This window comes from Siphateles boraxobius, unplaced genomic scaffold (assembly GCF_051911475.1).
Source record: "Siphateles boraxobius isolate OS27281-9 unplaced genomic scaffold, OSU_SipBor_1 26, whole genome shotgun sequence".
In the NCBI taxonomy this organism is placed as follows: Eukaryota; Metazoa; Chordata; class Actinopteri; order Cypriniformes; family Leuciscidae; genus Siphateles; species Siphateles boraxobius.
The window spans coordinates 25,221,829-25,510,186 of NW_027508876.1; the positions used below are offsets into that span (position 1 = coordinate 25,221,829).

The 288,358-nt window shown below is 38.8% G+C and overlaps 9 protein-coding genes and 2 long non-coding RNA genes across 28 annotated transcripts in view; 5 read left to right on the forward strand and 6 right to left on the reverse strand.

The window, feature by feature from the left end:
* Positions 1-55,477: 55,477 nt before the first annotated feature.
* On the reverse strand, positions 55,478-64,030 carry steap2 (STEAP family member 2, metalloreductase). 2 transcript variants are annotated; one of them, XR_013207327.1, is made up of 6 exons: positions 63,844-64,030; positions 62,422-62,960; positions 60,154-60,681; positions 58,903-59,067; positions 57,928-58,815; positions 55,478-57,231 (listed from the first exon to the last, which is right to left on the reverse strand). XR_013207327.1 is itself a non-coding variant. In XM_077245131.1 (5 exons), the coding sequence occupies exons 2-5, from the start codon at positions 62,920-62,922 to the stop codon at positions 58,531-58,533; spliced, it is 1,479 nt and encodes a 492-aa protein (XP_077101246.1). In that variant the 5' UTR covers positions 62,923-62,960; positions 63,844-64,030; the 3' UTR covers positions 55,478-58,530. The 2 variants fall into 2 exon arrangements, 1 of the variants encoding a protein (XP_077101246.1); XM_077245131.1 differs by having other exon boundaries at positions 55,478-58,815.
* A 4,907-nt stretch (positions 64,031-68,937) lies between these two features.
* Positions 68,938-71,628, forward strand: LOC143751521 (uncharacterized). The gene is made up of 5 exons (XM_077244076.1): positions 68,938-69,084; positions 70,170-70,278; positions 70,371-70,490; positions 71,044-71,122; positions 71,219-71,628. The coding sequence occupies exons 1-5, from the start codon at positions 68,987-68,989 to the stop codon at positions 71,308-71,310; spliced, it is 498 nt and encodes a 165-aa protein (XP_077100191.1). The 5' UTR covers positions 68,938-68,986; the 3' UTR covers positions 71,311-71,628.
* An 8,693-nt stretch (positions 71,629-80,321) lies between these two features.
* On the forward strand, positions 80,322-113,999 carry LOC143752116 (uncharacterized). 3 transcript variants are annotated; one of them, XR_013207330.1, is made up of 7 exons: positions 80,322-80,491; positions 80,670-80,743; positions 87,998-88,148; positions 89,618-89,687; positions 97,112-97,208; positions 111,550-111,636; positions 113,918-113,999. It is a non-coding gene; the product is annotated as an uncharacterized LOC143752116 (long non-coding RNA). The 3 variants fall into 3 exon arrangements; XR_013207328.1 differs by lacking the exon at positions 113,918-113,999 and adding an exon at positions 112,740-113,157; XR_013207329.1 differs by lacking the exon at positions 113,918-113,999 and adding an exon at positions 112,543-112,730.
* Positions 85,817-90,036, reverse strand: dtx3la (deltex E3 ubiquitin ligase 3L a). Of its 3 annotated transcripts, none has more exons than XM_077245132.1 (5): positions 89,884-90,036; positions 89,651-89,794; positions 88,590-88,750; positions 87,991-88,202; positions 85,817-87,363 (listed from the first exon to the last, which is right to left on the reverse strand). In XM_077245132.1, the coding sequence occupies exons 2-5, from the start codon at positions 89,730-89,732 to the stop codon at positions 87,294-87,296; spliced, it is 525 nt and encodes a 174-aa protein (XP_077101247.1). In that variant the 5' UTR covers positions 89,733-89,794; positions 89,884-90,036; the 3' UTR covers positions 85,817-87,293. The 3 variants fall into 3 exon arrangements, with proteins under 3 accessions (XP_077101247.1, XP_077101248.1, XP_077101249.1); XM_077245133.1 differs by having other exon boundaries at positions 89,651-89,770; positions 89,884-89,987; XM_077245134.1 differs by having other exon boundaries at positions 89,907-89,965.
* A 1,210-nt stretch (positions 114,000-115,209) lies between the features above and the next one.
* Positions 115,210-119,222, reverse strand: c1ql3a (complement component 1, q subcomponent-like 3a). The gene is made up of 2 exons (XM_077244077.1): positions 118,147-119,222; positions 115,210-116,627 (listed from the first exon to the last, which is right to left on the reverse strand). Exons 1-2 carry the CDS (start codon positions 118,738-118,740, stop codon positions 116,448-116,450), a joined length of 774 nt encoding a protein of 257 aa, XP_077100192.1. The 5' UTR covers positions 118,741-119,222; the 3' UTR covers positions 115,210-116,447.
* A 4,375-nt stretch (positions 119,223-123,597) lies between these two features.
* rsu1 (Ras suppressor protein 1) lies at positions 123,598-154,851 on the reverse strand. 3 transcript variants are annotated; one of them, XM_077245136.1, is made up of 9 exons: positions 154,641-154,851; positions 153,463-153,574; positions 153,158-153,208; positions 149,187-149,307; positions 145,440-145,558; positions 143,549-143,631; positions 142,939-143,053; positions 139,193-139,325; positions 123,598-124,643 (listed from the first exon to the last, which is right to left on the reverse strand). In XM_077245136.1, exons 1-9 carry the CDS (start codon positions 154,656-154,658, stop codon positions 124,541-124,543), a joined length of 855 nt encoding a protein of 284 aa, XP_077101251.1. In that variant the 5' UTR covers positions 154,659-154,851; the 3' UTR covers positions 123,598-124,540. The 3 variants fall into 3 exon arrangements, with proteins under 3 accessions (XP_077101251.1, XP_077101252.1, XP_077101253.1); XM_077245137.1 differs by lacking the exon at positions 154,641-154,851 and adding an exon at positions 153,709-153,857; XM_077245138.1 differs by lacking the exon at positions 154,641-154,851 and adding an exon at positions 153,714-153,852.
* LOC143752120 (uncharacterized) lies at positions 154,637-156,674 on the forward strand. Its single transcript, XR_013207331.1, has 3 exons — positions 154,637-154,734; positions 154,970-155,086; positions 156,587-156,674. It is a non-coding gene; the product is annotated as an uncharacterized LOC143752120 (long non-coding RNA).
* Positions 156,381-197,289, reverse strand: cubn (cubilin (intrinsic factor-cobalamin receptor)). Its single transcript, XM_077245135.1, has 66 exons — positions 197,118-197,289; positions 196,826-196,955; positions 195,773-195,901; positions 195,559-195,660; positions 195,375-195,478; positions 195,161-195,287; positions 193,910-194,078; positions 193,587-193,718; positions 189,634-189,729; positions 188,455-188,579; positions 188,187-188,373; positions 187,985-188,103; positions 187,666-187,900; positions 186,519-186,700; positions 186,258-186,420; positions 185,313-185,503; positions 185,069-185,225; positions 183,572-183,750; positions 183,316-183,481; positions 182,194-182,419; positions 181,973-182,103; positions 181,217-181,403; positions 180,979-181,139; positions 180,132-180,313; positions 179,876-180,032; positions 178,953-179,140; positions 177,379-177,538; positions 175,485-175,666; positions 174,047-174,221; positions 173,752-173,933; positions 173,484-173,640; positions 173,277-173,393; positions 173,019-173,132; positions 172,668-172,796; positions 172,444-172,576; positions 172,155-172,360; positions 171,731-171,912; positions 171,457-171,649; positions 171,156-171,353; positions 170,917-171,063; positions 170,629-170,819; positions 170,337-170,505; positions 170,067-170,241; positions 169,803-169,981; positions 169,505-169,714; positions 169,272-169,412; positions 168,806-168,987; positions 168,466-168,637; positions 168,186-168,383; positions 167,899-168,048; positions 167,688-167,809; positions 167,332-167,557; positions 167,062-167,249; positions 166,796-166,952; positions 166,552-166,701; positions 166,242-166,430; positions 165,474-165,603; positions 164,549-164,766; positions 161,110-161,315; positions 160,866-161,028; positions 160,563-160,771; positions 160,077-160,221; positions 159,815-159,996; positions 158,218-158,383; positions 157,880-158,115; positions 156,381-156,690 (listed from the first exon to the last, which is right to left on the reverse strand). The coding sequence occupies exons 1-66, from the start codon at positions 197,234-197,236 to the stop codon at positions 156,583-156,585; spliced, it is 10,881 nt and encodes a 3,626-aa protein (XP_077101250.1). The 5' UTR covers positions 197,237-197,289; the 3' UTR covers positions 156,381-156,582.
* A 368-nt stretch (positions 197,290-197,657) lies between these two features.
* Positions 197,658-205,817, reverse strand: trdmt1 (tRNA aspartic acid methyltransferase 1). Its single transcript, XM_077245139.1, has 10 exons — positions 205,652-205,817; positions 205,280-205,389; positions 204,469-204,545; positions 202,359-202,430; positions 200,550-200,615; positions 200,220-200,289; positions 200,026-200,109; positions 199,638-199,942; positions 198,323-198,510; positions 197,658-197,849 (listed from the first exon to the last, which is right to left on the reverse strand). The coding sequence occupies exons 1-10, from the start codon at positions 205,722-205,724 to the stop codon at positions 197,749-197,751; spliced, it is 1,146 nt and encodes a 381-aa protein (XP_077101254.1). The 5' UTR covers positions 205,725-205,817; the 3' UTR covers positions 197,658-197,748.
* An 881-nt stretch (positions 205,818-206,698) lies between these two features.
* vim (vimentin) lies at positions 206,699-215,652 on the forward strand. The gene is made up of 9 exons (XM_077245140.1): positions 206,699-207,408; positions 208,609-208,669; positions 209,935-210,030; positions 211,157-211,318; positions 212,268-212,393; positions 213,454-213,674; positions 214,516-214,559; positions 215,025-215,107; positions 215,192-215,652. Exons 1-9 carry the CDS (start codon positions 206,873-206,875, stop codon positions 215,228-215,230), a joined length of 1,368 nt encoding a protein of 455 aa, XP_077101255.1. The 5' UTR covers positions 206,699-206,872; the 3' UTR covers positions 215,231-215,652.
* A 19,262-nt stretch (positions 215,653-234,914) lies between these two features.
* pde1ca (phosphodiesterase 1C, calmodulin-dependent a) overlaps positions 234,915-288,358 on the forward strand; it is a 79,914-nt gene continuing 26,470 nt past the window's right edge. For 7 of the 11 annotated variants that reach the window (XR_013207332.1, XM_077245141.1, XM_077245142.1 and 4 more), the window contains exons 1-3: positions 234,937-235,036; positions 247,287-247,337; positions 248,174-248,339. Coding sequence is in view for 10 of the 11 variants with exons in the window: in XM_077245141.1 (XP_077101256.1) it covers positions 234,952-235,036; positions 247,287-247,337; positions 248,174-248,339 (302 nt within the window). In the remaining variant the exon portion in view is untranslated. Of the gene's footprint in view, positions 235,037-247,286; positions 247,338-248,173; positions 248,340-259,849; positions 260,163-263,110; positions 263,138-288,358 lie in introns of those variants that run through there. The other 4 variants (XM_077245150.1, XM_077245149.1, XM_077245148.1 and 1 more) reach the window with 4 other exon arrangements.

The window sequence follows — 288,358 nt, forward strand, 5'->3', positions numbered from 1 at the left end:
TGTGGTTGCTATCAGATGTCTAAGTATTACTCAGAAATTAATCAGAAATGGCACACATGTACTCCCACCGCAGTCTGTACTCGGTCCACTGCTGCTGTCCTAACACATCTCACGCTAAAAGCTCCACCCACACCGAGCCTTTGCTGTCCAGATGGAGTTTTAGTTCAGCACAAACCACTGAACCACACAAGGAAAACTTAGTAGGAGAGAGGTGTCCCTGAAAAAACACAATGTTTTCATTAAATCATAATAAAAATTTTAGCCTACTTTCAGGGTTAGAGGTCAGCCTGACTTCTAGTGAACCGAGCAAATTTTGTGAACATGTAGGAGTACATGAATGTATAAGATATGAGACAATGGGGAGGCAGTGGTACTTTTTGATTATGTTTTACTGGCTGATATGACCAAGGGTTCAATGTTTGGCTAGTCTCAGCCTCAGACAGCACACCCTCGGACCGCCCACAGTCCGTTCGCTGACCATCTGATGCATGATGCACGCACAAATGGCAAGCTCTGTCTGAAATCGCCAGTTCAAATCTGATTGGCTGTTTTATGGTGTCTGTCAACAGATTTAATTATGAACATGATTAATCTCATGACTTTTGACCAGATTGTGAAAAGTAAAATGAAACCATAATTATGTCATTTTTTTGTATATTCCCTTGTGGCAAAATCCAGTTTGAAAAACCCTTGTATTAGAGTTTTGCGTTGTCGGCTAAGCAAAATAATAATGCTATAACTGAAAAAAATACCCAGTTGTGCACTTTGTATGATAAACATTACTAAGTAACACCAGTGTTGGGGAAAGTTACTTCTAAAAGTAATGCGTTATTGCGTTACTTCCTAAAAACGTAACTAATTGCGTTAGTTACTTTTTATGGAAAGTAATGCGTTGTGTTACGATTGCCTTACTTTTGGACTGGGCTTGCTTTTTTGTTATTTAAATAATAATAATAATAATAAACAAAAAAAATATTTAAACTTAAACCAAAAGTGAAATGAATAAGCTGAATTGTAAAAGAATAGGACGGAGGAGAAGAAAGTTCAACATTCTTATTTCAACAATTAAAAACGTGATGTTTAAGTAATTTTTTACGCACATTGAGATGATGTGCTCACATTTAGTCGAGAACTACAATAACCATCATTTTTACAGCGCCACCGATTACTCCCAATTTCTCTCAACATGGGGACAGGAGAGGTGTTAGTAAATAAATGGGAAAACAAAGTAACTTGTGTTATTTATTTGAAAAACTAACTCCGCTATTTTGTTGTACTTTAGTAGTTACTTGAAAAAAAAAGTAATCTGATTACGTTACTCGCATTACTTGTAATGCATTACCTCCAACACTGAGTAGAACTACTGTATGTAAACATTAAAAATTACTTGTGAGAATCTATTTCAGTAAGCATGCTGTTAGGATGTTATGTAGGCAGTAGGCAGTTTAGGTTTTGGAACAGAGCCATCATGTTCTATCCTCTGTGGGTGAGCAGGGCAGAACAGGCCGACTCTACTGCATCTGTATGGGTCTGGTGCTGGTTTGGTGCCTAGTGGAACTGGCAGGATCTAGGAGCATCTCTGCCAGAGCGTTTCACCGCAGGTTGGCTTACCTGCACAACAGAAGAGTTTAGCTAACACACAAAACACATACCCACCTGAGATACACCACACACATGCTGTATACGCACACCCAAAGACAAACCTCACACACCCTTTGGATAAACCTAAACAAACATGGTCCAAAAATTAGCACTGGCAGCTCGACTGAGCCCGAAAAGACTGAGAAAAGGGATATTTGGATAAATACAGCTGGGCCCTTTTAGCTCAATGTTCCGTTCTGTCATTCAGCGAAATATGACCGCTGGAGGATCAAAGTCTCAGCAGTAATGAAGGAAAAAGAAACAAGGTGACTAGTATCTTTTGTTTTACGAAACTAAAATGGTACAAAATCAGAACAGAATCATGACCTGGTGGACCACACGGCTTTTGCCAAAGATGATGTTACAAATCCTTTCTGTTGCTGAAAAATGGACACTTCAAAGGGCTGCTGAAATGTCATTGTCTGAAAGAAATGCATTATTTGCAGGACTCATGTTCCCTTGGTAAAAGAAAGCAATGCATTTGTCTTAAAAGTAATAAACACACAATAAAAACTCTGAGTTTAGAGAAATGGTTTATGAAACTGAGAGATAATCACACAGATGCCCTGGAGTGCTCTTGCATGGTTGTAAAAGACACTTCAATGAGAATTATTCCCCACAAATTCAAAACCAAGGCAGATGAAGCATGTTTCAGTTGCTCACTATTTTGTTTGGTTTCTAGGGTCTTAAAATGTAGCAGACGTATAGGTTTCAATAGCTGAATGTACTTAATTATATATAAAACGATAGATGAGGGGAGCTGAAATGAAAACTACTTTTGTAGGAAGTGTTGTGCTAGATGATAAATGTGAACAGTGCTTCAAAAAGTTTACTTCCTCCTATAGTGTCTTTTTATATATATTTTTCTCTTGCATTTGATTTATGAAGTTTCTTATTTCTGCATCACAAACCTGAACCCTCTTCTCATATCCGGTAAGGACTCTAGACAGTGATCTGGTGACCATAAAGCTTAGATGCGTCCATGAAAATACAACCATTTAATCGAGCAGTTACCGTCCTGCGCCCCTGGCAATTTCTGCAGAGACAGTAAGAAGTGCTTCACAATCTTTCATCATTAATAAAAATACTAAGACTATCCTGCTGATGTTTTGCACTGGGAGGATGTGAAGGTTTATGGATGCTGACTCAATTTGTAATAAAAAAGAAATCTCAAACCTTTACTGCAGTGCTGGTCTGATAGAGGGAAATTAATGCAGATTCTGAAAGTTAACTCAAGGCGGAGATTTTTCAGATTTGTACTTTACAAACAGTGAAGTACAGGTGGCTTAAATGTGCTTGTAAGTGCAGTAAGATGGTGTCAGGTGTTGTCGTCCAAGGTAAAGCGGTGAGAATCCCTTGAAATTCCTAGAGCAGGTGGGCAGGATGAGAGAAAAATATTAGTGGTTTCCTCTCAAGGCTACTGATCTGGGTAGCTAGTGGTGTTTTCCATTCTCTACTGTTTATGGACATCATAAAAAGCCAGTCAGCTTCCAGTATCACTTTAGTGAGTCATCAAACCTTCTTGTGGTGAATGCAACAGGTGAAACTTTAAGATTTAGGCAAAACAGATGAAATTAGAAGGATTTAATAACACAAGAGAGACCGAACTTCATGGAAATGTAATATACATTGGGCATAATGAGGGAGTGGATGATGAAGTCAGTTCCTCTACGCAGAGGTTAGTAGACTTTAGATGGGAACGGGCGCTCCATTCATATAAATATTCATGTAGGCTATTGTTGATGATAGGCGCTGCGTGATTTGTTTAGTCAATTTCGTTAAGATATTTTTATGTTGTGTTAATAATTTAGAGATTATATGCGTCAATAATTATCAAAACTAGTATGACATAGGCAGGGGGATATCTTATGTGTGCACCATAATTTTCAGCTTAGCCTATTAATTCAGATGATTCATTCAGCAGAGGTGGACAAAGTACACAACTTCCTTACTTGAGTGAAAGTATGGTCAAATATTACTCAGAATATTTACAATATCAAATTTATTTCAAGAACACAGTTCCAGTAGTGGGATTGAATGTGAGATTGAATAAATGCACTCAATAACGTCCACGATGGTTTCGGACACCCACATGTCTGTTCCCTCAAATAGTGCCCTATTTAAAGTTTTTTTTAAGACCAAACCAAACATTGAAAATGAAAATCAGGTTGAAGTCGGAATCCAACATCAGATTGACGTTAATCTCCAGCGTCGGACAGATGTTGTATTGTGGTTTAAAATGAAAATCAGGCTGACGTCAGTCCGACTGACTTTTATTTCCAACCAAAATGCAACCTCTGCAACCGAAATCGTCAACCCGACTTTCATTTCATCGTCATCATCCCCTGACTGACGTTACTACTTTCTACTCAAGGACCTTGACAGAAGTGTAGTGGAGTAAAAAGTACGATATTTGTCTTTAAAATGTAGTTAAGTTAAAGTAAAAAGTTTCCAGAAAAAATAATACTCAAATAAAGTACAGATACTCAAAAAGTGTACTTGAGTACAGTACGCAAGTAAATGTACTTTTACTCTCCACCTCTGTGATTCAGTAACTGTTCTGGCTGACTCAGTGCGTACATTCGTCAGACTGATTCAATCCATTATTTCCCGAGTTTGTGTATCTTTTGTACGATTCATTAAAAGAGCCAACTCATTGGAGTGATTGTTTGTGAATCAGCCTACACTGTTCATGCTGGGGTTGTTTTTTTATTTTATTATCTGTAAATGTGGATAATAATGCAAAAAAAAAAAAGAGTTGTGTTTAGTTCAGAGGGCACAAAAGTTGCACGAATGTTGCAGTCCTCAATCATTTGCTGCATGAAGCAAGACAGCTGTTTATCTGTTTGGATGAAAGGTTGCTCTGTGATTTATTACATGTTTAGAGATGACCCGCATGTGCTGCTTTCTCATTAGCACATATTATACCAGCTAACGAAGCAAGACCTTACAAGATGTTGTAGTGGTTCTTCCTGTCTAAACCCCGCCCATGTGCACTCGACCTATTTACGGTCAACAGATGAATTATTAGTGCTGTTTTATGCTGACTTAGCAAATAAGGTGAATTTAACTGCAAACTCAGGTGTTTGTGTAGTTTAGTAATGGCTAATTTGTCATTTAGTTGATGCTAATATCCAAAGCAACTGAAGGGGCATTGAAATTATACATTTTGTGTGTGTGTTCCCTGGAATTGAACTTGAGACTTGCTGTTGCTTGCACTCTAGCAGTATGCATACTTCCCTGCTACACACAATATACAAAAACATGTCAATCACTCATTTGATGTTTAAAAACGTCTCGGTTACGTATGTAACCCTAGTTCCCTGATAGGGAACGAGACGCTGCGTCAAACGCTGCGGGAACGCCCCTGCGTTGTGCGTCATGAAGCACGTATGGAATCAGCCCAATGGAGAGATGAAACGTCATAGGCGGGTGACGTCATCGACCAGGAAACTATAAAGCACCCCAAAAACACAAGCGCATTAGCTTCTGATAGGCTTGAAGGAAGCGCTAACGGGAGTGCCGGGAGTATGGCGGAGCGACGCAGCGTCTCGTTCCCTATCAGGGAACTAGGGTTACATACGTAACCGAGACGTTCCCTTTCAAGGGAACTTCGAGCTGCGTCAAACGCTGCGGGAACGCGAATACCCACGTCGCCATAGGACCAAATGACCGTCATGTGAGACTAGCGCACAGAGGACGAGAGCACCTGTGCCCCAGGGGTAGAGCTTAAGTCTAGGTCATAGAACTTAATAAAAGTATGCGGTGAAGACCATCCAGCCGCATCACAAACATCACTCAGGGAAACCCCCGACAAAAGAGCTTTAGAAGCAGCCATACTCCTGGTAGAGTGAGCTCGGACAACCAAAGGTGAAGGCTGGCCAGCCGACTCATAAGCAAGTGAGATAGCCTCAACCACCCACTTGCTCATTCTCTGTTTAGACGCCGGACACCCTTTCCTGGGTGGCCCGAAACATACAAAAAGTTGTTCTGATTTCCTCCACAGGGCAGCTCTGTGGACATAAGCGTCTAATGCCCTAACAGGGCAGAGTGAATTAAGTTTCTCCTGGTCCGATGACATAAATGGAGGAGGACAGAAAGCCTGCAGAACCGTAGGTCTAACAATATTAGTAGGAACCTTAGGAACGTAACCTGGTCTAGGATGCAGAAAAGCTTTAACCATGCCAGGTGCAAATTCCAGGCACGAGGGTGAAACCGACAGAGCCTGCAAATCTCCGATTCTTTTTAGTGAAGAGATAGCAAGCAAAAAGATAGTCTTAAAAGTGAGAAACTTCTCAGGAACTTCTTCGATAGGTTCAAAAGGAGCTAGGGAAAGACCTTCTAATACAATGGCCAGATCCCAAGTCGGCATACTCGTACGAACTGCTGGCCTCAGCCTCAAAGTGCCACGGAGGAAACGAGTTATAAGCGGGTGTCTCCCAAGAGAAACTCCACTGAAAGGGACGTGGTAAGCAGCTAGTGCCGCCACATACACCTTTAGTGTGAAGGGGGATAACCCTGTGGAGAAGCGCTCCTGCAGGAATTCCAGCACTGCACCCACTGGGCAGTTAACTGGGTCCTGCAGGTGTTCTCCACACCAAGAAGTGAAAAGTTTCCACTTCAAGGCATAAAGCTTCCTCGTGGATGGAGCTCTGGAGTTAAGAATGGTCTCAACAACCTCGGTTGAGAGACCGGAGTCTATGAGCTGGGCCCCCTCAGAGGCCAAGCCCACAGTTTCCACAATTCTGGGCGGGGGTGAAGTATCGTGCCCCCCGCCTGGGAGAGTAGATCCCTCCTGACCGGGAGCTCCAAAGGAGAACCGTCCAGGAGAGAAATCAGGTCCGCAAACCATACTCGGGCCGGCCAGAACGGGGCTACTAGTAGTAGACTGACCCCGTCCCGGCGGACCCTCTCCAGAACTCCTGGTAACAGAGCAATCGGGGGAAAGGCGTACAGACGTGACCTCGGCCACGGCTGCACCATAGCATCCAACCCCAGGGGGGCTGGAAGAGTGATGGAGAACCACCGATGACAATGAGTGGTCTCCTTGGAAGCGAATAGGTCCACCTCGGCGCGACCGAAACTCAACCAAAGGAGCTCCACCACCTCGGGGTGGAGTCTCCATTCCCCTGGCCTCGGCCCCTGCCTCGACAGGGAGTCTGCTACCACATTCAAATACCCAGGGAGATACATTGCTCTCAGAGATAGTAGCTTCCCTTGGGACCACAGGAGGATCTGACGGGCCAACTTGTAAAGCCGGCGAGACCGCAGGCCCCCCTGATGATTTATATAAGAGACCACCGACGTGTTGTCTGATTGAACTAACACATGATGGCCTCTCAGGTCTGTTAGGAAGTGTTTCAGAGCCTGAAACACAGCCAACATCTCTAGACAATTTATGTGCCACGAAAGATGATGATCCTGCCACAGACCTTGGGCTGGGCGACCACTCATGACCGCCCCCCACCCTGTGAGGGAAGCATCCGTCGTTAGCGTTATGCGACGACAAAGAGCCCCCAGCACAGGACCTTTGGATAGGAACCAAGTTCCTCTCCACATGACCAGAGCACGAAGGCAGCGCCGCGTGACTTTGAACGTGCGGAGCGGATTTCCCCTCGGGGAGAATCCCTTGGTCCTGAGCCACCACTGTAGCGGTCTCATGTACAACAGGCCGCAAGGTATAACGTTGGACGCTGCTGCCATCAGACCCAACAGTCTCTGAAACTGCTTGACAGTGAGTAGCTGGCCTAGCTTCACTTGTTTCACAGCTGAGAGAATCGAAGCGATGCGGGTCGGAGAGAGTCGCGCCCGCATCGATACCGAATCCCAAACGACACCCAGAAAAGTGGTCTTCTGGGAAGGAGATAATACACTTTTCTTTGCGTTCAGCCTCAACCCCAACTTTCTGATATGAGCGAGGACGACATCTCGATGCCGAACCGCCATCTGCTCGGTCTGAGCTAAAATCAACCAATCGTCGATGTAATTGAGAATACGAATGCCCTGAAGCCTCAGAGGCACTAGTGCTGCATCCATGCATTTCGTGAAAGTGCGGGGAGATAAAGCTAGGCCAAACGGAAGAACCCTGTACTGGTACGCCTCGCCCCCGAAGGCGAACCTCAGGAACTTCCTGTGTTGTGGAAGGATGGACACATGGAAGTATGCGTCCTTCAGATCTATCGTGACAAACCAGTCCTCGGACCTGATTTGAGACACGATCTGCTTGATAGTGAGCATCTTGAATTTTAGCTTCCCTACCGAGCGATTCAATATGCGCAGGTCTAAAATTGGACGCAACCCCCCATCCTTCTTTGGAACGATGAAATATCGGCTGTAATAACCTGACTCCAAACTGGGAGGAGGAACCCGTTCTATAGCCTCCTTTTGAAGGAGCGTTTTCACCTCTTGTTCCAATACCAGAGCCTGCTCGGGGCCCACCACTGTGTGCAGAACCCCTCTGAATTTTGGTGGACGACACCTGAACTGGATAGCATAACCCTTTTCTACTGTCTGCAGGACCCAATGAGATATTTTTGGAAGGCTTTTCCACTCTGCCAGAAATTCTACTAAGGGTACCAGCCTCTCGAGACTGGCCTCTGGTGTAACTTGAGCAGCAGACGCAGCGCCCTGTAACTGCGCACCGGCAGGGAACAACTGGTCTGACCGCTCTGAGACCCTCCTCAGAGGGAGCGAGCGTCCCTCGGGAAAGCGCTCGCTGGGATCGTCTGTGCCCCGGCATAAAGGCGGGGTTGGCAGAACGAGCCCCTGAGGGCACCGAGGAGGAATGGGCACCGTAAAAAGAGGTGAACACCTTTCCGCCTCGGTGGGGACCACCCTCAGCATCCTGAACGGCTTGGCGTCAGGACTTCTTCTTAGCCGAAGCCTTCTTAGCCAATATAACTGTCCTCAGATCAGTTCTACTGGGAGAAGGCTTCGGCTGAGAGTGTCGCGGCTGAGCCCACTGTCCAGCAGGGGGAGCACGAGACGCGACACTCTGCCTCTGCTGCGCTCTATGTGATGAGCTCGAAGACGGCCGGGGCTGCTCCCGCCCAGCAGCCCCAGGGACATGAACTTTAAGGGGAAGAAACTTTTTAAAAGCTGCAGTTTGTTTCTTTTCTTCTTGGAATTTATCGATAACTGAATTCACAGCATCACCAAACAACCCCATGGGAGAAAGAGGAGCATCTAAAAGAAAAGCTTTTTCTCTCTCTTTAATATTAGTCTGATTTAACCACAAATGTCTTTCTGCGGCCACCAGAGCTGCCATAGAACGACCCATTAATTTGGCCGATTCTCTGGTGGCACGCAGGGATAAATCAGCAGCCTGACGCAGTTCGCGAACTACGTCAGTACTGACCTCCTCACTCTCACTCATGTCCCTTAGCAGATCAGCCTGGTATGCCTGCAAGATTGACATAGTATGCAGACATGACGCAGCCTGACCTGTTGCCGAATATGCTTTACCCACCAAAGCCGAAGTGTTTCTTAAAGGCTTGGTGGGTAATGCCGGTGCCTTAAAAGATGATGCTGCTTCGGGGGAGAGATGGCTCGCAAGCGTCTCTTCCACACGAGGCAAAGCACCATAACCATGAGCCTTGGCTCCCATAATATTAGCGTATGTTGAAGTCTGGGGACTAAACACTCTATATGACACCGGTTTTCTCCATGATTTCGACACCTCGGTGTGGAGATCATGGAAAAACGGCAGGCACCGGCGTGGAGGCTGCACACGTGACGGCAAAAATCTCTCATCCAACTTTGATTTAGAAACAGACTCCTGTCTAGTCACTGGCCATTCAATATTAAGTTTTTCAACAGCTCTTGTTAACACCTCCATAAGCTCATCACTCTCAGGAGTGTGGGGTGGCGAATCCTCCACATCTCCCTCAACACTAACAACATCAAGTTCCTCAGAACTGGATAGCTGCAGCATTGGTGCCTCAGCCCGAGCGGAAGAAACCGCAGCGCGTGCTTCCGAACCCGGGACTGAGGCACTGGATCTCACAGGTGAAGGGAGAGATAAGGCAGAGCCCGTCTCAAACCCCGCTGTGAGATCCATCTGCGATCCCCACGATAAGCGCCGCCGCTCTGCCTCGGCAGAAGCGGGACCCGAACCGCGGGGAGCGCGCACCGAACCGCTCTCCTCAAAGAGCGATCGGCGGGAGCGGAGCGTCCTTAACGGCAAACGCTCGCAATGCTCACAGTCTGCTCCCTCGAGAGCAAACTGGGCATGCTGAACTCCCAAACAAACAACACAAAGATCATGTGTATCCCCGCTCGTTAAATAACGCGAGCAGGGAGGAACACACTTTCTAAACTGCTGTTCGTCCGCCATAATCTCTCAATATATATATATATAGGGATAAATTGTTTGTGTGGTGCAGGGTATGTAAGACAGACAATATCACACAGGGACAGATTCACATTCAGCGCGACTGAAAGCACAGAAGCTAATGCGCTTGTGTTTTTGGGGTGCTTTATAGTTTCCTGGTCGATGACGTCACCCGCCTATGACGTTTCATCTCTCCATTGGGCTGATTCCATACGTGCTTCATGACGCACAACGCAGGGGCGTTCCCGCAGCGTTTGACGCAGCTCGAAGTTCCCTTGAAAGGGAACTCTAGTTGCGCCCCAAACGAGACACTATACACTTTGCATCTATATAGAGTATGGATTTTATAAGGTTATTTTGTCATCCACTACATAATTAAAGTTGCGACAGTTTAGTGCATAAGGTGTCTAACATTTCACACGGTTTTTCACGTTAATTTAGTGCATCATCTGGGTATTTAAAGTGCACTTTTTCTTTTTGGAATTTTCAGTGTGAACACACTACTCGCACTATTCATACTTAAAAAAGTCATAGAACAGTGCATAAGTACGCAAATTGGGACGCACCTTCTGCATAGTGGGAAACTCATGGACTGTGGATGCTAAACAGGAAGTCTTGGCTGCTTCCCAATAGATTCATTTATCAGAATGACCAATAGCACTGCAATAAAACCCTCCAGACAAGAGCAGACAGAGTTTGCATTTTCAAGCGATGCTAAATGCTGCATTGGGAACTCGATTACTAGATACGCTTAGTGCAGATTAAAAGAGCCCATTCAGTCCCGTCTGCACTAGATTATTGACTGCTAGATCAGTCATCAGCTTTCAATGAAGCCCATAGGGTTTGAGGTGCTAGACAGCTGGGCAGTTTGGATAGAGTCCATCAGGAGTGTTAAACATGTAATATCCATTTCTAAACACTACATTCCTGGAATGGAACAGATTAGCCTTGTTCTTCCCTTGTTCTTCCTTTCGGAGCAGCAGGAAAGTCTGTGTTCAAGACTTTGGAAGCCTTCTATGTGAAGAGAGAGATTGCACATATTACTGTTTATTTTTGACTGCTAATTTATGACTTGGTATGCTATAGTTGTTGTTAATAATCAGATTTAACTGTAAGTTACAAGCACATCACTGCAGCTAATCGACTTTAGTGAAAGACGAAAGTCCATCAGGAATCATTTGTTAAAGTCTACTGTAGACGTTTTTAAGTGCTGGCATCTGCCCAATCCCGAGACTTCAGTCCAGATCGATCCATCTCGTTCTGCGGATCTTTCACCAACACTTGAACTCTGCCTCTCTCCTCCCACTCTCTGATCTTCTCCACATCTTTCCATCACTCTCCAACCATCTGTAGCTCCTGGCATGACTCTGCATGATAATAAATAGAATTAAGACCATTCCTACATTACTGTGACTTAAAGAAATAGTTCACCTACAAAAAGAAAATGTTGTCATTATTTACTTGCCCTCTGATCCAAACCCATATGATTTTCTTTCTTCTTTTGAAGACAAAATTATAAATTATGAATTAAGTGTTGATTGTTTTTTCATGATAATATATCATAATATGACTCACATTCTGTGAATGTTTTCCTTTTAAAACAAATGAATACATATTTATAACGTCTTCATTTTTAAACGTTAAAGCATCATGATTTTTTTTGGCGGAAAACCGCAGAGAGCATTTAAAGCTTCTCGTTTGTTGATATCAGCTGATTTATAAGCACTTCTCATTACAAGTTCAGAAAGATGGTTAGCACATTTAAGCCACTAAGGCATATCGTGATTTTGGTTTTATTTTTATTAATCAAACATCCATAGAAGTTATCATACAGCTTTATAAGACCAGGAATAAATCATGAGGCTGAGTTGTTATTAACAGAATTGTTTCATTTCAGAAGATTGTGATTTTACTGCGTTTTTTTTTAGGAATTTCTGAGTGTATGTTTATAGAGTGTATGGGGTATTTTGTCATGTGTGTTTCATTATAGTCCATGTATGTATGCGTATGTATCTGTTTGTGTTCTGTAAGAAGACTAGGGCGGACAGGAGGGTAAAGCATACATTCCAGGACACCTGACATTGACATGCAGAAGGAAACATTTCATAGGCGATGGACGCTACGTGAGTGCTTTTTCAGTTTTCACTGGCATGCTACACTAAGCACGGACAGGGTGGAAATCGACCCCCACCATCTTCCATGAAAAGGTTATGAAGGATTTGGTTGGCTTAAGATCGTAAGCGCAACAGCGTTTGAGGAGGAACCAGGTTGTGTCTTCTGGAATCTTATATCCCTGAGCCAGGACACACCCCATCAGCAGAGCAAAATATATTCTGGCTTCCTTCCAATATAGCTATTTTCCTTTATTAGGAAAACAAGATCATTTCTGTTAAACAATATAAAAAAGCACTATAATATTAGTCTGTATGATGTGCTTTATTCCAAGACTCTCGAATCTCATTTGCATGCCATAAGTTCAAATGCCTTGATGTGCTTTGAATTTAGTTTTAGTTTCCATTAGCTTTCACTCGAGGACTGTTAGTTTTAGTTTTTATAATTTTATTTTTATATTTTCAGTTTAAGTTTTTATTTTAGTTTTAGTATTTTTGAACCACAGATGGGCCATAACTAAAACTAAACAGTAAAAATAAATTGTCAATTGAAATCAACTTAACATTAAAGGTACACTTTTAACTTTTTTTTGTTCAAAATTAATAAAATTTAAATTAGTCAATAGCCTCCATCATTAATTATTTTTCCAAAACGTGTTTTTGTCTTACACTGATTCATGGTAATCCTGTTAGACTTGATGGGATGGTTCGTCAATTGCATGTCTTGTCACGTTTGTAAAAATTTGTTCCGGTTACTTTGACGCGTCTATATTGGGCACGACGCCGTAGGAGTGATGGCGTAGCTACGAGGCCTAATGAGGCCTTTACCCAATAGCTACGCCGTAGGCTGTGTGTTGCGCGCGTACCCTTCGGCGTACCCTGACATGCACCTCTCCAAAAATGCAACAACACGTCAATTCTACATGGACGCAAGCGCTGTGATTGGTCTGCTAGAACCCCTCCCTCGGGTTTCACATGCTCCCTCTGCATGTGTAATTGCGCGTCAACGCAGACAACGATGCAGAAGTATAAATGAAAACCAACGCGTAGTGTATAGCATAGAGGCTCCGGCATAGGTCCGACGCAGAAGTATAAATCAGCCTTTATAGTGCTTTTTTTATACATTAATTCATGCAGTGCAGCACAGCAAAAATAGACTCGGTGCGGAAACGATCTCTGCACTGCTGTATACGCACCGCACCTGGAACGGATCGCCGGACCGCACCCGCGTGCAGTGTGAAAGCTCTAACCTGTTAGCATGGGTACGTAAAAAAATACGCACCGCATACGCACTGCAAACGGAGTATGTGTGAAACGGGGGTAACAGAATTCCTTGTAAAGTATTATCTATTGTAAAGGGTCTTATTCATCCGCACAGTCACACAAAGCCGAAGCACAACCAAAACAATCTTCTTCCACAAAATGCATGCGGTTTTGTTTTTTAACCGCTTGGGTCAAAACTTACCCAGTGTTACTTTATCTACATGCTCTCATTTTAATGTAGTTTACCTTGATGTACTAAAGTAACAAACTAAAACTGAAATGAAAAATAATAAAAACTATAGGCTATAGACATATTTAAAAATATATTTATAAAAAATGTCAAACACACATCAAAATTACTTAACTCCAACCAATATCAAAATGAAAACGGAAAATATACAAATAAAAACTGATTCAAAATATGAATACAAACTGTAATAGTATCTCAATACCAAAACAACACTGCTTCACACAAAATGCATTTTTTATTTTTGCATTGTACTCCTTTTCAGTTGTTTGTTTTTTTTATGTAAAAGTGTGTTAGAGGGACAGGTGGTTTGACCATCGCACGTCTTTTGCACTGTCTTGCACGACACATCTAAAAATGCGGCACTCAAGTTGAAAGGAAATTTAAAAATCTCTAAACCATACTATAATCATCTATTAGGAAAACTGGACCATTTATGTGAAACAATAACCCAGGTCTGCAGTTATTTTTCAAACATGCTTATTTTTCAGTGCTGGCCAAAAGGCTTACCCTAATTACTTTGTAGGAAAAAACTGCTAGTGAAAGCAGACACTGGGTCCGAAGGGGCCTCCGGCAGGTGTTTCAGTTTAAAACTTCAGACAGAACAATAGTATAGGATGTTTTACCCAGACAAAAGGATCTTGCTTGAGGAATGGTATTTCCTTTGCTTTTCAAGGCTGGAATCAATTTAACAACTAGTACATGCAGGACGCACCCCTCACCCCCAACCCCCAACACTGTTCCCACTGTTGGCTCTGAGGAAATCCCAGCCGGCACGTTTCCTCCACCTTTGCCCTGTATTCTAGGAATCCCCTAGAAGTCCAGTCTCAGCTGGTGTCTCCCTTGAGATGAGGTTTTCATTTCCTCTTGAGGACAGATGTTTGTGGTCACAGAACATCAGGCAGAATAAGGGAGCATTTTTTGCTGTATTGGGTTCGCAAGGTCAGCTGTCTCTGGACCAATACTGTACTGTTCCAATGAGACTCTGTCTTGCTGATTAAAGGAATAGATCTTCTGTCATCAGGTTTGTCTTATTGTGTTCCAAACCCATACGATTTTATTTCTGTTCTTTTCCATACAATGAAAATGGATAGGGTGCTTTTGACATTCACTATGTTTCACATCTTTTGCAGCATCTCACCGTTCTAAAACATGGTGCTTGATTTAAAGTTGAACTTTTCAAGAAATGCATTCTGTGTGAATGGCCCCTTAGTTGTTTATTGAATGAAGGTCCTCAAATTTGAAACCATTATAATATATCGTTATGAATTTGTTATGAATATAAATATGAATTTGTTTATCTTAAAGGGATAGTTCAACCAAAAATGAAAATTCTGTCATCATTTACTCACCCTCAAGTTGTTCCAAACCTGTATGATTTTCTTTCTTTTGTTGAAGACAAAAGAATATATTTTTGATGGCACCTGTTGACTTCCATAATAGAAAAAAAAATACTATTGCACTCAATGGGGTCCATCAACTTTCTGATTACCAAACTTCTTTAAAATATCTTCTTTTGTGTTCAACAAAAGAAGAAATTCGTACAGGTTAGGAACAACTTGAGGATGAATTTTTATATTGGTTTTATATTTTTATTTCAGTTAATGGAACTAACTTTTCTTTTTAGTTTCCATAACCCGTAGTAGTGGCCGTAATAAAAATGAAAAGTGTTCAAAACATGCTGTTTTGAAGTTTGGGGTCAGTAAGATTTTTGTTTTATAGAAATGTATTCCTTTTTCAGCAAGGATGCGTTCAATTGATCAAAAGTGACAGTTTAGACGTTTATGCTGTTCTTTTGAACCTGGAATTAATCAAAGAATCCTAAATTTAACAAGGTTTCCAAAAGCACAACTGTTTTCAACATTAACAATAATAAAAAAAATGTTTCCATAAGCATCCAATCAGCATATTAGAATGATTTCTGAAGGAAATGACACTTCAGTGACACTGAAAACTGGAAAATTCAGTTTTGCCATCATAAATTATCTTTTAAAATATATTCAAATACAAAACAGTTACAATACTATTTCTGCTGTATTTTGATCTAATAAATTAAGCCTATGTGAGAATAAGAAAAATCTTACCAAACCCAAACCTGTTTTGTTGTGCAATAAATAGATACATTGACTACAGTTTTGTGCCAATGAGATTTCATCCTCGTGACCCAGCACAATGCAACAGAAAGCAGTGGATGCGCTTGTTGTTGGTTTATCATGTCACATCTGGTTAGGACAGTGTAAAGCTGCACAGGAAAAGGAGCAAATAGAATGCAGGAGGACTGGCTAGTGGAACAATCACGATGACATCAAGAGTTTAATGAGCAACAGAAGGACCATGTGTTTTTTTGTTTTTTTTTAAAGATGAACGTGATATTTGAAACCCAGCCCTGGCCATTTGTCAGAGCAGAACTGGTGCATGTTGGAGCTCCATGTGTTTCTGACTCTTGATGAAACAAGGACATTTAGGTCCATGTCCATATCTTGTGAACTTACTCTTAATATGCATGTAATCTTGTTTATGCATGTGTGAAAGTTCGTGTGTGTTTAGAGCTCCTTGTTCACTCATAAATGATTCTTTTTAATTAAAGATTCACTAATTTTTTTTTATTAAAATGAACTAATGTGACACTGATGATTTTTTGCTGCAGCTTAATTTTATTGTGTGCAGTCAATTTAAATGACTAAAAAGTAGCTTAACTAATCTTAAGTTTGCATTACCTATTTTTTTTTGAATTTTTTTTTTGAGATGGGTGTTTCCAACATGTTTCCAACATGTATCACATCAGTGTTTCTTAGCTCCAGATATTATTCACTTCACGCCAGTGTATTTATAGCATTATTTACACTAGTGTTTGGGGTCAGTTTTTTTAGAGAAATAAATTATTGAGCAAGAATGCATTAAACTGATCAAAACTGACAGTGAAGACATTTACGTTGTTACAAAATATTCCAAATGCTGTTCTTTTGAACTTTTTATGAATTAATTTGATTCAATCAAGGATAAAAAAAGAATGGTTTTCACAACATTTTAAGCTGCATTACTGTTTAACATTAATAATAATGAGAAGAAATGTGTGAGTAATGATGCTGAAAATTCAACTTTGCATCACAGGAATAAATACCACTTTAAAATATAATAAAATAGAAAGCAGTTATTTTAAATTGTAATAATATTTCACAATATTACTGATTTTATAGCCTTGTAAGCATAAGAGACTCCTTTCAAAAACATTTAAAAAATTTTGAACGATAGTGTGTATATTATTATAGTATGTATTCATATTTTATATTAATATTATATTAATATGATTACAATCTGCCCACAATTTACTTAAAACGAGGGAATGAATAAGTAAAACATGTTGACGTATTAGTATGCCATTGGAACAAATTATTAATTTGTGGCCATGATATACTCTTATTTTTCCCCCCGCATGCTCATATTTCAATTATCACATTTAAAAAAAAAATTGTTTTGTTAACAATAACAATATCACATCAGGTGCCTGTTTTGTTTTTTTTTGTTTTGTTTTTTTGCATGATGAAATAATATTGCATTTGGCATAATGTGTGATATTAGTTGCTTTTCTACTTGTGATTCAGTTCAGTTAACTTGACATGCATAATTTTATTGGGTTTATTTAATTCTGTTATGTGTCCTTCACACAAGGTATTTGAGTTTACACTTTATTTTAATGTTAAAAAATAATTTCCAATGTGTGAAACCACACACTGAATTAATTTGAAGCCTTAGAATAGTTTTTGAGCATTGCTGTTCTTGTTTTTTTTAAAGTTGCCTCTCACTTTCACATGTGCAGGTTTAGGTTTTCTATGCACACTGGCCAAATGCCTAATGTAGCCCATTTACCACAAGAGCCTCCATGGATTGTGTCTGGCTCTGTCCTTGTGTGTGTGTGTGTGTGTGTGTGTGTGTGTGTGTGTGTGTGTGTGTGTGTGTGTGTGTGTGTGTGTGTGTGTGTGTGTGTGTGTGTGTGTGTGTGTGTGTGTGTGTGTGTGTGTGTGTGTGTGTGTGTGTGTGTGTATGGATTAAAATGTGTAAACATGTATGTGTGAGGACTTCCTTGCCCTCACGTCCAATTTCTCCTCTTTCTTTTGTTCTTCAATTCTCTCTCCCCTTCTTGTACTCCTCATTCCTTTTATGCTCTTTTTTTCTGAGTTCTCTTTTTTTCTCTCTCCCACTCATCTTCTCTTCTGATATCTTGTTCTTTTTTTGTACTGACCATCTCTTCATCTCAGCCTCTGTCCTCTCTCTTTTCATCTGTCTCAATTTCTATCAGCCAAAGATCTCTCTCTAAATTGGTAATTGTTCTCTATCTCTCTCAGGAGATAGCTGGAATCTCTTCTCTATGTGATCAATGACTGGTGATGTTCTAGCTGTTTCTGTCAAAATTATCCCTCTGATGCACCAGCTTTTTTAATTGTCTTGGCCTGCATTACACCTTCATCTTTTACTCTCAATTTTACCTATTTATTTCAATTTCAAAGTACTGTATTGGCATGATTGTGTGTGAATGTATGTGTGTGTATATATATATATATATATATATACATTCTTTAGGGCTGTCAATAGCTGTTTTTACTATATTTATTTGTTTTTACTATACTATATTTATTATAGTATATCACATTTATTTGGTTTATTTAAATTCAGTCTGTTCATCATATAAGGTGATCGAGTCTCTTCAGAAATGTTGGACTAAACCGCTTGATTCATATAGATTAGTTTTGCGATTTCTTTATGAACTTTTTGAGACGTCAAAGTGTCAGTTGCGTAGCTGTCAATGGAGGGACCGAAAACTCTCAGATTTCATCAAAAAGATCTTCATTGTGTTCTGAAGATATACGAAAGTCTGATGAGGGTGAGTAATTAATAACAGATTTTATTTTTATTTTTTTTGGATGAACTAACGCTTTAATGGTTTGGCTAGAACAGATGTTTGCCCTCTAGTAGCACTTTTCTCTTTGTCTCTCTTGTTTATCACACTGTTTTTTCACATAGTCTAGATTTAAGTGCAGTTACCCCATGGGCACGGTTGCTCCACAAACATCATGACTGATATCCTTGTGTGCCATCACAACAGACACACTCTCCTCTGTTCCATGTCGTCAAAGCCTGTACTATCCAAGCACGAGGTCCAAACAAACATTGCAACATCATGTTCAGCCACACAGCTCTCATTCAAAGCCTTTTCAATCAATCACACTGTTGAAGCTTGCATGAGGGTTTTGTGTTCTCGGGGGTTACAGCACACAGGCTCCATTTAGACCTGCTGAAACGCATGTCAGTAAACTTCTCTAACCTGGAGACAGAGGTTCTGTCTGGTTCTGCGGGGACCAGGAGACCTGACAGGGGGAATCGAAGTTTATTTCGCATGTAGAGTTGGGCTGGGTGGGACCAGACCGGGCAGGAAGTCAATCAGCCCTGCCTGATATTTGGTTTATTTACACAATGGGCACACGGAGGGATGGAGTTAAAGAAATGTGAGCGGTGGAAGAAAGGAAAAGGAAGAGCACATGCTGTTGGTTTGGGGTAGATTTGATCTGAAGTACAGTAAGAAAAACTGAAGGGATATTTCAACCATAAAATGCAAATTCTGTTATCATTCTTTTGACCTTTTTATTGTATAAAAAGAAGCATTGAACATTAATTCAATAGTCATACACACTGTAAAAATGTATTTTCGAAGTTGTAAATAAGACAGATTGTTTTACAAGAAAATTCTGCTTTAAAATTTCATGTTTCATGTATTGTGGTTGAAAATGAAAATCGGGTTGACGTCAGAAACCAGGTTCTGACGTCGGGTTTTGACGTCAACCCAACTTTCATTTCATCGCCATCATCCCCTGACTTACGTTACTACTTTCTACTCAAGGACCTTGACAGAAATGTAGTGGAGTAAAAAGTACGATATTTGTCTTTCAAAAGAGTTACGTTAAAGTAAAATGTTTCCAGAAAAAAATAATACTCAAGTAAAGTACAGATACTCCAAAAGTGTACTTAAGTACAGTACTCAAGTAAATGTACTTTGTTACTGTCCACCTCTGACTTTAAGGTACTACTATGAACCTTTTTGTGGTAAAAATGTACAAAGATGTCCTTTCAAGGGTACTGCCTCATGCAGTGACAAGCTGTTGTACCTCTAAAGGTACAATTTGTACACCTTTTTTTCTGTGTGTACTTGCAGTTTCTTTGTAATTAATTTAGAAATTTACTAGAAATTTCTAGGTGTAAATTAATTCAACACCATTTTTTTTCAGTGCAGGTTTTGAATGATATGAGGGTAATGAAAGAATAAAAATTTTTTTGGTGAACTATCCTTTAAGACAAAGGTAAACCTGCACTTAAACTGCAGCATGCACTCAGTCATATCAAAATGAACCACTATCAGAAGAGTATTTACACACGGCTCCAAATAAACCAGAGGGCATTCTGTCTGATACCTCGCTGAGCTGGTCTGGCCACGGAGGAATTCAATTATTCCGTACTTTGCCATATACCCCGTTCTGAGTCAACTACAGGAGTGGAAATGGTGCATCATTTACTTCGATATGAGTATGCTGACTGCATTTCTTATTTACTGGCTGTAATTGATTAGTAGAGGAGAAGCACATTCAGAGAAAATGATCTAACTTCAGACTTCAGCTGTCTGCTACCTAATTTTGATATATGTCACATGCAAACCAGGGCACAATTTCTTTATCAAGAGTGTAGAAAATCCTGCTGTGATCTGATTGGCTGATTGAGTACTGATAAGATCACCTGTTGTCACTAGCTAATCATGCTTCAGTCTCAGCTTGTTTGTATGTAAGAGACCGTCTCCCCATTGATGCATGCTCTGTGTGGAATTGTTGCGTGGTTGACCATGTAAGTTCCTCTCTTTTGGTTTGTTTAGTTAAATGGATTGTGTTGATATGTTATATTGAATTCTGGTTATGTATGTTTTCTCTTTGGTGTTATACATTTTGATTTGTTACAAGCTGATTTTAGATGTATGGTTTGATATGCAAATGTGTGTAACTTATTAATAGTTTCTATGTTGTTTATTGGTTTAGGAACCAACAATTACCACCTAAGAAATGTCTACTCCTACATGTGAAGCACAATAAAATCGGAAAAGCTAATTGATGACTGAATGAGTTTTAATGGACCCACCATCCCAGTAGCAACAGCTAAATCAGCCCAAAAATCCTGCTAGTTTTTTTATATGGTCCTTCGAGCCAGAGAGGCAGCTGGAATGGAGACTGAAGATGACTGTGTGAGACCTAAACGTTCATCTAGGATCGTAAAACCTCCAAGATGGCACCAAGATTATATGATGGGTCAGTCAAATCCTTCGATTCATCAAATTGGACAATTGTCAAACCAGCCAGACGATTTGAGTCATTTCGTTGCATCACAAGGAGCTACCATTACCACAACTCAAAATGAGGTGAAGTCTTTGTCTGAGGAGATTAAACAAATGAAAGGAATGTTGTTGGATGTAGGACACATGATGAAAGATCTTCAAAGGAAAAGAAATTCTTCATTTTCTACTAGTTCTGAATGCAGTTCTATTCCAGCATCCCCAGTTCATATCCCAACGCAAGCAAAGCAGCAGGAGGTGAATGCCAGAGATTCTATTGTGGATGAGTTGAGTGAATGTATGCGACAACATCATACCAAGCAGGACAATGTGCTTTCTACACCACCAAAGGTTCAGGGACAAAATACTTTGCCCCCAGCTCAGTATGTTCAGCCTACTTCCTCAACAGCAACCACTAGAGTGCCATCAGAGAGACAACACCAGCTGCTTTCTGATCTATATGTACCTATTAGGCCATCGGTTCCTTTCCCAGAAAACCTCAGGTCACAACCTTTAATGGATCCCATTGTAAGGGGTGACAGCTTAAACCAGCCACAACGTAATGGTCCTCCATGGCTATCTTCAGTCAATCATCAAATGAATCCCAGTTATTATCCAAGTGATCAAGTAGGAAGGGATCAAAGCCTGTTGCCATCTGATGAAATGCATTTTGTATGCCCGGTCTTCCATGGATGCCCCCAAGTTGGCCGACCTTCTTTCCAAGTGGAGGCTTGTTAAGGCCTCCATACCTACCGGATTACCCTTTTCCAGTGTTATATCCATCTCATAGCCAAAACGCTCCACCTAATTGGGTTCCTTCAAGAGTTGCCACGTTGCCTCCTAGAGATTTATCAGCTGGATTTCCTTATGCTTCTCTTGGTCATTCACATCAAACTTCCTTAGAACAGCAGCCAACTAGAACAGCTGCGCAGCAGCAAGAAAATCCTTCCCTTATGTTCCCACAGAATCCTTTGACACCCAGAGTTATTACTACGGCATCAGCACCTCAGGGGCAGCAAAGAAATGTGAATCCTATAACTGCATTTTCCCCAAATGGAATGCAAATGTTGGTAGCTGACCAGCATATCCCTATTCATTCAGCAGTGAATGTGCCCCACACAGTTATGCCAGCTCTACATCATCCCAGGTCAGCCCGTATTGAAAGACTATCATTCCCCAATTTGAAGAGTGATGACCCCCAAGAGTTTGCCATGCTGAATATGGCTTTGAAGAATTTGTTACCCTTAGAGGAAACTGAGCAATACAAGTACCATATTCTTCTGGATCATTTGAAGTTGGATGCAGCTCGACTTCAGGCCTTGGCTTATGCCCATCATTCCCTGCCTTATACTATGGCCTTAAAAGCTCTACAGAAGAGATATGGTCAACAACCCCAGTTGGTGCTCCGAGAGATTGCTACAATTAAGAACTTACCAGCTGTACGTTCCGGAGATTCTGCTGGATTTGGTGAATTTGCTGTACGAGTTCAAGCTCTTGTGGGAATGCTTCAATCCTGGGATCATAAAGGAGCAAAGGAGTTATCTTGTGCATCCCATGTCCATCAGTTACTCCGTAAACTTCCAGCCCATCAGGTTGCCAGTTTTGCAAGATATGCCAAACTACCCGACCAGACCAATCCTACAACTTGGTGAATTTCTCTGTTTGGTTAGAAGAAGAATCAGATTGTCAGAATCTGGCTACCCAAGTGTTTGAACAATCTAAAGGTATGAAGAAGTTCCAGGTAAAAGATGGAAGGCCTTCCAAATGCCAATACCACACAGCTACTTTCCTTCATGGTGTGAGTCAAGAAGTTTATCCCACTCAAAGGAACACTGAAGCTGGAAACCAAGAAATTATCCAATGGCAGAGCAGGAAGGAGGGCCTTAAACCATTATGTGCATACTGTGGCAGTAATAATCATCATCTCAGTCATTGTCCTGAATTTCAGAGCTGTGATATGGTAGCCAAAAGGAAATGGATTGTTGACAATAATCGTTGTTGGAGATGTGGTTGGGCCCATAGATCATCCAAGTGTGACTTAAAAGGAAAATGTCCATTGTGTCAAGATCGTCACTTAGGAGTACTGCACGAAGTAAATGCTCGAAAACCAGATTCTAGGATATTTTATTTGAGCCGAGCAAGTGGCCTTAACTCTGTTCTTCTGAAAATTGTGAAGGTAGTTCTGAGCCACAAAGGAAATACTCTGGAGACATATGCCATCCTAGATGATGGTTCAGAAAGTTCCATGCTCATGTCTTCCGCGGCAGAGAGTTTAGGTCTTCATGGGGCAGCAGAATCATTGGTTCTTCGAACCATTCGGCAAGATACAGAGAAAATTGAAGGTGCAACGGTTTCCTTCTCCATATCTCCAGCTTCTCATAAGCAAAGTAAATACCAGATACAAAATGCCTTTACTGCTCAAATGATTGATTTACTTGAACAGACTTATCCTGTGCAAATCCTACAGCGACGCTACCAACATCTAAGAGGCCTCCCTCTGGAGGAGTTTCAGAAAGTTGAACCTTTGTTACTAGTGGGAGCTGATCATCCTCACCTTCTTAGCTCTAAAGAGCGAGTACGTTTTGGTCCACCTGGAAGTCCAGCAGCATTGCATACTCGACTGGGGTGGACATTACAGGGGCCTACTTCTTTGGGAGAGAAGACGAATCCCACGACTCAGTGTTTCTTCCAAGCTTCTCTCTCAATGGATCAGTTGCATAATGATGTGGAGAAGTTATGGCAAGTTGATGTACTTCCTTTTTCTCAGAATCCAAAGCAAGCTCTGCGTTCTAAACAAGATAAGGATGCTATCGAGTGTCTAGACCAGAAAACAAAGCGTGAAGAAATGGAATCAAAAGATATGCGACTCCTTTACTTCGTATCAAGAATGCTCCCGTCCTATGAGCAAGAGATTCAGAAACTTATTGAAGCTGGATGTGTTAAGAAACTGAAGTTAAATGAGATTGACCTCGGTGATGAATCTTGGTACATTCCTCACCATCTGGTGGAACATAATGGCAAGCATCGTGTGGTATTTAATTGTTCCCATCAGTATCGAGGTGAGAGCTTGAATGCCTATTTGTTACCTTGACCGGTACTGGGCCCTTCCTTGATTGGAGTTTTACTTCGATTTAGAGAACATCAAGTTGCTATAAGTGGAGACATTAGATCAATGTTTCATCAAGTCTGCCTCTTGTCTTCTGATTCTCCTTTGCTACGTTTCTTGTGGCGAAATATGAGAAGAAACGATTCAGCCGATGTCAATGAGTGGAAGGTTTTGCCTTTTGGTGCAACATGTAGTCCTTGTTGTGCAACCTATGCACTCCAGAAATGTGTTCAGAGCCTTTCTGTTGAGTTTTAAGGATGTGCAATCTTCTGTCATGCAATCATTTTATGTGGATAACTGCCTACAAAGTTTTCCAACTACTAAAGAGGCCAAGGAGATGCTGATGAAATTACGTTCTTCTTTGGCTGAAGGAGGTTTTGAGATTCGGCGGTGGGCCAGTAACCATATATCTGTGATTGACGGAAGCTCGTTCAGTAAACACTGACTTGTGGTTAAGTCATAACGGCACAGATCCGTGCGAGGGTACTCTTGGACTCATTTGGCATTGCTTGCAGGATACTTTGAGCTACAAGCACCGTCTAGTGGAGTATCCTGTACTAACATTGCGGGTTTTGTGTCGGATACTTGCTCGTCAGTACGACCCTCTGGGTTTCATTATTCCATTCACGACTCGTGCTAAAGTTCTTCTGCAACAATTATGGATGAAACCTAATAGAGGATGGGATAATCCAGATATCCCAGAGGGGATTAAGACCGCCTGGATGGCATGGGAAGGAGAGTTGCCAGATTTGGTCAAGGTCCAAGTACCTCGATGGTATGGTCAAAAAACCGACTGGGAAGATCCAGGTAGCAGAGAGCTTCACATATTCTGTGACGCATCCGAAAAGGCATATGGTTCAGTTGCCTACTTGCATTTGAGAAATGGAATTGGTGAGATTTCTATATCTCTTGTCATGGCTCGTTCAAGGGTAGCACCGAAGAAGACCATTTCTATTCCTCGTTTGGAATTGTGTGCTGCTCTGACTGGGGCTCAGCTAGCGAATCTGTTGCAAAAGGAACTTGCCTTGGTTGTTCATAAAGTTACACTTTGGTCTGATTCTACAACAGTGTTGACCTGGATCCAGTCCGAATCCTGCCGGTAAAAGATCTTCGTGGCAAACCGCATTACAGAGATTCTTGAGTATACGAGACCGGATCAGTGGAGATATGTTGACACTGCCAGTAATCCAGCAGATGACATCACTCGAGGCAAGAGACTTGCTGAATTGTCTGCAACTAGTTCTTGGTTTCAAGGACCTACCTTTCTATATTTGCCCCATGAGCAATGGCCAAAATCTCCAGCCTTAAGGACAGAGGAGGTTGGGACAGAGCTAAGAAAACCTTTGTTTTGTGGGCTTAATCAAGCACCAGTTAACTCTCCAAAGTCTGGTGAGTCTCAGTTGAATACTTGGTCAGAGTTGATTGCAGCAACGGTTGAAAATTTTTCGTTGGACTTGGGAGCTGAGATCAAACCTTCTCAAACGGAAGCAGAAGTATACATCCTGTCTCAAGCCCAGATGGAAGACTTCCCAGAGGAATATAAACTACTTAAAGATGGTCATGGAGTTCCTTCAGACAGCCGTTTAGTTGGTTTGGCACGAGTATGATCCCGTTACAAAGTTGATAAGAGTGGGTGGATGACTACGTCAAAGCGAGGATTTGGATCTTGAAGCTATGTATCCAATTGTCTTGGATCCTAAGAATCATGTTACCAAACTCTTGGTTGCTGACTATGATACAACTCTGTATCATCCTGGACCACAAAGAGTGTTCGCCCAGCTTCGCCGGAAATACTGGGTTCTGAGAGGGCGACCGTTAATCAAGAAGATCCAGAGATCATGTCTTGAGTGTAGGAAGTGGAAAGGTGTGCCCTCAGTTCCCAGAATGGCTGATCTACCAGTTTCCAGACTTCGCTTGTATAAGCCTCCCTTTTGGTCGACGGGTATGGATTGTTTTGGGCCTTTAACCATCAAAGTAGGTCGCCGACACGAGAAGAGGTGGGGCATTATATTTAAATGCCAGACGACCCGATGTCTTCATTTGGAACTACTTTCTGGTATGGATACTGACAGTTTCCTCATGGCCCTTCGAAGATTTGTAGCCCGTAGAGGTAGGCCCTATGAAATGTTATCTGATCAAGGGACTAATTTCAAGGGCGGAGAAAGAGCTCCGGGAGGCATTTTCGCAGCTTAGTCCCTCTTTTCAGGAGATGCTTGCCCAACAGCGAATTAAATTCTCATTTAATCCACCATATTCCCCCCATTTTGGAGGTACTTGGGAGAGAGAGAGATACGGTCTGTTAAGACGGCATTACGAGCAGTTTTGGGAATGCAAGTAGTCTCTGAGGAAGTTCTGTATACAGTGCTCGTTGAAATTGAGGAATTGTTAAACTCCAAACCTCTCGGCTATGTGTCTTCAAATCTTTCAGACCCTGATCCAATCACACCAAATATCCTACTGATGGGGCGGCGAGATGCATCTCTTCCTCAAGTGATGTATGCAGATTCAGAACTGCTTACCCCTAGAAAGTGGAGACACAGTCAAGTTCTTGCGGATCAGTTCTGGGTCAGTTTTGTTAGAGATTATCTTCCAAGTCTTCAGACTCGTCAAAAGTGGGAACTTGATGGTAATCCTATTGCTCTTTCTGCCATTGTCATGATTGTGGAACCTCAGCTTCCTCGTGGACACTGGCCTATCGGGACTGTCAGTAAGATTTTTCCAAGTCCTGATGGAAGAGTGAGAGTTGCTGAAATTTTCAGCAAAGGGAAATATTTAACTCGTCCTGTCAGTCGTCTTATTGTTCTTTCTGAACTGAATGATACTGATAATTCAATTGAATGAATTTTCTGTAAATGCAAATATGTTAACATATTTGGGGGCGGCCGTAGAAAATCCTGCTGTGATCTGATTGGCTGATTGAGTACTGATAAGATCACCTGTTGTCACTAGCTAATCAGCCTTCAGTCTCAGCTTGTTTGTATGTAAGAGACCGTCTCCCCATTCATGCATGCTCTGTGTGGAATTGTTGCGTGGTTGACCATGTAAGTTCCTCTCTTTTGGTTTTAGTTAAATGGATTGTTTATATGTTATATTGAAGTCTGGTTATGTATGTTTTCTCTTTGGTGTTATACATTTTGATTTGTTACAAGCTGATTTCAGATGTATGGTTTGATGTGCAAATGTGTGTAATTTATTAATAGTTTCTATGTTTATTGGTTTAGGAACCAACAATTACCACCTAAGAAATGTCTACTCCTACATGTGAAGCACAATAAAATGGGAAAAGCTAATTGATGACTGAATGAGTTTTAATGGACCCACCATCCCAGTAGCAACAGCTAAATCAGCCTAAAAATCCTGCTAGTTTTTTTATAAAGAGCTTTCAATGCCCTGTAAACTGCTAACCCCAACTTGTTTTGAACATTGCAGGCCTCTAACGCTTTCTTAACCATCATAAACCAACAAAATTGCAGAAGATCAGAAAATGTTTTATTTTTAAAGCTGTTAACCAACTTGGGCTCCAAAAATATTAATTTGGCTGCTACCACTGCAGCTGCCCTATGGAAGCTTGTTTCCGCCACTAAATAAATAATAATAATAATTCTGACTTTTTTCTCACAATTGCGAGGTTACATCTCGCATTTCTCACTTTATTTCTCAGAATTGCGAGATAAAGTCAGAATTCCATGAAATAAAGTCGCAATTGCGTGTTATAAAGTCAGAATTGCGTGATATAAAGTCACAATTGCGTGTTATAAAGTCAGAATTGCATGATATAAAGTCGCAATTGCGTGTTATAAAGTCAGAACTGCGTGATATAAAGTCATAATTGTGAGATATAAACTCGCAATTGCGAGTTATAAAGTCCAATTCTATGGGGGAAAAAGGCAGACTTTTTTCCTCTCAGAATAGTTTATATCTCACAATTCCAACTTTATAACACGCAATTGCGACTTTATATCTCACAATTCTGACTTTATAACACGCAATTGCGACTTTATATCATGCAATTCTGACTTTATAACACGCAATTGTGACTTTATATCACGCAATTCTGACTTTATAACACGCAATTGTGACTTTATATCACGCAATTCTGACTTTATAACACGCAATTGTGACTTTATATCACGCAATTCTGACTTTATAACACGCAATTCTGACTTTATCTCACAATTCTGACTTTATAACACGCAATTGTGACTTTATATCACGCAATTCTGACTTTATAACACGCAATTGCGACTTTATATCACGCAATTCTGACTTTATATCTCGCAATTCTGACTTTATAACACGCAATTGTGACTTTATATCACGCAATTCTGACTTTATATCTCGCAATTCTGACTTTATATCTCGCAATTCTGACGTTATAACATGCAATTGCGACTTCACGCAATTCTGACTTTATATCTCGCAATTCTGAGAAATAAAGTCAGAATTGTGAGATAAAAAGTCGCAATTACCTTTTTTTATTTTTCATTCTGTGGTGGAAACAAGCTTCCATACTGCCCTCCTCATTAGCAGTCCATACAAATTTGTATTTTAAATATTATTTTATTGTATTTAAAAATAAATAATATTATAATAAATATATATAGCATATATTTTATTACATTTTAGTAGCTTATGTGTTATATAGTATAGTATAGACCAATTTCGAGCCGACGTCACAGTTACGTCAAGGCGCTAGCTGGAGGCAAAACAGGAAAATTGCAGGCGGCCAATACAAACCAGCAAAGATTCGGCTACATAATAAGGAGCTTAAATGGTTATTTTTATCATTAAATGTCATCTTGTTGTGTTGTTGGGTGCAAGAATCGATGAAAAATGAATATGCTGTATCTGGAATTTTTATTTCTTGAAAATATTCATTAAAATTGCACCGTAATGTCACTTTACATTGTCGTCTTCTTGGCGCTGGCTTGGCAGAACTGTGGATCGTACCACACAAGTCTTGTACGTGACCATTTATCACATAGTTCTGGGCATCTAAAGATTTATATGCCCTCAGTTTCTCTATCGGATAGGTGTAGAAGTCAGGTCACTCAACCGGAGGTAGCCTAGCGTTAACGTTAATCCTGTCAGATCGTCCATCATTGAGTGAGCGTGTAACGGCTATGGGTCGGCCAATCTGGTTCCGTCCATTAAAATTAACCCTTTGCAAATAACAATCGCGGTCCTGGACAGTGAGTGACCTTGCACATTAAGATAAAATCGGATTTTATCCAGTCATTGTTAAAAAACAACCTAACAAAACTTGCATACTACGTTCGGGAAGCGGCCAGAGGGATTATTCTGCCACCACCTAAGCTCCGCCCACAAAAACGTCACCATGTTTACCAACTGAAAAGGGGTCTATTGTGTTATTTTTAAAGTATATTTAGTTTTTTTTTATTCATTTTTTATGTTTCAATTTATAAATAATTTATTTTATTTTATACTTATGACATTTGTCATTAACTAGTGATTAAATAATAGTTTTACGTATAAGTTTTCTTTTTAGATATTCACAAATTTCATATGATCCGTAAACAATTGAAAAGCATCATAATTTGATATGTTTTATATGGCAATAGCTGAAAAGCTTTTCTTTCTAACCATTGAAAGACACTTTGTTTTGTATTAATGAGACCTTTACTGATTCAGGTAAATTGTAGCAGGGTTACACTTGGTTTGTTTTAATGCCTTTTAGCTAAAGAGTTTCAGACATTGGCTTCTCTACACTCAGACTCTCTCTCTCCTCTGTCTTTGAACATCATCCAGAGATGCTGCATTAAGGGTTTGTTCCTGTAAGACGCTCTAGGTCTCTAAATCAGACCTCTCACTCGCCGTCTCTGCACTAACGGACGGCCAAGCCAAGACTCTCTTTGGCAGCGTCCTAGCTTTTTTTTTTCTCTCCATTACTTTAATTGCCTTTAACCTATAATCAATGTTCATACAGTGAGGGAAAGAACGAAGCATTTCTGTGTCAGTCACTCTGATTAAATTTAGTCCCAGCCGCTTCGACATGCACAGTAGCTTTCTCTGGTTGTCTTTCAAAACTTTCTTTACACGTTGAATGACCAAGTTATTGGAGATGCAGTGTCATTGTTCAGCTATTGTTATTTTGTTCTTGTCTGCCTTTTGGATGTTATTTATAGTGTTGGGGAAGCAACTTTGTAGCCTGCCAGGATACAAGTAATAATGTAAAGTAGCTTAACTACTGTACAGTCATAACATTTCAAAAGTTTGGGGTCAATATATATATATATATTTTTAAGAAATTAATACTTTTATTCAGCAAAGATGCATTAAATTGATCAAAAGTGACAGTAAAGATTTTATATTGATATCCTGTTTCAAATAAATGTTGTTCTTTTCAAATTTCTATTTATCAGAGAATCCCACAAAGATAATGTGATAAATCAGCATATTCGAAAAATGTCATGATCTCATATTAGAATGATTTCTGAAGGATCATGTGACACTGAAGACTGGAGTAATGATGCTGAAAATTTAACATTTTATATTTAAAATGTATTCAAAAAGAACAGTTATTTTAAGTTGTAAAATATATCACAGTATTACTGTATTTCTTTTTATCAAATAAATGTCTTTGGTGAGCATAAGAGACGTCTTACCAACCCCAAACTTTTGAATGGTAGTGTATATTCCAAGTTTTCATAATCGTATTGTTCTGGCCCAAAAACAATGAGCGTTTTAAATGAACTGAAAATCTCAATTAGACTGAGAGCATAAAACTCGAACACACGCTAACTGAGCTGAAAACATAATGAACATTAGGGGAATCTGTGAATTATATTTTTAACAGTCCAAACAAACTGATATACTAGAATGAATCAAACTAATGCTATATATGAGCACGACGGCCATTTAGAATGAAAGACGACAGTGTTTGTACACGTTACACCGCTACTTCTTGGAAAAGTAGATTGTTAATGGAAAAAGGTTGTTAGCAAAGAAGTATTTTCAAGATAATATGAGAGAGAGAGAGAGAGAGAGAGAGAGAGAGAGAGAGAGAGAGAGAGAGAGAGAGAGAGAACAAGAACGAGAACGAGAACGAGAGAGAGAGAGAGAGAGAGAGAGAGAGAGAGAGAGAGAGAGAGAGAGAGAGAGAGAGAGAGAGAGAGAGAGAGAGAGAGAGAGAGAGAGAGAGAGAGAGAGAGAGAGAGAGAGAGAGAGAGAGAGAGAGAGAGAGAGAGAGAGAGAGATCTCAGAGTTAAAGACGAAATGCTCACGCAGTGCCTTCCATCTGGTCTGCTTGGTCAGGACCGGTTTGATGCCCAATGGAGGTGAGAAAACATAGTCTGTGTCTTTCCAAAGAGTCAGCAAACATGCATTCACACACAAACACGCGTGCATCTGAGGCAAGACTCTCCAGGTAATACTTCTAACAAGATGTCTAAAACTCAAACCTAATACTGATTCCAGTGACCTTTTGCCATGTAGCATCTGACTAAATCCGGTTCATCATCCTGAGGCCGCTGGGATGTGTACGTGCCTCTGTCTTGTACGTTACTTGAACCACACAAAAAAAATCTAAACTTAGCAATTCTATCAATTACAAAAAGTGAATTTCAAGCAAATGCCAGTATAGCATAACAAAATGCTACGCCATTGTCTTATATGTCACATTGCATTGTGTAAACAACTTTATAGCAAAACAAATGAAATAAGCAAATGTGCTCTCCTTAAATGGCCTTGCTTCTCATATGTTACATTGGGGCAAGTTTATTTTAGTGAATTGGTTTGTCCTATGCAGGCTTTTTCTGTTTCAGAAAATGATTCACTGATGCATTTGAGTGCATTTTAGGTCTTTTTTTTTTTAATCAGTGAAATATTTTGTCTATTTTTTTCGTTGTATTTAGACTACTGTAAACACTGTTCAAAGGTTTGGGGTCGGCAAGTCTCTCATCAGGCTGCATTTATTTGATCAAAAATACAGTAAAACAGTAATATTGTGAAATATTATTACTATTTAAAATAATAGTGTTTTTATTCTTTTGTTTTGTTTTCAATGTTTTTCTATTTGAATATGTAATTTTTTATTGTGATGCAAAGCTGTATTTTCAGCATCATTACTACAGTCTCCAGTCCTTCAGAAATCATTCTAATATGCTGATTTGATGCTCAAGAAACATTTCTTACTACAATCAATGTTGAAAACAGTTGTGCTGCTTAATATATTTTTTTGGAACAGCAATGTATTTTTTTAATATTGACAACATAACTAAATTACAAATTATACATAATAGTACGATTGTATGTCTTTTTTTAATCCACAATTATAATGAATACTTATTTAAGACTTAAAACAGCACTTGAACAAGCTACAGGCATGACCGGAGGCACAGATATGGAGATGAACCGGTTCAGGTTTTAAAAAATGTGTGTGTGAGAGCGGTTTGTATTTAAGACTCTACTGACCCATTTTATATCAAATTTAGCATCAAGCTATTTATGGAGTCTTACATAAGTGTATAATCTTAGAGGTGAAAAGGGTCTAACGGTGCTGTGGGACTGAGATCAGCTTTAGAGAGATTCCAGCAACCTTCTATTGTATTTATATAGAGTGTGATAATACACAGGCACCGAGACAAAATCTTTCACGGGCAGAAAATTAACAGCAAATGTATGCAAATCAAACTTTAATTCATTCTCAGCAGCTAAAAGGCCAGAGCTGAACACATAAATCAAAACTGAAACCAACAAAACGGCCTTAAACACATGCATGGACACAAAAGCATTAAAATACCCAGAATGCTCAGCAGGAATGATGTAGTGCCCAGTGTGTCACTCGATCACTCATCTAGAATAATGTCAGACTTGCCTTCTAACCCAGCGCTCGCTCTCTGTATCTGTCTCTGTCTTTCCCCGTGCTCTTGTTTTGGCTGCACTGAAATCATGTACATTACAGAAATAATACAGGAATGAATCTAGGGATCAATTCACAAAACAATTGTGCAACTTTTGCACTCATTAGGAGTGTAATTTGTCATGTGTGTCTGTGTTTCGTAAGACTGATAATAAAGGGATAAACGATCGGAACATTTCTCATTTATCAGAATAATGTAGTCATACTCAAGCAAGCACAGTATTCCTCCAACATCTCTCAATGTTTTTTTTTTTTGTGTGCTGTTATTCTGTTTCAGAAAATTGTTATAACATTTTTCTAAAAACCAGATAAAACAAACATGTATTTATGTATTTTTTGAATTGCTAAAAATAAAGTGATTTTACTACAAAATATAATGAAGTCAGATTAATAAAACCAATTTAAACATTTTTACAAATATTTTAGCACATATTTATGCTAGCTGCACTCCAAAAACGCGTTTTGCAATAGAAGAACCAATTTTGGTTCCTCAAAGAACCTTTCAGTGAACAGTTCTTAAAGGAAAAATTCTTATCATCTAAATAAACTTTTTCCACTATAAAAGCTTATATGCAATGGAAATATTTCAGAAATGTTAAAGGTTCTTCATGGAACCATCAATAGCTTCATATTAACATAAAGATGAAACCCCCTCTCTAGTCTTTTAGAAAGGACTGCCACAGTATCTGGAAGGGACAGCTGTAAGAATAGCCTAAATGTCAAATATAAATGTTTTTGACAGGAATGCAATGACAGTAAGACCACTTCCTTTTTCAGTTTTAGTCAGCGAGCAGAGGTCAGAGAAGTAAGATGAAAAAAGATGCTGCTTGACTCATACAGATGAAAAATCACGTCGTCACGTCTGCCTTTGCTAATACATGAGAAAACATTTCTTGCACTGAGGCCAGTCTCACTCGTGGACTGTCCGCAGGCAAAGTGCGATTCTGTTGAAGTGTGTGTGCATGTCTGAGAGGGAGAAAGAAAAAAGTTTGAGGGTCTGCATGTGTGTATCTTTATCACCTGCACTTTGCAAATGAAGTTGGCTCGGCTGCATGGCTTCAGGCTTGAATCTAATTTATGAGCTCTGCAGCAACACTTGCATTAAGAATATCAGACTCACCATTTGCTGACACTCATCACACTGGCCACTGGGCAACAGAGCCAATGTCTCCAACAGCAGTGTGTCTCGGATGCTTTTGACTTAGTCAATGAAAGTGTGTGTGTGTGTGTGTGTGTGTGTGTGTTTGTGTGGCTGTGTCCAAAATTGTATGTACTTCTTGCATACTGCTTAATAGTGTATAATGCCTACATTAAAAAAAAGTGAAATAGTATGTGATATGCAGTATGCAACAAAAAGCTTTCAAAGAGATTTAATTCGCAATTTCATTGTTGAATGATTTACTTCAGCAAGTGGCATTGAGTTTTTATTTGAATTATTTGAATTCAATTTTAATCCAATGTTGTGTAGAAGTAGCACTTGTAGTTTTATTGAATAATCAGTAAATAAAATGTTCTGCTTCATTTGTCACAATGGAAATAAAAGGTTGTAGTTGAATCGAGGTTACAGTCATATTAAATACTGCACATTTGGGTAAGTAAACTGTATACAGAAAAGTTTTTGTTTACGCTTTATTTCCATAGTCCACTTTAGACATTCTACTAACTACAAATAACTTTTGTAACTACATGTCAACTAACTCTCATTAGAGTATTAGCAGACTGTTCAGGGTTATTAGTTTACATGCACTTGCAAAGTTACTTATAGTCAGTAGAATGTCTGTTGGGGATAATCAAAATAAAGTGTTAGCAGATATTAAGCAGACAGTCTACTAATAGTCTCAGTTGACATGTAGTTGCTAAGTTACTTATAGTTAGCAGAATGTCTAAAGTGGACCATCAAAATGAAGTGTTGCCAAGTTTTTTTCATATCTATTATACATATACACATGCTTCATACTACTGTGTGTGTGTGTGTGTGTGTGTGTGTGTGTGTGTGTGTGTGTGTGTGTGTGTGTGTGTGTGTGTGTGTGTGTGTGTGTGTGTGTGTGTGTGTGTGTGTGTGTGTGTGTGTGTGTGTGTGTGTGTGTGTGTGTGTGTGTGTGTGTGTGTGTGTGTGTGTGTGTGTGTGTGTGTCCATATCACAAACGATAGCATTAACTTTGAGATGTCTCCATTTATGATATGGCAAATGCATTTTGTGAGATTTTAGTATCTGTTTTAGACACAGTGTGCTTTGATAAACCTCTCTGAGGGGTGCCGCTCGCCTGATTTCCCAGATTAGGTGCCGGTTGTGTGACTTGGAAAAATATCACTCTCTGAGCTGTCAAAACAATGCAAATGAGCATTTAGAGAGGAACAGAGAGGAATGTGAGAGGAATTATTCCCTTGAAAAAAAATATCGCTCCAGATTCTGGGAATAAGCATCTCCAGACAGACTGCACATTCTAGGCCACGACACTGCATCTAACTTTTGCTTAACCTTCATTTAGTCCACACAGGGCACAGCACGATTTCCTCTGAGAAATTGAATGTAAACAGCTGATAGGTGGCGGGAAACAAGATCAAGGAGGAGCCAAATAGGTGAGAGCTGGAAAAGAGATAGATGACAGATATAGAGTGAAAGAGAGAGGTGGCCACTGGGATGGATGGTAAAGTAATGGCTCTCAGAATGTGATGTTCCATTAGCGAAAGCAGCAGTGACACTCTTAATACAGCTATCAATCAAAACCAAAGCCACATCACGAGGTCAGAATCTCCTCTCATTGTAGCATTACAGGATGAACTGAGCAGCGCATCATCGCTTGAGTCATGAGTGCTTTTATGGCACGTCTAAAAAAAAAAAAGCACACACACTAAAAAGTAGCAAGTAGTGAAGACCAAAGACAAAAATTATATTTTTTTCAGGATTCTTGAACAGAAAGTTCAAGATAACCGCTGATTTGAAAAAGAAACCTTTTGCAACAATATATTTTTTATTCACTTTTTATCATAATTTGAATAATAATAAAATCCTTTCTCAGCCCAAACTATTTTTAACTTACCCCAGCTTTTGAATAATATCTGAAAAAATAAGTTTGGTTCTGTTAACAGTTCACTTTCGAGGGAACTCACGCTGCGTCGAGAATCGACACATTGGGGAATGCCCTCAGCGTGGCGCCTCTGAAGCCTTTATAGAAATAGTCCAATCTCGATTGGAGTTGCATCATTACGTCACTTGTGACGGCGCATGTGACGGTGATGCGGAAGCTATAAAAGGACGCCGGATCACAACGACCCTTTTTCAGCATTCAGCAGCCAGCTCCATTGGTCCCAGGCACGGGTCAGAAGCCTGCTCTGCGGCTTCTTATGCCCGTGATGAGGACCCGATGCTCGAATTATCTGGCTCCGAGGAGCTGGATATTTTGAGCATCGAGGGAGGAGAATGTGAGGATTCGCCACCCCATTCTCCTGCCTTCGAGGAGCTGCTGGAGGTTGTGACAAGGGCAGTGGCCAAATTTAACATCAATTGGCCAGCAGAGAAGCAGGAAGTGTCAAGAAAAAGCAAGTTAGATGAATGCTTCCTGCAAGCCCCGTCACAGCCTTCGCATCGGAGCCTCCCTTTCTTCACCGATCTCCACACCAAGGTGTCGAGATCGTGGAGTAAGCCGTTCTCGTCCTGATCATCGAGCCCCAATGTCCACATATATTCCACCTTTGTGGGCTCGAGAGAGAGAACGGCTATGGGGTGATGCCGCGAGGAAGAGACACTCGCTTCCTATCCCTCACCCGACGCTGCATCATCCCTGAGAGCTCCGGCGCTCCCCTCCAAGCCCTGCCGTACTACATCGGCCTTGGTGGGAAAAGCATATATGACGGCGGGTGTCTATCTGTTGCTCCCTCTTGCCTCGAGTTTGCTCCTGGCAGAGTGAGAGCCATTCTCAACCCTAGACCCGGCTATGTGCCTAAGGTGCCTGGAAATGTGGCACGGTCTGTAATCTTGCAGGCATTCCATCCTCCACCGCATGTGTCGCATGATCAAGCTAAGCTACATCTATTATGCCCGGTCCGAGCTCTGGAGGCCTACGTACACAGGTCCTCGGGCTGGAGGAAGTCGGACCAGCTGCTTTTGTGTTTTGGGTCACCTAAGAAGGGTCTCCCTGTTTCTAAACAAACTATCAGCAGATGGATAGTAGAGGCTATTTCGTCAGCTTACGAGGCGCGCAACTTGCCTTCACGTCTCCTGATAAGAGCCCACTCAACTAGAGAAGTAACATCCTCTAAAGCCCTGCTAGCAGTGGTTTCCCTTCAAGAGGTCTGTGATGCCGCTGGCTGGTCCTTCCCACAGACCTTCATAAAACATTACAGTCTGGATCTGACCTCTACACCAGGTTCACAAGTTCTCTCGTCTTGAGTAGTGTGCCAGATTGCTTCACACCAGGGCGTGTACTACTAAGTTTGGCGCAGTGGGCCTTTCGTTCCCCAATGTGTCGATTCTCGAAGCAGCATCTTGTTCCCTCGAAAGGGAACGTCGCGGGTTACGTCTGTAACCCTCAGGGAATGAGACGCTGCTTTCCTTGGCATACCTGTGCTCCTGAGAACAACTTGCTTCGACCAATCAGAAGCTGACGCTGTTGTGATCCGGCATCCTTTTATAGCTTCCGCATCACCGTCACATGCAAAGTCACGAGTGACATAATGACACAACTCCAATCGAAATTTGGACTATTTATATAAAGGCTTCAGACACGTCACGCTGAGGCCGTTCCCCACAGTGTCGTAACACAGTCGTAACCTGAGACGTTTTCATTGCTGAAACTAGGCAGAGGATGCTTTATTAATTAAAATGATTTCAATTCATTATATACTCCTGTGGTTTAAAAACACAATTGCATTACAAACTCAATTTGGTAGACTTGTGTTAAAGGTAGGGTAGGCAAAGTTTTTGTTATACTGGTTGAAACTCTTCACATCCTGAAAGCAATCAATAATAGCAGTGATCTAAATATATATATATATATATATATATATATATATATATATATATATATAGAAAGTACATATAGAAAGTACATATATAAAGTACATATATCTTCAGTGGAAGTTTTAGGACCAAAATATGTTCATCCAATAGGATCTCCTACCTGCCAGTCAACCTATGTTTCCATACCTTCGTGCAACCTGTTCACACGTCATCAGTGTGTTCCATGAGGCTATGCATGCAGAGTTGTAGACAGACAGTCACAGAGCACTGCAAATAAACAGAAGCTGCCAAATGAACCAAAATGAGCTTACGCTGCTTTCACGCCATGGTAATTAACGTAATTACGAGATGATGACCTGTGACATTCTACTCTGAGCTGTTCACGTCCTCAGACTCGGAATTATCCGTTTCTTTCAACGGAGAACTGAATCTGAAGCAGTCAGGTGGTACAAGTCAGAGCTCTAAGTTGTTTCATTATTATTATAATGCTACATGCTTTGAGGCATGAGGTAATTTAACGCAGACTCTCGTGATGCTTTGCAGACTCTGCTCTGGCTGTGCGCTTTCATGTGCTTTGAAGGAGTACTCTGAAGGGAGGATGAGATCTTATGCTTTGCACTGCAAAGTTACCTACCATATCTTTAATGAAGAGTACTTTTTCCTAGGCTTGGGTGGGTTTTTCGGATTGAGTCTGGAATCTGTCACCAATTTGTTGCCACAATCTAAATTTCTCGTTTTGTTCATTTTCCATGGAATCTCCTTTGATGCATTCCTCCTTGTTTTTGTTTTTTTTGTTTGTTTTTTTAGTCAAAGAAGCCCCAGTGGTCTCAGACTTTAATAAAAGCTAAGGAAACATCTGTGCTTATTAGCTGACCTGACATCATTTCTGATAATTCAATGTTCCTAGACATTGTGTATCAGTATCTGGATTAGGTCATTTCTGGGACCTGCTGTCAGACATAATCATACCTGTGATTCTTTGTCCTGAAATAAGCATGAACTAACCCTTAAGGCATAACAAAGAGTGATCTGTGCCTGCTATTTCGTCAGCCAACTCTGACCTTTACTGCATCAATATTACTTAATATCAGCATGGCTATTGTTGCTACGGAGATGGCACAAGACTGACCCGCCTCCATCTGCCTTAATGAGGCACCGGATATTTCACAGCTAGAATAGATCAGCCTGTCTCAATGACAAGCATACTAACTAACAAACAGACACAGATGAATCTCATGAGACCTGTCAAGAACATTTCCATGTCCCATTTCAACTAAAAATCAAAATAAAGAATACCTTGTTTTATATTTCCATGTCAATGACTGTTATTTATTTATTTTTCATTGCTACATTATTTTCATATTTTGATAATGTTGCTTCATTTCCATCCATCCATCCATCCATCCATCCATCCATCCATCCATCCATCCATCCATCCATCCATCCATCCATCCATCCATCCATCCATCCATCCATCCATCCATCCATCCATCCATCCATCCATCCATCCATCCATCCATCCATCCATCCATCCATCCATCCATCCATCCATCCATCCATCCATCCATCCATCCATCAGGATGCACAGTATTCTGTCTGATGCGAGTAACTGATTAATGGCCAATATTAAAATTTGAAACTATTTTCTATAAATAAAATAATTTATCCTTTTTTATTGTTTAAGTGCTACAAGTAAATGTAGCCATCTCAACATTATAATGCACAGTATAAAAACGTATATGTATTTTTTATAAGATTTTTTTTTACATTAATCAGTGTTAAATGACAGCAAAGCTAACCTAAATAAATACAAAATCCCTATGATCCCTAATCATTGTATTACAGTAATTTTCTCGTCTTTTCAGCAGGATATCGTACCTATCAAGATCATTCATCTTTGGCCTTTTCAATAAACAGACATACCAGTTTACCAACAAATGTTCTCATAGCTGAAATTTTCCTGCAATTGACCTTAAATGCCAAGGATAAATCCCCCCAGCATGCATTCAATTTACATCTACATGGCTCCTTTATCATATCTCCTGTCAGAGATGGAAACGGTTTAATTTATTTCTCAATGTCACTCACTCCATCAATCTCAATTGTCAATCAAACTGTAAAAAGCTACTGTGACAAATGTTTATGTTTTTAGGGAGTAACGGAAATAGAGATGAGGTCAAATTGCTCAGCCAGAGATTGACAGCTTCCTCCCTCATCTCAGCTCCTCTAACAGCGCCGCCTCCCATGTGTTAGAGCGATTTCATCTGATTCATCTCACTGACACTGCATCTCAGCTGATGTGATCAGTGTTGCAGGGAACTGTGGGTATGACTCATGGGGCTAAAGGTCTGTTATCCTGAATCCCCTGCTGATTGCCTGGAACCAAAGCCTTCGCTAAATGACGCAAATTATCAAACATAAACACTGAGAAGGCAATAAGACTCAAATATCAGCATGCTTCATTCATTCTGCTCATCAGAAATAACAGCACTCAAATCAAATCCACCAGACGTCCATGAGAGAGTAAGTCACCTCATGCAAAGAAACAGGAGTGGTACATTGCTATTAAAAATTCACAATTATTTTGGTTGAGTTCGTGATCATTAATTGACTTTTGAAGCAGAAATGGTGACTATGATATATAACATTAAATTAGGCAAGCTGATCAGATGAATAAATAAATATTGAAAGAAGTTAATGATGATAGATTTTTGACAGCTGTGTAGGATATTATAGTTTCATTTTCTTTCTGGCTCTTGCGCAAACTAACTCTGGCTTATTATAGTGTCCTCTGGGATACTTGATTCAGATTGGTCAATCATCTCCAACCATCTCCCCGAACTTGTAACGAGAAGTGCTTATAAACTGACTGTTGTTGAATAAAGAGAATCTTTAAGGGCTCTCTGTTGTTTTGTTTTCTGCCAAAACTCGGTACTAAATTGAGTTCCCTTTCACTGCTTATTGCATTTGAACAGTAAAATACACACAAAATAATGTAAAAATTCCGATCTTGGCGAGTATACAGGTAAACACAGTCAGTTATGTTTTAAGTGAACATAAACAGTTGAAAATGAAAACGTACGTGTAACAGTATAATGAATATGTGCATCAGGTCTTAAAGTCATAGCAGCCTAACAAACCAGCTGAGATAATATTAAAAATATCTATATGGTAGTTTTTCCTCATGGTATCGATGTCAAAATTGTGGCCAGTGAAAATGTTGAGTGGCTAGTAACTTTGGAAAACCACTAGCTACAGTGGCTGGGGAGCAGTTAATGTTATTGTCAAGCCCTGATTGTGTATCACAATATGCTCGCACAGCGGTTGGGTGTTTTGAGGTGTTTTCAGTCTGTATTTTTTGATAGCACGATGATTAATGGCTTGGGCTGCTCCGAAACAATCCAACAATGAAGCGAACTCCACTATTTACACCGCCATCTCTGATAAAATCGGCCGGGTTTTCTCTACATTTGGACTGACTGTTTGAATGCATCGCTTATTGGATCCTTGGACTAAAACTTTACAGGAGTTTATACAGTTTAAAATGATCTGATCAGAAATCGAAAATGATCTGATCGATAAGTAGCGAAAACATAACAACCTCTTTTGTCCAAAAACCTGCTTATTTTTGCTTTTTAAAGTATTCTTTCCTCTATAATGTATTGATTGAAATTATTGCCAGAGCATGTCAGGGGAGGTGCGCCCCACACTTTGAAAACATCTGAGCTAGAAGATCTCAGTAGCCTCATAGCAACACCCTAGCAACCAGCTAGAACACATTAACAACTGCATAGCAATACCCTGAAAACAGCACAGAACACCTTAGTAACCACATAGCAACACCCTAACCATCACAAGCAACATCTTAGCATTGTGTTAGTGGGTTTTGCACAGACAAGCCCTGCTTACTTTTTCTTGTAAAAATGTAATAGCTGTTACCTTTTGTGCTTGTGACAATGTATAGTAGAATCTGTTGCCCTTGTTCATAATCTCTATTTTCCAGGTGAGCAACTGTTGAGATGTGAAACTAAGAGACTGAGGTAGGGAGTAGCTGGGTGTCAGGATTATGTAACACACAGCCTTGTAAAGATGGCTTGCACATTGACCTTTTGCTTTTTTCACACGATTATGAGTGAATGTAGGTAGGACCATGGAGAGCGAGGCTTTTCTAAATGTGACTGTGCTCAATGATGTGGGGATGCCTCCCACATGGTCATTGGGGAATACAGAAGGTTCCATCTCCACGCAAGTGGGTGGGTGTACTGTAGTTGGTAGGACAGAGGACCAGAGGATGCAAGTATCCAGGGACTGTACTAAACCAATAGCCTGTAAAACTCACACAGCAAATGCCAGCTTACACAGTCAACCATAAACACATGCACCACGCACATCTCAAATTAGCAAAGTAGCTGAGCAGAAAAACAAAAAGAAAGAAAGGAACTTCTGGCCCTTTCCTGTCTTTTTGCCAAATCTGATCTGTTGAAGACTTTTGGGACGGTGCATTGTACGTGCTTAGAACTGTGATTTATTCCTAAAGTAAACACTTCGAAGTTTAGAGAGACTCACCGCTTACATATAGGCACCTTCTATGGCAGCATTTGGAACATCACCTGACTTCAGGCAGCTGCATAACTCTGCTGGGAAAGTCAATTCACAAATATTGTCAACAGTTCTTCCCGTTACCATTTTGCCACTATGATGCACTAATTAACATACGCACCAATATTGGGTGAAATAATCCATTTCTAACTACACTACTATGTTTGTTATTTGGATATTTTCCAGTATTGGATGCAATACATATACAAATATACATATACAATTAAATTTATATATAATTATTTTCTTTTTATGTACATTTTAATATAAATAAATGTATACACACACACATATATATACATATATATATATATATATATATATATATATATATATATATATATATATATATATATATATATATATATATATATATATATATAATTAGATGGCTTTACATGTCTGACTGAACCAGACTTTCTGCCAATATTAAAAGCCAGACTAGAGACATTCAGGTTGCATCACTGTCTGGATTCTGCTCTCTGCACTTTCAAACCAGACTGAACTCACACCATTAGATTATCAATAATAGAATACAACGGAAAAGGATTCTTGTCGTGATGTATTCCGATATAAAGAGACTAAAGAGCATTGTGGGAGAGAGTGATTTATCCTGAAGTAAAGAGAGGGAGGGAGTGAGATATCCTGAAATAAAAAAGACTGAGGGAGTGAAATATCTTAAAATAAAGAAAGACAAGGAAGCAATATATCTCAAACTAAACAACCAAGTCATTTGCACTATAAAAATGTTGCTCATTAAGCCTTGCCAGGTAATTCGATGAGGATGGTTTTCTAAACTCAGCTTTTCTCTCAGACAGACGGAACGTGAGGGAGGAGAAGAACGACTGTGAACGATGGAGGGGAAGTTGTCTGTGTGTCTGATGTGAGTGTGTAAAGGGAATTCTGTTGAGCTGCAATATGATGATGTGTGTGTCTTTGAGTCCATGTCATCGCTAATGGAGAGTGTACTGAACTGGCCTGAGGGTTGACCGTTTTGCTTTCTAGTGTTTGCAGAGATAAAAAAAACATGCTTATATATATACATAGCTTGCAGGCTAGATTTTCTGGGTAAATCTTGGTGTGTGTGTGTCTGGGGTTTAAGGGAAGGGTTAATGTAAGGATAGAATATACAGTTTGTACTGTATAAAAATCATTATGTCAATGGAAAGTCCCTATAAAACATGAAAACACAAAGTGTGTGTGTGTGTGTGTGTGTGTGTGTGTGTGTGTGTGTGTGTGTGTGTGTGTGTGTGTGTGTGTGTGTGTGTGTGTGTGTGTGTGTGTGTGTGTGTGTGTGTGTGTGTGTGTGTCGTGCCCTAAAATGTAACTCATAAAGTCAAAATGTGGCATCACTACATTATTCCTTCATGCATTGTTTATGTCAAATTCCTTCTGTCTTTTTTGTGAATTGAAAACGGAATACGAAATTACGGCCAAAATAATTTTGCATTAATTTTTTTGCATCATTTTCATATTTTCCCAGGAAGATTTGACAGGCAATATTTTGAAGTACAACGGTAAAGCTGTTGTTATTGCTAAGCATCAATATGACTTTTGAACCTTCCTTTGCAAGTCCATGCAGTCTCAATTCATCATCATTTCTGGCAGCTTGTGGACGCACTGATATCTGAACATTTGGCATTTCTTGTGCTGTTCAGAAGTATGTCATACAGAACTGTGAATGATTCACATTGAAAACACAGATGGTGCTTGCTGGGTCTTTTTTTCCCCCTGCTTCCCAACAACACACAGTCCAAGTTTCCTTTTATGACTGTGATATTTTTCGTCAGTGCCAGCTAAAGAACCAAACAACACATTTCTAGTGCCAGTTTTGACCGGTTTTGGGATGGTGCGCCCAGTGAACGGGCCAGAAAGGAACTGCTATTTCAGAGCTGCACCGAATATAAGAGGAAGCTGCAAGATAAATCAAGACAGAACTGCATCCTCTTTCCCAGTGAAAATCCCCTTTCTAATGCCAGAGATACACGGGTAAGGCCCCACCACTAAAAAAAAGGGGAACAAATAATTGTATTTACATATATGTGTGTGTGTGTGTGTGTGTGTGTGTGTGTGTGTGTGTGTGTGTGTGTGTGTGTGTGTGTGTGTGTGTGTGTGTGTGTGTGTACTGTGTATTGTCTGTGTAAATTATGTTCTCTCTCAGTCACTTCTTTTGCAATTCACTGCACTGCATTTTCTCCAAATGTTGACATGAATTTCCAATGGTTACATTTGGAGAGTATATATTGTTTTGTATTTCACTGAGCTGTGTTTAGATCTGCTGCTGGTCCTGCTGGGTCTTGTTTCAGTGTTCAATGTTGCTGTATGTTTTGTGAATTAATTTGCCCTGATTCTTTGCTCTACTGAACTGTGTTGTGCTGCCATATGCTACGAACATGTACAGTACACGCATGAAAACACACACACACACACACACACACACACACACACACACACACACACACACACACACACACACACACACACACGCACACACACGATATAAACGATATCTAACTTTTGGAAGAGCCTAAAGTAAGTAATATAAATTACACATCGAAAGAACTTTTAATGGCATCTTTTTTCAATGGCAGTTCATTTCACTGAAGTTTTTTAAATGTTCTTTGAAATGCCCATTTAAGGTACATTTAGTCTCAAATTCTTTTAGTCCAACCCCTAACTTTTAACAAAATCCATCAGGGTTATTGGCTGAGGCTGTTCTTTTAAAAGCTTTGCTGCGCATAAAATCTTCTGCGAGTAACACAGCACTTTGCTTAACATTTGTCTGGGCTGGAAAAGGCAGCTGAACGTCTCCGTTTTGCAGAGAAAATTCAAACGTAACTGCTCCTGTAGTAAACCTGCACATCTCTCTCTCCTGTCAGATACAATCCCCACTAAAATATAACCCATCATGCATTGCATTCTCAGCCCTGATTGGAGGGTCGATCGCAGAGTTAAGCAGAGGTGAACAAAAGCAGCAGGAAACATGAATCAGTTGAGCCGTGCGGCCCTACATCTCCTGCTGTCCGGCAGTGTGTGTGTGTGATGCTCGAATCTCTAATCAGACACACCGCTACTCTTCTGCTCGATAGAGTAACTGCTGAGACACCAGGCTGGTGCTGGAGATCGATGCTAGCTGGACTACTACTCACACAAGAGTTTACTTGATCGAGGATGTGATTGAATTGGATAAGGTGGTACGTTTTATCAAAATCCACAAAGGGAGGGTGATTATTTTCCTCTGTCACTGAGAGATAAACCTTAGTTTGAGGAGATAAACCTTAGTTTGAGGAGATAAACCTTAGTTTGAGGAGATAAACCTTAGTTTGAGGTCACTGCAGAGAGACTCTCATAATCACATAAAACATTTAGCGATAACCAGCCTGTCAGTATATATAGTGCTTGCTATTTTTTTTTTAAATTGCAATGTGCTCTAGTTGTATACTGCATATATTTATATTATTATGGCACAACTCCTATACAAAATTGTACAATAAACATACTCCGCATTGCACAATTAGAACAAATATACTTGTACCATAATATAACCATTCTTATTGTTCCTGCAGTATATACTGCGCTACTGTATGTGTACCAGAGCATATGATATGATGGATAAGATGGTAACCAATGTTATTTTAGTATTATTTGTATTCTATTGTAATATGTTCTAACTTTATGAATTAGCATTTATTTTTATATTTTAAGTTATATTTTAATTTTAGTTTAAGTTTTAGTAATTGTGTTATGTGCTTTTGTAATTTTATTAGGTTTATTTTAACATTTCTATTTAGTTTATATATTTTATTTTTAGTAATTTTAGTACTTCAACTTCTCATTAATACGAGAACCTCATTGGTCTTTGTTGAAGCTCAAACATGCTGTGTAACAGGAGAATGAACCTCATTGGTTCTTGTTGAAGCTCAAACATGCTGTGTAACAGGAGAATGAACCTCATTGGTTCTCGCACGTCAAGTGAACACGCTTGAAAATGGTAGTTGCGTAGCTGTCAATGGAGGGACAGAAAGTTCTCAGAATTCATCAAAAAGATCTTCATTTGTGTTCCGAAGGTGAACGAAAGTTTTACAGGTTTGGAACGACATGGAGGTGAGTAATTAATGACAGAATTTTCTTTTTTGGGTGAACTATCCCTTCAAGCTGTATTTTAGTAAACAAGAATTATTGGTAACACTTTAGTTTAGGGTCCAATTCTCACTATTCAATATTGCTTATTATCATGCATATTACTATGATTTTGGCTGTTTATTAGCACTTTATTAATGCCTTATTCTGCATTACCATATTCTACATCCCTTATTAACTAAACTTAACAACTACCTTATTAACTATTAATAAGCAGTAATTAGGAGTGTATTGAGGCAAAAGTCATAGTTAATAGTTAGTTAATAGTGAGAATTAGACCCTAATCTGCAGTATGTAGTAAGTGCTAAGCAAGGGCCACCATCAACACTGAGAGGGACACTCAAATGAACTAAACTCAGTAAAAAGTTTTGCTCTTTGTGTGGGCCGGCAGTGACAAGATTTCAGCTGTTTGACTGTAAAATGACCTGGGGAAACCGTACATGCACAAACTAGACCTTAAAATAACGGAAGCTGGACAGGACACATCTCACTGCATGGGAAAAGAAATCCCACTGTTCTCCAGGAGGAATGATGAGTTAAACTGTTTGAAGTTAGGCAGAGATGCAGCCGATTGGCTCTGTAAAAGGATTCTCTCCATCTGGTTCAGTGATGAAGCCAAAAGCAGCTCAGTCAGATGAAGAGATGAAAGCTTATTATTTTTGATAGATGGTTCCAGTTTAAAGCCTCCAGGATAACATGACCAGTCTGAAAGGGTCGTCAATGGGTCTTGTAAAGTACTAGTGGCCATTATAGATCATCTATGAGACTGAAAGAGCTCATGAGTGCACTTTGTCGAGTGTGAGAGCAGCATCAAATAGTTTTTTTTTTTGCCTGGGCTGATCACATCTGCTACGGTTTCCGCCCTGCTTTTTCCGACTCATGAACTGGGCCAAGATTTGATGGAGCATTTCACCCCGAAACTACTAACAAGGGCCATTCAGAATTTAAGACCCGGCTCCCTTTCAATGCATAAATGTGAATTTGACTGCCCAAAAAGATGATGAATTTGAATTGAGGATTAAAATTCAATGAAATACATCAGTCATTCAACATACATATTTTTCTTATTTTTTCTTGGAGGTCACCTCGTCACTGTACTGTTGATCACTAATCAGTATTTGGTGGACTTGCTGTAGCTTTTGAAAACCAATCAAATGAGAGTCAAGCTAGTCTTTCACCCAATGAGAAACCCAACATGCCATTCTTATCTCCGTGGCAACATGTCAACCAGATTCCAGGGTTGTGTTTTTTTTCAGTTTAGATCTCTGCCATTCTTATTAGGTTCAATATCCTGATTATGAAATATCTCATTACTCCTCAAGCAGAACACATTGGAAGATATTTTAAGAAATAGTGAAAATTATATTTTGTTGCTTTTGAGACATTTTAGAGATACATTTGTTGTTCTTTGGCTGTCCTGAATGTGCCTCTTTGGTTCAACAGAATCTTTGGGCCGGGTCGTCAGGCAGAACAACCTGTTCATCTCAGAGAGCTGCAGTCTGATTGGATGACGGAGTGGCAGGGCGTAACCACCCTTGCAGGTGATTGATTGGCCAGATGAAACACACACTGCAGCAGTGTGATTTATGCAGGGATTATCTCTATCTGTCACAGCCTTTTGTGGAAAACTAATCGCACATGTGGATATCGATCCCATATCACCTTTCCGCTGGGACACATGGAGGAAGGACAGGCGGTCTGTTGCCCTCATGTTGCGGTGAATTCATGAGGCTGTTTATGTGTCCTTACAAAAAAATCGACCATGACTCCTACAATTCCTGGCAAAATACCATAATTGCTATTAGTGGTTATTTTAATAATTGATTAATCTGATGATTTTTTTTTTATATTTAAAAATGTTAAAAACCCAAATGCTATTTCCTTTCTATGTTTTATTGCAGAAAAAAACGCATTTTGCCCAAAGTTTACCAAACAATGCGCGCACACACACACACACACACACACACACACACACACACACACACACACACACACACACACACACACACACACACACACACACACACACACACACACACACATATATATAGTGCTGTCAAATCGATTCATCACAATAATCACATCTAACATGAAAGTTTGTGTTTATATAATATGTGTGTGACGTGAGTGTGTACATATATATACTGTAAATATATTTGTGTGTGTGTGTGTGTGTGTGTGTGTGTGTGTGCATATATATATATATACACACAGACATGCACACAAAGATTCATATATATATATATATATACATCTTTGTGTGCATGTCTGTGTGTATATAACCTGAACCCTAACAGGCTACTAATACTCCGAGAGTTAGTTGACATGTAGTTGCAAAGTTATTTATAGTGCACACATATTATATAAACACAAACTTTCATGATGTGATTATTGTGATGAATCGATTTGACAGCACTATATATATATATATATATATATATATATATACATATATGTGTGTGATAATAATCATAATAATATTCATATTCTAGTTAATATTCTTTGTGTGGAAATATGAAGGAGGAAAGTGTTTGCCCAAGACTGAATTTAATATTGATCAAGAACATAATTCCATGGTCTTCGATAAATGCATGTAAATGTCATTGTGTCACTCGCTATATGCAATGTAATAATATTCTAACCTTTCTTAACACACGTCCTCACAGATGAACGTAAAAGGGAAAACAGAAACACACACACACACACACACACACACACACACACACACACACACACACACACACACACACACACACACACACATATATATAGTGCTGTCAAATCGATTCATCACAATAATCACATCTAACATGAAAGTTTGTGTTTATATAATACGTGTGTGACGTGAGTGTGTACATATATATACTGTAAATATATTTGTGTGTGTGTGTGTGTGTGTGTGTGCATATATATACACACAGACATGCACACAAAGATTTATATATATATATATATATATATATATATACATCTTTGTGTGCATGTCTGTGTGTATATAACCTGAACCCTAACAGTCTACTAATACTCCGAGAGTTAGTTGACATGTAGTTGCAAAGTTATTTATAGTGCACACATATTATATAAACACAAACTTTCATGTTAGATGTGATTATTGTGATGAATCGATTTGACAGCACTATATATATATATATATATATATATATATATATGTGTGTGTGTGTGATAATAATCATAATAATATTAATATTCTAGTTAATATTCTTTGTGTGGAAATATGAAGGAGGGAAGTGTTTGCCCAAGACTGAATTTAATATTGATCAAGAACATAATTCCATGGTCTTCGATAAATGCATGTAAATGTCATTGTGTCACTCGCTATATGCAATGTAATCACATTCTAACCTTTCTTAACACACGTCCTCACAGATGAACGTAAAAGGGAAAACAGAAACAGCCTGGACAGGATGACAGAGTGGAGGAAGAGCAAATGAAGAACATTCTGTTTGCTTTCCGTGAAAGGGCACAATAATCTTAATCAAATCTTAATGAGGGAAGCTGGCAGTCCAGTCAGGCCCACTCATTCCCCGACAGACTGAACATCACAGCTGTCCCTCCCACACTACCGTGTCACTGGACGAGACCCAGATCTGGACGCCAACAAGCCCCATTTCAAAACATTCTGTCAGCTTTACAGTTCACATTTGATACCACATAGCAGCTTTATTAATGACTAATCAATGCATTTCATTTGCCTGCTGTATTCTGTTGTGCTTTACTATGTAATTTTCAACTCTCTTCTATTTGATTCTATTCTATGTTATTCGTTACACTAGGTTTGAAACTACATGTCAACTAACTCCCATTAGAGAATTAGGGTCATATCATACACCAGGCATAATGCGTTGCCAGGCACGGCACAAGTGTTTTTTGCCAGTTTTTGCCCAACACAATTATCATGCGCCACATTGTTTAAATAGCAAATGCATTTGCGCCCATCTGTACGCCCCTGGGCATGCTGGTCTGAAAACGAGGTGTGTTCAGGCGCATTGTTGTCGCGTTGCTATTTTGAGGCAACTGAAATAGACTGCGCCATTGACCAACAAAACCCTGGTCTAAAGTCAATGGCACAACATTTGTTTTGTAACTTAAAGGGCGCATTAGTAATATGCGCCTATAGGCGGGTCCACAACGCACCTACACTCTGCTTATTACATGCACAGGGACGCGCAGCAGCACACAAACTAACCAAATATTAAAAATAAAAGGATTACAATGTAAAAGATCATTATTGTGTACATAAAGATATGGTGGAATCTGGCTTGTCCCGTAGCTGGTCTGCTCGCGCGCTTTAACCTCGCGTACGAGCAGATCCGATTCCTCTCTGGAGAATCGTTCAGTTTTTCCGCTTGCAAATTCCGCCATGTAAATAGCGATTCCGCCATGGTACGAGCACAACTGGCTTTTAAAGGGAATGGGAGATGAGACTCTGATTGGTTTATTACTGGTTATGCCCAAAACACACCCATTATTCATTAAGAGAATGGGGACAACCCTTTTAGGTCATGCAACGGGTGCGCCGACCATTTTTCCCGTCGTTAAACTAGCAAAAGTGGCTTCAGACACGCCCTAAAAATAGGACCCTTTATTTTGATGCTCCCCCAACTGACATTCTAATGACTGTAGGTAACTTTGCAAGTACATGTCTACTTATTCTAACCTGAACCCTAACAGTCTACTAATACTCTGAGAGTTAGTTGTCATGTAGTTGCAAAGTTATTTATAGTTAAGTAGACCATCAAAATAAAGTGTAACCTTATATATTCTGCCATTCTATTCTATTCTCTCACCTTTTCTATTTTACTCCCATCTGTTCTAAACTATCCAGATGTTCCATTATGATTTTAATTTGTTTCATTTTATCCTCTCTGAGATGAATCCCAACCGTTTTCTAAGTGTCGCCTTGCAATGTTCTTCTCTGATGAATCTCACAGGCTCTTTTCTCTCTCTCTTTCTCTGTGTGTGTGTGTGTGTGTGTGTGTGTGTGTGTGTGTGTGTGTGTGTGTGTGTGTGTGTGTGTGTGTGTGTGTGTGTGTGTGTGTGTGTGTGTGTGTGTGTGTGTGTGTGTGCTGGTTTGCAGCCTCAGGCCCTGGCTACGCTCTGATTGGTTTTATTGGCAGTGGTTCAAGACTGTCGGCTTCCTGGTGGCTTTCATAATGAAGATGGTTCTGCACATAAATGATAGTGGAGCAATTTCCTTTTCATTTAATCGGGAAGAAAGCAAAGTGCCTTCATAAGTGTATCATTCCGTGTCCGAATGACCAGCACTTCTACATTCATCACAACATCCCCTTTTGAGGTTAAAACAGAACAAGGCCTGTTTAATCTACAGCAGAGCGGCTTAAGGACACTCTCATGAGAGCAGTATATAACTCCAGAAAGAAAGATCAAATAAACAGGATGACAAAACCACATACAGATGTTAGTAGATTTCTGCACAGTAGAACAGTTAAAATGATAGTGCACCCAAAAATGAAAGTTCTGTCATCATTTACTCATCTTCTTGTCATTCCAAACTTGTATGACATTCTTTCTTCTGCTTCTTTGTCATTTTTAAAACTTGTCGACATTCACTTTCATTGTAAGGGAAAGAAAAGACATTCTGCTCGACGTCTCCATTTGTGTTCCACTGAAAAAGGAAAATCATAGGGTTTGGAACGACATGACGGCGAGTAAATCATGACAGCCTTTTCATTTTTAGGTTTATATTATTTTAAAGCAAGCTGCACCTTAATAAGACTTTTCCTTGTCATACCATCAGCAGAAGAGTAATAACTAGCACAGGCAGCATGGCAGATCTTCACACATGCACAGTGGAAGCCATTTTCACATGTTAATAGTGAAGATTATGCAATGAGTGAGAGGAGGAAGAGTCGTTCAGGTCTTCTGGTGAGAGGAGTAGAAAAGGCAATCGATAGGAGAGAGAAGAATTGAAGGCCAAGTGAGAGAATACTTATTCAACACCCACAATTGAGAATCACAGAAAACAGTGCCCATCCCAAATCAAGAAAACCCCTTATCACATTGGATAGAGAACTGAGAACTGAGAATGAAATGTGTTACTACATTGGTTATATTTGCAAAAGCTGCTTATAGTTCACCCACAAATTAACATTTTGTCATCACTTATTCACCCACTTGTTTGACTTTCTTTATTCTTTGAGGTGTTTTGAAGAATGTTCACACTGCTCTTTTTCATATGAAGAACCATAAAAAGTGCCATAAAAGTAGTTTATATGACTAGTGCACAGTTTCCCAAGGCATCTGAAGCAAAACAATAGGCCCCCGTTTGAGCCTCTTCAGTCAGCAGACCTCAGGCCGCTCTCGCTGAAAACAGCCCTCCTGCTAGCGCTGGCATCAGTCAAAAGAGTAGGCGATTTACAAGCGCTCTCCTCTACAGTAATGCATCATGCCTGGAGTTTGGGCCCATCGACTCCAAAGTCGTGCTCAGGCCAAGACATGGTTATGTGCATAAGGTGCTCTCAACCCCCAGTGTTCAGAGCCCAGGTTATTTCCCTATCTGCTCTTCCCTCGTCGGGAGAGGATGAAGACTCGAGTCTGCTCTGACCAGTCAGGGCTCTCGGAGTCCATGTGGAGCGCTCCTCAGCATTTAGACAGGCGGAGCAGCTCTTTTTATGTTTTGGTGGCCACACCAAGGGTCTGCCAGTCACAAAACAGAGGCTATCAAGATGGATAGTTGACGCTATCTCCTTAGCTTACGCCTCTTGGGGCCTTCAGTGCCCCATAGGCGTGAGAGCCCACTCAACCAGAGGCATGGCCTCCTCGTGTGCATGGTCTAGTGGTGTATCAATGGAAGACATTTGTGCAGCAGCAGGTTGGTCCTCACCGTCGACTTTTGTTAAATTCTTTGACCTTCAGGTCCCTGCTTTGCAAGCACAGATTCTCTCTGTTTAGGGTTTTCGGGCTAAGGGCCCTAAAAGCTCTGGAAGCATTTCCCTATGTCCGGTTCCGGTCTCCCCGTAACCTGCAGGGTTGAGCTTAAGATAAGTATACTCCATTATAAGGGTCCGGGGGTTCCCTGGCCCAGGGGAGTTCTTAGCTTCTATCCTATGCTATTGGCCTTGCGCGTATGCTCAGAGCAATAATATAGGGTGAAGTAATGGTGATAGCATGGCGTTTTACAGTGGGTTCCCATAGCGTTTAGCTAGACGCAACACAAAGTGATCGTACTCGAAAGGGAACATATTGGTTACTGACGTAACCTTGTTTCCCTGAGAATAGGGAACAAGTGTTGTGTACCCTGCCGTGCTATCACATATGTCTGGTGTTTCGCTTCAGTCGATTTAACCTGACTCCATGGCGAGCTGGCCAGGCTTATATAGTCATAAGCCACGCCCCTTCAGGCGGGCTCTGACGCGCCTGATTGGTTTGCACAGTTGCTGCAGCACAGCCAATGGCAAGCTAGACGCTCTGTTCTATGCTCGCTGTGCAGCTGCACTGCGTTTTAAACTTAAGACTTCAATATTCTCGAGAAAAGGAGTTTTCCTATAGTGTCTAACTAGACGCAACACTCGTTCCTTATTCTCAGGGAACCGAGGTTACATTAGTAACCGATACGTTTTTTTTACTCACCCCTGCAATTAACGCAGCTGTGTTGATGAACGACATAAGCATAAATTAGATGTAGGCTATGACGGTTTGATAACCTGTACCGGAGTATAACAGGCAAACAATTTCTCCTTGTTTGTTGATCATTAGTGGTAATTAAGACTAATCTCTCTCTGTCTTTCAAACTTAGCAGGAAGCACATCTGTAACCATGGTGACTGTTACAATCTCAGCATGGTATGAAAAAATGTCTCTGTCTTGCATTTGTAGTGATTTGTGGGAAGTTTCCTAGTAAACACTCGGCACTGACACTTGCCCAAGCAAAACTGCCTGGTGACATTTCATCAAAACATTGGAAAACCTTCCACTCAGGCCAACACTTCAGTGATAATGGTTTAATAAAAGATTTAACAGTGTTCACTAAGGCCTCATAACGTCACGTGACCATAGTGACAAACTCTGCTGTTCTCATCACCCTAATTGATAGTGTTATGTGTCCAGATCTTCAGTTCCTTAAGGGTTCAAATACGCCTGCTGAGATCTAAACTAAACATTGTGGGAGATTACATTTGATCTCTTACTGTATATTAATGACAAAGTGCTGTGTGATCTTGCACAACACCCACACCATGGTGAGTTTACCCATAATGCTCTGTTTGAGAGGGAGACGTGTGCCATCTGCTGGCGAATCTGTTTATTTATGGAGCTAAATGTTTAGGAGTGGAGACAGTAAAGACTTTTACAACAAAAAATTATTTCAAATACATGCTGTTCATCAAAGAATCATTTTTAAAAAAATTATCACAGGTTCCACTAAAAATATTAAGCAGCAACTGTTTTCAGAACTGATCATTATACATTTTTTTGAGTGTCAAATCAGCATATTAGAATGCTTTCTGAAGGATCATGTGACACTGAAGACTGGAGTAATAATGCTGAAAATTCAGCTTTTACATCACATGAATAAATAACATTTTAAAATATATTAAAATAGAAAACAGTTATTTTAAACTGTTTAAGTATTTTACAATTTTCCTGTTTTTACTGTATTTTTGCAGTATGCAGCCTTGGTAAGCAGAAGAGACTTTTTTCAAAAACGTATCATACAGATCTCAAACTTTTGAACGTACTACAATATAATGATCTCATACCATAGGCTACTATTGTACTTGAGTGTAAGGTAAGGTAAAAATTAGACAAAATCAACTCAAATTTGTATGCATATTAAAAAAAAGAATTAAGATGGTCTTGGAGAGATGTACATTTGTATTTATTAGTACTCACTCCAAGTGAGGCACAGAAGTTTTGTTCACATTCTACCAAATAACACAGTGTAGGCAGAGATACGGTAGTGTTGTGCAACAAGACAAATGCCACAAAACAGTTTCCAGTACAGGTCACAAGAAACAGTGTAGAAAAAAGAGCTGTCTTTTACCATCAGATGTTTATCAGTGAGACTGTGCAGGTCATTTCCAGTGGTTTAGCATTTCATTGTATTGCTTTGCCTGTACAGATGTTAAAACAGATTCGGTCTAACACTAACATTAAGACATGTTTGTCTGTCATATGAACCTGCAAATGTCATGAATCTAATGCGTTGTGTTATGAATGTAATTAATCCAATGTTAAAAAAAGCTCAAATTTAACCTCAGTAATGTGACATATTTCTCAGTGAGAATTTTGTGAACTCCCATTTGGAATTGATTGGATAGAGAAAAGAGGGTGTTTCCATACCAGAAATGAGGCTGGGAACATCTTGACATCACATATACCCCTTTTCCACCAAAGCATTTTGAGAGCCGGTTCAGAGCCGGTGCCCACTCGCGAACCGGTTCTTTGTGTTTCGACAGCCAAAGAACCGGTTCTCGGCCAGGAAAACTGGTTCCAAAGCGGCACCGACTCTTTGCTGGACTAGAACCAGAGAACCGTTCTTTTACCACGTTATGCTTACGTCGGGGGCTTGGGGCGGGTTTAGATGTGTTTTAAACTTCTTTTCTGACAGCAAAGCCAGGAGAAACATTTGCAGAAACACGATGTAGTCCGCCATTGTAATTGTTACGCTTGAAGTTGGCGCAAGCGTTTCTAGCTTTTTTTAAATAATTTTTTTATTTTTTATTGAAAACATTATGTAAGCAAAGAAGAAAACAGTCACAATATAGAACAAATAAACGGAAAGAAAAAAAGACACAAGACAGGGGTACATAACTAATCAGAAAAGATTACATATCAAAGGAAAAGATTAAAATACTTACATATTTCAATTGTTTTTAAAGTCCCCATGAATTCAAAATTGACCATACTTACTTTGTTTGCCTAAATTGATCGTTTTGTGGTGAACAATTCATCCATGCAAGTCAATCCACACAAAAAAATTTTTTGGCTTCGTAATCTTTAATCAAAATCTGAAATTTCCCCTCCCCTCTGCATTGGAGGACCTTCCCTGATGACGTAGGTTTGACGGTTTGGGTGTCTGCTTAACATCCGTAACGACGCCCCTCCAACTGACAGTACACAGGCTGCCTGTGTTTGAATGAAACACCTACTTTTCTAGATCCAATCAGGTGCTAGTTGGAAAAAAAGCCACGCACACTATTTTGCCTCATTTAGTATTCCGTTTCTCTCGGAAATACGTCACAACACTGGAGAAAAGTCGTTTGCAACTTCCGGTTCACGGGGACTTTAAAGCCTTCTTGGTACACGAGTTAGAGATAATCCCAAAGTAATGTACTTGCAAGAGTTTCTAGCTAAGACGTATAGCGACGTACACAGTACACAGTAACAACTTTGTTCGCTGGGCGCTCTAGTCAGTGGAAAAACAAACCGGTTCTGAGAAGGTTCGCAAGTTGAACCAGTTCTTTTTTGGTGGAAAAGGGGTAATAAGGTAAAAAAAAAAATTCCAAGCTATTGTTATGTGGTATTTTTGCCGAAACCTTTACATATTTGCTGTAAAACCATACATTAATGTTGTTTGGCAATTAAATTAAAGGTAAAGTAAGTGATTTCTGAGAAACACTGTTGAAAGTGGATCAGACCGATCACCACAACAAACTTGTAGCCAATCAGCATTAGGGGGCGTGTCCACTCATGATGGAGGAGCAGAAAGAGTGAGCAAGAGGGAGATTTGAAGAAAGACTGTTGAAAGAGAGATGACTAAGAGACATTATGTAGGAGAAAATGTCAGAAATATCACTGGAAAAAGAAGGGAAATGATCAGACAAGAGCTTTAGGACCGGTGTTGATATAAGTAAAGCTTTCCAGCACTGGAGAGACCTGAGTGGGAAAGCTGTTTCACAGAACAAATATGCTGTTGTTGTAATTTTTGTTATATAACTAACAGGACAGTTTTGAGTGTCATTGTTTGTCTGTAGCTAATGTGCTGCCGGCGACTAACATCCAACTCTTTCTTGAATATACTCTTGTGTATATTTTTGTTCTTCCTTGTCGTTCATTCATCATCTTCCCTTTATTTTTGCGCAAAGGATTATTTTGCTTTGCTTTAGCTGTGATAAAGAGTCCAGAGACATCCACTCTTGCATTGCGTGTTTGTGCGTTTTGGGGGTGGAGCAATGAAGAGAGGGGTGTGTTTGTTTGGGTGGATTTCAAATATCAACAGTGTTTCTCAGAAATCGCTTACTGCAGCTTTAAAGTGTTAACCTTTTAAAGTGTTAAAGTTTGTTAACACTGGTGGCTTAGGTGACATCTGCCGAAAAAGGACGTTCTATTTATGAAAGAAAAAATAACACATTTCAACAAAAATATTCAGCAGCACAATAATAATAATAATACACATTTTTTCATCATGTGACACTGAAGACTGGAGTAATGATGCTGAAAATGTTGCCATCACAGGAATAAATAACATTTTTAAATATATTAAAATTTGAATAATATTTCACAATATTACTATTTTATTGTACTTTAATCAAATAAGTGCAGCCTTGGTAAGTATAGGAGACATTTTACCAACCCTAATATTTTTAACGGTAGTGTGTGCGTAAATTACAAGTTTGGGGTACAATAAAGCTCTCGATCAGGTCATCCAGTCACATGACATCCTCCTTCAAGGGATAATTGAGGTCACATGACCAGTGCAGTTCCAATTGAACAACTATTCATAATCTGGAACCGAAAACTAACTACAAACAAACCTTTTAGTCCTGGACCCTTATCCAAAAAAACAGCTGACATGTCAACTTACAGATGGGCTGTACACTGGCTGGGTATTATGAGCATGATTAGTACAACTAGAAACAAAAGACTGAGAGTTTACATTACTGTGATATTAAATAACTGAGGTGGAGTTACATGATGGTGACCCTCTCAGGTGAAACGTGGGCTGCTGGTCTCTCGTGGTTGGTACGGTTCTGACTGGGGTCTAATCCACGCCTGATCTGTTTCAGCTTCCGGCTCACACAGGGAAGCAGCAACACCACTTTTCCGATTATCACCATGACGGGCAGAACCAGAGCCAGGACAAAATTGGGTGGCATGTAGAACCGATAAGACTCCTCCAGAAACGCCCGCTGCCAGCCGAAGAGCAGAGCGTGGAACGTGGAAATGAGCAGAGCGATGTAACCTAGGGTAGACTGACAGGATATAGATGCTTATTGACATCATATTTATCTGAAAATGCAAGATGGGGAGGTGGCGTGAGCTGCCTATTGATGTCTTACCTGGATAAAGCTAAACTCTCGCCAGTTGAGTGCGTTATGGATGGATGGGATGGAAGTGACAGCTAATAGAGAGAGAAGCCCCAGAGCCATGATGCCAAAGGAAACGTACATCTCCACTCTCCAAACTTCCTCTTCGTTCCATGAGTTCTCTATATTGGCATGCACCTACAGAGAAAGAAAATATTATATTTATTTAAATTATTTTATTAAATGTATTTTAATATTTTTTATATACATACTATATATTGCATTATTCCTGTTTATATTTTTAAAATGTATAATAAAGATATACAATGCATATTGAAGATTTATTTTACATGCAGACTAATTTTAAATATACATTTATTTATGACATTTTAATTATAGAGTTTGGTGCTTAACAAATATAATATAAAAAAAACAGGAAAGCATTATTATCATGATTATTATTATTATCAGTGCTCAACTAACATGACTGATGTTGAAAACGAGAGAGCAGGCTTATATAATGCTCATATAAACAAAATACATACAAATTTCATCCATTAAAAATGCTGGATTTAATCAATTAAAATAGTTAAAACAAACACAATATTTACTCAAAATTTGTTTAAAAAAAATAACAGAAATGATTAATTATCCATTGAAACGGCTTCTGTTATTGTCTGGGTGGGCAAGGTTATTGACTGATGCAGATAATTTCAAAATAGACAATTATCAGCTAATGTTATTAATAATAATATTGGTGGTATTGTTGTTACTACATCTGTATGTATGAGAGTAGTTATGCATATTATTTATTTATTTACTCATTTGTGATGATTATTATCATTAATAATAATAATGAGCATCATCATCATAAATAATAAATACATACAGATAAAATAATAATCATAATATTTTTATGATTTTTATATATACTGTATATATTTAATGTATTTATTTTGTATTTACTTTACTATTATTATCATCTTACTAAATAAATACATATAGATACAATAATAATAATAATAATAATAATATAGTTTTTATTACTATTATTGTGTCTGTATTTATTTATGTATTCATTTTGGCTTCAAACTGTCCAGGATGCTCAGGATGGTTTCAGTGGAATTGCTGGATCTACACACACACACACACACACACACACACACACACACACGCACGCACGCACGCACGCACGCACACACACACACACACACACACAAACACGCACGCACGCACGCACGCACGCACGCACGCACGCACACACACACACACACACACACACACCTGCTGATAGGCCATGTTGAGCATCAGGTATCTCTCTGAGCGTCTCATGGGCAGGCAGAGGCTGTACAGCACGTGTATGCAGCCAAAGAAGAAGCTCAACAAACCCAGCTGTTTACGGCTCTCCAGCCAGCCCTCCAACCAGGACGGAAAACGCCGGTACTTTGTCCCGTAGATGAGCTGGTACACGGCAGCGAGCTGTCCTGCTAAATACACCAGTGCTAGCAGAACTATGGCCACTACAGGCAGTGTCCTGTTCACTATTTCCAGAGGAATCTTGTAGAAAAAACTCTGTCTGGTCTTCATATAAGGATAGATGATGTCCCGCACAAAAGAGTAAGCGAAAAAGAAGATGGACAATGCGACGGTGGTCAAAACAGGTCCTTTCCAGGCTGTGAAGAGATGCAGTGGCATATTCTCGATCTCCTTGGCAGAGGAGAGGGCGCCCATGTCCACAGGGATGAAACTGAGCTGACGGGACATTTCAATGAGCTGCTGTCGAGCGTCCGCCGAATTACTGCAAATATAGACCTATATAAAGAGATTACAGGCAATCAATAATCATTCCTTTTAAAATCTTCATTCATTCACAACAGCAATTAGGCAGATATATTGGTGACCAAAATTAGACAGTGAATGCCAGATTTTCAATGAGGTGTCAGACTCATACATTTATGAGTAGTTAGAAATGCAGAATTTCATATCATATAGTTTTTTTTTTTCACATCGGTTATTGGTTTTTTATGTATTTTAAATTGACAAGATAATTTTCTTTATTATGGCATTTTGATTTGCTTTTGCCATCATCTAACGCTCACTTAAAGTTCATCTTTAAAAGAATCTTGAGCACATCTCAGATTGAATATATATTTTTCTTACTGTACATTATAATCTTGTTTCACTTGTATCATTTAAAACAATTGATTTTAGTTTTTAGTATTTTACTTTTATTTCATTAAGAAGAAAATATTATAGAATAACATAAAATAAAGATCAATAAATTATTATCGGTACATCGTAACATCAGTGCATTCTGAGGAGCTAGAAAGATATTGCATGGAGAACAACAGATAAAAACTATTTTTGATGAACTAGAATGATTTTATACAGTAAGAACAATTCCCTAGAACCCATAACTAAAGTGGAATTAATCCATAGAGTTTATAAGCGTTCAAAATTAGACTGAGATAAGAGCAGGTTTATGGCATGGCTTTAATGGATCTTTCATAGTGTTAATAAAATCTATTCCTCTTTCAGCTCACAGAGATTCCACAGCTCATCTGTTCATCATTCTAATCAGCTCTTCACAGAAACTCAGACATTCACATTCACTGCTGGCTGGAAGTGATCTCTGCTAATACCAGAACACATAATCCTCATCGTCGTCTTCCTCCTCATCATCATCATTCCTTGGATACTAAGTCCTTCAGGAGTGTCATTAGCATACCGAGGGCTATGTGTTGAGCCTGTCATCATTTACTCAACCTCAAGTTGTTCCACAAGTTGTTAACACAAAAGATGTTTTAAAGAATGTCGGTAAACAAACAGTTGATAGGCCCATTGACTTCCATAGTATTTTTTTCCCATAAAAATGTGTTTGGTTACCCATATTCTTCTAAATATCGTCCCTTGTATTCATGATGTGTTTTGTGTACTATGAGAGTATATAAATAACACTGGTACTGTATAGATTGAACGTGATGTCACCAAGTACAACATGTTCCTGGAACAACATTCCAATCAACCAATCATATTTGACGGACACGTTTACAGTTTATGTCAGGTTTAGGTTTACAACCAAGGTTAGATGCTTCTACATCAGTGTCATTCACATCATTTCCCTCTGATTTTAGGGATAAAATGGGGTTAGGTTTAGTAGTAGGGATAGGGAATAAGCTAAAAAAAATAAGGAATGGTTCTGGGTCAAGTCCAGGTGGAGACACTAGTGGCCAGGTACACGTGGTAAAGTTTCAGGAGTGACATTTAAATGCAAAAACTCAAAAACAGGACTGATAACCGTATTCCGTTGCTGTGTGAACGTGTGTACAGAACAGGATTAAGCACTAAAACGTCAATTGACAACCGAATTTAATTGCAGTGTGTATGTGGCCTCTCTCTGTTCTAAAGCTGTGCCAAAAGATATGAACATTTTGAGCTGTGTGATTAAATTTTCCAAGATCTTTGGCTCTGCGTGTTTAAAAACTTTAGACTTTCCATAGTGTTGTGGTACACTGAATTACACTGAAGTACAATGAATTTTGGACAACATACCTGTCGACTGGAGTCTCTGGGGCCTGACTGCATGGCCCAGGACGAGATCACATTGAAGCCTTTGACCACAATGGATTCTGGGAATAGGGAGGCTAGGTATTCTGCATTTGATTCTGGATACTGGTTCACCCGTCTGTTGTTGCTGACATCCACCAGTATTTTTCCTGCCAGCAGGTGCTTGATGTCCCAGAGAGAGTAATAGTGCTCTCGGCGAATGGCCAGGAACACGATGTTGGTCTTCCCCACTGCATCGTCGTGATGGGTCACGTCTACCACATGCGGGAACGACTCGGCCGCTCTCTTGGGCTGTCGGCTACCCACCACCACATGAAACCCACTGCGGAGCAGTCGGAGGGTCAGGCTTTTGGAGAAGTCCCCAGATCCGATGATGCCGACTGTGGGCTTGCCAGATCCCTCGTTGGAACCGTTCTTCAGCCCGTTGGGTAGGAAGCAAACTTTGGTGCTGGCCGGGCTGCTGCCCAACAGGGAAATAGAGTCCATTTTCAGGCCCAAAGCACCTCTTACTGGATCTTAGGACACTAATGGAATATTAATACTTTGTTAAAAGAGATCTCAGATGCCTATTTTGTTTTGTGCCATTTAGTTAAAAGAGAATCTCTTTAGATTTGTACCCCAAAATGTATGCGTGTGTGTATACAGGGCCCCATGCTTGGGACAGCCCTGTATAAAGCTACATACAGGTATATATATATATATATATATATGCAAAAAAAAGTATCTATTGTATTGTTAGGGTTTTCATTATTGTATTAAAGTAATAGGAATCTAATGGCAATCGTCATTGAGAATAATGAAAATTATAAATAAGTAAAATATGAGTTTAAAAGTAAAACATCTGGACCTATTATGGTAGAGATATTTGGATGGAAAATGTGCCTAATACCCATGAAAATAACAATGCAAATTATTCTAATAAGTCAATAATAACTATAAATAATTACTTAATAATAAAGCTATGTTAAATACAATTTTTAAGTAAATGTTGAAAAATAATATTAAGATCCACAGGTTGGATGCATGGTGTAGGGTTAAATGTATTAAATGTTAAAATGTATTCCAAAAAAAGAATACAGAATATAAAAGGAAAGAATAGCATAGAATAGAATAGAATAGAATAGAATAGAATAGAATAGAATACTATGGAATCAAATTCTGTATGACTTTGAAATCTCAGACAGGCTGTGTGACCTGTTAGAGCGCCAAAGGTCTGTTCATATGCAACTAGCAGAATATAAATCATTGTTTATTCATAAAAAGAAGAATATAAACAATATCTATATAATTGGATTGGTAGGTAACGGTTGCTCTGAAAATCACGCATTATGAGCGTAGGATAACGTTAGAGGATGACGCACCGGATTATATATAATTACGAAAAACATCTCAAGGTTATAACGTTACCTGTAATGCACTCTGCCGTGACACCATCGAGCAAACGGATGAGATGGATATGTCTCTCACCGGTGACTGTTTATCCGCTCTCTGTCCGTTTGATTTGTAATGACCCACCGCTATTTTCGCATACGGAGACTCGGCGTCTCTTTCATTGCGCTGCAGATGTTACTAGCAAATAACTGATGTTTCCTCTAGGGGGTGCGTGGAGGCTCAAAAAGCCGAATTCCACATTGACGCATATTCAAATTTCAAAACGCTTTTAATTTCACTGGAAATATCTGCGCGCGTGATAGTATAATCATTTTAATCTATCAATTGTATTATATATTTTAACCTGTAACATATATAGAATATTCCTCCCAGGAATCTTAATTAAATAATTGTGCGATACCCTCATCAATTAATCACGAAAGAGCGTGACTAGTCCATCCTGATCGGCGCTGAGAAAAAAAAAACAGTTAAAACGTGACAAAATCGTCATGGCCCTCCTTCAGCAAGAATCTGATTCCTAAAAAAATTAACTTAGAAAATTGTAACAGCCATTATTTTAAACATAGGCTACACAGTTAAGAAATAAAAGATGATTGTTATTTACACCGACCGTTCGTTTTTGACCAGTAACAAATAACTTCCGGGCCGCTTTACACATACTCAACGTAAAGCACGTTTCGTTATCATTTGCCATTCTTCTTTATTCAATTTCTCTGCTGTTACATGTTGGAGTGTTGCAGCATGTCTCAGATCTGCTGTGTGAACAGAAGACAGTCTCTGCAGTAGATGACACCTCTAGGCTGCTCACTCAATAAGTAGGTTCAAACCCCACAACACTGTAATGAAACACCATTGTGGCTTTTAGCCAGACACTGTTTATGATTTTTAGATATTTTTAATAGAAAAAAAGGTGCTGTAAACAAAAGATTTAGATCAGGTAATAAGGCATCAAAATTAAACTCTGCCATATTAGAATACACATAAAATACCCTTCAGCGGTTTAAACCTTTTAAATATGCAAATATGCAATATCATATTAATGCACACGTGATAGATCCCCCACAGAAACAGAGAACTATTTTGTTGTAATGTGATCAAAAATGAATTCATCCATTCATCATTTTCTCATCACTAGATTGTTTTTCAGTCAGGACCACTTCACAAGTATATAGATTTATTAGCATACAGTTAGTGTTGGCGGTATGGTTCTGTTCTGGGTAAAACTCCCATACCTGTCCATGCAGCGGACAGAGGAGGGAGAGCAGCAAGTCAAACCCCCCTGGGGTACAGAACAGAAACAGTATGCACATAATTACAATTCTCAATTAGCCTACATGAGTTGTGAAAATACAAATAGGCCTGCATGATAGAAAAGCTTGCAAATGTAGTGAACTGTATGGAAAAAAATAAAATAAATAACAGTCAGATTTATTAAAGGTTTGGTTGGTGGAGTTGGGGTCGGAGGAGGGAGTTTGAATGCGAGCAGCGATGCTATTGAGGAAATGCTGAAGGAATGGGAGTTTATATTTGCCGCTGTGATAGATGTCGACACTGGACTGGTACACGTCAGAAACAGCTGGCTATCAGCTGATGCGAGCTTGGCTGACTTGGCCTGCTTGAACTAACGCGATGCTTGTAACGTGCACAAACGTGTCCGAGTGTCCATGTCCATGCCGGAGTGTCCGTGCCAGAGTGTCCATGTCTGTGCTGGAGTGTCGTGTCCGTGCCGGAGTGTCCGTGCCAGAGTGTCCGTGCCAGAGTGTCCATGTCTGTGCCGGAGTGTCCTTGTCTGTGTTGGAGTGTCCGTGCCAGAGTGTCCGTGCCAGAGTGTCCGTGCCAGAGTGTTCATGTCTGTGCTGGAGTGTCGTGTCCGTGCCGGAGTGTCCTTGTCTGTGCCGGAGTGTCCTTGTCTGTGCTGGAGTGTCTGTGTCCGTGCCAGAGTGTCCATGTCTGTGCTGGAGTGTCGTGTCCGTGCCGGAGTGTCCTTGTCTGTGCTGGAGTATCTGTGTCCGTGCCAGAGTGTCCGTGCCAGAGTGTCCTTGTCTGTGCTGGAGTGTCTGTGTCCGTGCCGGTGTGTCTGTGCCAGAGTGTCCTTGTCTGTGCTGGAGTGTATCTGTGTCCGTGCGGGTGTGTCTGTGCCAGAGTGTCCTTGTCTATGCTGGAGTTTCTGTGTCCGTGCCGGTGTGTCTGTGCCAGAGTGTCCGTGTCTGTGCCGGAGTGTCCGTGCCGGAGTGTCCGTGCCAGAATGTCCTTGTCTGTGCTGGAGTGTCTGTGTCTGTGCCGGTGTGTCTGTCCCAGAGTCACCATGGCCGTGCCGGAGTGTCCGCGCCGATGTGTCCGTGCCGGAGTGTCCGTGTTCGTGCCGGAGTGTCCGTGCCGGAGTGTTCGTGCCGTGGTGTCCTTGTCTGTGCTGGGGCGTCTGTGTCCGTGCCGGTGTTTCTGTGCCAGAGTGTCCGTGTCCGTGCCGGAGTGTCCGTGCCGGTGTGTCTGTGCCGGTGTGTCTGTGCTGGAGAGTCCGTGTCCGTGCCGGTGTGTCTGTGCCGGTGTGTCTGTGCTGGAGAGTCCGTGTCCGTGCCGGAGTGTCCTTGTCCGTGCTGGAGTGTCCGTGCCGGTGTGTCTGTGCCGGTGTGTCTGTGCTGGAGAGTCCGTGTCCGTGCCGGAGTGTCCTTGTCCGTGCTGGAGTGTCCGTGCCGGTGTGTCTGTGCCGGTGTGTCCGTGCTGGAGTGTCCGTGCCGGTGTGTCTGTGCCGGTGTGTCTGTGCTGGAGAGTCCGTGTCCGTGCCGGAGTGTCCTTGTCCGTGCTGGAGTGTCCGTGCCGGTGTGTCTGTGCCGGTGTGTCTGTGCTGGAGAGTCCGTGTCCGTGCCGGAGTGTCCTTGTCTGTGCTGGAGTGTCTGTGTCCGTGCCGGAGTGTCCATGTCGGAGTGTCCCTAACCGTGCCGGTGTGTCTGTGTCGAAGTGTCCATGACCGTTCCGGAGTGTCCCTGTCCGTGCCGGTGTGTTCCTAACCGTACCAGTGTGTCTGTGCCAGAGTGTCCGTGCCAGAGTGTCCTTGTCTGTGCCAGAGTGTCCGTTGCCGTGCCGGAGTGTCCGATACTGTGCGTATCCTATACATCTCTTAAGAATAAGATTTTTTTTTTTACTTGGAACACAAACTTTAACAGACCTCATTAAAAACGTTCTTTTCCTGTGCAATAATATTCTGTTTACTTCACCACTTCTGTTTCTAACACAATGCAAAGCTTGTAATCTGGCCACAATGAATTGCACATCACAGGTGAATAATGTAAGAGCAAGGCACTGTGACAAAACCCTTTCAGCCAAACGTCAAGAACCTGATGACATTTTCACGTAAACGGGATTGAAACCATTGATTAAAATTAAAATCCCTGCTATGGGCTGCACAACAGATTACTGGGAAAACTGCAAATAATGACACATCCCAGTGTTTCTCACTTAACCGCCTGCACAGATAGATAGTAGATAGATAGATAGATAGATAGATAGATAGATAGATAGATAGATAGATAGATAGATAGATAGATAGATAGATAGATAGATAGAAAGATAGATAGATAGATAGATAGATAGATAGATAGATAGATAGATAGATAGATAGATAGATAGATAGATAGATAGATAGACACACATTATGTATATAAATAGACTATATAAATTGGTGACACTGCAAGTAGACTGTGACTTTTACTGCTTGACTTTGTGTCAAAATCTGTGATACCTTCAGGTCCTTTGGCAAGAGTGGAGGGACCGAGAGAGCCTGCAGCAAGAGCATGCTGACGACAACATGTCAATTTCTCTTAAAATAGAATCTTCGCTCTTTCCTCCAGCCCTCCGATGAGTTCACACACTGCTGTTTACCCCTCTTCTTCTTCAACTTCTGAGCGACATCAGGACAGCAGCTTCAGGCCTGCAAAAACAGCAAGCATGTTGTCCCTGACCAGAATAGTAAGAGTTTACCATTTTGTGAGACATGTGATGCTGCAGAACATCCTGGAGGAGTGTGTGCGTGGAGGTCTGAAGGAATATGATATGACTTGCCGAGTACCAGTTTGTGCACTGTGTTGGCAGAATACAAAAGCTTGGTTTGAGGCCTTTTTTGTCTCGTTTTAGATAAAGCAACTTTGTAAAAATGCACTAAAATGTGCATGCTCAAATTTTCTTCCAAAAAATGAAAAATAAATTGTATATGCAGTTGTAAAGGAAAAAATTTAAAACAAAAGAAGATGTTTGACATTTTGACCCCATTGGCTTTAATAAAAAAGTAGGCTCCGATAAAAATACCATCTTTGTGTGTGTGTGTACTAACCCTACATTATGGGGACAAGATGTCCCCAACAAAGATGGCAATATCCGAAATCCTTGTCCTTGTGGGGACATTTGTTGGTCCCTATAAGGAAAACGGCTTATAAATCATACTAAGTGATGTTTTTTGAAAATATAAATTAATATAAAATATGTATAGGGGTAGGGTTAGTGGTTTGTACAGTATAAATATCATTAAGTCTATGGAAAGTCCCAATAAATAATGATAACTGTGTGTGTGTGTGTGTGTGTGTGTGTGTGTGTGTGTGTGTGTGTGTGTGTGTGTGTGTGTGTGTGTGTGTGTGTGTGTGTGTGTGTGTGTGTGTGTGTGTGTGTGTGTGTGTGTGTGTGTGTGTGTGTTCCAAGGAAGAAAGAAAATAATGTTCGGAACAACTTGAGGGTAAAGAAATGATGACAGAGTTTCTGAATTTCGAGTTTCTTCCTGATCTTGTCCAAACTGTCCTACAGTTTTTTCCCCCTGAATTCCTAATGTTTGTTCCAGTTTCTGATCCTCCATTTAAATTGGTTTAAAGTCTATTAAGAATATGAATATTTTTTTGTCCTCGAGGGAAACGGACATCAGGGATTGAGCGACTTTAATTCTATGTCTGCAAACTCTTTAAGAATGTAATCGACTTATTTTTGATCTCAACGTTCACACACCCTGTAGGCCTGTTTCTTTTTTGAGAGCTCAGTTGATGTTCTAATTACATTAGTCAATTTCCCTCCGCAGACTCACTCATGACCATCCTGTGATTCTGTTTCTGTCCTGTAAAGACCTCTTGAAAAACGTTCAGCATTGACTGAACTAGTTGCAGCTGGAGACTGCAGAATAACCATGCGTTTCTCTAACTTGCTCTTTATTTGTATTGTGATATTAGGATCATCTGAATTCTGCTCCGCGGGACCTCTACACGCACAGTGCAAAGTCGAGTGGTAAAGTATCATACTCATTGCTGCGACTTTTTTATTTAAAAAAAAAACTGGATTAAAGAATACAAAATCTTTAGCATCTTATTTGCTTACAGAAGAATTTAAACAGTTACAGTTAAAAAGAAACTGAAATAAGGCAGGTAAATGTATCTGTTTATATTATAATTATATAATGTGTATAGTTGCATAAGTAAACAATTATAAGGTTTTGATTAGATAAAACATTTTAAATTATGAAATGTTTTTTAAAAATCTTGAATGTTTGACAGTTTTGTTTGTTTTCAACTGCTTATACAGTAGATCAAGTTTTACTTTATATTAACATGTTTTAAAGAAGTAAAATGTAATCAGTCTATTTTTTTATCTGTTCTACATTTTTATATTTGGTTATGTTTATACATTTTTTAATGTATTTAATGTCTAATTATTCTTATTAGGAATGATATTTAAAGTATACAATTATAGAGTTTCACAGAAAACAGCTTTTCAAATTAGATGTAGAGTTGGGAAGAAAAGCAATTTTTGTGTTCAATGTTCATGCAGGCTACTATATTTAAAGTCCCCCTGTGGTGAAAATCAAGTTTTTAATGATGTTGATATGTCTATGTGGTGTTTTGAATGTGCTTTAAGACAAACCATCTGCAGATTCATAAGTAAACCACTGCTGAGTATTTTCTCCTTAAAACTGCAGTGAACCAAAAAAAGACAGTCTCACTGGTGTTTCTGACGTCACAAACTACCTTAACCAATCATGTCAACGTGTGATCGCAAAACGAGTGGATCTCTGAGCTGGTGCGAGTGAGTGGAGGCGGGGCTAATTTGCATATGCAAAGAACCACGTATACTAAATGAGGCAAGGATGTAGAGTTACATTCAAGCTATTTTAAAGCATGCCAACAACTTTCAAGGAAAAACAATTAAATATGTCATTTTGGTGTACAAAGGTGAGTTTTAAGTGATAAAATGAATACAAGGGGACTTTAATTTTAGTGGGTAGTGCAATAGCTTCATTTTCCACTAGGTGGCAGCATTTGTATGGAGTTAAGAGCGATGCAATTGATTCAGAACTTGTGTTCGGCTTTTCCCAGGTATTTCAGTCTCCCTTGCAGGAGTGTGTATGAAGCTCTGGTCACACAGATTAAAAAGTGGAGTACAGTCTCCACCTGTGCCATGGGAGGAGAGAAGTGTCTCTACAAGGTGTGTGTTTTGAAGCAAGAAGATGTGTGTAGGCTATATATTTCTTCTCTGTATAACTTGCATGAATATTTTGTTCCTTCTCTCTTTTGAAGTTGCAGTCTGCATCTGTGCACTTCATATCAGCCAAACACACAACGCCAGTAAAAAAATATGTTGATGACATCAACTTCAGGCTCGTCTCCTATGGATTTTTTACACATTGCCACGTGTCTGTAAGTGTTAAAGGGTTAGTTCGCCCATTTAAGACATGAAGTTGTATGGAATCCTTACCAGCACTATAGTGCATACACACTGACCCACTCTGTAGTCACCTCCCTGGTCAGAGTTCTGGCCGCTGGAAGTTTTTCAAGAAAGTACTCCCGGTTAGTAACGTGCGCACTGTTGACGTTGACAGCAGCGCGTATTGATAGAAATGGAAAGAAAATAGTGGCCATTAAAACTGAGGTAGGAATTTTGACCGGCGTGTTTTTTGTGTGTTAAATTAATCAAGCTTTGAAACGCAAATAATTTCTTCACGTAAAAACGCACAGTTTTGAGGCCCCGGAAACTAACCGGGAGTACTTTCTTGAAAAACTTCCAGCGACCAGAACTCTGACCAGGGAGGTGACTGGGTCAGTGTGTATGCACTATAGTGCTGGTAAGGATTCCATACAACTTCATGTCTTAAATTGGCGAACTAACCCTTTAAGGAAATACATTTGACTTATTTTAAGTAGAAGTATCATGTTTGGCCAATCAAATAACCAGTTTTGACTTGTTCTCCAGGCCATGTCAGTGTCAGAGACCTGGTATGCTGTCACAGATCACGGCACCAACTATTGTAACCTCTACAACTTAATGGAAGGTATTTCAAAATACAATATATAAGGCTGCATTTGATTAATAAACAACATTCATGTAAAGATAAATCCAGCTTCTGAGGTTTATTGTCTGTGTGCAGGCAGCGGTCTTACTGAAGCTCCAGGATATAAAGAGATCACCAGTGACTTCCTGTGCACTCAACGGTCATCTGCTAACTGTACCGTCTACTAGCACTGAAACATGTTCATACTTTTTATATCCAAATTGGAATTTAGTGGCTTTTACACTCTAAGAAAAAAGGTTCAATGGTTTCTTAAAGAACCCTCTGTGCCAAAAAGGTTCCATGAAAGGAGAAATTAAAACGTAATTAAACCTAAATCCATAAAATGATCCCATTATGGGAACCCTAAAGGTTCTATGAAGCGCTGACAGAACCCTTTAAGTTTCTTTATAGAACGTTTCTTCTAAGAGTGTATTCATGTTTATTAGATTTGAGGCCATCTGTAATCTCTCTTTTTTTTGTAAATAAACTTTTAACCTTTTAACCAACATATGTCTCATGGGAATATGGACAAAGACTATTGATGGCTTGTTGGCAGGGGTGTCCCATTTTATATGGTGAATTAAGAAATTAATACTTTATTGTATTAAAATATTAACATAAAAGTGTTATATTAAAATAGAACACTGTTATTTTAAATAGTAATAATATTTCACCGTTTTCACTGTATTTTGATCAAATAAATACAACTTTGGTGAGCAGAAGAGACTTCTTTCAAAAACATTTAAAAAACAACCCCAGACTGCAAGTGTATAAAAACATTGTCCAATCAAATGCTCTGTAGAAGGAGAATGGATCTTCTAGCAATAGCAAAAGCTTTAATATATCACATTCCAACTTCTTGTTTCATTAGGAAATACAGAAAAGGAAACTACACTCATCAGGCATTTCTTAGGGTCTTTTAGTTGTCTTGCTTTCATTATGTATTTACAGCAAAGAACTTAATAGCTCATAAATCAGAGTTATATTTCTAATGTTGTTGCTATTGTATGACTCTCCTACAGACGATTTTGCTTGAGTTTTGTGCTCCTCTTCTGTATGTTTCTCATTCAGTGCGGATAAAGGGTGACATTTCATATGCTGTCCTTAGCACAATGTTCGGAGACAAATATAGCAGTTCTCAATGGTGTTAGGCTCAGTGTTCTGCACAGACATTGTTCTCTCTAAGGGCAGCAATATGCTACGGTGGGTGCAGCCATCCATCATGAATGTCACTCATCACCAGAGTCCTTCTGAATGATGGCGTCACTCTCACTCTGCGCCAATAGCGTTCTGTCACCAGTAGAGGGAACTGTTTGCTGGAGTTCAGGTTTGGCAACGTTTTGATTAGATGAAGCATATTTAAAATAAATAAATAAATAAATGTTTCCATTTAATATTTTCCCTTTTTAGAAACAGATTATTTTTATTTTCTATCATTTTTGGTTATTGCTTTTTATTATAAATAAAAATGTTGTGACATCCCACATAGGCCTACACACTGGAGGTCAAAGATGTAACTCAGAAATTCAGTATTGGGGGTGACCAATGGTAAATTACGAGGTTAAACCCTACCAGTGAGGCAGTGATGAGAGTTCATAGACGAGATTGGACACTCTCTTGAGTGAAGAACTGAAATGGTCCGTCTCAGGTGTGAGAAGTTTAAGTAGCAGAGAGAAGAAAGGTACTCCATTACAGCCCAGAATATTGCAGAGATTTTTCACATTTACTGAGCCATTACTGTAGACTGAGAGACACAGTATTAAATAATGTCATACTGGACCCACTCAAGCCTTTTATAAAACTACAGAATCTGTTGATCTGTGCCAAAGCTATGTCTGTTAAATAAGTGATATAAAATTATGGAAAATAGCAAATTTTGCTCAAATTAAAAGCGAGCACAAGTTTATTTAGCTAATTAATGTTTTCTCTTCTTTGCTTGCTGTCTGGAACTCATAGCTACTGTTATTTCCACACGGGAGCGTTTTAAATCTCTCTCAAAAGAGTTGAATTTAACCAGTCCAGCCCTCAACATTACGAAGTGTAGGCTATCATTGATAAAAGGGAGCACAATCCTTTCAAAACCAATTAAAGAGGCCTTAGCCCGCAGGGGTGGTGAGCGAAGGACTGGCAGGAGACCAGAGAGGAACTCAGAGAGGTAATCAGTGACTTGCTTTTGAACAATATTGAAAAGCACAACAATATCGCACAATAAATCACGTTGAGTTGTACAGGTTCTCAAGGACAAACAGGTCATCTCCTTAAATACACCTTGCGACATACTCACCTTTCTGTCTGCTGTCAGGTTGTTTACTTATTTACAGAGTGTGTCAATAGTGTCGCTAGATTTTAAATTGTGTGTTTCGCTAAGTTATTTTACTGATTAGCCTAAATACCACGGTAAGGCTACAACGTTAGATTTTCCCTGACAATAATTAGGTAATCAAATCGAGCGTAGCTATGAATATTTTCCGAGCCAACTAACAAAATATGTTAATAACGAGTCGCTTTCCGCACAAGTTATGAAAACGTTATTTCTAAACGATCTCTCGTCGCAAGCACTGTACCAAAAGACCATCGCAACTGTGACTATAGTTTATTAGAACATATATTTTTTAGATGTGTGTTGTTATTATTATTATTAACGTTGTTACAGTAAATTTATTGACAGCTATTTTTATTTATTAATTTTTTTAAATATGAAGTTGCTTAATCAGAGCTATACATTTGTTTGCCTAATAAATACTGCATATTTATTAAAAAAACATGTATTCATATTAAGTTTATAACATTAATTTTCCATTTAAATGTACTTCTATGTTCCCAGTCAATGCGTCTTGTGGCAGGGGTCCAAGCATTGAACCTTGTTGCACCCCAGTGGTGAGAGTACAGGCTGAAATGAGTGAATCTTTACAGCTGACTAGTTATGACCTGTTACCCATGTAGGACATTGAAGTTGCAGCTGAGGCACACCAATAAGTTTAGTTATCGGTGCTGGACAGGTTCTTTCATGTGACTTATATCACCCCACCGATTTGGCCTTCCGCTACTCACACTTTATAAGATCATCATCTAAACATCTCTCCTGCACAAATTGACCTGCAAATGTCATTATACTTTCAGCACAGATTAAATTCTACTAGCCTCATGAAGCGGCGTGCATATCCAGAAGGGAGAGAGCACTACCTGACAGCATTAGGCCTGTCACCAGTGCCTCTCTGACATCTCTTCCCCCTCACTAGGCCTGTCATCACCGATCTTGTCCCCTTCTCACAGGAGAAAATCAGAGGGAGAAACCCAATGTGTTTTCTGATAGGGATGTGTGAACTCTGACGAGAGACCATTAATTTGTCCATCGTAATGTTAACATTTTATCTCATAATTTTGAAATGGGCCCAGAAATTGGCTTCCATAGTATCAGGTTTTAAGTTGGAAAGCAGTTTGAAGAATATCATCGAGTACCACAGCTAAATGTGTAGGAGCGTTTGTCCTTTGCCACTAATTAATGCTCCAGTAAATGCGTGTGAAGCATCAAGAAAATGTCTGCTTTTCCTTCACATCTCTTTATGAGGTTTTGCACAGATCAGCCTCCATTAGAATGCTCAACAGATTGTCAATTTAAAGCATCCAGTCACTCATTTGCAGGGGAGGTTTGCTGTGATATTATTTTCCTTTTAGATTCTCGGTGCATTAATGAAATCCTCACTCACATGATTTAATTTGGCCCGTGCATTGATGGCAGAGGAAGTAATAATTACATTCAAATATTAATTCGGGCCCGGAGACAGAACCATGAATCATTAGCGCTCACAATGTCGAACACAAGCTCCTGTCCTTTTTCTTTTCCCAGTGTCTGACCAGATGAATTAAAATGACAAATAATTGCAATTCCCTTGCGGAGGGCGTTTAAAAAAACCACTATTTGGTAGAATTGGTTGAGCGAAGAGGGCGAATGATGAGACTCATTTGTTATGCTGTGTTCTGAACACGCTCAAGCTTAATGATGACGAGGAGAGACAGAGATCAAGGACGATATCGGGATTGTAGTAATGGTCGTGATAATCGCCATGGAGATGGAACTATAGCACTCAAATGTTTCTTCTGTTTGAGAGGTCCGATGATGTTAAGAGGCTGGATGAGTTAAAGTGAGCTGTTGATTGTTGCGATGAGCGCAGTGGAATTATAAACAGGAATGTTTCATTGCTCAAAGTTTGTTCATTCAAAGCTCAGGAGGCTTAATGGAGTTCAGTTGTTTTCCTTTAAGCATCCAGTTTGTCTCAGATGTTTCTGCTAAAATTACTTTGAGGCTTTTTATTGCAGACTTATTAAATATGAGCACAGTTTGAGACATTTTGTAAATATTTTCTATAGAGGAGACAATATATTTTGGTCACACTTTAGTTTAGGGTCCAATTCTCACTATTAACTAAGTATTAACTATGAATTTTGCCTCAGTAAACTCCTCTAATTACTGCTTATTAATAGTTAGTAAGGTAGTTTAGGTATTGGGTAGAATAAAGGGATGTAGAATATGGTCATGCAGAATAAGGCATTAAAATTAAATAAGTTAAAAAATTAAGTACTAATAAACAGCCAATATCCTAGTAATATGCATGCTAAAAAACTACTATAGTGAAAAGTGAGGATTGGACATTTATTGTCATTTATTGCTGCAAAAGGTTAAATTCTCTGGGAATGCTTGAGATATACAGTATATCTGTAACAAACAGTTCACTGAAGGCAAGTTAGACAAACTCATGTGCAGTTTGTTGAAGAAAATACAAAGGGGGTAAAAAACTTACTTGACTTAACTTGACTTAATTCACCAAACAGCAGGTTACACCAACAATACACCACAAGATAACTAGGCAAACAAAAAGGCTGAAATAGTCAAGGGCTGAATTCAAAATCGCCCCCTATACCCTCAAATAGGGCATTTTTGAGGGGACAGCAATTTGTAGTGGTTTCCGAACCATAGTGGACGTTATTTAGTGCACTCATTCAATCCCACATCGCACAGCAATAACCAGTGTACAGCCGATGTACGTTCAACGATTGTCCAAATTCGCTCACTCGTTTTCATTCACTCCTTCAACTGAACAGTATTAGTGGACTAACTTAGGGGTTAGTGATTGAGGGTTTAGGGGGCAATTTTGTATCCAGCCAAGGTGACTAAACAAGACTGAAACCAATCAAGATAATGAACCAAGAAACACATGACTCAAACAACCAATCATAAAATAAAACAAATGTAGCACATGACATGATCACATGCAAGGGATACACATGACAAAGCTAGGGACATTGACATTAGGCTTGTTCGACTTGAACCGGCGCTGCACAGACCGATCGGTTGATGACATCAAAGTACCGCGAGAGCGATTCAAAAGCATAAGGAGCCGTCTGCTCTCTAATCGCTCTCGCGGTACTTTGATGTCATCAACCGATCGGTCTGTGCAGCGCCAGTTCAAGTCGAACAAGCCTAATGACATAAAACATCTGCCAAATGCATTAATGTAAATGTAGATATTCACAAATTTACAAACATAAATTAGGTGGTGTGGCATAAGTTTTGCTTTTTATTTCATGCAGGGTAAATACACATCATTAACAATCATTGTTGTGCCTTTGAGCAAGGCACTTAAAACTAGATTTCACCAGGGCATTCGTACTATCAGCTGTATTACTACCGTACTACTTACAAACACACGTGACACTGCTTAAAGAGAATGCAAAGCCACTAAACCACATTCCAACAGTTGAGTCAGCTTTAAACAGATACTTGGGCTGAATCTGTTCAACACAACTCAGGTCCTTTAAAGAGTTCTCACCCTCATTACCTTACTGTTTGCAGTGCTATGGGATAAATCTATAACCTGGCCTCCCCCAACAAAGACCAGCAGCCAATTACTGATAAATTTGTTTTCAGTATAACACAGTAAACAAGTCTGAAGTGAGCATCTAATTGTGCGGGTGGACAGGACCTTCGCTGTGCCATTTCATTTATTGACAAATAACCATTGCGAGTTACGACCCTATGATGTAAACTAAATGTTCAGGGCATTTAACATTGCCCTACGGTTCATTTTTCCGTTGGTTGATAACACTGCAGGTTGTTTTCAGATTTGCTTTTTATGAAACTTGGTGCTCGCTTATTGTGTTTGAATTTTCCTGATTATTTATTAAAGATAATTGTGAGTACATGATTTTACTGACTGCTTCTCTGTTTTATCTCTTTCTCTGCAGGTCACAACAAAGTGCCTATAAATATGATTTTTTTCTGTGATGTTATTAAGAAACAAAAACAGTGACATATACTGTATACTGTATGACACACACACACACACACACACACACACGCGCGCGTGTGTGTGTGTGTGTGTGTGTGTCATATATTTATAGGCACTTTATTTGTTGTGAAACATGCAAAGAGACATGCATTTTTTTTGAGTGAATAATACTCAAAGAGGTTATATTTTTAAGCTATGAACATGAGTTCTGCTGTCATGTAAAGCAACTTTACAATTAAACATAGTTGGAGTGATGTGCACATGTGGGTACAAACCACAGACTTACCATATGAGCCACACGTACAGGTTCTGCACCCTTTATAGTACTCACTTTCAAGTGCTCTGCCCTGGGATTGATGCTCACTTTGGCATTGGCCCCTGGTCTGTAATGAAGAGAAACAGAACAGACCGTAATCCTTTGCAGTGCTTTGTAAAAAACCCTCGACCACAAACAGACCCCCTGCTCCTGATTGTAGTGATGTATTCTGTAATAAGAAATTGATGCCAAAGATCACATTGAGAATGACAAAGCCACTGCGCTGCCCTTCAAATAACCCCATAACCTATTCAATTTCTTTACTTCTCCCTCTCTCTCTCCCGCGGTCGTTCTCTGTTAATCTAAGGTGAGTTATGAAGTCACTCTCTTCACACCCCGGGCCCTATAGGCAAACGGTGGTGTGGACGTTGTGTCAGTGCTTTAAATACAGGTCGGGAGGATAGACAGGAGGAGATGAAATAAAGAATAAAAATGAGCGCCGAGGAACTGTCATTTTTCAGGCACCGACTCAGACCTGGGAGAAAAGGGCCAGTTAGATTTATGGGACCCCCGTTAAGACCGAGCAAGGCGATGGGAGAGATGGAGAGAGAGATCAACGCTTGACATTTATTGGTGCAAGGGGAGATGGGCCAAGCTGTCAGGCACTGGGCGGCTCCCCGGCCCAGTTTGAAGGTTATGTGAAGTCCCACTCATTAAGAGACAGACCCACTGACAGGAAGCTGATCCTCTGCGGGCAGCTCCCTTTCTCAGAAGGAGAAAAAGCATCGTCTCTCATTGGTGGCAGGAGAAAGAGAGAGAGAGAGAGAGGTTTATTAAGACATAAAAGATAGTTCTCAGGCCTGCCATTAGTGCTTCACACTGTCAGCTGTGTGGCTCTAACCACTGATCAGAATAGACACTCGGTTCAGGAAATCTCTAAAATTGGACTCTTCTCTTAAGACAATTCAGCTTCAGGCCAACCAGTTAGATCAATTAGCGGTGGTTACCAAGTCAAGCAAACACTACTGTTTAAAAGTTTGTGGTCAGTAAGATGTTTTTTTTTTTTAAAGAAATACATTTTAGTCTGCAAGAATGCATTAAAGAAATAGTTTGTAAAACATTTTTTCAGACCTGAAATTTTTAAACAATAGTCTAACTATAACTATGTATAATGTAAAACAAACACTTAACTTTAAGTACTTTTTTCTTTTTTTTTGCACTGTTGTACACCTAAATGCCCCATATAATTTACGGTTCAAACCTTTGCCAGATGTTCCATTAGATTTTTTAAATACTTTTATTTCCTCTTAGTTTTAATCAGATATTAATCTAATCAGATATTATTAGGGTGCTGTATGTTACATTTTTGTGGAAGTTACTCACATAGAAAGCATAGAACGGCGGATGGTGGATGGCCACTGTAACTTATCACCCCGCATTACTTTCTCCACTTGCTTTTTTCACTATGAAAACAGACAGATGGGCATCTTCAAACAATCAAATTGTACTTTAGAATTCTCCAATATTACAGAGAGAAAAATATGCAGCATCAACATACAGCATTGTACAAATAAAAAGGCAGATTTAGTGGCCTGAGAGAAGAATTGTATGTGACATGGACACATGATAAAAAAAAACAACAACAACATAGAATAGCTCTCAGTGCATCCAACTGGACATAGTTCAGGGAGACCATGACCTTCAGGAGCAGGAAAACAAAGTTAATCATCAGAGTTTATTGTAAGGTCAGTCGTGATGATTTATGTGATGTAACTATGGCACATTTTTATTAGTCTAAATCTTGAGACAATCTGATGGACAGACCTTAAGGGATAGTCAAAATGTTTAATTCTTTTATCATTTAATCACTCTCATGTCGTTACAATCCTGTAGCTATGACTTTTTCCTCTGGGGAACACAAAAGAAGAAATTTTGAAGAATGGAGGTAACTGAGCAGTTTTGGTTCCCATTGACCTCCATTATATTTTTTGATCACACAATGGAAATCAATGGGACACGAAACTGATTGGTTATCAACATTCTTCACAATATCTTCATTTGTGTCCTGCAGAAGAAACAAATTCATACAGGTTTACAACGACATAAGATTACGTAAATGGTGACAAAAACATTATTTTTTAGAGTGGACTATCCCTTTAATACGGAAGCTCTGAACCGCAACGTAAAAAAAAAAATTCCGTAAAAAAAAAAAAATTCCGTAAAAAAAAAATCCGAAAAATCCCCCAATTCAAGCGTTTCAAGATTAAAGTCGAAATATTTCGAGGTTAAAGTCGAAACATTACGAGAATGAGAATAAAGCTGTAATATTTGGAGAATAAAGTCAAAATTACGAGAAGTCTTCCACAGAAGTTGTTGTGTGTGCGTGCTTGTAAAAAGCTACTATTACATTTAGAGCCATGTCAGAAGCAGTTCGACTTCACGAGCACATTTCTTTTCAAAACAAATAATAAATAATTCTACGGAAGACTGTATTCTCGTAATTTTGACTTTATTCTCAAAATATTACACCTTTATTCTCAAAATATTTCGACTTTAATCTCGAAATATTTCGACTTTAATCTCAAAATGCAAGAATTTAATTTTTTTTTTTTTACGGATTTATTTTTTTTACGTTGCTCTTCAGGGCTTCCGTACTTTAATGACCTAATATGGTTTATTTATTTATGTATTTATTTTGTTTTCACTTCTCTGCATGCTGGTTTGTTGTTGTGGTGCCATCGATTTTAGATGCACCTGCCCTTAAATGTTACATACAGAAAGCAAACTCTGGTTGGTAGCTTTACAGATGCCCCTACTGGTTAATTGGTAATTCCAAACTTTCATATTGTCATACTGAAGACTTGACAGATAATCAAGAATAGTTGAATGAATCATGGTGAAAAATAAACAGGCCTCATTTTTAATTCAGGGTCAAAGTTATTTTGTCTCAGCAGAAGTTCACCATTTTCTGAGCTCTCTAAAAGCGCTGTTGTTCAACCGGCAGATCTGGGTGGCTTTGTCCCTGTTCGACAGCCGCAGAGAGTCCATGGAGGAGGAACAATGGGCCATTGATTTAAGGTAGGCCGACTCTACGCGCTGCTATTCCGATGCGCTGTAACCGAGGCGATTTGTCACCAAAAAGGTCATAAATCACGAAGTGCCAGGAGAGATTGGGCAGTTCGGCTCATCCTCCTAGAGGAGCTGTTCACCCACCAGGACAAGCTTGGATCAATTCTGTGGACAAAAAGTCAGTAATAAAGCATCATAAAATCCTTACAAAGTGTCTCAAAGTACAGATCACTTAGGCTGATTATTCAAGTAGGACATGTTCATAGATCAACATCTTTTGTTGTCCCTTCTGTTAAACGGAAATATCAAATAATAACAGTGCAGATTTCAGAATTTATTTTATCTTACTTTACATCTATCTATCTATAAACCTTCAAAGTTCTGAAACGTTCCTAATTAAAAATGGGTTATGAATCTCTTTCAATTTCAGTTCTGCACGCTGTTTCTTAACTCAATTCCAATGTCATTTTAGTATTACGTACGTATATAATGTTATTTACTTATATACTTTTATAATATTTAACCATGTTTTGAATTAGCTTTTATTTGTATATTTTCAGACTTAATTTTTCAGGTTTAGTAAGTTTGTTAAGTGCTTTTATCAATTTTACTAGTTTTTGTTTTTTTAATATATTTCTATTTAGCTTTCATTTATTTTTGTTTCAGTTGGTCATTTTAGTACTTCGACATAAACTTATTTTATTTCAGTTTGTTGCAAAGACAACATTTCTCGTTTTCATTTAAGTTTTTAATCTTAAGATTTATTTAAATTATGTTTTTCAATTGATGAAAAGGATTTTAATAGTTTTAGTTAACAATAACAACACTTCTAAATTCAAATACAGGAATTAATTTAAAACTTTTCTACATTCAGAACCTGGCAATCAAGTTTTATATGGACAAACATCACTTATATTTTCTTCAGAGATGTCTGGTTTGATCTCAATGCTTGTTTCTTTTGGATCCATAGTAAATAATGAGGGCTTTGGTAATACAAACATGTGGTTTACACGCTTTTGAAATTCAATCAATAGCATAATTCATTATTCTGCCGTCTTTAGCTGACTGAAATCACTGTGGCCTCAGAGAAAAAAATCACGGCCCACATCCACCACAGCATTCCATTATGTGCAAGTTTCTAATACCAGACTGCTAAAAGCGCTCAACCCCAATGGTCTCTGCTCTTTGTATGGTCAAAGAGAAATGGAAACCAGTGTCATCTATCTCTCTATCTCTCTCAGCTAAAGGCCACCGACACACTATCCCCCACTATCACAGGGATGTATCAGTGACTCTTTAGAAACCCCGGGTCCATTGAGCTCCGAGTGAGATATCTGCTCGCGGTGACTGCGTGTGGCAGCCGGATACATAGCGGGACTAACCTTAGAGCACAAAGAGGCTGGAGGTTATCGCACGGGCAGATCTCTGACCGCTTTGATTTGGCTGTGTGTAGAAGAGTGGAGCGTTTGCGAAGGGCCCGAGCTGGTGAGTCTGAGATGAAAAGAGCCAAACTGGGACCTTCTACGCTGATGAATGAAGCTGGAAGGCTAAAGAGTGAATGCGTTTGTGTTGGTGGCTTTATGAAAGCAAGACAACAGGTACCTGAGAGGATATCGAACGACAGCATCGTAAATCAAACCGAGACACGCTCCCCTCCCCGACCGCGACTTGTCTACACATCTACTGTTCTATCTCCTCGCCCTTTCAGTTGAGCTTTTGAGCCATTAGCATTGACTAGACTCGGCATCCATCATCAAAAATTCATATTGTTACTTCTGTAAAAGATATTTCTCTAAATAGGTTCACAAAGAATTATGGGTAATTCCACTTTCCCTTCCTACCAACGTTCCCTCTCTTAAATGTGTCATCTTTTACCTAAGACTTCACTTTATCTCAGCGTTAACCTGAAGGGACAGGTCCGTCCTATCAGCATGCAGGGACAAGGGCTAGAAACACTCCATCCATCTCCACATCGAGATTTAGTACTTCATAAACCATTTCCTCTGGAAGATTCACTCTCTGCGTGCCACGACAGGTGCCTTTTTCGCACAGATGCTTCGGAGCGAAGAGACGTTGTATTGTTTCTCACTTCCCTTGTCGCCAAGGTTTATAGGGACTGTAAAATGGACACAAATGGGATGTGCTGTGTCCGTCAAAACATGCTTGCTTGGTTTTGATGGCCTTACGGAATCTCGTGACAGTTTGTAAAAAACATCCTGTGTCACGGTGGAAAAGATATGTGCTGCTTTGAAACCTGTGTTTTCTTTTTGTGCACTTCAGAGTTGCTGTTTTTATAGGCAAGTGTAATGTTATTTTCAAATTGATTTAGTTAAATGTCCCACAGGATCAGCGCAATTTACACAGAGCTGGGCTGAGCCCGACCCGGGGGTCATCATTAATATATAACATGTTAAACACCGCTTTGGGTATGGAGGATACAGTGGACATGAAAAGTAGCTGAGATGAGACGAGACCAGGTGAGATAAGAAATTAGAATATCTGGTGAGACATGATGAGTCGAGAGCAGGTGAGTCGAGACAAGATGAGATGAGAGCAGGTGAGAATAGAAATTAGATGAGAGCTAGTGAATTGAGACGAGTCGAGAGCAGGTGAGACTAGATGAGAGCAGGTGAGACGAGATGAAAAGAGATGAGACGAGAGCAGGTAAGACTATATGAGAGCAGGTGAGATAAGAGATGAGACAAGAACAGGTGAGACGAAATGAGATGAGTTGAGCAGGTGAGGTAAGAGATGAAATGAGATGAGACGAAATGAGATGAGTTGAGCAGGTGAGGTAAGAGATGAAATGAGACGAGACGAAATGTGATGAGTTGAGCAGGTGAGGTAAGAAATTAGATGAGACGAGAGCAGGTAAGATAATAAATGAGATGAGACTGGACGAAACGAGAGCTGGTGAGGTAAGAAATGAGACGAGACAAAATGAGACAAGAAATTAAATGAGATGAGAGCAGGTGAGATAAGAAATGAGAGAAGATGAGACAAGAGGAGTTGAGATAAGAAATGAGATGAGACTAGAACAGGTGAGATGAGACAAGAAGACAGAAGAAGATTAGAGATGTGAAAAGAGAATAAAGAGGAGATGAGATTAAACAAAAGGAGAGAAGAGGAGGTGAGATAAAATTAGATGAGAAGAGACAGGATTGAATCAGAGCAAAGAAACTGAAAAGGGAGGATGAAAAAAGGAGAGAAGAGGTGAAGAGAGACAATTAGAGAGAACAGAGGAGAAGAGTTGAGGCTAAATGAGAACAGAACACAAAAAGGAGGAGACAGAATGAGATGTGGAGAAAGGAGACAAGATTCAATGGAATGAGATGAGAGGATAGGAAATGAAATGAAAGAGGATAAAAAGAGCTGAGAAATTAGATGAAAAGAAAGGATAGGATAGGAAATGAAATGAAATAAGGCATGAAGAGACAAAAGCAGAACAGTGGAGAGGATTTGAGATAAGACAACAGCAGATGAGACAAAATGAGACAAGAAAAAAGGAGATGAGAAAAGAAGAGAACAGATAAAAGGAGATGAGACTGAACAAGACAAGAACATATGTAGTGGAGATAAGATAATGAGATGAAATGAGACAAGACGATAATAAGATAAAGAAAACAGAACAGAGGAGACAAGATAAGATGAGAGTATTGAGCAAAGGAGACAAAACGAGGAACTAGATTGTAAGCACTAATTATTTTTGGACGAGAAGAGAAAATGAGGTTAGGCAAAATGAGGAGAGCAGATCTCAAAAAGAGCTCAAAACAAAACGAAATGAGACGAGATGAGACAAAACGAAATGAGATGCGGGGAGATAAGATAACAAGAGCAGAGAAAGGCAAATGAGAGGAGAGCAGTAGAGATGAGATTAGATGAAAAGAGAGTAAATTAAAATCAGAACAGAGGAAACAAAATGAGGAATTAGGTAGTGATTACTAGTTTTTCTTGAGAAGAGGAGAGCAACTAGTTAGACAAGGAAGAATTGACTTTGGAGTGCACTGTTGTTATTGGAGAGGATTCCCTGCGTTCACATCCATCTTCACTGTCCGTGACTCTGCCTTTTAATTAACAACTTTAGAATCTGCTTTGTCTTCTAAAAGAGGATGAAGTCTAATTGTGCTCCAAATTAAACAGCCTAATGAAAACACACCCTCAGCTCATTCATCACAATGCCGGTGCACAGACCAACACTCAGCCCCCCAGTGGGGAATACATAGCAAAACACCACAAACACTCATCTCATGGGAAGGACGACAATGATTTCTAATGGCAATTTGAACTTTGTTTTGCATAACGAGGAGGAGAGGAAGGAGTCATTACTAACAAATGATTTCAATTCGGGCTTTTTACACTGCTCTTAACCCCGGGTTATCATCGTTCTAATCCCCACTTTTAGGAATGTTTCACACTTGTAATTTAGATAAACCCTGGTCTGCTTTTGCGCTATTAACCCCAAACTTAACCCTGGGTTATCATCGTTCTAAACCCCACTTTTATGCCAGGTAAAGGAATGTTTCACACTTGTAATTTAGATTCAGGATCAGCACCACTTTTTACCCGCGGTTATTACCCTGCTCACGCTTAACCCCGGGTTATCATTGTTCTAAACACAACTTTTAACCCCGGGTTAAGGAACGTTTCACACTTGTAATTTAAGAAGCTGGGTTAGCACTGCTTTTTACCTGGGGTTATAAAACCTCCTCTGTTTTTGCACTGTTAACCCCACGCTTAACCCCGGGTTATCATCATTCTAAACCCCACTTTTAACCCTGGTAAAGGAACATTTCAATTCCTTCACAACTTGTAATTTAGAAGTGGGGTTAACATCTCTTTTTACTCAGGGTTATAACCCTGCTCCGCTTTTGCGCTGTTAACCCCGCATAACGGTTCCAATCGTTTACAGTGTCAAACTTTGCAGCGTAAGAATGTTATGACTAGATTGCTTAGCAGGCAACAGCCAATCACATCCCTTATATTCACACTTTGTATAGTCACAGAAAAAACGTGCTTTGTATAAACTGTAGGCTATGTTTCAGCATTTAAGGGTAAAAATGTCGGTCACAGAAAATGCGACAATTGGAGTAAAGAGACTGTTTAATTTCTTCCTTAATTGTTTGTAAAGTCCATTTAGTATAAACTTAATAGTACAGTTGACAATATATAAAACGAGGAAGCACAATGCAAGAGCCTTTATGTGAACAGGTTGCATGCTGTGTTAATCCAACCATTGACACTGACACCAGAAATATTCAAACGTTAACCCAGGGTTTAAGAATGTAGGCGACTGTGCGAAACGGCAGCTTATGAATATGATTAATTGGTAACCCCTGGTAAATTGTGAGTACTGTGAAACTTGAAGCAAGATAAGCCAGGATTCCATTTACCTAGGGTTTAGCATGGCTCAGGGTTAACTATTTCAAGTGGGAAAAGATATAGAAAGATTTTGGTCATAATTTAAGGGCAGGTTTAGTCTTAAGCAGGTTTGTGACACATTCAGACAGAGCCTGGCTTCTTCAGGTCGTGAACAGAGAGAGAGGGGGATGTGACGGAGGAGGGGAGAGCAGCGCAGATTGAAGGAGGATGGGGCAGGAACAGATTTGATAGCTGTCAGAGTCGTGGTGGAAGCTGACAGTCGGGACGGATGACTCCTGGCGGAGCGTCCACGAGAAAGTGGTTTAAGAACGCCCCTGGAGATGACGGAGCCCTCTCTAATGGGGCCTGCCAATCCGATTACTCTTTATTGTGAGTATAAAGCCTGGTGTGTAATTCAGTTTGAGGAGAACAGAGGGCCACCGTCAGCCTGGGAAAGTTCACACTCGGCAATGTGAAGACACATTTGAGGCACGGAGGAAATATTGCAGAGGATGTGTCTTCACCTCACTACCTTTCAAATTTTAATGTTGAACTTTTTTAATTTATACTAAATTATAATCAATATTTGAGTCCAAATAATTTAAAGATACATGTGAATATGAGTCTGTTGTGATTGTTAACTGAAACTAGAACTTGAAGTACTAAAATTACATAACAAGAAATAAATTATAAATTAAAGCTAAATAGAAATAAAAATGACAAAAGCAAATAAAATGACAAAAAGTTAACTAAAATAAAAGTAAACGCTAATTCAAAATATTAATAATAGTATATAAATAAAATAAAATGGATATGAACAAGAAAAATGTGACAACATTTACTGATTATTTAAAGAAATCCATAAAGGGGTTTTCATTATTTAAAAACACTTTAGGTGAATAAGCAATAGCTAGCAGTGTATACAATACTGTCTTCATGTTAGAACTCTGTTTTATAGAAAATACACAAGTCGCCAGCGTGCCTGTATGCAATTCTGTTTCTGGCTTCGCATATAAAGGTCCTCATGAACTATGTCAAATTGAACAGCCATGATAATGTTCTGTTGATTTGGCTGTTAACTCCATGTAATCATGCCATGTCCATATCCATATCCATATCCATATCCATATATCCTCGTCATGAAGATCAGGGTCATGATGAGGTTGGAAATGTTGTTGTAGTCATAGTAATCCATTTCCTCTCATTTGATCCCTTTTACCTTGAGACTTTTCCTCACTGATTTCAAATAATTTGGATCTGGATAGCCCAAGCTGAGACAAAAGGAGAGAGAATGTTACCAAATCAACATTAAAGATGAATAACACAGAAAACATAAAAGAAATAAAATCTTACAAAATATATGTTATCCTAAGATGTTAATTAAATGTTTAACATAAGGATTTCCTTATGGTTTTAAAGACAATATATGATAATTTTTTTTTTATAAAGATAAATAAGTAAAATAAAGATACAATTTTGAATAAAAACAATAGAATTTTTTTATACTACAATACAATATTATATTTTTAATAAATAAATAAATGTCTTTTCTATATATAATGCATTTATTATTTATATTATTATGGTTTTCATTTTTCTAATAGCTTCTAAAGACAAAATTAACTTAAGAAAAACTAACTATAACAAAAACACTTAACAGAAAATAAATAAAAAAACTGAAAATAAAAAAATTTGAATTGAATTGAAAATATTTCTTTTCAGGCTTAAAAATAGTGGATAGGGGAAAAGGACAGTGCAAATGAATAGAAAGTAAATTTAAATAAATAAATAAAATGTTGGTTTGTTTAGTGAAGTAAGAATATGTATATTTGAACTCTGCAATTATGAAGAACTGTGGTGAACACTGATCTATTATTTGACTGATCATTATTATATACCTTCCAGGTCCCCCGCTGTCCAGAGTCTTGAGGGGTATATCTGCAGGCGTCACGCAGTATTCACCACTGGGATTGGCCGCCACAGTGAACAGCAGCTGGTGTTCGAAGGCCTGCATTAGTAGCGATAGGATCTTGGTCCCTGTGGTGTTCTGAGGCAGGTAGGCCACAGTTACATTCCCCCTGTACTTTTGTCCCGGGTCCGGATGCGTATCCTGCAAGGCGAGTTGCTAAAGTTGATCACTTGCATACAAAAACAACTGACATCATCTGATTAAAAAAAACAACAACAACAACTGCTGGACACTATATGAAAGTTCAAGCATAGCGTTTTATAAACACTTCAGGCATTAGTGTCTATATATCATAACAGGGGATTTCAGTTCTGTAGTTATGAGCACACATCCGTCAGTGTCTGCATGTGCTCTGTGTAAATGTATGAGAAACAGGCTGGACAGGATTCCACAGAGCAGAGAGACAGATAGCTGAGATGTTTTAGAGTTCTCAGTGTCACACTGAAAGGTGTGTCAATTGGCCTTGTTATTTAAACACTGTCAGAGAGATACTGTAAAAAAAAAAAAAAGAACTCATCATGAGCTCACCAACTGGATTCCATCATCAAAACTAAAGGTGATTTGAATGGTGTCACAGTCAGGATGTCCCGGCAAACTCCGTCTTTTGATGTTACAATTCATCTTCCCTCCATCTGGCTGGTTTCCTTGTTTTATCAGATTATTCTTTTTTTGATTGTTCGATCCTTGAGCTTCCGTTTGAAATGTCAAAATATAAAAGACGCATTAATGGTGTTGCATTAGAATACAAATGGCATCTGCAAACAAATACTGCATGAGCTTTTCTCAGAACTAAATTGACTTTCCTGAGCTACTTTTAGCTATATGTCAGGTGTCATAGCTATATATCCAGGTATTACTAGTTTATTACGATAACTACTGAATAAGCAGGTTGCGCTAATGTTTCACGAAATTTTTTTTGAACAATATATCGATCTTTTTTTATCATTTGAAACCTATAAAAAATTAATATTTCGTGCAATAATTTGAAAAGTGAGCTAATGTATAAGGTCCCATTAACATTAGTTAATGCATTAACTAACATTAAGAAATAAGCAATTCATTTGTTACAGTATTTATTAATCTTTGTTAATGTTAGTTAATACAAATAGAACAGTTCATTGTTACTTCATTTTAGTTTAGGTCCATTAAATAATATGGTAATTTTAGTAATATATTATCTGTTAATTGTTAGTTTATATATTAACTAATGTAGTTTTCTAATGTTAACAAATGAAGGTAGCACTTTGTTTTACAGTCCTGTTTCGAATGAACATACTATGTACTTATTGTAGTAATGACACTAACTAGGTACTAACCCTGAACCTACCCCTAAACCTTAACTTGACCCATGTAGTTACCTTACACTACTCTACTTTTGTGGTAAGAACACTGTAAGTACATTGAAAGTGCACGTACTGTAAAATGAAATGTTACCCAAATGAAACCTTATTGTAAAGTGTTACTGATATTTAATTATCTAATGCAATAGCATTCATACATTCTTAAAAGTGGAAAAACGTCTAGATATTTATTTTTGGGTAATATATGTCTTTCAGTGTCATGAACTGTACGTCGGGTCTGAAACTCACCTGTCTCACCCAGCGGTGGAGGACCTTTGCCATTCAGGTATCTGGTGCAATGCATCTTATCCTTGCTCTGTGAAGCGCCCATGATCAGCTCGGAGTTAAATAAACAATAATTGTATAGGTCTGCGGGTCATTGAAAAGAATAAGCTATAAGAATAAGATCACAGAGGTTTTGAATCAGTACAGTTTATATCAAATCATTATCACATTCATATTTAATCTTTTAATGCACTTACCTGATATCTTTTAGGCTGCTCACCTGCTTCTCTCTTTCTTTCGGGTGAACTGCTCAGCTACACTCAGAGTTGAATCTTTGTCATAGCTCACAGATTGCACACAAATAAATAAGGAAGAGAAGGTAGGTGCAGTTAAACCTGTTCTGGATGAGACTGCTGGTTGAGAACGGGGGGGGGGGGGGGGGGGGGGGGGGTTAAGGATTTCGGCAGACGAGAAAGACAAGTTGTTTTGATGTATTTGTTTGCTTGAGGATTCTAAATGTTTCAACAAACTTTTAATGCGATTTGTGTGTGCGTGTGTGTGAAAATAATGATGGATTGTTTAATCTGGTTTGTCGAAATAACTTCCCTTGCAGTGACATGTTTAGCTGTCACTCACATTACAACCATCCAATCAATTCCCGATGGACAAAATCAATTCCTGCCCTACATTTTTTCTTGTTCGAGAAGCCATTTCATAGAGATATAAAGCTTGTTTCCACCACAGAATAAAAAATAAAAAAGTTAATTGCGACTTTTTATCTCACAATTCTGAGGAACAAAGTCTTTTTTACTTAGAATTGGACTTTATAACTTGCATTTGCGAGGTTGATATCTCACAATTCTGAGAAAAGATGTCAGAATTGTGAGTTATAAACTCGCAATTGCGTGTTATGAAGTCAGAATTGTGAGATATAAACTCGCAATTGCGTGTTATAAAGTCAGAATTGCGAGATATAAACTCTCAATTGCTAGAAATAAAGTCAGAATCTTCTCGCAATAGCACATTTATGTCTCGCAATTGTGAGTTTATAGCACGCAATTGTGAGTTTATACAGTATCTCGCAATTCTGACTTTTTATCTTTTTATAATTTATATCTTATATAATTCTGAGGATTAAAGTCAAAATTGCAAGATGTAAACTCTCAATTGTGAGATAAAAAAGTCGCATTTATCTTTTAAAAGGTTTTATTCTGTGGCGGAAACAAGCTTCCATTGGTATACGTCACAATAGGGAAGAAAAGAATATCACTACTTCCATTTCATGCCAACTTTAATCTTTCTCACCAATCTAGGGAGTTGATTCTTGCGTTCATAGCTCAAACTATCTAATAAATCTAATTATTTTTGCAATACTCCAGAGGATTCTGTAACGTCCCAAACACAATGTTTGTCTCATGAGGATTCAGAGGCCACATATTTGACTCAGTCTCACAAGTTTCTAGAGATTTATTCCTTATCATTCACTGAGGGGGGTTTCCAACTCTATAAAGTATTATGTAATAAAGGAAGGATAAAACAACATGTAGTCTACCTCTCCAGAAGCGTGGAGAGAAATATCACTCAGACAGCATATGAATCCGCGGATCCACTGTGGAAGCTAGGAGTGAGATGAGACCAAAGACTCCAGGCTGAGAAGAGATTGAGAATCCCTGCTTTCAGCAGACAATAAATCCAGAGATGTGTGCAGAGAGAATGACTTACTGATCTGCAGACTGGACGGAAGTTTGGTGTCATTGTGTGTTTTTTTTTTTGTGTTTTTTTTGTGAGGCGAAACTAGCGGAGTTTTTATGACATTTTTTTCTGTTCGTCTGTTAATTCTGTCTTTTCTGCCTCTTTGTCACAAGCCTGCGTGAGTGTGCGCACACAAAATTCCCTACTTTTTCATTCTCCTCTCATATACATATTGATTACAAATGCTCAATTCAGCCATGATTATTATTTATTTTTTGAGGAGCATTATAGGGTCTTGATGGCTTGATTAGAAGTGCAAGGAGCTAATCAACCAGATCATTCAAATACACACACAGAGGAGAGAGAAGCTGCTGATTAATGATATTGATAATCACATGCTTTTTTTAAAGTAGAGACTCTTATATGTAATGCCATCTTATAGGCCACCAAATCTCCACCAGTTTGCAATTTGAAAGACTTTAACAGAATAGCAAATAGATAATAGAAGTTTTGAAGTTACAGTAGCAAAAATATATGTAAACATATCCTTTTTTTTCAAATAAATATAATCAAATAAATATCTGATCATCCTCCAAAACACGGTCGCTATTTACATCCCATGTTGTCTGTAAACTCTTGCGTACCAAGGCAATGACTTGCGCATTTTTAATACATTTATATACCATATCCATACCGGCCAGGCTGGATTGGCATGGAATGAAACATTTAAGTAAAGAGAACGGTTTGGCCCGACAGAGAAAACGTGGCCTTTGCATTTACAATTAAACGTGCCATTTTTGCAACTTTTAAGATTACAATTTAAACGTATAAGGGTATCTGTTAAAGGGTATCTTTTTTATTTTATTTAATATTACTCAAGGTATTTAAAGTATTTGTTGCTAAACTTAACGGTAACACTTTAGAATACTACACAGGAACAAATGAGTAACGCACTATAAGCATTCTAGTAACTACTAACTAACAAGAAACTCTGATTAACAAATTAGTAAGTAATAGCGCTCAGTTGAATGTGGTAGTTCACTATTAGCTAATCAATAACTACTATTTTTCATACTTCCCAGAGGACTAAGAACCACTGTATACAGGTTCATAATTAATGTGAATAATGCACTCAATTCGGTTGCACTCAATTTTACTGTGCATGCACTTTTGTGTACCTACGGTGTACTTACTTAAAAGGGTTAGTACTTGGTTTTTACCCAGTTATTGAAATTACTATAATAAGTACACTGTATGTATGGGGAACAGAACTGTAAAATAAAGTGATACCATTATTAAAGTGAACATAATAGCAGTGCTGGGTAGAAACTGATTACATGTAATCTGGATTACATAATCAGATTCCAAATATGAAGTACTTGTAAAAGATTATATTACATTTTAAAATACTCGTAATCAAACTATAGCTACTTTTTTATTGATTGTTGCATGTTACTCTCACAATTGCAGTGAATTATTCAATTCATTAATTATACCTACAATCTTTTTTATTTATTTTTTCCTTTCTAAAAAAAAAGACTTTTATACGTTCAGAAGGTCTTTAGGGTTTGTGGAATTGCACACACTAGTCATGAGCCGATCACTGAAAACTGAGAGCCACACATCATTTGAACACTTTTAAGAAGAGTTTTCTCAACATTTCAACGCTGCATTTCTAATCAACTCCTGACAAACACATTAATTATCATTTGAATTATTATCACTCAGTAAGTCTTTTAAAGCAAGGCTTTTGTCTTCCAAACACATTCAAATGTACAAATTCATGTCATTTCATATTTAAATGCAATGTAGGAATTCCCCAACTGTTTTGTCAGCTCTACCTTTGTCACGATTAGCCACGCACTTCCTGGGTTTACTTGGACTACATTTCCCATCATACACCTCCCTGGACTGATTACACCAAACACCATACATCTGCACTGCACTGATTGCACACACACCTGCACTTCATATACACACACATAAAAGCCACTTCCACACACCACTTCTCTGCGAAGTCTTGATCTGCCCCGGCAATCATTTCTGAGCGTTATCTTCCCGAGTTTGATTTCTGTGTTTGACCTGTGGATTGTTTATCGTTGCTGACCCTTCTCTGCTTGCCCTGACCCTGGACCTGCCTCGACCCTTTGCCTGTCTACCTGGTTTGTCTCAGCCTTGCCTTCTCTGTTCTGTTTGCCACTGTTTGACCCTGCCTGTTTTGACCATTCTAATAAATGCTGCAAATGGATCCCCTTGCGTCTGCGCCATCATTACAACCTCTTTGACTTAATATATTTATTTGAAGTACCACCTGCGATTTATAGTTAATCCAATTCAATAATACAATTAAGTCCAATAATAGAATCAAGTTTATGGTTCTCCGATGTCTGTAAATAGTCACTCGACAGGATTATCCTGTTCAAATCAATGTGATAAGCGAGTTAGGTCAAAAGTAATCAAATAGTAACGTAATCCATTACATTACACATTTAAGGTAATATAATTAGACTAACTAAATTTTTTGTCATGGAATTTGGAACCAGTAACCGACTGCAATTTGTAAGTAGCTCAGCTCTGCCTAATGATTCAAGTATTGCCAAATCCTTCGGAAGGAATTACTAATTATTTGGATCAGTAGTTTAAAGTGAAAAGCATGATAACTTCATAATATTGACTTAAGTCATTGTAAGCTTTTGAGGTTTTTGTAAGATTTTTGAAAGTAATGACTCCTTTTAAAGGTATTGTCACCATTAGGCTTCTGTTTGACTTTCAGTTTGTTTTGTTTTGCCACGTGTATTCCCCAGTCTGAATTTCCCGCCACCAATCTGTATCCATGGACACTGATCACTGATCACCTCCATCACAGCTGCCTGTCATTTTGTAATCATCTTCACTGTGTATTTAAGTTCCTGCCTGTTTTCACTTCGTGGTCCGGTATTGTTTGTGTTTACACGGTGTTACACCCCTCTGCCTGTTTCCTGTCTGTGGATTAAAGTACGTTTTTGGATTCTATCTTCTGCCTACGTCTTCCCTGAACCACCCTTGTGACAGAATACCGGACCTAAACATGGATAATATTGACTTTATTCAACTCGCTCAAAAGAGCAAAAACGTTTTGTCTTTCACCCGGGATTTTTTTCCCCTTGCAGTCACCAGCCCCCTCGACAACGAAACCCTGAAAACCCTGTTCTGGATCGGGGCCAACTTCCATCAACACATCGACCTCCCAGACACCTCTAACCTGAACTGGATGGAGGCTGTCGTCAGGTGTCTGGAGAGCGTCGAGCCCAGATCCAGCACACAGCCAGACCCAGAGCCCGGATTACCACCCTCGACCTCGGAGAACTCGTGCGTGCCCCCCGCAGACGGAGAGCTACCACCCGCCGTGACGCGTCAGCCAGAGCCCGAACCGAAGAAGACAGAGCTGACCCTCGCCCCGGAGGAGGAGCTCCAACAGGAGTCTGACCAGGGGTGTGAGCCCACGACATCTGCGGACGAGGGGACCCAATCCACGGATCATGAGAACTGGCTGAAAGATTCTTCTGAGGAACTACCGTTTCCCACCCTGTCCCACCCGTCATCTACATCATCGTTGTCTTCAGACCTCTCCAGTGACTGCATCCGCCCTGTCATCAACCTGTCAAGTCCCACCATCTCACCTCAAGGCTCAGCCAGTCCTCCAGCCCCGCCGCTGCTTGATGTTCGCTGCCCTACATCGTCTCTGGGGAGGCTCCCGGATGTCGAGACGCAGGTCAGCTCACCATCCTCAGCACTCGGGCGTGAGGATCTCGTGGCTCTGCCTCCAGCCTCAGTCCTCTGCACTCCATCTCGGCCTGTCGACCTGCCGGCTCCGTCTTGGCTCCTCCCACCTACGCCTCCACCAGAGACCCTCGAACCATCGGCTGCAGCGGGTTCCCTCGTCCTGCCGGCTCCCCCTTGGTCAGTCTTCACTCCGCCTTCGCCACGGACTTACGGTCAGTCCGCTACGCTCCATCCCTCCACCCTTTCGGCTACAGCGGGCTCCTCCTTCCCCTCGGCGTCACCTCTGTCCTCCCTCCCTCCACCTTCGCCTCTGCTCTCGGGTACTCTGGCTCCATCTCCAGCACTCGTCGCCGCGATGTCGCCTGGGTCTCCAAGTCCAGCGACGTCGTTGGAGTCCACCGGCTCTCCGTCTGCGCCGATGGATCCTGCCGCAGAGTCTCCGCCGATCATCCCCCAGCTACCGTCAGCCTCAGTTCCACCTGGTCTCTTCCCTCCGTCTACTCTGCCGTGGGCTGTCGGTACTGGATGGCTCTGGGTCTGCGCCACCAGGCCATCTACATCTATGCCATCAGGGAATCGTCGTCTTCCCCTCACCATCCTGCCACTCCAGCCTCTCTTATGCACTTCGTCTTCATCTCGTCCACCACCTGAACCTCCTCTGATCCCCCCTCCGTCATCTGGGAGGGGGGCGTTATGTCACCATTAGGCTTCTGTTTGACTTTCAGTTTGTTTTGTTTTGCCACGTGTGTTCCCCAGTCTGAGTTTCCCGCCACCAATCTGTATCCATGGACACTGATCACCTCCCTCACAGCTGCCTGTCATTTTGTAATCATCTTCACTGTGTATTTAAGTTCCTGCCTGTCTTCACTTCGTGGTCCGGTATTGTTTGTGTTTACACGCTGTTACACCCGTCTGCCTGTTTCCTGTCTGTGGATTAAATTACGTTTTTGGATTCTATCTTCTGCCTACGTCTTCCCTGAACCACCCTCGTGACAGATATTACTATTTGGATCAGTATTCTAAAGTGAAGATCATGGTAACCCACTAGTAATGGCTCAAGTGTCACCGTATCCATCGGAATGAATTACTATCCAAAACCTTACAAAAACCTCACAAGCTTCAGTCAATATTAGAGAGATATCACTGTTAGTTAATAGTAGTTACTAGAGTGTTAAAAATGTGTTACTTATTTTTTCCTGTGTAGTTATACATCAATGATGGAACAGTATTCTAAAGTGTTACCAACTAAACATTTTTCCATAGTAGGCGTTGAGTTTGATGAGACCACTTATTTAAGCTAGTATAAAATGGTACACACTTCCTCTGGGCGGCATGGCAGCGTTACAGTCAGAGTGTTTTTCGATGTTGCATATAGTGAGGAGAGAGAGGCATATCTGTACCGCGCTCCTCTGGAGCGTGCCGGAACATTCCTCACAGATTTGGGCGTCAGCTTCTTTCTCTTAAATCCCTGGGAGTGCTGCGTTTCCATGGTGATCGAAAGTTATATGAGCCATCTTTATTCATCACTGTGGCCCAGAGGGCTGGAGGAGAAGCACTGACGATAGAGAGAGATAAAGAAGAGGAAAAAGAGGAAGACAAAGATAATCTCCTGTTGGTTTGCGTCTGTCTGGTGATGAGCTGACGCACCTTTCTATATAAAAAATCTCAACTGTGAAAGCAAAGATCAGCTTCAAGACTCTAACATCGTGTCTACACTGCAAGTGATGCAACAAAAACATTTGTGGATTATAAAGGGTGTGTATGTGTGCCGCCCAAAGTATTAATTACTCCCATTGATCCCTGCAGCATACGACACATTAAAAATACACAAGGTTCTCAATGGAGACAGTCATTCACGCAAACAAACAATGAACACTCAGTGCTGTACTAGTTTCATTACCCATCATGCCCACTGGCTCTGAGCCCCTAATCTGTCTGTGTCCTGTCTGAAGTCGTCTGCTCTATTAATAGTCAAATGCAACAGAACGGCAGAAACTACATTTTGAGTCTGTCTTGTCTTTCTCTCTCTAGTCGCATGGCCTGAGAGCAGATGTCCCAGGATCTGAAGAGGGCAACGCTTCTGACATCATCTGATTGATATCTCAAATCATGCAACATTTGAGGAGAGGTGTGCTATTACTTGTCTAACTGACGGAAGTTATGATTTCCATTTAGCTGACTATAAAACTGGTGAAAATTTAGTGTAACCTGCCCTGAGTCTGTGTTTGTCGATGTTGTCATATGGACTTATTTTATATGAAGTTATTTTCTGTGCCGTTTCTTCCTGTGTTTCATGTTTGCCTTGTTGGTCTCCAAAGTAACCCTCATTAGTTTTCCTATTAACTTATCATCTACACATGTTTCTCATTAGCCCTTGTGTTCCCTGTGTATTTATACCCCTGTGTTTCAGTTGTCTTTTGTCGGTCGTTGTTCTTGCATGTCTCTGTTGCGTTCATGGTTGCCCCTGTCCAGATTATGCCTCTTTTTCCCGTTTGGATCATGTTTCTGTCTCTGTTTTTTTTTTTTATATATAAACTGTTGCTGCATTTGATTCTAACCTCTCCTCATCCCTGTTAAAATGTAAGATTTAAACATAGATTTACATTGAAAGAGGAACCAAAGCTGTACACTATATCTGGAGATCAGTGTTCCTTTAGTATCGAGATACTGTTATAGATTTGAGTTGTTTATATATACTGTATATATTAATCTATCTTTTTTGTTGAAGTAGATTATGTCCCCAGGAACCATCTTCAAATCTTGAGAAAATCTCTGGGGCCAATCAATGGCTTCAAGTGAAACTGACATGAGATCAGATAAAGATTAATATTTTGGGGAAGTGAACTTACTTTTTCTTTTTTAGCAATTGACAAGAGATGCACAGCAAGAGACGAGGACCTAAGAGCAGGCTATCCCAAACTAGTGTGTTTGTATCTACAGTTCAGATAAAACGAGAGAGAGACGACAGAGAAAGTTCTTGCAGGGCTAGATAAACTCAATTTGTTTCCTATTGACCAAGTTGAGACCCTTTGCTTAACATCAAGTGGTCAGATCGAGTTGCCTATACCATTGTGAACTATTTGAGGGGACAGCCATTGGTAGTGGTATCTGAAATCTTGGACATTATCCAGTGTTCTCATTCTATCCCGTACTGCACTTCAATAATGAGTGTACAACCATTGTACACTCAACGGCTAGCCGCTATTGAGAACGCCAATTCACTGTGAGTATTCCGTATACATGGCATCCGCAGCATTTCCGGTGAACTCACTGTCCGAATTTCACTTGTTTTCATTTACTCATTAAAGGGATAGTTCACCGAACAATGGAAATCCAATCATCGTTCACTCATCCTAAAGTTGTTGCAAACCTGTATGAATTTCTTTCTTCTGCTGAACACAAAAGAAGTTAGAATAAAGCCATTTTTTATGGAGAAAAAAAATTCTATGGAAGTCAATGGGGTCCATCAACTGTTTGGTTACCGACAATCTTCAAAATATCTTCTTTTGTGTTCAGCAGAAAAAAGAAATTGATACGGGTTTTGAACAACTTGAGGGTGCGTAAATGAGGACAGGATTTTCATTTTTGGGAGAGCTGCCCCTTTTACTCACTCAATAGTGAAAGAGGATAGGGGACGATTTCCATTGGTTGCACTGTTTAACCAGAGAAACACTGTTTAAAATAAAGAGAAACAGTATGATTCATTCAATTTAAAAGATTCAACAGAAGATTAACAGTACACTGAAAAAAATAGGAGTAGGATTTACTTGGAAAAAAGCTAAGCAACTTTTTTCACTCAGAAAATGCCAGTAAATTTACAAAGATTTGCCAAGTAAAAACCTAAACATATTTATCAGTAGCTTTAATTAGAAATCTTTAAGTTAAATTTACTTGAAATATGGAATTAAGTTAACTTTACTTAACCTAGTTAAGTTAAAGTAATAAAGAAAATAAGTAATTTTAACTTGGCTAGTAAAAGGTTGATTGATATCGATTTAGTTGAAATTTCCTTTGCCTTTGCATTACATTTCCCTACAACAATAATATTGAATTTTATTAGTCATTTGAAGTAAGTGCTTTACTTAGATCATCGAAGTAATTTATATTACATCATGTCAGATGTTAAGCATCATGTGAATGCAAAGACCTCAATACTTGGTAGACAATACACAATGGCGGTAACATTTGCTGGGTCGTTTTTGTGTTTGAATGTGTCATTTAGAGCAAAAAATTTACTCGAAATGTCACAAAATGGCAAGTTACTAATACTGACAACAAAAATCAATGATAAAACAGTGTAAATACAGCTGGAAACCATTGAAAAATGAACCTCATTAATTATTCAAGGTCCAGTGTATGATGGGAACCCCAGTATCAGAAAAGTTGAGTAATTTTTACTTAATTTTATTGAGTTGATATTTAAACTTTCATTTCTACTCGCTTGTATTAAGTACTGATATGGAATTTATTTCACAATTTACTTTACTTCTTGCCTAAACTAACTTTTTCATGTAAATTACATTGTTGTTTTTTTTTCAGTAGTATTTACTTCACCAAAAAATCATTTTTTACAGTGTAGCCTATGTTATTCTGCATAAAATTCTAAAATCACAAGAGGATTTATTTCTCCTCAATTTTGCTGTCCTACCACAGTCTTTATGACCAGGGCAAAGGATACGTCTGAGGGGAAATACACACATATTAAAACTATGGACTAATCGTCTGAGGTCTGTTATATAAACCGCCACAGTCCATGTATTTTTTATCAACCTTTAAATATAGAGAGGTGGGAGCGTTTTAATACCGGCCGGACAAATAAGGGTCTGACCGCTGTCACGATCAATAAACCTCCTTTGCAGGAAGCTTTAGATTCCCTATTATCCTACTCTATAGTTCTTATACACTAAAGAAGAGCAAGCAAAGATACAAGGCCATTGGGACTCGCAAAGTCAATACTGTTCCCTGTTCACAGGCCTGAGGAGTCATGTAATGATCCATCCTCAGTGACAAATATTGTTCCAGCCCAGTTTTGAGAGATATTTTTGATCTACCCGCAATGTTGTTTGAAACTGGAGACGTTACTTCATTCCCAGTGTCTAACTCTTTGCCCCGTCTATCAGATTGACGAGTCAGATGCTAATGAGAACCACTAAACCAGTTCAGCTATATCAGACGTTTAGGATAGAAAGTGGAATTTGTTAGCAGAAGTAAGGCTTTTGCGGAGATCCGACAGCCTCAACTAGCTGACAAATAATTAGCTATCAGTTGTCCGGCGCCCTACAAGAGGCCGTGAGTGAAATTAAGTAAAAGCGGAGAATAAATGGACAGTGCGTCCTGATAACCGAACATGGAGCGTCTTAACAGACAACCTGACTGCTGCTCTACGCAGACGTGTCTTCAGATAATTCAGCATTCTCCTGTGTGTCTCACGCTAATGAAATGCAAAACATTCCATCCAGAAATGTCACAATTGATTTATCTTCTTCTGTGCCCAGTGACTTTACTTCAATCTTTCCATGGATAAGTGAAGAATGAAGGAAAACCCGTGATGTTATTTGCCCCTGAACAATTGCTCTTCATGTCCTTTTCTATCTGATGATTCAGTAGCTTATGTACTGACACTAAACCTTTTGTTTTCCATATGGACATCATAAAATGATAACTTAATGCAGTTCACTGAGTGAGTCAGATGTTGATTCAGTAACCAGTTTGATTGATTCAGTTCAGTAAGTTTTGCAAGACTGATTTAAACCAGTCATTCGAATTGTTGAATAATTCATTAAAGGAATTGGTTCATAAGTGTCATTTGGTCGTGAATCGGACTTCACTGGTTGCACAAGCAGTTTAGCTGGTTGAACAACTGTGTGGTTTTGATGCACTACAATGAGTCGAAGTTCTGATAACATATGCTACCTATTAGGATGTGCTTCCAACACTGTACTTGCATGGTTTTAAGGGTAGGCTAAAGGTTTAGGGTTAGGGTTTGTTTTAGACTGTTTTGACTGATGACTTTTATTCATCAGATTAATTCATTAGTTTCTGATTACACTCACTCTGTATGTTGATTTACTAAAACAAGCCTGTTCAAAAGAATCATTCATTTTGTCAGTCTGAATACTGGTCTCGCTGTATGTTATAAAATCACTGAAAAAACAATCGGTTCATGTAGGCCTATGTTGTTGATTCACCAAAAAGAACCAGCTCAAGAGTCATTCGTTTCGGGAAAATGGGCTACACTGTCGATTCACTTCAAAGAAGCGGCTCAGAAGAGTCATTTGTTTCGGGATTCAGGCTATAACTGTGTTTTGAAATCACATTCACACCATTCTCTACATTACTCCACTAACAAAGTCCACTTGAAGGAGTGAATGGAGACGAGTGAGTGAATTCTAAGGGCTGCCGCTTTTGCATAGTTTGTCTTTTGTCATTTTCAACTTAGCAAACTGGCAGCTCCAGTAGAAATTAAAATATTTATCTTGAACTCTGTCTGTAAACTAGCCTGTATGAACCTTAATTAAGGTAATAGTTCATTGGATCAAAATTATTTGCACAAAGCGAGTTTATCAATATATAAGCAAAATTTTGTACCAAATGCAATAAGTTTCGGTTAAGGGGTAGGAAATGTGGATATTTTTAGCTTATGATGTTGAAGTGGATGTTGTGTATTGTTTTGTGTATTGTGTGGATGTTGTGTAATGTTAATTGTATTGTGATTGTATGGCGAGAACAAAGACTGATTTTCAGCTAAGGCTGATCAATAAAGTACAACTAACTTAACTAACTAATCAATTTAGTAATCAATTAAAAAGGAATTTATACCTGTATGATATTACGCAGCATCCATTGGACCAGCGATTTGGAAAATGGATGGATGAATGATTCATGAGAGTCATGACCCTCACAGTGCATTATGGGTATTCTATTGTTGTTGAGTGTACATAAGTTGTACACTCGTTATTGCTGTGCATTATGAGATTGAATAAGTGCACGTCTGACAAGGGGTACAGGTATATTCTAATAAAATAAAATAAATTGTATGTATCAAATTGTATGTATCTAATAAAATAAAATAAATTGTATGTATCACTAATATTTAGTAATATTATAGTGGATATTCATCTAGTGTGTATGTTTTTGGAAGGCTCTTTTGCCATTGACGTGAAAGCTCAAGATAGTTACTTGTGAAGGGATCTGTGCACGTTCATGCTATTTTCTGATGGCTCCAGGATATTTAGGCTCTGACGATTGGCTCAGTGATTTGGTTGTGTTAAAGCATCTCACAGTTACAACTGACTCCACAATCCAAAGCTAGAGATGGAACGATGAAAGTCTCTTCCTCTCTGTCACTTCCTTTCTGTCAGAGTGGACCGAACTGAAGCGTCATGTCATTGTAAATGTGTCAGACTCTGTGTTGTCATGGCGACCGTAGGAACACGAGCCCATTAGGGTTGTGTGGCCCCTGATTGGCCTGTCTCGCCTGTCTAAAGTTCACTTTATTCCCAAGACTGCCATGTGCTCTGGTTTTTAGTCTATGCGCCAGTTCAGTTCCTGTTTGACCCCGCATCCACCGTGATGGACATACGCTACGAGCGCTTGTGATGGTGAGGGTGTGATTTGACATGTCTGTTCTTAAAGCGACGAGTCATAGAATGAGAAAGCCACCAGGACATCGATGTCTCAGGGCCTGTGATCTGTGTTTTTAGTCTAGACACACTCACACACACACACCTGTCTGTCTGTCTGCAACACACACATGTGTGCTTTGAAAATTGATGGCTGAACTGTTTCTGGAATTGGGTGAAAACTGAGTGAGGTGTTTCCCATTAGTTTGGTTTGCTTGTCACTGGTTAGAGGATGTCAGAATCTCACAAAACTAATTACAAATTTGACATTTTGACTTTTTTTTGTTGACACATTTTCAAGCCGAGCTCATGCAGTTTAAATGTAAGAGAAGAGTATGTTGTTAGATTTATCATATATTCTCATTAGCTTCATTTTGAACTATTGAAAATAATAACCAGCAGCTGACAATGTTGTATCTAAAATGTATGTTACTTAATATTAAATGTTTAAAAGCAATATCAGAATGGAAATCGTGCTGGTCTGAATATCAACATCTGAATTATCTTGCTTGTGTAATCAGTGATATTTTAGCATTATTTATAGTATTTATTAATGTTTTGAATTAGCTTTTATGTTCATTTTAATTTTGGGACATTTAGCTACTTTTGTCATTTTTATCATTTAAAAAATATATATATATATTTATATTTAGTTTTAGTTTTCTACAACTTCGGCGAATATTTCATTATTTTCAGCTTTAACTAATAAAAATATATTTTTAATAATGCTGTGAAAAGCAATTAATCTCGATTAATCACATTTAACATTAAAGTGTGTGTCTGTGCGCATATATATATATATATATATTTTTTTTTTGCTACCAATAACAACACTGTTTAAATCAAAATCTGTTCAAGGGTTAAATCAACCTGAATCAAACTCTTGTCTTTCTAATCAAAACTCAGCTGGTCAAATGAATTATTAAACTGAATTATCATATCCCATCATGTTTGACTTAAAAAAATAAATAAAAAATTTGTCAATAAGTTGATCCCAAGAACATTTGCAAGAGATATTAATGAATAATTGGCCTAAAATGAAAGAATGTTACTCGTAACAGAGTTTACTTATAAATTAAATCGAATCATGCGAATCTGACTATTTTTGGGGGAATTTATAAAATAGGGCAATTAGACTGGTTTAATTACGAAGAACCCGCACACCTGCAGATTTCCACGGAATATCAGTCATTATTAAAATTCTATAAATACTTTGCATATTTGTATATTCAATATTTTGATTACATTATAATTTGAAAACTGTTCAGCTTCTCCAGTTTGCTTAACATCTTTTTTCATATTTGTCAATTCCATAGAATTTCCATCAAAATCCGTTCAGAAACCATGCATGCAAGAAAAGAAAAGTGTGCAAGGGTTGGAAAGAAGGTAACTGCTTAAGTTACTCTGACTAACTTCAAGTGTTCAATAAGCAATTGGGAAAGGGGCTTTTTTTAAAAAACCAAAAGTGATTCAGAGAGTTTTTATAATGACGCTATAAGGAGCTAAACTCTGTTCTGTTAGCACGATAATTTATGGGAAATTAATGTGTACACCAATGTTGGATAAGTCCTTAAAATCCTTAAATGTCTTTATTAGACATTTTCTTGCCAAAGTATCTCACCAAAGTGTGCACAAATCACACTAATGGCAATTATCAGGCTGAGAATGCATGCTAAGGTAGAGGAAACTCGCAGCTATTGGAAATAATGTAAAACTCTGAAGATTTTCTAAATATCTGAAAGTTATTTGTTCATTAGAGATGCTTCTAAACACCAGATGATCAAACTATGATTTGATTGGTTCTCAAGACACACACACACACACACACACACACACACACACACACACACACACACACACAAAAAGAGAGAGTAAGAACGCATGACAATGTTCTTTTTCCATCACTCCCCCTAACAGAGCACAGCAGACTTCTTTACACTCCGACAACAAATAGAGATATTAGGGATATTGGAACAGACAAGCCCCTTTAAGCTACATGGCACAATTTGCTCTGAGTTAATAGTCTCCGCTCTGGGAGATTTGATAAGCATGGAGAGCCGTGTATCACATCCCCATCCAAATAGTTCCACAGCACTGTCACAACTGATAACATCAAGGTAGGGAAGAGAGGGCCAGTGTGTGTGTGTGTTAATGTGTGTGCGGCGTCCTGATCTCTGCCACCACAGACAATCAGTTGTTTACGAAGCATCAGATGCCTTCATGTTCTCCAAATGCATGCATTGCTTGTGACAGCACTGTCAGTGATACAATAGGGAATTCTGGGGAAGTTTGTGCTGTGCATGTCCGTTACTGGCCTTAAGGCCTATTCACACCAGGAATGATAACTATAAAGATTACCAGCATCTACAAACACACAATAATGTTCTGTTTATTATAAGCATTCAGCTCTAAATGCTCAAGCTTTTCAAAGTAGAATGGATTCTGATTGGAATGATCAGATGGAGGAAATCATTCTGAAACTGATTTAAATTATATTTTTAAAACTATATTGTTACCGTTAGTTATCCTTGGTGTGAACGGATCTTTAAGGTTATACTTTTTTTTTTTTTTTATGTACAATATAAACGCCTGGTTTCACAGACAGGGCTTAGATTAAGCCATAATTAGGCCATTTAATTAGCTTTTATAAATGTGCCTTAGAATATTGACATATTTTAAGATATGTCAGTGCAAGTTGCTTTCAGTTAAAACAGCTCAAACATGCATTTTAGTCTGAGACTAGGCTTAAGCCTTTTCTGTGGAACCGGAGAATATGAACTATTTATATATATATGACCTGTAACGTCTTGTTAATGGGTATTTCCCAGAATTCGGGCCTATTTCTGTCCAGAGGGCGTAATTCTATTAAAAACTAATTCAATCTAATACATTTTAGCACCACTAATTAGTATAAACAAAAAAAAGCCTAGACTTATTTTATGGCTGCTCTTACTACAACACGCTCTGCATAAAGGCACTTTTTAACAGTTTTTTTTATCAAAGGTTTATTTGGTAGCCATGGTAACCAAATAGCATAGTGGATCACATGGATTTCAAGCTGCAAGAATGATGCCTTGATGTCCAGAAAAGTAATAAATCTACTCTTTATTCTTTGTGTTGGGCATGTACACTTATTATGCGTCATTACCATATGTGTTGAATTTCTGTATTTTTAAACATTTTTGGATTATTTTTATCACTTTATTAGTTAAAAAAAAAGTGTACATTACATGTAGAAAGCTAGCTACACTTGCTTAGTCATCATCTTTGCTAGCAAGTCTAGTTTTTTGACTAAATTGTCATTCCCAGCACAGTCATTACCAGCACATTACAGCTTGTGCTGGTAATGACAGGTTGTGGTGGTGATGACGGCAGATACACACAGTTCCTGTTTGGTCTTCCATAATCAGATTAAACTATGTTTTGATGTTTAAACCAATTAATAGCTGGTGGGTTTTTTTTTGTTCTGAAGTCACTTAGGCTCTCAAATTACAATAGGTTATGATCAGTGATTTGTCATCACCGCAACAAACTGTCATTACCAGAACTGCAATGTCATCACCATCATCATTACCATACATATTTTTGCCAATAAATGATGTATAAATTACAAAAACATCCTACAATTATATATTTCTGACAGAGTTGGACAGTCTAAATTATCACTGTATTAAAAAAGTTTTGATATATGGCATTCACTTAAAATAAGCTTATATTCCAAGCCAGGGTAGATTGATGAATCAGAAATGTTGATACTTAAGTGACTATAATTCATCTTGCAAGTTAAAATCAACAATCCCATTAAGTTCAAGATAAAATAGATTCCATTTGAAACCACAAAATGTTTTAAAAGCACTGATTTATCATTTAAGTTTTATTTTTGTTTACATACATTTCGATGATGTGATTGTAATGACACATTTACTTGACATAGTTAAAAAAATGGCAAAAAATCATACATTCCCTTATCTTATGGTCTCAACCAAGCTCATAACATTGTACCTGACTTAAGGACTGATAATTTGATGTATACCAATTAGTCAAATTTGGGATTTTAATTTTCAAAATTGCAGCAACCCAATTTGGCCCTTAATCTGAGAAATGCCCTTATATATATTTCGCCAAAATCATTTTCTGAGCTTCATAATTGAATCACTTGTTTTAAGGATAAGGATTGAGATGCATTTCTCTAATTTTTCCCACTCACTGTCTCTCTATTTGACTGAGGGATGTGGGGGGTGGGGGCAGGGAAAGGTAATTGGACATATTGGTTTTTTTCACTGTGGATCCGTCAAAGTCCGGGAGGATTTTAGGCTGTCAGAGATGGTTCCGTGTTGGGTTTTAATTATCCTCCTTGGAGCTTTGTCAGGGACAACAGTGTCAGCAGCCCAAACTGTTTTCCAAACAGAGCTTTAAGATCTCAGAGTCCATCTAGCTCAGACAGGGTCATCTGCCATCACAGCCACTGGCTTGTTTGGTATTCATACACACCACCAGAGACACTCTCTAGTCTGGAAATCAAACCCCGCAGATAAAGGATAGAGTTTAATGTGCAATTCTCCTCACTGCTCACTTCATAGTTTGAAGACCCCTGAAATTGGTCAGAATTGGAGTTTTGTGGCTTGTCCATGTCTGTTAAGTTTTAGGCCATATAGGTTCTTCATTTATTCGTAGCTTTGGATAAAATCCTCTGCTTAATGAATAAATACACTCCTGGGCAAAACAATTGGTGAAGCCAAAAACTGCCAGAAATATTTAGTGGTCTTTTAATGGTCTTAACCATTTTAATCACAAATCGCTGGTCAGGAAATTAGTAAGAATTGCACAAATACTGTAGATAATGTAATTTAGTATGGAATAACCTTCCCCGACTTGCAGACAGTTAATGTTAATGGCTTCAAACTGTTCATGAGTAGTTGAAAAATGTCTCCCAATATCAATGCGAGACCAAATATTCACTATAGGGTTCAAATCTGGTCTCTGACAGGCCAAAACATGAGCCTGATGGACTTGTTCTCGAGCCACTACTTGGTTGTCTTTGCAATTTGGGCAGGAGCATTGTATATTTGAAAAATACCATATGATCTAAAATATAACAACGTTTCATTTGTGGGAAGCAAGCCATTCTGCAAAATTCTCCTGTACTCCAAAGCATTAAATGACTTTTCACAGTGAAGTATAGCTCACCAATCCTAGCAGCTAAAAAGTCTCTGCAGACAATGACACCTCTTCCTCCATTCTTCACTGTAATAGAGATACATTTACTATTATATTTCTCACTAGAATTTTGAAGACGCCGCTCTGGAGCACCACAATTCAACTCAAGTTTCAGTGTGATTCATCACTCCACACACAACTTCCCATATTCTGACAAACGTTTTTCTGAGAAGCATTTGCTTCTCAAGTAGGAAATGAGCAAAATTTAAGCAAATGCACTGACCAATAATTTGTGGTTAAGACAATGAAAGCTTAGTTTAAGCTTAGTTGGCCTGTTTTTTTGTATATTTGTGTAAATGTGTGTAATGTGTAAATGTAAATTTGCATATTAGTGTACCCCTAAAAATTTGAAAATAATAAATGCCAGTATGTACTTTGATATGCCCACCTTGCTGCTTCTATAGGGAAGTCAACAAAATATTTGAATTGCATTTTTCAAACCCTTTCATGGGGTTTAGAAGTTCCAGCCTAAGATTTTGTGCAACACTCACTGGTTCCTTCTGTAATTAAAGTAATTAGCGACACACATATCAATACCATATTATTTATTTGCCAATATTTGATCCCCCCCCCCCCCCCCCATAATAAACATTACCTTTGCCATCATCTAAAGCTCACTGAAATGTAACAATAATTTAAATTTTTAGTGTTTTAGTTTCATTTTTTGCATTTATGAGAGTTCAACACACACAGTATCTCACGAAAGTGAATACACCCCTCACATTTCAACAAACATTTTAGTATATCTTCACAAGGGACAACACTCTAAAACTTTGATATATTTTAGAGTATTCATTGTGCTGCTTGTATAGCAGTATATATATTTACTGTCCTCTGAAAAAAAAAAATCAACATATCGTCAAAATAGCTGGCAACAAAAGTGAGTACACCCTAAGTGAACATGTCAAAACTGTGTCCAAAGTGTCAATATTTTGTGTGAGCACCATTGTTATCTAGCACTCCCTTAATCCCCCTGGGCATGGAGTTCTCCAGAGCTGCACAGGTTGTTGCTCGGATCCTCTTCCACTCCTCCATAATGACATCATGGAGCCGCTGGATGTTCTCCACCTTCGCTTGAGGATCACCACAGGTGCTCATAGAGTTCAGGTCTGAGACATACTTGGCCACTCCATCACCTTCACCTTCAGCTTCCTCAGCAAGGTAGTTGTCATCTTGACGGTGAGTTTGGGTTCGTTATCATGCCGTTCGGCCCAGTTTCTGAAGGGAGGGCATCATGTTCTGCTTCAGAATGTCACAGTACATGTTGGAATCCATGTTTCCCTCAATGAAGCACAGCTCCCCAGTACCAGCACTCATGGAGCCCCAGACCATGATGCTACCACCACCACCATGCTCGACTGTAGGCAAGGCACCATTTTATTTGTACCTCTCACCAGGGCGTCAACACACATGCTGGACACCATCTGAGCCAAACAAGTTCATCTTAGTTTCATCAGGACATGGTTCCAGTAATTCATGCTCTTGGACAGGTTGCTTTCAGCAAACTGTTTGCAGGCTTTCTTGTGAGCCATCTTCAGAAGAGGCTTCCTTCTGGGACGACGGCCATGTAAACTTGTTGCAGTGTGCGGCGTATGGTCCGAGTACTGACAAGCTGACCTCCCGATTCTGCAACCCCGATTCTGGCATGATCATGCGTCTGCTTATTGAAGCCAGCTTCTGCATCTGACGCGCAGCACGAGGACTCAACTTCTGTGATTGACCCGTGCGAGGCCTGTTCCGAGTGGAACCCGTCTTGAAAAACCTCTGTATGACCCTGGCCTGTACTGTAACTCAGTTTCAGGGTGTTACCAATCTTCTTCTAGCCTAGGTCAACTTTGTGGAGAGCAACGATTCTAATTCTACTGTAAAATCCTTAGATAGTTCATGACGTGCCATGTTGAACATCCAGTGGTCAGTATGAGAGAGTTGTACTCGGAGCACCAAATTTTAACTGCTCCAATACAAGATACACAAATTTGAATGGTCCTGTCAAGCAGACAAACACATGAACATGATGAATAGGACATGTGGCTTTGCATGGTTAAACGACATACACCTATTATCATTTAGGGTGTACTCACTTTTGTTGCCAGCTATTTTGACGATAATGGCGGTGTGTTGAGTTATTTTCAGAGGACAGTAAATATATACTGCTGTACAAGCAGCACATTGACTACTCGATAGATATACTAAAATGTTTGCTGAAATGTGAGGGGTGTACTCACTTTCATGAGATACTGTATATGTGCAGTCCATATATATATATATGGGACCTACTTAACGTTACTTGTATTATCTCACTTTCAGAATAGTTTTCTCGTCTCTCTGACCTTGATATGCTCAAATGTCTGTGTATCTGATGAGCATGAGACGCTAATAGATATTCACACACATGCATTTATCCAGCAAGAACAATATGCTTCATCCACTCTTTTTCTCTTTCCTCTCTCACTCACTCACTCTCTCTCTCACTCACTCACTCACTCACTAGCCCAAAAAGAGCATTTATCTTATTACATGAACACTGACCTGATTACTGATACTGATTATGGTTTTAGTAAAGGGATAATTCACTTAGAATTGAAAATTACGTCATCATTTACTCACCCTCATGTCATTCACGCATTACTCTTTCAGCGGGATTAAACGAGGTCTGAAATGCACAAAAGCATCATAAATGTAACTCGTGCACTATATTTATATTCGAATGCAAAAATAATGACAGATTATTATTTTATTTTTTGGGGGGTGAGCCATCCCTTTAAAAGCTCCCTTTTTTTACAGCTGGATGTGATGTTACATTATGAGTGTGATCCTCTCAAGGCAAGACATAAAGAAGAATGTGAAGATGGATTTAGAGCTCCGTGAACCTCAACTGAAATACTGGGTTGAATCTTGTTTGTGATCCCCAATAAGTAGCACAACATGCCAGTATTATGAATGTCCTGTAGGTATAACGGCTCTCAGAAATGAACAATACAGATTGATTTTGCCTCTCCTTCTCCAGTCCGCAGGCCTACTGTGTCATCCAATTCCTTTTACTAGCACTCCTAGATAAATGATACACAATGTATTCCCTCAGCATTTTTATCAATTTTTATTGAATTGTGTCCTAGAGACCCTCTTTCTCTCCCAGTAATGACACCCATGGGTCCCTTACAGCACTCTGTGTGTGTGTTTGTCATATTTCAACTGAGACTTCTTGTTCATTACAAAATACAGTGTTGTGTTTTAAAACTATTTTAAATCCTGTCTGACAATAATCGTTTCTCGTCCCAAAAGATGCAATCTATTTATGATCTCTTTATGGCTACTCACAAAAATTCTGACTAGACTATTTTTATAGCCCATACCAGATTTTATGTTTCTCATACACATATTCACATACAGACACCTAGAAAGAGAAAAATATGAGAGCAAGGAAGTAGGATGAGGGTTTTCTGGGCCAACACACCAGAGTGACTAGGACAAAGCAGAGCAGCGATTTAAACTCACAAAGCATTTGAGGGAAAGTCAGGACACACACTCACCGCTTTAAAGATTCCTTAAGATCCAGTCAAACACTTTTAGCTTCAGCCCCATGAGTGCGTCTAACAAACCTTCAGTCAAAACTGTTGTTTTTCTCAATAGGCCTACTTCTTGCAGCTGAAGATCTGGTGGCGACGGCTCACAGTAAACGATGCAGGGCACCGCATGATGAGCGACCGAGTCAGAAGTGTGAGTTTGACCTTTCATAGCGTGGCAATTTTATTTAGCGTTTGCATAATTAGCTCATAAACTGTGCACTGTCGTTTTGTACAGACGTGGCCCATAAATTCATATCAAGGTCTCATATTTACACTGGTCCACCTGTAAAAGGATTTGTGTTAATATAAGTGCAAGAAAGGAAAATCATACCCAGGCGATAGTCTATAAAGAGTTATATTTTATATAGTTTAGGATTATTTTCTTTGGTATAAATTGTATTTTAAATATAAAAAATTAAGTATTTTATATTTTTTAGATGTATTCATATTTGTTTTATTTTTAATATGTTATTTTAATTCATTTACAACATATATGATAATAATATGTACATTTAAAATAAAATCATTTTAAAACATAAACTGTGATGAGAGATTCTGAACTAGTTACCCCCCCCCCCCCACACACACTTCCTTATATATATATATATATATATATATATATATATATATATAATGCATATATTTTTATATATATTAAATATTTAAATATATATTAAAATATATATGTGTAGAAAAAAATATATATACATTTTATATACTATTTTAAAATTATATCATTTTCTATATGCGCGCACACACACACACACATATATTTATTTATACACACACACACACACACACACACACACACACACACACACACACACACACACACACACACACACACACACACACACACACACACACACACACACACAGACACACACACACACACACACACACACACACACACACACACACACACACAGACACACACACACACACATATTCTTTTTTTTTAAATGCTATAATTTTCTTACATCTTTATTTCTTACATCTTTAATTATTCTGTGATTAGTCATTCTGAACTGTTGACCACACCCCCACTTCCTTACAGCCAATCACTGCTTCCCTGAGCATTAGACCTGTTCAAAAAGTGAAGAAACTGACTGATTATTAAAAAGCCACGTTCGGCTGACATCTTTTCCGACAGAGAGACAAATTCAGTTAAACATTTCCGACATGTTATGCATGTCTAATTAGCTGACGAGATGTGTTTTGAAATCTCTTCATGTTGTCTGTTCCCGAGGACAGTATCCTGGGTGAAAGGTGACTGATGTTGAGTGATGTGTCCGTCGTGGACGCCCCATGAAAGGACTGAGAGTGTCGTCTGAACAGGTGGCTTCTTGGACAGGGTTCCTGGTGATGAATGACATCCATTCAGGGGTGCAAGAAAGATTTTGTTTAGTCACATGAAGAGGGAAAAATGGTGTCGCTCTTGGCCTTGGTCTTCATTTGAGTGACTGACCCTGTACAAATCCTCTGAGCCCTGGAATCTCATTCAGAACATGTTGCCCTGTGACCTCTGAAACTAAGGGCACAGAAAAGCTTATAAAACCGGATTGGTTCTTTTGTTTATCAGACCTGTAAATATTGGGTGTTTCGTGAAATAAGGTTGTAATAAAGGTAAAGCTCTGTCTTTATGAACAACATCATAAAAAAGAAGAAAAAACATAGATGGAAATGAAATAAATATGCTAAAACATGCCTGGGTCTTATTATATTAGCTTAAAAAATATTGTTATTATTATTGCAATGTGACATTTTTTTCATAACAATTTAGGCACATTTCCCCAGATTTTTTTCTGGATGCTTTTTGATTTTTTGATTAATTAGTACTATAAATCAATTTTGATTAGATTTTTGTTGCAAGAATCCTGTACATTTTTACAACAGTACAGTAAAAAAATGCTATACTACAATGATACAATTAATTTATTTAATTCAACATTTTTCACATTACAGAATATTTTGGGGGGAAATTAAAGTGCTTATTTTTCATGTAAAAAAAAATGATGGTCCTAAAAATGTATAATTTTTTGTCTTTGCTCAAGACAATGAGGTGTATATATCAGACCATTAATAGTTTTTATTTATTTATTTTGGTTTTGGAGTGAATAAAAAGGAAAAAGGAAAGCAAAAGAAAGAGTGTGAGCTCATTATAAAAGGCTGTCTTTATGCCAGGGATCTTTACGGTTCATGAATGTTTTACACAGAGAGTTGACTCCTGTTTGACCTCTTGCTGATTGGCTCGGTCACACACACATTTCCTATAGAATAAAACTTAATGCATGAAGGGAAATGCATGCAATTGTTTTATGTCAACTTTGAGAGAGTGGTACGTACACTGCACCAAATATCCATCTCTATTACTGATGATCTGTTTGACATTATTAAAAGACTAAAAGTGATTAATTTTGGTTCAATCACAGCTGTAGAGGCCAGACCTCCATCTGGAGTGTGTGAGAGAGTCCTTCATCTGACCTTCACCGTCCGCTGTCTACATTTTAATCTGAGAAAGAGGAAGGACCCCATAAAGCCCCAAATAACCAGCCGGACTCACTGCACTCGGAGTACCAAACATCTTCCATTTGAGTGTGATAGAAGGTAAAAACATTTACTACCTGCAGGACCGTTTATAAGACAATCACCCTAAACTCAAATGCCGTTTGAAGATGCAATCAGTCCTACTATAAAACTTTCCACTCTTAAAAATACAGATGCCAAAAGGGGGTTTCCGCACTGATGCCATAGAACAACCATTTTTGGAACCTTTCAATGTTCAAACCTTAGTGTGAAGAACATTAATAACTCTTAAATTAAAGTTATTTATTGTTCCATGAAGAACCTTTCACATCCTTTGCACAAAAGGTTTTTATAGTGGAAAAAAATTTCTTTATAATATTAAAATGCTCTTCACTTTAAGAGAAAATTTGTTGTTTTAAGAACTGTTCGCTGAAAGTTTCCTATAAGAACATATAGCCTACTGTAAGAACCTTGGTAATATTTAAGAATCTTGAAAGGTTCCATGGATATTAAAGATTATTCATGGAACCATGGCTTCAATAAATAACCTTTATTTCATTGAAATTGCCCATGAAATTAAAATTGAGTCTATTTCAATTCCTTAATAGTTTTTAGTCTAATTATAAATGATTCATTGCATGTCATTTCAAACATTGGCCACGACTCTTCCATTCAGTTCCCATTGGATAAATATTTTTCCTGATTCAGAAATACACTGTACGTCACATTACAGAAGTAACATGAGTTGTGTATCCATGAACACACCACAAGCTGAGGGCCAAAACCATAACACCAGGCCTAAATGATTACATAAGAGAACATAAGCTGTGTCCGAAATCAAATATGTTCCTACTAGTAGGCGAAAAAAGAGAAGTGTATCCTAATTCATGGAAAACAGTCACTGTTAAAAGTGATCTGTTGACTTAACTACATTTTTTTAAGTTAAGTCAACTGATCACGTTTTATAGGCAAAAAGTCCCTGGATGCGCATTCCATGGACACTGTACTATCCCATGAGGCCATCGGAGAGGATTTATGAATGGCAGTGAAGCGATGCAACTGGTGCTGGTAGGTCACATGATAATGACAACATGGCGGATGTAGTACGTCCTGATTACATTTATACTACACACATTATACCATATAGAATGTACTTTTTTGACGGTCGTGAAGTAAATTCAAATTCAAATTAGTACCTACTCAGACAGTACGCCATTTCGGACGCACCAAACCGAAACTGATTCATTGGTAGATAAAATAAGGAAAATGCACATATCTGATCAAATTTCCATTTAATGGAAAATGTGTTTGAAGGGTTGTAGATGTGAATGAGAATTACAGCAGCAGGACAGGAAAAAAATAATAATCATCGGATAATAATTCATCACACACATTCCCTGCCATCCCAACCTGGAGATAAGAGTGACGCATATACATAACGGTCACCTGATGCTCTTTCATATAAAAAAAAAAAAGGGAAAAAAAAGAGATCCATTTCCATATTTACACTGAAAATAAGATGCAATATTATTAATCACATTCTGGAAATCTCTGAAGATAGATACACATTTACATATTAACACCCATACTCTGCATAGTGCTCTAAATATCACAAGAAACATATTCCTTCTCGGTCTAATACGTCTGTGTGCAATAAAAGATGCCGGCTAACATTACACACCAAAAGAAAAAAAGAAAAGAAATGGGCTTTTGACACCCTGACACTGCAGACTAAAAGTAAATCGCTGAAAGCTTTAACTGGAATATTATTTCACTGCAAGCCATTACCACCAAGGTATATTGTTTTGTTGTATGTCCCTAATTCATAATTAGCACTCACAAACAGTCAGGGAACAAATATCTGCAGTCTTTTAGCAGATATATATTATGCAAGAGGAACACAAGAGGATCAGTTTTGGTCAGGTTACACTGGATATCTAATGGATGATGATATCATTTGGGTTAATGCTTCATAAATCAAACTCATTTAAGCATCCGACTAGTCAGGTATCACCGAGATGGAACTGGAATAACAAATATCGTAGTTCACGTTATTGCACATATAGCTGATTATGTCAGGTTACATATTATAAAACATCTCACAGGCTTCTTTGATGGCCACAGACATAGAAAGACACACAGTAACCTCCTTCTCCTCGGAAAGCTTCTTCTCCTCCGTACATCTTTCCTCTGTGATGAAGTGCTTCTTTCTCCGGGCTTTTTTTTTTTTTTGGTTCTTGATTTTTGGATAGCAGGGCAAAGAGTTCTGCCTTCAAACCCACATCTACAGACTAATGATGAGGGGTGTTCGAGCAGGTCTGTCTGCTTGCCCCGAGCCCAAAGGAAAAATATGCTCAAAAACAAAAGAAGAAGAAGAAGAAGAGGAGGAATAGCAGAGGGGGACAGGATAGACCGTCTGGAGTAGGTGCGTATGTCCTAATCGGCGTATATAATAAACCCAGAGAAGGTGCTGTACTTGTTGTTGTTTCCTCCATGGGCTTTTCCCCCGTCTAGTTTGATGTAGACTTCGTCTCCGGGCTCCAGGTGAAGAACGGCGCTGTTGCTGGCGTAGTCGTAGTTTTGATCTGCGTCCTGGGCGATGGCACTGGCACGGACCTGCGAGAGGAAAAGAACATTTAGTGCAACGTTTCAGCTGTCAGATGCAAAACAATTGCATATGATATATAGGCTTTCCATGCGTATACTGTATATCAGGTCTCAAGTCTTTATAGACCTAATGAGACCCAGCAAAAATATGATTGGGTAAGGTCTGAGTGTTTAGTAAAGAAATATATTACCATTATTATCACATTATGGTGACAATTTTATAAATAAGTTCATATTAAATGTATAACACATAGGCATAGATATATATATATATATATATATATATATAATGTAAATAGTATCATATTGGCCACACCCACAACACTTGGTATTAATGAAAAGTGCCTAATCGTTTCTTTAAGATACACTAGGACTTAAAACAGTGGCTGGCATGTAACTTTTGTATTTTATTGTAATATGTAAATTACATATTTGCATATTATGTAATTGTACTGCATATTATTACATATTTACTATATTTTCAATATATATACAATTTGGTCTGAGACCAAGCATGCCATTCTATTAAGTATGTGAAAATATGAATATTATTTATTGGGTTTCAACAAACATATTGTGATATATTGCATGTTGTTATGTGAGCAAAAAATGACGATGCATGTAAAATTGCTTTGACTCACTCAAGCTGTTGCATCTATTAACACATTTTATTTAAGTTTTTAACTTGGGTGTGAATACATTCAAATCATTAATTTTCACATTGTGAAACTGTTCAAGACAAGATTATTTTTAAGCGCTCTACATGAAAACCCAATCTTAATTCCTGCATGAACTCAAGTTTGATACTATTTTATTGAAATAAAGATGTCGATTAATTTCATTAGGCAAATGCATTTTTTTCCTCTTCTTAATTGAATTAGTAAAAACTGAAATGTTGTGGGGGAAAAAACAAGCAGAATATCTAGAAGAAAGATACTGCTCGTTTTAAATTGCATTTCTCAATCCGAAAACCATAATGTGACATGAAAACTGTTCAGCAGTTGATTAAGTTATAGTGAAATTGTTTAATAAGATAATAACAATGATAATACGACTACTATTAAAAATGTATTATTATTATTATTATTTATAGTAGTATTAAATCTGGACATAATAATAGTAATAATAATAATATTGAATAAATATACAAACAAAAGTCCTTAATAACTTTAAGTAATAATTAATTACTGTTCATGGTTTGATGGTCTGATACTTTTATCCCAGGTATATTTAAACAGCCCCTTTGGAAAATGATTGTATCCATATAGGTCAGAAATGATCTACATATAATCATGAGAATATTTTCAAGCTAAAAGAACCCTTCTTTTGGAACTGAACAGAACATTTTCAAGAGTTTGTTTTTTCTTTTTTCTGAGTTTTGAATTTTATGAGGATGGAAACGAACTTACATTAATAGATGAATCAATACAAGAAAGAAAGAAAGCTATCTTTGAATCTTTTATGTCATATTTTTGTCTTAAGTTGTGCGCGTGTGTTTGTTTGTTTGTGTGTGTGTGCGCGCGCTCACCTGGTTGTTCTTACACAGATCAGCCCACATGCTGGTTCCGTCTCCTCCTCGCATGAGCACATGGTAGGTAAAGAAGTATATTCCCGGTATGGAGCAGGTGAATTTTCCCGTGGTGGGGTCGTAATGATTCCCGAGATTCGTGACCACGTCGTCAAACTTAAGCAGCTCGTAGCCCTCGTGCTGCTTTTTTAGCCCTGCGTAAAAGGCGATTTTGGGCACGGTGCTGTAGGTGGCCGCGCTGATGGCACCGGTGGCCATATTTGGTCCCGGCTGCCCGGGTAATCCAGGTCGTCCCGGTTGTCCCATCTCTCCGGGAGGTCCAGGGGGGCCGGGTGGTCCGGGTTCACCGGGAGGGCCCCTCGGCCCCGCTTTCCCCGGGCGTCCCGGTTCACCTTTCGGACCTTGTATAAAAGTTGGTAAAGACTGCATAAGGTTGCTGTCCCGGACTGTTTCTGCTGAGACCGTGCTGGTCGGGGATTTGGTACCATAAGGATCGCAAACCATCCTGCAGGTGCCGAGCATCTCGTAGTGCGCGGCGGATGTCCCGGCAGAGCTCACCAAAACCGGGATCAGTATCACCAGCACCAGGACCATGACCACACCAAGCACCCCAGCCGCGATCAGCCGCTTCCTGCCGACGAGTCTCGTCAGCACCGGCCGATCCTCCTGTCTGCTTTTGGGCGAAATTTTGAAGGTTGGTGAGGCACCACTACAGATGAGAAAAAAAGTCCGATTGGTTTTGTTAATTAACTTTTGGCGTGGGCCCCAACAGCCTCTCTCTCTTTTCTTCTTCTTCTTGTATTCTTCTCTCACTTAACTTCTTTTCTGCTGATGTTGGCTCACTCACAGCCCTGCTTCAGCATCAGCATCTCTCCAGAAGCGCATCACCGTCAGCGTCTCTCCACATGTGGACGCGCAAAGAAAAACTCCACTGATGCACGAGAAAAGCTGCCTGAGATCCTGGAACTCACCCCGGTATCCTTTCCTCGCTTTTAAAGCCTTTCCTCAGTGCACAAAAGACAGGATGAGCTGGATAAAGGTGGATGTCATGAAAATGTGGAGAACTGAGACGCTCTGCGTGAGTGTGAGCGCAGCGCAGGACACAAGAGAAAAGAGGGAGGGAGAGATACAGCGCTGGCTTATAACACACCAAAACGCAAAATCACAGACTAAATCAAACACCTACACAAGACAGACAGAACATTTTTTGAAACACAATTGAAATATAGCGTGCATGTCGTCACACTCTACTTTTTTCTTTGGTCAAATCAGCTTAGATAATTAATGTGGTTCAGATAACATAATATTTCGAGTTTCTGTTAATTAAATCGATCTCCTTTGTATTACCTCATATTTTCAATTTCAACGAACAACATTTTAAGGCAACCTGGTTACTTAATTTAAGTTAAACCAACAATTAATTAGGAAAAATAACTTTTTTAAAATATGATACATTCTAAAGTTAAAAAAACTATTAATTATATTAAAACCTACTTAAAGTATTTTCAGCAATTTCAAGCCAGCATTTTTTTTATATTTAAATAAATACAATATTATAATCATAATAACACTATTTAAACAATAAAAATGTAACATACAAATATTAAAACTTGTTTTGGGTAATACAAATTGTAATTGTAATCAATGAAGAGTATACTATATATATATATATATATATATATATATATACACACACAGTGTATACACGCACACACACACAAAATATGTTACAAAATGTTATGTTTTATGTCAAAAGATAAAAATTTGGATGGAAAGTTTGGATCACTGTAAAAAAAATTGCTGTAGTTATGCAGCTGTTTGCCAGTAACTTACTGTAGATTTAAATTGATGTATATTTACTGGCAACAGTTTGTTCAAAGTTAAATGAACATTAAACATTAACAAGTCTTTGTCTTTACAGAATAAAAAAAATAACAATCTAATGCAAAGCATTCTGAGAACCAGAAATTTTCATCAACCTTTTTCTGTTTTTTTTCCTTCAGATTTTGGTTCACAGAATGCTTTGCATGAGGCTGTTATTTTAGTTTTATTTTTTTTATTTTTTTACAGTGAGATAACCACCATAGAGAAAACATGCATCAATGCTTTTGGAATTTTACATTTACATCACTTGAAATGTGTTTAACTTTTCGATGCGCAACCCAAACTTCTGCATTCGTACAGTCCCCTTTTTAGTCAAGCTGATGTTCTAGGTCACTGCACAGTGAAAAATGAAGCTATTGGAAATGTTTATTCACGTATCCCTGAGAATGAGCTTTGAAGGTAACGGCGCAAACCACAAAACGACACGTATGCCAATAGTATAGACCTGCCAGTGATGCACTGCCACTACCGGACTCAAGAACAAATCATTCATTTAATTCCAATCTGGGAATCGACCACCTTGCAGTTGCACGACTGTGTGCTACTGAACGCTTGAGGTGTCTCTTGAATTCAACAGGTTAGTAGACTCTGTTTCGTAGGATTATTGGTTAGACGGACTGGTTGCCTCTACAGCAGTGGCATTGGCACTGGATCTGCTGTATTGTTTGACTCAGCGAGGTCTTAAACGCACCCAATTATCTTCGGACAACACAATGGACCACTATCCATACTGCTTTCCCTGGGCGCTTGATGAAAGTCTATGTTCAACAGCGTCTCCGATGACGCCGGCATGGGACCTGCTCTCCAGAGGAGTTTCCCTCACCCCATAAATCAAGTGGCAAAAATCAATGACCTCGGTTAGCGAGGGCCGTAATGCCCTTCAGCGTATGAGCTGCATAGAGAGTACGCCTCGAGAAATCATTTTAAACAGGGTGATAAAACAAACTAAACAAACAAAAAAACTAATCAAGCCGAACAAAATCGCTACAAGTCTGTAACTCAAGCAAGGGAAAAAGACGTTCAAGGATTTCTCTGAAAGGTCAGTGAGTAATTGTCGGCCGTGCCGCGTGCGTGGTGATCCATCACCATTCAGACTCATTTTTAAACTTCAACGTCCCACTTCCTATCGACACTGGCAGAAGGATGGGACAAGCTCGGGTCGGGATCTAAAGAACCGTTTCTCCGCGGAGCAAGAGATTGATCGCCTGAAGACTTCAGGCCATAATGAATGTACAACAGTTTGTGGAAAACTTTTCGAAACCACACCTCTCTCCAAGACTCATCAGTTTGAAATGCAAAGAAAACTTTGGGAAGTGGAAGAAGAATTCAGAGGGGCGAGAGACAGTGGAAGAGGTTCGGTACGCGGTGTGGACTTTGCCATTGACAGATGTTCCTGCTGAGCGCAAGAGGAAAGTGTATTGGGCGAAGGTGCGCTGGACAGATGTGCCTGCTGAGAGCGTTCGAGAGAACAGAGAGTGTGAACGAGGAGGACAGGGCGACGCACACACGGCGTCTGGACGGGGTTATAATAATGTGAGCAGAAAATTAGCAAAGAGAGACAGGAAATCCCACGCGGCTATCATGGGCCTTCTAGAAACACAAGCGCACGGCCCATCAACATCATCATCATCTGACTCACAGCACTGAAAGGTCAGCTCCTCTACCCCTGATCTCCTGTCATGGAGGTGGTCCGGACCATGACAGGGCCTCCAACGGGAAAATCATTTTTAGATGTGATGATCCTCTGTAGCCATTTCAGATCACACCCTGCAAATCAAGCAACTTAAGCAAACTTTCTTTCAGAAGATTCTAACTTTAACTTATTTACTTTAACTTATTAAGCACTTATGATTGTTGAAAATTCCCAAAATAGCAAATGCATGGTTCTGATTTATAGAGGCAACAAAAAATGAGATCTAGAATACCTGGAGAAAGCGGTCTCATCTCAGTTGTTGGTGCAGGACTTTCTCGGAACGGGCGTCAAAGAAGAAAGATGCTTTTAGGGTTCAGATAGTGAAGTTACAACATCTACCAGTAGGAGATTAAATGGCCATGCTAACAAAAACGTATGCACAATCTAAAGGTGTGGTCACATTTACCTTTGTTCTGCAAATTTTCATCTTTGAAATCCAGTCATTTCAATAGAAATCTATGTAATACAATATTTAACGTGAGGGCAAAAGATTTCCCCAAGCAGTTGCTTAGTTTGTGACTGGGAAAAAAAGAAAGTGAAACTTCATTCATTGCTAGACTATTGACAATCGAGTGCATTAGTGCCTGTCCACTAGTGCTTTTTCTGCGGCGCTGGTTCAGGAAGTATTTTTTTCCATTTATTTCTCCCACAGGGATTGCACAAAAAAAGTCAAGGGTAAAGCATTTTTAGCCATTAACCAGCCCAACCAGCTACTAGGAGAATCACAACATTACAAAGCTTGACAAAGACAACATTTCGTCTATTGCAGTGCTTTGTGAGAGTGGGCGGAGCTAACAAGATCTTTTGGCATGTTTTGATCTGATTAGTGTAATTTTTGTACAGCATCATGGGTAATGTAGTTTCACCACAAAATCAGCAGTTAAACGATTATTTTAAAAATGAGTTAATATAATACATACTGTCAGCTTCAAAAGAAGTAAATACCATCCTTAACAACCTTGTAGCTCAAAGTTGGTTGACTTTAATTGTTTATAATTTATAGTTAAAAATCATTTTCCATGGAGAAAACGAATGGAGTTTTTTACTTCCAAAACCCAGCTGTTGCACTCAATTGACCTTTTTTGACCAATGGGCTTCTTCCAGCACCTTTACACTGATTATACTTGATAAGGGGACAACTAATGATGGAGAGCAAATACAAGTAATGACAATTGTCCGTAGCGTGACAGTCATTCAGCTGTTTTCAAACTAGTGAAGGTTTTTCAATTATGAGCTACTTTTAGCGTGGTGAGACAAAATGCTACAAAATTAAAATTAAAAATAAAAATAAAAAAAACGGTAAATTATATAATCAGTTAAATTTTTAAAACAAATATTGTCCCCCTAAGTAGTTTTAGTTAGCATCTTGTAAAGTAGCAAATTTTTTACAAATAATCGAAATTATGAGAGGCATAGTAAGATACAGTTTCAACATAACGGATAAATACTTAAATCAGCTCACAAAAGTAAAACCCAATTGACGATTTGCATGTAAAAATAAGCTTGTTTAACGTGTATTCTTGTGTCTGTTTATTCAGTTGCACAATGTTCTGTGTATGTTGTAAATCTATTCTTATGTAAACTGTCAGATTAAATTCAAAACAAACAATTTACACAATTTCTTCAAAGTTACATCAATGAGAAGTCTTTATAGTACAACTTACAGTTCAAAAGTTTGGGGTCAGTAAGATTTTTGTTTTCAAAGAAATGAATACTTTTATTCAGTAAGGATGCAATCATTTAAATGTGACAGAAAAGATTTTTGTAATATAATATTTTTCAACATTGATAAGAAATGTTTCTTGAACAGCGAATCAGCATATTAGAATGATTTCTTAAGGATCATGAGACACTGAAGAATGATAAACTGAATCTTCCAACAAAATGGTGACTTTATTTCAATGTCAAAAATTCAGTACATAGCACAATGATCAGTGCACATGATAAAAGATATGAAAATATTACAACTTTAAACGTGATTGCAATGAAACAGCTTGTGACCTTTTTTAAAAAATAAACAATAACACATCCGTAAAAAAGTAAAACTTAAATTCAGCCAAGCTTTGCAGAATTACATGATGTTAGTGTACGCAGTCTGTAGTGAACGATGACAGCAGAAATGACAATTATTGTTGCATGGTTAACCCCAAACTGGTTATTTACAAACCCTACTGTATATAGTTCTGTAAAAGTTGCACTGTCATGTTAACTTGAATAAATAGTAAGAAACAATGGCCAACCGCTTCAAAGAACACCATCTGTGGTGTGTTACGATATCTTGTTGACCCTCTCGAATGGCCAACGGGGTGTGTGTGTGTCTGGTATCTGCTGTGTACCATCTGAAACTCCCGTTTGCAGCCATTCATATCTGTCATTAAGAGGCAGAGAAAGCAGTTGGCAGTGTCCCGCCGGAGACCTGACACAATCCTGCTCAGACTCCACTAAGACCCCCAAAACTCCTGCTAAATCCCTCTTCGGTTACAAAACACTCGTCACCACCCCCCAAAATTCACCGCTCCTCTCATCTGGATGGTTGACTAGGACAACACTCCCGCCGCCTCTCAAGAGACGCAACAGACACGTGTTCAGAAATCGGATTAGCACCCAGTGCAGGTCTGAATTGACAGAAGTGGCACTTTTGAAGGCAAAAAGTGGCATTGGACAAGAAGGACACTTCTTAAACATGGAAGAAATGATTGGAGATTACATGATTAACGTAATACTGAAGCATTAAAAAACATACTTTATGAATAAATATTAACTGAAGAAGGCACATGCAGTGAGGTTCATCTCGGATGTTTTCGGATCAGCTCTTCTTTACTTGTTCTTGGCCGCCAGCGGCTTGCGGCTGATCTTCTTTGATTTGTCGGCATTCTTTTTGGGCGCCTCAGGGTTGGCCTGCATGTGTCGCCCGTAAAGACTGCAAAACACAAACAGACATTGTGTGATCACACCTGTTTCGCTCGTAGGTTCTGCAAAAGGCTTGAATACAGAGCAGCGAGGAAGAGGAGTTATATTTTTAGTGTTAACCAGCGGAAAGAGGATTAATTGAGTCCAACACACTGACGGGTCCCCCACTGGGACACTGAACTCTCTGTGCTGTCCAACACCCCTCGGCTACAGCTGTGTATGGCACAGAGAGACAATTATCCGCAACCGCCCTACACACAGAGCAGAGAGAGAGAGGAGGACATGTAGGGAGAGCAATTTCCATTCCAGTGGTCCCTCTCTATTTCAGAAGCACTCAAAGGCTGGGTTCAGTAATACAAGGGAGAAGACAAAGAGAAGAGAGAGTAAAAAACAGACTTGAAGTGAATGAGAGCGACAATGTTGTTTTTTTTACAGAGGCAGGGTTCATTGGCTCTGTATCAAAACCTGCTGGGCTGCTTTGCTCTACACTGCCTACATATGCAACATCCTGAGAGAAACCGTTTTGGAACGCTTTACCGAAGTATCTCATGTCAATTTATGTAGCTGTCATCTTGGTGACGCCACTAGGCAGCTACATTTTAGGCAAACTAGTAAAGCTCCTATCAACTTGAATGGAGAAAAAGCAACAAAACAACAATGGCATCATAAATTTTGCTTCTTTTATATATAAATATATATATAAATAAATAAATTCCGCATACAATTAAATTCATGGCATGGAAGCCCATTTCTGCCACATAAGACAAAAAACATGCTTTGGTAAATCATAATTATGACATAAAAAGTGTAAATAATGAAATTCTAAATCATAATGAGAAAAAAGCTTATGACATAAGTCATAATTATGGCCAATTTCTGCCACAAATAAAATCATGCTTATCGGTAAATGTCACAGTTATTAGGAAAAAAGTCCTAATTATGACCGTTAACATTATGAGATAAAAAAAATCCGACATTTAAAGTCGAAATTATGACATAACTATGACAGTCGAGATTATGAAAATAGTTATGACTTAAAAAAATGTAAGCCATACAGTACGTGTCAATTTTGACTTGTCTTAAAATCAATTATGAAGTCACACGTCAAAATGTATACTATTTATGTCATAATTCTGACTTTTTATTACATAATCATGCCTTAGTATCTCCCTTATTTTGCAGAAATGGTCTTCCATATTATAGGGTCCTGCTTTCTTCAATATTTTCTGCATTCTTCAGAAGCAAGTAAGTCAGAAAGGACTGAACTAATGTGACGTCATTTCGAACAAAATCAGGCCAAAACAAAGTTCGTTTGGAGTACGGTTTGGGAGTTCGAAACAGCTTGCCAAAGCGAACTTTCCAGGAAAGTTAGTTCCGGATGCGAAACACCTTCGTACCACCATCAGACGCCTGAGAGTGAAAACATGAACACACTGGAGAGTTGCTTTACAGTAGAAAATGAAGTTGCTCTTCTGATGAAATGAGACACTGACACTGTTTTCCATGTTTAAAATGGTAAAAATGCTTGATTTTAAGCTATCTATTGAAAGTGCTATTATAGAGTCTGTACAGCAGTTCCACTGCTTCCGTTACCTCATTAATACTTCTCCCTGATTGGATGTTGACATAGTGGCTGGTGATTGCAGGGCTGGCGGCTCTACACCAAGCATATCTGGACCATGACTATGACATTCCCAAGTGTAATTAAGAATACTATTTGAGTTTGAATTTTAATTGCAGTGCAGTGAAATGTCAAGCGGCAGCTCAGATTCATGACTAAAGTTCATATCAAATATTTACAAAGGACCACACACGGCCCGAGTGGAGAGAGAGCAGATGTTCTCAGCCCAGCTCAGCGTTTGAGCCATTTTAATCACATTGCAAGAGGAAATCGCTAAATATTCTTACTATAAGCAGTCATTCAGCAGTTTTTTATGCAAAGTGACCTACAGTGTACTTATTAAGTGTATACTTCGGACAGACCCCTGAAGTAAGGAGAACTGGAAATAATAGCTCAGATATCAATGACAAAGACAACAACGTTTACATCTTTATTCTTTAATGTCAAACTGAGCGTCTTGATGAACCATATTTGAACGGTCAAGAATGCCAGTGTGGTTGTGATGACCAAATGACAGACATGAAACCTGGCACAATACATGTGAGCTACGACCAAGGCTCATCATCAGCAACAAACATGTTTTTCTTTTCCCAACACAAAGCTATCATATAGCTTCAGAAGACTTGGAATTGAATGTATAGATGTATACAGTAGTCGTAAAAAATATTTTTGTGGTGTTTTTGGAGCTCAGTGACCTCCTTCTTCAATTACTTGCATTACAAAAAAAGGCAACCAGGATATACTGCACTACTAGAAGAAAGAAATGACAAGATTCAGTAACTTACAGAATTTGTATTTTTAGGTGAAATAATTTTTCGGTGACAGCTCATTGAATGCTCTTTAAAAACTTTGAACATACAACCAATAAACTCAATTCTTCAACCAATACACCACAATCCGAGAACACAGCAAACCTTTTTTCCCCCCAATAAGTAGATACATGATCTGTTTTTGTCTTCTAAGTTGTGACTTGTCAGTGAGCACTCCTCTCATCAACAAATCAGTCTCTCTTGTTCTTCGGTCTCTTTGTATCTCTCTTAAGCTCCAAGCTGCCTGTCCGACTACGTAGTCCTGTCTGAGGCTCTTCCCTTGGGACCCGGAGGTTCCCGTTCTGCCCAGCCAGGCGCAGAGGCAAGAGCCCAGCAGGGAGGCGCTACTCAAACCCCTACGGACCCGCAGAGTTCCAGAATATCAGAGACCTCCAATACAGCTTTATACCTCACACATCTAATGGAAAAACTCACACAGCGTGCGTTTCATGTTTTATGGGGACTTTAAATAGACATACAAATTGCTTATTCTATCCCTCTACGCATCACAGAAAACTTTCTGCATTTTTACATTTTCAAAAAAACATCACTTAGTATGATTTATAAACTGTTTTCCTCATGGGGACTAAAACATTTCCCCAAAAGGACAAGGATAACAGATATTGCCATCTTTGTGGGGACATTTTGTCCCCACAAAGGTTTATTGGTTTACCTGAACAACACACACACAGGTTCACACACTGTTTAAGGAGACTCTCCATAGGTATAATGGTTTTTATACCGCTGTATATTTTGTCCCCTTATACTAACCCTACGGCATTTTTTTGAATTGTTTAATATGTTTTTTTAAGCAACAGGAAGTTCTTACGCGCGCACACACACGCACGCACGCACGCACGCACGCACGCACGCACGCACGCACGCACACACGCACACACGCACACACGCACACACACACACACACATGTGAAACCAAGAGGGTTTCACTTATAGGAAAAAGAGAAACGGGCAAAAAATAAAAAGACAACAATATCAACCTTCCAGACTGTTTAACAGGAAAAATACACATAATTAATACATCACACTGATGCAAATGTGGCATACTTAGCCAAGATGTCTAATTTTCATCTGACGACACATAATGGTGTCACTATATTAGTAATGACATGGAATCTATTCTGTGTAAAAAAAAAAAAAAAAAAATTTTAAACAAGAATAAAACAATTCATTAAATTAAAAACATAAAATAATGAAGTAAAGTAAAATAAAATCCAAAACAAAATACAAAAATATAAATAAAAAATAAGAAAAAACAAATCAATCATTAACATACATGTCCTTGTAAAATAACTAACAGACTGAAGGATTATGGGCTTCCTTAAACAAACAAATCTACATTCAAAATATGTAGATAAAAAAAACTGAAAAAGATGCATTTTATATGTATTTTTGTTCTTTTTGCCATTTTAATTGATTAAACTTGTGGCGACTTAGTTCAATGTCTCACTGTGCATTAAACATGTTGCCATGTCTCCAATGTAAACATTTAAAATTGTATTAAGTATTTATTATTATTTTTTATTTTAATTAATTAATTTTATTTAGTTTTATTAATTAAGTATTTAATGAAATATTTTAAACTAAACATTTGTAACTATCAGAACCAAATGACAAGGTAGTTTAAAGTCAGATCAGGTGACTTTAAAGGGTTCATGTTTGATTCTCTTGATGTGATCGCACAGGCAGAAGCCGAGAGCATGTCAGTGAGCTCATACGTCCCTGTAAGAAAGAAAGTTGTGTGTGTATGTGTGTGTGTGCGTGTACTGCGAGCTGACTGAAGGAATCAGTGTTGACAGATGCACGTAGATGTTTGTGCTGGTGTCAGGGCTAAATTGGGCTGTTTTACAGGAGGCTGATATGCAGGGGTGTGTGATCTGAATCTAAAAGCCGTTCTCTCTCTGTCAGTGTCCCGCAGGCTTGACGGACCCTCTGCCAACGCTGAGAGGAACTCCCAGCACATCTAACGCTATGTCTAAAGATCAACCCATGAAGCCTTCATAATGCTGTCATCAACTGACCGAAGACTGCAGCAGAATCCTGTCCAACAACCAAACTCTAACTACTCGTCTCAAAGCCTTTTTAAATGACTGATGTCTGATTCACAAATCATTATTTTGAATGAACAGGTCAAACTGATTACCAAAGCAAATAAAAATGACTCTACTGTAAACATGTGAGATGGCTGACAACATAAATGTAATCTATATGAACTAACCTCAAAAACATAGTGATAAACCATTAAACATTTCTCTGGAATACTGCATTCTGCAGTCGATTATGTACTTTGTTCGCTTTTTTTATTTTAAGGAAATCTATTTAAAAAAAAAAAATTTTATCTGGAAAGTACCATGTATTCATTTTGATAATGAACGGTCCACTATGCATTTGATTCTTTTTGAATCATTGTGTCTGTCGAATCATTTCGTGAAAACGACCAGCTGTACATTATGTATGCCATAATCAATTAAAAAAATATAATTTATGCCAAAAATGAAAGGAAAATAAAAATATGCAATGATCTCGGAACACTTTTGAGTATTGATTCAAATGAAAAATGAATCAGTGAATCAAAATGAACCATTCAAACAAACCAATTTGCTACATATAATTGCACTTTCCAGTACTCCTCAGCATCTAAAACCAATTCAAATCTTTTTTTTGTGATAATATTGACATATTGGTATCAGATAAAAAAGAGAGGGGGGAATGATAGCAGGAGTATTGTAGTATGTTGCATCAGCTGGAGAGAGAACAAAGATATTGCCTGATAAATGCAAAGCTAATGTTGCAACTGCATCTTTAAAAGGGAAACTGTCATATAAAGCTGTGATTTCACTCTTTATATCTTCATATAACAGCATAACTGCAGTCCGGTAAGGATGGGAAAATCTGACCCTGGTCTAAGAAAACATGTTACCACAGCAGCATTGCAGTGCTGAGCGGCTACAGAGTAAACATACAGATTTATTCTCCATTTATCTGCTTTCCTCATCATTTACAGCCAATTAAAAGTGGACCGGGACAGCAAAATCTACAGAAGCTGCTCCCAGACGCAGCCAGAGACTGTCTTTTTCTTGCGAGTGTTCCAGTTCCACATGGGATAATTAATCTCAGTTACAGTCAAGAGTGTCTAACACAGTCAGGGTGGCCGGTCATAAGTGTGTGTGTGGTGTGTGTGTGGTGTGTGTGTGGTGTGTGGTGTGTGGTGTGTGTGTGTGTGTGTGTGTGTGTGTGTGTGTGTGTGTGTGTGTGTGTGTGTGTGTGTGTGTGTGTGTGTGTGTGTGTGTGTGTGTGTGTGTGTGTGTGTGTCAGAGACGGTGTTTTTCACAGAGTGGCTTCCAAAGCATGTTCAGGTGTGTCAGAGGTGAGAGGGAATGAATTAATGATAAATGTGTGGCAAACTTGTGGATCATTGATCGGTCATTGAGGTTGGAGGTAATTTGTAAATGACGTTCCAGCTGCCATCTCATTCTCTAATCTCAGATCTCGTGTAATGCAATCAGGTAAACAAGCCTCAAACTCAAAGATTACAAAACAGCAGTGGCAAACAGAGTCTAAACTGAACTAGCTAGAACCCAAGCTGTAAATGCCATGCCTGCAGCTTTTTTTAAATTTGTGATAACAATGAAACATGGCAAATTGTGTGGACATACTTTTAGGCCAGGCTGTAATACAAAAAAAAATGTATATGAACTCATACAAAAATAAGAGAATTTATGAATCATTTTTCTTTTGCATAGTAGAATAAAACCAGTAGCTGTAGCCTTTTTTGCCAAATAAACTTAACCAAGTTTAGTTTTTTTACCCTCATATTTGAAATATTCAAAAAAAACATTTTCATCATATTTTGATGGTTTAATCAATCTTGTAAGTTCATTAAAAAACAAAAAAATATATATATAATTTTTTTTTTTAGCAATGACAGATTGACTGACCTACTCCATGCATGTACATTTGTGTGTGTGTGTATATATATATATATTATATTTGTTTGCATGTATGCATTTAAGATATATATTACATCATTTATACACATTATATGCAAAAATTTCTCACACACTAGATAATGCACTTATATTATGTATACTTGCATATATAATTTATATATTACAATAAATATACCTTTAAATGATCTAAGACTTAAGTACAATCTTACATTTGTTGTACATTTTAGTATAAAAGCAATGCAGACCTAAATCTCAACCGACCCAATTTGCTAAAATTGATCAGACTTTTCCGATTCATTTACGTTATCAGTTCAAACAAAACAAAGCAAATCAGACTTTCTGATTAATTAAATTAACAAACTGTCCCGGCCACTCACTTTCAGATTCCTTTAAGCTAAATTTATTTATTTACTCTCCAAAAATGATACTCTACAACTAAAGAGCAGGGTTGCTGAAGATAAGTGTGAAAAGTACCAATAACTACGGTTTAACACCAAGAACCTAGCAGCTAAACTTCTTTCAGCAGAGGACAAATACACAATCATAGACTCATCTCAGTATAAAACACTATCCGCGCTGACAGGACCAACGGAAATCCATGCACTCGCTAAATGAGAGTAAATGACAATAATGAAGACGGATGGCGAACGAGCGGCTCATAACTGATCTCTCCCCTGACGCCCCCATTATCAACAAGATCTGCAGGACCGAGCGACCCCATTACTGCACAGGACCTGAGACAGCCAATCACAGCAGGCTTCTCCACCCGGTTTGTGTACGTACAGTCATGCTACATTAGATCATCTACAAGATGAATGTTTTATGAAACATTCATTGTTGGGCTGAGAGTTACCCAGCACACTCAAGCCGGTGTGAACAGTAAACAGAAAGGCTGTGCTGAGTTTGGGCTGTTAACGTGGCCTTTTATTGATAAACTCTAGCAGGAGTTCCTGTCTGAGTTCAAACTAATGAGGAGTGATGGAACTGCTCTCAACCTTTAAAACCTCCAGAACCAAGAGATGAAGAACACAAATAAAGACTATGCGCAACACACACACACTCAGACTGAACTAATCTCTTCAGTTAGTCACGGGACTGTTGGTTTCTAGTAGGCCTCACAATGAAAGCGTATTAGGAGGATCAAATGAGGAAAACCTTGCAAAAGAAAAATTAAGTAAAATGTTACATATGAAATTAGTTCAAATAAATAACTAACTAACGTGGTCAGTTAAAGTTTATTGAGTAATTTTCTACTAAGTTGAAGTTTATTTTGTGATACTTATTTCAAGTAAATAAGTAGATGTGGTGTACACTCCAAAAAAATTTGAGCCTTTTTGAAAGATTTAAGCAATTTAATTAATAGTAAAATTCCATCAAAATGAATTGAATACTTCGTATTTTAACTGAATAGATGATTAAGGATTATTCAATTAAAATACTTAAGGATTATTCAATTCAATTTGATGGAATTTTACTATTAATTAAATTGCGTAAATCTTAAAAAAAATATTTTAAATAAAATATCTTAAAATATTTTTTGAGTGTATACAACATATCTACATAATAAAAGTAATGTGGTACCCACCCAAACAAAGAGACCTCAATACTTGGTACACAATACACAATAACAGTAACATTCGTTGGATCATTTGAGTATGAATGTGTTATTTTGAATAGAAAATTAACTCCAGATGCCACAAAACAGCAAGTTACTAAACCTAACAACAAAATCAATGATAAAACAGTGTAAATACAGCTGGAAAACAGTGGAAAATGCAACCTTATTAAATATGCATGCCCCCGTGCATGATGGAAACACTAGTATTAGAAAGCTGAAATTTTACAATGTTGATATTTACTGCAATGAATCAGATTTTCTGATTAATTTATAAACCAATTGAACAAGCCAATTTACCGAAACAAGACAGCTTTTAAACAGCTGGTGTCAGTTCTTTTGCAGCAGGACTCGGCCTGAGGAAGCAGCAATGCATGAATATAATTAGAGAGGATATGGAAAGGAAAGAGTCTGTCTGTGGAAACATGCACAGTGGATTAAACTTACAAAAACTCATTGCATTAGTGTTCAGAACTCCCAATCGACCTTTCTTCCATATTCAAACTAACTACAATTGAGATTTGAGAGCTACATTTCAGTGAATAATGGCTTAAATGTTGCTCTGTTTCTCACACAAACAATTGTAAGGCACTTGCAGGGTGTCATATGCATCACTATTCACAAACATAATTGACAAATTCTTTACGTCTTCATAACATTTTTAAACGCAGTCCTCATCAACAGCTTTGCACAGAAACAAATAAAAAAGTCACTGTACAAACCATGAAGCCACTTGATTTTCTATTGCAGTTTCACTAATACAGAGAGTAACCCTCATAATCAGTCCATCTCGAGAGTATATCAGTATTGATATCATCTTTAATCCTGTTATGCAAACTGATCTTTTACATCACATTACTGGCACTATGCTGTCATGTTCTGTTTGTACTCGGAGTAAATTATGAGCGCTCTCAGCAGAGTTAATCTCATCAATAAAATTACTGGCGAAAAGTCAGCTGACAACTTTTTTTTATGAACAATAAAACGATTGATTAAAACAAAAACATGATAAAAATAACTCTGCAAGATATTAATTCACTAACTATTTTTTTTTAGAAGAAATGTAAAAAAAATTATAATAATAATTTACATAATCAACAAATCGGTTTGTTGAGATGGTCTCAAGATGGCGCATGCATGGCCACAACCAATGTTTGTCTCCCAAGGCTTTGCAAGTTATTATAGAACTAACGGCGCTCGACACCACCCATAACAAACACATTCATTAGCTCACAAACGTAGCCTATTTAGATCAGTTGTTATCATTAACTAAAACTTTTTTCTTTTTCTTTTTTTAAATCTAAATAAAATAAAATAGTAGATGAAAAACAAAAAAGCTAAATGAAAATTATATATATATATATATATATATATATATATATATATATATATATATATATATATATATTGCCTTGGCCACTAACTAACATAAAATAAGTTGAATTTGAAGTACTGGAAATATTAAAACTGTTATATAAATATAAATCTATAGCAAAATTGATCTGAAAACATAAAAAACATGTTGTAATAGTGTATAAATAATACTAAAATAACACAGTTATATGAGGCAGGCATATACATTATATTACAACTAACATTTGTGCAAACAATTAAGTGAATGGATTTAAGAGCTAGTCAGTGTCAAAAATGATGAAACTTCCAAAAAGCAGCCAATACTTCAGCACAATGCTCAAAGTTTTCTAGTGGTTTTGTTTCTTTTTGTGTTGATAAATCTTTTATTTATTTGTAATTCATTTTGGAAATGACCAACAACTAAAATGTTATTATTGTTGACTAAAATATGCCATGTAAAATATGCTATTTCAGTCAGAGAAAATAAACGAATATAACAAATCATACATTAAAGAAAATTAAAATCGCAATCACACACTGAAAATGTGGCTTTTGACCCAATCTGTGTCAGAATGAGTTGTTTCTGTGTCTTTTTATCACAAACACACATGCAACAATTCCTGATCTGCGACCTTTCCTTCCCGCTGACTCATACCACTGGGTCCACGAGCAGATAGATGCGGGACTTCCTATATGTGTCCATGTCAGGGTCTGTGCCGCCGGGAAGTTAATTGCGGTTTGGTTTTTCAGTCAGCCCTGGACAGCTGTGAAGAGAGTGCTGTGGCGGTTGTACCGCGGTCAACAAGCGTTTAGAGTTAGCGATGAATAAAAGATGGCGGGAAGACGGCTTTATATGTTAATGCATTATGAGCACGAAGAGTCTCCCCAATGCTGTCAGTCAGATATAAGATCCTTCTGTCAGGTTAACAAGCCGCCCCATGAAATATGCATGACAGGTCACCCCCCTCCTCCTCCACTCGCGGTTCATGCTACGACCAAACCTACTGGCAGAAGAGCAGGAAACGAGTGGAGGGTTAGGACACATTGTCAACAGTTTTAATTCCAGAAATCTGTGTGAATTCAAGATAAATGACTAGAATATTCGACTAAACGTCAGCACTCAAGAAGCAACATGACTCATGATCTTAACGGCCATCAAATGGAACAGCGCTTACAACAAAACTATAAAATGATATCCTAAAACCATGGGTGGATCTGGGAAGAAAAAAATCAGGCTTAGCAAATGAGCTTGGCTCATGAATATTAAATTAAGTGTGGTGACGTTTGCCCACTAGTTCTACCTGATTTGTTCAGTAGGTATACCTGATTTGACAAAAAGCTCAGCAAAGTTTGGTAATATTATATACACACATTTATATCTATACTAGGGATGTGTCCGAAGCCTAATTCAGAATAATTCATAAAGGTGCAGAAAATGAATAACGCATTTTACGGAGGCCCTAAATGGACATGGTTAGGCTTGCTGCGGTGGCTGGTTACATTACATTACATAAGATTTGACTTATCACATGAAGATGGTGAGGACAGATGACTGACAGGACGACGTCGAAGAATTTGGTGCTTCATTGACAAATATCTTATCTTGTAAAATGTGTGGTCAGTACCGCCGCTCCCCATGCACACTTGCACAGAGTATGTGTGATCGCGAATAGGAAATGGAAAGTGAAAAGGTGATTTCAATAACCCGCATATTGATAGCAGCTAAGTAAGATAAGACAATATTTACATTCTGAATTTTTAGTATAGTCGTTTTTAGAAATCACAATGTCTTGTCTTCCACATTATTTTATACATTATTCTATTCATTTATTTATTTATTCAAAATAAAAAAGTGAATATTTTTGCAGGCCAAATACAATTTTGAATTGAGTTTGAGTTTCAATGATTCTCTGATGATATTACATATTAGATTAAAATACAATACTAATTTACAATACTGGTCGACAAAAAAACATTCATATTGGCCAAATGGGATAGATATATTGTGCGCACCCATTTAAAATAGATGGAGCATGCCAGGGTAAATTGTTACGCCCCAGCCAATTAAAAATGAAAGAAGCCTGGATGTGTCTGTCTTCCGCGGATTCAACATACTGGTATTTCCAAACGCTGGATCAGTGATCTTAAATGAGAAAATGTCCATCAGGAGTGAAAACTGGATGAGGTGAGGAATGGCGAAGAGAGAGGGACAGAGGTGTGAGTATTGTGATTTCTAAGCTGAAGGACATCTAGGCAGGTGAGAATGAAACTGTTGAACCGTGGACACACACCTACTGAGAATTACACACCGTTAACACTTGTCTAATGTGAGACAACCTACTTGTCTCTCTCGAGCACATTCGCAAGCCAGGCACATAAACAAACACACAGCATCTTAATGTTTATGCACTTTCATTCCGTGTCAAAATCCTCATAACCTAGTCCGGAACCTTTAAAAGACATTTGTGCTCAGGAAGTCATTCAACAACAGGCATGACCAGTCAACACGATGACAAAATTAATTCACCAGATTTACTTTCTTTGCGCATTTACCCGACAAATAGCTATTCAGCCATTGTTTTGGGTAACTGTTTTACTAATAGTTACTGTACTAATACAATAATAGCAAATAATGACATAATGACATTTGTTGAAAAACAATTGGTGTTATCATTTGGCATTTAACATGGTATATTATAATATAATTTCCAATGGTATTTCCTGATATTTTTCCTCAAAAAGAGTCACATTACCCAAGTAAAATGGGTTTTTAATAGGGGTGTAATAATATATCGTGTCCCAATATGTCCCAATACAAAAATTCAAAAATATTTATCGTGCAGTGACAATATATAGTTCACCCAAAATGAAAATTACTGTATAAACTTGGATTTTTCTCTCGCAGTTTTATTATCAGTACATTAAACTACTATATAATGTTGAATTTAATGTATAATAATGCAATGAGGGAATATTTATGGGTCCTGATAATGCCAAATGTCTTATGTTACCAGTAAAAAGTGGCCAAAATTAGTGCAAGCATGTTTGTCTAAAATAATTCTGTATTTTCAGCTTCAGAATCATGAATATTTTTATTCTGGTGTCACCACTGTCCTGTGCATTGGGTTATCAGCAACAAGTCCAAGCCTATTCATTTAAACACACAATTCAACACCAAATTATGCATTTTAATAAACAGTAATTTTTTTGTTAACGTTTTACTACAGTAGATGACTTGGAGTATTGCAATATCGTATCGCGAGTTCAGTATCGTGATATACTGTATATTGAATCGGGACTTGAGGGTATCGTTACACCCCTAGTTTTCAATGCTTTTTCTTGACTTGACCATGTAAAACCTTCCAATGATACATACATTAGGTAAACATGATGATAGTTCACGGATTAACCCTGGTGGGCTTCAAACCTGCAACCTTTGTTTTCCCAGCCCAGATCTTTCACCACAATGCTACACTACCCTTCTCCTCTCGAAGATCTCCTCTCTAAAACTTGAGGAGTAATTCTGACTAAATGGCACAATAAAGTACAAAAGATAACTATGGAAAGATAAATGGTGCTCAAAACTGCTTAGACTCAGATATCGGACTCAAAAATGTAACGCGGCAGTTTTGACGACTGCTTGACACTAAATGGATGACAGCTCCAGACTGCATTGATTCACTCAAAAATTCCCATTTATCAAACCAATTCTGCAATGTCAGCTCTCAGCGACCTTCAAACCTTGTGGACTTTGATACAAAGCAGCGTACTGAAAGTGTCCGACGCTAAAGAAATATTGAGTTTCGCAAAACACAAGCGTATTAGAAGGGATGATATGCAGTCAACATATCGAAACTATTCAAACCATTTCAAGCAGCGGTATCTGATTATTACGCAGACGCGCACACGCGCGCGGTCACGGTGTCAGCACACACTGAGATGCGTGGTGGTTCTGACTGTGCCCGTATGGGAAGATCAGTTCCGGTAAGGGGGTTACGGCGGTCCTCTCCAGACAGCGGCACAGCGGCACAGCTAAATGATCAAACGGAGGGGGATTTGCCTCTCCTGTTCAGGGGGATTGGTAAGTGGAACAGGGCTATGAAAGATACACTACAATTAGTCTGAAAACTTCCTTCCACCAGGTCAAAGGGATTACATCAGGTTGTGTCAGGTTTGTGCCATATTTGTTTAGTAACATACTATTAAAATACTGCAATTACATTTATATCATATAGAAACATATATAGTGTATATTACACACTAATATAACTATAAAAACATATACTACATATATAAGATGCTATATTAATATAAAATATGTACAAGCATATGTTCTTTTATACTAGCATATGCTCAGTTTTAATATATATATATATATATTTTTGTTCCACTACTAGATTACTGAGAGCAGAAAGTTGTGCTGTATGGCCAGTTCTATTATCGCCTGATGCAAAAAGTCACTCGGTTTCAAACTAATGCAAATAAATAATTTTTTGCTGAATATTTTGTAGCATGTAAGAGGAATGAGAGCGATAACGAAAGAGAGAGAGAGAGAGAGAGACAAGACTTTTAGGGTAACGCCTCGAGCTTTCATTTTAATTAGTTTGATTGTGCATTAAATCATCAGATCCTGAAATAATAAGAGAACTGCACCTTTCCTCTCTTTCATCACCATCCTAAGGGTTGTTCCAGAAAAATATGTGCCACAATAAAACTGGCCTGCATAGAGGGACTAAATTTATACTTTGCATTTAGCAAGACATTTCAGGACATTTCTCTTAGTTAAAGACCCAGCGAGTCTGTCTGAATAAGGTCTGGTGATGTGCGTTTGATCTAATACGAGTTCCACGACTAGCATCATGTTTTACAGACTGGAGTTGTAGCATCCGATGCATCAAGAGCTGAACAGGGCCGCCCTATGGCCTTTAGGCTATTGAAATGAACACTGGCACATCTGACTGCGGGCTGAGCAATACGTCAAGCAAACACCCCAATGATTCTTTAGTGAATGATGCAGGTGTTGAGTTTTTAAACCTGGAGGTAGGCGAGATGATCAGTCTCGGTCACTGCTTTTAGGGACCGAACCTTCAACGATCCCTAACCATCGAGATACTATCTCTTTTGTGTCACTCAGATTCACAGCACATGGTCCTGGATGTTTGACAGCACAGAGGGATGGAGATATTCACTTACTACTTGTAGGTCTCTGAGCGGATGTACTCAAAGACATGAGAGATGCCCAACTGGAACTGGTCTGCTATGGGAATCACCCAGGAGTTATTCTCAGCCTTAAACACCTGCTTTGGGCCTGTCAGGTCCAGGTTACCTACAGACAGAGAGAGAGGAGGAAATTTACCAAAAGGGAAAGTGAAAGAAAAGGTAAAAATCAAACAAGGAGAGGAGACTAGACAAGAAAAGAGAAAATACACGAAGAAATAAGCCAATAAGATGCAATAAGATGGTGTGATGGAAAAATGAGTAGAGACAATATGAGTTAAGAAAGAAAAAATTATAAAAAGACCAGACCAGACCTTCACTGGGTACTCTGCCATCGTAAGTGAGATTAAAATCCGATGGGAGCGAACATGTTCAGGTCGGAGTGCACTGCGAACGGCATAGGGAATAAGGGAACATCGAATAAGGGAACATCGATACATCACTTCACAGGAAGTGTAGAGCGAATATAACCCAACTGTCATTGCGCATTGCATCACTAGTCTGAACCAACGATGGAGCAGAGCCATTGAGTTTTTCAGCGGCTCTGCAATAGAGGAGTTTACGCATGGTTTTTGAATATTCATAAATATGTTGTTGTTATACAAACTAGAAAATTTATTAATGTTCATGGCATTAAATTTAACGTTCGCATTTGTTGCAAGTGTTGAAAAGCAGCTGAGGCTCTGTCATTTTTTATTTCAAATAATAGCTGCAATACTCAATTAAATCTACAAGTAGTCCATGTACTAAACATTTAAATTATATTTATTAGATACATAATGTTTGTTTTGGATATGATATGATACTGATATGATGCATTTGAAAGTAAACTATATTTATGTTATATCATAATCTGCGCGACCCCGTCGTTGCCTTTCTTTGATGATGATGTAGGGAGTTCCAAATGAGCGATTATTGTCAGCGAATTCCACTTCAATGGATATCCCGTGCTCAGGGAGTAGGCAGCAGTGAACACTGCAAAGGTGGCTTGTCGAATGGAAGGCAGCTAATGAGTCAAAACGAGAAGAAATGAGAGATAAGAGAGAAGAGAAGAGACCCGATGAGATGAGATTAGATGAGAAAAGAATCAAGACAAAGCAAGAAATGAGAAGACATGACAAAAAAAAAAACATGACGCCTGACAAAAAAACTTAAAAAACAGAAACGTGACATAAGAGAGAAGAGACCAGATGAAACTAGATGAGAGGGAAGAAAAAAAAGACAAAACATGAAAGAGATAAAAGAAGTTATGAGAAAGAGACAAGAAAAAAGGGGGATGAGATGAGACGAAGATAAGAGGAGATGAGATGAGACAAGGAGGAGAGGAGAAGAGACGAGAGGAGAAGAGATGAGACAAAGAGGAGAAGAGAAGAGACAAAGAGGAGAGGAGACTAGATGAGACAAGACAAGAGGAGACGAGGAGATGAGATAAGAGAAGACAAAACAAGAAAAGAAACAAGATGAAAAAGAGAAGATTATAGACTTTTTTTTGAGACAAGAAGAGACAAAAGAGGACCAGAAGTGAAGAGAAGATAGGAGAAGAAAAGAGACGAGATGAGACGTGAAGACACAAGACCAGCAAAGAACCGGTTCACAGCCGATAGAACAGTACAGCCCAAAGTGATAATGTGGCTCATCTCAGCTCACAAGGGGGCTAATTAAATAGTTTCTGATAGCGAGTGTTGAGCGGCCTGACAAAGAGGGGGTGAAATTAAACCTGGACCCAGACACACAACGCCACACCTCACAAACGCAATCAGACAAGACCGTTAGTGTAAATCAGCCCTGAACCTAAAAAACCTAGACGACAGTCCTATATGTACAACTAATTCAGATCTCATTGGTTGAGCAGACGTCTGCATTTCAACATTTTAAACAGTTTAAAGCATCAGCTTTACACATGAGATGTTCTGAATGGTAAAGACTGTCTATCTGTCCTCTTTGCACTCTCTCGTACACATCCCTCACTTTTTCTTCTTCTTCTCTCCTTTTCCTTTCCTGCTCTTGGCATGTGCGCTTGGTTGCTCCTTGTTAGCTCCGCTCTCCTCTCACACACACATCTTAACGAGGCTGGTCTGTGGAGTGGGATTACAGGGACATGACAGAGGGGTCCTAATAAGCTACACACGGGAAGAGTCTCCCCTACAGAGTGCACAGGACAAAGACCTGCTGACCAGAGCGGTCACACACACCTAGAACGGCAATAAACAACTGCCAATAGCTAAAACACTACATAAGTCATAAAACAAAAATTTGAGAGCTGTTTGCCTGTCCAGAACTCTCAGTTATGTGCTAGTGGGGTGGTTGAGGGTGTTGCTTTGGACTGGCAAAGGAGTTGTGAGTGGTTTTTGAAGTGTTGCAGCACAACAATATTTTTTAAACTCTCAGTCATGGTGCTAGTGAGTGGTTGAGGGTGTTGGTATGCATTTGCTAGCATCAATTTTGCTATTTGTAGCTCGTTTCAAACACATACACCTCACAAATTCAAGCCGACAATGGCCAATTCTTTAAATGTTTAAAAAATAATTGCGAACTTGTAAGCTGCTTCGTCTACTTACCCTTCACACGACATTTATATGACACTTAAGGTGAGTGCTGACATAATGCTGGAATACCGGTACACTAGAATCATAAATTAAACTGTTGGAATGGAACAAGACAGGAGGAAAAACTACTGTCAAAAGGGCAGTTGGGTTGTGTGTGTGTGTGTGTGTGTGTGTGTGTGTGTGTGTGTGTGTGTGTGTGTGTGTGTGTGTGTGTAAGTTTTCCCAAAGTGAAGTCACTCAGGTAGAGAGCAGTTTGACCTGGGTTGACCCCAGAAGTACCACTCTGAGGTGTGATCCAACTCAGAGCTCCCAGCCAATCACATCAGAGATGACAAATCTGTAGCCAATTAGAATGCACAGGAGGGTGACCACCTGGTTATTGCTCTGTTGCAGGACAGTAGATGTGATTTTGTGGGGTATTTTATTTTATTCTGGTATTGTAATTTCAGGGGGAAAAAAACAATAAAGACATAATTTAAATGTGGGACACTGTTTATATCTTGCACGATGCAGGAGAAAGCTCACAATTCCGTGACTGTCCAGCATGGTGGTCACCCTAATGCATAGCTGAGTCTGGAAGTTTAAGTGTGGATGATTTATTGGTTAAGGAGGGTGTGTATTAGTTTGCATTCCTATCCATCAGCCACTACACTCCAGTTTTAAAGCAACACCAAGGAACTTTTCCTCTGCGGTCGCCCTACAGTTTGGAAGCGGAATTGTCCATTACTGCTGTCATAAATAATTTAGCCTACCGCAGCCTACTGTCGCACGCGCATGCTCGCTGTTTATCCAGCACCGGCTTTGGAATCAACAATTGCCACAGACAAGGTAGAGTATGATGCATGATTTTATGAAAGAAATCACAAACGAAGAAAAACTATGTATGCCGTAAAGCAGACGAATTTCGTAGTTCTTTTTGTGCTCTGGTTACCACCCCGAAACCCGAAGTTACATAGTGCCAGTAAAAGCGATACAGACCACGTCAGGCTATGGCAGACGTGTCATTTAACCAATTGTAAGTCGATGTACCATCACAAGGGTCTTGGAAATATATTATGAAAGTTGAAAAACTACATATTGTTACTTTAAGGCCAGGCTTTGATTAGTTAAAAGGAATGTTTAAAGGATGTTGGTCCAGGAACATGTGTTACGCACATGGACATGTTCATGTCTTACCAAGTTCAGGAGGCAGTACAGTGAGTCTGTTTCCTTGAATGTGAAGTTCTTTCAGCTGAGCCAGATCCCCGATTTCTTTGGGTAGAGAGATGAGGTCATTGTCCCTCAAACTCAACTGAAAAAAGAGAGAGTGAGGAATTAGAGAGCAGCAGCAAAGAAAGGGACAAAAGGTTTATAATTGCAATGTCTTCTTGGCCCATAGACTTCCATTGTAAATGCATTACTGTACACTGCTATAAACTGCAGGACAAGTCAAAATTATTCTCTGTGGTAACTGACAGCATGTCACATGAGTGCACCATTTAATATACTAACACTTGTATTATAAAAATCATGGGTGTAATCACACCCATATTTTAACGCAACACCAAACAAAAATAGTTGAATTTTATTTTTCAAGTTTAAAGTTGTAATTATTAGCTGTTTTATGTGACTGTGACCCTGCATTGAGACTGATCCTAGCGAGCACAGGGTGAAGATCAGCCTCTAAATCACCTCTCACCACGTCTGATAAAGAACACACACTGCGGAGAATAAATCCAACACACACGGCACAGAGCACCGCCACAAAAGCAATTGATTTCAGAGGGAATTTAGATAAATTACTCACTATCTGTAGCTTGGCCAGCTTGCCAATGTCTGGGGGCAAAATCTCAAAATCGTTGTCACTGAGATAGAGCGCTCGCAGGGTGGCTGAAATGAGACAGAGAAGTGTGTGTAAGTGTGTGTGTGTGTGTGTGTTAGAGGAGTATTGCAAACACAGATCAATAGAAATGGTCATCTCTGATTGATACAGCATGGCTACAATCTTACACCCAAGCACACAGACAATATCAACAGATCGACCAAAAGCATCAAATATACACTGCAAATGTTCAGAAAAGCAATAACCAATTAAATAAACATGTAAATAATTTTCTGAACAAAAATCTTTTTAAAATCCTACACAAATAAGGCCACAACCAACAAGTATTTGGATAATCTATATCTGAGATTTTTAAAAAGTTTTTTTTGTGTGGCCCCACCCACTTCCTGAGCATCCGATGTTAAAGCAACAGCATCACAATCATATCTATTTCAACTTGTTTTAGAAGTCAGTGTCAATATCACAGCCGATATGACAGCCCCTCTCCAAACAGCACTTATAAAAAGCGGTTTAGAAGTGTGTGTGTGTGTGTGTGTGTGTGTGTGTTAGAGATCAGAGACCTTGATTAATGTTAAGATGGTGCCTTCATTATGTGGCTGCCATTAAAATAACAGGTTATTAGAGCCCATCACTGCTCATCAGTATCCTCTGACGGGACCAGCTGATTGGACTGATGAGGATTAGATGATGAAGTTAACAGTTATTTTGTTAGCATATTGTTAGTAGGTAGTCTGGTCCTCATTGCAGCTTATTCTGACAAACAACTACCCAAATTGACAGGAACCCGTGTTATTTCAGCAACCAACCACAATTCTTACTCGTTTAAGTGACTGAAACCAATAATCTCACAAAAATAATCGAGAAATTACTAAAAACCTGTTGACATTGTAGTCTAAAAAGGTAGCTTTGGTCTAAAAAAAAAGAGAGAGAAAGGTAATCAAGTGAAATAAAGTCATTCATTTCACTTGATGACCATTTTGGTGATTCTATTTTCTTTCCTTATAATTTATGGGGAAAGACTGAAATCTCCAACACTGTTTGTCAACATTGTTTTTCATATCTCTAAGCATTAGTCAATTCTTATCATAAATGAATATCAAATGTTGCTTCTTTTGATTAAATCACACAAAAAATAGTGAGATTTAAAATGCCCTGATATACTTCAAGCTCAATCAAGAAATGAACTGGTGTGACATAATTATGAACAAAATAGGTGTGCTCCGAGGCTCCGCCTTCTTTGACGTGGAAATCTTCTGTTCAATCCATCGAGGTCACACAGCAGTGAGGGTGGTGTCCGGACTTTCGCTGACAGTATACTACTGGTCACGCATTTTGAACTTCCTTTTAGCCCTTAGCGAAGAACAATATAAGTATTTAAGAGCCTTAAAGTGATAGTTCACCCTAAAATGAAAGTTAAGTCATAATTTACTCATCCTGGTGTTGTTCTAATCCCGTATGACCTTCTTTCTTTTACGGACAACAAAATGAGAATTAAAAAAAAAATTCCAGCTCGCACTTACATATAATGGCAGTGATTAACAATTTGAAATGAATGACTTAATTTTCATTTAAGGGTAAACTATCCCTTTAAACCTGACTGGGAAATGCGACTTTGTTTTAAGGCAAACAAAATAAAAGCCTGTGCAGTGTGCACTTGCACAGGTTTTTTAAAACAAAGTTAAAAACTGACACTTGTAAATTGCCAGCCAATAAGAATGTAGCTTTTCCCTTTCTACATTTCTTTTTATTTTAGTTTGGAATATGCATCAAGTGGTCAATGAACAGTCTTTTGTTATAAATTAGTAAGATTGATGCAGGTTATACTGCTAGTACATTGTGTGTGTTGCAGACTTACTGAGGTAAAAGAAATTTCCGGGCAGGGAGGACTCGTTCAGATTGTTGTACGTCAGATCCAGAACCTCCAGCGCCGGAAGAGATCCGAACCCTCGTGGAAGTGTGCTCAACCTGTTCATCCTACACATGAAGACCATAAAATGCCATTTTAACCAAATCATCAGCTTAAAAACAGACACTGCACATCCACAAGCAGATACACACTTATAAAACACCCGTCAATTCTTGACACAGGGGAACCCAATGAAAATCCTTAGCCGACCTACTCGAAGACATGAGACAGAGACATGCAGTGCGCACAGATCCATCTCACTGATTTTGATTGATATTTCAGATATCACTCAACAGCTCTTCTCCGAAAAGAAAAATTTGAAAAGAATAAACACTTTTATTCAGCAAGAATGCATTAAATTGATCAAAAGTGACAGTAAAGACACTTCTAATGTTGCAAAAGATTTATATTTCAAATAAACACTGTTCTCTTGAACTATTTATTTATCAAATAATCCTGAAATGATGATCATAATCAGAATAAGAATCAAATCAACAAATTAGAATGATTTCTGAAGGATCATGTGACTGAAGACGGGAGTAATGATGCTGAAAATTCAGCTTTGCCAACTCAGGAATAAATTATATTTTAAAATATATTCATATAGAAACAGGGTTCCAGACTGCGACCAAATTATTTTTTGAGAATGTGGGAGTTAAAATGTTATGTGGTCGCATTTGTGCGAGTGGACGCTTGAGCAACAGAACGCCGTTGTATCAGGTGCTGCAGTCCTAAACTTATGTTCAAAATGAACGAGTAGGCTACATCATGAATCCATTTTCCAAACCGTGTTTTTGACTTATTCTGAATCACTACGGTACGCCTATAATAAGTGTTTATATTCGGACTATTTTATCCCGGGGTCGTCTCGGCTGCGGAGTAGCCCAGTGCCTGCGTGACTCGCCATAGACATTAACGGAGAGAAGTTCCGTCTATAATGGCCTTCCGCAAGACACGTGCAGTTTATTTATTGACGAACGTAGACGTCACGCGCATTGCACACTGATGGTGAAACGAGCCAATTACGAATTCACGAATTAAGGCATATAAAAATGGTCTCACGAAACACAGAGCCCCTTCCTCCTACGTCTTTTCAGCGGTTATATTTTTTTCTCTGTCGAGTGATTACTCTCATGATCGCTCGACAGAGGAAAAGGAAATTATTATAAAATGCAGAAGGTAAGGAGTGTGAGATTTCTGCTTTTTGTTACAACTATAAACTTTGATAACGAAAAATCTGTATCAGTTTATTATAATACTCTAATCTTTTAAAATGTAATGCATATATTTGAATATTTAATGATTTTTAAAAGATAGAAAGATGATAATAGACAGATAGATAGATAGAATATGATTAAAATGTAAATAGATAGATTGTATATAATTCAAATGTAAAATGCTTAAAATTACAGATTAAAATTACTGTCCAAAATCCATGAAAATCCTGAAATTTGGCAATGATAAATAATATATTATAGGTATTTCTGCTGCAACCCAGAAAGCCTTTGCTAGCCTTGGTCCATTGAAACCACTATTCATCAGCATGCATTGATTAATCCCATGGCATGTAGCAAAAAAAAAAAAAAAAAAAGGTGCGACCAAATCATATGCTGGTGCGACCAACTGAGAAAGTTGGTAGCACCAGTGCAACCAGTGGAAAAGTTAGTCTGGAGCCCTGAGAAAGCATTTTATTATTATTGTAAAAAATACTTCACAATATTACTGTATTTTTCGATCAAATAAATGCATCCTTGGTGAGTATAAGAAGACTTAGTTCTAAATCAACACTTGAACAGTAGTGTATGTGAAAACCAAATTTTCAATGGTTTCAGACATTTAGACACCATTTTTTATATATATAAAAACTTAAGGTATTTCTTAATGAAAGTTGAATGTTCAGCTAGCTCACCAATATTAAAAATATGTTGAGTCTGTAAATGTTAAAATCATATTTGCCCTTGAAAGGTAGCAAATTAAATTTTGGCAGAGAACTTCCGACAGAGAACATGGAATCTGAAATTAGAAAGGCTCAAGGTGCCCGACGACGTGGATAAAACACGGGAGAGAGCAAGAGAGAGAAAAAGAGAGAGAGGGGCGCCCAAATCAGATGCTGATTAACTCTTGCTTATTTAAGCGTCTGTGCTCCGTCTCTTTCATTCTCGCTTTCAAATGACACTTGGTTGCTATGAAGACAATGAAACTTTAGCAACAGATTTTAAAGAAACAAACAAATTGATCCCACCACATGTTTGCGAAGCAATTACACGAGAAGGGGAATTGTTTTGACAAATGAGATCAGGATAACGGGCGGCCGCACGCTCACACACACATCCTCACGTTTGAGTCGAGAGTAGCGGCCGGGAATACAACAGGCCGGCTTATGTTTTCAAGATTATGTGTAGAAATGGTGCGTCTGACAGCAAATCGATGGAAATGTGCGGTGTCAGACGCGGGGCAGATTGTGCCGTGCTTTAATCCTGCATGACATTGAGGAGGCTCCGCCCTCGGAGGAGAAGGAGAACCCTTGGGATTCGGGTGGGGCTCAGGTGGGCTCTAAACACCAGGGGATGACCAGATGACCGGGGATGAAGAGAGTCAGAGAGGAAGAAGAACAGAGGATGACAGCTGCACTGCCACTGTCAAGGCTTCTTAACCTCACAAAAAGGATTGACAACCATTCCTAAACCAGATATGCTTTGATAACCAGGAGATAACAGTGTCTGATCAACAACATATACTAGAATGATCCTCCTCAATATGAAATTATTAATTACGTTAATGCAGACATGATCTTTGGGAATGATTTCTGACCCAGAAATGAGCAGATTTATGGTTCAGAAAACCAGAGGAGACGGGAGGAGAAAATACAATATTCGAGCAGAGGAGACTAGACAAGACGAGAGGATACAAGAGGAAGGGAAAGCAAGGAAAGAGAGGAGTGAAAAACCAAGACGAAAAATTTGAGAGGAGACGAGACCACGAGATAAGAGAGATAATAAGAGAGAAAAATAAGACAAGTGAACAGACATGAACACAAGAGAAGAGACAAGAAGAGTCGAGAGAAGAAAAGAGAGATAAAAAGCAAAACAAAAAACAAAATGAGGGAAAAATAAAGAAGAGACAAGACGAAGAGGCAAAACAAGTTGAGAGACAAGAAGTGAACAGACGTGAACAAGAGAAGAAAAGAAATAAATAGGATACAAAAGGAGAAGAGGTGAAAGTATAAGAGACAAAAGAAGAAACGAAAAGAGATGAGAGTAGGGGAAAGGAGATGAGACAGAAGAAGGTACAAGACGAAACAAAACAAAACAACACAAAGGAGTGAAAAGTAGAAAAGAGATGAGACAAGAGACTAAACAAGTTGAGAAGAGATGGAAAAAGAAAACACGAAAGGAGAGAAGATCAGAGCCACTAGACGAGAGGAAAGAAAAGGGGAGGTGGGAAAAACCAAGACGAAAATATGAGAAGAGATGAGACGAAAAGAGAAGAGAGATGAGGAAAAAAGACAAGAGGAGAAATAAGAGAAGAGAACAGACGGGAAGATTTGAAGAAAACAGAAGAAAAGAGACAAGTGGATACAAGAGGAGAAGAAATTAAAGTATAATAGACAACGGACAAAACAAACAAAAAATAACAAAGAGGAAAAAGTAGAGAAGAGGCTAAACAAATTGAGAAGAGATGGTACAAGAAACTAACCCAAGGTTCAGATGTTTCAGTTTCTGAAGGCTACTGATCTGAGTTGGAAGCTCCTCAATCTGGTTATTAAACATGTTCAACACCTCCAAGTTCTTCAGATCTGCAATGTTAGGAGGCACACCTGAAAAAAAAGAAAGAGATGGTAAGGATAAACTAATAAACAAGAACAACTTCAATTCTGCAGGTATCATCAATCTCAATCAATCAAAGCGTTTCAATTGACTGTATTATAATCACCAATACAATCCTCAAGGTAAAGCATTCCCAAACGAGAGACGAGGTCTAACGAACAGAGGCCGAAGGTTTAACGGATAATTATCAGAGTCAGCAGACAGACTTTTTGATGGCTCAATTACGGGTCCCTCCCCCAGCGATAGATTTGACACTTTAATGATGGAGGCCTTAGCATAAAGCCCCCCCCCCCATACACACACACACACACACACTCACTCCTGCTGTCCACAGAGATCGATGGGCCGAACAGGCGCTCTATCCGATTACTGGCTGATCAATGGCCCCTCATTACGGAGGAGGGGAGGTGGGAGAGGTTTACACAAACAGCATGACACGAATACCTCCAGAGAGATCAACGAGAGCTGCCCCGCGCCAGACACAGAGGAACAAATGATTCAGCCGTCACACAAACAATTCAGAAATCCAACAAGGAAACACAAGCATGAATGCACATGCTCTCACAGCCCTCTTCAGCACATGTGCTTGCTCAGAAACATAGGGATTGCTTTAAAATAAACATTCACTTATAGGAGATTAATTTAATACTACTTCTTCTATTATTTATTATTATTATTAATAAAGTAATTTGTTATTAATGAATGTTTATTGTAAATTGACATCCATGTTCCTTTTAAACAATAGAATAATAATTATTAATACAAAAATGCAACAATATGTATTGTGTATAGTTCACCAAAAGTAAAATTTCTGTGTGAGGAAAATATTCGAGTTTTAGTGTCCGTACTACATTAAACTGCTATATATAATGTTGAATATAATGTATAATAATGTAATGAGGGAATATTTGTGGGTCCTGATAATGCCAAATGTCTTATGTTACCAGTAAAAAGTGGCCATCATTATTTTAAATATATATAGTGGGTGACTGAGTGCAAGCATATTCGTCTAAAATAATTCTGTATTTTCAGCTTCAGAATCATGAATATTTTTATTCTGGTGTCACCATTGTCCTGTGCATTGGGTTATCAGCACCAAGTCCAAGCCTATTCATTTACACACACAATGTAATATCAAATGTAGTATTTTAATCAACTACATTTTTTGTTAACCTTTTACCATATTCGTATCGTGATAGGTATCAAATCGTGACATGAGGGTATCGTTACACCCCTAATATGTACCAAATGTTATGAAATCAGTACATTGTGTACATTCAGTACATGTGCATGATAATAAGAAACAAATTATTATTATTATTATTATTATGTACATTCAAATTAGAGACTAACTGCTTTCTTTTAGGTAATTTTGAGATATTATATCATATTTAAATACTAGCCAATTTATTATATAGACACACATGAATACCAGCAAATAAAAAAATAATAATTTGGCCTGTCAAACAAATGTTAAAATACATTAAACACACACATACGCATACATGCATACATACATTCATACATACATACATATACAATGCAATATATATATAAAATTTGTGTTTGAAAGCTATAACAGTAAAAGTGTTACAGAAATGTACATTTTAGACAAAAAATTGTGTCCATGCTAGTGGAGTAAGTTTCAGTTGGACCCTTCAATTCCCAATTTTTGCATCAATCCTCTGACCTTTTCACCTATAAAAGATACTTGAAACATACAATTTGTTTCCCAGTGTCTCTTCGGACCTGTAAACGTACCAAGAGACACCGCAGGACACTGAACTCTGCGCCCCATGTCAGGGTCCCTGTACTCGTCTCCAAATGACACACAAGATCGATCTGTTCTGCCTTTCCCACCCTTAAGACACATGCCTCTACCAGACATCTACACTTTATCTTCTTAAATCACAGACAGGGCTCTAACAGCGCTACAGACTGTTCTTCTGCTGGCTTTTCTTGCTTGAAATATATTTTTTTATGCACAAGTTGCAAGTACTAAACTGCTTGTAAACAAGCTTAAAGTGTGTGTGTGTGTGTGTGTGTGTGTGTGTGTGTGTGTGTGTGTGTGTGTGCGCTCCCTATTGGAGCCTTTAAAACAGGCAGAAAATGCTGATGGTAATAGGACAAAGAGTACACGGCTATATGGAGCAGAAAGGTTTCCCCCTCTCTCCTCTCGGTCTCATTACCTGAGCTGATGCCTGACCGGGCCGAACAGCAGCCCTGCTTTACTCATGAGCCACTAATGAAAGGGTTCCAAATGTCACTGTAATTCCTGACTACCCTGAAAAGTTCAAAAGATGGCAGATTCCCTGTCTCTGCTCTTTAAGTAGGCAGGATGAGAGAGAGGAGAGGAACAGAGGAGAAAATGCAGAGTGGTGTGAAATACACAAGGGGGAAAGGGTATAAAAATACACTCTATTTCCAATTTCTATACAATGAAGTCCAGGAACAAAGTAAAATTCTGTTTGTTTGTTTTTTAAACCTAAAAAGTATAGGGGGTGTGGGTTAAGATACAGATTTTTTTTAAACATTGTGAAATCATCATATTTATGACCACATAGATTATTCAGATTTATAGATTTATAGAAGTCTCTTAATATATATTTAATTACATTTATTAAATAAATTTTTTTTAACAGCAAAATAAAAGCATTTTTCTAGTGGTCTCTGGCTATTGGACCGCACTCTGTATCCATAAAGTTTCATTTTCTCCCTCATTTAATCCAGCTAAAGACAAGCGATGTGACCTGTAACGGAATGAGTCGTTTTCTCTTCAAATCAAAACCATATTAAAAGGCTTTGATCATTTCTAGCAGAGTATGATTATAATATAACATAACATAATATAATATAAATAGTATAAAATAAAGCAGTTTGCTTGTGGTCTCACGCTTTTGGACCCCACTGTGTATCAATAAAGTTTCACTTTCTCCCTCATTTAATCAGCCTCAGAGAAGCAGCGTGGCCCGCAACGGAGTCATTTCCTCATCTTCAAATCTTATAAATCATATTAAAAGGCTTTGATCATTACTTCAGACGGTACCTGGCAGAAGTGTGCATTATCACACTGGGATCTTCATGGAGATTAAGGGAAACGATTCCTGCATAAACAAACAAATCCCCAACCAAACACTTCCTGTTCAGATCAGATGAGAGTGAACGTGGCTTAGGGCGATTACCATGGACCCAAAGATTATGCGGGTGGGGAAAACAAGATACAAACATATTATTTCTCCTAATAACTCTCAACTTACAAAGATTATTATTAAACTCACTTAAAAGAATATAAGAAATGTTCACAACTTGCAGTGAATATTAACTTTACATATACTACTATTGTTCACTATCTATTATTGTGGTACATTAATTGAGCAGAACATAAAAATCAAACAACCAGTGATCAACAAAGACAAGACAGCCCTCTAGTGGAGTTAACCAGTTCTACAGCCTTCATGAACCTGCAGTCTCAATGTAATATTACACTTGTGCTGTTTACTGTACTGCAATAAAAAAAAAAAAAAATTAACTGCAATAAAAGCATATAAAACCAATTTTAACAAAAAATTTAGTCCCCAATCATTTTAAACTTTATTACCTTCTACTTTTTGTTGTTTTCTATTGGATTTCTACTTGGTAAATAAGTTGCATTTCCAACAGACCCAGAGATTTGCCTTATTAACCATCACTAACTCCAACTTAGGCAGAGCCATGCTATAAAACTTACAGAACTTTTACCATCTCTCAAAGATGAAAGCATTATCTGTAAATATAAGTATGTAATATGTTAAAATTAAAAGCTCAAATAAAACACAAAAAGAGGATGAGACAAGAACTTACCACTCAGCTTGTTGTGGCTCAGGACCAGTTGGGTTATGTTGGACAAGGTGACTACAAAATAAAAAATAAATAAAAAGACAGGTTTAGTTGTTGTTGTTGTTGATGATGATGATGTCAACGGGATGGCGTCACTAATCTCATACTGTCTGCAATCATATTTTGTAAATAGACATTACATACTTTGGCTGACAGCCACATATTTACAGTGTAAACAAAACGAATTAACATTAAGTTTATTAACATTAGCACAATATAAAACTTTAAACGTGTAAAGAAACTGTCCAGACTGAATACAGCAGACTCACACAATCCAGGAATATCCAGCAGGTTTGATATTCCTCTGTCACACATGTCCACCTCCGGGATATTCTTATCACGACTCTCCTCCACTATCTTTTTTAGGGACTTTGACATTTTCTACAAGAAAAGATTAACAAATAAAAGACCCGAATACACGCAGAGAATCTCCCGAATAGTTTTGCCACTTTGGCCCCAAATCGTGGTTCAAATCTAGTCATAAAAATCAGATAAAGAACTCACTCACTATTTACCTAACTGTATGGAAAATACTTAAGCATGCAGGAAAACCAGACAACAAATATCCAGGCCCTACGGGTAGTAAAACCAGATCTTTTTAAAGCAAGGCAGTCGCTCACACCCAACCGGAAGTTGATAGTATGTCTGTAAAAGTCGCATTCTTTCCTTAAAAGGGTATTTCCGGGGTCGAGAGAAAGGAAAAGAATGTCAAGCAGAATTCTTTTCCATTGTCCAATCAGCTGCTAGAGAGTCAGCGGATTCGTTGAAAAAAGGAATACTAATGTCCAATCAGAACACACGCCGCTACAACAGTGCGTGTCCTTCTGCCAATCAAAAATGTAGGAGAAACCATAGAGTAGAAATGCGCACACAGCCCAGTATAGATGCGCACAAATAATGTTTGACTTGTTTCTGGTTATAAATAAATTACTTACAATATTATAGCCTATAGGAAATTGGCATATTTAAAGGCAATGACACATTGAATGATTTATACTGATATATAAGTTTTTTAACGAGGTATAGGTGTAGGCTATTTTTAATATCACATTTGTTATTATATTAAAAGTAACATTATTATAAATAAAATTAGTTAGGCTGTAAAAGTAATTTAAAATTAATGTTATAAAAGGGTAAATCCCACAAAAGCCTGTTAAGAACATATCCAAACACAAACACACATGTAATGTAACCGGAATGTAACATTTAATGTAAGCTACTTCATGTTGTTGGCATCAAAGAATGTAATATATTTTCTTTCTCTTTCTCTTTATATATATAAATTACTTTATCTGTCTGAGCTATCAATATGGAACATATCTATAAAAGAGCACTTTCCCCTCAAAATATCCATCTGACATCTGAAAAATGTAACATTAGTGAATCCAGCAGGTGTCCTGGAGTGGGCAGCTGTTGTCTATCGCCCAGATCCCCGGCTATCACCTACCTTCCAAGGGAGACACATTGTTTAGACGTCTACACAAGGTGGATATGAGTCTTCTCTGTCTCCTCCTCCTACAGAACCCTAGCATGAGGCGGAGGTATGGATACACTTCTCTTTTCCTTTGGGTTCTTGGTGTCCCAGGTGGAACCATCAACAGACTGGATCTTGGTCTGGGCTCGGTCCTTCCTTTGCCTGTCTCTCGGTCTGTGTCTGGTTCTTGCAGGGTTGATCATTTCTATTGGGGAATGACAAACAGTGGCTCTATTTATAGGCTTGATTATATTTGGTGAGTGGCAACAGATGCTTCTGCATGGTTGAACTTTGCTTTGCAGAGCGGGAGTTCTGGATTCCAGGGGCAAAGCTTGTTTAAGTTGTAAAATCTTTAACCAACACCCTCGGCCAGAAGCCAATGGAGAGCGGACGCATTCAGACATGGCATGAGGGCACGGGTAGGTGTGTATTTTATTAGAATCTACATAAAGGAGCTAGCACCGATACTTGACCAAAGTGGGCAGACGGGTGGGAATGTGTGGATGTCTGAGTGATCTGCTCTTTGATTTATGAGGTGGTCTCAAATTATGTGCCTGAGGAACTGCATACAGCAGAGCAGACCACCAGCATATTAGTCAATATGAGCTGTTGTATGTCCAGAATTAATGTGGATTTTATGGTTTGTCAATTATGTTTTTTTTTTAATAGGGACCATTGGTTGATCATTGAAAATTAATATATATTTTATGTTAGAATATAAAACGAATACACATTATTTTATCCATTTGCACTATTCTGATATATGACCTTAATATCAGTCATTTTGTTACCATCGTAAATCACCTTTTATCATATTAAAAATGTAATTATTCTAAATGAAATTAGTTATAAAAGGGTAATTGTCAAAAAGACCTTTCAAGAACATGTACAAACATTTAACCCCAAAATAATAATATATATATTCGAATGTATAATGAATGTATAATTATTTATTGAATAATGAAAATAACACCTATTAATGATTTTAAAACAACAAATCCTAACATTCAGAAAATTACCACAAATTCAACATGTATACAAATGTATATGCATACAAATAATTATATATATGTGGTTATCTTAATGGTCCTTAAAATATGCTTCATTTGATTTTATTATAATCTTTATCTTTTAGAATTTTTATTTGTTGTAATATAACCAGAAAATATAAATCCCTCATTGCAGTAAAGGTCTCCTGAGGCCATTTTCTTGCACTATTTCCAAGGTCAACACATTTTTTTTAAACACAGAGCTTCTCATGAACTTTGACCTTGTTAGGTTAAGGGAAAATGATTATAAAATGTTTGTGAAAATCGTGAGAAAGGCCTTGATACCAGATGGTAATGTCTCAAAGCTCTGTTTTTCTGTTGATCAGACATTTTTCTTTGACCTTGATGGGAGTATTTTGCATGGTTTAGAAAGAAGAAATGAAAGATTAGATGAAATGTTTGTTTGCTTTCTCTATATATAAGCATTGCATGAAGAAAGCTGAAGCCCGTCTCCCTCTACAGAGCAGACAGACCCATGAGCGCTGTCTGTTTCTTCCTCAGATAGCTTTTATCTCCCTCTTCATTGTCCCTTAGCCTCTCTCTGTGTCGGGTGTGTAAAGTATAATGCGTCAGGCTTGAGATGTCAGAGTGGGCTGTTTGGATGAAGTCCAGAGAGAAAAACATCTTTACTGACTGTCAAAAAAAGCTGCCTTCACCACACAATTACATAAGAACTATATTAAACATCTTTATTTAAAAAAAAAAAACATAAAAAATACATACAGTAAATACATTCAATTATCTACAAATGAGGATTCATATTATATTATTTATGTTTGATTTGCCGATTGTTCACTCAATGAGAATGTTTATGATTGATAAGTCTGTTCACATATTTCTGTGTGATTTTTAATTTTAATTTCTTCTCAGCTGCTCCATGTGAGTCTGAACCCAGACGGAAGAACGGCAGACTGGGCCGAGAATTTCACAAACACAAGGTTTGAAGAAGCTCTGAAAGGGGCGATATTTGTCTCCTACAAAAGAACAAAGAACAATTATATATCCATAAAAAAATTGTGTATATACACAAGCGTTGAGAAGTTTGGGGTTACGTTTTTTTTTTAATGCTTTTGAAAGAAATCTCTAAGGCCGTGTGTCCACCAAAGCGTTTTTAGTCGGCTGAAAACGCTGGACGCTCTGCTGAAAACGCCTAGCTGTGGGCGCTTGAGAGCGTTTTGGCAGCGCTGCGTTTTTTCAGTTGAGACGATTCGTTGCTATGATACAGAATATCAGCAGCACAGTTTACTTGTAACTGATTTCGCAGATAATTTTGTTTCATACTAAAAATGTATTTTTCATCCATTTTGTTCGGTTAGCTCTGCTGGTTGACGTCGTTGTACAGAAAGGATGTTGTGACAGTTGGTCGTGTGGTATTTGTCCCGCCCCTCCTCCACTGTGATTGGACGTCTGGGTAAAAAGTGACAGTGATGAGCGCAGCGTTTTACCCAAAGTTGAACATTTTTCAACTCTCGGCGAACAGTAAAAACGCCGGGCGCTCAGCGCTTCAGCGTGAAAAAAACGCCGAACGCTCAGCGCTTGAGCGTTAAATACTCGCTCAGCGCCTCGCTACGCTCATGGCGTTTAAAAAACGCGGCGCTCCCATTGAAAACAATTAGAATTTTACGCCAGGAGCGTGAAAAAACGCTTTGGTGGACACACGGCCTAATGCTCACCAAGTCTGCATTTATTTGATCAAAAAAACAGTAAAAACTGTAACATTGTAAAATATTATTACAATTTAAAATAACTCTATATGACTATAGTGTAAATGTAATTTACTCCTGTAATGCAAAGCAGAATTTTTTGGAAGTGTCACATTATTCTTAAGAAATCATTCTAATATGCTGATTTGCAAGAAACATTTCATATTATTACCAATGTTGAAAAAAGTTGTGCTGCTTAATAATTTTGTGTATTTTTTTCCCCTCAGGATTCTTTGATGAAAAGAAAGTTCAAAAGAACAGCATTTATTTGAATATTAAATATCTTTACGGTCACTTTTGATCAATTTAATGTGTCCTGAATACAAGTATTTATTAAAAAAAGAAAAAAAGAATCTGGTTGACCCCAAATTTTTGAATGGTAGTATATATATATATATGAAATAGTAATACAGATGCTTAACAGAAGTGTTATGTCACCACACTAAAAGTTCACACATACCGATCCACAGTACGGCCCAACAACAGGTGAATTGGCATCTGGTCCGTCATATATCTTCAAGTAGTTGTTCTCGCAGTCTCCTGGGTCATCAATGCTGATCTGGTTGAATGTGACTATCACTATTCTGCCACTAGGAGCCCTGATTCCCCACTCACAAGAAGTGCCGTTGGCGTAAGTGCCAGGGTAGTTTGGACTGGCGAAAGAGCCGTGGTCTCCATATAACACACCTCCACATCCTGGACACACACAAACACAAGTAACACAGTTAGAAATCTCAGCAGCTGCAGCTTTTGACTGAGGAAATCGTTACAAATATAAATTAGTGGTGCGTTTCTCACCCTGTGAAGAGGAAGTCCAGGTGATCTCAAAGCCATTGCGGGATGTAGTAAAGTCACTCTTGAAATGTAGGAAGAGCTGGTTGGTTCCCGGGAAGACAGGATTTGGCAGTGTTCTCCCACAGTACTTTCCTAACAGAGGCGATGTTGCGGTGCTGCCGTTTCTGACCTACATCAGCAGAAAGAAATATACATTAGACAGCTACAGTAAAATCATCATCATCATCATCAGAAGGTGCTAGCATAGCATAGTATCATACTACTTTTACTATTTCTGCAGTATGTATACAGTATGCAAGTTTTCTGTATGATCTGTATGTGCCCAAATGAGCAGCATCAGATCATACTGCTGGGTACTGTATCCCATAATGCAATGTATTCCACATGAAACGGAAGCGATTGTTCTTTTTTTCACTATTGTGACGTATATCCGAGTGAAACGGCTTCTGAAATGAGAAAAAAAATGTAGGGTGGGGCTTGATTTCGTCCTTCAGGAATTGATTGGATCGTTGGAGGTTGGGCGTTGCTAACAAAATGGATGCAGAAACTATACAGAGCACATAATATAACCCCGCCCTCGCGCCACAGCACATGACAGGAAGTTTCGAGGGTTAATGTTTTTGATTAAATATTTTGAGGCCACATGAAAGTGCACAGATAAATCATTTATAATAAACACTGCAATATTACATAAATAATAAGAATTGTCCATTTTTATATTTCATGGCGACTTTATGTGTTTTTATACAAAACTGGATCTTTTTATTTACAAAAATATATTATTTTAAAGATTATATCTAGACACAGATTGTTGAATTAAAACTTAAATGTTATTTCAGTATTATTTATATAATATTATAGTATTTTAAATACTATATAAAAAAATATATATAAATCAATTTTTATATTTTCCATTTTTATATTTTTATTTAGCTTTAATTTCTATTTATTTCAGTTTTAGTTTTATAATTTTACTACTTCAACTTATTTTATTTCAGTTATTTGCCAAGGTAACATTTCTAATTTTTGTATGTTTTTGTTTATGTTTTTCATCTAATAATTTTATTTTATTTTATTTTTCAATGAGAAAAAATAATTTTTAATAGTTTTGGTTTTAGTACACTTAACACTGGGTAACGTGACAAATGTAATAAGTCATGTGAAAATGTCGCATACAGGTAATTTGTAGGCAAAAAACTTTTTTAAATTGTATTTAGTGTATACTGAAAAGTATGTAGTATAAAGTATACTAGCATTTTAATCTGATCACGTGGTGCGTTCAAGTCCTCCTGGGAAATTCGTGTTTATGACGTTATGACTTTAGCTTTTAACTTTTAGAAAGATGGCGGTGTACCTTAATTAACTAACACAAAAATACAGCAAGGTTTTTAAACTCTACTTCTAGAAAAGCCCCTAACTCGTAAACTTGAGCTTCCCACTCGTATTTACGACATTGTTGTGGCATTTATGTGCATTCAACTCATATATATACGATCTTTCCGACATGACCTGTCCATCTTTCCGTCCATGACACGCAATAACATTTCTTTATTTCTTCACTTCTTTTAATATGGTGATAGTTCAGTACGTTTATGCTTACCTCAAGATAGTCAAAGGTGCAGGAAGGATGACTCTCCACATCAAAACTAGAGAAGAACAGAGAGATGGCACTGTTCTGAGGGGCCTGCAGTATGATGTTGCATTCAAGATTATGAGGATATACGTCAGGCCAGCCTGGGCTCTTAAGGTAACCGTATTCCTGTTCATAAACCCTGCTGCAACCTGCAGAAAGACACACATGACAATATAATCACACCAAAAAGACTAAAAACCCTTTGTTTTCCAATCGTAGGAAAACTCACCTGCCACCTGATAGGTCAGACTGAATCCATTGCCAGTCATGAAGGCTTCTGATCTGAAGGTGATGTGCATGGTGCGGCCATAACTGTAGAAATCTGGCACATGCGAGTCTACACCACAGAACTTATGAGACTGTCCATAATCTCCCTGAGAGATGAAACAAATATGGTTTTAATGATTTATAATAAATAAACATAATAAACATGCTGTAAGAATACAACATAAAAGTGAAGGCAGCAAACTTCAATAAAGCAGTAAGCAACTTGAGGATACATGATAAGTAAATTAAACTTAAAAAGCTATATTTATTGAAAAAATGACAAAAATTAAACTAATATAAATTAATATAAAAACATATATAAAAAGCTAATTCAAAATATTAATAAAACTACAACATAACTAAAATAACCCTGCATTGTGACTTGTGAAGGGATTCTAAATTGCTTTAGTTAGCTAGTAGGACAATTTTAGGGGCGATTGGGTTTTACCACAGGCATGTCCTTAAACTCCAGGTAGTTGCTGGTGCAGCTCTGGCTGGACTCCAGGTGAAACTGTTGAACAGACACTTTCACCACCTCCTGAGAAGGAGCATCCAGCACCCAGCGGCAAGAACTGAACGGTGGGTAGGCACTGGGATAAAACGGGGATGTGATGGTCTGAGACGATGCTGTGGCATTGAATGCTCCTCCACAAATACCTAAAACAGTGACACAAAAGCACTTTAGCATGACTGATTCAACATTAAATGACATCCAACGATAAAGCCATTGGGACAAAAAGTCCAATCTTACTGTCCACTCTGCTGTAGGTGGCATTAAAGCCGCGGCGTGAAACGGAGCCGTCCGTGATGAAGTGCACGGTCAGGAAGTTACTGGACGAGACGAAGGGGGCAGGAACTACATCTCCACAGAATGTGCCAATCAATGGGTAATTAGCACTGTCACCATCATAAATCTATAAATAGGAATAAATATTTAGCGTATTGCAAATCGCGCTGTAATTAAAATGTTATATTATATGTTATACAGTTATTACCGTGACATAATCATATCTGCAGAGGGTTCCAGTGGGGCCCTCAAGCTCAAAGGTGGTGAATGTGAGGTTAATGCCTTTATTGACCTCGACAGCAATGAGCCACATACAGTCCATTCGTGGCTCGTACTGCCCATTAAAGTCAATATCAGGAGAACCAAACGTTCCAGTGGGGGAAGACAGGTAGCCGCCACAACCTTGCTGAGGACCTGGAGAAAACGAGGGAGGAGGAGATGGAAAGACACAGTGAGAGAGAGATTCAAAACAACTTAAAGATGTGCTTTCAAGAAACCCCTGCAAGAGGCAGTAGAGTCCACAAAACTGACAAAATGTGAGTTTTTGTCTTTGTTTGTTAGCTTCATTAATTCATGTATATGCTAATGTACTCTTAAATGTTGGAAAGATTAACTACTAGAAGATGTATTTAAAATGTACAGGCGGTCTCTTCCAGGAAAGCAGACTAAAATCATTTTAAAGAGTAATATTGTTCTCAGGGAGTACACATTATTGTTCAAATCAATGTCCCTCCACATAATAGATATATCAGTATATACTATATTTGTTTGCGTGTGCATTTCTCTCTCTCTCTCTCTCTCTCTCTCTCTCTCTCTCTCTATATATATATATATATATATATATATATATATATATATATAAAGTTTTCCAATGTTTTCACTGACCAACATAATTGTATTTTGTAAATATGAACAAATTTTGATTTTGATGGCTGCAACACACCCCAAAAAAAGTTGGGACAGAGACCAAATAAAAGTGAAAAGATTATCCAAATTAGATTATCCAACTCTTTTGAAACAGTCCACAATGAGCAGGTGAATTGGTAATAGTTGAGGGTATCGTGTGTGGGTGTAAAAGTGCTTCTCAGTCTTTTTAAGCAAAGATGGGTCATGGCTCATCGCTTTGTTCCAAATATCATGAGAGAATTGTCAAACAATTAAAAAAATCACATTTCTCAATGCAAGATTGCAAAGAATGTATGTCTTTCATCATCTTCCATACATAATATTGTCACAAGATTCAGGGAATCCAGAGAAATCTCAGTCTGTGTTGGGTAAGGCAGTAGACCTCAGGTTGAATGTGCGTGACCTTTGAGCCCTCAGATGGCATTGCACAAGATACCATCATGCTACTCTGTTAAATAAAAACACATGTGCTCAGGAGTAATTTGGAAAACCGTTTTCACTGAACACAGTCTGACTCTGCATTAAGAAATGCCACTTGAATCTCTGTTACGCAAGGAGAAAGCTTTACATCAGTTCTATGTGGAGATGCCGGCGAGTTCTCTGGGCCTGAGCTCATCTCAGATGGTCTAGAGGACAGTGAAAATGTGTGCTGTGGTCAGATGAGTCCATCTTTCAGTTTGTTTTTGGAAACAAATGGACACCGAGTTCTCAGTCCCACAGACGAAAGGGACCAACCAGACTTTCACCAGCGACATGTGCAAAAGCAAACATCTGTGCTGGTATTGAGGTGCATCATTGCAAACGGTATGGATAACTTGCATTATTGTGAAGGTACCATTGTCATGAAGGCGTATATATTTGGATTGTACAGAGACATAAACTGCCATCAAGATGACATCTTTCCTGGGAAGCAAGACAATGCCAGGCCTGCACGTGCTAAAACTGAGTGGTTTCTAGACTCTCTGCGCCATAGAAGGGATGTGCCTGCCTGTTTACTGCAGTCCAGATATGTCTCTTATGGAAAATGTATGAACCATCATGAAAAGGAGAATCAGGCAATGATGACCACAGACTGTTGAGCGGCTGTTTTGTATCAGACAAGATTGGGCAAATATTCCACAAGCAAAACTCCAACAATTAGTATCCTGAACTCCCAAATGATTAAAAAGTGTAATTAAAAGGAAAGGTGAAGTGACACAGTGGTAAACATGTCTCTGTCCCAACTTTTTTGGGGTGTGTTGCAGCCATCAAAATCAAAATTTGTTCATATTTACAGAATACAATTATGCCGGTCAGTGAAAACATTTGAAAACTTTTTTTTGTACTTTTGTCAGTTAAAAAAAGTGTAAATAGAATTAGCAAATCACAGATTCTTGATTTTAATGCATTTTACAAAATGTCCCAACTTTTTCTGATTTGGGGTTATATATATATATATATATATATATAGACAGATGTACACACACATACATACATTCATACATATACACACATGTATGTATGTATGTGTATATACACATACCGGTACATATATAGATGCATTTATAAAAACTAAAATATTATAATAGAGTATATAAATTACAAATGTTTATTATATAAATTATTTATATAATATAATTAATAATTTATATAATTTATTCACATTTATAAAAATACATTAAAGTCAAGTTAATATTAAGATAATACAGTTAATATAAGTGTCTGCAAAAAAAATAATAAAAAAAATATGAATGAATGAAATGTATTTAACAGTTAATTCATCCTAAAATTCAAACCAGCCACAAAAATGCTACCTTCTTTTGCGCATAAATTGTAAGACTCAACAAAAGAATTGGGAGTACTTTATTGGCTAAGGCTCTTTGACAGCACTGGCCGATAAAGACTTATGTCTTGTTTTCTGTCGTAGTGAGGGGACAGACTTTTGTGGTCTGAATGAGTTTTCTTGTTAACAAAGAACAACAGTGGTGGTTGTAGGACGGGGCGGTTCACTCACACACCCCTAGACGAGCTACAAAAGTGTTTAAAACTCAGTTCTTAAAGAGCCTGGTCATCCTGAAGTGACTGGATCATCAGAAGCTTTAAAGCACAAAGCTGTTACAAAGAACACTGTTTATGACCCCAGAACACTTTGTTCAGTCCTCAATGAGATCTTTGTCTTTGTGATTCACTATGAAATCATTCCCTCATTCTTCATTCTATTCCAAAATGAGAACCATAAAGGAACAAGCTCAAAGTATCACACATCTTAGTATGCAAGTTACATGTCAGATACTGTCTTTTGAATCAGATAATAATGAGACAGTAGCTCTGTTCCAAATCCTGGTGATGTGCCTACTATACCTAGACAGCATTTTAAGGAATCTCAAGCACTTTTTCAGACTGGGATGTAAATACTCCACCATGCTCTATTTTTATGCATAAAAAAAAAAAACGATTGTAATATCACAAAATACTGATTTTTATTTATAGGACTTCTGTGGAAAGTGTTTAACTTTTTTAATTATGCTTTAATTATAAGATTAAAAAAAAAACGTGTGAAAACCGTGCCCTTTACGTGAAGAGTTGTGTGTGGAGTTGCCATGTAGATTGTTTCAGTTTAGTCACTTATGAGGTTTTATTTCAGTTAGGATGTTGGCAATGTAGACAGATAGCAAAGCAGCTCACTACGTTCTGGAAAAGAGCAAATAAATAATTTTCCGATGTATGAGACGTGATTTCTTTACTGAGAAGATAAACATTACCTAAAGTCTCACTGTAGGTTGCTCTCCAACCCTCCGCCACAACTGATGAATCTGTAACAAACTCGAGAAACAGCTGATTGGATGAGGACCTGAGGTTGGGCGGCAGCTCACGTCCACAAAACTTCCCCATTAGTGGGGCCAGAGTGCTCCCTCCATCGTACACCGCCACATAGTCAAAGCGACAGTTCGAGGAGGCTTCTAGACTGAAAGAGTTGAACCTATAGGACAGGGACAAATGCATTCACTATGGAAATGCTGCAGAACAATCTAGTTTCTCAGAAAGTGATACCAATAATGGGGGAGGGGGTTTGCCCTTATAGAAAGCCTCTAGGGACAGATTATAAGTGAAGGGCTTCCTGTCTGGCATCAATACATCTCAGTGGGGTTTACTGCACAAAGGGAAAGACAGAAGATCAATACCAGAATGCTTTTCTTTTCTTCAGCATCTGTCTCTCTGGTGGAACATAGCTGGCATGATGGATGCCTAGCAGGATTTTTAAATTATATTGCTGCTCCAATTTGGTAGCAGAGAAGTGAGCAGACCAAAGGTATATTAATATTGAGACTATAATTTTTTTACATTTTTTTTATCTGGTCTTAATGTTAAGGCTTGCCACAAGATATGAAATAAGCTCACAGAGCCATGATCATGAAAAATCTTGGTTTATCTATAACAGATATTCAGGACGTTTTTCCATTACCATTTTCCACCCTCTTTCTGATCCTTAGAAAGAGGTGCATTTATTGGTGTTGTACCTTTAAGAAATAAAGCAGGACGTGCTACACATAGCCAGAGCAACACAAGGTTTGACAGACTTTTCTTCATTTAACACTTATTTGTGTAAACTGGGGAGGACGTTTTTTGCTCTGAAATTTATTGTGTTTTCGTAGTCTGCATTATTAACAGGAAGTAGTTCAAACTCACTTGAGGTCGATGACACGGTTGTCACGGACATAAATGTGGTATGTGCAGTTGATATTGTGATGGTAGTCGGTGATAGAATGAGATGGACTGCTGATTGTCCCTGCAGTACCATTAAACACACCACCACATGCTGTTGAAAACACATAAATACACATATTGATGATATATGTCCCATATACACAGGAATCATACAAACCAACATGTGGAGCTGAAATTTGAAAGGCCCTACTGTATATTAAGTAAAATGCCTTTTTCATGTGTTGGAGGTGGACAACTGTTTCCTTTGAGGAATATGGGCTGTCTTCCCATATAGCACCAAGTCAAAGAGCACTTGACTGTGCATTTCTATTGTGCACAGTTTACGGTGAAGAGTTTGTTTGTGGAAGTAACACTGGAATCTGCAATGGAATTCTCTTGCATATTTGCATATTCTCCCAAATCCCCACATATTGTTTGTAAAGTGCAGCGTCCTCTCATTCCAGTCATTCCAGCGTCCTCTCATTCCACATTTCTGGGCTCAGTGAATCAGATCTGCATTACTGCCATGATAAACAATTCAAACATAATCTAGCACCTACAACCAAGCCACACCCGCACCACCCACACCTCCATCTAAGCCACACCCACATCAGCAGAGTTACATTCAAACTACACTATAACACACCTACACACAACCATTCAAAAATGTATTCTTACTACTGATAGTATAGTATAGAGAACCAAAAAGTATTGCATTAATATACAGCTTATTTCATGGTTGAAGCTTACGTATGGTTCTGTATTCAGCCAGGAAGCCATTGTCATTGATTATAAAATCAGAGTAGAAGTTGATGAGCATTGGTCCAAATGTGGTGAAGACACCTGGGATAGTATTTCCACAAAGAGTAGCCAATGGCGTACTACTGGTGGTCGTGCCTTTGTAGATCTTCACACCATCGTAGGTACATGTGGAGTGTGCTAGAGGAGATGGAAAGGCATGATTGTTCAGCTTATGAAACTACTGTTTTCTTAAAGTTATTGTTAGATCCCTTATGTTAAGATGTATAACACAATTTGTGTCTTTTGAAGAAGTGCATACCCTCTAACTGGAAAGTTTTAAAAGTCAGCACAATCACGGTCTGATCTCCAGCATCAATGATGTAATTACAATTGGAGCCTGAAGGGTAGTGGTCTGGGTAGTTTGGAGAAACTACACGACCAGTTGGGGCTGTGAAATTGGCCCCACAACCTAAAAGATGATGTGAAGCAGATATATTAAATTACTTGAATTATGGACAGGGGAAGAAAAACTGTAAAGAACAAACCAAGTATATGATACACACTAATGTAGAATGCAGCAGAGAAGCCTTTGCCAGGGGTTTCTGAGGACTGGAAACGAGCCTTAATAACATTTCGGGGTGCAACGACTACAGCAGGGGCTGTAGTACCACAACCAGTGGCCAAGAGATTCTCATCACTCTGTATGTTGTCAGACCACATCTGTCAAATAAACATAGGCAGAATACAAAAAAATAAACCACCAGATCCAAATGGCTCTTATGAAATACAACATCGGAGAAGATTTCTTATTAAAAGGTCATCTTGTTACCTTGATATAACTGTTTTGACACTGTCCACTTGAGTCTGGGATCTGGAAGTCACTGGCAAAACCCATTTCCAGATGGTTTCCATCATGGGCGATGATGGTCCAGGAACATTCAATATTGGCTGGGAAATTCTGAGGATAATTGGGAGATTTGATGGTGCCTGCATCAGCATGGATGATTCCTCCACATCCTGAAGAGGAGAAAGAAATGTCAGGATAAACTGTAACACGTCTACAGAAAGTACACACGGGATATCTTTTTGTACTGTATACCTGATGAGTCTGTTGACCAGGTGGCAGTAAATCCTCCCTTGGACACTGTATGATCAGCAAGGAACACCACAACTAATTTGTTGGATCCTGATTGGATAGTTCCTGGAGAGTTGTGGCCACAGTATTGACCAATAATGGGGGATCCTGAAGAGGCTCCATTGAAGATTGTTACTGAGTCCCAGGTGCACTGGCTATGCTCCTCCACTTCAAAGTATGCAAAAGTGAGCTAGACAAATATATATGGAAATTATGTTATGAATGAGGAATTCCAGTGTTAGGGTTTAAAGAAAACAGTAAAAAATAAATAAATAAATAAAATAAAATAAAAACAGACCCAAGAAGCATTGGTGACTTACAATGATAGTGTGGCCCACCGGAGCCTCGAGAAGCCAAGTACAGCGGCTCGGACTGGGGTAGTTGTTCGGATATCCAGGGCTAGAGATGACACCTCCCTCTCCACTTTGTGACCCTCCGCATTCTGAGAAAAGTCAAAGTCAGCTGAGCTTATGCAGAATTTTAAAGAGTCGGGATCCATCTGTTTAAGTGCCACTGGTTGATGGATGATACCTGAAAAGTAATATGTGGCTTTGAAGCCCAGATCACCCACAGCTTCATCCGACAGGAAGTGAACCCAGAGTTCAGGGGTGGACACTACTATGGGGACTGTAGGAGGGGACTGACCACATAAACGAGCCAAAAGCTCACCATTTGAATCTCCTGCATTAGAGGAACAGACAAAACATGGCATACATATTTGCTAATCTGCAGCAGTTTACAGAGTCAAACTACTGTAAATGGAACATTGGACATTATATAGAGTGTTGTGTCTCTCTTTGTGTATTTGAAAATCTTACCCAATCTGAGCTCCAAGTAGTCCCACTCACAGGTTTGGTGATGCTCTAGATGGAGCTGGTCTATAATAACCACAATGGAGGAATTCATATGATGCGGGTTCTGGATCAGCCATTCACAGTTCAGGTTATTGCTGTAGTTTCCATTGCCAAAGTCAGGTGAGGTGAAGTTTCCAGGCTCACTGAGTATCCCACCACACACTACCAAAAGGGCAAATATACACCAATCAAATCAGGTCCCCAAAACAAACAAACAATAAAAAAATCTGTTCTTCTCTCTCACCTGCTGCCTCCTCTGAGGAGTAATCTGCTGTAAATCCACCATTAGATACAGATGAATCAGTGCTGAAAATTACAGTCATCGTATTCCCAGAAGATTTCAGCTGGGTACCAGCTGGGACTGACCCACATAAACGACCCAAATGTGGGGCACTGGGTGTCAGACCATTTAGGACCTATCAACCCAAGAGTCAAAACAGCGTGTTACAGCACTGAAATTAACAAAAATCAGAGAAAGCAATATATGGTATGAATGACTAATTAAAAACAATGTGCACTAAACTCCAGTGTGCCATTTTGCATGATCCAACTTTGGCACCTCTAAAACATACACATTGCCTCACCTCCACAAAGTCAAAAAAACAGGTCCCATGGTCCTCCAGCCTCAGGTCATTGATTGTAAGAGTGACCCTACGACCTTGAGGAACAGTGATTCTCCAGCGGCAAATTCGGCTGTGGGGGTACAGATTGGGGTAGTTGGGAGATGATATGGTCCCAAAAGGTGCGTTCAGATCCCCTCCACACTCTACAAGAGGAACAATGTCACCAGTTACTCATGGAACTGCTCCATACCAACCACATAACTTTGTAAGTAATCATCTTTTATCCAAAACAACTTATTTAACATTTTTGCAAGCATAATTCCTCTGGTGCAACATGAGGGTTACGTGTCTTGCTCAAGATCAGGTTTTTTTCATAGATTTCACCTTCTAGGGATTGAACCAGCAACATTCCGGTAACCAGTCCTGATCTTCAACCACTAAACTATATGACCCTAACCAGACACTGTAAGGATTTAAACACACTTGCCTTCAACACTGGCTTCAAACGATAAACTAAACCCAGCAGCATTCCCACTGCCATCACTGACAAACTTTACATAGGCAAAACTGTCTCCAGTATCCAGGGGAGATGGAAGGCTGTTTCCACAGTGTTTCCCCAACAGGCGACCTGGTGAAAAGAAAAAGTTAAGATTACAACCCTCATTAAAAAAATTACATTAAAAAACTCTCAACTTTCATTTGATTAAGGAGAACCCAAACCTGAAGCATTGTATTCACGTATTTCCACATAGTCATTGTTACAATCGGAGGAGCTCTGCAGGTCAAGGGCAGTGTAGGTAAGGCTCAGGTAGTGTCCAGTGGGACCTTCCAGGTACCATTCGCAGTTAGAATTGTCTGGATAATTTGAGTCCGGATAACCGGGACTTCTGATGACACCACTCTGACCGAAGTAGGTACCTCCACATGTAGCTAGGAAGAGAAAGAATACTCTTTGAGTCATTGAAACACTGAGATCAGAAAAAGGGTTGGAATGTTATGGGGATTCAGAATGGATTACCAATGGAGAATTTGGCTTTGAAACCGATATGTGTGACGCTGCCATCAGTTCGGAATCGTATATACATGGTAGTGCCAGATGAATGCTGTGTAGATGGGCGGGTGTTGCCACAAAGTCTGCCCATCAAAGCAGCGTCTGATGTGGGACCATCACGGACCTCAATGTAGTCATACAAACATCTAGGAGAGAAGATTGTAATCACTTCAAATGGTTAAATGGTTATAAGTACCAAAAATTTGATTGTTCAAAACATATGGAACATACCCTGTATGAGACTCAATGTAGAAATTATCCTCAAAGTCGAGTTGTACAGCCTCCCCATTGGGAACAGTGATTATCCACACACAGTCGATATTTGTGGGGTAGTTTGATGGATAGTTTGGAGACGTGATGTATCCTGGTGGATCTCCATCATTAAGCTCAAGGAGACCACCACAAGCTGTAAAAAAACATCAGGGTTTTTCATAATTTCCATTCATTATCAAATTAATCTAAAATAATTGGTATATTATAGATATTAGCTAAAGTACTCACCTGAACTGTGGGCCTCGAATATCAATTTAAAGCCCTGCCCCTCATTGGAATCATCAGAGACAAAGTGGGCATATAGGCCATTGTCTGTGGTCTGAAATGTGGATGGAGCATTGGACCCACAGAGACGCCCTGATAGAGTCGGTGAATTGCCATCAGGTCCATTCCGTAACTAATACAAAATAATCAAACTATTTAAAACTTGGCCCTTTAAACACAAAAAGGACTCTTTGTATAATGTACTGGTTCTGTTTGGAGAAGTGCCCAGATTACACCTTATCCTATAGTCACTTACCTCCAAGTAGTCACCTGTGCTGCACTGATTACCATAACCTTGTATTTGGAAGGGACTTTGGAAAGTTACGGACACTCTAAACCCTGGGGTGACCATTACTTGCCAGTTGCAATTCATGTTTGGCTTGTAGTTCTGTGGATACTGAGGAGAACTTAGAACTCCTCTGTCTGTATGGAGGAAACCACCACAACCTGACGGAGAAGGCAAGAGAGAAATAGCTCAATGTACAACAAAATGTATTATGCATATCCAACATATTTTGATTGTGTTAATGCAGTTGCTGCTCACCTCTGGAAAAGGATGCATTGAACCCCCTGCCATTAATGCTGCCATCAGAGCTGAATCGCAGGAACATGGCATCACCAGTAGAATGCAAAGAGCCAGGCAGTTGTCGCCCACAAAGCCTTGCAATCATTGGAGACAAGCTGGTGTCACCTTAGGAGAAAAACATACCTTTGATTCAGTATTTAAAGTCAGCTTCAAGTTGAGATTTATTTTGAAGTGACTTCATTTGACAAAAGCATTACCATCTCGGATGACCAGACTGTCATGGAGACATGAAACCTCATCTTCCATGTCCAGATAGAGCAGATTAAACTCAACGATAGAGCTGGGAGACCGGATTACCCATGAACACTCAAGGTTATGCTGATACAGCTCGGGCCAACCAGGAGAGAATAAGAACTTGGGAGTGTTGCCTGTCATCAATGTTCCTCCACATGCTCCTGAAAAGACAAAAATAGTGACCAATTGTGAATTGAGATCATACAGTAAGGTTTTTACTAAATCTGACCAAGATCTGAGAGGAAGAATCCTTGGGGAACTAACCTGGTTCTATAGTCGGTAAGGGACCAGAGCCCTGAACGGCCATCCACTCGATGAGGAAGCCTTTCCCTCCAATTATATTATCAGATTTAAACTCAAGAGTTATCGTGCTGCCTGAACTTCTTACTGGGTTGGGCAGAGTCAGACCGCAGAACTCACCCAGAAGTAAAGCACTGGTGCTCGGACCATCATATATCTAGGGAAAGGAAAACATCCACTTATTTTCTATTAAACCATTATAGTATTTAATGACTATATTTTAGATAAGAGTGCAGACCTTGAGCTTGTCATAATTGCAATTGAGCAAGTCCTCAATGTCGATGTCCAGGAAGTGTATCTCTACTTGAGATTCTGAATTCACTGTGATGGTCCAGTGGTAATCTGCATTGTTTGGGTAGGTGCGTGGGTAAAGAGGGGAGGCTATCTGACCTGAACTGCCTGTGATCTCATTCCCATACACTGAGAAAGCAGAAAAAGAGTACAGATATTTTTTGAGACCCATGCCAGATTTTCTAACTTCAGAAGATTTTAACCAGCAAGACTTCCTTGTACAACCAGAGCAAAGGTTTTTGCTCGCCAGAATGACTATTTAGCTCCAACAAACCAGCATTAACCAACTTAATCCCCTGTATCAGCACGAAAATTCAGAATAGTGATAGCTGGTCTTTTCAGTAGGGTCCACATCAATCGCCCTGACTTACAGTGAGAGAATACTGCTCTGAATCCAGATCCGCTGACTGAGGAATCAGAGATAAACTTAATCCAAAGAATGTGGCCCGTTATAGAGGTGTAGTTGGAAGGAAGGGAGTCACCACAGAAACGACCAACCAGAGTGCCATTGGAGTGTCCTTCACGAATCTCCAGGTAGTCATTACTGCAATCTGAACTTTGTTGCAGCTGAAACATTCTGCATCACAAAAAGTACAGAGTTGTTTGTTTTGATGAATCCATTACATTTGTGAGATCCATGTAACATCCTGATCTGCTTACATGAAGGACAGTTGTAGACGATTCCCAGGGGAACTGGTGATGGTCCACACACACTCCAAATTAGGCGGGTATACATCAGGATAGTTTGGACTGTTAAAAGCACCTGACTCCATATACAGAAGTCCACCACAGCCTGGAAAAACAGGTTACAGACTAGTGTTAAATTGCAGCCTAAGTTTGGAGAAAAATTCATATGTATTTTGAACTAAAAACTGAAATCTAACCTGAGGTTGAGGCCATGTAGGTTGCTCTAAAACCTTTCTTTCCTACTGAAACATCTGAGACGAAGTTTACCACGAGGGCATTGCTGAATGAAGTGACTGGGTGTGGCAACTCATTCCCACAGTAACGACCTGGGAAAAAAGTAAGTAGTTACCACTAACTATTATTGCATCAGTACTATTTGAAGCATTTCAACTTTTTAAACATTTGCGTGTCCCTAACAAAGCATAATGCAATAAACTGTCAAGCAACAAAAGCCATTTAGAAGGTCTAATTTATAATATCTAATTTGTGGGATAATCCCCTAAAAGTATGTCACTGATGGTTCCTCGATGAACAGATGTAGTCATTACCGACAGATGGGGCTTGATAATTGTCTCCATCCAGGATCTCCACACTATCATGAGTGCAGTTACTGTACACCATTTCTACCTCGAAGTCAGTGAAGGAGAGAGTCACGTGGTTGACTGAAGGAAATAAAGGATGGTAGATTTTAGAGAATCTGCTAACATGTATGATCTGCATTAGAGATACAGCAAGGGAGGAGTTTCACAAATTAAAGTTAGGTACACAAGGTCTGGGCTTTGACTTTGAGAGCATGGATAACTTACATGGCTCCTGTGCCCATATAATCCAACTACAGTTCTGATTAGGTGGGTAAAAGTATGGATAGCGAGGAGATGCAATCTCCCCTCCCACATCATCCGCTATTATATTGGATCCACATGCTAGAAATCAGAAGAGTAATCAATTAAGCTTAACAATAAAACAAAACCATGACAAAATCATTTGGGCTCATGAACGAAGATGGGACTCACCTTCGGAGAACTGGGCACTGAAGCCTTTACGGTTCTGACTGTGATCTGACCTGAAGCGAACATAGATGACGTTTGTTGAGGATGTAAGGGGAGAAGGCCTGGATACTCCACAGACTTTACCTAGGAGTGGAGATGACTCATGTGGACCATCATGGATCTAGAGAGATGAACATGATTTTCTGTGATACACTGGTCTGTAACAGCGAAGAAATCACAAATGTTTGGCATGAAATGGATCACACGCCGACATAAAGGGTCAGTTACTCACAATCACGTAGTCAAAAGCACATGCGCTCTGATTTTCTATATCCAGATCAGTGAAGTTGAAGAAGACCCGATGCCCTACATCCACTGTGATGACCCAAGAACAGTCCACATTGTCAGGATAATGGTTGGGATACTGCGGAGAGTGGATCTCTCCACTGGGGGCTGTGACAATCCCTCCACAACCTGCATTTTCAAAGGGACGATTTTAAGAAGTTCTATAGCAGGAAACTCAAATAATATAATTGCATAGTATTCAACTACAGATACAAGAATTTTGTAACAGACAGATAACTAACCTCCTGGGACCTCTACCCAGGTTGCGTTAAAGCCTCTGCCACTCACGACTGCATCAGATGTGAATCGGACGGTGACCGCATTACCTGTACTGGCCACCTGTAGGGGGTTATTGGGAGGGCGTGTGGTGCAAAGCTGAGCCAATCGTGGGGCGGAGATGTCAGGCCCTCCATACACCTGAACAAAGGTCAAAGGTGATGGGATATTTACAGACTGGTCATTTTCAAGACAAAGGTCATTTAAAAATATCTAAATGCCACTGCATTAGCAAAATACCAAACCAAGTGGCTTCAAAAATCAAATGATACTAGAGCTTTCCTTAGACCCTTTAATCAAACTTGATTGTTCTTTGATTTTTTTTCACCAACTAGTCCCAAAGTTGTATGTAATTCAATTATTATTTGGCTAATATTCTTATATTGTGAAAATTTAGCATGGCAATTGCTTTCTACCCTTTCCTTTTAAGACAGTCACACTTACATTTCTAACTGCTGCTTAAATGTTTAAATATTGATAATGCATTTGTAGACACCATCAGATATTTAAAAAAAGTTTGTGATGACCAGTGATGTAATGAACTATAGGCCACTAAGAATCACTGCCTAAAACAATGGCTGTTTTTTTAGCATCTGTGTCGCACAGAACTAGTGTGTGTGTGTGTGTGTGTGTGTGTGTGTGTGTGTGTGTGTGTGTGTGTGTGTGTGTGTGTGTGTGTGTGTGTGTGTGTGTGTGTGTGTGTGTGTCTGTGTGTGTGTGTGTGTGTGTGTGTGTGTGTGTGTGTGCACGTGTGTCTGTCTGTCTGTCTGTCTGTGTGTGTCCCTAAGCCCTCTCTCTAAGCTCTGATTTCCAGCTAATTTCTGCCCTGTTGGCTCTATTCAGTGCTACAGTGGAGGTCAGCATTCCACAGGTCTAAGCTACAAAATATACATTACACCCACAGAGCCCAGCAGATGCCAACAACAATGAGCAGGCACACACCCACATAAACACACACGCTTGAATTTTTATCTCATAATGAACCAGTGAGCCATTTTGACTGCAGGGGACATAATAACCTAATATGCATCACCTCATATTTATAATAATAATAATAATAATAATATTAGATAATAATATTTCAGAAAGTAAATTTAAAATAATTTTTAAACACTTTAATACTTAAAATACTTTAGCATACTACTTACAGGTGCAAAGTCAATTGTTTTTTTATGCAGCATCTCTAAGCTCTCTATTTCTAAGCACAGCAGTATCTTACACTACACTGAATTTTATATACTTGATATTGATTTCAGTTTTTCATCAAACTGTAAACTAAAGGTAGCTGAGTGTACTGCATTGTGGGATACAGTATATCATAAAGTGCGCTCAGTGTAAATGTAATAGTGCATATTCAATGCGCAGAGAAATTTTGCATACTAGTTTTTTTTTGTGTGTGCATACCTCCAGCTTGTCATAATTGCAGTCAGGATGATACTCCACGTCAAACTCAAGGATGGTGATAGAGATGCTACTACCAGGGCTGGTATGGATGTGCCAGATGCATTCACGGTTAGCTGGGTATTTGTCAGGATAGCCTGGGCTGTTGAAGGCACCAGCAGGCCCGGAGAGTTCTCCACCACAACCTGCAGGGGGTGACAGTGAGGTAAAACAGAACATGTAACACAATCTTTTGTATAAATTGCAATCTCAATAGAAGGCAACCAAAGAGCAAATATGGCACTAATGTTTTTTGTTTTTTTTAAACATGTATCATGGTTATAATCACACTACCCTGGTATTTCCATCTGATATCACAACAATATATTTTCTAAGTGAAGTCGGGCAGTGTCTGAACTACAATGCAACTTGTTTAGTTTCAAGACACAAATGTGTTCTGAGATGCTGAAGACAGAGGACAGACAGTTGCATTACAGTGTCCAGACAGGAAAAATGTCTCACATCAAGCTTATCAGAGGAAATATGAAACCATATTGACCCTCACCGCAAAGCAGTAGCAACAAGACTAAAATGCGGTCAGTGTAATGGGATATTCACCGAAGATCGGTCAGAACAGATTCATTCTCTCCACCCCCCACTGTCTTAATCAATAAGATCAATCTCAACAGCGTCCACAGGTCTGTGAGAGGACAAAGGAAGGGTGGAGCTACTTTTTACATTTTCAAAATGGATCAATTGGCTTGTGGGCCATTAAATACTTTGTTGAATTGAGGAATTTCCACAGCACTGGCATAATTTATCCATCAAATTACTTTCTCTTATATGATAGGGATGTCTTTTGTATCCGTTTTTACTCTTCGTTTGTCATTTTCCTCTCCCTCAGGAAGGTTTTTACAGCTGCAGAACAGTGCTGTGCACGTCACACTGTTCATTCTTTACACATTGTGTCCATGGAAACCAAGATCATTTCCTTCCAAGTAATGACATCATCACAGACAGGGGTGCATAAATGATTAAAAAGTTCCATGTGATTTCAGAGTGTACCTCTCTTTCTCACCCTGATCCTGCTCTGACAGCAAAAATAACAGTCCACACCCGTCAGCAATGTGACAAGTCCCACAAGCACAAAGACAGAGAAATATACATGGCAAACATACATGGCTGCACACAAATATACATCTCAGAAATGTATGTCTTGGTCATTTTTTTGTGATATACGATTAGGATATGGATAAAATGAAAGGTTTGAGATTAAATTAAATGTATTCTCAGTCTTATTGTGAATGATTAATTTGTGTTGACTTTAAGTGTGACATAGCCAGAGCTAAACAGGGTCGTCTCCCAAGACAGAGATCCACCCTCACTAGAAAAGCGTGTAGTCTTGTTTTCCACACTGTCATTCTGTAAAAGATTTTTACAGGATATAAACTAATACATGTGCATAAAATCTACTCCGAATCCTGAAATTCTACAGCATCAGCAGTGGCTACACTTAATCTTTCCTTTCTTTCTTTGCTGGATTCATTCATCACTGGCAATCAGCTCGTTCCCTGCTGGCCAATCAGAGTGAAGCCTTCCTGAGGGATGTCACTGGTTTGTCCATTAGGACTGGTATTTTTCCTTACAGATTCAGTGTCATCATCACTCAAGAGACTACAGGTCGCTGACCCCTGGCTGTCCAACAGCGACTCCGCATATGTTATTTCCTTCTATTCTGAGAACTGTCAAACACGTCTAGATGTTTCATACAATGCTTTGAGGCTGGCACAGGTAATGCATGTGATACTTTTTATGAATGCATACTTAGAGAACAAATGCCACAAATCCCATGAAGGTTAAGCACTATTTTGTACTCTATTCAAGAAAAGTGTCCAATCAGCTTTGTATTGGATCTTACCATTCTGGTACCAGTCCATTTGGAAGCCTCTGTATGAAACTGACATGTCGGACCGGAACACAATGTGAAGGCTGGTACCGGTGGTGGTATTGGCTGGAGGAGGTGTGTTCCCACAGAATGTACCAATCAGAGGAGACTGTTCGTTTGGACCATCATATAGCTAGAGAGGAACAGGAATAGAGATTATTTATAAAATAATATCTAGTCTTTACAGTAAAAGCCTGTTAATTTTCATATTATAAATACTGCAAACTCCATCCATCCATCCATCCATTCATCCATATATACAGTATATATCCATCCATCAATCCATCCAAATATATACACGCACACGCACGATACATTCTTATTGTATCTGACTTATTTTGGAATTTATATTTGAAAATAACACACATATATATTTAGCAGTGACCTTCCACAGGAAATGCAACCAATAACTAACCATCAGTAATTCAGACCATCTGTTCTACTGCCTTCAGAACAAAAGTGTGCTGAGCTATTGTTGGCTTGCACTCAAAATTTCACATTCCATAAAGTAGCCATCATCACATTTCAAAATATCCAACACACTTTCTATGCATTTACCCAAAGGCCATCTATGGAATGAGGTATATGAAAACAGAGTGTAGGCTCTGAGCTCAGAAAATAACTCCATCACAACAAAAGGCCACATGATGTCATCACTGTTTGGATTGCCATGGTGATGAGTGAACTAAGAGGAACTCAAAGGCCCATTGTACATTTGCAGAGGCTCTGCCATAAATCAGTGTAGTGTAATTGAAAGGCAAACTGTCTAGTATGAATTAGACTACTTGACCCCATTCGCAGAGAAATAATAAGATAATACAAACTTGAAAAGACATGTAGACTATCCTCGAGTCAGAAAAACAAACTCAGCCTCTCGAAAGAGATTTCTTAAAGTCACCATAAAATCAACTTGACAATTTTTATATTTTTATGGAATATTGCAGTCGCTAATGATGGCAAATGATGATTCAACCGATTCTCGATGTACAAAATCAAGTCCTGTCTTACATTCTTTCTTGTTCGGATGTACGTCACAATAGTGAAGAAAGGTTTCATGCCAAATTACCATTTCACATATTTCAAAGCCAAACAAGATTTACTTTTTTTTGCCTTTTGCAAGATTGATTCTATCCATCAGGAATTGATTGGATCATGAGTAGTGAGCGTTTCATATCAAAATAGAGCTGGACCAAAGGCCGAAGGACAAATTCAACATCTAAAGCATCTCAAGACATCCTTTTCTTTTTCAAATCTATCATTTTAGACAATAATCAGCCTAAACAATGCCTAAATAACTATTTGGTTATTGGTATTGGTCCTTCAGAGGCAGAGCAAGTTATTAATTTATTTTGATGATAGATTACAAAGATAAACTTTTTTTTAAATTTAGAATAACATGCCCCGATTAATCATTCAAAATAAAATCAGAAAGTCTACAGTCCATTTTGATTTCAAGTTGACTAAGTATCAATGTTGAGTACCTGTATATTTTAAGATGTGGCCTAACCCTGAACTGTGTTTTTAGGCTTGATAAAGCATGTGCTGACCTTCACATAGTCATAGGAGCATCCGAAGAGTTGTTCCAACTCAAAGGCTATAAAAGTGTAGTTGATGGTGTTGCCCATGGAGGCCTGGACGGTCCAGCTGCAGTTGGCACGAGATGGGTAGTTATCGGGGAAGTTCACACTCTCAATCCTTCCCCGGCTCCGATTGGCAATCAGCACACCCTGGCAAACTACAAGAGAAAAGCCAGTCCTCATATTAATAATTTGAGTCAAGAAGAATTATGTAATATCTACAACTTGGAGAATATTTTAAACACCAATAAGTGCGGTTTTAAGGCAGGAATACATTAAAACTAGTGGCATCTTGCCATAATGGCTAGAGCTTCATTTGACCCTGCAGTATAGTTTTAGTGTCTGGGAAACACAGTGGCATGTGACCAGTGACAGCCAAAGAAAAGGCAAACGACTAAGAGAATGCACAAAAGAAGATAAATAGCACTGCACTGAGCTCTAAACTGTGGCATTTCACCTCCACAAACATAATTAAAACAGACAAAAAAGCAGAGATACAAAACAAGTCAGTGTCCTCTGGGTGAACTTAAACGCCAAGTACAAACACAAGAGCATTGAAGTGCATTATTCATGGATTTAAAACCAAAACCGCAGCACTGCAGTAATCTTTCATTATTAATTTACAAAAAAGTACCATGTTATTCCTATGTTTTTGGGAATGCACAATTGTAATACGAAGGTATTCGAAATATAATTTAAAAAAACATGGAATCCATTGTAAAAATGATATTCTCATTCAATATGTTCGTCATGTTGAATGAGAAACATCTCTCTACCATTGTACTCCCACAATACTTCTATTGTAAGAGTTTTGTAAGAGACTTTTGTAACAAAGGCAGGCCGTTGCTTGGGTTTTCTGGGCTTATAGGCCCAGGTATTCGGGTGTAACTCACTGGTTTGGTAGTTAGCCAGAAATCCTCCTGTGTGGATGATGCTGTCTGTTCGTAGTTTCACATACATGTTCTCTCCGGAGGAATTGATGGGAGGTGGAATCTGATTTCCACACAGCTTGGCAAGCTGGACAGCATTGGTGCTGTTGCCATCATACACCTGGTAAAACATATACATTAGGTACGGATTTAAACTTAATATCTTGTATAGAGAACTCTACAACTGTGTAGTATATTGTCTAATTCATTGTTCTCTAACCGCCAAGTAGTCATAGAAGCAGTTGATAGAGTTCTCCAGGTGAAAGTCTCCAAAGCCGAGCACGACCCTGCTTCCAGCACTGGTTTTGATGTGCCAGTAGCATTCAGCGTTGGCGTGATAGGGCAGGGGGTAGTTGGGGGAGGTGAAACCTCCGACGCTTGTGGTCAATGTTCCACCACAACCTATAACAGAGATGGCATAATATAGTCCACTGAACATCTGGAGCATATTAAACATAAAACTGGAACGCAAACCTTATGTTCCAATCGAAATGCTATGCGATTTCTGGGTTTTTAATCAGTCCGCCGGGATAGAAAATTGTGTGTACCTGGTAATCAGGTTGATATTAGCGCTTGATATGAGGAAGAAATATGTGCTGGGTCTGCAAGGTTTATTCCATTAAATATTTTAAAGATATTCAGATTTATTTATTTTTTAACTTCAAGAATATCATTAATTATACTTTTGGAACAGTGTTGTTATTGTTATCTTAATGTTTACACGACACCAATGTACTAAAAACTTAAATTTTTTTGCTTTGCATTTTTCATGTACAGACGGATCTTATTATATTATAAATATTATTAAATATTAAATATTCTAAATGAAAAAAAAAAGCCAAAAAGAAATATAAAAATAACAAAAGCATGAAACAAAAATACTAAAACTATCAAAAATCGTTTTCTTTATTGAAATAAAGCTGAAATAAAATTAAAATAGTAGATTAAAAACTTTAAACAAAAATTATAAATGTTTTGGCACTAACTTAAGTTAAAGTACTAACATTACAAAAAAATATTGCATTATAAATATTCAATATTATACATTATTACAAATAAATAATTACCTGTCTGTGTGCCATCCCAGTGGGCTTTAAACCCCCGATAGGTAAGTGAATGGTCGGATCGGAATTTTAGCCACAGCCTGTTGCTATGGGATACTATTATGGGTGGACCATTTGTTCCACAATAATGACCAATCAGGGGGGATGTTTCATAGCCTCCATCTCTGTAAAAGAAAGAAAAGTGTTTTAAAACCATAAAGTGACCAAATCATTGACCCAAGACACTGGAAGAGTCCCTCGCCTTATCTCTAAATAGTCAAAACCGCAGGAACTGAATCCCTCTAGCTCGAAGTCTGTGATGTTAAGCATGATCTGCATGTTGACTTCCACAATGATTCTATAGACACACTCCCGACTGGTGGGGTAATTGTCAGGGTAGTTGGGTGAGCTGAACTCCCCGGTGGGTGACCTAAACACCTCACTGCAATCTGCATGGGCAAAAACATAGATTTAATGACAATAAAAGAAAATATTATAAATATGTAGCATATGATATTACAATAAAATATTAAATATATGTAACACTGTGGTCCTGTGAAGTGCAACAATTAAGCCATGTTCACACTGTCAGTCCAAATTTTGATTATTTGTGTATCCAATTGGAATCGGATTTAAATTATTGACTGTGTATCGCAACTGTTCTGATCGGTTTTGTGCATCCCGTGGCGCTTTTTAGTTTTCTGGAATATCTACATTAGTTTATAAGGAAATGGTGTTGCACTGATAGACATTCGCCAAAAAAAAGATGAATAAAAATGCCATTTCATGTGATTTTTTTGCCATTCAGACTTGCTTAATATGATCGGATTCCAATTGCATATGCACAAAAATCTGATTTGGACTGATAGTCTGAACGAGGCTTTAGTCTCTACATGCAGCAGAATCACAATAAAGCTCACTTGACTTGACTTAAAAAAAGGCCATCTAAACCCAAGCTTCCCAATGAGGCCTGTACTTTCATGGATTTTCAAATCCAGTTACTGCAATAAAATTATACCTGTGCTCGCATTGATGGAGACATAGTCGGCAGAAAAGCCTTCCGCAGACAGACTGGAGTCAGAGACCAGCAGGACGGTCATCAGACTATCAGTGCTGGTTAGAGATGGAGGAACTGACCGCCCACAGAACCTGAGCACAAAATAACCAACATTTTACAGCATATTGATTTACACATCTTTAATTCAGTGTCCTGAAACGTCAAGTTTTTTGGATTCTGACCTGCCTAGAAGAGTGCCAGTCAGCGCTGTGCCATTATCATACACATCCACATAGTCATATGCACAGTTAGTGTGATACTCCAGATTGAAGGTTGTGAATGAAAGACGGATGATGTTGCCGGGTGGAACGGAGATGTACCAGGTACAATTGGCTCCGTGAGGGTAGTCCGTGGGATGACCTGGGCTGGTGAATGAACCCGTCGGTTCAGTGAGAGTCTCTCCACAACCTGTAAAAATGATCAATTATTTTTGAAATAGTTCCCCTACATTTTTTTATGGGAATAATACCCACAACATTTTGGTTTGCCAAACATAAGCATAAAACACAGGAAACTCAACTCACAGTTGATTAGCATGTTGCTAATCTAACAGCTAAATACAAGCAAGCACAATGAAAGTCAACTTTTTCAATTAGATTGAACCGCTTTTCACTATTGAACGAAATATAAGCATATTTATAATAGAGACATCTGCCATTGTGGATAACATTTTTGACTTCTAGGATTGCCTCCTATGCAAAGGATACATGCCAAAAAAGCATTTCAGAAGGCAGCATAATATTGCCTATACCGTAAAACATAAAATACTGTAACAATGGTACAATAAAAACCTGTTAACTGCAAGTTACATTAGCATATACAGTGAAAAATTTAAAATTGCATTATATGTAATTTTACTATAAAATACTAATCAAAGTTATTTACCACCATATAATTTGCATATTTATGCAAATTATTGCATTTTTGCAACTACCGGTATTCCATTTTTTTGTGTAATCTGTGTTACCCTGATAGTCTTTTTGTGTATGACCCTGTGCACCATCTATACTGTAGAGGTATATGAATATTTTCAATGTTTTATGGACAGGCCATTTACGATTAACTCTGATTCATTGTTTGGCTTTCTATTGTTCCACCTGATATATTAATATCATGTCACTTAAAATATACGGTAAAGGAGTAAAATATACAGGCATCCAGTAATACTGTAAACATCGCCACCACATTGTTAATGGTGAATTTTGAGAACATGCCTGCTTAGTCTAGATAGGTTACTCATTAGGTAGTATATACAATATATTTAATATGCAATATTTATTCAAAAGAACAAAACTATAGTTTACCTTGCTCTGCGGACGCAAACTCAGCAGTGAAACCATGGTTGGAGACAGATGAATCGGTTTTGAATTGGATGAACATGGACTTCTGGGTGGACTCCAGCATGGGAGGCATGTTAATTCCACAATATCGACCAATCAGAGGGGAGCTAGCGCTGGGACCATCTCTCACCTGAACGAGCAGAAAGTGAAGTTTCAGAAGAAATGCACACTGAAATCTGTATTTTGACTGAATAGGATTAGCACAACGCTAACATTATACCTCCACATAATCGAAGGCGCATGTGCTGCTTCCCTCGACGTCAAAGGTGAGGAAGTTGAGAGTGACCACAAAGCCCTCGGGTTGGTTAATGACCCACTCACACACTTTGTTGTGGGGGTATGAGTCAGGGTACATGGGAGTGCGGATCTGACCGGTACCAGAGAGCGTTCCTCCGCAAGCTAGCAAAAACAGTTCAACTCTGAGATCATGCCAATACTGGACGGGGTACATTATTTATCATACAAAAATTTTAATATTCATGACAGTTAAAGCTAAAGCAGAAGCATATTCATTGACTTTAACATTTCAAATCCAATTTAGTGTTTAATCTTAGACTAGACAGGACACCGTAAGTAAGGTAAACTGCCAGGAAGTGTGTTTTCTTTGCAGCATACATTGCTCCGTCAACCGAATCGCACACATTGAGAAAAATGAAAGATAATTCTTATCATCAACAGACTTATGTATATGAGAGGATACAAATAGGTCCAAAACATGCCCTGCACAAGCAAAATTTATTTTACACAGTGTCCTTGTAACACGTTACATGTAGTTACTATAAATTGAGCATAATTACATGCAACTAACTTAAACCAAATCTTAATCCTAACCCTATAGTAAATATATGTAGTTAATTTTTACTCAATACAAATGACACTTTAACATAGACAGTGGGTTACACTTTATTTTAAGGTGTCCTTGTTAGAGTGTAATTTTACATTTAAGTACTGAGTAATACTTACTATAAGGCTATGGTTAGAATTAGGGTTTGGTTTAGGGTTAGTTGCATGTAATTATGCATTATTTATAGTTATAATTATAGTAACTACATGTAACATAACAAGTGTAACCAAATTTCGTAACCATGTAAAATGTTTCAATTACATGTCATTGCATAACAGAATTCTTAGCGTAATGCAAGTGCGCATTACATTCTCAGTGTTGAATTTCTCAATACTATTTTGAAGACATTAGCATGCCAAAATGGTGAAGCATCCGTTTAGCTTAATGCATGTTATTGATCTTATTGTGAACAATTAATCCGTGCTTAATACAGTATATGTTCATTTATTTAAAAAAAATGTCAAAACAGGACCTTCCAGTGAAAACGACAGACTTCGACGTATGCAGGATTTTTCCAAAACAAATTTGCACTTCAAATTTCGTTCATCTGTTTCCAGTTTTGAGTGCAACGTGCACATCTCGAAATCCAATCAATAACTGAATAATAGAACAAAGTTAGTTTTTTTTTTCCGCTAATGTTACACTCAAATGTACGTCACAATACGTGAGAAAAGATTTGTTACTAACTTTAATGGCAAACATTATAAATGTAATATGGGACTGCATGCTTGGATTCATGTTTGAGTTTGCTTGCATAGAGTATGTTTCTGGCCATACTGTTTTTACTCTTTTCCTTAACATTTCAGAAAAATTACATTTGGGATTCAGTGGGTGTCATATGCTTTACATAAAAAGGACGTTTCATTGTCTCACCAATTTCATACATGGCCCTGAAACCAGCACGGGACACAGAGCTATCAGACTTGAAACGGATCCAGAGTCCATTAGTGGTGGACAATATTGGTGCTGGCAGGGTACTTCCACAGTACTTCCCAATGAGTGGGCCGGTTTCACCCGTCCCGTCTCGAACCTGAGAGATTTGATAGATAAGGCGACATGATAAGATCAAAATGCTACTTACTGTTCCTCTCATCCACATTAATTACACGGATCATACCTCCACAAAATCAAAAAGACAGCCACTATGATTCTCCAGGTCCATGTGGGTGAAGTTGAGCGCCACCAATTCACTGCGTGGCTGTCTGATGATATAAATGCACTGCCTATTGTGAGCATAGTTATTAGGCCAGTTGGGAGAGATGATGATGCCTTCTGTGTCTGTAAAGACGCCTCCACAGCCTGGGTCAGCTGATGGCACACAGAGTACATTGCATTACACTCAAGGAATTTGTCCCAATATTGCAAGACAGTTGGCTTTGCCCATTTGAACCTAGCATTGGACCTAGGATCATGTTCCACTCTGAGTTTACAACATGTCTCCTGACTTTTAAATATCTATATAACTCCAATAAACTACTTTATGAGCATTTAAAAGGACAGTATTCTACTGATGGATCTGTTAAAATGAGCCATAACTCAGTTACTGGAATTACTGCTAATGCATTACAAATACAACACACCATTTACATTGTGTAAGAAGTAAATGCAAACAAAGAAAATTAAACTGTGGGTCCCGTTAAAAAATTTGGGATCCATACTTTTAATTCAACAAGGACACATTAAATGCAGCAAGAGTAAAGACATTGATAATGTTACCAAATATTTCCATTTCAAATTAATGCTGTTCTTTTGAACTTTCTAATCATCGAAGAATCCTGAAAAAAATGCATCACGTTTTCACAAAAATATTAAGCAGCACAACTGTTTTCAACATTGACAATAATAAGAAATGTTTCTTGAGCATCAAATCATCATATTAGAAGGATTTCTGACGGATCATGTGACACTGAAGACTGGGGTTATGATGCTGAAAATTCATATATTTTGCCAGCTTTGCCAAATCCAAACTTATAAATGTAGCATACAGGAGTATTATCCTGCGTAAAATGTCTGACAATCACCCTGTCTTGTGTTTTGATGGAATGGACTTTACTGTACTTACATGGTGAGGTAGTGTATGTAATATGAAATCCCCGATCACTGATGCTGAAATCAGAGTGAAAGTGGATCCAGGCAGATGGTCCCGTCGTCTGTAGAGGTGGTGGCGACGCTGTACTGCAGTATTTTCCCAGAACTGTGTCCTCTGGAAGCAGTCCATCTCTGATCTATAAAATAAAGCAGGAAACTGAAGAATTTTAACAAATACGCACAGAAAAGTGTTCAAATTTTCATGTAGTTCCAGGATGCATCAAGCTTTGCGTACCTCCAGGTAGTCAAAGTTACAGTTATCATGGTGCTCCAGACTGAGGGTGCCAAAAGCGAATGTGATGAGCAGACCAGGGTTCACATTCACCGTCCAATAACAGTCCCGGTTAGGCGGATAGTTACCTGGGTAACCGGGTGACTTGATGTCACCATATGTATTGGTCAACTCCCCACCGCACACTGGAGGAAAAAAAAACAAAGAAGTAGTGGAATGAGATCCAATTCATGCTAATGAAAATATTTGCTACTATCCCGAGGTTGGAAATCATTTGCATCAATGTTTACCATTGTTTGGACCAAGTCATTTTAAAACCATGTGATTGGATTTCGGGATTTTGCATAAAGACGAAAGATTTCCCGGTGCATATTTCACAATGGGATCTAGTTGAAAACGTAGATTCACCATGTTGACCAGCAGAAAGCTTCTTGGTTTGAAAGTGACTTCTGTCTGAGCTGTGCTTCATTCAATTGTTACATTACTGACTGTTGACTGACCCGCAAAAATCAGTTGCAATCGCAAAATCAGTTTTTGCAATAGCAAAAATATCGCAAATTTTCAAGGACCTATTATGTTTTTTACATTCTCAAGTCTGCAAAGTTACAAAGCACAAGTCCACTTCAAAAGGAACTACTCTTCACATCAGTGCGCACTGTTTCTGAACTCCCTGAAACGCCTTGATTGTAGTCTTGAGTTATTTTCCAGAAAGGAACTCGTCGCAATATTCCTCATTTAAATAATTCCAAACGCAAAAAAAGGGTGAGGCCTGGTTGAGTTGCATTGGTAGTGTGTTGAAACTCTCAATTATTATACTTAAACCGGTTTACCAATTACAACACACTGGTCCAGCCATCCAATCATCCCTATTTAGTTTCTGTCCCCCCTCCTTCCGAACAGAGAAGTGTGCTCTGATTGGTCGGCTGGATCAATGTGTTGCGATTGGTCAACCGGCTAACGATGCTTTTGGTAAACGCAACCCTGAGTGTTACTGTCAGACTGGGAAGAGAAGTGCTGTAACAATGTCAAATATGTGAAAAATAATGTTTTTTTTGGAACTTTCAAGCATGAAAACTATTCTAGTATACCCTAAAAACAAAATCAAGACTTTGTAAAAGATATGGCCTCTTTAAGGGCATTCTTTGTTTACCTGGTGCCTGGGATTGCCAGGCGACGGTGAAGCCGCCTCTACTGACTGAATGATCGGAGCGGAACCAGAAGTACAGAGAATTATGAGAGCTGAAGAGTTCGGCTGGGGCGGCAGTGCCGCAGTATTTCCCAATCATGTAAGCGGAGGCAGTCTCGCCATCGTGGACCTGCAGGAAATCGAAGCTGCAGGAGGCGCTGTTCTCAATGTCGAAGAACGGGAAGGTAATCCGCAGAATCTGGGAAGAACAACAGAATACTGACCACAAGCACAAAACCAAGTAGCCCAGGTTTTGAAAAAGTTCACTGATAACTTCACTAACCTTACTAGGGTCGGTTCTGATGACCCATGCACAGCTGACCTGGTGATCATAATCACCCGTTCCAGGATTTGTAGGGTAACTGAAAGTGCCAGCTGGACTTTCCAAAACTCCTCCACACTCTGATGCACATAAAAGGTCATGATGTCACCATATGAAAAAACCTACACCATCACATACTTACTCACTTGTGTAACAAACACACCTTGTTGTGGAGTTTGGCACTGCGGGCCCGTCCATTGGGAGGTGCAGGTACAGGTGTAGCCGTTGATGCCATCAGTGCAGGTTCCTCCGTTTTGGCAGGGATTGCTAGAGCACTCGTTCACGTTCTGATCGCAATTCTGACCCGCCCAGCCCGGGTCACAGCGACAGATGTAGCCACTGGCTGTATTCTTGGGAGATCGAGACAAAAAAAACATGACGGCTGCTGCATTCTGGGAAGTTATATGAGATTGCTAGAGATATGCACTAACCTCGCACTGGCCATTTACACAAGGATTACTAGTGCCACAAATGTCGCTGATCTGAGTACAACCCGTAGGTCCATAACCATTACCCACATAACCAGGAGGACAGGTGCATGATGGGATAATACTTCCTGGAAGGAGACCAAAAATGAACCCATTTATGATGCAAATCAGATTTTATTTTGCATCAATATGTGGAAAGATTGATTTTGCCAATGATAGAGAAGATGAGACTAAACAAATGTGCATCCTGACCATAATTTAACTATTTTAAATCAAATATATGGTTGACGAGAATATTAAGAGAAAACATTGCAATATATTACACACACATATTGACAACATATGTTTTTGAAGAAGAAAAAATAGAAAGAATATGATAATTTCAAACAATATAATATGAGATGTACAACAAATGTAGTATTAAAATTTGTCAAATTGCACAAAATGACGCACAGTGATATTGAACGTAATGTACTAGTATATGTGATGTCGTGATGAATACATAATTCACTAAAACGTGAACAATGAATAAACTCTAAAACAAAGAATTCATAATTCTATTAAAATAGTGAACCTGATAAAGTTTTAGGGGTCATGATAATGTTGTTTTTGATAAATATTGATGTTAAAAAAAGTTTTAATTTAGTTAGTAACTAGTTTATTTTTATGTTTTGTATTTTATGATTTGATTCTGTGATTGATTAAAATTTCAAAATAATAAAGTTAAATGACAATGGTTTTATTTTAAATTAACACTTTATTTCAATATTCCCCTTTAGACATTTTACTGTTTATAAGTAACTTTGCAAGTAATGAGAGTAACTTATAGCAAAGCTACTTATAGTTACTAGAATGTCTAAAGTGGACTCAAAATAAAGTGTAACCTAATTTTGCACTTTTTCGTCAACAAACAATGTTATCTACTAAAATTAAAAGCCATTTTAGTCAGAGTAAAGTTGACTAAAATCAATGAATATGACAAGATATTGACTAAAACAAAAATAAAACCAGTAAAAACGGACAAAGATAGCAATAATGTCTTTTATACCAGGAGGTGACATTGCAACACAAAGTTTAACACCCTTTTTATTGCTCCTGTATGACATAAATGCTACTGGTCATGCGCTGCTGTAAAGGATAACTACAGTAAAGTAGTGAATTTGTGTTTGTATGCATGTGTACCTGGAGTGGAAGCACAGGTGGCCAGTGGATAACATCCTCCATTGTTGGTGGAGCAGATGTTGGCTTGAGTGCAAGTCTTCCCGTCTCCCTCATAGCCTGAGGACACACATACATGGGGTCAGCAGTCTCATCTTACATTTAATAGCTATTTTAGCTCGATCATTTCAGTGTGGTCTGGTCTTTCTCTGCAATCTAGCAGTCAATTGAGACTTGTAAAGCTGAATCTATTAGCAGGACTAGCAGACAGTACTGTCCTCAATGAACCCAGTAAATGCATCTCTCCACCTCTAGCTCTCCATCTCCATCTCCATCTCTCCCCGAGGGAATATAATGAAATTTCAGCTCACACAAGCATCTGTCTCTTATTTGAAACATACTACAGTGAGCAAAAAACATGATTCAGCGGGATTTTACAAGCCAGCCTGTGCTCTAAGCAGGACAGAGGAACAACAAACATATGAGATGTACTAAAAATAGGCAGGTTTCATTTTCCCAGCCATCTCTAGTGGGAAATTATGAATTATGAAGCAAAAGTTAATATTAAAAAAAGACAAGACCAATAGAACAACCTCAAAAGTTTGAGTTATTAAATGCATACTTCACCAAAAACAATTTAAATTTCAGCACATTTCTCACATAAAGCCATTATATGGCTTCAGAAGACAAATAAAGTGCACAAGACTACTTTTATGGTGAAATTTGTTTAAGAGTAACGCCCAGTTCTCAAAAAAACTAAACAAAAAAGCACCTTTTGTGTTCCACAGATATGGGTTTCAAACAACAAAACACCATTCAAAAGTTTGGGGTAAGAAATTGAGCTTTTTTGTGTGTGTGTCCATTAAATTGATCAAAAGTGACTATACAAGAAATAAAATTCAGTCTTGTTTTAACATTGATAAAAAATAAGAAACAGGGCTCTCAAGTTTTATCAAAAGTTTAGAGTGAGATTTAGGGGAGGAGCCACCCAAATATTTGCAGCAGCGGTCCCTCGACCCAACCAAATTCGCTTAAATTTTTGCTAGCAGTTCAATTTTTCCTATTGTTCATAATTGACCAGCACAAATGGAAATTATAACAATTGTTAAATCTGATAAAAAGACAAATTCATCCAAATAAAATAAATAGTTATATTTAAAAAATACAAATTTATTGAAAAATAAAAATAAATTTGACCCCAAACAAGTCAACTGAACATCAGTGCTCAATGTACATAACATTGTGTCATAACAACTTGCCCTGTATGTCAAGACCCAAACCGGTCACCTTTACAGGGGTCATCGGATGCCCATTTTCCACAAGTTGGTATGATTCTTTTGGGTCTTCATGTAAAGTTTGTAACATACTTTGGTTAAAATTTCTCAATGGTTGTGTAAAACAACACCCTTTTTACCTCTTCAAAAACAGCTCTGTTAATGATGATAACAGATGATAGAATGATAATGAGCAACAACTTTTTGGCTTTTTGGGATTAAAAAAAAGTGAATGGATTTTTTTCATTGCATGGTGATTGTGTCCACACACTGCAAAGACACATTTATTTGCAAATACCATATAAAAGTGTATTTTGCATCCGATGACCCCTTTAAAAGCAGTTGGAGAGTTTTTGAATGCATCAAAAATAATTTAGCACGAATTTGGCTATACTCCTCAACATCAGCTCTCACTGTCTTTGATCACAGGCAAGAGATATCGTCCAGGAATCGTAAAATCAAAATGCTAAAAAAAAATAAAAAAAAATGAAGATGTCCGCAAACCGCATTCATCAGATCGTGCTCTTCAACTTCCACTCCGTGTGTGCGCGTGTTGTCTTGTAACGAACGTGCTTGCAGCGGGAACACATAATTTACCCGGAAACAACTAATTCTAATTTCTGATTGGCTGGTAGCTAGCATTTAACTCTGTATAACTCGAGACAGATGCTATGAACTCGGCAGAAAACTTCCATCCGTTTGCCTGCGCCTCGTCCATTAATTGTATGGCGGGACAAGTTCCCTTCTCCTCAGCGTGAGAAATACAAGGTGTGGCGTGTGAGCGTGTGACCGGGTTGAAATGCGTGTGTCTCACGCCTCCGTTTGCCTGCGGAAAACTTCGGGAAGTGAAAAACGGAGGGAAGTGTCTCACGCCCATATGCGTGAGACTTGAGAGCCCTGCAGAAATGTTTCTTCGGTAGCAAATCAGCATATTAGAATGATTTCTGTAGGATCATGTGACACTGAAGACTGGAGAAATGATGCTGAAAATTCAGCTTTGAATCACAATAATAAATTACATTTTAGAATATACACCTTTTTCCTGGTTAGCGGATTTACCCATGATTCATAGCGGGTTTGAACCGGAAGCCGGTTGTCCTTTTCCGGTTCTTATTAAGATTAAGCGCCGCTTGCTCAGAACACCCGCAGTGATGTGCTGGTTAGAAAATATGTGAAATAAGTAGGGCTGGCCCTGCCCGTGCACGACTGAAGTTGGGTTGGAACTTGGAAGTTATGTATACTATATGGGAGAGAATGCTAAACCATAATGAGCCTTTTCGTAATATATTGCCTATTCTGCATCTAAACGCACGCATAAGCTTGCCACAAAAAAAAACGGCAAAAGTAATGATTATGCATTAAACATTTGAATTGTTTATTAATAACTAGTGTTTTTCTGTAAGTGTCGACTGCAAAGATAAATTTGATGATGCTGACTCGCCATCTTCGCAGTAGCCTAGTGAACGCGCCTATAGAGAGAAATGCACACTTCATACGAATTAACCATACATAAGCAGAGAGCAGCCCATTTCTCCTCGTTTTTAATTATTTTGTTTAAAAGTACTAATTTCAAGCTTTCTATAGATATACTTATCATGTATGTGAGGCAAGTAATTTATACGCTGAGTTTCGTTGATTAATAAGACGCGCTCCAGTTCACGCGCCCGCGCCTCCGTGTCCTGTATCTACTATTTGTGCTTCTTATTTATTATTCCAGGCAATTTGTTGATAAAACATTGATAAAAATGAAGATACAATTTATACTAAACGAAATTCACTTTAAAGAAAGGCTTTCTACAAAACAAAACTTGATAAGTGGTCAAAATCATGTCTGAGCCATTCCAAATGTTTTCCGATATTGGGCATCTTATGATCATATCTGACTCATCTTATGCGGTTCCCTTTTCATATAATCAACATTGATGAAATAATTTTAAAAAAACATTATATTGTGAAACTTAAATATAAGACGTATGTTTAGTTTTTTTTTTTTTTACTTATATTTTAGCGTCACACTGCTCCGCTTTGCTCACGTGCTCTGGTGTGTAGCCTCTAGCCTTTACATGCATGTGTGCGTGATGTGAAGATGGAGGGGTGCGATTCTCGAATATTAATTGCATAATACCCAGCGATCTTCGAATATTATTTTTGCTTGAAATGCCCATCCCTACTGGTAACGTATTACACCTTTTTCATTGGATGCTTCAGTTTTAGCGCAGCTAACCAAACACGTTTACTCTCTGGTATTGAATGTAGCTGATACGAACCGGACATAGGCATTCTCTCCTTTTTATCTTATGCTCAAAGCACCCAGTTTCTAAAAAGTTGTTTTATCTTCTTTGAATTGTTAAAACAACCAACAACAGCACATGTAGAGCCTGAACTCATTCTCTCACTGCTAATACAGTACGAGCCGGAAGTAGGCAACCGGAGTCGTCGTCATGGCGGCGCCCATTGTTTGAAGCAGAATAAGGTGGATATTAAAATAAAAAAAAGTTATTTTAAATTGTAAAAATATTTCTTAATTTTCTGTTATTACTGTATTTTTTATCAAATAAATCCAGCCTTGATCAGCAGAAGAGCCTTTCAGACACCAAACATTTGAACAGTAGTAGTGCAAGAATATGAATTTTTGGATGAACTATTCTTTTTAGACAACAGGTCTTATTTTAAATTGCATGAGAATGAGGATGTGAGCTAAACCTGGAGGACACTGTCCACAGTGGAAGGAGCCCATGGTGTTGAGACAGGGCACCAAGGGGGAAGTAGAACAGCCTCCATTGTTTGTGGCACATTCATCGACATCCTGGCAGCTGTAACCATTACCCTGCCATCCTGAGGAAAGCACAAAACTCAATGAAAAGATGTTCTTGATAAAAATCTGCTAGTCAGCCAAATGCCTTCAAATGTAAATGCGTTCATAATCTTTTACATAAACTATCTAAAAAAAGTAATTGACATCATGGATATTGACATCATTGTAATAATCATATGTGATGTGGCTCAGCTGGGCTGAGTGGTCTAACCTGCAGGGCAGGCGCCGCAGTAGAACGAGCCCAGAGTGTTAAAGCACTGCACAGGGGGGTTTGTGGAGCAGGGCTTGTTCTGGAGACTGCACTCATCAATATCAGCTGTGCATGCGGACACCCCGGGTGGAGACATCCAACCAGCATCACAGATACACTTATACTTGGGCTGAAAAGAGGAGAAAAAGACATGCACGTTATTCCAAAGCCATATGACTTCGTTATGTAGAAGGAGATATTAAGGAGAATGTTCACACTGCTCTTTAGCATACGTATAATGAAAGTGAATGGTGACCAAAATGCTAAAAAACAACAACAAACTTGTGTGCAGGATTCCTAAGTCATATACATGACACTATGTTTGGAGTCAGTAAGTTTTTATTATTATCATAATGTACTTATATAATAATACTTATTATCATACATTTCCAAAAAATGTTGTTCTTTTGAACTAATAATGAAATCAAAGTATCCTGGCATTTTTTTTTTTTATCATAGTTTCAAAAAAACATTAAGCGGGACAACTTTTTTTTATATCAATATTATAATATTGATAATATTAAGAAATGTTTCTTGAGCACAAAATCAGAATATTAGAATGATTTCTGAAGGATCATGTTAGTAATGATGATAAAAATTCAGCTTTGCAATTACAGAAATAAATTACATTTAAAATATATTAAAAAAGAAAACAGATATTTTAAATTGTAATAATATTTCACAATATTACTGTTTCTACTGTATTTTTTTTATCAAATAAATGCATCCTTGGTGAGCATAACAGACTTCTTTCAAAAACATTGATAAAATCTTACCGACCAAAAATGTTGAATAGTAGCTCGTATGATAACTTTTTTGTGAAGAACAGACTGAAGTTTTAGTCTATTCCTCCAATTAAAGCTATTATAATAGTCAAATAAACTCATTTTATGGTGCTCTTTGACATTTTTGGAGACTGGGAATTGGAAAAGGGTAACATGATCATCCTGTTAAACTGTCACTGCCTTAAATTTTGCCACATACATCACACAAAACTATTGTATGACTTTATGAGACTTGGAATACAGCGCACAAGTTGTATGGACCACCCTCAGGACAGTCTTTTTATGATAAACTCTTAAAGGGGCACGACATGAGGGGGAGTACATGATGACAGAATTCATTCATTTTGGGGTGAGCCATTGTGTTTCTCTGTCCAAAAATGAACTCAAGAGTACTGAAAATGAATAATTACACATAATTTCCAATCACCTCATTGGGATTGACTCTGTCTGAATCAATGCACAAGCCGTGAACACACAGATCCTGACTTCCGCCTGCACAGTCATCATAGCGAGATGTACAGTGTGGACCGTACCATTCTGGACTACAGGAGCAACTGATAAACAAAAGAAAAGAAAAATATTGACATATAAATCTCATAAAACACTAAAAAACCCAAACAAGACATACAACGGAGGATTACGTGTAAGATCCGGGTGTATTCAAACACGTGGCCCCATTCTGACAGCCAAGTGGAGTTCCTGCTAACACCTGACACTCATTCACATCCACAGCACATGTGGGACCCTGAAGAGACAATGATCCAAGTGTCAGTCAGAATCACATATGAACAGGACAGAGCACAGACGCCTATCCGAGTGACTGACCTGCCAGTTATCAGGACAGAGACAGTGAAAGGCATCCAACAAGTTCAAGCAGGTTCCTGTGTTCTGACATGGATTGCTGCTGCATGTCTTCCGCTGTACTGTCTATGAAATGCAGAATATCATAAAACTGAAATGAAATCGTAAAGGCGGAAATGGAAGGCTTGTAATCGCATAAGCAATAAGCCTCGAGAGAATTTGATGATTACAGCAATACCTGTTCTATTGTCTGAACTTTTGACTCAAGTGTAGTCACTCTGGTGTTGAGCTGATTGAGCTGGTTTGTCACTTCCTGAGAAGGACCGCTGTTCTTTATGGTATTGATGTCATCTTTGTTAATTTTGATCTGGAACAGAGTTGCACTTGATTAAGCTTTATTACAACTTTTCCCAGGTGCAAAATGCTTCAAAAGCAAACACAAAATGATTGATCTGTGCAGACTAGAATAAAGAAAATGTAATGTAAATGGAATTAAACGAAATGAAACTAAACAAAATGCACACGCATACAAAAAAACAAACAATGAAACTAAATACAAGTCAAAACTAAAAACATTAAAACAAAATGAAACAGAACAAAGCAACATAATAAAAACAATTAAACATAAACAAAAAATTAAACAAAAACAAAATGCACACAAGATAACGACACAAAACACTAGTAAAAATAAAAAATAAAAACATTAAAACAAAATGAAACAAAAATGTACCAAAACAAAACAAGTAAAAAACAACAACAAAAAATGGAAAAACAAAACGAAACAAGCAAGACAACAAACACCATTAAATTTAAACAAAAATAAAACAAAACAAAATCAAACAAAGTAAAATACAACAAAATAAAAAACACACATGTAAAACAAAAAATCAAAACAACCAAACCAAAGCAAACAGAAATACACACAAAAAGACAATGAAACAAAACAAAATACAAGTAAAAATAAAACAAAAAACATTTAAACCAAATGAAACAAAAAAATGCAGCACAAAAACAAAACTATTAAATTTAAACACCAACAACTAAACAAAACAAACCGAAACAAAACAAAATAAGCAATACAAATCAATTAATTTTCATAGGCATTCTGGGATGTTTTTAATTTTTATCAAAACCTAATTTCAGATTATGTTAGTGATACTGACATCAATATAGCATCACAACATGCTTGACCAACAGAAATATTCACTTGTATCTTGCAATTATTAGCTCCTCTATTATTAGCCATAATTGTCCTCAAACAGACAACATCTGATGTTTCAGTCAAACTCACCTGGTTTATCTGCTGAACGAGGTCCTCTGCTCCCACCTTCAAACTTCCCGTCCCTGAGGTTGTGAAGCGAATGTCTTTGTTGTAGCCGGCAGAGAACGTGAGGTGACCGTTCTCTGATATCATACGAGGCCTGCAAATCAATTACCAAGTTACTTCGGAAGGCACGTCCTCATTTAATATCTAACTCACATTCAAATTAATAATTCAAATTTTAGGTTGTCTCAAACAAGACAATGTTTCCCAGCATCTTTCAAGCAACAACTAATTAATTAAAACAATTTTTAAAACTTACTGGTCACTGCTGATGTCCCGTTTCTGTCTGTTGTGGGGTTGACCGCCACCGTCACACTGCAGTCCAGAGAGGAAGATGAGAAAGATGAAGGGCCAGGAGAAGCTCAGTGTCCAAGCCATGCTGAGAGAGCTCGTCCCAGGACACTCATCAGACACTGTACTGAACCTTCACACCAAGATCTGCCTAAAGCCCAACCAGCCAGAGATGCACTTTGGCCCTGAAGAGTCCTAACACCACTGCATTTCCCAAAATCATTTATAAAGAATATGTAAGTGTCTAGAGGGCATATAACTCAGCTGCATGGAGGTAATTTGACTTTATTGTGTGAGTGTCAGGGGCTGTCACATGTGTTTTGGAGATCAGTAACTAAAGTTAAAGCTGTGAACCTGCAGCTTAGGGCTAATTTTCTCTCTGAATGTGAATAGCTTCGCAGTAAATAACCGGCAGCATTAAAACTGATATAACCAATAAAATGATATAGCCTAACTGGTTTGTATTGTGTGTTCAAATGAGAGAAGGCAGTAATAACAAAACAAATGCACTGTATAAAAAAATAATTTTATTCAACAATATACAACTTTACAGAAAAATGTATGATTCTATGTATAACATCTAATTTCCCAATGTTTTATTATGAGACCATGAGACGTATAAGATGTGAAACCACATGGACGTTCAGGCTGTTCCCCAGCACACGGTACTGCTGCTTGATGGAAATTTGCTTTGGAAATGCTGAAACACAAAATACATGTAATTGAACGACAATATTACATTTTCACATTGCAGTTTCTTACTGTTCATTAACAGTATGAATCAGTGGGTCTGAGTTCTCAGAAAATGTGAGTGAAAGTGTTTTAAAATTGTACAGAGGGGCAGAAATCTCTCTAATCTTCTTTTTCTCCCTGTCTTCACCTTTGCTTTGTCTGTAAAGCATTCTTGCAAAAAACAAATTATGAATCCTGAAACAGTTAATTATCTAAATGGAAGCCAAAAATAAATAATGGAAAGCTATTCATTAACCTTTTCACACTCCAGTGGAATGTCATACTGGACTTTAAAGCTTATGGTCTGAAATATAACACCATAAAACAATGTCCATGCACATAATATTAGGTAGATTTCAGATTTATTAAGAAGATTTCTGTTAATTTGTGTGTTTTTCTTCAGTGCTGTGTTGGTGAATGTGTGTGATGCCGCTGTCTTACTGAAATCTGCAGGAAAGCCCATGAGGTTGGCGATCTCTCTGGGTGTGAAGTATCTCAGCTTTAACTGGAGAAGCTGCTTCAGTTTGTCCTCTTCAGAAAGCAGCTCCAGGCTCTTAAACACACTCTCCAGCTCCACATCCACACAGCACTGCAGGACGGAGCCCGTGCCCTCCACATAGTGACCATAACTACACAGAGAGAATCATAAGTTATATACATTATATATACATGTATATATATATATATATATATATATATATATATATATACACACACACATACACATATAATGATACTTTTAATATTAAAAATGCAAATATAATGAGGAAAACAATATTCTGCATTTTTTTAAATGTTTTTTTCACATTATAAAAGGTTATAATGAGGAAGAAAAACTAATTAAATTGTCATATTTTGGTGTGTGTTTATATATATATATATATATATATATATATATATACACACACTATATCTAGAATATATGATACTTTTATATAAAAAATCAATAATATTGATGAAAAAAAAAATATATATATATATATATATATATATATATATATATATATATGTATAATAAAAATGCAATGTACATGTAGTGAGGGGGGCGTGGTTTAGCGAGGTCTGCAGCGGAGGAACGGGGGCGGAGCCGAGCGGTAAGAAAGTAGGTCAAGTGCAAAATGATGGGGATTTGGGGATTCGAGAGAGAGAGAAGGACTGGGATCTTGTACACAAATGGACTGAGTTGTTTCCCTGCTAAAGGAGTGTTTATTTTCCCTGACGAGTGCTATAGTTTACCAATGGTGAAGCAGCGCCTCGCGCATCTTTCTTTCCCTTGTTTTGTTTTCTAAATAAAGTGTACAAGACCCAGTCACACCGACCCTTGTCTTCTTCCATCCTTACAACACTGAACCTGAATTCTACTACAGTACATTTTTATAATAAATATATAAATATAATTAAAATATAAAACATTAATGAGAAAATAAAATATAAAGTTAACCATGTATATGTATATACAGTATATATATACACACACACACACACACACAATGTATATATTATGTACAGTGTATGTATGTATATATATATATATATATACACACACAACACTTGCACATATATAACAATTTATTATGATACTTTTAATATATAAAAAAATGCAATTATAATGAGGAAAATATATTCATGCGTGTATGTTTTTTTCTTATATAAACATATATTTTAATTAGTTTATCATTCATTATCATTTTTATATTTATATTTATTGTAATTATAATAATTATAATTTAATTATAATAAAATATAATACACACACCCTTTAGTAAAGCAAACTGATCTCCTGCTGCTGGGCTGAACTATATCCATCAGTAGAGCGTATCTGAGCAGGGTTTTGGGAGGCAGCAGATACTGGTCTATGTCCTCTTCCTTCTGCAGAAAGTCCTGCAGCCTCTGGACAGTCTCCTGTTTGTCCTGATTCCTCTTCTTTTCTAACTCTTGTTCAGTCTCCAGCTTAAAAATGATCGCCCCAGTCTTTTCTCTCTCAGATTCAGAAGGTGTAGGGTGATCGTGTGGAACAGCGAGACTGTCCAGGGATTCAGACATGGGCAAACCCTCTAGAATCTGCCAGTAGATAGAACGCTTTAGTATTTAATAGTAACTGTATTGTGGCATCTTAGTTAGAATAGGTCTAACCAGAAAAGTACCTCTGCTGATGTTGGGAATGCGAAGGATCCCGGTGGTCTCTTTGCAATGAGGAAGTATCTGAGCCTAGAGTTTGGTATCCCAAGCTGTGACCATAAAAAACACCACAGAAACAAGACCGGCATAAACTTTCTGAGGTTTTTAAGAGACATTAACAGCTCTTTTTCAAGGATGTCAAAGGATGAGACATACTCACAGATGTTGGTGAGATCAGATACTCCTGAAAGATGTAGTCACACTCTCTCAGTGTCTTAAGCAAAGCATCTCTGTCAATTAAAAAAAACAGAACTAACAATATATATTTAGACACTATAAAACATTAATAAGACCACTTTAAGGCAAAGTGTATACTTTTTCAATATTAAATACTTTCATCCATCTCAGTTTAATGCGCAGACAACTACTGTATAAGATTCTTATTAACACAATACATGGTGACAGTAACACAGAGGGGAAACCCATGACCCCATTGGCTCATAGCCACATAACCATGGTGATCTCAAAGCCCCCGTGCCGCCCTGGTTACCTTGCAGCAGAAGTCTCAAAGCCCTTCACATTCTCCAGCAGAATGAATCGCGGCCGCTCGCTGAGCCTGCAGGGATAAAGAGAGGCACATTCTTTCACAAACACACTCTGGGAAAAAAACACCTTGGCTGAGTTCGGGAATAACACAAAAGACTTGAGAAAGGGCAAATGGAGAGGGAGTGAGCGGAAGCAATTCTTTATTCCTTTATTAGACGTGAATTCATAACGTGAGATGTGCAAAAATACCATAGAATGAACGTTGCCAGGAAATGTGGCTTTGTTCATAGGAAGAAGTATTTTGAGAGGGAGAGAGAGAGATAGAGAGAGAAACTCAAATTTGGAAATCAATATCAGAGAACCGTTTCAGTGACTTATGCACGGTACCCATTGTGCGATTTTGGGCTGTCCCATATGAAAGATGACCAATTGTGCCGATTTCTGTGTTCGTTGCGACTAAACGATTGTCCTACGTCATACAGTGAGAGACGTTGAAAGATGGCGGTTGTCACGGTCTTGTGACCAAGGTTAGCATGCGATACTTTTCTGACAGTGCCAGAAATGTAGCATGATCATCTCACAGTGTTTCCTGCTACGACATACTGTACGCCTACTGACTAGCCAATAAAAATGCAACATGAAATGGCGTATTGATCAATGCGACATGGCGCTAAAACTTAAAACTACTTACCTCAAGATCCTCTTACAAAACTGTCATGCCAAGTTGGCGTCTCTACCCTAGCATTGACTGCGTTCATTTTCTCCTCTTTTGTTTAACACGCATAAAAACCACAATTGTCTAAGTGCACAATTACCACTAGCGCATACTGATAACGTTTTTATTCTTCTATACAAGCTTGGGTCATAGCCTATTATTCAATAGGTGTCATCATCGTACAGTCCAGGGCCTGAAGTTAACATTTTCGGCCACAGTGACTTTTTACCAGCCAGTTTTTCTTTTTTGCCTCATAAATGTGAAAAACAGGAATTCCACAATATTGTTCTTTAACTTGTAAGAATACACAAGTGGTGTCAAGTTATTAACGAAATCAATATAAGTAATAATAACTCTTAGAATATACATTTTTAAAAATCTTTTTATTCATTGATTTCCCATGTCACAGACAGTCATATAATGACTGCAGTTAATCTGAGTCTACAAAAAAAGGTTTTCGGTCTCCTCCGGAAGCGCAGTCTTTGATAGTTTGCAAATTATCGTGTTTAGGTGGCTTTTTGATGACTCGTGGTCCTTAATTGCTTGTGTTTAGTCCCGATTACAAAAGGATTTGACCATACACACGACAATAACTGCAGTACATTTGTTCTGTACTGCTGTCATAAATCAGCCACTCACGAACCTTGCCATTGTCGCCAATTGTCCACTTTGTATTAAAACGTCTTCTTTTACTTTTCTTTGACTCATCCTCATCTTTTTGTTGGTTGTTTGTTTCAGCTGGCCTCTTTACCCCAGTAATGTGCCGCCACATTTTATCTAAAGTCCAACGAAATGGCGGACTTCGTTGAAATGTAAAAAAACAACAGTTGCAAAAAAAACTAATGAATCACTCAATTCTCATCGGCTACTGCCAATGTGACAGGTAGATTGACAGTGTTACCCGCCAATTGCAAAATTCACCCACATTTGGCCTATGGTCGGGTGTTAATTTCAGGCCCTTGTACAGTCTACATACATGTCGTCCCCAAGTTTATTTGATCCATGTCGTACAGTGTGATTTGTAATGATCTTATAGGATTGCTGAAATGGCACAGTCTGTAGCAGGCCTTCAAAAAAGTTCAGATTGATCAGTCTGACCTTGGCAGAAGGTCCAGGATATAAAGGAAGCTCTTTGTTCTGGGGTCAGCAACATCTCCCTGCAAACCAATCCTATTGAGAAACACACATTCGCTTTAGTCAACCAATTTAGCAACCTTTTTCACATTACAGACATACAGTATAGAGCAGTAATACACAACCGTTCAAAAGTTTAGGATTGGTAAAATGTCTTACAGTCACCAAGGCTGCATTTTTTTTTTCAAAAATGCAGTATAAACAGTAATATTGTGAAATATTATTGTAATTGAAATAACCATTTCTGTTTTAAAATGTAATTTACTCCTGTGATTATCAATCATCAATCAGCATCATTACTCCAGTCTTCAGTGTCTCTGAATAAAGTATTCATTTCTTTCTTTCAAAAAACAAAAACAAATAATAAAAAGCCTTATTGACCCTAAACTTTTTTTACAGTATACACCTTTTTCCAACGCTTTGCACAAATCATGGGAGTGACTTCCATTAAATTACAAAAACAGAGCATGAATAAGCTTGATTATTTCCACAACAATATGTTAAATATCAATGTAGTAATACATGCATGTATGTATTATGCAACATGCATTGCCTTAATAAAAATGTTAATTAACTGGATTTCCGCCATTTTGACAGACAATAAATATAGTACTTATCTGCTTTAGAAACATTCCAGTAAACACTGCTATAGAGTGCCGAAGTTATGACGTCACTTTGTAGGACAACTCGGAAGTTAGCGGGGCATGGGTTCCCTCGATCGAAAAGCTATGCATTTTCCCCATAGACTTTTGGAAAATCGCAAAAAATAAGATCTGTGTTCAACAAAGAGTTGTGACCCTTACACGTTTTGTCTATCAAGATAAACTTTACAAGTTAATCTAAAATGTATACATTTTGAAGCCTATACAAAGTTTAAAAAAACCACAAGCAGACACAATAAAGTTTAAAAAACCACAAGCAGGTTATAACTGGTGTGTTTTATGTCATAGATCAAAACGTGAAAATATTTAGACGCTTTGTTAACCACAGACCTTATTTCAGGCGATTTAGCAAAAACCCATTCAAAAACCCATAGACTTTAGGGCGAGGGAACCGGAAGTGCTAAAATGCTAACTCACTTCCGCGTTTTTGCCTACAAAGTGACGTCATAACTTCGGCACTCTATAGGGATTAGAAGTGAAAAGGGAGACAATTTAAAGCATCCATGTGAAAACAAACCTTGAAAGAGGCGTGAGGATTTGGGGAGAAAAACAAGAGATTCTCAGTGCATTCCACTGAATTATTCATGGGATATATAAAAAATCTAGATAGCAGTCTACAAACACGGACTATATGTTGTCTTTTTTCATACTGTTACAGCGGAATACAAAGGGAAAACAAGAAAATGATCAAGAGTTAAAGAATGCAGCGACTGAAAAGAGCTCTTGCCATAGACAGACTTTCTTGTCACATTAAAATACCAAGCATTAGATTATTCTCATGACGTCGGAAAATAGAATATGAAGGACATTTTACAGCACGACAGATAAGGATTATTTGTAGCGCAGCCTTATGATTCTAAATTATTGTTTCAGTCTTTTTGAGTGGAACTTCTCCAAACAAACCGGAAATGCCTCCCATAATCTAAAACACAGTTGGCTTGTTAGGAAAAAGGTGGATATGTTAATATGATGAAAGAATAGTTGGACACAACTGGAACAATTTTAAAGAGTTGTACCAGTCGCTCTTTTCGATGCAATCAGAATATATGGGAACTGAGGCGAACAATCTTTAAGATTCATGAAAAAGCACCATAAGAGGCTTAAACTTCAGTCTGTTTCTCACAAAAAGCTATCATTTGACTTCAGAAAACTAGGAATAAAGTGCACAAGCTGTCATGTTACATCTATGATGCTTTTATGATCCCTTTCTAAGCTTGAAAGATCCAGTCTCCATTTACTGTAATTGCATTGAAAAGAACGACCATCACATTACTCAAGATTTCTCCTGTTGTGTTCCACAAAAGAAAGAAAGGCATAGAATTTGAAACAACATACGCATGAGAAAATACAATCAGAATTTCAATTTTGTGTGATTTATTTCTTCAATGAACCAAGAGAAAAACGCAGATCACCTGGTGAATGGTTGACACGGTGGACTCATCAAAATCATGTCAAAGTTCAGCTTGTCAAAATCATGTAACGTCATTCCCTTATACACAAAACCAAAAGAGATAGCATTAAACAAATTATTAAGATAAAACAAATAAAATTACAAAAACTGCTCTACCTTGTTTATTTAAAAACATAGCATATCCTATAACCCACATATAGTGATATAAATGTTGATATAAAGGAAAAAACATGCTTTATAGTTATTTATGCTTTAAGTCTTGAACTTAAAACATTAGTTAATCCATATTCATTATCACTTTTTAAAATCTACATCCATTGTTGTATATTCTTCTGAATTGAGGCCAGTGGCGGGTACATTATTACCATGCTGACAAAGCACAGAACCTTTAACCACCACAAAAACCACTCAGTTACACTTTTACCTCCTATTGCTTTTAAAAGCCCAGTCATGAGACTATGTGCTGGTAGGACTTACAAAAACGTCATTTTAAGGATGTTACAAAAGAGATGTTTAGTTATGAGTGCAATAAATCAATTAAATAAGATTTTGATTGCACAAGCGGACATAATACAGTGATTACAGTGACATAAATCTATGCGAGAAATGCAAGTCAGTGGTAATAATCTTACTTGTAATCAAGTACTAATTATGCAAATTGTTTGCCTGTATTCAATTGCATAAAGACGAGACTGATTCATACAAAACTTCTTATGGGAGCCACTTCGTATTATATGTATGCGTCCAAACAAAATGTGCCTAACGTTAATCATTTACATAATCAAATAAGATTCAAGTGGGCAAGGACTGACCTCGATCGTTTTGGGCAAGAGTGGGGTACTGGGGAAGTTGTGTTTGTAGATTTCATTGGCTGTTGTATTGACATCCACAGCAGCCACAACTTCAGATGGAACTGAGCTCTCTGAAAGAAACGCAAATTAATATTAACTAAATTTACTGAGAGTTTTAGCTAGTCTACACAACTCCAGTGAATCTGTTTTATTTTTTGTTTATAAAGAACAATATATAGTACAGCAAGGGAACAGTGACACCTGTGGGAATCATACAACAGAGACTCAAACTTTACCAGCGTGTCAATAACTTGACAGACAGAGCCTTTGCAACTGATCCTGTGTCAGTCATGTGTTTCAATTATCGCTCCGGGTTTAAACAAAATGACGTACCCTTTAAAGCATAATGCATCCCGCCTATTCCACTGTATAATTCCAAAACACGGAGTCGGCCCATGTTGTCCATTCTTCACTGCTGGAGGATGTTTATAATATTTTGACAGCGTCTCAGACCTGCTCAGACCTGCCAAATGAGCAATCCCGAATACTTGACCGTCTAGAAACAAATTCATACGCGAATCGTTCCGCTTTTTTCCCTTCCTCTTCTAAATTTCTTCTTAATAATAATAATAATAAATTTACGTTAAAATGTCATTTGCGTTTTAAATTGTTACAGTACAAGTAGATTTTTCCAATAACTTTTTAAATAATAATATATAATATAATAAATAAATAATAAACTATATAATTTGAATATATAAATATGGTGTATTTATGTAGCCTATTTATTTTCGTAGTAGTAATTATTTAAAATAATATTGTATTTATGTTTACATTCCTTTTAATATTAATTTAATTTTCCACTAAATACATTAATACACAGACATATATATAATATAAATCATATTTTAATAATAATAATATATTATTATATTGTATAATATATTAATAATAAGTAGGGCTATATAATTTTAATATATAAATAAGTTGTATCTATGTAGCCTATTTGTTTTCGTAGTAATTCTTTGAAATTATATTATTTTTTATTTATGTTTACATTCTTTTTATTAGTATATCATTTTATACTAAATGCAATATTATATAGGCTAATATATTATACTAAATACATTAATATATATCACATATACATAAAATACAGTAATATTGTTTTAAAAATAGTTTATTATATTGCCAAATACATTTCGTAGTAATTATTTGAAATAACATTATATTTATTTATGTTTACATTAATTATTTTTATATATTAATATATAGCTACATTAAACGTGGTCACCTGCATTTGTTACACACATGAACTGTATTATACAGTAAACAGGCGATATATCTAGGCCCTTATCTCTTTTTACAGCTATATAATTTGCCTGTATTTGTCATGGTCAAGCTCTTTCATTAATAAAGGGGCACATCCTGCTCCTCCGCCCCGACACATCTACGTCACTAAACCTCCCTGCACCGTTATGTCATTAGCATAGGGAGTGGACTATAAATGCAAGCAGAACCTCTGCAGTGGTCTCGGTTGGTCCGGACAGAGTGTGGTATAGTTAGTGAAAGTAGAGGCAGACTTCAACAACAACCCAGTACTAAAGGATTACAATGGCCAACCGAACAAGCACCTCTTCTTATAAAAGGATGTTCGGTGGGGAGCGACCAGCGATGTCCCGGTCCACTTTCTCGACTCGGCAGTACAGCAGCCCGGTGCGCACATCCGCACGCGTGTCCTACAGCAGCGCGTCCTCCGCGTCTCCATCCATCTACATGAGCAGGGGCGCGAGGGTGCGCACCAACGCGCCCCTGCCCAGACTCGCCACCGATACACTGGATTTCGGGCTCGCCGACGCCATCAACACCGAGTTTAAAGCCAATCGAACCAATGAGAAAGCGCAGATGCAGCATCTCAACGACAGGTTTGTCAGTTACATAGAGAAAGTGAGGTTTCTGGAGCAGCAGAATAAGATCTTGACGGCGGAGCTGGAGCAGATGAGGGGTAAAGGCGCGTCCCGGGTCGGGGATCTGTACGAGGATGAGATGAGGGAACTGCGGAGACAAGTGGATCAGCTCACCAACGACAAGGCCAGAGTGGAGGTGGACCGGGACAATCTGGGAGAGGACATCGAGCGCCTCAAAGAGAAGTATGACCAACTGATCAGAGTTTCAAACAATAAATATCTGGCAGGTGCACGTTCATACTTTTATAATTGGCAGTTTTTGCAAACTAGATTTGGGGTTTAGTCTAAATCAGATTATTTTCATTTCGCATTTAACATAAATTAATAAACGTAGGCTAAAAAAATGCATTCTTTTAAAATATAGCCTATAGCTAGGCTTTAAGCTATATATATATATATATATATATATATATATATATATATATATATATATATATATATATATCTTTAAATTTTCATTCACTTACACCGTAAGAAATTAAAATAGCTGTACATTTTAAGGAGCTATTTCTACCTGGTGATCCTTAAAATTATTATTTTTTGCTGTGTAACATAGTCAGATTGATACAGTCATGTTTAATAACATATTTTCAACTACATAAGTATATGTTACACCATTTATTATTATTATTTTGTCAGTGTATTATTTCGCTCAGGAATACACTCCTTATATGGCAGAGTTTTCTTTAAAATGATTTGTGCAGTGTTACATAAGAAAGTCAGCTTGATTCAGTCATGTTTAATAACATATTTTTACCTACATAATTATATGTTGCCAATTTATCACCTTTTTTTTAAGTGTATATGATGTTTCATTCATGATGTTTCATTTTTTTTCTTTACCAGGTCAAATAAAACCAAAATGTTGTCTTAAGTTTCATATTTCATATCACCAGAATATGAACTGTGATATACAGTAAACTGTATAAACCGTAGGTTAATAAGAAAATATTTAAAGATGTTATAAGCCTATGAAATATTTCTTTTAAAATATGATTTGCTGAGGATCTATTTCTCCCTGACCTGACTTTTAAATGACTAAAAGTCAATTCAGTCATATTAAATATGTATGACCTCAATAAAATCAGTTAAATGTTACAACATTTTTACTGTGCAAGGTGATTGATTCTGCATAAGACTTTTCTTTTAGAACAAAGCTCTTCGATACCTTTTTTTCCCTTTACCAGATTAAGAACTACCCATCATTGGTTTAATTTTTTGATACAGCAAATGAGAAGAAATTGATTTAAGTTAGTTTGATATCAAAGGCTTTTTCTGGGTAACATATTTCCCTTGTGAGCTGCTCCAGTGCACGAGTTGCTTGAGTGGGTTTGGTTGTGTTATGAGGGTGTGGCTCTGCTCAAATATTCATATCATTTTCAGACTTCAAGAAGAGATGCTTCAGAAAGAAGATGCTGAGAATGGCCTTCGGAGCTTCAGACAGGTATGCATCTGCAAAGTATCCACTAACAAACATTTCTTAGACATATCATTGGGCCTGATGTTTAATTGAGCGCTTGCCCCAGTTGCATGTGATCAGTTAGCGTTCCAGTCAGTGTTTGCAAGACACTACTTATTGTGACCAGCCCCCTTCATAATAAAAGGGCCTAGTCAAGTTGCCATCTTGTCCAGCATCAGATTTAGACACACAACTGAAAAGAGAGCTTTGTCTGAGAGCAAGCTGGGCGTTCATGACAATGCAAACTGTTGTACGAGTGGGAGGAGCCAGTATTTACCAGGGGACATTGGTGACTTATGGTCGCAGAGAAGAGGGTGGTGTGTGTGTGTGTGTGTGTGTGTGTGTGTGTGTGTGTGTGTGTGTGTGTGTGTGTGTGTGTGTGTGTGTGTGTGTGTGTGTGTGTGTGTGTGTGTGTGCTTTAAAGGGTGTCTGTCACCACCAGCTGCAGCTCTACAAACAATTAGAAGCAGGCGAGCTATTGTTATTTAATTCATTCAGGAATGGTTTAGAAGTTTGAGGTCAGTAAGATTTTTCATTTTGAAAGAAATCAGTACTTTTATTCTGAAAGGATGCATTCAATTGATCATAAGTGACAGACATTTATAGTATTACAATTTTTTTCTATTTCAAATAAATGTTTTTCTTTTGAACTTTCTATTCATCAAAGAATCCTGAAAAAAATGCATCATGGTTTCCTCGACAATATTAAGCAGCACAACTGTTTTCCGCATTGATAAAAATAAGAATTGTTTCTTGAGCAGCAAATCAGCATATTAGAATGATTTCTGAAAGATCATGTGATATTGAAGATCAGAGTAGTGGCTGCCATACATGGTGAGACCTTTTTTTAATTAAAAAAAAACAAAAAAAAAAACCCAATCTTTTGAACGGTAGTGTATAATGTGATTCTTTTAGTGCAGATAAATAGAAGAATGAAAAAAAGGAACAGTGTGGAATTCAGATGATGTCAAGGAAGCACAAGTTCAAAACAACATTTGATTTACAGTGTCCTTGTTACATGTTAGTTACTGTAGTAATAACTATAAATTATGCACAATTACATGCAACTAGCCCTAAACCAACCCCGATTCTTAACCCTAACCCTATAGTAAGTACATTAGTACTCACTACTTAAATGTATAATTAAACTGTAGCACGGACACCTTAAAACAAAGTGTAACCCAATATTTTTAGGAGAGATGTCTCCTAGGTTGGCACATTGATATATTTTATATGTGTTACGCCCACAGGATGTTGATAACGCCTCTCTGGCCCGACTGGACCTGGAGAGAAAGGTGGAATCCTTGCAAGAAGAGATCGCTTTCTTGAAGAAACTTCACGATGAGGTATTGAACCACCTGGAGACAGAAGCATCAAAAATTAGATCTCTTTAATATCTCACTTGTTTCTCGTTGATGACAATGACATTAAATGCAAATTACATTTTGCACAGATTTTGCTCCTGAGAAAAAGACCCCAATAATCTCACATGCGTCTCAGAATAGATATCAGTCATGTCTCAGATTTGCCAAGACATGCAATCAAAAATGGAGATGAATCCAAACATTTATCTTCCGATTCTTCCGGGACCAAATTATCCGAGCAATACTATCCACATTATGTTTGTAGATTATTAGGAGAAGCATCTGAGACAAGCCGACACTTAAAAACAAACAACTCAGAATCTCCTGAACTATAGAAAGTAACCTCTGAACGATAAAATTAATTGAATTTCCTCTGGGAATTTAACGCTTCTGCTCACAGTCCTGGTTTTCTGTCCGACTGATTCTTTTGTTAATATCAGGGGATTGTCAGGCATGTTTGACCTGCTGCCATAGTGATTAAATGGGTTGTGGAAACGGGAGTAATTCCAAGAGAATAAGGCTGAGACATTGTTTCAGGATCAGGACGTACATTAGTTCAGGGCTAATAAACTATCGCTACTTTATTTCAGTCATATTTGTTCTGTTTACATTCAAATCAAAAACTAAAAATGACATCAACACTAAAAAGTTTGGGTTCAGTAAGGTATTTTTTGGAATACTTTATTCTGCAATGATGCATTAAATTGATAAAAAAAAGTGAAAGCAAAGACATTTTTAATGTTATCTGCTGTTCTTTTGAACTCTATTCATCAAAGTTTCCACAAAAATATTAAGTAGCACAAGTGTTTTCAATATTTATAATAATAAGAAATAGTTCTTGAGCATCAAATCAGCATATTAGAATGATTTCTGAAGGATCATGTGACACTGAAAACTGGAGTAATTATGCTGAAAATTCAGCTTTGCCATTACAACATTACATTACATTAAAAGTAATATTTCACAATGTTATTGTTTTTACTGTATTTTTGATCAACTAAATGCAGCCTTGGTGAGCGTAAAGGGACTTCTTTTCAGCCCCAGACTTTTGAACAGTACAAACTGTGCATTTGGATTGTTCAAGTGATTTTTTCCAACATCTCCTCAGGAACTTGCCGAGCTCCAGATGCAGATCCAGGAGCAGCATGTCCAGATTGATATGGAAGTGTCCAAACCGGACCTCACCGCTGCCCTGAAAGATGTTCGGCAGCAGTACGAGACTCTGGCTTCCAGGAACATCCAGGAATCCGAGGAATGGTACAAATCCAAGGTCAGTATCTCAGCTGTCTAATCATTTTTCCATCATAACAATATACATTCATTCAATCATGCATGATAAAATTCATTTTTATAATAAAGAAAAAACTCCCATATTCCATATCTTTCTCTATGTCTAAAGTTATGCAACCAATTCAAATCAGATCTAATATTGATTTGCATGCAGCAAGAATAAACATGGTTTGTGCCATGGTTGCTAGGCCTGTGTATTTCAGTAACATTACTATTTACCATACGTTTTAAAGACAAGGTTTAAGATAGTCGCAGATTAAAATGCATGTTTGAGGTGTTTTAACTAAAAGCAACTTGCACTGTCATATCTTAAAATATTTCAGTGCCATTGTTTTATCTCAAGATGCACACCAGTAATGCTTTTTTTCTAAGACATGTTTATAAAAGCTACTTAAATGCCCTAATTGAACTATGGCCTAATCCTGGTTTAATCTAAGCCCCGTCTGTGAAACCAGGCCTTACAAAACATTTTGATTTTAAGAGTCTGAGCTGCTTTGCAAATTTTATAGCTCTATTACTGTATGTGTATTTATATTTCTCCAAATTAAAAGTTGATGAAGAACATCTATTAACTACTGAGACTAAATAACAACAAATGAACAATGAAACAATAAAACAAAGGATAATTTAGCATTATTGTGATTGAAAGTGCCACTGATCTTGTAAGACAGTGTGAGATGTTTAAGGAATGAGTAAGTATTAACTCAGACATGGCAGATGGTCGACGTAGAGGCTTGTGTAGATTTCGAGACCATCTGCTCTTGTGTCACAGTATTGATCTTCCTAATGGACCTATTGATCTATTGGTCTAGGTCTTCAACCTTGAAACTAGCACAATCAGTGTCATTCAGTGGTAAACAGAAAACAAAAGAGAGAGGCAGATGGAGCTTTATCTTTATCCTAATCTTGGACTTTCTCTTTCTTTGTAGTTTGCTGACCTGTCAGAAGCTGCGGCCCGCAACAACGACGCGATCCGTCTGGCCAAGCAGGAGGCCAATGACTACCGTCGCCAGCTTCAGTCTCTCACATGTGACTTAGAAGCTCTTAGGGGAACTGTGAGTACTGGAGAAGATTATATTAACATCAGTGCTATTTTAGGATCATTGAGATTATATAAACTAACAGGGAACGTTCTCAGAACACCATAGTAACGTTCCAGTAACATTAATAGAATGTTAGTTAAAAGTTATCTGGTCTTTAATAATGTTGGCTCAAAACGTCACAAAAATGTTATCTACTGTATAAATAGTTCATGGAGCGTTTTGTACTGAAATGTTTTAGTTAGACATTTGTCAAACATTTTTTAAATGTGACTACTTGTTTTGGAATGTTCAGAGAACACTTCCGTAATGTTTGAAGAAAGATCAAACGGAATGTTCCTTTAATGTTCGCATAACCAAGATTTTTTCTTTTCTTTTTTTTTTTCTTTTTTTTACATATTTGAACATTCATAACTTTGAGACTATTAGCAAAATGATCTTACAACATATCTTTGTTAGCTGGGATTATAGTTTCTATTAATATTTTAAATTCGACTTTACATTTTCTGTTTTAATTTTAATTCTGGTAAAAGTTTTAGTTTTGTTTCATGTGCATAGTTTTTATTTATTTTATTTCAGTTTTAGTTTTTTTATATATAAAATACATCAAGTTAAACAAAATAAAAATGAGAAATTCTGCAATGGCAACTAGTTGAAATAAAATAAATGTGCTGTCAAATTGATTAATCGCGATTAATCGCATCTAACATAAAAGTATATAATATAATATATAATATTATTATAACTATATATATATATATTATATATTTTTTGTACATATATATCTGTGTGTGTGTGTGTGTGTGTGTGTGTGTGTGTGTGTGTGTGTGTGTGTGTGTGTGTGTGTGTGTGTGTGTGTGTGTGTGTGTGTGTGCATATATTTTATAACCAAAAACGTTTAAGTTAGATGCGATTAATCATGATTAATCGATTTGACAGCACTATTTTATTTATTATTAAGTGACACATTTTTTTTTAATGGTTTTAGTTAACTATAATAACCCTGATTAGCATTTAATAAAGTGCTTTATATTATGGCTGCTTAAATGTCAAACTATCGGAACCATAATTTCAGAATGAGTCCATGGAGCGTCAGATGAGAGAGATGGAAGATAACTTTTCCATGGAGGCATCCGGTTACCAGGACACCATCGGCCATCTAGAGGACGATATCCGTAACATGAAGGATGAGATGGCGCGTCATCTACGTGAATACCAGGATCTGCTGAATGTTAAAATGGCCCTGGATATTGAGATCGCCACCTACAGGAAGCTGCTGGAAGGGGAAGAAAGCAGGTGAATTCTTGCTTTTGCATGTTGATATTATGTTTTCTTTAAAGGTGCACTCAACATGGACTTACAGTATAATGACACTTGGTGGAATAAATGCAGCATCATGAAAACAATAGCTGATTCAAAAACGCTGATTCATCCATTAATGAAACAAGTGAAGTCTTTATGAGTGAGTCATTGAATCATTCATTCAAACCATTGTTCTTTAAATAATTCATTTAAATTAATTAAAAAAAATAGACTGCAGCAATCAACATTTACTATTTATATATGTTTTATTAATATTGTGAATGAGCTTTTATTTTTATATTTTCAGTTTTCTTTTTAATTTTAATTGAATTGTTAGTCATTTTGATATATGCTTGTCATTTGTATCAGTTTTTAAAATATTATTATTTAGGTTTAATTTTTTACAGTTATAATTTCAGTTCAGTTTTAGTTTCTAAACATTTCTAATTGTCCTTTAGTTTACGTTTTTCATTAATACTTAAATATTTTTTATTTCAGTTTTATTTCAATTGACAATTTTTTTTAAATCAGTTTTAGCTTCAGTTGACATTATCATTAACTAAAACTAGAACTAATGAAAGCATTTGTAACCCTGTTAACTAGACAATTTTATTATAATTTTATTAAATTATTATTCCGTGAGCAAAAGATAAAGTGAATAGTATTCAGCTGGTCACTTGATCTCAACATGTCAGCCCCTTAAAGTGACCTATAATGTAAATAAATATATCTTTCAAAAGTACTATTTAGTTGTTTATGGGGAAAAAATACTGAGTGGAAATTTAAGACTATTAGAATATGTTTTTGACTCATTTCTCTCTTTATTTCTCTCAAGGATCACCACACCGTTTCCCAACCTCACATCATTAACCCTTCGAGGTACAGTATGCTTCAGATCATCCTTATGAATGTTGTGAACGTTAGGGAAAACAATGCTTAATGTGAATGACAGCTAACTAATAAAACATGCATAATTATGATAGTTAAACAAATATGCGTATCATATATGTCCCATATCTTGTGTTAAAATTGCATCCAATCATATCAAATCAAATACATGTTTACATGCAGTGCATGGGAATAAACATGGTTTGAGTATAAAACCATTGAAATTCAACATTAATTTTGAAATCGAAATGGTCAATTTTCCTATTCAGCCCAAGTGAATAGCTTTGCATATTTTTGGGCTTATGAAGGTCAGTAACATTAACATAAAACCAGCTGAGAACCACTGGCCTGAAAAAATGTATTACAATTGGAGGCTCCCATCTGTGTGACCCCTTTGAAGCACAATCACACTTTTATGATGTAATGACTATATTTTGATTGATATTCTGCCTGTAGAGTCCATGAGGGAAACCAGACCTATGATGGACAACCAGCCAAAGAAAGTGGTGATAAAGACCATCGAGACAAGAGATGGACATGTGAGTGGCATGAAAAGAGTTTTTATATAAGATATTACGTTTTTATATGAAAATGATAACCTTCTGACCTTTCGATTATCACAGATAATTAACGAGTCCACCCAAAACGAGGATGATGAATGAACCGCATGTGTACTTGTGACCAGTAGGGGCACTACAGAGCTGAAGATCCACGCTGGAGTAGAAGAGGAAGAGAATGAAGTTTCTTTTGTTGTTTCTGTTTAGAGTACAAATGAAAAACAGCTTTAAAGTGCCTTTTTTGCATTGCCACATTAGAGCGGTCTGTTAATAGACCTGTATTAGAGCTGAAAAGACAACGTAGGCCACTAAGTAGGCTAAACCAGTTTTAACCAGGTTTATGTTAACCACAAAGTCTGTAGGCCTAGTTTACACTGTTGAAGACCACAGCAATACACTGCTTCAACTTTTAATGTTGTGTATGATTATCGCAAATGACCAAAAACTTGATGAACTTGTGTCTCTTTCACCATAAGACCAAACTGTCAACAAATTTCCACAAATTCAATAAACCTTTTAAAGTACAATCAGATTCATTTTTTTATGAACAGTATTTGTCTTCCATTTCAAATGTGCAAAATAAACTGAACTTTGAGAGTTTTTTTTTCAAATGCTTCTCTGTTGCAGAGTAAAAACCTTGCACGTCATAAAAATAAACAGATTAGCAGGATCTATCCAGGCAATGAGCAACACAGCATTTCTATGATTTAAATCAAGGTAGTTTGTTGGACACAATCATTAGTCCTGATGAGATCATCATGTTTAGTGATTAGTTCTCTGCATGCTTAACTAGCTGAATATCAATACACAGTTGCAAGACATCCACATTCTGTTTTAGAGTGGATTTAAAAAAATGTTATCATGTCATGTTATTATATGAATTTCACTAAATGATTTACCTTCATAATCCATTTCTTGATTATATGCAGGATTAAGATATTAAAACAACTCTTTTGAAATTAAACCAATATCTTTTTTTCCTGTTGCCTTCACCTAAATAAAATAACATTTGAATAATTATTTTAGACTGAGGAAATCCAGACACTCTGGATTTTCTCGAATAAAAATGGAATACTTCATGTTTTAATTCAATTATGCTTATTCCTATATAAGCTTTATAGGGTTAAGGTAATTAAAATATGCTGTTTACACCGCCTAATAAAGTCATTAGTATGTAAATGGAACCGTTCCACATCATGTTCCATTTCTACAGTCCAAGTCTTTTACTCGTCTGCCCTCTAGTGGACATTGGTTTCAATTGCACTTGGGTGGAGAACGTGTAAGGACATACTGTACTGTTATTAGTGACGTTAAGTGATATTTGTTACATCAGTTTCATGTTACTGTAAATAGTAAAACATGGACTACAGTTTGAAGCGGCAGAATATGACTCACGAACAATTCTATGATGAAAATTAACCATGACTTCTGTGAAGTAAATTAAGTTGATCTCTTGTGTGTGTGTGTGTGTGTGTGTGTGTGTGTGTGTGTGTGTGTGTGTGTGTGTGTGTGTGTGTGTGTGTGTCTGTGTGTGTGTCTGTGTACGCGTGTGTGTGTGTAATGTAATTTTTACACATGTACGTCATTTTGTTTTTTAGTATTGTATGTCATCAGACTATCATCATGTTACACATCATGTTGACCTCAGACGCTGTCAAGCAGGAGCATAAACAAACTGCTGTGTGTCGAAAGGCATTAGTGAAGAAAGAAAAAGTTAAAGGCTGGGTTTCACAGACAGGGTTTAGATTAAGCCAGGATTAGGCCTTAGTTCAATTAAGGACATTTATCTTTTATAAGCATGCCATAGAAAGAAAAGAAAAGAAAAGAAAAGAAAAGAAAAGAAAAGAAAAGAAAAGAAAAGAAAAGAAAAGAAAAGAAAAGAAAAGAAAAGAAAAGAAAAGAAAAGAAAAAATAATTACTGTTGTGCATCTTGAGACAAAACAATGGAACTAACATATTTTAAGATATGTCAGTGCAAGTATACTTTCAGTTAAAACAGCTCAAACATGCATTTTAGTCTGGGACTATGGTTTAAGCATTGTATGTGAAACCAGGGGCAAATTGTAGCTGTCTGGTGTTGCATGTGGTGAAAACCAAGAATGATGCATGACAGAATGAACAATTATAATCCCTTTCAATAAAGCAGTACACACAGAAACACAACTCTAACACAAAACCTTGAAGAAAAGAAAGAGAGGGCTTAAATACACTGAGCATGATAATCAATGGAACAGGGAACAGGTGTGTAACTAATAAGAAACCTTGACAACTAATGAATAACTCAGTGACAGTGACAATAACAGTGACAAGCAAAACTATGACTAGAAACTAAACAGAACATGAGTGTGACAGCTGCGTTCATGAATGAAATAACAACTAACAGTAGGCCTATACGTTAAACTTTTTTTTATTAATTAGGTTATTAATCCAATTTTAGTCAGAATCAATCGCAGAGCACCAAACTTTCATAATGGGCTGAGAATTAAGAGGAAAATATTTTTGAGATATTGTATAAATTCGCAATTTCAAGAAATCAGAATTGTGATATGTAATCTCAGAACTGAGGGGAAAAAACACGCAATTTTTGTTTTATTTTAAAAAGTCTCAATTGCGAGATGTAAACTTACAAATTCAAGAAAAAAAGTAAAAATTGTGTGATATAAACTCGGAATTGCAATAAAAAAAGTCAAAATTGCGAGAAATAAAGTCAGAACTCTTGGAATAAAAAAATTAAAAGATCATTTAAATCACACAATTTTAACGTTTATATCTCACAATTTTGAGTTTTTGAGTTGAAATTGCGAGCTTGTACTGTATGTCCGAATTGCGAGGTGTTAACTCAAAATTGAAAGAAATATACTTGAAATTGTAAGAAATAAAGTCTGAATTGTGTGATAAATGATGCAAATACCTTTATTATTATTATTATTTTCTGAAAAATGGCAGAAACTCACTTCCCATTGTGCACCACTTGGAATAAAAACTGGTTGAGGACACATTATTCAAAACGTGAAAACAAATGTTGATGTTGTTTCCAATGCATTTTTAGTTCTTTTTAGCTCAAATGCCTGATCTGACATGATCTGATCTGACACTGATCTGATCTGCTCTGCTGCATCTTGATAAATTAAACTGCTGTTTCTCCCTTTTTACACTGTTTTATTAAGTGGAAGATTTTTATTAAGGAAGGAACGATCTGGGCTTGATTACAATCATGAAGACACTGGGTCTGATGAGAAGAAATTGCTGCGTCTATAATCACTAATAGTATAATTGAAAATTGATGATTGACAGACACAGAAAGGCCACAAGAAGCAGCGAAACAAGAAAGAAACCTTAAATCAGAAGATTTTTCCTTAAATTGAAAATGGATCTGTGTGTGGGTCTCTTACCGTGAAACTGGAACATGACATGGACAATTCAGCCTTTTAAACTGTGTTTAACAAACTTCAGTATGGTAGTGTCTGACTGTTGTTCTGATTCAGTAATTCCAGGTCTAAAGCAGCTGCAGGGACACACTTCTCAGACGGACCAAACGGTCCACGGTCCTGCTGTTCCGTTAAAGATTTCATTAGCTCCTCCAGAAACACTGTGAAGGGCGATCTGTGTCATCAGCAGGATTTAGGGGAATCGGGAGGGATACACGAAGGAGAGGGAGCATTGGGATGGTCTCTAGAGACGTCTGTCAAAACAAACCAAACCAACAAATGTGATAATGAATCTACCCAACAAGCTCATGAACATATAGCCTATGGCAGCGCAGGTTCTCACAATTCTATCTGAATTAAGATTTTAATGTGTTCTTACTTTATACAGGTACAGTAGAGGTCCAAAAATGATGTCCAGCCTATAGGAAAATTGACATCCTCACCCTTTAATTCAAATGTTTTTAAAAATTTGTTCAAGATTTTGTAAGCATATGCATAGCTTTGCTTGGAGTCAATAGGTTTATTTGTAATAACGCAATGAAACATACCAATTTGTGCGGACATCATTTTTGGCTGTCATACAAAGAAATTGTGCACATGCAAAAACAACAGAGAACTAAAAAAAAAAGTAAATGAATATGTTGTTGTCAATTTTTGTTCCTGTGAGCTTTTAGGTTATTTCTTCTTTTCATAAAACCTGTACAGTAGCTGTAGTTTTTCCTTTCTTGCTAAATCATTTTGTCACATAAATACCTTAACCAAGTTTAATGTTTTGCTCTTCCCTCATATAAAAAATAACAAAAAAAAAATATATATATATATTTTTCTCATACTTGATGGTTTAATCAAACTTGAATAGTCATTAAAACAAATATGCCCCCTAGGGACATCACTTTTGGCCACAATGTGTCAACTTTTAAGTTACTTTGGGATTTTTCATTTTTTTGCAAGACACTAAAAAAGTGGCTGAGAATTGCAACTGCAATACTTTTTTATTAGCTGACTCAACATTCTGTTGACAAATATTTTATATAATGACAGCTGAACTGTCTGTTGCCCTGAGCAACTGATTTTCTATAGAGCTAGTTTCATGTATTTTGTACCGCTCTGTGGTTACTTTCTTCTCACATAATATAACAATTTTAATATTACATAATATGAATAATATGTCAATTTTTTTTATAGCCACATAAGAATCATTATAATGAACAGTCAGTTGGTCTGAATGGATTATTACTTAATTGCATGTATTTTGTGTACAAAACACATTTTGGGAAGAAAAAAAGTCATGGTTTATTATGCGACAATAACCATGCCTCACAAATAAATATATTGTTGTGGGGCTGAAAGAACGATAATTACATTTATATCTTATAAAACATAATGTTAAAGCAAGTTAAACACTGTAAAGAGTGTTTATCATTCTGGTCACCAAAGGACTGATAAATTCATCTGTCTTTTTTACTTTATTCTACGTCATGTTCATTGCAGATATATTGTGATTGTAACTGGCTCAGAGTGAACTTTGAGAGAGTTTGTGCCCAGATGGGTTTAATAACCTCAGGCACCGTACATGTTCTGTGCCTTTTGTGGTTAATTCATGCACTCACTGTATGCATGAATTAGTCTGTATGAATCGGTAATGTGACATTACAGTTAAGAGGTCAAGCTTTTGGGGCAGAGAAAAGAGAATTCACTGCTAAAGCCTGTGGTCAGTGGCACGTATGAATGCTGTTTTCAAAACCAGCTTAACTGTTGCTAGCCACCAACTAAAAGAAAAAGCCATCAAGGTCAACTGCTTCTAGCCAAAGTCATAAGTCAAATTAGTGGGAAGGAAGAAGGTAAAAGGTTAAAGCAGCCTTAAGTAGACATTGTCTGAATTTGGAACAGCAAACTTCATTAGAAATGATAGAAAATCGCTGTATTTAGCCTTAATCATTAATTAAAGCTGATGAACGTCTTTTAAATGACATACCACATTATATAAATAAAGCTATGAAAGGTTAAATTAAACATTTGTTGAAGAGCACAGTTGTGTTCCAAAAGTAAAATCCCATTCAATTTCTCCTTTCGGAAACTGATTTAGTTTTAACCAGGTATGCTATGAACATGTAGAAAATACTGCACATATGTATTACAGTTTGAACAGATACAATAGAAACGGCTACTTCTAACTAGGGGTTTTGCACGGCACCGTACCTAGATCATTTTGTGAGCAAAAGTTTGTACATCGACGGCCATATAAAAAGAACCAGTGTATTCTGGCAAAAATAAAACTTTCTGCAAGCTATATACATAGCAAATATAACCTATTAATATTAAAGTAGGCCTAGACACATTCTAGACATTTCAGCATTGGCTGACAAGGAACAGAAGAGCTCAATGAAGCTTTATTCGTGTTTGACATGCAGTGGCCTTAATAATGATGAGCGTTTCTGAGCAACTTCTTCCTCTGCGTGATACAAGGGCTAATTGCTAGGGATGAGGCTTTAATTATCACAGTCCTTGATGAACAACTCGTTTTCTTGTTTAACTCTCAGCCATGAGACCAGAGTTAATTGCAGTGTTCAAGAGGGGCAAAGTAATCAGAGAAGCATTATAACTAAGTTCTGGTGTCAGATATAATAACACAAAAGAAAGCTGTCTGCTTCAGAACGCACTTTACTGAGAAAAGAAGCTGCATGTTTTGAGTTCACATCATTTCGAATCACATGTGTACCCTTTCGTAGTCACTCCGAGTTACGTCGGATGACGACGAATGGGGGTTTCACTTAGAACACCTATCGACTTCGAGTATTACAAAACAAGGCAATGGCGATGAAATGCCAAGGGTCTGTGGAATTTGCATAGCGTATCTCCGCCCCACCGCGTGGGTATAAAGGAGAGACGCCGGCAAAGGCAGATCATGTTTTCGCTTCGGAGCCAAGAGTATTTCTTCACTCCACAGCCATCTCTGACTTCGCTCTACGAGACGAGCTTCTCACTCCGGTGTTGGTGTGACGGCGATCTGCAGCGAGCTAACAGTGCTGATCTGTGCAGTGATCTGGCAGTGTGTGTGTGTCTCCCTGTGCGCTTCAACATCGCAGAGTTTTTTCTCCTCTCATAAAAGAGCTCGCACTTTTTAAAGACGGCTCACCCGTGCATTTCTGGTTGCAGCGGACTGGTATCGGACTCTGATGGGCATGAGCGCTGTCTAGTGTGTTTGGGCTTTGATCATGCTTGAACAGCGCTCGTGGATGACTCATGTTCTCTCTGGGAACGTGATCATCGCGTCATATATAGGTCGAGACTCGGTGAACTCGCAAGAGTGAGAGTCCCCTCATCCACCACCCGATCTTCGGTTGGTGGCCAGGGTGACCTGAGGGTGTTGGTCTGGAACAAGGCGCCGACTCTGTGTCCACGCCCCAGCCCCCCCTCTTTAATGACGGTGCCCGCTAGCGAACTGATGATTCCACGAGTCTGTGTCATGCAGCTGTGCCTGAGTTTGATCCGGAGATGACAGCCATGCTTTCCCGGGACGATTGGTTTTGAGTAAGGCCGCTGACGCGTCCACGGCAAACCCCAATATCTTTCCTCCCGGACGTGCAAGATGAGATCACGGGTCCTCTCGTCGGTCTCATCCGCCTTTCCTCCCCTCAGGGGCCGCTGCCCATCGGTACACTGGGGTCCCACCGGTTGAACGCTCTGTTGCCCTGCTACTATGTCCTCAGAGTGCTTCCCGGCGCAATCCTAGGCACCCGTCCATAGCCTGTAGTTCTTTTCGTCTACACTAATCTGTGGCGAAATCCTATAGTGCCACAGGACAGGCAGCTGCCTCACTGCATCCCATGACCGTTCTGCTGGTCTACCTGACCCAGATGCTCATGGACATGCAGGAGGGCGGGACTGACCCGAGGCACTTCAGTGAGCTGCGCGATGCCACTTATCTTGCTCCCCGAGCGACGAAAGTGGCCGTACGCTCTCGGAGTCAGGTGATGTTCACCAGTCTGGGGCTGACCGTTCTGATGTGCACGATGTCGGGCGGACCCGTCTGCTCGACACCCCCATCTCCCAGGTCGGCCTCTTCGGCGGTGTGGTTGAGTGCTTCTGCCCAACAGTTCTCAACTGCCCGACGGCAGTTCTTATTCTGCCCGACGGCCCCGCCGTCCGCTCAGATCCCTCAGTCTGCCCACTGCCGAAGTGCTCCCTCCCACGGTTCCAACCCTGCCCGTTCACCCGGGCCTGGCTCTGGAAGACCGTAGGGGGGATGCCACAGCCCTCTCCAGCCCCGCCCGCTAAACGGCGGTTAAGCGGCACTTTTGAGATGGGCTGCTCAGAGATGAGACTCAGTTCTTTCCAGGAGCTGGTAGCAGGGCCACTCCTTTCCCCGCTGGAGGGCTGGGGAAGAATCCTTATTCAGAAAGAACTGACTCTCTCGTCTCTGAGCATACAGAGTTCTCGGACGACACAGAGCGCCGCCCACAAGCCGTGCTCTCCTCGTCCCCCTCTGTCCCAGAGGCGGTTGACACGGCGTGCCGTCCACGGACCGCTTCGCCCCTGTCCCCTTCTGTCGCCAGACCCCTGTCGCCTCCTCTGTCAGGGTGCGGTTATGACCTTGCCCCCACACCGGGCCGCTATACCGTCCACGTCTGGGCCGGTCATTCCGCTCAGCTGCACCACCGGGGGGACGTCTGTGGTTCTTGACGCCGCTGGCACAGTTGGGAGCCTGCCTAGAGCTTCCCTATCTGTTCCGCTGGGTCGTGCGAACCATCGGCTCGGCTATGCGATTCAGTTCGCACGGTCTCCTCCCAGCTTCAGGGGAGTACCCTCCACTTTGGTCGGTGGCTATGCCTCTATCATGAGAGCGGAGGTTGCTACCCTCCTGGCGAAGGGTGCGATTGAGACTGTCACTCCAGCCGAAATGAGGTCCGGGTTTACAGCCCCTACCTCATTGTCCCGGAGAAGTCTGGTGGGTTACGGCCAATCCTGGACCTTCGCATCTGAACCGCTCCCTTCACAGGCTACCGTTCAAGATGCTCCTGGCCAAACGCATTTCTGGATGTGTGTGGCCACAGGATTGGTTTGCAGCGATCGACCTGAAGGACGCCTACCTCTTAGGTCTCTGTTCTACTTCGACTCAGACCATACCTACAGTTTGCTGTCAGGGCGAGCGCATATCAGTAAGCTGTTCTCCCATTCAGGCTAGCCCTGTCTCCTCGCGCCTTCACAAAGGTTCTTGAGGCAGCCCTTGTTCCTCCATGGGAACACGGGGTTCCATCCTGAACTATCCCGGTGACTGGCTGTCTTAAGCTCACTCCTGAGACCAGGTTTGCGAATACAGGGACCCAGTGCTTCGGCACCTAGCTCGTCTGGGCCTTCGGGTCAACTGGGAAAGGAGTAAACTTTGCCCCGTGCAGAGGAGCTTTTTTCTCGGTATGGACTTTATCGCCTTCTCCACTCAGCCATTGCTGACTTGCCTGAGACTATCAAGCGCAAGAGTGCGGTTCTACTGAAGCCTGGGGCATATGGCATCTGCAGCCGCGCTACGCCGCTCAGATTGCTTCATATGAGACCGGTCCGAGTACCAGTTACTCCGACCTGCCGTCAGTCCTTACCCCGTGGTCGAACCTCAGCTTTCTACGGGCCTGAGTGCCCCTGGAACGAGCTTCCCGGCATGCTGTTGTCTCAACAGAGGCCTCCACGGGCTGGGGCGCCATGCGCAATGGACATGCTGTCAGAGCAGAATGGCATGTCTATTGCCTCGAGTTGCTGGCAGTACGCCCTGCCCTGCACCGCTTCCGGGCGTTGTTCTGGGGTCAACACATACTAGTCCGATCAGACAATTCCGCCACAGTAGTGTACATCAACCGTCAGGGTGGTCTACCCTCCCGCCGTATGTCGCAACTCGCACGCCACCTCCTCTTATGGAGTCAGAAGCACCTGAGGTCCCTTCGTGCTATCTACATTCCGGGAGATCGGAACTTTGCAGCCGACGAGCTGTCATGGTTTTGGCCCATCTCCGGCGAATTTGTGACTCCATCCCCAGTCGGTCCAGCTGGTTTGGGACCAGTCCAGTACGCGCTCTCCGTGCTTACGTAGACAGGACTCAGTGTTTCAGGACCTCAGACCAGCTCTTTTTCTGTTTTGGTGGGAGACTGAAGGGAAAGGCTCTCTCAAAGCAGAGGTTGTCCCACTGGATAGTGGACGCCATTGCTTTTAGCTTACCAACAGCAAGGCCGACCGTGCCCCCTTGGTGTGACAGCCCACTCCACCCGGAGTGTGGCTTCCTCTTGGGCTGTAGCGCATGGCGCCTCGCTAACAGACATCTGTAGAGCTACAGGCTGGGCGACACCCAACACATTCGCCAGATTTTATAATCTCCGAGTGGAGCCTGTGTCCTCTCGTGTACTCGCTTCAGTCAGCTAGTACTGGACCCGCTCAGGTGTCTTCGCTTGCTCGCCATTCCACTCCACAGACTGGATACGTGCCATATTCCTCAGGTGAGCTTTCCTCTCTGAAGCCCTGAGTTCCTCTAGCACTGTTGACGCTGGCGCCAGTGTCTATTGCCTGTGCGTCGGCTAGGTGCCTCCGTGTGCATGGTTCCTCCCCTGAGTAACCCCCACATGTGTATTTCCACTGTAGGCCTCATTGAGCATGTGTCTTTCCCTCGGCAAGCCACCTTGCCACTCCTGGAGTTGAAAGTTGCCACCCCTCGGGCTGGTCACTCCAGCGTTCCTCCATATGAAGCCCTCCGGTCATATGTGTGTTCTTAAGTCCTCCCTACGGGTAGGCATGCTGCGGCATAGTTCCTCTGAGATATGCTTCTCAGTGTACCTTGGTATTCCTGTGTTAAGTAGGACTCCTTCGTCCGTGCCAGTATCACGACAGGGGGATCAGACTTTCGCAGGGCACTGGAAGACAGCTGTGAAGGTGGCGTGATTTCACAGGGACCCCCATTCGTCGTCATCCGACGTAACTCGGAGTGACTACGAAAGGGAACGTCTCGGTTACGTATGTAAGTAGGGAACGGAGACGTTACGTCTCCCTGCCACTTCCGCTGTACCGCTGGGTAGACGCCTGAGTTCATTCTCGGCTCCTCAGCGAAGACATGATCTGCCTTTGCCGGCGTCTTTTCTTTATACCCACGCGGTGGGGCTGAGATACGCTATGCAAATTCTGCAGACCCATGGCATTTCATCGCCATTGGCTCGTTTTGTAATACTCGAAGTCGATAGGTGTTCTAAGCGAAACCCCCATTCGTCGTCATCCGACGTAACGTCTCCGTTCCCTACTCAGGCAACGACGGTTACATACGTAACCGAGACGTTTTCTGCAGAACTGTCTTATTGATTCCAGAAACTGAAAATGTTTTTTATTGCTTGGCAAATGTTGACCATTAATAGCTTGCTTTAAGATTAGTTGAAAACAACATGCATTCAAGGTATACATTTACCATGTTCTATCAGTTGAGGTACTTATAGAAACAACACTTTTGGTATATCTATATAATGAGTTACACAAACTTAATTTGATACTGAGTTGTCGTAGACATTGTCTGGCAAAGTTAGCGAAGTGCATCTCAACTTATTTTGCTGCAGGAATGAATTTAAATACAAAAATGTATACAAAAGTAAACAAAAATGTCTTTAAAATTAAACACTGAAAGCAAATATTGCTGGTTTTTGAGGATGTGTGCATGTCACGTGATTAGTGTGTTACCACCTGACTAATTTGGCAAGCTTCTACCAGGTGACACATGAATGTGTGCCAAAATATTGTGTGAGTCAACAACTAAACATGTGGAAACTAAAGCATTTTCTACGTCCTTTTATAAGCCAGTAATATTAATGTAGCCACAGTTACAGTGCTGCATTGTGCCCAGAGTTGGGCAACATAGCTTCATGGGATAGTGAAGTGTCCATGTCCGCACTTCAGAATCTCGTCGGAAGAAGTAGGTCATCAGGTACTTTTTGCTTATAGAAGTATAGTGTGAATTCAGATATACTTCTTTTGTCTATATAGTAGGGAAGTATGTGATTTCAGATGCAGCCTATGAACTGTGGTTTCATTGCCTACAGAGTCGTTCATTTCCAGGGTAGAAAAGTCATTGCACATTTTCTCTCAAGTCAAGCTCCACAATCTTTGCATGTGTTCACTTTCAAATTCCTCTGTATCATCAACAACAGATGACTGTTAAAAGTTACATTTTTAAGGTTAGTTCAGACTAAAGACGGCTGGGGAGACAGCTAGGTGTTCTCATTTATGCTTTTAAGAGCCCACGAAAAAGAATTAGCAACTGGTAAAACATTTACTGTGAAATGCTGAACAACTACGTAATATAATAAAAAAATCACAAATTTAATCTTAATTAGATGTTGCATTTAATGTTAGTTTCTGAAAGTCTGTAAACATCCCATTGTAGTTTCAACACTGCGGGGGCTTTCAGGTAGGTTCATCAAATATCATTATTCCAACATGACATTAAGGCAGCATTAATTGTATGCGGGAGTCAGAAAGATATTTAAATGAAGCATTCAAATCTGCATGATTTGAGATGTGGAGGTGTCTGAGAGTGCTGAGGTGGGCAGGATAGACCCACGGATGCACTCTTCTCATTACCTGCAGTCAAGCCAGATAGATAGTGTGCCTGAACCTAACACGAGGCTTTTAGCGGCTCAATCATACAAACTCTCGAACAAGACATCTGATGCCACAAGCGCAGCCGAGTGTGTCAGAAGCTGTAACAGAAGTGTATTGGTTTATCAGGCCTGTCGTTGGAGCGATAGTGTTTCTTACAAGTGTTTGCTGCTCTCACTGGGTTGAGCGAGTAATCGGAGCTAAACCGATGGAGCGTAAAGCATCTTATTCTCTCTCTCCACATCGGAATAGGGCCTAGGAGCTCCTCAAACATTCATGAGTATGATAGAAAACTCCTCAGGCTCCTTTTTGTGATCTTAAATGAAAACAGCGGATTGTTTTACATGTGACTTTTGTATTGCACTTACAGGTGATTTAGCCATTCAAAGTTCAGACAGCTGTGATACTCCCAGAGGAGAATGTGTTGCTCAGAGTTTGCACCAGAGACTCTTTGGACTTCTCACTTGCTTCCTTTAAAGGGGACCTATTATGCCCCTTTTTACAAGACTCAGGGTGTCCCCAGAATGTGTCTGTGAAGTTTCAGCTCAAAAAAACAACCGAGATCATTTATCATACCATGTTGTAAATGGTCATTTTTGAGTGTTAGGAAAAACATGCTGTTTTTGTGTATGTACTGTATCTTTAAATGCAAATGAGCTGCTGCTCCACCCCGCTTTCCAGAGGAGGCGGAGCCTGTAAAGCTCCTGCCTTGAATACTCTGTCAGAAATGGACAAAACATCAGTTTGGTTTGGATTATCATCTCTATAGTGGTCACGCTCACGTGACATTGCAATTGTTCATCATGAAAGTTTATTATCTTCCTGCGTTTTAAAGCCATATCAATCTAAACATCAGATATATATGGTTTTCTGAGCGCACACGTCCAAAGCGCCCGGTGAGTATTAAACAAAGTTCTCTTTCACATCTTATTGTGCTTAAACTCTCAAATACACACAAGGTTATGTCAAAAACACACAAAGTTCATTTAAACACAGTCGGTTTTGTCTTTGAACGTAAACGTGTATATTAGATCTGCATGTGTATATTAGATCAATGTAGTAATGTGGAAAGCAGTGTAATATACAGTATACCGCAATGCTGTTAATATGAATCAAACAACAAAAGAAAAACAGAAAATCACTCACTGCTCTTGATTGAATAACTTTAGTAGCTTTAATAAAAATACATAAAAACATGGAGATAAACATGGCGGCTGTGTACAGCTCACTCATGGCGGGGTCTATACTAATAAAAGAGTCCATCAGCAGGCGTGGGCGGGGCCTGTCAGCAGTAGTGGGCGGGGCCTGTGCAACGTGACGTCATATTGCTAGAATCTGCAAACGGCTTGTTCTAAGACACTGCTTACGATTTATGGGGATTTAACCAAAAAAATGGGTGTATTTTTATCATTATAGGGTGATTGTGTACACACTGCCGACACACATTTATGTTTAAACACCACGTAAAACATTTATTTTGCATTATAGTTCCCCTTTAATTAGCAGCTTTATCAGATGTTTCTCCAACATTTGATTCAGAGAAATACAAATTGACAAAAATAAGACAGTTGACATAGCACAATAAGAATATAGAGCTATGACATTGATGTGGTTATATACATCAGATCATTTGGAAGCGTTTGATGAGAAATGCTTAATTTCATATTGAGATCAGATTTTTCATTGCAGACTCAAATCTGAGAACAATGTGAGCCATTATTGAGATCCCCTGCTACTCAGCCCTATTGACTTCAAGGCCCAACATTGTCCCAGAAAATATTTAAAGCCCTCACTAAAATATTTCTGTTGTGTACTTCTGTGGCATGATAAATATAATTTTGTTTTTCTAGAACAGAAACTAGGGAAAACTACTGTCAAAAAATTAAAAACAATTAAATGCAAATAATTTCTTGATTCATGAAGTTTAAGAGAAATGCGTACGGTCTACAACAAAAAAAATTTTGACGGGAAAAGTTAAAGTACAAAAAGGTGATGTTTAAGGTGATTGTTAAAATAATAATAAATAACTTATGTTAAAATATGTTAAAAATGTTTTGCATTTATTATTATTATTTTAATGATATATTAAATATATAATCAATATTTGTATTAAAAAAAACTTCAAGATATTTTAATTAATTTTTCAAGTCCCCTTAACAGTGATGTCTAAGGCGATGACTAAAATAATAATAAACTTAATTAAAATCCTAAAAATATGTATAACATGTAAAACACATTACACATTTTTTAAGCATTTTAATTAAGTTATTTATTTGAATTATTTGAACTATATATTAAATATATATTTAATATTTTTATTTTAAAAACATTAAAACCTAGTTAATAACCACGGCCCTCATTGCTTTATAAGAGAAACAGTTTAACCAGCCACACAAGCTCTGAACAGCTGTAAATGTGCTAAATGTTTCATGCATGTAGTGAAACCACAAAAGGCACTTTTTTAACCTGTGAGCTGTGTGTGGTTGCCATGGAAACCTGTGAGTTGAGAGTCCTGGGTGGGGTTTTGTGGACTATGGTCTTTTCAGAATCAGATAAACCAAGTTTTTATCTTGCTACACCCACTCAGAGTCAGAGATGGAGAAGTAAACCTGCTTCATTCTGCTCTCAACGTCCTTGAGTTTTATATTTTTCTCTTTGGCATGCTGTCAGAGCGCCAGTCTGGGCTGACCCTGGGTTTTTATTTCACTTGTTGCATTGTTTGAGTGAATTTGTGACTGGCCATGAACTGAATATGCAGCACTTCTGTAGAAAAACACCATTGCTTTCTATATAGCCATGTAAGGTATAGCCATCTGTTGGTATGATGATTTTTTGCCTTGAATATTACAACCACATTTTGAGATCACCATAGATAACCTTAAAAACTAAAAATGTCTAATGTCCAAACCCGTAAGACATTTGTTCATCTTCAGAACACAAATTGAGATCTTTTTGATGAAATCTGAGAGTTTTCTGTCCCTCCATTGACAGCTACGCAACTACCACTTTGATGCTTCAAAAAGTTTACAAAGAGATCGTAAAACTAATCCATATGAATCAAGCGGTTTAGTCCAAATTTTCTGAAGAAACTCGATCATTTTATATGATGAACAGATTGAATTTTGACTAATGTTCATGCGGGTGTTCTCTATAAAATGACCGTGATGGGAACTGTTACGGTTGAGGTATAACATCATAAAAGTAAATAGACAAGGTGCATTTTATTTCAACGCAAAACCAAAGCTTTTTAAGAAACCGAAGGAAATATATGCTGTTATTCTCAGAAATCTCTTCCCCTTTCAATTCAATACCATTTTTCCATGATATATATATATATATTTAAAAGAAATAAAACTGGTGTGACTTATTAGTGACTTATTAGTGTGGCTGTTGTCAACAAAAGAGAGGCTTTATGTTGCTATGACAACCATAAATATTAGTATTGTAATTTTACAGTTCTACTGTAAAATAAAATAATAATTATTATTAAGGTTATTATTATTAAAGTTGTCATGAAACGGAAGTTGTGATGTGTATTTTCTTCCCTATTGTGATGTACCAACCCATTCTCATCTCAGGGCGTCATATAAGGCCGTTTTGTCACGTCATTCGGCGTTTTCTGCCCACGCATATAGCAGCCTTTTGTAAAAATGTGTAAATCATTAAATACATTTTTTACAGTGGTGAAATGGCTTATCGAACTAGAAAACATGGGCGGGACTTTTGTCTTTTTGGACTTTTGCGGGATTTTTTGGCTTTTGTCCCATGGGAATTGGTTGGATCGTTGGATCATTGACGTTTGCTATTGCTGTGATATACGAGTAAGATGTAAGAATACTGTGGAAAGGAAGATTTTCAGTGAAAACCATTTACATGCCATACTATATATTAAAAACTTTGCGTGGGCCACTTCTGTGGAGTTTTTTTGTGATTTTTGCAACTTAATTTATAGAAAAGAGTAGCATTAACATTCTGCTAAACTTTTTGTTTGTGTTCTGCTGGGAATCTAGCATGGTGACTAAAGTTTAATTGTTACATTTTTGGATAAACTAACCCTTTAATGACCACAAAATAACTGCTTTCAACTATCTCTTTGTGACAATTTAAAATAAAGGAGTGGATCAATTGTCACACACGTGTGTAAATCTATAAATAGTGCAGGTGTGTAAACACTCATCAGGTGAAGAGCATTGTGAGAAAGAGAGAGAGCTACATGCAGAATCATCACTCTCAGAGTTGAATCTCAGCAGGTTTACAGAAGGTGTTTCTGGGTGTAATCACGCTGTACTTTGGTCTGTTTTCTCTGCAGGTGTGTGTGTGTGTGGGGGGTGGGACGGGTGGGGTTAGGGTTGTAAAAGGTACTCAAAAACACAACTGGATGGGAATGGTCCACTCAGCTTGTGTGTGTGAGATCACATTGCAGTCATGTGGGAGTGTTACGCATACATCCACTCAGCAATTCAGCAGGTGCTATATGTTTTAATACAGCGTGAATGGGTCAGAACTCTATAGGATTGAACTAATATGACAGTTTAATTATCACCATGAGCCAACCGCTGTATATGAACACAAGACACATGACACAACCCCTTCACCTCTCCTTTACGACAATATCCAGACAACACTCATTTTCACTTAAATGTGCTCATCTGATTTAGATCCCACACCTGCTGACACCATACAGAATCCTAGTGAAAACAGATCACAGCAATAAAACTCAAATATAAAGGACACATATTTTTGTGGTTGCTAAGTGACACCGAAATTGGCTCATAGCCTTCAGGTGAATGGTCTTCTCTCATATACCATGACAGAAATGTATTTGTTACGTTTTTATTTCACCTGTTGTGTTGGGGAACATGCTGTGGATGGAAACATTGTTATGTTTTAGTGTTTTTTTATTGTGGAGACCAATAATACCATGGAAACCACAGTTTCTGCCAAATAATAATTATTTTTATAAAACTGTTATGCAGTAAATTCATATGGGATCTCTATCCAAAAGTGTTAAAAGCTTTTAGAATCTATTATATAATATTATTTATTTTTTTTGCTTGTTCAATTTCTCTATGCAGTGGCTAATAACTAATTTACCAGTTTTAATATCTGGATTTTACAATCAGATCTACAACACCAAAAGCTACAGGGCAAATACTAGATCTCCAGATATTAGATGCATTTATGAAAGCAAATGTCCCTTGAAGATGTAATTTAAGACTTTAAAGAGAGAAACAGAGAGAATGGCTGATGCTTGAGTTTGTGTACGTGCGGTTTACAGATCGCGAAGTCTAATCAGTGAGTGAATTGAAGTGCCGCAAGGTTGTAACATAACACCAGTGAATGGTTGCATCACTCAAATGAACTCAAAGTCCTGTTTAAATGAGATGTTTGGAAAGATATAGTATAAAAATGTGTGCTTTTCGTACAATGCTATATCTAGTGTTATTTCGGCAGTAAGTGGAATAGAAACATATCAAGTAACCTACACAACACTAATTCTTGGCTTGCACATAAATGCACCGTCCTGTTGAATACTTCCTGTTACTGTGACTGTGGAGGAAACAGACATCCGTACTCTATAGGAGGCGAAAGTCACATTCAAATATCTGTGCCATTACACCAAATGAAATATGATTCAGGTAGCTAACCGATATTCAAAGTTTTCAAACTGGCTTGTTGCTCCGCTAAGATAGTTAGCCATTAAGAGAACACTATGGGACCTAAAGGGACACGATGAAGGAATAAAATATGAGATGGTGGAAAAATTATTTGCCAATGCTTTTTCCACACTGCCTTTCTGCTGGTATCTCGGGACGCTAGTCCCGAGCTAAATAGCGTTCGTCAGCTCCAGTTTGTATCCAGCCTCTAACGGAGACTTCAGATGCCCCAACGCCTGTGAAGAGACGACTCGACGCCTGTGAAGAGACGACTCAAAGCCGGCGATATGTTATGCCATAAATTAATACATGATTAACTGACTGTATTTTTCAATGTACATTTCCGAAATGCACTTTCTGTAAAGCTGCTTTGAGACAATGTGTATTGTGAAAAGCGCTATACAAATAAATTTGAATTGAATTGAATTGAATTGAATTTTGTGTTCTCTCACAAATGTTTTGCGTTAACCCGCGGAACTTTGCGTCCCCTTGAAAAAACGTTTGCGTTCCGGAGAGACACTTTGCGTTCCCTCGCAAAGAGCTCAATAGGCAATTGAGTGCGACTGTGTGCGTCGAGCGAACACAAATTTTCTTGGGGGAAGAAACTTTGCGAAAGAACGCAAAAGCATTGAACTATTATTTTGCCTCCCATCTCATATTGGCTGCATCCGAAAACTTAAAAATGCTGCCTACGAAGAACGCTTTCCAACTGAGGCATCATGGCACGTCCCAATCCAATGTTAGCTCAAGATACCTTCATCTGATCATTTTTTGAAGGCTGTATAGATTTATCTTTTGCTGCCTTTAATATCCCACAATCCTGTGTGTTCCATTTGATGACAGCAGTTGAGCTAGAAAAAGAAAGATGGCGTCTGAAAGTTGCGGTTGCTGGTCGGTTTTTGAGTAAATGTATGTTTTTGACCAACGTTTTCCGCTTCTGATGTGATTTTTTTAGTGAGAAACTACTACTGTAGTAATTAAATATTTGTTTATTTCTCACCAAAGCTCACTCTATTTTGCTGTAGATCGTTAAACTGTTACGCTGCCTCAGTCTGTCTGAAATCACTTTCGTGAGGTATCTTAGTGCACATACGCTGCCTGAAGAGGCATTGCCTATAAGGCAGCGAGGCAACAAGTCAGCTTCCTAAGTTGCTCGGATGCACACATTTTTTTTTCCATCAGCATGTTCCTTGAGGGGACATGTAGAAAACTGACTGTAGAAGAAGACAATTTACACTAATGCCTGTTATAGCTCCCCTAGTGGCAATGCTTCTTGAGTTGCACTATAATTCGCATTCTTAATAGTTTCAAAACACAATTCTCTGAGCTTTCAAGAATTGTCTTAGATGCTTACATCCGGGGAAAAAACAGTGTTATACTGACATTTTTCATAACATTTTCATCTGTGTTCCACAGGGGAAAAAAGTCATACAGGTTTGGAATGAATTATGACACATTTTTAATTTGATTAAATGAAAAATTAAGTAATTCAGAATGAATTGGATGGATTATGAGACTTTTTTTTGACACCACAACCTTTCTATAACCTTCTTTTAATCTCATCCAACCAGCAATTCTGAGAAAGTGTTTGAACATAATAAAAAGGTTGCCCTTTTGCAATAGCCCATGACACACATTCACCTGTACACACACACGCCCACACCCATACAGTAACCACACAGGCACAGGAATAAACATCAGCACGTATCACTGACTCAGATCAGTGAATGCATTATGCTTAGCGCTCAAGTAAATGGGCGAGTGAGTTTAACAGTGAATGAGAGAGAGAGAGCCTATAATCAAGCACAGTTAAGCAATGGGAAGGGTCACAGTGTGAGCGGCAGGGGAGAGCGAGAGAGAGAGAGAGAAACATCTCCCATCTGTGTGTTTATTCTCTTTACAGTGTAAGAAAGGCTGGCAACAGAGAAACAGGCCTGAATGATGAGCTCAAGAGGGATTTTTACAGATGGGATGCGGTCCCTGCAGGAGATGTGAACCCTGTGACTTCCTTTTAATGATCCTCTCTGATCTTTGACGTTCCCTGCTCAGAGTACGCTTTCCCACCTGAGGAGTCTGTTTCCAGAGTTTCTCTTCTCTCGCAGACGGACAGAGTAAACTGGAGAAGATGTCAGAGCTGAGCTCCAAAAAACAAGGATTTAAAAAATGCCGGAGTGCCACTTTCAGCATTGATGGCTACAGCTTCACTATTGGTAAGAACAGTTGATCAGGTATGTGTGGGTGGATGTTTGTGTGTGTGTGTGTGTGTGTGTGTGTGTGTGTGTGTGTGTGTGTTTCGACGGCCAGCACTGATTCTTTTCTGTGTGAGCGAGCATGGAGCTGCTACAAGTGCCTCTGGGCTTTTAAAACAGTAAATTATCCCGTTTAGTTTGAGAGAAGAAATTTTTTTGGTCCACATCACACAGATGTCAATCTCAACAGAACATGAGGGTTAACTTTGCATTGTTTATGTTTAAAGGTCCCAGAGATCTCAATGCTGCATATGAATTATACAAATTAGTCAATCAATAAAATACTAATTATTATATTTATTATAGTTGTTATATTATTATTATGATTAATCATTTCCTTCTTAATAATAATAAACAGAAATATAAATTAAGAATAGTAATGATTATTATTATTAAATCATAATAACGGTTATTGTTTTAAATTATTTTTTAATAAATATATATAAATAAATATAAAAAAATTAACAATTATTATTATTATTAATTATAAACAAGAATTTAAAACGGTTATTGTTTTAAATTATTTCTTAATATATATATATATAAATAAATATAAAAAAATTAACAATTATTATTATTATTTATTATAAACAAGAATCATCATCATTTTAAATTTATTATTAATAATGCTGTTATTTTAAATTCATTTAATATAAAATCCGCATAGAAATATAATATCGATGCTTTTTTTTTTTACCAAAAAGTTACGCATTTTCAGAACAATGACTGCTATCCAGTATAGTGTACAGTCGTGTCTGTTTTGGGTCAGTTTGATCAAAAACACATTGTAGAAATGCAATAAAAAAATACAATAGACCAATCAAAACCTTAGCTTGTGAAATCTATTTAATCATGTTTTATTTTTGGGGGTCTCTTACAGTAAACCCCAAACATTTTTAAATGGAGAACATTTGAAGCGTATAAGTAACATTAGGTATCAACCTGATATGTCAGTATTTAGTATTTGTATTTGAGCTATTAAAATGGGTCACGGTGTCTCTCAGATATGAGGGTATAGTTACAGTGGTGTTTTTTTTTATATGTGAAGGTTTCAGAAAAGGCTTCAGAGATGTCTAAAGAAAACGAGATGTCTCACATGCACAAAGGTTTGCTAAATTGGTTGAAGACAGTTTGAGTTTGCATGCAAATTCCCCGTCTTCTGTTCTGTCATAGTAACAAGAAAGCAACAAAGTGATTGTGTCTTACAGTCAGTCTCTGGGTGTTTCTGAGTCGTCTGAGTACAATTAGATTACATAAGAAACAACTTTTTTTGGGAACAAAATGATTCACAATGCTCTTTGTTGTTCAAAAATCCTGAATTGGTTTAGTACTGTCAGATGGTGAGGGTTACGATATCAGGACGTTGATTTTTCTGACAGGGAGCAGATTTAGGCGCAGAACAAAGAGAGCTTGAACAGCAATATGACATGACAGTTGTGGTGGCAGAACATTGGATGGTGGTAATTATCTAAAAGGTCATGGGCTTATATAACAGACCACAATCAGGAGATGAAGAAATGGGGAAACCACAGCGGTGCACAAATTGAAGGCATCAGGTAAAAAAAAAGAAAAGAAGTGATCATTTGGAGTCCTTTTGTGACTTCTGTTTGATTGGATGAATTCTCACGGGAACCTGTGTTTGTCATTAAAGCAAAGCCCACACAAACAGTCACGCTTTTAAAAGGCACTGGGCCAATGATAAGAGTCTTCTCCAGTGGATCTCCCATGCTGCCTTTGCGATTATCGTCTCCATGGTCACCGGCGGAGGCAGGATGTGATGTCACGACCTAGTGATTCTTGCCTCTGCCTGACAAACAACTCTAACCCATCCCGCCCCCATTGAGCTGCCTGTGTGTGTGTTTGTGTGTGTGTGTGTGTGTGTGTGTGTATTTGTGTGTGTGTGTGTGTGTGTGTGTGTGTGTGTGTGTGTGTGTGTGTGTGTGTGTGTGTGTGTGTGTGTGTGTGTGTGTGTGTGTGTGTGTGTGTGTGTGTGTGTGTGCACGCGTGCTTGGGCAGGATGGCCAATGGGGCCTCATTAAAGCACCTGTAGAGTCAATAAAGCTCCTGAGTCAGGTGTGGAGCCCTTAAGGAGACCCCAAATCTGTATGTTAATGATGTTAATAATAATTATATATATATATAAAATATTATATCATATTTGTATAATAATATTAACAATAACAACAACAAATATAATTATTATTATTTATTTTATAATTATTATTATATATTATTTAGTAATATGTATGTATGTATATATATATATATATATATATATATATATATATATATAAATTTACAAGTAATAATAGAATAATTATTATTTACAATTGCATATAATATATAAATAATAAATAAATGTTTAATTTATATTAACAATAAAAAAAATATACAATAATATAATAAAGATAATATAGAAAAATAATATAAATCACAATAAAAACAATAATAAGAACTATATACATATACACACATACATATGAAGACTCGTAGATATGGAGATCCAAGGCATTAAATGGAAAAAGGGGTCTTTGCTGGTTACCTGTCAGGGGAGGTGTGGGTGATGGCTTGTGCCCCTCGCTGGAGGCCTTTCATTCGTCAGCACATTAGAGGAGTTGTGTGAGCTGCCCAGGGGGAGTCATTATCTCTAATGAAGAGTCCTTCCTCTTCTCCTGAGTACTGACTCGTTGGACACTCAGCAGCCTGACAAACTCACTGTGCTAAAGGCTTCTCTCTGATTTCCCTCTCATTACATCTGTGCCCCCCACGGACCGGCAGTCCCCACTTAACAACCTCACGACTCCCTCTCTCTGTCTTTCTCACTCTTTCAGCCCTTTTATTCACCTGTGTGATTGATTCCTAGTGTTTCATGATTTTTCTGTCTTTCATTTAGTTAAATTGCTATTTTTGTTTAACCTTTTAGAAATCCCCCATAGAACCAAGGCCGTTATCGTTAACAAAAACTAATACTGTTTAAACATGTTTGTAAATTCAGTAAATTTTATCTGAAATAAAATTAAATATCAATATCAATTGAAAAACGTAAACTAAATGAAAATGAGAAATATTGCATTGGCAACAAATTGAAATAACCAGTTGAAGAAGCAATTATTTCACACTTATGATGTTGGCTATTCATTGGAATGGATTCTATTTCAAATAATATTTATAATATTTATTAATATTTATTTATTTTTATATAGCCTGATTTATATAAGTAATCTTACACTGCATGTATTTCAAATACATTTGTAAAGGGATTGAACTATAGCCTATATACTTATGGTATTGTACCTACCAACAGAAAAGTTTTAACTAATTTAAGATACTTTTTTATGCATGTCATTGTAAAACATTATATGATCAATAAGTCATGACAACATGATATTTTTACATCGCTTTAACTCATCAAGATAAGTAAAGCAATTTTCATCTTTTTTAAGTTATAGCCTATAAGATTCAGTTTATTTATAAGTCAGTTTAATGTAGGCCTAATTTAAGTTGAAATTACTTTTACAGTCTATGTTTATTTTATTTGTATTTTTAAAGCTCCAGTAGGTAACTTTTGTAACCAAATATTTGTTAAAACTGTCATTGTGTCCTGACAGTAGAATATGAGACAGATAATCTGTGAAAAAATCAAGCTCCTCTGGCTCCTCCCTGTGGTCCTATTGCCACCGCTCCCGGTCAGAAATAACCAATCAGAGCCAGGAGGAATGTCTTAGCAGTGTCAATCACGCTCGTGACTCTCCTGTTCGAACTCGTTCATCCAAATGAGCGAATCTTTCTTCGAGTCATTTCGTTTATTTGACGAACGAAATGACTCGAAAAAAAGATTTGTTCATTTTGAACAAGTCTTTTTCGGAATCATTTCGTTCATTCAACGAACGAAATGACTCTAAAAAAGATTTGTTCATTTTGATGAACGAGTTCGAACAGGATCACGAACGTGCATCACAGAACAGAGCAAGGCGAGCATTTGTGCAAAAGTTTTTTATTTATTTTTGGAATGACCGATCGTTTCGCTAGATAAGACCCTTATTTATCGTCTGGTGCCGTTTAAAGCCCTTTGAAGCTGCACTGAAACTGTCATTTGGTCCTTGAAACGTTTGTGTCCTATTGAAGTCCATTATATGGAGAAAAAGCCTGAAATGTTTTCATCAAAAACCTTAATTTCTTTTCGACTGAAGAAAGAAAGACATGGACATCTTGGATGACATGGGGGTGAGTAAATTATCAGCAAAAGTTTTTTTAAAAGTGAACTAATCCTTTAACGTTATCTTACTAGCTATTTATAACTTATAGAAAGAGTGCAACGTTATAAAGTTACATGTATTGCAAAATACATAATTTGAGGACCAAGTTTGTAGTCAAAGTATGGGCAGGCCATAGTCAATGTAAAGCATATTGTTGATGTTTCGTCCCTATTAGTGAATGTTCCATAACTATTTATAATCCGCCGTCATCGGTGGTCCTGCTTACTAGCCTGCGCGTTCACGGCAGGCTCCGCTGTTGGGGAGGAGCTGTGGAGGGAGGGCTGTAGCGTAGCAGAGAGCAAGTGGGTTGGACCTGTAAGTTGTGCTTCTTCAAATTTTCAGTCTAAGTCAACATTTTCTCAAAACTCCCTACTGCAGCTTTAATGTGTATTTAACGCCTTTGCTTTTTAATCTTGCGGTTCTTCTTAATCTGAGTGATTCACAAAAACTTTGCGAATCGGTTTCAATGAATCAATAAAAACAACGATTCGCTAACGTTAATATGAATCAGACGGCACAATTCCGCAGGTTCAGTCTCGTAGCTGCAAATTTGAGATGTTTCTGGATGCCTGTAACCTATGATGAGTTATTAGTTTTTCAAAACCTCTTGTGGATTCAGTAAAAGGGTGCTTCCTGGTAATAATGTAATGAGTTAAGTGCAGTGTGGTTATGTGAACTGCAAGAGGAGCTGTCCGTTCAGTTTTTACAGCAGCACTTCCTCTGTGTAAACAGCACAGCTGCGTGTTGTCTTTGACCTCATGTGGTTTCTTTTACTCATCCATCCTGAGGCAGTTTTATTGCTCAGAATCATAGAAGCCTCGACAGATTTTAACAGGGAACATTTTCCCAGCAGAAATTCTTTAAGCAAACACATAAAAACCACATGTCTAATGTCCCCTCAGCAGCCGATAGCGTTTAAACCAGAGCAGGATTTATGTCTGCATTTATTGAAAATGTAGGAGGACTGTGGTATTTTCAATGTCACACACATTTATTTGTGACCTTGAATTCTTCTTGACTATAAATCACCATTTCTTGCCTAAAAACCACATAAAACTTTTCTCTCTCTTCTTTTCTGTCCAGAGGAAAGTCGTTTCAAACCTCTTTTCCACGAGATACTGAAGCCAAAAATTATCCTTAATTTTGAATTAATGTAAAACGCTGTGTGGCAGCATGCAGACATAGGCAAGACGGCTTGCGCGCCTATTGGCTGCCCTGTGGCAACAGCAGCAGCCTATCGAGAGAGGCCCTGCGTGACGTGATACCCAATGGGGGCGCTTCGCGCCCATTTCGTCACGTCCCGCCAAAATAGGCGTGGCCTTGGCCTATTAATACGCTCGACAGGCTGATACAAACTGGTTTTCATCTCTTCAGCGAAGCACTACTGCATTGCTGGATCCGGAGTGAGAAGCCGCGCTGTTGACAGAAAGCCTTCTGCGGGACGAGCCTTCGAGCCTGAAGCTGCTGGCCTTCACCTCGCCGCCTTCAGCCGCCATACCTGCTACGCTTTCCGGCGTCTATATCCTTTCACTGCTAAGCGTGTGTGTTTGCCGCTGCGACTCACACTCTCACTGTATATCTCTCTCTCTCCTAAAAGAGCTGCGTTTTTTTAAAGATGCAAAGATCCTGCGGCTCGTGCCGAGGCACACTCAACGACGGGGACCGTCATCTGCGCTTCCTGCCTGGGTGAGGATAACGCGGCTCTCGCGCTCGCTGACGGCGAATGCCCTCATTACGAGCTGATGCCCATGGTGACTCTGAGGACTCGCCTGGCATCCTTCTCAGAGCCTGCTCTTCCGCCCGCTGTAGTGCTGCGCCGTAAAAGCGCCGTACTCAGCGGGTCCCCGAGCCTTCTCCAGCCTGTGAAAGCTCGCCGGTTCGCCCGCCAGCTTCACCAGCCTCACTCGAGTCGCTCGCTGACGGACAACGGCTGCCGCGCGCGGCCACTTCCGCCGTTAATGACGACGAGATAGCTGCATCTGTAGAGAAGGCCAGCTAATCTATTCTGGCATCGGACAGTGAGGATTGGACGAGCTCTGTGGACCCCCGTCCCCCCCCCCCCTCTGTCCGCGAGTCGTCAGGGAAACGGGCAAGCATCAAAACCGCGGCGCGGCTGGCTTTCTTTACGTTATAAGAAAGCTACCCCGCCCCCCGTGGACATGCGTCACCGGCGAAATGAGGAAAGAGTGTGTTTTGGTCCCGCCGAGGCCTGACCAATCTCCATTTCTCAAACATTTCTCAGCTCCTCGTAGTCTGAGCGGCTGAAAATGTCAATATTGCGGCAATGAGCCTGTTGTATAACACGCATGCCTGCAAACAAACGCCGACACACACAAAACTGTGATGACGCTCTCAACCCTTGGGCACGCGTCACCGGCGAAATGAGGAAAGAGTGTGTTTTTGTCCCGCCGAAGCCGGACCAATCTCCATTTTTCAAACATTTCTCAGCTCCTCGTAGTCTGAGCGGCTGAAAATGTCAATATTGCAGCAATGAGCCTGTTGTATAACACGCAAGCCTGCAAACAAACGCCAACACACACACAAAACTGTGATGACGCTCTCTTATCTGCACGAGTGACCCGTGTTCGATCCCAGCTCTCGCAGCAGATTAAAAAAAAAAAAGTCTCGCCGCGGCCAGACTTCCACCTAACTTTCGCTCGTTCAGTTCCAGAAAATGCAACTGTTCCAGTGTATTTTGCAGTAAACAAGCCGGTACCATGGCCCGCTTGCCTGCACACAAATGCCATTTCCACGGCGACCCAGAAAAATCATATAAGCAGTGTATTTTCTGGTATTCCGGCCACAGGCGATGGTGTTATGAGTGTAATAAAAATGCCCACAGCCCAGTGTTCATTTCTACACACAAACACAGGCCGCCACAGTGCAGGGCTTGCACAAATAAGGTCGACTCATGTCAATTGTGCATTAAATGTAGTGAATGTGCCCAAAATCCAGTGCCCACAAACACTAAACACTGCATGTACCACGGTTTCTGTAAAACAAAACCAACACACATATAGACAGCTAAGACCCACGGTGTTTAAGTCTCGCCGCGCCCAGACTCCACCAAAACTTCTCGCTCGTTCAGTTCCAAACAATGTGACTGTTCCAGTGTATTTCGCAGTAAACAAGCCGGTACCACAGCCCGCTTGCCTGCACACAAACGGCATTTTTACGGCGACCCAGATAAATCCCAAAAAATAGTGTATTTTCTGGTATTCCGGCCACGGCCGATGGTGTTATGAGTGTTGTAAGAATGCCCACGTCTCAGTGCCCATTCCCACACACAGACACAGCCCGCCACAGTTCAGGGCTAGAACAAATAAAATCGACTCATGTCGATTGTAAACAAAAAAAAAAAAAGTAATAATTTTGTGAATGTGCCCACGACACAGTGCCCACAAACACTACACGATACGTGTCCCTCAGTTTCTGTAAAAACGAAACCGACACACATTCAGTCAGCACAAGCCGACTGTGCTTTCAGTGCGGTGAGTGTGCCCGCTGTCCCGTGCCCACATTCCCTCACAGACACGCTCAACCCCATGGGGTTTGTCCCGCTCGCGCTCTCTCCACAATCTGCCAGAGAATTCGAGCGCGACCAGGCTGCCCGCCGTGATCAGCGCGCCTCCTGCCTCGCACACTGTAAACACAGTGTTTATGTCTCAGCGGTTTTCATTCTTCCTCTAGCTATTCAACGCAGAGGTGTGGGCAAAGCTTCCCGGGGTATCAAAATGGGTGTTGAACACTATGAGGCTATTCGCTACAGTTCGCTCGACATCCCCGCCGTTACACGGCGCGAGTCGAAACCAAGGTAAACAATGAAGTATCTCATCTACTTCGAGCCAAAATAGAGAAATTGCTGAGCAAAGGGGCCGTAGAACCTTTATCTCAGGCTCAGAGCGAAGGGGGGCTATACAGCAGATATTTTCTGGTACCGATAAAAAACATGGGTCTCGGACCCATTCTAGATCTGCGACAGCTGAACAGAGTGCTTATAAAGCGCCAGTTCAGAATGCTGACAACCAGGAAAATCTTCGCGCAAGTGCGCCAGGGAGACTGGTTTATGTCAATAGATCTGAAAGACGCCTTTTTCCAAAAACAAATAGCGTCACGTCACAGGCGATTCTTGAAATTCGCCTTCGAGGGCCAGGCATATCAATACACAGTCCTACCGTTCGGCCTATCCCTAGCACCCCGTACATTTACGAAGTGCATGGACGCGGCCCTCGCACCCCTGAGACTTCAGGGCATGCGAGTTTTGAACTAGGGTTAGGGTTCGATCACATTCAGAGCTCATAGAACACGGAACCACATTACTCGAGCATCTCGAGAATCTGGGTCTCACAGTCAATTGGGCGAAGAGTTCGCTGTTTCCCAGCCAGAAAATCTCTTTTCTGGGAACAGTGCCGGACTCGCTGTCTATGACAGCACGTCTGTCGCCGGAGCGCGAACTGGACATTCAGTGCGCCGCAAAATCCTTTCGCCACGGCTCTATAGTCCCGCTCAAAAGGTTTCAGAAAATGCTGGGCCTCATGGCCTCGGCATCTTCAGTACTTCAGCTGGGCCTGCTTCGCAAACGCCCACTGCAGTTATGGCTGAAAGCGCGAGTTCTACCCCGGGCATGGACCTCTGGTCTGTTTCCCCTCAGGGTCGACATGAAATGCGTTTCGGCTCTGGAACCTTGGAAAATAGCCGACTGGTGTCAGGCGTGAGTCTGGGGACTGCCTCGAGTGTGACGGTGGTGTCCACGGACGCCTCCACCTCAGGATGGGGAGCGCTGCTCGAGGGCAGACCGTTCCTTGGCCAGTGGTCAGAACGGGAAAAGCTCCTACACATAAAATGTCTGGAAATGCTGGCAGTCGACAACACACTACGGCGCGTTTGTCCCCAGATAAAAGGCCGCCACGTCTTAGTCCGGTCGGAAAACATGTCAGTGGTGGCATACATAAATCGCCAGGGTGGCGTCAGGTCCCGAAACCTTTACAGGCTGACGGAACGCCTCCTGGTCTGGGCTAAGCACAACCTGCTTTCACTGAAAGCAGCGCATGTGCCTGGTCGCCTGAATCTGGGACGAGACTGTCTGTCCAGAAACAATGTCCCAGCAGGGGAGTGGTCGCTGCACCCACAGACGATCCAACTGCTGTGGGAGACATTCGGCAGAGCGCAGGTGGACTTGTTCGCGTCCCAAGAAAACGCTCACTGTCCGAACTTTTTCTCCAAGAGCAGGGATGCGCTGGCCCACGTATGGCCCCGCTGCCCCCTCTATGCTTTTCCCCCCGTCTCGCTCCTGCCTCAAGTGCTGGAACGAATCAGGGAAAACGGATGCCCAGTGCTGCTCGTGGCTCCGCTTTGGACGAACCAGAATTGGTTCCCAGTACTGATGCGGCTGACCAGCACTGCCCCGTGGCCGATACAGGTGAGGAGAGATTTCCTCTCTCAGGCAAAGGGCTCGATTTGGCATCCTCGCCCGGATTTATGGTCCCTACATGCATGGGCCATCAACGGGTACCCGCTAACCTCCCAGAGGGAGTGTTAAACACGATCACGCAGGCTAGAGCCCTGTCTACTAGACGGCTCTATTCCTCAAAGTGGTGGGTGTTCTCTGCCTGGTGTCAAGCTCAGGGCTTTTCACCCGCAGACTGCGGGGTTACGGAAGTGCTCTCCTTCCTTCAGGAGCTGCTGGATAATGGCAGAACCCCATCCATGCTCAAAGTATATGTGGCGACCATAGCGTCGTTTGCAAAACCGACATCTGGCCAGTCACTGGGGAAAAACGACCTGGTCGTGCAAATCCTCAGGGGAGTTCGGAGGCTGAATCCTCCCAGACCCCCCTCAGTCCCTGTGTGGGAACTTTCTATGGTTTTTGAAGCCATGAAAGGTACCCCATTCGAGCCAATCCATTTGTCAGACATGAAACATCTGTCTCTCAAAACGGTATTCCTTATGGCTCTCGCTTCAGTGAAGCGCGTAGGGGACTTGCAAGCGTTTTCAGTAAGCGTGTCATGCATGGAGTTTGGGCCTAATGACTCAAAAGTCATACTCAAACCAAGGCATGGGTACGTGCCCAAATCCCTCAACACACCGTTCAGGGCCCAGGTTATTTCCCTGTGTGCCCTCCCGGTTCATGATGAGGAGGAGGATTCGAGTCTCCTCTGCCCTGTCAGGGCACTGAGAGCTTATGTGTCCCGCTCGTCTGTCTTCAGACAGACTGAGCAGCTCTTCGTTTTGTTTGGCAGACGCTCCAAGGGACTGGCCGCATCAAAACAGAGCCTATCCAGATGGATAGTCGATGCCATAGCGCTGGCTTACACTTCTAAGGGCCTGCAGTGTCCTTTGGGTGTCAGAGCGCACTCCACGAGGGGCGTGGCCTCGTCGTGGGCGTGGTCTAGCGGGATTTCCTTGCAAGATATCTGTATTGCGGCAGGCTGGGCCTCGCCGTCTACATTCATAAGGTTTTATAACCTAGAGGTTCCCGCCTTACAGGCCAAGCTGCTGTCAGTCTGGAATTCAGTACTATCTGCCCGCTGCGCCGGCGCAGAATGCTGAGTTTTGCTTGTGCATCGCTCACTGATCGATAGAACAGCTCCATGGGTGTTGAATAACCCATACTTATACCCAGTTCAGGCTGAACACGTTCACCCTGTCTGCGTGAAACACTGTTAACATAACTCATTCCTGTGGGATGATATTTCATGGGGAATGATGCTTGTGGCCTCTCTTCTCCGACTCACTGTGAGTCTACGGTGATTATGCACTATATGAGCCCCGGGCTACTGCCCTTGGGACTTTGGTGTCGGATCCCAGTACGCACGGCGTGTTGCATTGTGTTCCCCATAGCGTAAGATATTACGCAGTACGAGAGATACTCTCGTAAGAGAACGTACTCGGTTACTAACGTAACCTCGGTTCTCTCTAGAGAGGGAACGAGTACTGCGTATCTTGCCGTGCATACAACAGCACTGGTTCGCTTCAGTGATGAAAACCAGTTTGTATCAGCCTGTCGAGCGTATTAATAGGCCAAGGCCAAGCCTATTCTGGCAGGACGTGACGAAATGGGCGCGAAGCGCCCCCATTGGGTATCACGTCACGCAGGGCCTCTCTCGATAGGCTGCTGCTGTTGCCGCAGGGCAGCCAATAGGCGCGCAAGCTGTCTTGCCTATGTCTGAATGCTGCCGCACAGCGTTTTATATTAATTCAAAATTAAGGATAATTTTTGGCTTCAATATCTAGTGGAAAAGAGGTTTTCCCCATAGCGTAAGATATTACGCAGTACTCGTTCCCTCTCTAGAGAGAACCGAGGTTACGTTAGTAACCGAGTACGTTTTCAGATGTTTATTATAAAATAAGAGATGAAGTGGCAATTGTTATACAGGTATAAATTGAATGTGGTTGGCATAGCAAGATCATTTGTGCGTTAATGAGACATTTTATGTCTATATTTTACTGCATTAGCCTATATCTCAGGAGAAACTGTTGAGAAGCAGCAGACTGCAACATTTAAGTTAGCTATGTTTTGGAGAAATCTAATTTATGATTTTTCTCTTTTCGCTCTTTTGACTCATTCTCATCTACCTCTCTCACTATGGGACAAATGCCAAATTCCTAAAATATTTCACTTTTGTATTGAGTAAATTAAAACATACTACTATATCATCATCATCAAATGACCATATCTTTAGCATATCCATGAATGATTTATGCTTTGTTTATAGGTATGCTGTAATATATCAGGTAAACAACATAAACAACCAACAACATTACTTTTCATTACGTTTCATCTGAAAATCAGTTTCTGTAGGCTACTTTACGATTGTTTCCGGAAACTCTGTGAGTGTGGTTGTGGCAAACTTGAAATTTTTGGCGAGGAAAAGCAATTTCTGATGAGTCATCATGATTGTTGAAGAAAGGTCTACATCACTCATCTGTCTGTGTTTTGTTCTTTCTCTCCACAGTGGCGAATGAAGCAGGAGAGAGCAGCTCAAGACCTCTGGCACGCTTCGCACGTGAGTATGTGCAATCAGACACGTGATTGAAAGTTGTTGACTTCACTTTTACTTTAGAATTGTTTCCAGCACAGCGAGGAAACGGGTATCAGTGTGACACATTAAAGTTCACAGTCTTCACAATCCCACAGGTCTGTGATCATAACAGCAATGAGAGGTGTTAGAAATCATTCATGTTGTCTGTGTGCCATCTGAAGGCTAGGCTAGACACTGAAAGCATACTGCATCCTGCCATGTTTGTTCTTGGACACTCAGTTTCGGAAATATTTATTTGACCTGATCACCTGAGCATATTATCTGTGTCTGTCTGTATATCTATTTCATATATTTATATTGTCTACCTGTCTGTCTGTCTAACTATCTGTTTGTGTCTAATAATTTTATTATAATATATAATAATATTATGTGTCTATCCATCCACCCATAAATCCATCCATCCATCTACAAACCCATCCATCCATCCATCCATAAATCCATCCATCCATTCATCTACAAACCCATCCATCCATCCATCCATCCATCCGTCTGTCCATATATCCGTCCATTCGTCTTGACAAACTTTACCTTTCTTGTTAAAAATAAATTCTGGTGCACAACCCTGCAGTCAATGAATAAATAAATATTTTTTGCCCTCTTAATGGTGCAGTTACAGCATCTACCAGCAGGGACTGTCTACCCAAAGTAACCAGCCAAACCTTTACCCCTCCACTACATGTTGGCAGAACAGAAAAAAGACACAAAAATCTCTCTCTCTCTGTCTACTTTTCGCTCTGCCCCGGTCTTGCATTCTGTCGTCTACACCCCTCTGAGCTTTTGATCTCTGATTGTTGCATTAGGTTCCAAGTCACAGAATGCTTTGTGGAACGCCATCACAGCAGGCATCGGGATCAAGGACAAGGACAAACGGGGTATCCTAATTGACCCGCGGAGTCCAGAGGAGATTCTAGCTGATGACCTGCCCTCTGTCGACAGTCCCGATGCCATGGAGAAGACCGCCATAAGGTTTGGAGGGAATCACACACCTCACTAACACCTCTGGGTGAATCAATCAATCGATGTGTGCTGATATCTGCTTTAGATCAATCAGCCCGATCCACTTCCTTTACCAGCTCTAAAAGCACTGTAGGGTCAAACTGGTGAATGGACATGCTCAGATAGCAGGAATTATGCAGTGATTATGTCGCATAAAGTTCTTTGTGCGTGTGTTTTCTGCTTATAAGCACAGGTGGCAGGCCTATATTGGATTATTGGTTTGTTTAGGAGCTATGGTGTCAAACCATCACTTCTGTTTCAGATCACTGCAGGCATTCCAGTAGTAAAAGTCTACACTCTTAAAAATGAAGGTTCCAGCTGTAACCAAAAGGTTTTTAGATCACAATGCTATAATGAAGGATTTTTCAGCATTAAAGTGTTGATCAATCTTACTGACTGTTTTTAAAAAGCATTCTAGAAATGTATTATTCTGAAATGTAGAAAAATTCTGATTGAGTTGGTGTGTCCAAAATTTTGAAACAATTACTTCTTGACCATACTTTTTATTTTATTTTAAAAATCTGAATTACATACTTAGATTTTTACATTTGTTCGTAAGGATGATGAATTTTATTCCTTTTTTTCAATGCCGTAAACCCCAGTTTCACAGCAATTCAGTTAACCATCCTAATCCATTCCAATCCTAGTGTATCCCGAACGGATTTCGCATAGACGTCAGTCAGACGCATAAATCCTGTCATTGTGGCCTTCTGAAAGTGAATGACAGGAAAATATATGAGGAAACCGAGTGATATGTGGACTCAGCTGTCTGCTGGTGCGACCGGCTGTGTTAAACAGGGAGTCTCCAGTGGACTGTGATGTTCTGTAGCGAGCAGCTCCTCATTAATCACCCTGTGAGAGGAAGGCAGGGGAGAACCGTATGGCATAAGTCCTGACGTCAGCACCAGGCATCGGCTGCTATAAATATCCACTGTAAAACTGTGCTCCAGTGAATCCTTAATGTTCTATTAGTGTGTTATTGTGCACTTGGGGTGCTTGGGAAGGCACATTTGGCAGGTAGGGTGATGGGTTGCAGGTGAGAGAGTCTCCCCTTCCAGCTGAGAAGTAACCAGTCTGAACATGGTATGATGGGATAGCACAATGTGCCATGCCAAAGCCCACCTCCTTGTCATCAGATGTCCCATAGAGAGAATTTAACCCTTAACCAGAGAGATGCATACAATGGATGAACATATAGAATGACCAAAATGAACAATTAAAAAGTAGCTCACTCAAACATATCTGTTCATAGTGGCCACAATTGTCACAAAAATGAATTCACTTGATAATTTAGTCTTTTTGAGAATCATATCAGTCTGATTCAAGCACACATATTTAAAGTTTTAAAAGAACTGGTCCAAAGAAATAAGTAGTCTTAAAGTCCCCTTGTAGTCAATCATTTTATCCCATAAAACACATCTTTGATCACTAAAATTACACATTTAAACGTTTTTTCCTTGGAAAAAGTTGTTCATGCCTTAAAATAGCTTGAATGTAACTCTACACCCTTGCCTCATTTAGTATACGTGGTTTTATGAATATGCAAATGAGCCCCGCCTCCATTCACTCACAGCAGCTCAGAGATCCACTCGTTGACGATCACACATTGACCTGATTGGTAACAAGATAGTTTGTGATGTGAGAAACACCAGCGATTTCACGCCGCAGTTTCAACAAAGAATGAAAAATATATTTTAAAAAAATGATTGACACGGAAAAATATTGCCGTGACTATATCGGGGCCTTTATGGTGCTATTTTTGGGTGTTTGTGTTGAGGAAGTGTGTGAACTTAATTAAAAGGGCAAGGAGAGCATGTGCACCAATGGAGCGCCTTTTGAGTGAGTGATTGGACAAGACCAGTCTGATCTTATATCAAACTGTATCAAACTGCCTCCCCCCCCAGGATAAGACATTAAGATTGGCAGGGCTGTTCTTCCATTAGTCTTATCTGAAAATTGCATGACTAAAGAGTTGAACTGATTCAGCATGACCCTCACAGATTGGAGTGTCAGCCACATTTATTATTCTAATTTACTAAGAGGTGACTTTTACTCTATGACAGACACATTCACCTTTACACGACCTGTCGAGAAATGTTGAACACCCTGCAAAATTTCTCCATGGCTATAAATTGGTTCTTGATTCTAGTTCGTTTTGGAGCTATGACATTTATATGTCATATGATGAAAGCTCAGATCTCTTGAGCTCTGATTTGTTTTAATTATTATTCTGAATGTTTTTAATTTTCAGATGCCTGTTTTGGACAATTCCGTAAAAAATCCTTGTGGAATTTATTCCCTTTGTCTATGATTTTTTGAATGGTTGCTGTATGGTTGCTCAGGTGTTCTGAGTTTTTAGCAGGCTACTAGGGCGGTCTCAGTAGTTGCTAGATGATTGCTGTCTAAAGTCAAAAGAGCCCAGGTTCATCTGATTGAAAGAGTTATTGCTTATCAAAATAATGGTTTATTGCAACTCTTTCTTGACTATCTGTCTATTTTCTCCTGCATGGAAAACAGACTGCAGTCATGCACCTATGTATTTTTCCTTTCTAATGATGCTGTTAGGAGAGGATTCATTTCTCGCTCCATTCTCTCTCTCTTTCTCTTTCTCTTTCTCTTTCTCCCTCTTTCCTCTGGAGCAAATTCATGTGTAACACAGCAGGCTGAGGTTCATCTCCTCTGAATGAACTCATTACGTCTGAGGTGCAAGACACAGCAGGATTTTTTTTCAGGAGAGTGTCTGTTTCTCCTTACATCAGCTGCCTCTGATGGTTCTCTTGACTTATGGATGATTTGACCTTTGCACGCCTGGGATCCTTAGCCAGGGCTCGGGGGAGCGTACATAGGTGGACGTCCCATTCTCATCTGGTTCAAACGGTCTGCGCGCCTTGAGTTTTCTTTCGATTATCGTTGCTCTTTTAGGCAAGCTTTCAGCCGTCTCTCTGATAGGTCTGTAGCTGGCAGAGCTCATTTTAGTGGAGAAACCTAATTTTCCAGTTGAGTGGAGCTCCGTTGAGTAGAATGAACTGAGTGAATGAAAGCGAGATTGAGGGAGATCTTACAGGAATGCTGGGAAACAGGACGGCTGGCGAACAGCATTCACTTGAGCTGGACAGGCTGTGTCCTAACACTTTAGTCCAGCTGTGATTGGAGTTAAAGCACAAATATAAACCATTTAAATGCAGCATTAAAGGTAAAGTTAATGCAGAAATGTCTTTCCACATTTAATTTTCTTTTTTGGGTGAATTATCGCTTTAACCCTATAAAGCCAATTGTATCATATTTGATACACAAATTTGTAAGGCATGATCATTTCAACATGATCTGTAATCTACTACATGGCTTCTGTCATCTGATTTATAGTATATACTTTTAGAAAGTAAAAGGCCTTTTAGTATAATTACAGGGGTTTTTGCTGTGAAATCTTTACAGATTTTTATGAAGTAAATATAAGAATAACTTTTATATTGTTAGTAATATTTCGAGATGAATAGTTAATGGATTGAAGCAGCTTAGATTTCCTTAATTATTCATAGTTTTTGATTATCCATATTAAAAAAAGAAAAAAATCCACATATAATAAAACTCATGTATAAATATGAGTATCAAATATGATACATCAGGCTTTTGAGGAATGTTTATTTATACATCTTTCAGTCATCATTGTATTGCATGGCATTATATGTTTTCCAAAATAAAATCTACAGAGCTTCATAAAATCAAAAAAATCAAGTAAAGATCATAAAACTAAGCATTTAAATATCATCTTACTAAGACATTATTGGGCGATAAATGACAACTGATACATCTGCATTAAATGCATTTTATGTAAGTTGTCTGTTATTCTGTTCTTTTTCTGAACTCATTGATTTACATTACAAGCTATCAGAATTACATATAAATATATGTCAACATTTTTGTTTAGTTTTGGCCTCTGAATTAAATTGAGGCCTTTTTTCCCTCCTCGAGTAGAGCTTCATATTCTCCTATATCACACTAAATGAAACATAAAAGCCTGATGTATCAAATATTATACTCAACAAAACACACATATCAAACTTTTTTTATGTTTTGTCTAAAGGTTCAATAAACAAAAAGTTATATTTTTCGGACTTTTATTTCATATTTCAGGTTAACGTGTAAATATTTGTATCTATTCAAATGCAGCTATTTGCAGATTGCTTATCAATTAAAATTCAGAGTATTGATGGGCAGTGCATGTAGGGTTATTAATCACCTGAAAAAGATATCTCCAACCTTTCTTTTCAAAGCTTTGTTTATCCTGTCATTCTTCCACAAAGGAGGCCCTGGAGAGTATTTGTTTTCTCTGACCTACAAATCTCAAAGAGCAGAGGCTGTCATGTTTAGGGGGCTTGTTACTCAATATGAGTGTCTCCCCCGCAACCCCCCACAATAAGTCACCTGACCTGCCCGGTGCAGACCCTACTGTGAGCTGACGGGATTAAAAACTCAATAATTCATGCACTGGCTGGATGTTAATTAGCTTGTCCGGTTGAGCTTTGTATTTATGTCCTTTGGCTTTCTGGTGCCCTTGAATTTAAGGTAGTGGATATCACTAGTCAAGTTGTTATTGGTGTATCTGTAATGACAAAGAAGTTTAAGAACGTAATGACTGCAGGGTCTTTTTGGGTCATTTTCTGTCAACTCTTGGGCTGTCAAAATTACGAATTAGAATCCGTTTTTTTTTTTCCTGCCATCTTTTGGCTCAGGTTTTAAAGTGACAGCTGACTAAACCTGTCTCATTGATGTAAATCAAAGAACAAAAGACAAAGAGAAATCACTCACTGCTCGTCACTGATTAACTTTTGTAGGATAAAATAAGAGTTAATCTATATTTAATTGATAGTTTATGCATATACAATTTATAGTTTGTGTTTACAATTTACAATTTAAGATTGTTTTAAGTTTACTTAAATTAAAAGTTGTTATATTTTTCAAAGCCAAATACAATTTAAAAATAATGGCTTTCAATACTGTAATGTTGAATGGCTAATTGCATAAAAATGTACACTTTATATAATGTATTTATAATGTATACATTCTTTTAATTTTTTTAATATATATATATATATATATATATTATAAAGTGTATATTTTTATATTAATTCACGTTTACTTTTGCAAGTATATGTGCAATATATGTCATGAATATTCCAAGGTGTATAAAGTACAAAAATTCACTACTTGGTTTTAGTCACAGAACCATTTCAATAATTTTTTAATGAACTGGGAATATTCCGGTAGGTCATCAATCTACACAGGCAGACCAATGACTGCATGATTAGATATGCCAGCAATGTTAATTAATAATGCAGATATATTCATTTATTTTTCGCTCTCCCTCCCTCTCCCTTCATTCTTATTTATACCATTATGTTCTTGCTAAATTAATTGAGTGAATGGAATGATGAAACCGATAAAATTTCAATTACAGAATTCTTAACACGTTGAGCAATAAGTGCCATTGATTTTGTTACAGGTCAGACTTATCTCTCCGATGATTTCTTTCCTGTAGTTGCCCACTCCAGCTTGTTGAAGAACACACTGCATTCTGTTTATCTCCCCTCATAGGTTTGCATTTTCGTTGTCTGTTAAATATTCATGTCTGGTTCTGTTGCTGTTTGCTTTCTACCTGAATATTTGTTTTGGGAAGGTCAGATTTGAATAATTCTGTGCAGTCATGCTTTGTGCGTGTTTTTGCCCAACACTGATTTAAAAAAGCGCAAACTCCATCTCACAACATCCAACTGTTAAAACACCCGTGACAGCACATACTTTAGGGAAGTGTAGTTTCCCTCCTAAACCTTAAAGGGATAGTTCACTCAAAAAGTAACATTCTGTTATTATCTACTCACCATCATGTTGTTCTAAAACTGTATGCCATTATTTGTGAATTTTTGTAGCTCAACTACAGTTCATCGTGACGAGGAGCTTTCAAACATCAAAAACCTTGAAAGTAGCAGATGTGACTTGCACTTAGTTGTTTGCAAAGTTATATCGGATTTTTTTGAGGAAACATATAAACGTTTAAGTCGTTATTATCTGATAATTTTGGATGGACAATATGTTTTAATAATGGCAGAACATTCATTTTTGAGTTAAACATTCTCATAAAAAGTGCTGAGAGAGTTTTTGCTGAGCCAGATATCCACACAGGAAAGAACATGGCGAGTTTAAGCTTTTATGATGAACAGTTTTAATATAATTCAGGACTACAGCTTGGTTTATTGCTCTGTCTAGAACATTGAGCACAAGTTACACTGTGTGATTTCATTTTTAATGCTTACATCTGCCATTATCTGGTTCTTTTCCTCATTTTCATGGGCAAAGTATAAAGTAGGCTAACTTAGAAAGTGTAAAATATTTTTACTTGAGCAGAGTATTTTTAATGAATGTGCACTGATGTTTGTGGAACAATCTTGTAGTATGGCTACTTCTATCTATCTATCTATCTATCTATCTATCTATCTATCTATCTATCTATCTATCTATCTATCTATCTATCTATCTATCTATCTATCTATCTATCTATCTATCTATCTATCTATCTATCTATCTCTCTCTCTCTCTCTCTCTCTCTCTCTCTCTCTCTCTCTCTCTCTCTCTCTCTCTCTCTCTCTCTCTCTCTCTCTCTCTCTCTCTCTCTCTCTCTCTCTCTCTCTCTCTCTCTCTCGTTATTATTACTGTGTACTGTGTCTCCTTTGTCAGCATCATCATGAATGCAAACTGAAGAACTAAGAGGATCGTACAGACGTGTCACATTTAACCTGTACTCAAGTTCCCTCTTGACATGCTTTACAAATAGCAAGTCAAGTCTTAACACACAGCATCTGTTTAGATAATTACCGTAATTGTTGGAAAATTATTTTCTTTAAATGTAAACCAGTTGTGCTGTATCAAAAATTTAATATGATACATGTGTATTTAATTAATGTGTGCATAGACAAAAAGTGTTTCTTAAAGGGGTCATGACATGAGAAACCAAATTTGCCTTGATCTTTTGGTATATAAGAGGTGTTTTTGTACCATTAAAACTTCCCGCAAGTTTCATAGCTTAAGACTATGTCCTCCTGATTATAAACGAACAATTTATTTAATCAAGCTCTAAATACAGCTCGTTTGGATCCACGGTATGAAGTGACGTCGTTTGCATATGACCGGCTCAAGTGCAAGACGACTACACCTCATTTTGCTTCATCGCATCGTTGGCGCGCCCGCAGGTGTTCAGTCGACGTGCAGCAAGTGGAGATCGCGCCGCCACGCAGATGTGCTGTTCCTGGCTGTGGACAAACAACATGTTTGAATATGCTGCCGAAAGATCCAGCCGTCAGGGAAAAATGGATGCAGTTGATTTTTTGCGAACGCCTCAGTCACAGCAGTGTTAATTTAAGCGTGTGTTCTCTACATTTCAAGCATGACTGTTTTGAGAACAAATCGCAGTATAATGCTGGCTTTGCTAGAAAATGTAAGAAAATCAGGCCTTGCCAACTATTCTGGGCCCAACAACGACACCGCAAAATGTAGGCCCTAAGTAATGCATTTCATCTTAAAACTACTTTTTATACATAAGCTCTGACTTTAGCCAATCATAACAGCGGGCGTTACTGAACTTATTCAACCCCAAAAAAGACTGTTTGAATCAGAGGATGAGAAACAGGCTGGGAAAAGGTCATAAATCACTACATTTTAAAAGTTTTTTGTCCAAAAAACTATAGTAATACTATAATTCCACCTAAGGGAACATAATAAAACAAAAACCATGTCATGACCCCTTTAATATTCTAGGTTGCATTTGGGCATTCTGTCGACTGCCAAATAGTGAGAAAAATGAAACGCAGTAATGCATTTCAATGGAAGTGGATGAGAATAGTGTGTAGGGGAGAGCAGGGCACTTTTGGTTTTGGCTCAATTATTAAAAAAAATAATTAAGTTAGATTAATCTTTTTTTTTTTTTACACAAGCAACATACACATCTCTGCTACAAATGAACATTTCTAAGATTTTTTCTAGGGCCTATACCATTTTCGTACAGTTGCACTGTAAGTGACAGAAGTGCAAATGTTACAACTTACCCATATGCGGTGTTAATTGTAACAGACAGAGGGGTTAGCTCTAACACTTGTGTGTAACACACATAATTCAGTACTATTTTATGTGTATTGTTTGTGCATCTTTATAGATAGATATCCATGTACTCATCCCTCATCCAATTATCCTTCTATTATGGATCAATATCATGGATAGAGATATAGGAAAGGGCTGCACAGTTTTGCAATAAATAAATAAATAAAAGCTGCATGCAAAATTATTATTAATAATAATAACAGTAATAATAATAAAACGAGCTTGAAATCACATTTTAAAGGTTTTATTGCATGAAAAACAGGCTATATTCTTAATAAATAAACAAGTGATCAATGCATAGTAAACCAATGTGAAAGAAATCATACTTTGACATTTAAATTCAGACTGAAAAATATTTCAGCTGATTCCCTGTGATTACCAAAAACAGTATTACCACAGAATCCCATGCTGAATTCAGTGGTCATCATCTTGGTCACACTTCTCAACATCTCTTCCACCTACACCTTTCCCCTCTCACATATCTCTCAACACCTACTATTTCTCACCTGACGTCCTTCACTTCAGACTTTCAAGCCTTGTTCAGCCTTATCCTCATTGATTCGAGTCATTCTGGCCAATAAAGTGCACTTCAAACTGCCCACAGCTCAAACGACTAAGAATAATTTCCTTCTAGACTTTTTTTTTAAAATTCCCATAATAATTAATTATCCACATATGCATTAAAGAAGAATCCAAACAGAGCAGATGTTCTGTTGAGTATCAGATGCTAATGGAGTGTGGTTAACCACCATCAAAATGATTCGATCTAATGGTACTTTAGTCTAAAGCTCAGTCAGATATTAATGCTGTCTTGATTTAACTGAGTGGGTTGTGGCGTCCTCCCTCTGCTGTGTCAGTCCATTGTGTTTTCAGTTGTTGTTATGATGGTATAATTATTTTTTCACGTCAAACCGTAGCTGGTATTTAGTCAGAGATACAATCTCTATGCTAACCATCTGCTGTTTTACGCACAGTGACATTTATGAGCCAGCTCTGCCTCTCTTTGTTTAATACAGCTGGGGTTTTTTAATCTCTCACCTTATCTTATGGTTGACAGATATTTTTATACAGAATGTACTATAGTTTCACTGTATTTGGGGTTTTACATTCACAAAACCGTCTGAAGGGCTGAGTCTACTCCAAAATATATTACAATATTGAAATGAAATGGCTTGCAATTTCACATTGCCATGAATACACTGTAAAAAGCGCATATTTTTACCTAGTTATACTTAATTATAATTAAACCCAAAATAGACTTTTATTGTTTTCTTGTATTCTTGGTTGTACCTTTAAAGTCAGCATGAAATTTTGCAGCCTATTTTATTTCACTAATGTGGATAATCGACATGAAAACGTAGTGCGAGACTTGATTTTATCCATCGGAAACGGATTGGATGATAATAAGTGGTCTTTATTATCCAGGTGGTTGAATAGGAAGGCTTGTAAATAAGGCTTTGTTGATATCTGAGAGCTAAAACGGAAAGTGTTTGAGAGACAGACACATGTTTTTGGAAAATGTTTGCCATTATATTACTTGCAGTAAGATCAGGAACATGTTTTCTGTAAGAGAATAGGGTAAATGTTGATTTCACATTAAAGAGTGTAATCCATTACAATTTACAACACATGATTACACAATATAACCACTGAAAATTAATAGTGTTAATAGTGTGTTTTAATTCAACACTTATTTTAGGTATATGTAAGGGTTAATCCACGTGGAGGAGAATTCAAATGGTAAGAATGTGTATTCTGTGTATTTATTCTGAATGAATGAATTATAGCATTTATTTGAATTCATTGTAGAGAGAGAGAGAGACAGAGACAGAGAGAGATGCATGTGTGAATTACCTGCGTCTGTTCAACGTCTCGCTCGTGCTCGTAATGATATTTTAAAGGTTTCCTAATTTTGTTTTGGAGGTCTCCTACAACAGGTTTTACATGCATCAGTTCAAAAAACACTTTAATTTTTTCATAATATACATTGCACATCACCACAATTTTCAGTGGTTCTCAAATGACTTGTCCGAGGATTCATTCATTCATTCTTTCTCTCTAAACCCCACCTTTCCGAGAGCCTACTCTGCTCTGATTGGCCAGAGTCTGTTGTGATTGGTCTAACGTTTACAGTGCGTGTCGGAAACGAAACGCCCCATTACCATAACTGAATATCAGCTCCGGAGGCTTCCTAAAGCTCAGCGATTGCGTCGATTTTACCATATCAAGCTCAGAGTCCGATCTTGAAACATTAAAGAACTAGTCATTCAACCCGAACCTCCATCGCAAGGACATATTTCAGTGATACGCTACTTAGTTTGAGGTACATTATGAGATGTTAGCCGAGCCTAACGTGAATGACTCATGTAACATTGAAATTTGTAAAACAAATCTTAATCAATCCTTCATCATTACTCAAAGTAATAAGAATAACAGACAATCTGCGTTAATTAGCAGAAAACAGCGTCTTCTCGACATGTATACAACACGAACCAGCTTAGGTGTTTGAGGGCGGGTCAAAGTAGACGTTGTTCGCTGGCAGCCAATGAAGACCATAGGCGGGGATTATGCAAATATGTTACTGCGTTATGTATGCAGGATCACTGAAGTGAGACTGGAATTCATGGCGACTCATTTAGGTGGTTCTGACTGAGTCGATTCTTTCTTTTGGGAGACAATAACTTTATTTATCGTGCACTTTCTATTTTATAACTTTGCCGTTCATAGACAGCTACAGTATATTAAATATTGCATGAAAGGTAATATTCAAAAAAGCATAATGGGGCACTTTAACAATAAAGCTGTGAGTTCATTGCACGGTTTTACTGCACACCTTCCAGACAATCAGATTCGAGTATTCAGACAGACCATGGTATAAAAATATTTAAGTATTGTTTTTTTGAGAATAAAATATTTTAATTAAGGCATTATTAATACTACCTTTTCCCTCCTGTTTACATACAATGTAAGTCTGAGCCTCTCTCTCTCAGTCTCAAACACCTCATTTATACGCAAGAGACATCCTCTCCTCTTTCAACTTCTTATCTCTTTTTTCTCTTTTTTTTCTCTCCCCCCTTTTCTCTCACCCTTTGTCTCTCCACTCATCCCAGACTGTGCAGCAGTCCATTGCATTGGTTTTATTCTCCATTTGTGTGTGTGGCTCCATAGAGCTGAGACTCTGATACAGAGATCAACAGCAGTTGTTTAATCCCCTCCTCCCCCCTCCTCCTCCTCCTCCTCCTCTACCTCTCCACTTCCTTATATTCATGAGGGGGAGAGAGCGGCCCCCCTGCAGTGCTGCCATACACACTCCTCTTGGTACACCTGACCAGAACTGGTGACACAAGCCCACAACCAAACACAGAGAGCGCGCGTGAGAGAGAGAGAGAGAGAGAGAGAGAGAGAGAGAGAGTGAGGGATGAGGGACGTACTACAGCTGTCTCAGTGACACACTCGGCGTCTGCTGCTGCTCTACAAACTGCCTCTGCGTCCGTGCCGTCCAGATACAAACTTGTTCATGTCGTTTTGCCTGGTCGACTTTTTTGACATGGAATCCCCCACCAAAGAGATTGAGGATTTCGAGAACAACTCTCTGAAGTACCTACAGGCAGATCAGATTGAGAAGATCTGGCTCAGACTGCGAGGACTGTGAGTAGAGTTTCATACTTTTATTTCTCTGCATGAGTGAGCAACATGTTTATGAATCTGAATTTGACTAAAACACATAAAAAAGAGCACAATAATAATAGGATTATAATAATATTTTATAGGAACATTAAATATAAAAGTGCATAATTAATATTGTAATAATAAAATGTGTTTATTGTGAGGTCATTGTGAGGACATTAATTAAATAAAATAAGAACATAATACATTGCAAAGAGTAAAATAATATGAAGAATAAAATAATTTATTATTAAAAAAAAATTAATCAATAATAATTGTATAGTATGGTATAGTAATATGAAGTATGCAAATTCATTAAAATCATTTATATATTAATATAAATATTTTTTTCAATGTGAGGTTAACAGTCATAATACATAAAAATGATACATTAAAAAGAGTAAAATAATATCATTTGAATATTAAATATTATCATTTTAATTAATAAAAGATGCTAATAAATAATTTAATCAAAACTAAGATAAACAATAAAAAATATTATGTTGTGCATTAAATCAATTAATTATACAGAACAAATTATTATGAATAATAAAAATAGAAGTATTGTGAGGTAAACTTTATTTTATTAACTTTTTATGGTACTTTTCATATTTCAATGTGTGATTTGCAGTCGATGGCGTTCTAATGTAATGCCGGCACATTTGTGAAAAGGTCAGGGTTAACGGGTCACTTTCAACACAAACATCCTCTTCATGTGTGGCTCGGTTCCCAGACACAAAATCAGCCTCATCTTCCATTAAACGTGTTTCAAGTTGATCAACATTTCGAGTGCATTTGTTTGAAAACTAGACTTCAAATGGATCTAGCATATTAAAACTAAATAATTGCAAAGCTCACATATTTGTGGAGGAATTACAGAGGGGAAATATAATGTTTGAATTTCCCACTGAATCTAGATCATGTAAATAAATGCACCAAAATAGACTGTACAGAAACATCTCAGTTGCATTTTTTGTTTTGCATGTTTTATTTCATTGATGTCATGTGATCCGGAGGTGAAGTTCAGGTGCAGAAAAAGATTCCTGTGTGCTCTGCGACTCTCACGACTGAGTGCCATGAAAGCACAGCATGATATATTTGCGTGTGCAACTTATTTCCTATCGCTGTCTCATTTCTTGCCAGTAAAATAGCTTATTCTGAATTTATTTGGACCGTAATGACCGTGTATGTTATCACGGGGGGATTTTATTGTTTGCCGTTGAAGGGATTGATCTAATCCCTCATTGTGTCATTCCACATTAAGCTGCTGAATGCTAATCCCGGTTATAAACAGCAAAATATCTTCCAGGATTCGTTTTAGATTTATGACAACTGCGTTCACCGTGATGGGGGAGTTGCTGTCAGCCCGGGGTCTCTGAACCCAAATGGGGAAAACAGACAGCTGTTATTTGTCCGGAAACAAAGGCCATCAACATCGTAATAACGACACTGGTCAAGAACTGGGCGTTGTTCGGGGCGGAATTGAACCGAAGGAAAGCAAAGTCGCTCTGTTTCCAGCTTTATTTCCCTTTTAACCCCGTTTTATTGAGCGTATTAAGAATTTAATTGTGCCCTTGGCGGCTCCAAGGGAAATGAGACCCATGTCGACACCATTGGACACACACACACCTATAAAAGTTTAAGGCTGTAATAAAGGCAGGCGCTCTTCGCGGGAAGAGCATAGAGAGAGGTTTCGATGATGATGATAATGAACGAAGAATGTAAGATGAAAGACAGGAAGCTGAGGGTAAAGGTTAAAGGTCGCTGCACATTCATATCCATTCAGAACACTCATCTCTTCACAAATCACATGAATAGCAGCAATTTAACTGAAGGTGATGTCATCAGTCTCTAGGTTGACCAATCAGAGCGTCTGTCTTCATATGACTTGAGAGCAGCTACAGTTCAGATATTTTACCAAAAGCTGCTTTAAAAGAAGTGACATTTCCTCTCTACGTGCAAGACAGAGCGAGCATTCATGAAGTAACTGGATTTAGATGACCAAATGTTCAGATGTCCTTCATAAAAGGGTCATTGTTTTCCTTTTTTACAGAAACGTCATGCCTTAATGAAACAAGCATTGAACTCATGACCGTTGTAGAATTTATATATATTTATATAGTGAATAGCTGGTTAACTGATTACCAGTATGTGAAATTAAACATGGGAGAGTGTGACTTGTGTTCACACTTATCACTGCAGTGAATATGTCAGGGTGGGATTATTTTTTAAAGAAATTCTTTATATAGACACATGCATTAAAATAAGCCATAGAACTTTTCACACATTATTATCCTGGAAAAAGTTAGTTTACTGATTGTTTTTCATGAAGTTGGACACGATATCATATTATATGGAGTAAATTGTGTCACAATGGGAACCATATGTTTATTGACACTGATTTGAGAAGATGTAGTCTAATGTCTTTGAAATATGGAATGCTGTGCAATGTCAAAAAGCCATCTACAACCTATTTAAAATGTTGTTTAATGGGTCTTCAGCACAAATTAAAATTTGAAACAATTATGAAACCCAAAACAACTAATGAAATAACAGCAAAGTAACACAAGAATATTAAACCATTGTTTTGGCCAAAAAAAATTTGGAATTAATCAATTCTAAAAAATGACAACATATAAAATACAAATGAAAACTTGACCTTGACATTTATGAAGTGTAGTTTTATTGTGTTTATTACATTGTTGCCATAATGGTGAACAAGTACTGTCATTTTAGTCATTTGATTAAATTCACAAAAAAATTATCCTGTTTTAAAATAAAATGCATGTGTATTTGGACTTTTGACCCAAAACCTTATAGTTACTGAGAAATATCCATGTATGACAACTAGCCCAAAGGCTTTATGTACTGAATTGAATTTGCGTTCTCCCGAACTGAAATGTCCCTTTTTTATTTCTTTTTTTTTTCAGGCGAAAATATAAGAAGACATCACAGAGGTAAGATATTCACTCTGACTGGTGTGAATACGACAGATCTCATCATCTCAACGTGAATCATGAGCTGGGAAAACGAGCGAATAAAACTGTTTGCAAACTATTTGTATAAACTGATGGGTTTTTTTCTGCTTGAAATTGGCTGTAATCAGAAACCAGGTGTGTATGATTCTGTTTCAGGTCAGCAGATCCACATCTGTTGTACGCAAGTATGGTCACAGTTTTCTGATGTGTTTTGTGCTAAAAACAGAGACCAAAAGCAGAACAGGCTTTTGGCATTGTGTTTAATTACTGGTTGTCAGTAAGAAATAAACATCAGTTTACTTTCATTACCACAAGTGAATGGAGTGCAGTTGTGCATTAGCATATGAGAACATAAAATTATGGTGGCAGAACCATGATGGTACAGTGAAGGTATTAGATAATAATACTATTGTACTTTAATTGGTACCATACCAAAGCATTTTCGGTAACACTTTGTTTTACAGTCCTGTTTCGCATGAACATACTATGTACTTATTATAGTAATGACACTAACTAGGTACTAACCCTGAACCCCTAAACCTTAACTTGACCCATGTACTGTAGTTACCTTACACTACTCATTACTTTTGTGGTAAGAACACTGTAAGTACATTGAAAGTGCACGTACTGTAAACAGTGTTACCGCATTTTCATAGTATTTCATAGTACTCACCAGAGTACCCTGTCATTACCATTTGATACCTTTACTGTACCTTAGTACTTTCTGTGTGTATTACCATAGTACTATCTGTGTGTACGGATATAACTCTCATATATATCAGTGTAGGCGTGTTTATATTTCAATGTGTATGTGAGGAAAACACTCAAACACAATGCAAAAAAGCTACACACTTCCTTTGACATCAACCAGAGACTAAACAAAATGAGCTCTAACCGGTCAGTAATGACTTTGAACAGTGTTCTCTCTCTCTCACACACACACACACACACACACACACACACACACACACACACACACACACACACACACACACACACACACACACACACACACACACACACACACACACACAGACATAAACAGCCAGCAGCAGATGCCTGTCCTGCCCTTCTCACTCTGTGTGTGTGTGTGTGTGTGTGTGTGTGTGTGTGTGTGTGTGTGTGTGTGTGTGTGTGTGTGTGTGTGTGTGTGTGTGTGTGTGTGTGTGTGTGTGTGTGTGTGTGTGTGTGTACATGAGAATGTCTGTTGATGTCAACAATTGTATGTGTGTGCAGGGCTGGAAGAAAGTACATGTGTTTGTGTGTGTGTTTGAATATGGCTTGAAGGATATAATGCTTTATGAGTCCTTAAAGGTGAAAGGTCACAAGCCGTTCAGACATCAGTTCACATTTTTATCTCTCTTGATAATTATTTTTGTTTCACCAAACCCAGTTTATGAACTTATTTTGTGCACAGTTTCAGACATAAACACCACACACACTTACTAGCAACTAGATGATCATGAGCAGAATTGTATTTCTCGTCATGTCTGTAAAATAATCAGCACATACTTTTTTAGATAGACAAAAGTTCAGATCTAAGAAAATGTAAAAATTCCTGATGTTTTTCTGAATTTTTTTATACAAATGTTGGTAGAAACCGACAAGCTATTATTTATCATTTTTAATATATTATTATTAAATTATATTTGCTTAAATAATGCATTAATTAAGTAATATTATTTCTTTAAATAGTTATTTTTTAAAAATGTAATTATTATTAAAACAAACTGTTTGGTCGCTTTATACTGTATGTCCTTCAAACAATCTTTTCCTAGATAAGTTGGCAAATGTTGGCCATAATAAGCTCCAGCGTGGACTAGACATTATATTGGCTTTGCAAAACAGTTTTGTGCCCATAAGATTGAGTGAGAATATTTGATAAGAATCAGCTTAAATCAGCATTTTGCTAATTATTTTCTCGTGTGTGTGTGTGTGTGTGTGTATATATATGTATATATATATATATATATATATATATATATATATATATATATATATATATATATATATATATGCAGGCATGGGAAGAGTGACGTTTTCTCAGGCGAAGTACAGCACTGGTGGGGCTGTTCGTGGCAGCTGTTTAATTTGATGTAATTATCACCATCACTCCATTCCTTCACAGGATTTATGTCTCCTGATGATCTCTGTTAAGTCACGAGGGATTCTTGCATGTTCAAATGCATCTTTCTCCCACACTGGAATAGATTTCCCATAAATGTGTATTTTTTGGCATCATTTATTCATCCTCATATGTTTTTAATTTCTTTTCTGAAGAACACAAAATGTGGAAGTCTAAGCTACTCTATTTCAAATAACAAAAATGGGTCCCACTTTATATTAAGTGGATTTAACTACTATGTACTAACATAAACCTCACCTGACCCTAACCTTATCCGTATCACACCTCAATAGCAGCACAAGTGTTTTACAATACAACATGAAGACAATAACTACATTGTACTTATTTTCGATGCAAGTACATAGTACTTAAAGTCACTAAATATAAAGTGGGACCCAAAAGTGAATGGCTGTTCACACCACTAAGCTCCAAAAGGGACCTAAAAGCACAATAAAAGTAGCTGACATGACTCATGCATATATTGACGTAAAATAAAAAAACAATGTAACAACATGAGGGTAAATAAATTATACTAAAGTTTACATTTTTATGTAAAGTATGTTAATTGCCAATATGTCAAATCAGCCCCAGGGTTCAGGCAACGTTATTGACACTGAATGCCAGTTGGAAGTTGTTTTTATGGCAAAAGATCTGACTGAAGTGTGTTGCCATATGTAAGTATGTGTAATGTATTTTATAGCTTCAAGAGAAACTTAATTCTAGGTCAAATTCAATTGGGTCACACTGCACAGGGTTTGTGGTTTTTGTCGTGTTGGCACACTAACATTGTGGTTTAGGCTCAGAACTAAATGAGTCAGGCTTCGTGACTAAAGGACTGTGAGCTAGTTCGGCATGCAAATTTGAGCCACTTCAACATTTCTAAAATAAACAACTAAAGATATTCTTATAAAAAGACAATCTGATGATATTGTTCATTTATTTGGCTATTATTAGTTCTATTCCTCACTGTTTTAATGTATTATATGCCTGAGAAAAAAGACGCTCGTCTGGTCATTCCGTTATAAACCTCTTAGCATTAGTCATTTCTCTCAAAAAGAGTCTGTCTGAAGTGAACATGCAGCATCTTTGTGAGTATGAGGATGTTCTTTAGATTTTGAAGGTGGCCGGTGAGGTTTAGCTCACCATTGCTGTGTTGAACTTCTAGGATGTAGTTGAAGAGATGTTAAGTGTTAAGTCAGTGCACAGTGCTTTTGATGGGGTTTTTGAAGATAAAATCTTATGGTAGCACAACTGTTTTCGACTTAGATTATAATCAGAATTCAAATATTCTGTTTCTTGAGCACCAAATCCTCATATTAGAATGATTTCTGAAGGATCACGTGACACCGAAGACTGGAGTAATGATGCTGAAAATTCAGTTTTGCCATGCTGGGATAAATTACATTTTAAAATATATTTAAATAGAAAGCAGTTATTTTAAATAATAATTATAATATTTATAATAATACACGTTTATTAACTATATTAATTATAATAATAAATATTTATTTGAAATAATAAAATAATATTTATCAGCAATAATATTTCACAATATTATTATTTATTATGTATTTTGATCCAATAATGTGTAATGTGTCCTTTGGGCAGCATAAGAGCATAAGAAACGTTAAAAATCTTTCCGACCCCAAATTTTTAACTGTGATGTATGTATGCCACACACACACACACACACACACACACACACACACACACACACACACACACACACACACACACACACACACACACACACACACACACACACACACACACACACACACACACACACACACACACACACACACACACACACACACACACACATATATATACACATACATAAATATGCAAATGTATGTATTTAATTATTTATTTATTTGACCTGGCACTGTTTTTATGCATTTATTGTATTTTATGTGAATTGTGATTTTTATGTTTTCTTTTGTTAATTTATTTTGTGTTCCTTAAATAATCTTTAATTCCTGTCCTCGCCAGGACACTCTTGTAAAAGAGATTTTTAATCTTCATAGAGATCATTTTATATCATTTAGATTGTAGACAGTTTTTTATATGGCTAAAGGCAATATAGTGAGTATTTGACTAAAGGTTTCTCTTGGCTGGTTTTTTCTGCCACCAGCGTTTTGTCCACTGTTTGCATCTTGACTCAAATGATATCAGAGCTACTGAGTCCAGAGAGTGTATAACGGCCATCACTGTGGCCTTTTCTGATGATCTAATTAGGACTGGCTTCCCAGTCAGAGACAGCACAGCCATTACTGGCTCCTGCAGCCCGACGGCACTTCAATCTGCTTCTCACACATGGTGTAATAAACACTGGGGCATTCAAACCCACCCGAGCATTGTGCAGATGGGGTTTGTTTACACGTTATCATGACGTTCTTTTTTGACTTTTTTTTTTTTCAACAGTCTGTCCGCATTCAGCTCTTTTGTTGTTTCATTCTGATAGACTACATGTGAGGCCGATTAACAATGCCAAGTTGGAATGAACCGGAGAAAAATATTTAGAAACCACTGACAGACGAAACTTCTCTTTCGCATTGGAGTGTTTAGACTTTTTTACACAATAACATCTCAGAAGATTAAGTCAGTCAGCGATCCAGTGCTGTGTTTTGGCAGTTGTGGGTTTCTTGCACTAGCTAAATGCATTCGGCTCCTGAGGTCTTGTCTCGTCATGCCTCCACTGACTGATTTTAGCTTGTTAATTGATCGCTTCACAGTCATTGAATCGCAGCCCCCACACCTGATAATTAACAAGATAATTACTCCAGTCAAAAACTGACATATTTAACAAGCGATTTCACCTTACAACACCAAAGCCCTCCCACGGGAGCCGCCGTCACTGGTGTGTTTTCTCAATTGAATACAAAACAGGGAGACAAAATGGATGCTATTGTCATTTGCCATCTTTCTTCATGTGCTTCCCGCATAGGCCATGAGTGGGCTTTCCTGATTGTACAATTCCATACTCCTGAAGTGTCCCGCGCCCAAAGGGGTTTGCGGGGATTAAATGTGCCATTCTGTTGAAGAGTGAAGTGCTGATTGTGGGTGCGCTTTGCTCTGATCTGTCCTTCAATTTGCCGGCAGTGAGATGGAGAGCAGAAATGAGTCTGGGTTTATCTCCCAGAGCAGGGAGCAATCCCTTCCGGGCCAACGACGACCCCTCATTCCCTGCTGTTCCCACACACACAAAAAAAAAATGGGATACAGTTGCTGACCAACATTCATCTGTGTTGATTTCCATGCATACCACAATGGGTTTATGGGTGTGTTTATATATCTTTACCACTGATTTATAATAGTGAAATTTTTATTTTATTTTTATATTTTGGTCTGTTGACAAAAATACCTTCTGTAAAAACCTCCAACCCTAATAAAAATGTTGAAACTGGCTTTATCTAATGTTCAGATTTCTGTTCTGGAAATGTATGCTAATTAGTGCAGATTTTATTTGATAATGCCTCATTTGCACACGACATTCCAGAAAATGTGTAATAAAAAACAGGTTTTTTTTAATGTATACTGTGATTAATCAACTGGTTAGGTATGGTGATATATTCGTTTTTACCCTGTTCACCTGTGGTGTCTTGGTTTAAAATAAAAACCTTTCCATGAAATCCAATATCCTTAGTCTCCAAGCCACTCTTCCAGCTACCAACTTTTTTTCTTTTGTGATTTTGTCTGGCTCAACTAGACAATGGGCGGAGTTAGTTAAAATATTCTTTGCCAACAAGATGAGCTAATTGCACCCAGTGTAAAAAGACACTCTGTTAAAGTCCCCATGAAATCAAAATGGAAGTTTTTTTATGTCAGCCTTACTGTTATCTATAAGCTATAGTGTACTCCAAAACAATGACAAAATTTGCATTTAGAAGATATAGGCATTCAAAACATACAGCCTCTCACTTCCACCAAAATAAATCAATGATTTTGATGACATCACTCTGCACTTAAACTTTTTGTCAGATTTTCTGTCCAATCAAATGCTCTCTAGAATCTCAGACCTCAAAATTCTGCACAGAATGCTATATTTTAAAGTGATATGGAGGAGATTAGGAGGAAACTGTGGCTTTACCAAGCTCAACAGCTCTGGCCGAGCTGTGTTATAAACTAAACGCTATTGGCTGTTTAAAAAAACGGGAGGAGCTGTTTGATATGCCCCGCCCTGTCCTGTTTCAGTGGAAAATACGTCAAAACATTGAATAATGCTGTGCATTTCAAGGCACTCCAGTGGGCCTTTAAGAAAATGTTTTTAAGTTCAATAGATAAAGTGCTACAAAACCTATCATAATTTAGTTATGCCGTTGTTCTTTATTCCCTTGAGTTTAAGTTTCTGCTTCGGCTGGTTTGGATGACTTGCAGAAAAATAGCTTGCCTGGATGGAGGCCGTAGAACTGTGAAAGGAAGTCGTGACCTTGGGACTTGAGCTGTGTTTATCAAAAAGATTTATAGATGTGTTCAAAGTAATGGCACAAAGAAAATCAGCAGTTTGCACCTCAGGCAAGCTAAAACCCAGAAACCTCCCTGCAACATTTGCACGCTCTTTAGTACACTGCTCCTGGTCGTTGTTTTTTGCATGAGAGATGTACGTGACCTCTGACCTCGCTGTACATTCCCATGCAGATATCTGTAGGCCATACTGATTGAACGACTGCAACTCCAACTGCAAAATACTGTTGAGGGGATAAACACTCTTTTCTCCTGGAGCCGACCGATCTGGCTTTGGCCCAAACTCACACAGCTCTTCAGCTGCATAAAATCAGCACAGCTGTGATGACTTTGGCCACAGATGACCTGTCGTACACAACGGGGATCCACGAGGGCCTGGGTCGTGGGAGCAGAATGAGGGTGATGTTCGAAACGGTTATTTACTATCTGCTTTAATCTATAATTTTTCCAAAATTACATTCATTTCACATTTAGTTCATTTAAATGTGAAGTGGGTAATTCGTTGTGTCACTAAACAGAATGAAGAAATAATGCAATGTTTCCTCTTGAGGAATTAAGAGGTCAGGGACTCCTCAAACTCTGTTCAGAATTGAGCTAGTTTAGGACCATTTTACTAATGTTTTTGCAGGCCCCGAGTGTCTGTCTATCTGTCACAGAGGAAAACGGCATCTTTATTATTTGTCTTTGACAGAGACCTTTAGTTGGAAATGCCACTCAGCTATGAGCTGAGGTGTTTAACTCTGATGTTGGGAGAGATTTGCTTTAAAGCTGATATTCTGTGCCGGTTGTTGAGACACAAAACACAGTGGATTTGTTAGGCTTTGCTGCTGCCGCTTATGAATACACATGCAGGTATGAAGTATATTCCTTTCTATCTTATATGTAATCCTTCATATGCCTTAGAAGAGCATACATTGTACTTATTGGTGCTTCCTGAAGGAAAGTGTCAATATGTAGGGATATAAAACCATAAACATTATACCTGAAATGATCTCGAATCATGTGGCTTATGGAGAATTGGTGTGATATTCATTTTTAAAGTTATTAGACTTTTAGTTAGGCAGACAAACAATTGTAGAAAAATCCCATAGACTTGCATTGAAGGATTTACTCTTTATTCTCCACTAAATGTATCTAGAAATCCAACAATATAAATGTATATACGTTCATTTTGTTTTAATGCAATGGATTTTTAAAACAATTTTCTGCAGTGTTGCTTAAAGGCTTTTGCTTATTTTTTTAGATATTTTAACTGAAAATAGATTAAAATATTTTCAGATTAGGATTTTTTTGCAGTGGGCACCAGGCACATTTTGTACAAAAAGAGTAAAAAACTAATAAAAACAATAATGCATCACTCCCTCTCATTCATTACCCACCCTGAGGAATGTGTTGTCAATAATCGATACAGAGGGATGTTTATCCAGAATGCAGATGCTTTGTACCTGCTAAAGCTCTGGTGAAATTTCATGTGTGGTATTAGTGAATAAATCTCCTCCTTCAGTCAGCCGACAATTTTTATCCCATGTTTTTGTTTTCTCCGTGCCACTTAATCTGCAAAGCGAAATATCATCTTGCTGACTAAATAGTCTATAGAAGCTTGTGAAGGTTAGGAGAATGCTTCTGTGTGTGTTTCTAGTTTATCGTCACTTTACCAGGCTCCCCGCTTTGCAATGGGAACCTTCTATATTATATTGGCCAAGTCTGTTAGGATGAACTTGTTCATGGCTGCCACTTTGTCTTTAGAAACAGAAGGGATGGAAGGGTTTATGGTTTTACAGAAACTCATTTCAGCATAATTTAAAGTTTAAACCATTCGGTGTGTTCTGCCAGCCTTGGAAATGTTTCAGATGATCAGTGCCAGGTTTGACTTTGCTTTGGCTCTTGGAAATCAGACAATACGACTGTTTTGAATCAAATCTGAGTACTGCCATCAGGCTGATGCGAGAAATGAGGTGACGGAGAAATAGACAGCCATCTATTCTGTTATTAAGGTGCTATCAGTGAATCTGCGTTCAGTGCTGAGAATCATTTTAATTTTCATAGTTCTACTACGGAGCCCTGATGGCCTCAGTGTGAAATAAAGTAAGATGTCTGGCTACATGGGAATAGCTGACAAAGTGACACACTGTGAAACTGAGTTTACAGCGTGGAAAATTTCCAATCTGCGGCATAATGACCTATCAAAATCATAATTGCAGCAATACAAAGCTCTTGACCTTAAACTCAGACATTTATCAGTTTCTATAGCAAGGGAGTAGTTAAGTGAGGATCTACATGCTGCCTCTAATTGAGCCTTCACTAAGCAATGCTTAAAATGTTACTGACCAATCCTATCGTAGCAACTGTTGTCATCCATCATTTATCAGACAATACTTTTACAAGTCTTGAAATCCTATGTGTTTAATTGTTTTCAAACATTGTATAAACTTTGAATGAATCAGATCAGACTGGTCATTGATTCTGTCCCCCAGAGAGCAGTTCAGGAGGTCTGGATCTTTCTGAAAGACTCCAGATGGACCTGGAAAACGCTGTGTCAACACTTTGCCCTCGACCTCTGGTTGCCATCGCACCAGAGCACCAGCCACTGAGACAATTATACCCCTTTTCCACCAAGGCAGAGCTGGTGCTGGTTCGGAGCCAGAGCCTAGTTTCAATTCGGTTCTTTGGTTTTCCACACGCAAAGCACCAGCTCCGAACCAGGAAAAGTGGTTCTTAAGTAGCACCAAATCATTGCTGGTCTAGAACAGAGCCAAGTAAGAACCACTTGCGTCAGGGGCTGGGGGCGGGGTTACCGTGACCAACAAGACGAATAGAAACTTGTGACCGCCAAGTTTTAAATAGCAGCTAGTCGAGCTAATAGCAGCTCGATTATAAATATCCGTCTATGTAAGTTACGGCGAGCTGCACAAACGCGTTGGACTCCGATGTATTTTGTAAACCCATGAGCATCCATAGTATTGCAACGTCCGTTATTGTTGATGGCTTGTTCGAGATGCATCGGAGCGGCGCGGACCGATCGGAGCTGCGGGAGTGTTTGGAGAACATACGACTCCTTGTGCTTTTAGATCGCTATCGCAGTGCTTTGATGTCATGCGGAGATCGATCTGCGAGAAGCCGATGCATCTCGAACAAGCCTGGCGTACTGTTTGGCGCTACCGCACTAGCGTTGCTGGGCAACATGAGACGTATACAGTGACGTAAGATCTGGCTCTGTTGTGGCTCTCTAGCCGGTGGAAAGGCAAATCGGTTCTTATTAAGCTCGTCAGTCGAACCCACTCTGAACCAGCTTTGGCTCTGGCTCTGAACAAGCACCCGGTTCTTGTTGGTGGAAAAGGGGTATTAGTGACCTGGACAGAACAGACACAACAGAGTCAAGCGGTTTCTGTCTGCCCAGCTGCTCAACAGACAACAGCAGCTGTATTTAGAGTTTCCCCATCCTGGCCAATTCCACACCAGCCTCTCTGGTCTTAATTAGTGATGACGGGCAGTAAATGGTGTGTTGTTATGGCCATTAAACTTTTCACCCACTGTTAGCATCATTGGCTACGCTACCCATAAGCCACCGCTGCATGTGTCTCCACAGAGGATCAGGGCTCTTTGTCCCAGACTGGACCGATTATCAGAAACTTCTGCCAGTAGCTCATCGCAGTCCAGCTGTGCCAGGGCTTTTTCATGAACTCTGAGCAACCCCATCATCTGTCTGAATCTAGACATGTAGCCAAAGTCTCTTTAAGGCATGTCAGCACACTTGGCAGCGATTTTGATAATAGCTTAGTACCCGTATCTAGGTGAATGAGGAAAGATTGAAATAAAGTTATCATTGGCTGAATCATTTTTTCAGCATCATTAATCCAGTTTTCGGTGTCACATCACATGATCCTTCAGAAATGATTCTAAGATTTGCTGCACAAGGAACATTTCTTATTATTGTGATGTTGAAAATGTCTGCTGCTTTATATATTTTGTGGAAACTGTGAAACAACTGTGATACAGTTTGCAGGATTCTTTCTCGAATAAAAGTTTTAAAAGAATATAAATTTTGGGGTAATTTATAAATGTTTTTACTATCCCTATTATCAATTTTATGCATCCTTGCTGGATAAAATTATTGATTAGTTAAAAAAAAGTACTTAGCATAATCACTAGCATTGAAGTTTGGGCTGTTTCTTTCTCATTTACTGCAAAGAAACATTATTTACGTGTGATTTCTGTGCTGTAATCATCTGATGGTTTACTCTCAGATGTGGAAAGATCATTAAAGCTGTATTTTATCTCTGCTAGTGCTGCAAATCTTCAACCTCAGATTACCCACAGTCATTAATCCTGAACGAAAGCAAAGAAGATGAATTTTAATGAATTACATCGAATACTTGGTTTAGTATTTAAACAGAATCATTTACTGTGATATCCATCAGTAAGGCTAGTTTTTGCTTGGTTTGTGGGGATGTGGTGTGGGCGACCAGGTCATACAGCAAGGTTATAGATCCATAGTCAATGGAACCCTATTTGTCCTGTACCACGTAGCGCACGGCTATATATAACACACAGGACAGTCAAGCCCAGGTCGTATTTCAAAGCTGTCTTAGTGAACCTGAATAGTTATAGCATGTGGAATGTGCAATTAATCAAATCAGTTAAATAAACAGATTATGCACTATTGTGTGTCAAATTTCAATGCGGCATTATTCAGAGAATGTGCGACGAAGTGTGTACGTGCGCTCGCAAACGTGAGTGATTGTGTACTTTTGTGTATCAGTGACCTTCACCAGAGAGTAAAATGCGAGGGGTGTGGGTGTGTGTGTGTGTGTGGGGTGGGGTTCAGGATAAATGGGATTGTTAGGGTTGAGTGACAGTTGAGTGTCGGTTGAATCTTTACCAATTATCAATCTAACGTCTCCACTGAAGTGTTACTGAACAAAATAGGAGTTGAATATTTAATGAATTTCTTTCCCTTTCCCCATCTATCTATCTTTTTTTCCATCTGCCCTCTCTCTGTTTAGTTTAGGAAGGCAATTAAACTCAGCATATGACCTGTAACCTGAAGCTTTGACTGACCTTCATACCGCAGTAATACATTTGTGAGATATTGTGTCCCGGTTTGGTGCTTAGTAGTCGCTCCGTAAACAAGCTGCACTTTATTTCAAATCTGCCAGCGCAATGTGTACGCCTGTGGCTGCGTGGATAAATGCTGTTTCGTGACGAGACTCGAAGTTGCAAACACGATTTTCATTATGCCACAGATGGTCACTTCAAATCAGCCCAAGTCGCTCCTTTTTTGTGAGTGCCAGCTCAAAAATCTCTTTCCATCCCACTGTTTTTCATCACAGCTGTTCGCAGATTTCACCACTTGCTTAAATTTAATAAAGCCCAAGTCAAATCATTTTTAAGTTAAATCACAGCTTTCATATTTCATGAAACATCCCAATAAGTACTCATCCATATTTTGATTTTGATTCATTTGGATACATTTCCAGATTCTATTCGATTCAATTCAGTAGGGCTTTTGTGTGTGTGTGTGTGTTTGTTTTTGTGATTTGTGAGGACACAAATGTGTATAATGACATGGGTATTACACTGGTATTACAACTTGAACGTGAAATATGAGGACATTTCATGAGTCCTCATATTACAAATGGCTTTAGAAACATACTAAGCAGTGTTTTATTAAAAATGTAAAAATGCAGAATGTCTCCTGTGATGGGTAGGTTTAGGGATAGGGGCAGTGTAAGGGGATAGAATATACAGTTTGTCCAGTATAAAAACCATTACGCCTATGGAATGTCCTCACAAATCACAAAAACAAACGTGTGTGTGTGTGTGTGTGTGTGTGTGTGTGCGTGTGCGTGTGCGTGCGTGTGTGTGTGTGTGTGTGTGTGTGTGTGTGTGTGTGTGTGTGTGTGTGTGTGTGTGTGTGTGTGTGTGTGTGTGTGTTTTATCTGATTTTGATTTTGATTTGACTTGATTTGATATTAATTTGATTCTGATTAATTTGGGTGCATCTCCAGATTTTATTTGAATCTAATTCACAAACCCTTGATTCGATTCAGTATCATTTGATTTGATTAAATTATTATTATCATTAGTTTGGTTCGATTTCAGTTTCATTTAGATATACTGTATTTCAGGTGCAATGCTCATTTTGCATATATATTAAAGAAATTCTCTTAGCTAATGTTGTAAAACATACAGAAAAGCTTCTAACTTGATACATTACAAAAAATATTAATATGCTATTATTATAAAAACAGTTAAACAATGTTATATGCTATTACTGTCACAGTTTCACTCCTCACATGTGTTTCTCTGTCTGTGTTTCCCGCCACTGATCAGTCACCATGGACACCAATCACCTTCATCACAGCTGTTAGTCATTTGTTAATTATCTCTGTGTATTTAGTTCTTGCTTGTGCTCTGTCTGTTGTCCGGTATTGTTTGTATCACCCTGATGTGTGCGTGTTCCCTTCGTCTTCTGGAATAAACCGCTATTATTTGGATTTGCTTGCCTACGTTAAATCTTTTGAACTTGCCCCACGCAGCATTGTGACAGAATACCAGACCAAACTAAGAATGCGTTTGTGTATTTTCTTTTTTTCCCCTGTTTTTGTGTTCAGTGCTTTTGTTCCGTTTTTACCCCTGCATTCACCATGGACTTCCCGGCAGTAAGATGTGCCTTGAGCAGGGAGAACGCTCCCTCGAGGAACACTTGGAAGTGTTTTTGGATCTCGCCCATCAGACCACCTCTCGAGTCGGACTCAACGCTGCCACACGTGCACAGTTCTCCGGGGAGGTTCCTCGAGGGAGCTTCGCGTCATATTTGGAGTGGGTGCTGGTGTCCTGCAGATCTTCGTTCACTGTTGAGGATGCCGCCAGCCCCACTCCCCATCCAGTGCCCAGCCAGAACCACCCCGACGGCGAGGACTGTCGACCTGAGCCCACCGCAGGTAGCGCGACGGGGACCGCGGCGATGAATGAGCCCGCGCCCATAAGAGCGACAGAGGATCACATCGCCATGGAGCCCGACCAACGCGCGTCTGACCAGGTGTGTGAGCCGGCCGAGCCATCCATCGCCGAGGGAGTACTGGTGGACTTCGAGGGTTCGGAAGTGAGCCCCGCCCACCCCTCCGCTACTGAGAGTGCGTCTTTGGCTGGTACATCTTTTGATTTTGAGTTTGGAGAGGAGTTTTGTCTAGCCCCTGTTTTGTTGCCCAAACTTGTCAATCCCGATCCTGTCATTCATCTGCCTGTCCCGTTAGCCCCGCCCAACCTCCTTCTCCCACCACCTCTCCAAGGTATCCCAAACACTATATTTTTTGGGGGGTTTCTGCATTGGACTTCAGTCTCTTCCCCAGTATCCAGCCATCTGTACCAACCAGTCATCTCTGTCACCCTTCAGTCCCTTGATACCACCTCTGCCTCTCAGTAGCAGGGTACCACCGCGGACCTGTCGGGAGCCATCTTCTCCTGAAGAGCCCAAAGCTCCGCCTGCAGCCTCTGTACGCTACACTCTGCCTCGACCTGTCGCCCTGGCTCCCGAACCAGTGCTCCTTCTACCCCCGACCTCGGCATGAACCATCGGCCATTCGATCTCGGCCTCGGCACGTCGGCTCCACAGAGGTCAGACATCGCTTCACCTCCGCTGCGGACTTGCGAACCGTCCGCTGCTCTGTGGTTCTCCACCCCTTCTGCTACGGCTTGCTCCGCCCTTCCTCTGGCTCCACCTCCGCCCTCGGTCGCTCCAACTCACCCTCAGACCTCCTGATCCCCACCTCACTCTCGGGAGGTCGTCGCCACGGCTCCGTCGCGGTCACCAGGATCTTCACCATCTCTCCACTACCTCGGCCCATCAACTGTGCGGTGGGCTCCATCCTCGCTGCGTCGCCTCCGATCACCCCCATGGCGGCCCTCTTCACTATTCCTCCATGGCTCCTCCCTCCGTCGACGCCGCCGTGGGGAGCCACTCTGGCTGTGGCCTGGGCACCTTCCATCACGCCCCTGCCCAAGGCCCTTCCCTGGCTCTCACCACGATCTGCACCACCCTGGACCCTTCAGTTCTGTCTCCTCCCTGTCTCCGCCCGAACCTCCTCCAGCTTCCTCTGCCTACGTTGCCTACCCTTAGCCATCCCTTCACCATCCCTTCGCCATCCCCTGGCTCCTTGACTGTGGCCTCACCCACCTTCTAGACCCCCTCCATCCCTCCCTCTATTCTTCTGTTACGGCGCGAGGGAGCGCCTACCGCGAGGGGGCGTTATGTTACAGTTTCACTCCTCACATGTGTTTCCCTGTCTGTGTTTCCCGCCACTGATCAGTCACCATGGACACCAATCACCTTCATCACAGCTGTTAGTCATTTGTTAATTATCTCTGTGTATTTAGTTCCTGCTTGTGCTCTGTCTGTTGCCCGGTATTGTTTGTATCACCCTGATGTGTGTGTGTTCCCTTCGTCTTCTGGAATAAACCGCTATTATTTGGATTTGCTTGCCTACGTGAAATCTTTTTTTTTATTTTTTTTTTATTAAATTATATTTGTTGTAGGTTTTCAGACAAATAGACAATACAATCACAGGCCAGAACCAAACAAAAACAAAAAACTCCTTCAGTTAGATTCAAATGTGCAGAAAACCACATCATCAGGCACAGGCAAGGAAGGTCAAAACAGATGTTTGCCTAGTGAGACATTATAAACCAGGTGAGACTGTACAACTTGACCACATGAGATATACATAGGTATCTTTACATTAAAGACAGAGGTCAATGGAAATAACAATAAAATCCTAATAAAAAAACAATTTAAAAAAATGAATAGAAAAACATTTTAAATTGCTTCATTGTTGATTTTTAACAAGAGATTGAAAAGAGGCCTCCAAGAGGCTTTAAATTTCTCTATATTTCCAGAAATAATATATCTGAGTCTTTCCACGTGCAAAGTGGAAGAAAGTTCTGACAACCAAAACTTGAATAGTGACTTCGAATTTTTCTTCCACATGCAGAGTATAGATTTTTTGGCAATCATCAAACCATACTGTATAGGCAGTCGGGTACTAGCATTATTAAGGCGCAACAAAGAGGCCGACCAGCCAAGAATTGCAGTCGCAGGATCCAAGGGAAGCTCACAAGCATAAGCTTCAGAAAGAAACTGAAAAACTTCTGACCAGAATTCACCCAGTTTTGGGCATGCCCAGAAAAGATGACCAAGAGAGCCCTCTGCAAACTCACACTTATTGCAGAGAGGGGAGATAGTAGGATAGAAAGAGTTAAGTTTAACCCTTGAGTAATGTAATCTGTGCAACACTTTATACTGAATAGGTTGGTGCCTGGCATTAATAGAACAGGTGTATATATTTTTAAGACATTTTTCCCAGTCCTCCTCAGAGAGCTGAACCTCTAGTTCCTCTTCCCAAATGTTTTTCAGATGAATAGTGGAAAAATCTTAACTTACTTGTGAAGAAGTCAACAAATTTTGTAACTAACTTTGGAGTGTTGGGAACGCAAGTAAGCAATTTATGTAATTCACTATCGGCTGACAATATTTCAAAATTTGGCACAGCGGAACGAACATAATTTCTAATTTGTAGGTATCTAAAGAAACGTGAAGCAGGAAGGTCATATTTCTCTGTTAGTTGAGTGAATGTGGCAAAATTATTGTCTGTATATAAATATCTCAAGGTAAGGATTCCTTTTCTAGCCCAACCTGTGAACACTGGGTCTAATAGTGAAGGTTTAAAGGCATGGTTATGACAGACAGGAGCAAGAAGGGAGGTATTTGGCAATTTAAATGCCTTACCAATCTGAAGCCATATCCTAAGAGAATTATTAATCATAAAATGGGATCCTACTGTGGCTTTAAATGTCGCTGGGACAGCAAAAAGTAATGAGGAGAGTGACGAATTTGAGGTACCTTGCTCAATCATAAGCCATGAAGGGATCTCAGTTGAGGGACTGTCGGGGTGCGGGTCCTGCCAGTAAGTTAAGGCTCTACAATTGGCAGCCCAGTAGTAATGTTGAAAGTTTGGCAAACCCAAACCCCCTAGCGACCTAGGCTTACACATGTGACGTGAACTCTTTTGACCTTGCCTCATGCAGCATCGTGACAATTACAGAGTTAAGTCGGCACAACTGAACTAAAAGTTTAAACTTTAAATTCCATTTATTGTGTAAAATTGTAAGGGATTGTTCAAAATTAATATCATAGACTCGTCCGTTATAAACTCCCATTTAAAAGCTCTGAATGGGTCGGCATAAAGTATGGGTTTATAGTTTTAAATGATTCAAAAGAAGGACTCAAATAAGTATTTTGTTTTTATTCAGTCTATTATTTACAGCCCTACTATTCGTGACTGGTGCATGCAATGTTTGAAGTATACGATTTTGCCTAAGGGGAAACAAAACTTAATTGAAATATTCACAAGTAACTTCACTGAAATATTTGAAGTTGTAGTTGTAATTGAATAAATAATTTCCAAAAAATTTAATACTTTATTTGATTATGATGTGTCACAGTTTTAAGATGTAGTGGTGTGTAATGGTGCTGAATGGCAATGGACTTTCCCTCTCTGATCCTCTCGGAGAGTCACGCAATTACAAACCATAATCTCCCTCTCTATGTTTTCTGGTTTAATCGAGGCAAACCCCATCAGCAAGTTCACAGTTAGAGGTATTTCATTGGTTCTTATCTCATTTTCTCTCAAATTCTCCTCTTCTGTTGATCATTTTTCACACTCTTAAAAATAAAGGTTCTTTATTGGCATAAGTGCTTCCATAAAGAACATTTAAAATCCATGGAATTGTTCTGGTTCTTTATTGTGGAAAAAAAATATTTTCTTTAGATTAATTCAAATGTTATTCACAAAAATAAAATTCAAATAAAAAAAATAAAAAAATTATTTTAAGAACTGTTCACTGAAAGGTTCTTTGGGGAACCAAAAATGGTTATTCTATAATGGCATCACTGTGAAAATACCCTTTTTATAACCTTTATACCCATAATTCTTTGCACACATTTGCAGTTTTTTTTATTTCAATTATATTTATATTGAATGTGTAAAGCTGACATCCCACTTGCATTTCCAAACTGATAAACAGCTTGCACACAAAAAGCATTCAAGTCTTTTTATTACTCACCTTATGCATTCATATCACCTATTCATATCACCTATGCATTCATCTGTTTTATAGACACAGGGCATTAAGTGTTATTAAAACAGTGTGAAAATGATTTCTGACAGATGGAGTAAATCTGACAAACGGAATTCTTTAATTATTGCAATAACCATTAACGTGTGTGTGTGTGTGTGTGTGTGTGTGTGTGTGTGTGTGTGTGTGTGTGTGTGTGTGTGTGTGTGTGTGTGTGTGTGTGTGTGTGTGTGTGTGTGTGTGTGTGTGTGTGTGTGTGTCTGTGTGACTGTTACAAACAAATCCATTACAGACCTGACCACAAAAAGGACCATTAATAATGTTTACAGTAATTAGTGGTGTTGGCTAAGGCAAGCATAACAATTATTACTGCTTATACTTTGGGTTAGCAATTCGAACTAACCCCTGAACCAAAGAATTAAAAAGATAGATAACCCTAACATTTTAATTCGGTTATCATTTTCTCACCCCAATGTCATTTTTCTTCTGTTGAACACAACTTTAGATATTGTGAAGAATGATGGGATCCAAACAACATTGGACCTAAATTGACATTCATTGAAAGGACAAAAACACTGATACTTTTTGAAAAATAAGTTCCAAAGAAGAAAGTCTCAATACACATTGTTTCAAAGCAGCTTAACATAAATTCATGATGTTGATGTTTATATTGTCATGCCGTATCATGTATAGCAGTTGGGTGATTAAAATTAAAATTCGACAATGCAAGCAATCAAGAAGGTCATACAGTTTTATAAAAACATGAGGTTGAGTAAATTATGACAGAATTAAATTTTTTTGGAAGAACTATCCCTTTAAAGTTCTATAGACATGATTGAAATCAGTGATTACTTTCATTTTCCAAGTTAATCTCAGATTTATGATTTTTGCTTGGTGGAGAAAAAAATCCATGTAAAAGTGCAGCAATCATACCTTCCAGCACATGCTCATACTAATATTCCAGGGCGTGACATTGCAAATCTTGCTTATGTGTGTGTTACTCTTTTGTATCAGTAATTTTCAGGCCTGCTACACTAAACCTTAGGTTTACATCATGTCCAGAGTTTAGTAATCACTCTGTACATGCTCTGTATGGCACAGACAGGACGATGAGAGATTATCAAAAGGACACAGAAGAAGTAACAAATTATTTAAAGTGTAGTGTGTAATATAGCTGTTTGTGAATGTAAATTGTTTTCCGATTCTGGACTGCCTGAAACGAGGACTCACCATCAGTAATTGAAGTCTTACTTCTTGTTTGATTCGCTCTCAAACATTAGCTGCGTTTACATGTACACCTTCTGTTTAAATTCATTTCGACTGATGAATTCGAGCGTGGTGTTTACATGAATATTAATAACATAATACTATTGTGTATTAATGGCATGATTTGAATTGTAGACATGTTTAAAGTCAGTCTTGTAGGAGTCTTTTGTTTATTTTCTTCTAAAGTACTTCATTGTTCTCTCTTTGCTTTTCTTCTTTGTCTAATCTCGTTTCCGCTCCATTAACTCGTTTATTATCTCCCTGACTGTGTTTTAGTGATGTGAAGGTTGGTCTAACCCTCCTGCTTTTGGTTAATACAGTGCAACAGATGTCCTTTGACTGTGACTGTACACATTAGGAAACATTAGTTGTAATGAGTAAAAAAAAAATCGCCTCATTAAATATCCTGGTTTGCACACATTAATTTGTGTGACTTTAAAAAATTATTTTACAATTTTTCAAAATGATGGCTCTTCTTCTTTTAAAATAGACATGCAAGATTACATCCATTCAGTTTTTTGGTCACTGGTTTCCACATCTGTCAAAGTTCAGTTTGCGGTAGCAATTGGAGCCACTGACATCATTTCAATCCTGTATTTGCACATAAGTAATTCTGCCAGAATCCAATTAGAGAACCATTAAAGGGGATTATGGCACACTTAGTCTGCTCTCTCCCAACCTGCTTAAAGGGTTTATAAAGCTTTTACAGTGTTGTGCTTCACAGACAGGTTTAAACCCGATGAGTTTGAGAAGATCGGCCCAACATCGTTTTTCTTGCTTCATCCGCCACTGTGCTTTGGTTTTTAAAAGGCTTAACACACTGAACCTGTTGCTGACAGGTTCAGATCCATCTCTGGTCTGGTGAGCAAAGATTTATCACTACTGAGATTAGAGAAGTGCATGGGCATGTTTCTGAAACTAAGACATTTAAAGGGATAGTTCACCCAAAAATGTTGTTATCATACTCATCCTCAAGTTGTTTCAAACCTGTATGAGTTTATTTGTTCTATTAAACACAAATCCAGATATTTTAAATAATGTTGGTAACCAAACAGTTGACAGCAGCCATTGACTTCCATAGTATTTTTTCCCTACTATGGAAGTCAATGGCTGCTGTCAACTGTTTGGCTACCAACTGTCACAGTCTTCGTTTGCACCTGTCTGTCTTAGTCTGCACTACACTCCCCAGAATCCTCCTTGTCTCCACACCTGTACTCACTCCCTCACTTACCAGACTGTTCATCGTTATCTTCATCAGTGTCACCTGTCTTCACCTTGTTATGTTTGATTAGTGCTTGTATTTAGTTTGCTTCTGTTCAGTCTGTCCTGGTCGGTCGCTATAGCTATATGCGTGGTTGTGTACCTGTTTTCTCTGTTCTTCGTCGTGTTATGAGTTTATTAATAAAGACTGCTCCAACTACGATCCTGTTTCAGTGTTCACCTCAACCAGCCCGTGACAGAACGACCGACCCAAAGGAAGAAGTTATGGAATTTGCAGCAGTACAAATCCTACTCCTAACCCAGGAGGATCACTCCCTCAAGGCCCACACACAGAGGTATTTGAACTTGGTACCATTTGTACATTATGACGACACCAGACTCTGTGTGTTCTTCCGGGCAGGCCTAAATGCTAAGATCAAAGCACGCCTGCCCGGAGATGGGCCTCGAGGGAACTTCGTGGACTATGTGGAGTGGGTATTGGCCAGCTGCAATTCTTCCTTCACTGACGGTCCGGTAGAAGAAGAGCCCGTTGATCCTGCGCCAGAGCCCGTTGATCCTGCGCCAGAGCCCGTTGATCCTGCGCCAGAGCCCGTTGATCCTGCGCCAGAGCCCGTTGATCCTGCGCCAGAGCCCGTTGATCCTGCGCCAGAGCCCGTTGATCCTGCGCCAGAGCCCGTTGATCCTGCGCCAGAGCCCGTTGATCCTGCGCCAGAGCCCGTTGATCCTGCGCCAGAGCCCGTTGATCCTGCGCCAGAGCCCGTTGATCCTGCGCCAGAGCCCGTTGATCCTGCGCCAGAGCCCGTTGATCCTGCGCCAGAGCCCGTTGATCCTGCGCCAGAGCCCGTTGATCCTGCGCCAGAGCCCGTTGATCCTGCGCCAGAGCCCGTTGATCCTGCGCCAGAGCCCGTTGATCCTGCGCCAGAGCCCGTTGATCCTGCGCCAGAGCCCGTTGATCCTGCGCCAGAGCCCGTTGATCCTGCGCCAGAGCCCGTTGATCCTGCGCCAGAGCCCGTTGATCCTGCGCCAGAGCCCGTTGATCCTGCGCCAGAGCCCGTTGATCCTGCGCCAGAGCCCGTTGATCCTGCGCCAGAGCCCGTTGATCCTGCGCCAGAGCCCGTTGATCCTGCGCCAGAGCCCGTTGATCCTGCGCCAGAGCCCGTTGATCCTGCGCCAGAGCCCGTTGATCCTGCGCCAGAGCCCGTTGATCCTGCGCAGCCCAGAGACCCCTTCGCCGCTGACCCCGTCCAGCCCAGAGAGCCCTTCGCCGCTGACCCCGTCCAGCCCAGAGACCCCTTCGCCGCTGACCCCGTCCAGCCCAGAGACCCCTTCGCCGCTGACCCCGTCCAGCCCAGAGACCCCTTCGCCGCTGGTTCCGTCCAGCCCAGAGGCTTTTTCACCGCTGGCGCCGACCAGTCCAGAGTCCTCTTCACTGCTGAGTCCGTCCTTTTCAGAGACTGTCACTCACCCCAAGTTTTTTTTTGGGGGGGGGGGGGGCAGTAGGCCCTCGCCGTGGGCGCCCAAGAGGCCACGGCCGCCCAAAGGGTCCTCACCGCCGTGGCCGCACGAAGGGTCCTCACCGCCGTGGCCGCACGAAGGGTCCTCACCGCCGTGGCCGCCCGAAGGGTCCTGCTCCGCCCTGGCCCCCTGCAGGTCCTGCTCCGCCCTGGCCCCCTGCAGGTCCTGCTCCGCCCTGGCAACCTGCAGGTCCTGTTCCGCCCTGGAGGCTTCCGGCTCCAGATCCGCCACGCCCTCGTCAGCCTCCAGGGCGTCCACCCCCCCACCCCATTGATATTCTACGGCGCGAGGTCATGCCTGTTTGAAGGGGGGCGTTCTGTCACAGTCTTCGTCTGCACCTGTCTGTCTTAGTCTGCACTACACTCCCCAGAATCCTCCTTGTCTCCACACCTGAACTCACTCCCTCACTTACCAGACTGTTCATCGTTATCTTCATCAGTGTCACCTGTCTTCACCTTGTTATGTTTGATTAGTGCTTGTATTTAGTTTGCTTCTGTTCAGTCTGTCCGTGTCTGTCGTTGTCGCTGTTTCAGTGTTCACCTCAACCAGCCCGTGACACCAACATTCTTTAAAATATCTGGATTTGTGTTTAATAGAACAAAGAAACTCAGGTTTGAAACAAATTGAGGATGAGTAAATGTTGACAAAATTGTCATTTTTGGGTGAACTATCGCCATTATTTTGATTTTTCTCAGAGAAGTGTCATTTTCTTCATTAGTTAAAGTGTTATCATGTTTGTATTTGATTAGCTGATTTTAATTTTAACAATAATTTTAATTCATTGTCTTTGGACAGGATTATTTTCAATAACTACACTAAATAATTTAGGGTTTTTTTTACAGAAAGGTGAATTTAAGAAGTGCTTAGCTCATCATTTTTTTTAACCAAAATTACAATAATTTTTTTTCTTTCAAACATTTGTAGGTTTTTCTTTTGATTTTTGGTTAAAATATGACTTAAATGTTTTTATTTTATTCTTAATAGACATTGAGATTATGCAAAAAGCACCTATTTGAATCTGGCATTTAACATTTCCTAATCCCATTCCCCTCTCTTCCCATCAAAGTAGCTGGAAATAAATACATTGTGTTAGCTGTTGAAATCTGAGACCAAACAGGTTTAATGTTTATTTTGTCGGTTTGATCTTTGGAGGTTAAGGTGGAGTCACTGGAGAATATTATGTCATTTTTCTTAATCCAAGCGGTTTCTGGTGCCTTGGGCCCAGTTGAGTATTTGTCCCTGTGTGCCTCTAGTTGTGAGTCGGAATTAAAGAACTAATGGGAAATTGGGGTGCTGACCCGTCTTCCTTTCTCAAACCACATCCGGTTCTAGATTTAGGCACTGATTGTTTATGACCTGATTACCAGCATATCCTTGTGGTCCAGTCCCCTACTATGCGGAAGGAAGGCATTTGGGCCCCCCTGTGGAAGCCACATATGTTTCAATGCTACATGTGCCAGTCGACTGACGCATCGCAAATCACCACAGCAACCTCAGCGGTGCCGGAACTCGAGAGAGTCACGTGATGCTCAGCATCATAGAGTTTGAGCTCACCAGCTCCGTCAAGGTTACAGTAAACAGTCCACTCAGCACAAACACATTCATTCAGTCCCCCGTGAGACAAAACTCACATCAATATGCATTACCATATAACCTCATTACTGTACATCAACAACATCATGCAGCAGTGCTGTTCTGTGCAAGACAACTTTACACAGTCACACTCTCAAAAAAACAAATGCACAGCATTGTAGCAGAAATTTAAATTCACAGAGATTTTTGAGAAATTGTGTTTTAGATTATTTTTATCATATGACAATGGCATTGTGGTATGCAGTCAGGTTTAAGCCTGCCTCAGAGAAAAGGACGCCTCTGCCATGCATAGTCCACAAAAGGCACCGTTGGAGGTGCGACAGGCCTAAGGCCCAGCAGAAAGACCATCTCGCTGTAATGAGTAATTATCATATGACAACAAAGCACAACAATTTGTGTGTGTGTATTAAATAATGAAATACTAGTAAAAAAAAAAATCTTCTATTTAAATTTCATCCTTCATTTTATCAAATCTTTTCTATTTACATTTGTCCTCCATTTATTTTTCATTTTTCCTCCGATATAATTTTTTTGATGTTAAATTAGGCTTACTTTGTTCGTTATTTCTGTTTGCAATATGATAACGTCAAACTCTTTTTGAATTAATTGTGAATCAAAGTTACTTCCTAAATAGAATTCGTATTTGCTTAGATATGAGTGTCTATTTCAAGAAGGAAACGTCTGCCAGTTCAATGATACATAAAACTCAAGCAAGACTTGGACGTCTTGACTAAATCTTGTGTCCTCAGACATTCAGCAGCTTTTGTGTATTTTCTAGAAGTCAGTAAAGTTTGATAATGGCTCATATCTTCAATGACTAACCTTAAAATAGACCGTCCACTGACCTTTTGTGGAGAGAGAAAGATGGAGATCTCTTTGTGTGGGGGAGGGTGGAAGGATGAGGGGATGTGTTGGTTTTTGGCAAAGCGGGCAATGTGAGTTAATTCATTTGTGTGTGTGTGTGTGTGTGTGTGTGTGTGTGTGTGTGTGTGTGTGTGTGTGTGTGTGTGTGTGTGTGTGTGTGTGTGTGTGTGTGTGTGTGTGTGTGTGTGTGTGTGTGTGTGTGTGTGTGTGTGTGTGTGTGTGTAATACTTTAAAAGAGAAAGGAAAAGGTGGGAGACAAGATTAATGGAAGGATTAAAAGTGACCTTGCCGTGTCATAGAGGTGAAAAAAGGAAGGAAGCCCACACATCGTCATGTTTCTCCAGAGGTCTGCATTTTAATAGCGTTTCCCTGTTCATGCTGTATCAGATACTCCATTGAACAATCTGGTTGTGACACCCTTGACATCTGGAGCCTTTGTACAGACTTCAGCACTTACAAGACAATGTTATTCCCATCCGAGTCTGTAAATATACAAGAAAAAAACGATAAAATTAAATAAACTATTTAAAAATATACACTAATCTATTTCTATTTATATATATACTGTATGATTTGATCAGAGTTTAATATATTATTTATATTGTATATTTGAATATATATGTGTCTAAATAATACATTAAAAAGTATATTTATTTATTATTTACTCATTTACACACAAACAAAAAAGTTATCTTAGGAGGCAAAATCATTAAAGTTGCCTACTTTTTTGGAATGCTGAAAATTGCTGTCTATGGGAAGCTCATAAGTTTTTTGTAATAGAGTTATAGAGTTGTGCATAGAAGTCTTTCTTTAAGAGATTGCAGTCTTTAACCCCTTAGGCAAGAGTTTATCAGAAGTCAAACATTCACGATGAGTCATCGGCACACATGCTCATTAGAAGCCACTAACGAACAGGAAGCCTAGTGTGGGATTTCACTGCTGGTCTGTTTGTACAACAGAATCTGTAAGTCTGTCAGACAAAATATAACAGTGAATGAGCACTTAATAGAATTATA

Excerpts from the sequence above, each read along its gene's own strand:
- steap2 (XM_077245131.1), bottom strand. The coding sequence starts at position 62,922 with ATGGACTCTATTTCCCTGTTGGGCAGCAGCCCGGCCAGCACCAAAGTT. Across the intron at positions 60,682-62,421 it reads CCAGAGACTCCAGTCGACAG|GTCTATATTTGCAGTAATTC; the intron begins GTATGTTGTCCA and ends CTCTTTATATAG. Across the intron at positions 59,068-60,153 it reads TCAACATGGCCTATCAGCAG|GTGCATGCCAATATAGAGAA; the intron begins GTGTGTGTGTGT and ends CTTTCTCTGTAG.
- LOC143751521 (XM_077244076.1), top strand. The coding sequence starts at position 68,987 with ATGCGTTTCTCTAACTTGCTCTTTATTTGTATTGTGATATTAGGATCA. Across the intron at positions 69,085-70,169 it reads GCACAGTGCAAAGTCGAGTG|GTATTTCAGTCTCCCTTGCA; the intron begins GTAAAGTATCAT and ends GGCTTTTCCCAG. Across the intron at positions 70,491-71,043 it reads TTACACATTGCCACGTGTCT|GCCATGTCAGTGTCAGAGAC; the intron begins GTAAGTGTTAAA and ends CTTGTTCTCCAG.
- dtx3la (XM_077245132.1), bottom strand. The coding sequence starts at position 89,732 with ATGGGCGCTTCACAGAGCAAGGATAAGATGCATTGCACCAGATACCTG. Across the intron at positions 88,751-89,650 it reads TCCACCGCTGGGTGAGACAG|CTCAAGGATCGAACAATCAA; the intron begins GTGAGTTTCAGA and ends TTCAAACGGAAG. Across the intron at positions 88,203-88,589 it reads TTGATGATGGAATCCAGTTG|GATACGCATCCGGACCCGGG; the intron begins GTGAGCTCATGA and ends CTCGCCTTGCAG.
- c1ql3a (XM_077244077.1), bottom strand. The coding sequence starts at position 118,740 with ATGGTCCTGGTGCTGGTGATACTGATCCCGGTTTTGGTGAGCTCTGCC. Across the intron at positions 116,628-118,146 it reads ATCTGTGTAAGAACAACCAG|GTCCGTGCCAGTGCCATCGC; the intron begins GTGAGCGCGCGC and ends TTCCTCTCGCAG.
- rsu1 (XM_077245136.1), bottom strand. Across the intron at positions 139,326-142,938 it reads TGTACTGCCTCCTGAACTTG|GTAACCTGGACCTGACAGGC; the intron begins GTAAGACATGAA and ends CTCTGTCTGTAG. Across the intron at positions 124,644-139,192 it reads CGCTCAGAGACCTACAAGTA|TCTTTACGGGCGACACATGC; the intron begins GTAAGTGAATAT and ends TGTGTTTTGCAG.
- cubn (XM_077245135.1), bottom strand. The coding sequence starts at position 197,236 with ATGGCTTGGACACTGAGCTTCTCCTGGCCCTTCATCTTTCTCATCTTC. Across the intron at positions 195,288-195,374 it reads AATACACCCGGATCTTACAC|TTGCTCCTGTAGTCCAGAAT; the intron begins GTAATCCTCCGT and ends TTTGTTTATCAG. Across the intron at positions 158,116-158,217 it reads CTGGACTTCCTCTTCACAGG|GATGTGGAGGTGTGTTATAT; the intron begins GTGAGAAACGCA and ends GTGTGTGTCCAG.
- trdmt1 (XM_077245139.1), bottom strand. The coding sequence starts at position 205,724 with ATGGACAACATGGGCCGACTCCGTGTTTTGGAATTATACAGTGGAATA. Across the intron at positions 205,390-205,651 it reads GATGCATTATGCTTTAAAGG|AGAGCTCAGTTCCATCTGAA; the intron begins GTACGTCATTTT and ends CGTTTCTTTCAG. Across the intron at positions 198,511-199,637 it reads TCAGTTTGCTTTACTAAAGG|TTATGGTCACTATGTGGAGG; the intron begins GTGTGTGTATTA and ends CTCTCTGTGTAG.
- vim (XM_077245140.1), top strand. The coding sequence starts at position 206,873 with ATGGCCAACCGAACAAGCACCTCTTCTTATAAAAGGATGTTCGGTGGG. Across the intron at positions 210,031-211,156 it reads TGAAGAAACTTCACGATGAG|GAACTTGCCGAGCTCCAGAT; the intron begins GTATTGAACCAC and ends ACATCTCCTCAG. Across the intron at positions 213,675-214,515 it reads CTGGAAGGGGAAGAAAGCAG|GATCACCACACCGTTTCCCA; the intron begins GTGAATTCTTGC and ends ATTTCTCTCAAG.